At 34.5% G+C, this 288,358-nt stretch overlaps 19 protein-coding genes and 1 long non-coding RNA gene across 46 annotated transcripts in view; 15 read left to right on the top strand and 5 right to left on the bottom strand.

The window, feature by feature from the left end:
* LOC108991480 (mitochondrial aspartate-glutamate transporter AGC1) overlaps positions 1-13,711 on the top strand; it is a 14,012-nt gene extending 301 nt beyond the window's left edge. Inside the window, exons 2-8 of the mRNA XM_018965736.2 lie at positions 1-189; positions 5,444-5,723; positions 5,857-5,932; positions 6,468-6,563; positions 10,659-11,175; positions 12,182-12,317; positions 13,318-13,711. The exon at positions 1-189 is cut by the window's left edge and continues 13 nt beyond it. Of these exons, the coding sequence (XP_018821281.2) occupies positions 5,607-5,723; positions 5,857-5,932; positions 6,468-6,563; positions 10,659-11,175; positions 12,182-12,317; positions 13,318-13,506 (1,131 nt within the window). The 5' untranslated portion in view covers positions 1-189; positions 5,444-5,606 and the 3' untranslated portion in view covers positions 13,507-13,711. The remainder of the gene's footprint in view (positions 190-5,443; positions 5,724-5,856; positions 5,933-6,467; positions 6,564-10,658; positions 11,176-12,181; positions 12,318-13,317) is intronic.
* An 8,768-nt stretch (positions 13,712-22,479) lies between these two features.
* Positions 22,480-25,049, top strand: LOC108991486 (50S ribosomal protein L7/L12). The gene is made up of 2 exons (XM_018965746.2): positions 22,480-22,686; positions 24,145-25,049. Exon 2 carries the CDS (start codon positions 24,238-24,240, stop codon positions 24,817-24,819), a length of 582 nt encoding a protein of 193 aa, XP_018821291.1. The 5' UTR covers positions 22,480-22,686; positions 24,145-24,237; the 3' UTR covers positions 24,820-25,049.
* Positions 25,050-48,017: 22,968 nt separating this feature from the next.
* On the top strand, positions 48,018-54,249 carry LOC108991474 (probable boron transporter 2). The gene is made up of 12 exons (XM_018965726.2): positions 48,018-49,321; positions 49,512-49,594; positions 49,706-49,898; positions 49,982-50,120; positions 50,431-50,596; positions 50,884-51,050; positions 51,177-51,350; positions 51,483-51,578; positions 52,054-52,191; positions 52,273-52,592; positions 53,041-53,311; positions 53,484-54,249. Exons 1-12 carry the CDS (start codon positions 49,218-49,220, stop codon positions 53,781-53,783), a joined length of 2,151 nt encoding a protein of 716 aa, XP_018821271.1. The 5' UTR covers positions 48,018-49,217; the 3' UTR covers positions 53,784-54,249.
* A 3,752-nt stretch (positions 54,250-58,001) lies between these two features.
* Positions 58,002-69,277, top strand: LOC108991482 (GDSL esterase/lipase At5g62930). 2 transcript variants are annotated; one of them, XM_018965739.2, is made up of 6 exons: positions 58,002-58,173; positions 58,305-58,382; positions 65,179-65,319; positions 67,087-67,163; positions 67,744-67,908; positions 68,827-69,277. In XM_018965739.2, the coding sequence occupies exons 1-6, from the start codon at positions 58,075-58,077 to the stop codon at positions 68,993-68,995; spliced, it is 729 nt and encodes a 242-aa protein (XP_018821284.1). In that variant the 5' UTR covers positions 58,002-58,074; the 3' UTR covers positions 68,996-69,277. The 2 variants fall into 2 exon arrangements, with proteins under 2 accessions (XP_018821284.1, XP_018821283.1); XM_018965738.2 differs by having other exon boundaries at positions 65,167-65,319; positions 68,827-69,059.
* Positions 69,278-71,181: 1,904 nt separating this feature from the next.
* Positions 71,182-73,644, top strand: LOC108991460 (transcription factor MYB98-like). Its single transcript, XM_018965705.2, has 4 exons — positions 71,182-71,771; positions 71,885-72,011; positions 72,465-73,040; positions 73,558-73,644. Exons 1-4 carry the CDS (start codon positions 71,182-71,184, stop codon positions 73,642-73,644), a joined length of 1,380 nt encoding a protein of 459 aa, XP_018821250.2.
* On the bottom strand, positions 73,558-75,073 carry LOC108991488 (probable disease resistance protein At5g45490). Its single transcript, XM_018965748.2, has 2 exons — positions 73,947-75,073; positions 73,558-73,883 (listed from the first exon to the last, which is right to left on the bottom strand). The coding sequence occupies exons 1-2, from the start codon at positions 75,009-75,011 to the stop codon at positions 73,860-73,862; spliced, it is 1,089 nt and encodes a 362-aa protein (XP_018821293.1). The 5' UTR covers positions 75,012-75,073; the 3' UTR covers positions 73,558-73,859.
* A 5,690-nt stretch (positions 75,074-80,763) lies between these two features.
* Positions 80,764-84,987, bottom strand: LOC108991483 (triose phosphate/phosphate translocator, non-green plastid, chloroplastic-like). The gene is made up of 9 exons (XM_018965740.2): positions 84,394-84,987; positions 83,573-83,695; positions 83,332-83,484; positions 82,694-82,779; positions 82,511-82,595; positions 82,221-82,340; positions 82,008-82,076; positions 81,168-81,297; positions 80,764-80,986 (listed from the first exon to the last, which is right to left on the bottom strand). Exons 1-9 carry the CDS (start codon positions 84,790-84,792, stop codon positions 80,916-80,918), a joined length of 1,236 nt encoding a protein of 411 aa, XP_018821285.1. The 5' UTR covers positions 84,793-84,987; the 3' UTR covers positions 80,764-80,915.
* A 5,090-nt stretch (positions 84,988-90,077) lies between these two features.
* LOC118344552 lies at positions 90,078-90,862 on the top strand. Its single transcript, XR_004798366.1, has 3 exons — positions 90,078-90,316; positions 90,406-90,469; positions 90,588-90,862. It is a non-coding gene; the product is annotated as an uncharacterized LOC118344552 (long non-coding RNA).
* Positions 90,863-110,495: 19,633 nt separating this feature from the next.
* LOC108991452 lies at positions 110,496-121,675 on the top strand. Of its 3 annotated transcripts, none has more exons than XM_018965694.2 (9): positions 110,496-110,627; positions 117,634-117,979; positions 118,390-118,423; positions 118,566-118,793; positions 119,589-119,678; positions 120,175-120,240; positions 120,331-120,422; positions 120,513-120,560; positions 121,288-121,675. In XM_018965694.2, exons 1-9 carry the CDS (start codon positions 110,621-110,623, stop codon positions 121,403-121,405), a joined length of 1,029 nt encoding a protein of 342 aa, XP_018821239.1. In that variant the 5' UTR covers positions 110,496-110,620; the 3' UTR covers positions 121,406-121,675. The 3 variants fall into 3 exon arrangements, with proteins under 3 accessions (XP_018821239.1, XP_018821241.1, XP_018821240.1); XM_018965696.2 differs by lacking the exon at positions 110,496-110,627 and adding an exon at positions 116,805-116,943; XM_018965695.2 differs by lacking the exon at positions 110,496-110,627 and adding an exon at positions 116,996-117,100.
* A 557-nt stretch (positions 121,676-122,232) lies between these two features.
* Positions 122,233-134,038, bottom strand: LOC108991471. The gene is made up of 5 exons (XM_018965724.2): positions 131,954-134,038; positions 129,996-130,991; positions 128,951-129,176; positions 123,130-123,272; positions 122,233-122,845 (listed from the first exon to the last, which is right to left on the bottom strand). The coding sequence occupies exons 1-5, from the start codon at positions 133,736-133,738 to the stop codon at positions 122,555-122,557; spliced, it is 3,441 nt and encodes a 1,146-aa protein (XP_018821269.1). The 5' UTR covers positions 133,739-134,038; the 3' UTR covers positions 122,233-122,554.
* Positions 134,039-138,371: 4,333 nt separating this feature from the next.
* Positions 138,372-142,417, top strand: LOC108991481 (U3 small nucleolar ribonucleoprotein protein MPP10). Its single transcript, XM_018965737.2, has 13 exons — positions 138,372-139,083; positions 139,225-139,274; positions 139,621-139,744; positions 139,880-139,987; positions 140,121-140,258; positions 140,466-140,534; positions 140,644-140,685; positions 140,844-140,912; positions 141,135-141,206; positions 141,305-141,358; positions 141,451-141,592; positions 141,807-141,869; positions 141,963-142,417. The coding sequence occupies exons 1-13, from the start codon at positions 138,418-138,420 to the stop codon at positions 141,974-141,976; spliced, it is 1,611 nt and encodes a 536-aa protein (XP_018821282.1). The 5' UTR covers positions 138,372-138,417; the 3' UTR covers positions 141,977-142,417.
* Positions 142,418-142,676: 259 nt separating this feature from the next.
* LOC108991489 lies at positions 142,677-146,226 on the bottom strand. Its single transcript, XM_018965749.2, has 5 exons — positions 145,895-146,226; positions 145,136-145,240; positions 143,831-144,086; positions 143,591-143,668; positions 142,677-143,303 (listed from the first exon to the last, which is right to left on the bottom strand). The coding sequence occupies exons 1-5, from the start codon at positions 145,931-145,933 to the stop codon at positions 143,167-143,169; spliced, it is 615 nt and encodes a 204-aa protein (XP_018821294.1). The 5' UTR covers positions 145,934-146,226; the 3' UTR covers positions 142,677-143,166.
* Positions 146,227-150,230: 4,004 nt separating this feature from the next.
* LOC108991454 lies at positions 150,231-153,558 on the top strand. The gene is made up of 3 exons (XM_018965697.2): positions 150,231-151,509; positions 151,611-151,661; positions 152,899-153,558. The coding sequence occupies exons 1-3, from the start codon at positions 150,687-150,689 to the stop codon at positions 152,943-152,945; spliced, it is 921 nt and encodes a 306-aa protein (XP_018821242.2). The 5' UTR covers positions 150,231-150,686; the 3' UTR covers positions 152,946-153,558.
* An 18,256-nt stretch (positions 153,559-171,814) lies between these two features.
* LOC109003875 (anthranilate phosphoribosyltransferase, chloroplastic-like) lies at positions 171,815-178,981 on the top strand. The gene is made up of 10 exons (XM_035687890.1): positions 171,815-172,318; positions 172,409-172,552; positions 173,035-173,196; positions 173,312-173,395; positions 176,812-177,000; positions 177,950-178,040; positions 178,190-178,249; positions 178,357-178,475; positions 178,576-178,710; positions 178,797-178,981. The coding sequence occupies exons 1-10, from the start codon at positions 172,118-172,120 to the stop codon at positions 178,830-178,832; spliced, it is 1,221 nt and encodes a 406-aa protein (XP_035543783.1). The 5' UTR covers positions 171,815-172,117; the 3' UTR covers positions 178,833-178,981.
* A 1,777-nt stretch (positions 178,982-180,758) lies between these two features.
* Positions 180,759-183,821, top strand: LOC108991462 (glutaredoxin-like). The gene is made up of 4 exons (XM_018965707.2): positions 180,759-181,049; positions 182,416-182,504; positions 183,277-183,375; positions 183,517-183,821. Exons 1-4 carry the CDS (start codon positions 180,946-180,948, stop codon positions 183,600-183,602), a joined length of 378 nt encoding a protein of 125 aa, XP_018821252.1. The 5' UTR covers positions 180,759-180,945; the 3' UTR covers positions 183,603-183,821.
* A 1,673-nt stretch (positions 183,822-185,494) lies between these two features.
* On the top strand, positions 185,495-195,919 carry LOC109003874. Of its 5 annotated transcripts, none has more exons than XM_018982208.2 (13): positions 185,495-185,958; positions 186,599-186,734; positions 187,249-187,392; positions 188,058-188,259; positions 189,174-189,412; positions 190,115-190,226; positions 190,417-190,561; positions 190,834-190,976; positions 192,258-192,424; positions 192,700-193,008; positions 193,101-193,156; positions 193,603-193,817; positions 194,434-195,918. In XM_018982208.2, exons 4-13 carry the CDS (start codon positions 188,181-188,183, stop codon positions 195,534-195,536), a joined length of 2,568 nt encoding a protein of 855 aa, XP_018837753.2. In that variant the 5' UTR covers positions 185,495-185,958; positions 186,599-186,734; positions 187,249-187,392; positions 188,058-188,180; the 3' UTR covers positions 195,537-195,918. The 5 variants fall into 5 exon arrangements, with proteins under 5 accessions (XP_018837753.2, XP_018837751.2, XP_018837750.2 ...); XM_018982206.2 differs by having other exon boundaries at positions 185,554-185,958; positions 187,249-187,388; positions 192,721-193,008; positions 194,434-195,919; XM_018982205.2 differs by having other exon boundaries at positions 185,554-185,958; positions 187,249-187,388; positions 194,434-195,919.
* A 385-nt stretch (positions 195,920-196,304) lies between these two features.
* On the bottom strand, positions 196,305-198,670 carry LOC109003873 (diphthine methyltransferase homolog). 6 transcript variants are annotated; one of them, XM_018982204.2, is made up of 3 exons: positions 198,483-198,536; positions 197,724-198,393; positions 196,305-197,173 (listed from the first exon to the last, which is right to left on the bottom strand). In XM_018982204.2, the coding sequence occupies exons 2-3, from the start codon at positions 198,043-198,045 to the stop codon at positions 196,458-196,460; spliced, it is 1,038 nt and encodes a 345-aa protein (XP_018837749.2). In that variant the 5' UTR covers positions 198,046-198,393; positions 198,483-198,536; the 3' UTR covers positions 196,305-196,457. The 6 variants fall into 6 exon arrangements, with proteins under 6 accessions (XP_018837749.2, XP_035541292.1, XP_035541279.1 ...); XM_035685399.1 differs by having other exon boundaries at positions 196,308-197,173; positions 197,724-198,047; positions 198,466-198,537; XM_035685386.1 differs by having other exon boundaries at positions 196,316-197,173; positions 197,724-198,047; positions 198,242-198,670.
* An 18,888-nt stretch (positions 198,671-217,558) lies between these two features.
* On the top strand, positions 217,559-226,220 carry LOC109003871 (homeobox protein knotted-1-like 6). Its single transcript, XM_018982202.2, has 5 exons — positions 217,559-218,010; positions 218,766-218,888; positions 219,082-219,217; positions 225,493-225,731; positions 225,876-226,220. Exons 1-5 carry the CDS (start codon positions 217,699-217,701, stop codon positions 226,032-226,034), a joined length of 969 nt encoding a protein of 322 aa, XP_018837747.1. The 5' UTR covers positions 217,559-217,698; the 3' UTR covers positions 226,035-226,220.
* Positions 226,221-228,849: 2,629 nt separating this feature from the next.
* LOC109003870 (serine/threonine protein phosphatase 2A 55 kDa regulatory subunit B beta isoform-like) lies at positions 228,850-241,752 on the top strand. Of its 4 annotated transcripts, none has more exons than XR_001998191.2 (14): positions 228,850-229,125; positions 229,590-229,693; positions 229,884-229,991; positions 230,120-230,239; positions 232,305-232,496; positions 232,596-232,687; positions 232,916-233,034; positions 233,678-233,801; positions 233,936-234,059; positions 235,165-235,233; positions 235,700-235,791; positions 235,960-235,996; positions 241,338-241,414; positions 241,536-241,569. XR_001998191.2 is itself a non-coding variant. In XM_018982199.2 (14 exons), exons 1-14 carry the CDS (start codon positions 229,035-229,037, stop codon positions 241,670-241,672), a joined length of 1,527 nt encoding a protein of 508 aa, XP_018837744.1. In that variant the 5' UTR covers positions 228,852-229,034; the 3' UTR covers positions 241,673-241,752. The 4 variants fall into 4 exon arrangements, 3 of the variants coding, with proteins under 3 accessions (XP_018837746.1, XP_018837745.1, XP_018837744.1); XM_018982199.2 differs by having other exon boundaries at positions 228,852-229,125; positions 235,919-235,996; positions 241,536-241,752; XM_018982201.2 differs by lacking the exon at positions 241,338-241,414 and having other exon boundaries at positions 241,536-241,645.
* A 13,369-nt stretch (positions 241,753-255,121) lies between these two features.
* LOC109003869 (protein MICRORCHIDIA 6) lies at positions 255,122-285,944 on the top strand. Of its 12 annotated transcripts, XR_004800903.1 has the most exons (23): positions 255,122-255,482; positions 265,350-265,409; positions 266,154-266,212; positions 274,021-274,386; positions 275,523-275,597; positions 275,693-275,727; positions 276,616-276,694; positions 276,811-276,900; positions 276,981-277,056; positions 277,793-277,871; positions 279,880-280,008; positions 280,441-280,539; positions 280,617-280,718; positions 280,802-280,948; positions 282,043-282,135; positions 282,483-282,534; positions 282,660-282,771; positions 283,607-283,815; positions 283,897-284,009; positions 284,539-284,618; positions 284,954-284,996; positions 285,119-285,446; positions 285,591-285,944. XR_004800903.1 is itself a non-coding variant. In XM_035687937.1 (22 exons), exons 4-22 carry the CDS (start codon positions 274,029-274,031, stop codon positions 285,221-285,223), a joined length of 2,076 nt encoding a protein of 691 aa, XP_035543830.1. In that variant the 5' UTR covers positions 255,122-255,475; positions 265,350-265,409; positions 266,154-266,212; positions 274,021-274,028; the 3' UTR covers positions 285,224-285,529. The 12 variants fall into 12 exon arrangements, 11 of the variants coding, with proteins under 11 accessions (XP_035543830.1, XP_035543838.1, XP_018837742.1 ...); XM_035687937.1 differs by lacking the exon at positions 285,591-285,944 and having other exon boundaries at positions 255,122-255,475; positions 285,119-285,529; XM_035687945.1 differs by lacking the exon at positions 285,591-285,944 and having other exon boundaries at positions 283,939-284,009; positions 285,119-285,529.
* Positions 285,945-288,358: the final 2,414 nt, after the last annotated feature.

Below are 288,358 nucleotides of genomic sequence, written 5' to 3'. Positions count from 1 at the left end.
GACGCTTCCTGCCGCCGCAGTCCCCTACCGTCTCCTGTTGCAGCTTGGTCACGCCGGCCTCCCTCTCCCACGCCGTTCGTCCAGCCTTCTGCCTCATTCGCCGCATACTTCCACCCACAATGTTTCCAGCTCTATGCTAGACTTTGCCAAAAACTACTGTGAGGCAATTCAGTGTTGTTAAAAAGTCAGGTATGAGCCAGTCCTATGCTAGACTTTGCCAAAAACTAACTTTTTCTTTGATAAGTAATAAGGTATTTTATTTATCAAAGAGTAGGCATATCCCGGTACACTGGAGGTATACATGTGAATACACCTAATTAGGTATACATGCTAATCTTTTTATGTGGGCCATTGCTTTAGATTTGCATGGTCTCAGCTTCCAAAAACTAACTAAGGTTGATTGTGTGAAAAACTTGCATATTTTGTTACTAGAACAATCTCGATCATTTTCTACACTCTTCTTTGTATCTTAACAAAACAGTGAAATATTTTTGTCAGTTTAGACATTAGCATTTTTTACTCTATTCTCAATTGCATAAAAAAAAAGAGCGATTATGAATCCTGAAATTTTTATATGATTATATGATATTCCATTTGAAAATCGGCAGACGTTCTGTTTCTACTTTTGTTCTGGTCTACCATGAGTGTAAAACGGTGTCCTCTGTTATTATGTGGGTACTAATATTTCTATTTTCGAGTGCACTCATTTTGGTGACAAAGTGGCTTTCTATGTTGTCTTTTCTGCGTGTACACTCGGCATGCCGAGTTTAAAAGGGAAAGATTTCACTTTTGTTTCTACTTGGTTTGGTTGGCTGCTGGGGTTTGCGCAACCCTACCATACGGGTTAAAAATGGTTTATGTTATGTTTTGATGTTATTTCAGTTATGCTTATGTCGAAGGTCCTTTGTCTATATTATTATTGTATGGATCATGCTAGTCGGCTGCCCAGCTCTTACAGTTGGGCGTGACTGCTAGTTTATTCTTTTTTTAAAAAAATATTTTTAAGCATCTTTAAACATTTAAAAACAAAACTCACAAATTCACTAGTAGTAACTTGTAACGCTCTAATAGAAAGCCCAAACCACATGATCTATACTCTAAAAGGACTAATCAATGATATAATTGGAGTCACATTGAAACTTTATAGAGAGCAAGAACTTCTCATTCCCAAGCAATGTGAGATCTCATTCACTATCTATCTTTATCCTTATCGTATGAGGTATCATATAACCTTTTTAAACATTTTTTAAAAAATAAGTTACACTAACTAATAATTTTTTACTCATCAAAAAACTAATATGAGTTTAGAGGGTTAGGATTTAGTACCCTAAAATTCAAGTCAAATTGAAATTAGATTAGACCATAAAAAAAATGGATCAAGTTTACGAGGTGAAACCGCTCCACATGTGAACTTGAATTTGCCACACTAGACTGTTCAGCAAGTCGGACTCAAGCATTTTCAGTTACATTCCGGGGGTTTAATCAGATTACGAATGTGGGAGGCAGGTCTGGCTCTTCCATTAGGTAAATTAGGCAGTCGCCTAAGGCCTTTAGTGGAAGGAGGCCCACCAAAAAATCCTATGTAGAATCTTTCAAACGAAAAAAAAGCCTTAATTAGAGAAAATTGATTGACTGAATGAAAGTGTAATGCCCCTTTTTTCCAGGGTTATGAGTAAATTATTTTTAGAAATCTTGAAGAACCGGTGTGCTACTAACCTTGACTTCAAATTTTTTCTTCTTAACAAACCAACAAATATAAAAGATTTCATACATAAATAAAGTCAATCTTTGTTAAAGTACTTAAATTCTAAAAGTGTATGTGAAAGTAGTTATTAAAATCAATCAAGTTTCATGTGTTTATCAGATATAACTTATTAAATTGAAATCATGAAACTGAGTGTTGGAATTCTGTCTTCTCTGCCTTATACCAGAACAGAATTGCTTTGTCCAAGTTTTGCCAAGATTTCCGCAAAAATTCTACAAGTAAACAATTTAATACAGAAAATAGAATGTACAAGAATACAAGAACACAAGGGAATTACTTGGTTCGTTTCTAGTGATCTACATCCACGGCAGCAACAATCAAGAGACTTTCTCCTTTTATTTATGATCAAAATACAGTGATGAGTTTACAAGAACAATCTCTCTTGAACACACCTCTCAATTCTTGGAGCTTTCTTACTCAAGAATTATTCTTTCTACACTCTTCTGTATTTTCTCTAGTATCATTCATTAACTCAAATTACAAATAAAGGCGCCTCTATTTATAGATTACAAAGTATGACTTAACAGAAGTTATACTTACACCTTAGTAGTCTAATACCCGAGTCCTTCCCTTTCCACATGAGCTGTCATGTGCTTTTATTCAAAAATGGTTGACACTCTTCTAACACTGAGTATGTCATAAACCATCTGGGTCTCTGACTCTCTGCCTCGTCTCCCTGTCCAAATCTCATCTTGCAGTTTCTCCTACATAAAGATCATCACTTGGGGTGGTTAAAACATAAAAAAAAACAAAAATAAGTTGAAAACTCAGTAATAGCACATCATACTGTAAACATAATTTAACTTAACCTTGAAAATTTTCATGCATAATCATACACATATATAGTATATGAATTGATGCTAGCTGTAACTTAGTAGATTTTAGGAAATAATCATGAAAATACTTATAACAGGGATGAATGAATGATTGACTCCATACATCTCATCTGAATTCATGCATGACTTGTTCATATTGTCTTTGACTTGCATAGTGACCATCATAACATATGTGCATCGGTCCAATTGTTGTTGACTAGATAGATGACATATGGTGAACTACGCTTAGGTCTGTGATATTGTATAAATCATAGCATAACATACAGTGGATCACTCTTAGGTCCGTGTCACCGCATACATCATAGCATAACATATGGTAGAGCACGCTTAGGTCCATGTCACCGCATACATCATAGCATAACATATGGTGGATCACACTTAGGTCCGTGGCTTGCACATCCACCCATAACATAAGGCCAAGCATTAAAGCTTACATATTGTTTACATGACTTCTTTCTTATCTTATCTTAAAATGGGCTAACACTGAATTGGTTGTACATAGCATAGGTAAAACACACATTTTCATGCGAAATTGAATAGTTACAGCACACATAAAAGTTATAATCATGCTACTTACCTTGTAGCGGTAATCCAATATTTTCGAAGTGAAGCTGATTACCTATAAAAATATGCACGTAACTTACATCAATTTCTAGTCAAATACATACCTCGTAATTAAAAACTAAAATACTAAAATAACCTATATTTTCTCAAACCTAAAATCTTCATAACCCTACATATCATCACTCTCAAAATAATTGATTCCCACGCAATTTCTCCGAACAACTACACGATTAAACCCTAAAATATTCTAACATTTCATGGGCCCAAATTCTCATAAACTCATATATAAGCCATACTAGCAAGTTTTACATTCAATCATGTGACACCTTGGAGAAATTGAGAAAGAGTGAGGGCCATATCCCGGGGCAACCGAGAGGGGCTGGCTACCATGGTGGTTGGCCTCTATGTGCGGCGGCTTCTATGTGAAACCTCGTGGTTGGGCTGCATCCGTGTGGAATTGAGGGTGGAACAACTCGTACGTATTGTAATGTAAATGTCTTCCTTTGACATGGGAGGTGTTGGACTCATGGGAGACGCAACATGCGACGGTTTCTGTTGTGGCGCCCGGTTGTGTAAGGCAGTGCAAGGCGAAGGAGCAAGAAAAAGTTGCTCCATTTTGCTTCCTATAAACAGGGGTCGTTGTGGCTTTCGGTGGTGGTTACAGGGGAGGTCCTGGGCAGTGAAAAGGGCTTAACAAATGGACTTAACAAATGGGTTGGGCCACTTTGAGTGATTCAAATAATCTCTTGGGCCTGCCCATATTTTTATATGCCAAGTGTTCAATAAATTCTAACAAGCCTGATCTTGAGTCCAAAATATGCTCAACTTGCCCAATAAACATTTTTGGGCATTTAAAATAATTATTGGGCCTATCACCAATTAAATATGGCCTACTTGATCCATAAATATTAATTGGGCTTTAACCCAAGTATTGAGCCTCATAAAAAAATCTCATAATTCACCATAATAATTTATGGGTATGTGGCCAATTCAAAATTATCCGATAAACTTCAATTGAGCTTCTATAAATATTGTCTCATTAATACCCTCCAAAATCATCCATTAAACCTTAAAGTGCCTGAAACAAAATTGTTGGGCTTATGGTCTAATTAAAACTCTTAGCCAAGCTCAACAAAATTATAGCTCGTGAGCTTACCCAAAATAACTCATTTAACTTAATTTAGGCCCAATAAAAGTATCCTTATAAATATTGGACCGAGTTGTTATAGAAAGAACTTCAAAAATATCAAATAGATCTTATGTAATTGGTTTTCTCTAATTGATTTATCATTTTTATCTCTTATTCTCAAAATTCAATTTTTATTGAACTTTTCTTGTATTATAGATTTTTTGATTTGGAATATTTTAGCTCAAGATCAAGCCCTTTATTTAAATATTAAGTCACTGCTTTATAAAAAAAGGGTTAGTAATGTTCCCTAATTACTAAAAACGTACTCATTAGCATGATTTTTATTTTTCCACGAGTATCATTTATAATTATGTTTCTAAACCTATACGTTGATTTGGAATTTCTTTTTTCTTATTCTATTATGTTTGAGTTCATTTGATATATGGTCACGAAACTTTTTCTCTTGTTCGTCCTCATTTTCATTTATGGTGTTTGTATTGAGACATGAAGTGATCCAAATTCTCATCGCATCTCCAAAGAATAATTATTTTACATTCTCCCATTCTGAGGGTACACTTGTTTTTTTTCACTATAAGTTTAATATACAATATAAAAAGAAAAATTCTATACACCATATTACCATTTCACTTTCATCCCATTAAATATGGTATGATACATTTATCACCATTAAATAATAATTTATTGTATGCTTCTTTATCATCTAATTGTGATAAATATGCCACATACCACTTAATATGATCAAAATAGAATAAAAATATAATATATAACATTACTTATATAAAAATTATAAATAGCACAATCTATTACTTTTCGAGCTTTCATAAAAGGGTTTTGTATAAACCTTTAAAGAGGCAGGAGCTCATTTTTTTTCCTAAATGCATGGGTAGTTTCTATTTTGATAAGTAAATGCATGTATTGTTTATAATACTTTATTGATAATAATGGTTATAACTTATAATTGCGTTTAAGAATCAAAGGGACAATTTGTACAATTAGTTAATTCGATAAAATCTTCTTTAAACTATAGGAATAATTTTTAAATAAAAATGTAATATAAAAATTAAAATTAAAATATAGAATTTTATTTTCTAAACATAAAAAATGCCTCACTGAACATTCTCGCCTTAGGCCCTACAACCTATTGAGCCAGTCCCGGCGGGAGGGAACTCAGGGAAGCTCTCTGATACTGAAAGCCTCCATCTCCATCTTCCTCAGCTGCCATCCTTTATCTGCAGAGCCTCTTAGCGACGCCGTCACAAGAGCACCATCTCCTGTACTAATACTTCTTCAGATGGATGACTTGTGGAAGAACCGATTGTTTGCATCCCAAGCGATTGCTGCCACAGGGTCCGTGACATTGGGCATAGCTGTCACTTACCCTCTTGATACTATCAAAACCCTTGTCCAGGTTCCCTGTATTTTTGTCCATTCTGCATTTAAGATAATTTTCATAATCCTTTCTTTGGTTCTTCCCAGACTGCTTTCTACCTAAATCCTTAATTTTTTCCTCCTTTCATGATTATGTGTGCGGCGATGAACAGGTTGGTTCAGGTTCCGGTAATCAGTTGACTACTGCAAAGGTTTTAGACAGAGTTCGATCATTATCTGGAATTTCAGGTGACTTCTAATTTTTTAAAAACTCTGCTGATTTTCTAAGATTTGAATTATATTTTTAAACATTTGACTAGCTTGCAAAACTTTTGTACAGTGGGGCATGATGTTCTACCTCTCACTCCCAGGCTGCTTTCCTTGAACTGTTTGAAAATTTAGGTTTTATTGTTATTTTTGGGTTTCTAATATGACTTCTGGTTTAGTAATTTAATTTTTTGTATTTTTTATCGACTATGAATTACAAATTTCTAAATTGGTGTCTTTTTTTTTGGATCGTAAAATGAAAGTGGGTTATCAAAACTCTGATTATTATCTTTTTGATGCTTTCGTTGTTGTGTGAGAACAGAGATACAATGCGTTTTGATCTTCTGTTTGGTGTTTTTAAGTCCTATTTAATTTCTCATTGCTGATTGGTACTTCCTTTGATGCTTATGGGAAATCTCTTTTCTTATACATTTGCGGAATTACTTTCATATTTTCCCTCTTCTTTCTTCATAACCCTTATCTAGTACTGAAGTTTTGCTTGTCTTGAATATTATAGGTTTATATAGTGGCTTTGGGTGGTTGGCTTTGGGGAGAATTTTAGGTGTTGGATCACGCTTTGGAATCTATGAAATTTTGACAGCTTTTTATAAAGGTGCTTCAGTTTTCCTTTATTTATTTCTGTAATTAACTGTCATATATTTATTTTAGTTGGTGAACTAGTGTCACCTAGTGTCATCATATGCATATGCAAAGTCTACCCTCATTTCATAAATTAAAATAAAAGCATGAAATGAATGTGAATTGCAACATGCTATTTGTTGAAGTTGCTATTTTGTATTAAATGTATAAAAAGTTTATACAAAATACATTTTGGCCTCTTTGAGTTTTAGTCTGCAGTCAATTTGGTCCTTGAAGTTTAAATCTGATCAATCTAATTCCTGAAAATCTTGGGTTGTAAGGCTTCTTCTTTGCCTATGAAGTATCTTGGTCTTCCATTGGGGCCCCTTCATAAATCCAAGGTAATATGGGATGGTGTTATTGAGAAAATTGAGAATAGATTGGCTGGTTGGAAAATGATGTATCTATCTAAAGGGGATAGAATAACTCTTATTAAGAGTATGTTATCTTACCTCCCTATGTATTATTCCTGATTCCAGCTGGTGTGGCTAATAGGATGTAAAAAATCTTTTGTGCTTTCTTGTGGGGTGGATTGGGGGACGAGAAAAAGTTCCGTTTGATTAAATGGGACAATATTTGTACCCCCATCTTGTAGAGGTTTGAGGATTAGAAAGTTGAGCATTTTCAATAAGGCCTTACTCGGAAGGGGTGGCCATGCTTTGCAAATCAAATCTGTTTTGTAATTGGTGAGGGCAATCGAATAAGTTTTTGGCGGGACATGTGGTGTGGAGATCAAACTTTGGAAAGGGCTTTTCCGGCACTATATCGTATTGCAGTTAATAAGGAGGCGTCAGTAGCGGAAGTGCAACTATTTTCTCATGGTTCGTATCAGTGGAACATTCTTTTTAGTAGAGACCTACATGACTGTGAATTATCTATTGTTGCAGATTTTTTCAGATTACTATATTCTACACGGATCCCTATAGCACAACATGATCGTTTGAAATGGAGATCTAACAATCATAAATTATGCACAGTGAAGGCGTATTATAACATCTTGACATCTCAAGATAATACTCCGTTTCCCTGGAAGAATATATGGAGGTCTCGTGTGCCTTCTAGAGTAGCCTTTTTTGTTTGGAGTGCCGCCCTTGAGAAGATATTGACCACGGATAACTTGAGAAAGAAAGGATGTGTAGTCATGGAGTGGTGCTACATGTGTAGAAAGAATGGTGAATCGGTGAACCATCTCTTACTACATTGTGAGGTAGCAAGGGCATTGTGGGCTGAGATTTTTCAAAGGGTTGATTTAGCTTGGGTTATGCCTATGAGAGTGGTGGACCTGTTGGGTTGTTGGAGGAAGATGCAAGGTTGTCATCAAGTGGCAATGGTATGGAAGATGATTCCGTCGTGCATCATGTGGTGTATTTGGACGGAAAGGAATGCGCGCTGCTTTGAAGATAAGGAACGCACACTGGCCGAGTTGAAGAAATATTTGTTCCACACATTATTGTCTTGGCTTTCCGCCATTGTATTACAGGGGGGCAATGTTCATGATTTTTTGTCTTTAATCTATCGCACGTAGAATGTAATTAGGTGTTCTATTGTATACTTCCTGTGTACATGGGCTATACTTATTTCACTCATATATATAATATTGATCTTTTACTTATTAAAAAATAAGGCCTTACTCGGGAAATGGTTGTTGCATTACCATCAAGAAAGTGATGCTTTATGGAGGACCGTGGTTGACGCTAAATTTGGAAGCATTTGGGGAGGTTGGATTTGTAACGAAAGGTGTGGATCATATGGTGTAGGAGTTTGGAAATTTATTCGGAAGGGCTGGGAGGATTTCATTCATAATTTCAGATTTGTGGTGGGGCATGGAACAAAGATCAGATTTTGGGTCGATGTTTGGTGTGGTGATGCAGCTCTCAAGGATGTTTTTCCTTCTCTTTTCAGAATTGCATTGCATAAGGAAGCCTTTGTTGCTGATTATATGGACTCTTTGAATGGCCTGTTGCAGTGGAATGTATCATTTATCAGAGCAGTACTTATCAAAAAAAAAAAAATCATTTATCAGAGCAGTTCAAGTTCAAGATTGGAAAGTGGGAGATATTTCTGATTTCTACAGCACCTTGTATGTATTGAATTTGGAGTGTGGTGTGGAGGAAAAACTGCTGTGGATACACCCCAGGAACAAGAATTTCTCGGTTAGATCTTTATACAATGCTTTGTCTACCCATCCTTCTTCTGTTTTCCCTTGGAAGCGCATTTGGAAGTGCAAAGTGCCCCTAAAAGTTGCTTTCTTTGGTTGGCTGGCCTCTCATGGGAAATTTCTGACCATAAACAACCTGAGGAAGCGTGACTTCTTCATAATGGATTGGTGCTTCATGTGCAAAAGGAAAGGCAAACAACAGACCATCTACTTCTCCACTATGATGTGGCGAAGGCTCTATGGGATGAAATCTTTGTAAGGCTGGACATTGCTTGGGTGATGCCAAAGAGAGAGAGCTGGACAAATTTGAGAGGCATTCAACAAATCAAAGCAATGTGGTGTATTATGTATTATGTGGTGTCTATGGCAGGAGCGCAATGAACGGATGTTCAAAGACAAGGAGCACACAATAGAGGAATTAAGAGCTTTGTTTACTAGAACTCTATGTACATGGGCCATAGCTCTACACTTTAATGGCCTTGACTTTCATGACTTTCTTGTCTCTATTGCTTCAACATAGATAGGACATACCTTTGTATATCATCTTGTGTACTCAGGCTATGCTTATCATTATCCAATAAAATTACCTATCAAAAAAAATATTTAATCATATTTCATTTCTCATGGAATTGATGTGTATTTGCATGATATCTAATGAGAGCAACATTATGTGGACAATGTGTCCATCTGTTGGACTCTAGGCCTTTTTGTCTCTATATAGAGAGAGGTAGAATAGAATTGAAAACCTTAAAGACAAAAGAGTTGCGAGTCTTTGGAAATGAATATACGATAAACAGAATTCAGAGCCTTTAAGATTGCATAAAAATCGCGCTTGAAACCAAATCAAGTTTCAAGAAAAGTAGGGAGTTACAGCCTCTTCACTAGGCAATCAACTACGACGCTAAGGGTGTCAGCTCTACTAGAGGGAAGTCCAAAGGGAGGGCATTGTGAAGTTTTAGTTCTAAAGGAGGAAATAAGGGGTTGGGGTTGGGTTTTCGGATAGCGTTTTAGTTCTACGGGAAACAAGGGGTTAGGGTCCGGCTTTGGTGTATTTTGGGTTGTTTTTCTCAGGTTTTTTGGGTCATTGGGGTCAATGGGCAAGGTGTTTTCTTGTATACATCAGTGTACTTGGTTACTCCTTTTTGATATATATAGTATTTTTACTTATAAAAAAAAAAAAAGATTGCATAAAAATAACTTAGTTGAAGATTTTATTGGATTCAATATGCTAAGAGGAAGTAGATCTTGTAACGATAGGATTCTTGATGAATTGGTTTTACTTAACGCATAGCTTGGAAAGGTCTGACCTTTTGACTAGCTTTGTGATCTGGCTTAATTGAATCCTCTTTACCCCTTAAGAAAGGAGAGGGTAATTTAGTGGGGAACACCGAGCAAGCGTACAACTTCTTTTAAAGAAAAAAGTACAAAATAAGCATTTTTCTTGGGACCAATAATTTATATGTTGTAATGATTACCTTTTTGTTCTATTCACTGAATATTTGTAAGCATATGTAGCAACATCACGCCTTTTCACATTATTACCACAAGACAGCTCAATGTGTTAAAGTTTCCATTGACCACTTATAGTTTGACCATCTGATTATGGATGGCTTGTGCTGGAAATTTTCAATTTTAATCTTCTGCCATAAAGTTCTCCATATCTCTCTTAAAAATATTGGACAACTAATATGGTGTTTTCTTACACCCCTTTGGAAAAGAATTCAGCAATATGTGTAGCATCTGAAGTCACAGGATGAGGGAGCATCAGATGTCTCCATTTATTTATGGTTGACTTACTTTGAAGCGTCCATGTGGATGGTGTGGTGTATAAATACTATATTCTTAGAATTTATTTTTACAAACATTAAGTGTATGGCTTCTGACAAATAGGAGAAAAATGCTTTCTGGCAGATGGACGGGAAGACAATTTTGTCTCTGTCTCTGAGGCCCTATTGGCAGGAATTGCAGCTGGTGCAGTAGAATCACTCATAAGCTGTCCCTTTGAACTTTTTAAACTTCGTGAGCAGGTCAAATCTGCTTCTCCCCTTCAAAGCTCTACCTCTGTCACTGGAAAGGCAACTGTTGCACCTGTGATTGCAAAATTACTACGAGGATACTCCCCAGACAACAAGGCATTTAATCATTCTGTTGGCCTTTTGTCCACACTAGCAACCAAACATCCCAATATGATGGGTGCATTACAAGAGTACCCATGGATGATTACTGGGTCTGGGAGGCCACCATCTGTCTACGATGTTAGGAGGCCATCAGATGTCATCTCTTTGGAAGGATGGGGTGCATTATGGAGAGGTAGCCGGTCAGGAGTTGTTCGAGATTCTGTCTTCAGTGGCATTTTCTTCTCTAGCTGGCAATTTCTTCACCGAGCAATGCTTGACTGGAAAGCAGTTGGGATGCATCCTTCACCCAGGTTTAGATTCATCCCTCAGTGAGCCATGTTATGAGATTTTTTTTTTTTATCAGTAAATAAGAATTTTATTAAAATAGGCATAGCCAAGTACACGGGACATATACAAGAGTAACGCCTATGTATGAGGGTCTAAAGATAGAGATTTGAATTGCTGGATACTCCCTTTTGTGCATTAACTCTGGTTTTTGTTAAGAAAGTTGCTCAGATCTAGTATCTCCTCACCATTTTGAATGTTTAATTGATGAACTAAAGTCTGATTTGATGAAAGCAAATGATATATATATATATATATATATTTAGATATTTTTGTGGCCCGCTTAACAAAGCGTTGCTGAATCTTTTGTATGGGGTAGATACTGAGTTTCTTTTGTATGTGGTTCTTGTCTGGATTATCTTTAAATGGATATTAAACTGTAAGAAAATGATTAAATTCATGCTTTCCCGTAATTTAAACTTTTGGGGCAATTACTGATTTGATAAGTATCATAGTGTGGAGTCCCCCTTACTGAGAGGGAATTTTATCCTACTAGAAGAGTATTAGAATATCCATTAATGATTACATTCATAATTTTTCATCAGTTAAAGCTTTTAAGACAATTGATGATTTGACAATGATTTCTTTTATTGTTAGATTGGAGTCTTTGTGGGGACTTGATATATGGGTTTGAATTGGTGGGGCCTTCTCTTTCTATGTCTCTCTCTTGCATTCGCGACTACCGGGTGGTAGTCTCTAGCTTTCCCAAATTGACCTGATTTGATCACTTGGGTGATCCATTTGTATTTGCTCATAATGCTTCTGGTTGAGTTGGCGCTGTGATCCTGTTGTTGGGTTATTGTACCATTGGATTAAAGTAACATTTTCATTTTCTACACTTGTCTTATTTAAGGTCTTATCTGATTATTTAGGCTAGATGTTAGATATCTGATCCTCATTTAGTAGCACCTATATTTAAAATTTTACATCTGTTTATGTCTCCTTTTTCTTGAAGTAATTGCTCTCACTTAGGTCAGATGAAGAAATCGGGCCTCTGTCTCCTTTAGGTGTTAGTCTTGCCGCTGGGTTTTCTGGTTCTGTAGCTGCTGCAGCTTCTCATTGTTTTGACACTGCAAAAAGTCGATCGCAATGTGTTGTGCTGCCCAAGGTATGTCACCTGTTATTGACTTGGTTAGTGTACTTCCTTGATTATAGTATAAACTTCCTGATTTTATTTTCAAACCACTTGACACTGAAAAAATGGTTTCTGTTTCATTTGCCACAATTTGCCAATTGATTTTATTTTATTTTTCTGTAACTTCTTTTTCTTTTCTTTTTTTGATAAGTTCCGTAACTTCTTTTGTTTTACCTTCTACCATGCGCTACCGATGAGTGCTTTTGGTCTGGGCAAATGGATGAAGTGGAAATGCATTGATCCCTTTCCTCGTATGTGTGTGTGAATGATTGCATCTGATCACTATGGTTCCATGTGTTACTGTTTTGCACTCCTGTATTATGGTTCGCTCTTCTTTCTGAATTTAATTTATATGCCTTAGGGAGTCGGAGGGACTACCATCTAACACCATGTTTTTTTGGAGAAGTTGGAGGAGGAAACGATAGGAGGGAAAGGATTCACAAAATCTCTTTTTTGGTTAGGAGGGAGAAAGGGAGGGAGAGGAAGGAAAGACGGCCTCTTAAGACAAATGCATGATGTTTTAATTTCATCATGCAAAACTATTTAATTTGGGGCATAGCTGTGAAAGTAAATTTGTACTTTCCGAGTCTCTCTCTTTTCTTTACTTCCTATCAAACAACACAAGGGACAATAGGATGCACCTCACTTCCCATCATTCCTTTCTCTCCTCAGTCCTCACCTTCCATCTCTTCTCTTCAAAACTCTATCAAACAGTGCGAACAATTTCATGTCCATAAACCATAACAGAAATTGTTGTGACTCAACCGATGTCACCATCCTTTTTTTGGGCTGTAGGCTGTAGGCTTTGACCAGACTCTGCTTTCTTACCCATACTTTGAAGTTGCTTTTTCGTTCTTTATGATGTGTGTTTCCAGTTTTGTCATCTATGCAAATAAATTGAAGGAATGCATATAAATGAATGTAAAAATGATGCGGAATGCTATGATTATGATCAAGAGTTTTCTGGTTTCAGTATGTCGCAATGGAGAGGCAGCATCTTAAATGGAGCCGGCCGGGGAATCGGTTTGAGAGAATTACGGGGATTCATCCTGCAGATAGGAATCTCCTGTTCCGTGGAATTTGGTTGAGGATGGTTCGCAGTGGTTTTGCATCATTCATGATTGTGGGCAGTTATTTCTTATCAGTTGATTATCTTGTTTGAATGGAGAACAAAATGGCATAGAACTGGCTATCATCTTTTTTTCACAGGCAATTGATTTGGCAAATAATGCTTTCTCAAGAGAGAAGGATAAGGAAAATAGAGGAAGATTTTTATTTGGGCAACTATAAATTCAGCAGTGTTGTGCATTACCTTCATGAAACAACTTATCAAAATCATATAGACATTTTATTTATTCGATCACCCATTGTGGCTTATTTTTAAACTCGAGTCAATTACCCCATCCTCTCATTTGCTAGATCTGGAAAAAGAAATTGATACATAGCATTCTACAGGCGAATCGATCTTGCATTCAAGTTCTTGTTATTCGGGTTATGCTACTCATTATTCCACCCCGTACATTATACATATTTTAAAATTTTTTAATTTTTTAATAATCAAACTCTAGTCGAATAAGAAGAATTCTATGCATTAGTTACTATTCACTTTCACATTTCACATCTATAATTTTTTTTATAAAATGTGAGTGTTTTTCATAGGGCGTGGAGTGTAGAGTAGTGAATAATGATGGATGAGAATATATTTTCTCTAAATATATGGTCAATTGGGCTGAACTTTGGTTGTTTTGTTATGGACCTGAAGTGAAGTGATGTAGTCGAGGAGAAAGAAATAAACATAGCGTTTTGGGTCATTAGTTAAGCCATGTGTTTTGTTTAAATTGTTCGTTTTGGGGGACTTTTGCCTGACATTTAGGTACTGTTATTTTTACAGTCATTTTATCAATTCTTATTTCTGTTATGGGTTATGATGTACGAGCTGGTGGGGGTATATAGGAAAGCAGAGGGGAAAGTAGAGGGGATCAGAAATCTGGAAAATTGTTAAGGCTACTCTCTTGTATAGAGGTTTGGAATCCCTCGAAGTATTCCATTATCAATGCAATTGTGGCTCTTTGAAGCCTTTTATCAAACACCTTCTCTATTTGCTCTATTTCCATTTTGAAGCATTTTATTACATCTAGTTGGGTTCCTAAATACATTACGGCAACTCATTCGCATTACAACAGATTCACCAGAAGGTTCATTACAATTGGTATCTAGAGCCAACGATCTTGCCATGGAGTTGAGTAACGAAGAACTTTATGAATGTTTTTTGAATTATCACCGTGCCCTCTATGATGAATTCTATAGAGATCCTGGCCAAATAGTGCTTACAATGAAATCTTCCAAAAGTAAAAACTTAAAAATTTTAGTCGATTCTTTCTTCATTATTTACTATGTGAAGCTTAATATTGAATATGCTTATGGGAGACACATCTATCCGATGGAGCAACAAGAAATGCAACACAGAGGAATTGTTTTAGAAGATGAGATTATGTTGTTAGGAACGACGATATTCGAGGATGGATATATTGTTCTTGATATGAATAGTGAAGAAGTCGGCTTAAAAAAATTAGAAGAAGGGGAAGCAACTACTGATCCAACAAAAGAAATACAAAAATCGGTAGTGAACGAAGAGAATCAAAATGGTGTAAATCTGGTCGTAACTGCGGGTGGTGCTAGTTTTGAAATTGATGAATCGGATCGTCACGATTTTGCAGAACACGTTGCTATGCAACATACCAATTTGATCAGTGAGGTGATTGGCACCGAAGTGGATGATTTGAAGGAGGTTGCAATCAGTACAGAAAGTCAAAGGTCAGAATCTGAAGGAGTAGAAGAAGAGATTTGGGATGCATGTCGCTGTAAGAGGGTGAGAGCTATAAGGGGTCATCGATTACGTGTTGGGCCCTTAGCCCGAAGTTCAATTTTTTTGTCTTCTGGTAGCCGAGACAGGACTATTTTTCAACGAGATATACGCGCCCAAGAATATTTTGTCAGTAAACTCCCTGGACACAAATCAGAGGTTTGTGAACTAAACTCGTCGTATGATGATCGTGAATTAGCATCTGGCGGCAATGATAACAGACTTTTTGTTGGGAATCAAAATTCAACTCAACCTGTACTGAAATACGGTGAGCACTCAATAGCTGTCAAAGCTATTGCATGGTGCCCCCACGTAGTCATCTATATTGCCTTTAGTTTTTCGTTGTTAATAGTAGGTGTTTTGGGCAGTGGTTCTTTTCTCCTTCAGTGGTTCCCCTGGTGTAGAAGAGTAGCTAGTTGTGTAGTTGATGCGAGAAAGTTGTATAAAAAAATACTTCAGAGAGGTGTGGGGTCTTGGAAGCTATAGTTTTAATGTACATACAAGGAAGGGCACCTAAACTGTTTGCTAATAGGCCACTTAAGGGTGTTTTTGCGCCTTTTGATAGAGGACGAAAAAGAATTCTTGTGGATTGTAGTCTTGGTGTGCTTTTCTTTGAAGAATCTGTGTTGCTTTACCTCTGGGCCCCGACTGCTCAAGCCGTATGCACTTGCATTTATAAGGTTGTGACCAAGTTCACTAGTGGGTACATGACATCACTTTCGGCAATGACCCGACTTGAACTGTTCTATATTAGCTTTCAAATACTTCTTGCTTGTGAAATTTCACAAATGAGTGCAAACCTTTCTTCAAACTTGGAGTTGTTGGTTGAGAGTGTTGAGAATTGTAAGGGAAAAGTTTTTCATGATGAAATTGGAACTCCCTATTACGTTGCACTTGAGAATTTGAAGTCACTTGAAGGACGTGATATTTCCTACGACATTATTTCCAATTTTTCAGAGATAGATTTCCTTGTGTGCCTTCCATTTCTACGAAGCTTATGGTTGGAAGGAAATTCATTATGTCGTGCCTGATGTTATAGAGCGCAAGTATTCAACTATTTTATTCATCAAGATAAAGTGAAGTTAGATGACAAGCACATCAGCAACAAAGAGTACTGGAAATGGCAAATTATTATTGCCAGTAGGCAGAAACGACCTGCCACCTTTGGCTTTTATTCTCTTACAAAAGATGTAGCTAAAGAAGAGGGGGGGAACATTAAGCCTAGAGGTGAAAGTGTCAAACTCAAGAAGGAAGACTCTCTTTCCAGCATGGAATCTGACTCAAGAAGCTCCAATTTTGTCTTCATGCAAGGTGTTTTTAATGCAACTAGTTATGCAAAGCAAATGGGAAGGTCAATGGTTTATCAGCAATATTTCACATTTGTTCCTCCTGAGGGTGTGTTTTTTATTGGCGAGCTTATGAAGCAATCAGAATGTTACATTAATGAAGAGAATTCTTTGTTTTTAGTGGCATGTATATCTTTGGATGAAAATAAAATCTTTATTTTTGACCCCGGTGGATGAACATTTGATAACATTTGGGTTGCAGAACTAGGGACTACATCAGATCGAATAAGAAAAAGCATGGCAAATTTATTGAGTTTGCTGCTGTCATGGAAAATTCAGTGGAACTAATATGGAAGCTGCTCAACAATTGCACCCTTACTCTAAACCTTGAGGACAAGGTTTTTTTAAAAGGAGGAGATTGTTATGGACCTGAAGTGAAGCGATGCAGTCGAGGAGAAAGAAATAAACATAGTGTTTTGGGTCATTAGTTAAGCCATGCATTTTGTTTAAACTGTTCGTTTTTGGGGACTTTTGCCTGTCATTTAGGTACTGTTATTTTTACAGTCATTTTATCAATTCTTATTTCTGTTATGGGTTATGATGTACGAGCTGGTGGGGGTATATAGGAGAGCAGAGGGGAAAGTAGAGGGGATCGGAAATCTGGAAAATTGTTAAGGCTACTCTCTTGTATGGAGGTTTGGAATCCCTCGAAGTATTCCATTATCAATGCAATTGTGGCTCTTTGAAGCCTTTTATCAAACACCTTTTCTATTTGCTCTATTTCCATTTTGAAGCATTTTATTACATCTAGTTGGGTTCCTAAATACATTACGGCAACTCATTCGCATTACAACAGATTCACCAGAAGGTTCATTACATGTTTGTAGCTGCTCTATCCATGAATTCCACAACTGAGACCCTAATTCAACCGGACAACAAGCGATTCCTTTTGCATCAAATACGAAACAGGTTAGGTGCCTCTCGTTCACGTACTTGGAAGCCACATTTTGTTAGATTCCGAGATTTAATTGGTATGGACGCAAAACATTATCTTAGCCTTTTTCCCTCTTTGTTTTCTTGTTGGAATGGTTGGTTTTTCTGATCCAAATAAATAATTCTTTTAGCCTAAATATGAGTTTTAGGCCTCGTTTTTAGAAAAGATATGAGATGAGACGTGATAAGTTGAGATTGAAGTTAAAAAATTAAATAAAAACTTATTAAAATATATTTTTTAATATTATTTTTATTTTGATATCTGAAAAAGTTGAATTGTTTACTTTATTTTATTTTATGTACTTATCGAAATATATATATATATACATATTATACTTATACCATATTATATATGTAAGTAAATAACTTAATATGTAAGGATAAATAATAACATGTAAGTAACTTACTATTAATATTCATGTTTAATAATAAGTTTATATCAATGAAGCATAAATAATAAGATTAAACTTCCATGTTATATTAATTTTAGAATATTTATAATATATGTAGCATATAATATAACAATTAATATATCTGTTCGGTTTGGTCCAATTAGGTTTTTAATCATGAAAATTGGGATTGAACTGGTTTTTAATTAATTTCAATTTTTGAGCACTGAAATCCACTGAATCAGTATTGAACCGGGTTGAACCAATTTGGTCTGGTTTGGTCAGTTTTTTCTTTTAGCCCTACTTGCATTGCCAAATTTTCATATGAAAATGGAAAACTTTGAGTTGCTTAGGATGCTAAAACATCTTAGTTAAAGCATACTTGTCATTATAGAGGTGTAATTTTAAACCAAAAAATCGGACTGGACCGGATCGGACCGGTTGACCCTGTATTATGCAAACTGGCCGGAATCGGGAACTGGCTCTGGTTCTACGATTTTCCGGACTGGACTAGATGGGAAAAAATATATATATAAATTAATATTTTATATATATTATACAAAATTAATATTACACAAAATATTATATATAATATATAATTATATGTGAAATTTATATATATATAATATATATATAATATATATAATTATATATCATATATGAGATAATCTCAGATTATAATTTATAAAATAAAATTTTAATCTTAAAGATGGAAATTTAATTGATCATATGCTTTAATTTTTAAACATAAAAAATATATATTAAATTATATTATATATAGTTTAATATATTATATAGCTATCCTAATATATAAGTTTATAACTAATACTAATATATAACTATACTAATAGTATAATATTAATACTATTATATAGTCTAATATATTATATAGCTATACTAATATATAACTAATACTAATAGTCTAATATAGACTATAGTTATACTTATACTAATATAGTTATATTAAATCATTATAACTAATACTAATATCATTATAATATATTAGAGTTATAGCATAATATATGTATAATAGACTAATAATATTAAGTTCACTATAAGTCTATAACTATATATAATATGGATATCACTATTAATATTGGTATAGTATATAGTTATTTAGTACAAAGCAATTACAAATAATAATGTAATTAACTAAATGTAATCATATACAAAATGTGAAAACTAAAAAGTTTAATATATTGACAATTAACATAGATTCATAATATTAATACATTGAGCATACTCTAACTCTAAGTTAGTAACAAATTAGCAATTGACATCATAAATAAAATTATAATTAATTACTTTTTTAATCACTTAATTAAATAATCCACATTGAATATTTTACTTAATTTTAATTTTAGTAATTTGAATAATTTTTTTTAATTAAATTATGTGCCAAAAAGATAAAAGAATAACACTATATCTCATCTGTCAAACACAAAATGGCGCCGTTTAAGTTTGGGGGGAGAATTTTGAACTGAGTTGCGTGACAGTTTTTTTATTTTTTATTTTTATATAAACCGTCTGTTGAAACGGCGCTGTTTAGATCCAATTTCAATCCAAACAGCGCTGTTTCAACATTGTTTTCACCCCCCCCCCCCCCAAAAAAAAAAATCCCTCGGCAGTTTCACTTTTCTCTCTCCCACAGCACCATAGCCCTCCCTCCGTCACATCCCCTAACGCCTCCCTGACTCCATCAAAGTTCTCTTAATCCCCTTTGTCGTGTCTTTTCGCTGTTTTCTGATTGGTACTGTCTCTTTCTCTCTCTTTGGTTTTTAGTCTTTTGATGGTGTTGATTTTGGTTTTGAATTGCTGTTGTTTGTTGGTCATTTTGTGGTTTCTGATGTGTTTTGGAATTGGGATGTGGTTATGCTTTTGCCTCCTGTAGATTTAATTGATTTTCTTGATTTTATTGATCAGAAATTTTGTGTGTATCCCGCACAACATATGTACAATAATTGATTTTTTTGATCTGTAATGCTCCCTCAAATGAATGTGTGTATTGTTATCTTTTGTTGATCTCATAAGGAACCTGTCATGTGTCCAAATTCATCACCAGGCAGCACAAAGTATTGGGTAAAATACCCATATAAATCTATCGGCACATGGTACAATTATAAAATTGCATAAAGGGGAAATGAATAACCTCACAAGTGAAGAGTAATAGGAAGTTAGACAAACCCAAATGTATTTTTCACTACAACCAAACAAAAGTATTCCATGTCTTGCATGCATGGTGTCACTTGAAAACATCTTAGACGATTGTGGAACAAAAAATTCATATGAGACCTAATTTATCATATGTTAGACTGTTATTGTGAAGCTCTTACTCTTTAATATATATAATCTCTGTTATTGCAAAACTGTTAGATTTTTAAGACATATAAGAAGATCAATAGTCTATTGTAGACTTTGGGCATTATTTTCCACTTATAGAATTTGTTGGTTCTCTAAGTCATTATATGACATTTTACTTGACTTATAGAATCTGTTAGGGCATGCACTGACATCTTCCATTTTGTTCCATTTTTTATAAAGCAAATTTTTTATAGTTATTTTTTTTTATTTATAGATTTTTGTAAATACTAACATATTTCTAATAAAACAGTAAATCAATTTTTTTTTTCCTTAATTTTTATAAAATTTTTTTTTTATGATAAGTTTACATTTTATTAAAATCGAAAAACTGGACTGAACCAGATCAAAAATTGGTAAAATTGGTTTAGGAGGGTAACCGGTACGTAATCGATTTTGAAAAATACAAAACCGGTGCATACCGATTTGGTTCTAAATTTTATCCAAAACTGAACGGGACCGGTTACACTCCTACTTGTCATGACCCAGCCAAGCCCATTAAATATGTTGGATTATGCTCTTTAATAGGGGTGGCAATTCATGTTCGTGGGTTGTGTCTATGTCGTGTCGAATTATGAATATTCAACTAAATGGATCAATCCAAACGCAACCCATTAAGCTAAAATGGTCAAATATTCAAATCCTGACATGATCCATTTAAATACCGGGTCGTGTCGTATTACTTATTTTTATCCGTTTAATAATTAATTTGAAATCCGTTAATACGACACAACTCATTTTAGTCCATTTCATGTAAATGAGTTAAACTAACCCACATAATCAACTTGACAAGATTAACATAATTTTAAATAAAAATTAAAATCTATATTTATTAGTAGTCACAATATCTCAAAGAAAAATAATAAGATTACCTACTAACAAAAAAATCAATATTTTTCAAACTTTAACCTATAATAAAAACAATAAGGTTGGTTTTTGCTTAGTTGTATTAACCTAAATATTTTTGGAAATGAGAGGTTTTGGTTCGTACAATGGTTAGTACATTACCATTGGGTTGAGTGAAGATACTTGGAAGAAATAGAATTGTATGGATGGTTTTTGCTAAATTCAGGTCATAGGTGAATTGGCCTTCAAGTTCATTTTAATGTATCCAGGATCATTTAGAATTTGATGGGAGTTTAGGTATGATAGGTTAACTCAAGTTCATGGTAATTATGTTTAGATGATGACCGATATTTGCTTGGTACTATTATTAAAAAATTTTGAGTTGTTAAAAAGTTCAAGTAAGCGGTGTTCTTATGTCAGATTTTGCCAAAGTCTCTATTTCTGAATATTGAAACATAATATTTTATCATGACTGGTATAGACATGAGCAGTTTTCTCCTTTGTTTCTCTATTGCATAAAATGGGAACATGAAGTCTGAAATATTTTATCCGATTATATGATATTATCCAATCATTATACTATTATGTTATTGCATTGGATTTGAAAACTTTGAGTTAGAAGATTCTAATATGCTTTGGTTATGGGCTCTACCACGGGTTATAATAGTGGTATATGATTTTTAATCTTACTATGAGTGTAAAATTATGGCCTCTAATTCCTGACCTTGTCACGAGTGTAAAATTGTGGCTTATGATATTTCTGACCTTTCTGCAGGTGTAAAATTGTGGCCTCTTATTTCTGACATTGCCACCGGTGTAAAATGGTTGTCTCTGTTTTGAGTGTAATTACTTTGATAACAAGGTGATATATATTCTGCTTGGCTATCTGCAGAACGCACAACCTTGCTACGAGAGTAAATATGACCTTTGTCTTGAGTACACTCACTTTGTCACCAAAATGATTGATGTTCTGCTGTGCTATCTGCATATATGCATAATCTTGCCACGGGGATAAACATGATCTTTGTTTCTGTTTCTATTTTTGTTGTTGTTTCATACGCTTGTACCTAATGTCTTTTGTATATATTATTATTGGAAAAGAAATGTGACTTATCAAAAAAATTATTGAAAAATAAATGTTTATTTAAATATCACTACTATTTTTTATAGCTGTTTGTTTCAAGGTTTTGAAATCCATTCGGCTATAATTTTTCGTACCGGAACAGTAACAGTAACAGGGCAGATCATTGTTCCCTATCGGCTCAAATTCCGGTCCATTCCGGTATTCCAGTCGGAATGTGGATTTCGGTCCGAAAGTAAGGTGAATGTCCTGAATGGTCTTTTTGTAAATTACTTGAAAAATGAGGGACAAATTCACAAAATGGTATTTTGATTCTTGAATCCCCAGTCGACTACCCCCATTTTCTCCCCCCCTTCCCTTGTGAAATCAGATTCTCAAATTAGTCAAATCTCAAATCCCTAGCCAGCCACACTCTGCCGACCGGCGCCCACCTCAATCAACATTATCGCAGCTCAAACCTCCTGACGCCATCGCAGACTCCGTCTCCATCGCAAACTCCGTTGAATTTCCCGTGTGTTGTCTAGAGGTTAGTTTGAACTTTCAGTTTAAACTTTAGTCTGTAGATTTCCTTTCATGAAACCCTCTTAGATTTCCCGTGTGTTTCTAGTATTCTACTTTCTTAGATCTTCTAGCATTGTTTCCTTTATATGGTTTGGTAGATTCATTTCTTGCTTTCAGAAATATCTTTCCATTTTTACCTAACAACGAGGGTTTCAGTTTCAAAAGAAAATCTAGTGCTCTAGGATACATAAAAGAACCTGAACCAGGATTCTGCAGTTATAGCCTTCCAACAACATCCAAGTACCTAGCATGTTTCTCAAACTACTAATAGATCATATATGGGATTAACATCTATTTCAAGTTGTCATTGGAATGCATGTATTTCAAAGTGGCTTAGGATAAAAAAAATTAACAGGGGACTTTTTTAATGTATATCAGTGAAGAATTTGCATATCAGTGAAGAAATGGGACTTTTTTTAATCTATTTCAAGGATGTAGATTGTATATCAGCGAAGAAAGGGGACTTTTTTAATGTATTTCAGTGAAGAATTTGCATTTGGATGAAAATTTTATATCAAGATATTACAAACTTTGAATGTAGAAATGTTTTATTGTTTCCCAGAAGAGGGGATTTTTTCAATGTATATCAGTGAAGAAGCAACAACTAATTTTTTCTGTTGTGTGCATATTTTTTTTTTGTGCAAATTGTTTCCTACTTATGTTTATGTTGTTTATAACATTTGGCTGTGTTTCCCATTGCTGTTATGTTTATCACTTACAAAAAAATGGTGTTTCTTGTGTAGAAACTAGAAAGCCTTGTTTCCATTGCTGCGTGTTTGTCTGGGTTTCCCATTGTTGATTAACGTTTCAAATGTTGATCCTTATTGTCTTGTTGATGAATATGAGTGATTATATGTTAACAGTTGGATCGAGAACTTAGAAGTATTATAGAGTTTTACAAATGTGTGTTTTTAAGACTTATATTAAGAAGTATTATTGAGTTTCTCAGGTGTGTATGTTTTTAATACTTATATTGATGTTATTTTGAAATATAGTTTCTTGATATATATAATTTATTCATATAACGTTTATCCCGAAACGGTACACCAAACGATCGGTACCAAAATATTCCATTCTAGTACCTCAACCGGAATGGATTTCAAAACTTTGGTTTGTTTCTGCATTCTGTAAGTAGCTCATGTTTACACACTGGTATAAGTTTATTGCTTGCTAAGTCGGTAGACTCACCCGTTTATTCACCATTTTTTTTAATACTTGATAGTTGTGACAGTTGGAATAGATGGCATGTGACAGATTTTATAAGAGAAATGTGAGATAAGTGCCTGTGGTATAGGTGGATTAGTGGATTAGTCTGAGTTAAGAGAAATTTTGTCAGTGTTTAGTTAATCTGTTTGGAAGAATTTTTGAGACATTTGATTTGGGAGGATTATTGTTTCTAAGTTTAATATTTTGTGGATTTCAGGTTAAAGGGTTCACCCCCGGGTACGACGTGTGAAAGTACTCGTTTTAACGATCTCTAGTCCATGAGTTATTGGCTTCATTGATCTACATAACCATGAAGCTTATCGCGCTTGCGAGATCCATTCGTGCTCATCGCATACTGCCTGAAGGAACTGGGCCTTTGCAGTTTCGTTACTTCCAATCAGATTTTGTTCCCAGAGATCCCAAGGCCAAGCCGAAAAGGTTCAAATATCCACCATTCTATGACCCCTATGGCCCTAGACCCCCACCCTCCGAGAAAATTATTAATCTTGCTGAACGGATTGTGGCACTATCCCCTGAAGACCGCAGACAAATTGGTCCTACTCTCGGTGACAAGCTAAGGCATCCAAAGCTGCAGCCAGTTTCAGTAGAAGGTATTGACTTGGGCACACAGGGAGGAGCTGCTGGATCTGCAAAGGCTGAGGAGAAGAAGGCCGAGAAAACCGCATTTGATGTGAAGTTGGAGAAATTTGATGCAGCTGGGAAAATCAAGGTAATCAAAGAAGTCAGGGCTTTTACTAGTCTGGGATTGAAAGAGGCGAAAGACCTGGTTGAGAAGGCTCCCGTTTTGCTTAAGCAAGGGGTCACCAAGGAGGAGGCAAATGACATAATAGAGAAATTAAAGGCTGTCGGAGGAGTTGCGAGTATGGAATAGAATTCCGGGGTGTTTGATTGCTTTCTGGGATTTTGGAAAGTTTCGGATATTTAAAAATATCAATTTTGTAATGTGGATGGATAGCCATCACAAGAGCTTTTTGGAGAATAATTTATAGTTGAACTTATTAAGTTGTGCTTGATTTGAATAGGGTTGAGCATTTTTGGTTTGGACGTTGAGATAAGTTTAATTGAGCTGTGAATAATAATATTTTATAGGGTTTATTGAGATGTATGTAAATATAAATAGGTTGAGATATGTGTTTAAATATATATGAAGTAAGTTCAGATGAGCTTATATTTTTTATGGAAAGTTAAAAAAATAGTCGATTTAATGTTAATTTGAGATGAGTTGAATTGAGTTAGGTTTAACAATTAAACAAACCTTCACGCAAGTATTGTGGCCTGCAAACTATCATGGGCAAGACATTGTCAACTTCTTTTAGAGTAGTGCTTAATGTTGATTGTCAGTGCTCAGTGCGCAGAGAATTAAGCTGTGGATATGGGATTGGATGGACTGTTCAAAAATAAAAAGAACAAACCTTTCTGCACTTCCTTCAAGGGTCTCCTTTTGCGGCAAAACATGATCGGGAGACTTCAATATATGGATCGAAATAAAAGGACCATACGAATATGTTTAACAGAAGTGCTATTCATCGTAATATCTTATTTAACAACCATCTTAGGCTACATCTAATTACGTAATATCTTAGGCTACAACGCTTCTGACGGTTAATATCTACAACGCTTCCGTAATGTCTTTAACGAATTCATTGTAATATCTTATTTAATAGTTTATAATTAATTACTAATTGAGAGATTTTAATACTATTTGCTTTTGAATATAAAGAGTATCACAACTTCGTAATGACTTACTTTTCTTGATTAATCCTTTTGTTAGTAAGTCATTAATTTCTTTTTTACAATATTCTAAAAGTTCATTATTCATTTGAATTGATATAGTTTTTGTTGAAATATTTTTCTTTGAAATTACATAAATACTTAAGTCAGACTATCAAATATTTTTCATCAAATTACATAACATCAAGCTTCAGCGGCCTTCTCTGCCGTTGCACTGCCATCTGATTTGGCACGTTTTAGCTTCATAATATTTAACGGCAGCCTTGATTGCATCTTCAGCAAGCATGCTGCAGTGCAACTTTACGGGTGGGAGAGAGAGATATTTTGCGATTTCCCTAAGGAGATTAGATAAAATAATGCCAAAATTTTATTGAAAAGTAATGCTATATATAGTTGTAGAATACTCAAACGTCGTGCAGTTATTTTGAAAAAGAGTAGAGTTCACTATTAAAAAATTAATTTTCTTTTTATGTAGATCTCGTATTTATTTATTTTTTTAAAAATAATTATGCGGCGCTTGTATATTCACGACTGCAACTATCATTTTTTCTCTCAAAATAATACCATATGTGGGACTTGGTTTGACGAAGTAGGCACTCAAACGATATTTCTCACATAAGAAACATATATTTCTTTCCTGTTGAGTAAAACAGGAATTAGGCTCATACTGCATGTCACTCAATTGAGCTCAAACAGGAAAAATTAATGAATATGTACAAACACCATTCCTTCCTTTCACAATATAGTAAGGAAAAAAAATAACTCGAAATAGATTAAGAGACAAAGGCTAGAACTCACGTGTTTTTTATAGTCACAACTAAGGGTGTAAACCGGTCGGTTCGGACCGGAGAAACCGACCGGACCGGAACGACCAAATGCATGGTTGGTTTCGGTCCAATAAATAAGAAAGTTTCGTTCTTTGGTCCGGTCCCGGGATGGAGATTTCTCAGACTGGATCGACCAAATAAAAAAAAAATATATATATATTATTTATATAATAATTATACAATTAACAATATAAAATTTTAAATATGTTATTAATACTTGTTAATATTCTATAAATTAACAATATTTTATATACATCTTAATCTAACCTATCACTATTAACAATATAAAATTTTAAATATGTTATTAACACTTGTTAATATTCTATGAATTAACTAATATATAATATTAATTAGTTAATTATATAGTAATTATATAAATTAATAATGTAATTTTCATTTAATTTATTATCATTGACCATATAAAATATTTTTTTATTGAGTTTGTTACCTAATCCATATTAATAAGTCACTTAATTTAATTTAGCATTTTAAATAATTTTTTTTATTAATTGATTTAAAAAAATATATATATATATGCTGGACCGACCGGACCGATAACTACCGGTCCGGTTCGGTCCCTATGGGGTGTTCGGTCCGGTCTGATCTGGTCCGGTCCGGACCGACCAGTTTACACTCCTAGTCACAACTTCCTCCAATTGCTTTCCCTTCACCCATTCAGTAGCTGGTAAATGAGAGAGAGCAAAGCAATTAGAACAATCCTTTGAGTAAAGAACAATAAGTTGAAGCAGAGAACAAATAACAACTTAATAAATAAGATAAAGTAACACATAATTCATGGTAATTTCTAACTCAAGGGCACAGATCTGGATTCTCTATATCACCGCTATATCCTAAAACTTTTTATAAGGAGCCAGACAAGTAACCACACAGAATAATCTAAAGGGGTAGTGATCTCATTACTTGCGCTCATATGAGATACAGGATGGCGAAGCTTCGGCATCCTATTCGCCATTGATGACTTAGGAGGGTGTTGAAAGGATGAAATAGGAGGTTAACTGTAGTAACAATGAAACATCTCTTTCTTGCTCTCTCTCATGACTTTTTATCTTCTATTCCCGGCGCTTCTCACCGGGAATAATTCCTAATTCTGGATTCCTTTTAGTGTTCTGTCTTGGTTTCTTGTCTTGGATTCCTTTCTTCTTTTCTTTTTCCTTTTTCCTTCTTCTAGCTTTCTCGGTGATAGGTGGTGATGGAGTGTAGTTTTTGGATTGAAGCTAAGCAGTTCGTGTTCAGAAGAAAAGGGGGGAACCTTTTTTGTATTGTAGAGAAGTGTAGAAAATTTACGAATGCCCTATACCTCAACGGAGATGTACTGGTTTGGATGGCTAAGGTGGTTGAGGAATGCTCAAAGTTCTTTGGTAACAGGACATACCTTATTAGACTCGAAGGGAGGGAAATAGAGTTTTCCTGGTCCAAGTTTGTCAAAATTCGTATGGTTGGTTTGTGAAATTGGTTGAGTTAGGCACGGGTAAGGGAAAGGGAATCACTGCAATTCCTGAAGGAATGAATGGAAGTGGATGAGATGGTTTTGTGAGGAAGACGAGAGAGATGGTCGGTTCAAGTCCCTATGTTTTTGTTTCTAAAAACAGAGATGTCTTTAACAAAGGTGCTGCTAATAAGGTATCTAAAGGAAAATAGGTGAGTTTGGTCACTTCTTACATAGGGTTGTCCTCTTCCCATGAAACCCTTACTTGTCAGCTTTGATGGAACCAATAAAAAATAATCATAGCCCCAGCAATTTAAATGGAAGAGTTAACTTTAGGAAGGATGTGGCAGTGTTGACTATAAGGAACATGAAGGGCGAATCGAAGGCAGTGTTCCGGCATAATTTTCTTGATGATGGGGTTAACGGTTGGCATCCCGAGATGTTGCAGAAACTCGGAGAACTCGAAGGGTAATTTTGGCATGTTCAGGAAGAGCTTCTTGGATGGAAGGACATGTTGGATTCTATGTTGAAGATAATAGATGATGGATTGAGTCTAATTATGGGCTTGGGTCACGTCCCAAAAGGTAATAAAGAGGCTGTAGAGGAGGAGGAGGAGGAGGAGGAGGTGGAGGGGGGGGGGGGTTGAATGGGCCTAAAGCTTCTAAAGTTATTAAGGGTGCTAGGTTGGATAGAAGCCCACTCAAAAGGCCTGTTTTATGAAAACCTCAACCTAGTGGTGGACTGAGGCCCACTTAGGGATTAATGAGCCTAAGAAGTGAGTTGCCTCCGCCCAAGTCAATGGCTGCTCCGAGTGTTGGTCCGTCTTCACAGAGTGGGTCGTTGGCGGTGGGCGAGTTTTCTAAGGGTATACCAGCGACAAGATCCGCTACAGTGAATATGGCAAATGGGTTACCTAATCTAGTGAGGGATCAACCCAATCATGTGGTGGATCCGATTCAGCTTCTATCTTCACAGAAGAGGTCAATGGTAGAAGGAGACCCTACCGGCAATAACTTGACTAGGGGTGTAAATTTAAACCGGAAAATCGGAAAACCGGACCGAACCGGACCGGTTTTATCGGTTTTGAATCGGTCCGGTCCAGAACCGGTTTTTAAAACGTAAAAACCGGCCGGTTCCGGTCCGGTTCTGGTTCTGGGATTTTTTGGACCGGACCGAACCGGACCGGACCGGTTGATTAAAAAAAATAAAAAATAATATTTTTTTATATAAGTTTTATACAAAATATTTTATATATATTAAATATTAATATATATAAGTTTTATATATAATGTATAATTATAAATTTTTATGTGAAATTTTATATATAACATATATATTCATATATGAAATAATTTCTTATTATAATTTATAAATTATTACATAAAATGTTAATACTAAATCATTAAAAGTTTATAACTAATACTAATATATAACTTATAACTATACCAATAGTCTAATATTAATACTATTATATAGTCTAATATATTAATAAAAGTATAAAACATTTTTTTTAAATCAAAATTTTTTTTTTTATAAACAAATTTTTAATGACAAATTGTGAAATTTACATTTTAAAAAAATCAGAAAACCGGACCGGACCGGACCAGAAACCGGTAAAACCGGAAGTACCGGTTTAGGAGGGTAACCGGTGCGTAATCGGTTTTGAAAAATACAAAACCGGTACATACCGGTTCGGTCCTAGATTTTATCCAAAACCGGACCGGACTGGACCGGTTACACCCCTAAACTTGACTGTGTGCGTGCCTTAGTCGACTCTCCAAATAGAATCTTGTTCTCCAAAGAGACATATTTGCAACGTTGTATTGTTCAAGCATTCGATGGCTCTGTTGGATGAGTCTGTATCACAGAAGGGTGCGATGGAGGTTGGAGGCTCTTCTAGTGGTGTGATGGAGGTTGGGAATGAGGTGTCTTCAATAGGTTCGTGTTAGGGGTTGTAGAAGAGGAAGAAGATGATTGCTGTGAGGGGTTTAAGGGGGTTAATAAGTCTGTCTCTGAGGTTCCATGTACTCAGTTTGATCTAACTAATCTGCAAATGGTGATATGTGGTGGTGAAGGTTTTGAATCTGGTGAATGAGATTCAAATGTATTGTTCAGCATGGTGTCTAAAAGATCTAGGCCAACATCTTCGTATAGAAGAAGAAATCAAGCTTAGAGGGTAAGGAAGATCATGACTCTTTGACCTTTAATATGCACATGGTAGATGAAGATAAGATCTACAAACTCAGACAATCCAATCAATCTGGATGTGAAAATCGAAAGAGAAATAATAACTTTGGAAGATAACAAAGTCATTTCTAAGGCAAGAATCAGAAGAAACTAAAGGTAAGTTGCTTCCATTGTGGAAAGCCGAGCCATTACAAAAGAGACTATCATTTCTTAAAATGAAACAACAAAACTCTGACTCTAAAGAGAATTTTATGGCCATGATTTCTGAGGTCAATATTATCGAATGAGATAAGTTTCGGCGGATTGACTCAAGAGCAACAAATCATATTTTGCAAAGACAAGAGTTTGTTCAAAAAGTACGAGTCAGTGGAATATGGACGTGTTATCTACATGAAAAATTAATCCACTAATACAGTTAGAAGCAGAGGCACAATAGATTTGGAGTTCATCTCTGGAAAAATGCTTGCTCTTAAAGATGTGTATCATGTACCAAAGTTATGAAAAATCTTGTATCCGGTAGTTTTCTTATGAGTTTAAATTAGTCTTTGAGTTAAATAAGTTTGTGCTGATTGAAAGGGGAATTTTTTGGCTAGGGAAGCGATATTTGAGTGAAGGCATGTTCAAACTCGATATTAATAATTAGGGACGTGCTACGTCCATCGCTCCCAGCTCTCGCTGGGAGCTACCGTTAGGCAAATTTTTTTTTTTTTTTGCTTTTTTTACATGTATTTTTTAATACTTTTAAATATTTTTTAAAAAATTAAAAAAATCACAATATTATTAAAAAAATACTTCCTTAATCACTAAGTAAAAAAAATTAAAAAAAAAAATCACAGTGGTAGAATAGAGCGGTAAGAGTAACATTTTCCTAATAATTAACATAATGTTTTTGCTTTCATGCTTAATTTATATTATTTATGGCATTGTTGTTTAGAACATATTAATGCTAGAATACTAAATGGCATGGCTAGTTTAAATTTATTTTTTTATATATAAAATTTATGATAGATAAATGTAAAATATGCATGCAAAAAATAAAAAAATGTGATGTATATACGAGTTATCTATATATTGTTGTGTTTATACGATGCAATTAAAGGACCAAGTTAATTGAATAGTTATACAAAAAATTTTAATGTATTGGAGAATACCATGAATTATGGTATTGAGTACAACGAGTTTTCTTCGATGTAGAAGGTTGTTTCTTTTTGTTCTAAAAGGATATACTAATGCCAGTAGGAACTGTGGATGATCATCATCAATTTACCCTTGATGGAAGAGAAATCTCCTCAAGATCTAAGAAGTAAATAATTGACTCAACTAAGGCAGTTGAGTTTATAGCATTGATTTCTTGTAGCAAAGAGGCTGAGTGACTAAGAAATTTATTGATAGAGATATCGATTTAGCCAAAACCAATGCCACTAATATCTTTACATTATGACAGTCAGGTTACACTGTATATATATATATATATATATATAATGACAAGTTTAGGCATTTTAGATTAAAACATAGCTATGTAAAGCAATTACTCATGGATGGAGTAATTACAATTGATTTTATGATATATTGTCGGAGATAACATATTCATTCACTAAAGAACTTGCAAGAGAATTAATGCGGAATACATAAAAGGGGATGGACTTAAAGTCTATACAATAAAATTTCCAATAATGAAAACTCGACTCAACTCTTGAACATATCAAGACTTGAATTCAATGAGCAAAGTACATTATATAATTGTGGTATGCAAACAATATGATATTAAAATTAGTTTTCAAACTAATTTACTATCCCAAGGTTTGAAATGCTTAGCGCTATAAAGAAAATGAGAAGCTGAGCAATAAGCTCTTAATAAACTCATAACAGAGTTTCGTTAAAGTGTTTAGTTACAAGAAATTTTCGATAAGTTTACCTATATGGGTGTCGAGGGTTGTGTCATCTCCTATGTAAATTAGGCTTGTCCTTAGAGCGCTCATAAAACTAGGCTATAGACACAATGTCAATCCGCATGTCAGCTTTTTTGAACTACTCAAAGAAAAGAAAATTTATATGTGAGATATATTCAGCTAATCACATATAACCGCTAGTTTAAAGCATGTCTATTATGCCATCCAGATTAGCTTTGATGTGTTTACACTATGTAAATGTTAAAGTCCAAAAAATACATTCATTTATATATAAGTTTTCCTATTCTAACTAAGACGTATTTCAAAAATGGTGTGAGATTGTTGCCTATTAGAAATATTTTCAAAGTAATTATATATTCTATTATTACTAATATTATCTTTGGGATTTATTTTAGAAGTTATGAATTATTTTGAAAAGATAGAAATTATAAAGAAATGGGTCTAACCTAGTGGCACTGTTGCTCTTGTTTGACCCACATGGAAAAGGTTCAAAATCTCATGGACAAAGAGAGTATTCTTATGCTCTACATGGGTGGACCGTGCATGGAGCCATCCCACATGGGCCTGGGCGTGCGGCCCAGTAGCCTAAGGGCTCACAGAAACTTTAATGTAATAAGAATAAATACCAGAGGCCAATGCCTGGTGGGATTCGAACCTGGGTCATTTGGTAGTAGGTGCAATACATATACTTAGACAAAATCGATTTTATTTAAACGAGAAGTTTGCATCATTTGGTCATCTATAAATAAATCATTTGGCTTGCAAATTAATAAATCTTAGAATCCAATTTCGAAATTCTCTTTCTCTATAGATATTTTTTTCTTTAAAAACTTTCCATTAGGATCTGTTTATATATTTGCATAAACAGGTTTCTAATCTCTTGATAGAATATCAAAATCTGAAGGCATTTGGGTCTAGTATTACTTGTGCATAACACAGTTAGAGACAAACGAACTTGTTTTGAGTTTCATTGTATTTTTTACGCAAATTCGTTAGTAATTTTTGTACATACTGTTATTAATAGAGAAGAATATTGTATTAAAAAAAGTAATATTGTAACGCGTCATGAAGTAAATTTTTTTTATCACTATTTTCTTCTTTTAATTTGCAACCCCCTTTGCACCAACAAACCCTACATTAATAATTAATATTTTAATTCATAGTCGATTGATCTTGTCCTATATATATATTGGATTCCATGTGGAAGGTCTACTGCCCTTTCACTTCAAATTAATGAGCATTTATATATATATATATATATATATATATGTGTATGACAATTAATGCTCATGTCAACTTATAATTTACGACGTCATACAGCTCTTTCAACTATCATATCTCTTTGGTACGTGACTGCTGGCGGAATGCAATTTTTTTCCACCTTACGATCGATTTGTTTGGACTCGTAGTAGGTTTTAGAAGACTATATTACATGGATGCATATATGCTACTACTATATTCATCTAGCTAGCACTACTACAACTTCATAAATATTTTTCTCTACAAGAGAAATGCAGCTAGCTATCTAGCTGTACGTGGATGCATGATATATATGCTTCTGCATTAATATTGCATCCAACTCTCTCTCTCTCTCTCTCTATATATATATAGTGTCGTCCCTTCATCCCCAAAGGTGCATGTTGAACTTCAAATAGTTATATCATTGACCCTAGCTAGCTAGCTAGCCTTGCAACAAACTCTACAGAATTATACAAAGAAAAAACAAGAACAACCATATATGGTACGTATATCATGATCAGCAAAGAAACAATAACGATGAGACTTGCATGCAATTTACTTTTTGAATATTATGACTGTCGTTGTATAAGTACATGCAAGCATGTATGCTCACACACACACACACACACTATATTCGTTAATCTTTTATTCTGAAATGCATTTTCCATGTAATTAATTAATTAAACTCTAACTAGTTGACACTCGAAAAGCTTAAATTAAGAAAATTCTAATATAAAAGGAAAACCGTACGCGGCATACATGGCGCGCCTTAAATTTAAGAAAACCAGTTAAATAAATAACAATATCATCATAATGTAATTAAATGTCCTTTTCTTTTCGGATAAACGTCGATTTGTGTCCTCCCCTGCTAGCTAGCTGCATGCAGGGCAAGCCATGATCTAGTCCTCCTTGGTATTGATCATGATGTCCATGCATCATCATCATCGTCGTGATGGATAGAAGTGATCCGATGGTACGTAATTCATCACTAGATATTCTCTTTTCTAATTACTTTGATCATAACTCCAATATTGTACTTAAATAAACTCCAAAAATAAAAATCTGAGGCAATTCCGAACACTTGCTGAAGTTCCATACATAGAGATATATAAAATTGTCTTTTTACCTCCATAAGGGCGGGGTACGGCCTATTTTTAATATGCTTTCATGGATGCTGGCATTATTGTTATTTAAAGTACTACGTACTAAGATCAAGCTTTATATATAATTAAGATAATATGTAATAGGTGATCACAGTAATCATGCATATCAATCTCCCTTGATTTCAATCGAGCGAAATTCATGGAGTTAATTTTGTTTACTTCCTCAATTCAAGCTCTTGTAATATTCTGTATAGCAAGCTGCATCTTAATTGCTCATTCCTTTTACGTAGGACTGTTCATTCAGGTTTCGACCGGAGAATTTGGATATATCTAGACTGAAATCCGGGTTAGCCCGGGTCAGACTTGAGCTGGAGCCTGGATGAATCTGGATTTTAAATCCGAAATCCGAATTTACAACCTGGTACAAGCAGCCAATGCATCAATTGATGAACTAATAAGATTGCAATGAAGACGCTTATTTCTCCTACTGGAACTGGTCCCAGGCAGTGAGAAACTGCAATGGAGTGGAGATTCCACGAGAATCTAGTGGATGAGCAAATGGATTTAAGGCATTGAATTGCATGCCATGGGTATATACGCCTCATATCTCAGCTCCAAGATTGTTTTGCCATCGAAAGAGTCGCGTGTTGTTCCGGAAAAGGTCGTTATGGCACCAGCTTGTGGGGCACTTACATGGTTTATGTTTTTGGCAAGGTCAATTGGATTATGCTCTTCCAAGATTTCAACCAGAGTCTTCTCCTCACAGGCGGCCATCGTTTTGGCTACTGTTGTACTAGTTATCTTGAGCTCCGAACAATTATGTAAATTGGCTGCTAGCTGTTGGATTGACAGCTAGCACTTCAAACAAAAAATTTCAAACAAAGCATTCATACTTTTAAAAAAAAAGAAAATCCAATATCCAGTAGGTTTTGCAACCCAACTTCCGACTCGGATTTGTTCTTGGCTGGAGCCCAAAACAGAAATCCAGTTTTCAAGATTTCGGACCGGGCCGTGAAAAAATCCAGCCCGGATGAACATTCCTACTTTTATCTAAACAATTAGCTGTGTATATATAGGCGCGCATCTCTCTTGTGATACAATTGATAAGTTTCAAATACAACACCAACGTGTTCAATACTCTTATAATATGCGCACAGTACTCACAAATATTAATCTCTGGTGAACTCGTTTCTAGATCTTATATATCTGTATATATTGTCGTAGCTAGCTAGGTCCTGAAATATTAGTAAGGCTAAAACGTGTTGCATGCCCATAAATCAGTCAATTATAAATGCAAAAGAAGAAATATATCGATCAGCTGCTAGTACTAGTATACGTAGTACTTTTGTTTACCTTTTAGATATTGAAATATATATTTATATATATATATATATATAATTATTTGCATGCATGGTATTCATATCAGGCAGTAGTAAATTATCCTTGATGATCTGTCCTTCCCTAGCTAGCTAGATATATCGTCCTAATTAACAAGATTCAATCATTCTATATATAAACGAGAATGATATATGTAAACCTTTAATTTCTTTAATTATATATATATATATATATCGAGTGGCCGTGGTTGTTATAAGGAGTACTCTGTTTATTTATATATATTATCCGTCATGTGCATGCATGGGAGGATGCATGGATGTAGCTAGCTAGCTGCTTTCCAACATAGCAGATGGCCCGGCTCCAAAATTTTTAGAAATTAAGTACTTATAATGATTGACCTAACTTCCGGTCTGCACAATAGCTGCTTTTCTTGCCTCTATTTCCGGCCAATTCTAGCTTGTTGCCTTGTTTGTTTTCGTGTACTTGTTTTTCAACTAATTATTCTGATCACAATGAGATCAGGGCCCTTTCCCCACTAATATATAAATATATATATATATATATATATTTATATAAAAGCTGGAAGCTGCCACCAAACACATGCATGATTCATATATATAGATACAAAGGAATATATAACAACCCCAATAATTCTCATTACGATCATGATGTATATATATTTTACGCATGCATGCAGGAATATATGCACAACTAGCTATAGTTGGCTAGCTAGCTAACCATGATCGATCATGCGTTGTTCATGGATGTTATATAGTAATCATGCTTACATTAATTAATAAGACTGATCTTTTGATCTTTTCGACGTTAATCATCTTATATTTTTGACTTTGATATTGAATACATTAAAGGATCTCAAAATTTTATTCCTGATTTTCTTACCCGTGAATTTTTGTAGAAATCTCCACGATGAGCAAGAAAAAAAGAAAAGAAAAACAAACTATCTATATATATATATATATGCACAAGCTAGGCCGCCTGGATAAATTAGTATTTATTTAATTTAAATATTCGTTCTTCTATTTTTGTATTAATTATTCTCTAGCTCGCGTAAGCGGTATGCAGTTCCCACTGATCAATATGATCTTCTTATATATAATAAATTATTATAACTAGAAACGTAATTAATTAGGCAAATTAATTTATAATGTGTGGCCAACGTCTGGCCAAGGCCGGCGGCAACATACGTACGGTTAATAATTCCTCGCTTCTCATGTCTAGATCTGAACCCGACAGTGGATTGTTCATTGATCAAATTATCAAAGTCAAACAACTTGAATCAAGAAGAAGAAAATAAGGTACCTATATATATAGCATGCATGCATGCATGCATGCATATGCACGTCAATTGTCACCGTTAAATTAAGAAGATATGATTAAAAACAAGGCCATAGATATGCATCATCCTCGACCAATTGAAAATGATATTTGAGGTTTGCTGCCTGGCCTAGTACGTAGGCGTCTCATGTAAAGACGAAAATGCTAGACAACTAGCTAGCTCCATTATTTTTTTCACGTACCAATATATATATATATATATATATATATATATCACTTGAGTCACGTATCAAATCATGTTTATTATAGTACTACTCCTGACTTAGTTTGGGGACCATTAATTAATTTTCGGTCGGATACAACCTAATTATTTTTCGAGACCCAAATGTCTTAATCACTCGCGGGATCATCATGACGAAAATATTAGAGCATCGTATATATATATATATATATATATATATATATATATATATATATATATATATATATATATATGTGCCGTACAATCGTTTTGAAAAAAAATATGATCTATTATTAAAATATTATTATTTTTTTATATGAGTCTTATATTTATTCACTTTTTTTTAAATGGTTGCACGGCGCTTACGCATTCATGATTGTAACTATAATTTATATATATATATAATGGGTGCGGCTACTATGCCGCCCCATTTTGATCGCTGGGCTTACCGCCCAGCGTAAATTCTTTTTTTTTTTTTTTTTTCACATTTTTTTACATATTTAAATATATTTAAAAAATAAAAAAATACACCAATACATTTAAAAACACTTCCTTAATCACTAAGTATAAAAAAAAAAAAAAAAAAAAATTTTTTGACAAGCGGTCAAATTGAGTGGGCAAAATGGAGAGGCAAAGTAGCCTTTTTCATATATAATATATATATAGTAATGGTCATTTATGTCTTATAATTAACTAATATTGCTGGCCTCTTTTTGCCGTAGTACTATACGTGACCAAGAACCTAATTTTTCGAGACCGGCCCAAATCATGTACCTTAATCACTCGATCGTGGGATCATGGTCATGAAATTGGACCATTATAGTCCATATATAGTAATATTCATTTGCCTAATTAAACAATGCTGACCTTTTTTCCGTACATCATAAGGAAGCTAGCTAGTTAGCTAGTGTGAGATCGATGATCAAGAGAATCGATCTTCTTTTTTTCAATATTATAAATTAGCTGGTTTTTTTTATCTACCTTTTGATGCGGCCACTAAAGATTAATTATTAATTATAAATTTATACACTTAATATAAACAGCTAGCTGCTTTTATATATATATATATATGCATGTGTGTGTGTGCGCGCTTGCTTAATTATATAAAGTGGCAAACAAGCTAAGGAAAAAAGGGAGAGATGTTTGCACTTTAAAAATATGAGCAAGAGATCAGTACGTAATTAATTAAGTTTGCAATTACTAACTTGTACGGAAGGTTATATATATGACTTGGCTTTATATAGTTAAAATCATGCATGTATATATATATATATATATATATATATCAATATGTATGCATTTTTTTTTTTTGCGTGGTACACTTCAATATATGGTTGCAGAAAACAGTACTAGATATTATATATATATATATGTATGTATGTATATTATCCTAGCATGCAAATAGAAAAGATCTTGGCAATTAATAGTACTATTTTCACAAAAGGGATCATTAATTGGCCGTTTCATTTCCCCCTTTTTTTTCCTTGGGAAACAAACAAACAAACTTATAACATTGTATACTTTGATCAGTTTATTATATCATATTAACTTCCACTCGATCGATGCAATATCAATAATATTGATATATAGAATCATGAGCAGATCACCTAATTTACATATGACACTTAACGCATGCATTCATGATTTGTATTTTTCTCCTCTAATCTAACTATGAATATTAATATATATTATTTTATATTTTCTTAATTAATTAGTCAGAGTATTAATATAAGTTTCTGATAAAGTAGATTAATATTAAAAAATTCGTGACGAAACGTACGTACGTGTGCATGCATGCATGTTTGATGGTACTCCAGCTTGTTGGTGATATAGAAATAAAAATTCATTGAGGCGAGAAACTTTGACATTACCACGTCATGATATAAAGGTTGGGGATCACAATATTCCTTTGAAAGAAAATAAGTCTCACTTCGGTTAGGGGAAAAACAGTACATATAAAAGTGTTGCCAGCTTTTCAAGATCTTAAAAAAACCAGAGGATAATTAAAGTGTTTTAGGGATATTCTTAGCCCGTGTATTTTCTTTTTACCTCTAGACCTAAAAAATCTTGAAAATAACCCTAAATTCTACCTGCACTAGCTGAGGCAGCTCCTGGAAACCCATGACAGATTAAATTATTGAAAGTTCTGGGTATTTTTCGTACAATATATACATGCATATATATATATATATATATATATATATATATGTGTGTGTGTGTGTACGTACCTGATCTATCTTGAGCATGATCTCCTTCAAGACTCGAGAATATATATATATATATATATGTGTGTGTGTGTGTATTATAACCATGCACGTTAAAACCCAGATTTTTGTGACATGTTATGCAAAATACACACATCAACGATGGTAAATAAAGTAAAAGCAATACAATCAGGAACACAACACACAATATACGTAGTTCGACAAATTGCCTACTTCCACAGAACTGCAGAAATCTTATTAACCAGAGGAGATTACAATCACTCAATCTCAACTCACACTCTCTAGGCCTTTTTGCTCTCTCACACAATATGCACTCACTAGGTAATTTTTCTCTCTCAAAATATGTTTTAGACCATCCAACACAAGTCTAATATAATATATTTATAGTGAGTGGTGCTAGAAACTTAATCTGAAAAAAACTGCGTACTTCGCTCGAGTGGAGTGTCGAGCGCGCCTCGAGGGAACATTTAAATGAACATTGGCTCGAGCAGAATGTCGAACGAATACTAGAGTTTCTGTCTCGCTCGAGCGAAGTGTCAAGCGGGACTCTAGCGAACTCTTGGACATGAGCTTCGCTCGAGCGATATGTCGAGCGACGTCGAGTGAACTTTGGCTCGAACCAACTGTCGAGCCAACTTCGGCAAATACTTTTTCAGTTCTAAAATCAGTCTCCACATATACCCCAACACAGACTGCAGATAAGAGCTACGCACGTGTATATCTACAGTCTGGATCAACAGTGTAAATGCTTAATTGAGAATGGAACTAGTTAATTATAAAGATGTAAAGATAAGGATCATCATCAGTGTTGCGTTGGAAGCAAGTTAACAGGAAAAGAAGGAATTCCAGTTTTATTGATTTTTTGGCGTAGCCAACCCTAAGATGATACAGTGATGATCTGTAAGTCGATCATGATTAGATGATACAGAATATATATGGTGGTGGCGATGATGTCAATAAGATTATGCATGCAGTCATATGCATGTACTAGATCATGATAAGATTATGATAAAGATAGTGATAAATTAGAATACAGTACTTCAAAGAGTTAGGTAAGTGACGGGTTATTAATTATATTATATAATTTATGATAATGGTGCTGGCTAGCTGCATGCATGCATGCATGCATGGATATATATATATATATATATATAGTACCAAGGAATTATATAATGCATGCATACATGTACAAGCCACTTTTGGAGAGGATGTTCTTGAACCTCCTTAATTTTTCAAATACTATTCTAAAAAAGGTTGTATTAATAGCTTTTGATGAACTGTTAAGATATCAAAAGCTTGATCATGATCATCTTGCTCTTTAAATGTTGTTAACGTGAAAAGAAAGGCTATTGACCCAAATTTAGAATATTGCATTTCACCTTTTACTGAATAAAGAAAAAGAGAAAAAGGAAACAAATAAAAGAAAAAGAATCTAATTAAAAAATTGGCCCTGTACTAACATATATGCAACGTACAAGTTTGGTGTTTACAATATAATATGGTTCAATACATTTTTTTATAATAATTTAATAAAAAAATTCTTAAAATTCTATTACTTCCAATTAGTTTTTTCATCGTAGCATACAATTGATCCTGAGATGAGTTGGATTAAAGAACAAAAAATTAAGAATCCATTAATAAAACTTTTGAAATGCGAAATCTTGTAATCAGAAATGATATTCATAACATATTTGTGAAAGTAGGCGCGCGCACATATTTGAAAAGTTGTTTGGATAAAGTACTTCTTGTTAGGTATATTTTTTCTTCTGTGAAATTTGTTTTGGTTATTGTTTTTTTTATGGATAAATAAGGATCAAAATATTGTGAGAACTCCCGTTAGGGTATCGGTCTCACGAGTGGGTGAAAACAGAGGAATCAAAGGGTTTAACAATTACACAAAGGACTTTCTATTTATAGACTTATTGGCAACAATTAGCAAGAATCACAATTGTTGGATATAACATTTGTGTTTCTTCACACACCTCCAAACATCACCACCATGGACCCTGTCACAATGGGGAGGATGAATGTGCGATGGGGTGCATATTGTTATTGTGTGGTTACCCCATGTCTCTACACTTCCCACTTGAACACACAAGAACAATGACTAATGTAGCTGAGCATATTTGTCTTGGTACCAATATTAAATTTGCCACAAGTCAACTCTCATCCATAACACCTGCAGATCAGCGTCAAATTATGACTAGGCCTTATGTTCACACGCTTTTGTCATTACGTTATCTGATCGCATCATTTACCATATACTCTCTCACTGATTACATATTAAGAGTGATTTCATTTTATTATAGTTTAGTAAATGACATCAATTATCTGTGATTGAATAAATGTCCGTGCCACAATTGATGACTTTGGTCAAATACATGAAACATGTACCAACCTGCATTGAACTTTTATCAAGTACTTCCTCCAAGGTCATTTCTCAAGGTTTTCCTTAACTACCTCATCAATGACTTTACAAATGACCAATTATTTTCTTTGGTAATATCACATAATCATATTCATCTAGGTGTCCATTAAACATGTGATCAGTTATCTCTGTTAATCATGTGGCTACTCTATCTAGGTGTTTTTCAACCCCATACCAACCAATTGCTCTCTAGATATTCTCAGAAACAATCCATTGTTCATGGCATCGACTACCATCTTAGTCGAGGAAATAAAGTTGACCTTAACCTATCATCTTTCTATTATATCTAAAATACAATGATAATGCACATCAATGTGTTTTTCTTTGAAACTCTTTGCTCAATTTTTTATTAATGAGATAGCAGACTTATTATCACAAAACACATTGGCTAGTGTAGTGGATATATTCAAATTTAAGCTTTCAATAAAGCGTTTCTTCTAGATCACATTACTAACTGTAGTGTTACATGCAATATATACAGGTTCCATTGTGAATTTTGTAACACAATCTTGTTTCTTACTAAATCAAGAAAATGTTGTACCACTGAATATAAATATGTATCCACTTGTAGAATTTCTAATCTATATTATTTCCAAAATCAACATCCCTATAGTCAATTAATTTTAGATCAGTGATTCCAAAAGCATAATTTCATATCTTTAGTACCTTGTAAATACTTTAATATTTTTTTTTTATTGCTTTCCAATGTTCATTGCTTGGATTAGATTGATATTTATTTACCAATTCTACTGCGTGACAAATATAAGGTTTTATACTTGTCATTGCATACATGAGGCTCCCCACAACTTGAGTATAGAGAATTTTATGCATTTAACTTGTTTTCTCCTTATCTTTCATCCACATACTTTTACTCATAGTATTTCTTTTATAAATAGGTGTACTTAAGGATTTACAATTTTTTTTAAGTACCATGTCTAGGTATTTTCCTTGATCTAAATATAGAATTTTTGAATTCCTATTTCTTAAAATTCTTATGCCAAGATCATAGGTTGCTTCGCCAATGTTCTTCATTTCAAATTTAGATCTAAAAAATCCTTTTATTTTATTCATCATATTTTGACAATTACTTGCCAACAATATGTCATGAACGTACAATTATAATATTCTTAATTTATTGTCACATTTCCATGTGTATATACAATCATGATCAAGTGGATTTATTTGATATTCGATTTTTAATACTGTATGGTGAAATTTCAAGTATCATTGTCTTGAAAATTGTTTAAGTCCATACAATGAACTTTTCAATTTATAGACTTTGTTTTCATGTTCTTTAATTTGGAATGTTTCAGGTTGAATCATAAATATATATTCTTTCAATTCATCGTTAAGAAAATCTGTTTTAACATCTAATTGATGTCATTCCAAATTCATTTTTGGAATGATAGACACGATTATCCTTACAGATGTGAATTTCGATACATGTGAATATGCGTTTACAAAGTCTACACCTGGTTGTTAAGTGAACCCTTTGGCCACTAACCTTACTTTATATCTTTCCAAACTTTTATCAGCATTAAATTTTTGTCTAAGTACTCACTTGCAACCAATAACTTTTTTTTTATCATTTCGAAGTTCTTTTAACTCTCAAACTTCATTTTTATTAATATATTCTATTTCATCTTTCATGCCTTGAAGCCATTTGTTTGAATCAATATTATTGAATGCGTCATAAAATCTTTCTAGATTTTCAATACTGGTATCAAAAGCTTAATGATCTTAAAATAATGATGGTCGTCTAATTCCTTTACTCTCATTATCTCCAATATTAATACTTGAAGATTGATTTTTTATTAGATTTCCTTTGACTTCCATTACTATGTACTTGAGTAATGGCAGTATCTAAATCATTAGAAACTATAGAAACTTGTTGATTTTCTAAATCATTCAACAAACCGAGCTGATCGATTGGAGTAATAGGTCCATGTTCTTGAGGAAAAAAAAAATCCGTACTTTCTATCAATCTTATTTCAAAGTGATAAAATCGATAATCGCTTCCGTTTTTTACATACCCTATAAACCTACACTCCCAAGTTTTACTTTTTAACTTGTTCCTTAGTGGCCTTGGGATAAGTGCTTGTGCCTTGCTGCCCCACATTTTGAGTTTGTTTAAGTTTGGTTTATGACCCGTTTATATCTCGTAAGTGTAAGGGTTTTAGTTTGGTTTTAACTCTATTTAATATGTACTCTATTGTTGACAATGCTTCACCTATAAATATGTTGGTAGATAAACATATGCTATCATAGATTTTGTCATATCTAATAGAGTCTTATTTTGTTTATTTGCAATGTCATTTTGTTAAGAGTTATATGATATAGTATAAATATGTCTTATACTATTTGATTTGCAGAAATCATCCAAATCTTTATGTTCACCTCCCCATCAACATTAAGACTTTTAATGGGTTTACCTAATTTGATTTTTACTTCTACTTTATATTCTTTGAAATTTTCTAGTGTCTCAAATTTATGTCCGAGTAAGTAAATGTACACATATATTGAATAGTCATAAATGAAAGTAATAAAACACTCTACCCTTCTATGTGTCTTTGTTTTAAATGGTCTATAAATATCAGAATGAGTTACTTCAAGTAAATTTGTTGACTTCCAATCTTTAGAAAATGATTTACTACCTCGTTTGGTTATACAGATGAGATGAGATGTGATGAGATAAAATAAGAAGAAAGTTGAATAAAATATTGTTATAATATTATTTTTTTAATATTATTTTTGTTTTGAGATTTAAATAAGTTGAATTGATTATTATATTTTGTGTGAGAGTTTGAAAAATTTGTAATAATTAGATGAGATAAGATAAGATGAGATGAAATGAAATCAGATATTTTGTGTAACCAAATGAGACCTTAAGTTTACTTTTGATACTTGGTTCACACATATCAAAATCATTTAAATTTACTTGTGGTATTAATCCACTTTTGTACATTTTGATCATTTTATTTTTATTTATATGATCAAGTCTTAAATGTCATAAATATATATAATTAGTAGACATGTCCAAATAATCAGAAATAGGTACTTCATTATTAAGATCAATATTTAGTAAGTACATATTGTGACTTTTCACATCTTCAACTGTGTAGCCCTTTTGATCTATTACAGACATAGATATTAAGTTTCTACGAATATTAGGCACATACAATACATCACTTAGTAAAATAGTAGACCCATTTACAGAAAATTTTCAAGTACCTAACTCCAAGACATCACAATATGTGCTGTTGCCCATAAATACTCTATGCTCGCTTGCTTATTTCTTTTCGAGTTTGACAAAAAATTCTTTATTTTTAGAGATATGTCTTGTTGTTGGAAAGTCAATCCACCAAGAATTCGACATAGGTTCCACAAACATTACTTCTAAAATTGTTATCACAATTTCTTTGTTCTCTTTACATTTTCCTTTATTAAAACATTTTGATATGTAATGCTCATTCTTTTCATACTTGTAATAGTTTTCAAATGACTTATTTCCCATTTTCTTCAATCATTTCATTTTCTTAAATTGCTTTGGCTATGTTTTGCGGTGAGTAAGCCGCATGTCTTGAGTCATCAAAAGATTAGATAATTTATTTTCTTTCTTTCTTATTTTCATCATTTCTTCCTTAAGTACCAATGATACTAGAAGAGAAGTCATGGTTATTTCATTTATGCTATGTGTGTTAAAGAAGCAACAATATACTCCTAAGATAAAGAAATGCTATTAAGTATAGTTGTAACTTGAATTGGTAACGGTTTTCGAATGAACAAAATTTGGTTTGAAAAGACAAAACGATAAAAAAAAAAATAAAATAAAATAAAAAAACTCAAATACATTAAATTGGGTCAGAAAACGGGTCGAGCGATTCAAATTCGGGTTAGGCGCAACAGATTCGATCTTGACTTGTAGATAAGCTTGGTGGGCAGCTTGGCTATTTGGGTCAGCGATGAGTCAAATAATGGTCAGTGGGTCTCTAATTAGGTCAATTCCTTTTTGGACTTGGATCAATTCTTATATCAGTCTACAAGCTAATTTATTGAAATGGGTCGGAGGTAAGATATATTTGTGGGCCGTTTTGTGAAATTTCAGTCTAGTATGAACATTGTAGTTTGAGACTGAATGTTTTTTATCCAAAACGTTGACATTCGTTCTCTTGCGTGCAACTTTTTGGGTTCTTGGAATGGTGGTCTCTGTCCTTGCAGAAAAAAAAAAAAGGCCGTCGTCTGCAATCAAAATAGGAGTTATTGATACAGGTAAAACAACGTTATTGTTTTTGTCAAAATTTTGAATATCAAGCTGAACAACAATGTCATTTGGGAAAAAAATTTTGAATCTTTGTAACTGTTGGTTGAAACGACACATTTTTTACCAACAGTGCTGTCTTCAACCTCTAGACTCTATGAACTCGAGTCTGAAATCTTGAATTTTCTCCCTCTTCCAATGTCTTGAGTGACAATGATGCAGTGGGTGATGAGTTTCCGATGTCCTCAAGCCTCGACGGAGGTGAAACACTTTGGTGACTAGTCGTAAAATTTTATGCAACGTTTTGATTAACCTCTATTTTGGAGATGACTTGTTTCCCACTTTGAAGGAAAATACTCCAATAATTCTTTTTGAAATAGTATTGGGTAATAATATTTTGCATGACCAGACTATTGTTTGTCATGCAAAATTTTTGTGGGGCCCGAAACTCTCTTCAAATAGTTATAATATGCAAATATGATTGTCAAACCAAACACTTATCTATTAATTATTTTCTCTATTATATGTGAAAACAATCCCTCTTGTGACATAGCCAAGCTCTTGATATCACTAATGACAAAATAAAGATCAAAATATGGCGAGAACTCCTATTAAGATATCGGTCTCACGCGCTGGTGAAAAACATTGGGATCAAAGTGGTTTAACGATTACACAAAGGGCCTCTATTTATATACCTATGGGCAACGATTAGTGAGAGGCACAACTATTTGATATAACAGAGCAATTATGTCTCTTCATATACCTCCAAACATCACCCCATTGAAATCCGTCACCATAGAAAAGATGTACATGCAACGGGGTGCACTTATTATTTTGTGGTCACCCCATGCATCTCAATATTTTCACATAAATATACACATGCTAAAATGAAAAGTTAAAAAAAAAAAAAGAAAAAAAAAAGAGGTTTTATGGGGATTTAAAATATTCTTAAAAAATTATGACACCGAATATAAACAAAAATCGAAAGTTGGAAGATGGTTGTGTTTGAATGTTGAAATGAGTTGAGTTGAGTTGAGTTGAGATGATAAAATATTATTAGAATATTATTTTTTAATATTATTATTATTTTGGGATTTGAAAAAGTTGAAAAGTTGAATTGTTTATTATATTTTATATTGAGATTTAAAAAAGTTGTAATGATGAGTTGAGATGAGTAGAGATGAATTTGGTAACCAAACTCACTTGGATTAAATTATTTTTATTTGGTTATTTTCAACAAAAATATAAAGTTCAAAGTATACATTGCCAAGAGCTACCTAATGTTGTGGTTTCCTGAAGACTGAGCCCTAGTATGGACATTTCAACTGGCGAAACTTTGTTTCATGATCTGGGTCTTTTCAGCCGCTTTTACAGTTAGAGATAGAGAGTCGAAAGCCGCTTTCTTCCTCTCATCTTTCAATCAACATCTCGGAACTCAAACTTTTCCTTCCAGTCTTCAACGCTTCTCTTGAGTGAGTAGTAAGAAACTATATAATGACTCAGAATTTTTTTTTTTGAAGATAACTCAGAATTAAGATTAGGCAAAGGCTATAATAACTGGTATTGGAAGGTGGTTTTGAGGAAGAAGATACATGAAATAATTTATCAATAGTTTATAATTCAGTAATACCCAACAATCTTTTTTTTTTTTTTTTTTTGAATTGACCAAACAATCTTTTAACTTTTACCAAATTCAAGCAATTCATGTTACTGCATTTTTGGGCAAGTATGTGATGTTAAAAAGAAAAATGTTCTGCTTTTAATTCTTATTTTCTCAGCGAACAAACGGTTGGTTTGGTTTTTCATTCTTTTATTTCCCCACTGCTTTCTTTCTGTCTCACATCATACTGTTTGTTTTATTCCATTGCTGAGAGAGTTATTTATGTCTAGTCATTACACACTTTCTCATTCACGCGGAAATCCCTCGCATTTGCGGAGTGAGTTAGCTAAAAAGTCTTTCAGATTCTCTTCCTTTGCTCGTTTACTACCTGAGTTGTCAGAAGTTGTTTTGAGCTACATCTGAATCATCCCTGCCTTCCCTGTCTTCTTTTATATTTCTGTGCTTTCAGTCTCTGTTTATGTAACCGCAAGCCTCTTTTCTCTCTGTGAGTCCTCGTTTATGTTGTTTCTCAGAAGAGTCTTCTTTGAATAATGTAACTTTGATTGAACTTTTTCCAGTTTGGTTGATGCCCATTTGCTCAAAAGTGTTCTGAATCAATCCTTTCTGTGGTTTTTTAATCATGGGCTCTCGTTAGTCTCGCATGATAGATATCTATGTTCATCTGTCTATTAATACCCAATTGGTTTAAATTGTTCTGAACCATCCCAAATGCAGTTTTTGATTATGGGTTCTCGTTAATTCGGTGGTTCTTGTTCTCTTAACCTCTCAACTCTAGAGCTTGACTTCGATTTCCACCAAATTTAGCGTGAACTATTGGTGGGAACTAGTTGATTAATAGGAGGCCTCTTTGATAATTAAGAGAAAAGGGAAGGTGATGGATCTAAGCTTTTTCAGAGTCAACTGCCAGTTCTGATCAGAGCATATGCAGCGTGGCTGGCAATTTCGTTAAAGTTTAGAACTTCCTAATTCACTATGAGTTCTATCCGCTAGTATTCTTATTTTTTTTTTACCAAGGATGGAATCCAAATAGGACATTCATTGGCCACTACTTTTTTTGTTCTTCCTCGTAGCAATATACTCAAATCGTTCTTTCTTTATAACTCAATCGAGATGTAAATTCTTCCATTGTATTCATTCGTTTATGGATTTCATAAAGGTCGAATCAACATTCTTATTTCTAGCGTTTCTTTCAACCTCCAATGATGAAGAAGAAATCTTTACCTATCTGCCCATAAATTTGCATATACATTCCTAAATATATATTCGCTTATGCATATTTAGTTAACTTGTTGGCCTCTCGAGTCCCTTAATTTTTGAAGCTGAATTAAGCATCTTCCGTTCCACATATCTTCTGGGTTGCTTGTTGCTCACACAAAAAACAAAGTTCTAATCCTTCACGTTCACAAAATATTTGGCTCATGGAAGAAACATTTGTGCCCTTCCGCGGAATAAAAAAAGACCTCAAAGGAAGACTTCTATGTTACAAACAAGACTGGACTGGTGGTATCCAAGCGGGTATCAGGTTTGTGACTCTTGTAATGCTTTTCCACATATCACAAATAGAATAATTTGTTGTTACTAAATCTATCGATTTCACCTCTGTAATTTGAGTAGCCATCACAGCTTCTTGACCGTAGACCATTCAATTCTGCAGATATTTCTATTTTTATTTTTGTGACATGTTGAATCTATAATCATTATTTCTATCATAGGATTCTGGCTCCAACAACATACATATTTTTTGCTTCAGCAATTCCAGTTATATCTTTTGGGGAGCAGCTGGAGAGAAGTACAGGTGAGAAGGATTTTCCTATTTTGGGCTGCCAACATCCTATTATTGTTATTATTCGCCCATCTGCTTGGTAATGGCTTTCTTAGACATGCTTTGTTTGATTATATCTTACAGAAGGAAGTTTGACTGCTGTCCAAACTCTTGCATCAACAGCACTCTGTGGTGTTATCCACTCAGTTGTTGGTGGACAGCCCCTACTCATCCTAGGAGTGGCTGAGCCAACAGTGTTGATGTATACATTCATGTTCAACTTTGCCAAGGACCGAAAGGATTTGGGGCAGAAACTCTTCTTAGGATGGACTGGATGGTATCTCGTGAACATTCTGGGTACTTAATAATGCAAAGGGATTGATCTTTGGTATTTGAAACTATACATAATTGGATTTTCAGGGTATGTGTGTGGACGGCCCTTTTGCTCTTCTTGCTGGCCATTCTGGGTGCATGCTCTATTATCAATAGGTTTACGCGCCTAGCTGGTGAATTGTTTGGTCTGTTAATTGCAATGCTATTTATGCAGCAAGCCATACGGGTGAACATCCTTTATGACTTTAATTTGTTACACTACAGCAGTATAGCTTCATCTTGGTTAATTAGGACTGAAAGGTTCTCGAAATAATGGTATATCTGAAAGTTAGCTTGAAAAACTCATGGTACTGAGTAATTTTCATGGTAGTGATAAGTTCTCAAATACTACCAGTAAAGGTTACTGAAGCCAAACATTGATTTGAACCCTCTAATAACAAAAATCTTTCGCCTTTTCCCCAAATCTCTCAACAAACTAATTTGCTCTGCAAACATTCTTTTCATCGTACCTTCAATTTATGGAATTCGTACTACAGGGAGTTGTGGAAGAGTTTGGCATACCCCAGAGAGAAAATCCAAATCAGACTGCACTCCAATTATCATGGCGATTTGGCAATGGAATGTTTGCATTGGTTCTGTCCTTTGGCCTTCTTCTTACTGCACTCAGAAGTCGCAAAGCTAGATCCTGGCGCTATGGGACAGGTATGAGGAGTTTGCTTTGGAAGTCTCAAGTATAGGGTTAAAAGATCAATTGCATTTGTTGCATGTTATTAGTCAGTGACAGGCCTACAGTTGGGTTGGCTAATGTCTCTCTTGTTTTCTCCCATTAGTAATTTGATACAATCTTTTCATTTTTCCCTTTTGATGGTTTTCTTCTTTTGAAATTTTGTAGTTTGTTGCTGTCAAGAGAAAAGAAATATTTGGATGTCTATGCTGTTCGTCATAGATCTTATTAGTTTTTTAATGATATATGTGATTCAAATTTATAGGTTGGGTGCGGGGATTTATCACAGATTATGGAGTTCCACTAATGGTGCTTTTATGGACTGGTGTGTCTTACATACCTGTAAATGAAGTCCCAAGAGGGATCCCAAGGCGTCTTTTCAGTCCGAATCCATGGTCTCCTGGGGCATACTCAAATTGGACAGTTATCAAGGTGAATCTTATGGTTTGCCAAATACCTGCCAAGACACTTCTCTAGCATCTGCTTTCAGAGAGAGCCTCAATTTTGTTTCCTTGTGTCGGAATCTTGGCTACAAACTCATGTTGTTAAGTTGTGCAGGACATGTTGAATGTTCCTCCACTATATATTGTTGGAGCATTTATACCAGCAACTATGATTGCTGTGCTTTACTACTTTGATCACAGTGTTGCGTCTCAACTTTCTCAACAGAAGGAGTTCAATCTGAAGAAACCAGCTTCATATCATTATGACCTTCTTCTTCTGGGTTTCTTGGTGAGCTGTTTCATTGCATATCAATTTTTAACTTGTAATTATGTCAAAAGGCTCCATCTATAAGAGCATTTCTTTTTAAGTTATACCTAAGGAAGCTTTTCATTTTAGTTCTTGAATTATTTTCCTTGCCAGGTCATATTATGCGGGCTTATCGGCATTCCTCCTTCCAATGGTGTAATTCCCCAGTCTCCAATGCATACAAAAAGCTTAGCTACCCTAAAGCATCAGGTAAACTACCCTATCTTGTTCTTGAAGTTAATGGATCTTTTAACAGTTATATAATCCCCCTGGTTTTGTTTTCTAGTTTATAAGGGTATAGAATTTAGATTGTAAGAATAGAATCTTATACCCTCTGCAATCTTGGCATGCAAGCAGGACTAAAATCCTGCGATTCTATGAATTCATTCCAATAATAACCCGAGTGCTCACTTGATTGTTACTAATTTGACAGTTAAGAATATCTGTCTGTGACAATTATGTTGAGCAACTCTAACATAAATCCCTGTCCTGTCTTGAATTTTGTTTCATTCCACAATGAGAATACATCTCCCTGCCTGTTTTTATTTCTTGGGTTTCGTCTTGATTGATCCTCTTTTGTTAGTTGCTTCTTAATTCATTATATAGCCAAATATTTTGGCAGAATTTTTCTTTCCCTGTTGTGGTATCTTTTTTAAATACGTTGGGATTTCTCTCCATGGAACAGCTTTTGCGGAATAAGCTTGTATCAACAGTTCGACAAAGTATGCGGAAGAATGCAAATTTGGGTCAATTATACCGGAACATGCAAGAAGCATATAATGAAATGCAGACTCCACTAACCTGCCAAATTCCATCTTCTCTGGTAAACTTTTTCATTTAAGATTTCTTATTGATACAAATCTGTTGTTTATGCATTTCCCTATCTTAAATCTGTGCTTCACAGGGACTGAGAGAGCTGAAAGAGTCCACAATTCAATTGGCCTCTAGTACTGGCTATATGGGTGCCCCTGTCGATGAGACAGTTTTTGACGTGGATAAGGATATTGATGATCTTTTGCCTGTCGAAGTCAAAGAACAACGGGTCAGTAATCTGCTTCAGGCGTTGATGGTTGGCGGTTGTGTTGCTGCTATGCCTCTATTAAAGAAGATCCCAACTTCAGTTCTTTGGGGCTACTTTGCTTTCATGGCAATTGAAAGCTTGCCTGGAAATCAATTCTGGGAGAGGATATTGTTGCTTTTCACTGCGTCAAGTCGAAGATACAAGTAAGTTTCTGCTCTAGGAATTTGAGTTACTTCTGTACTTCAAAACTTATACCTTCGAAGACATTTTCCTCTCTTGGTATGCTCTAATATTAATCTCCTTTTTTTTCAACAAAATGGCTTTATCATGCTGAAAATCATATGTAGAATAATCTCTCTCTCTCTCTCTCTCTCTCTCACACACAAAAACACTCGCACATACGTGTTTATATACATGCATATATATATTATCGAATTATATGTAATAAGAGTATTTTGTGTAAAATGAGATTATACTATTTGCAATTCAATTACAGTTTTTGCTTTCAGTTTCATTTCTTACATGTCCATGGATAGTTTTCAGTTTTTCAGTCTAATATAGAAAACATACCTTTCTCAGACTTATCATGCACATAATTAGCATCATTGTTAATTTTTTTAAGAGTAAACAGATGATCATTACATTTGTTAGGGTGCTGGAGGAGTATCATGCAACCTTTGTTGAGACTGTGCCCTTCAAAACAATTGCCACCTTCACCTTGTTCCAGACAGCTTACTTGCTTGTATGTTTCGGCATAACATGGATACCATTAGCTGGGGTCCTTTTCCCACTCTTGATCATGCTTCTAGTACCAGTACGGCAATATTTTCTCCCTAAGTTTTTTAAAGGAGCCCATCTTCAAGACTTGGATGCTGCAGGGTATGAGGAAGTCCAGGCGATTGCTTTTAACATGTCATTCCAAGTAAATGTCTTAACCATTCTACTCGTGTTACTTGAAACACCATATTTGGATTGACTATCCTTGCATTCTGTTTCATGATAACAATGATTCAAGTTACCTGTTCCAAAACGGGCCTTTATTAGCTAATATCTTGATGCTTCTCTACACGTCTTGATGTTTTATGCATTTTCAGGACCAAGATCCTCAGGCGAGAATTAACAATATTGATGGTGGGGAAATTCTTGATGAAATCATCACAAGAAGCCGTGGTGAGATCCGTCTCACTCAAAGTCCTAAAGTAACAAGTTTGAGCCATACTTCAGTAGAGGATATCAGGCCTGCTTATAGCCCGTGGGTGTCTCAGAGGGTAAACAGCAACGATGTAAATGAACTGAGAGGGGAGCAGAGTCCCAGGTTGAAGGGAAAAGAACTCGAAGCGATAAAAACCCACAGTCCCGGGCCATCTATTATTGGACAAAGCCCCTGTGGTTAATTTTGAAGCTAAAACGCTAAGTTTGTGAGTATACTAAGTTTGTGATTATGGTGAGGTTAGTTGTCAATGGTGCTCGAGAGGTCCCGTTCTAAAATCATGTAACCAAGTATTATCTTGTAGGTGTGCGTTTCTTTTCTTTCTTCCAACCTTTTAAAATGGTGTAGGTTGATAGTCAGTGCTACTCTCTTCTATCTTCCATTCCACATAGGCTGGGCAGAAAAACATGAGACTTATAATGGATAAAGTCTATTTATTTTCACTGCTTCTGTTTGCTGGCCATCTCTGTCTGCCTTCTGCAAGTGGTAACAGGATCAAGAAGTCAAGGAATGGATGAAAGATCAGTTTGACCCTTTTTCTACCATTACTTGATATACTCATCTCACTAAAAATTTGGTGAAAAGAGTAAACGATGGTTATAAACGTAGTGCCACCTCCTTCCCCTGTGTGGGAATGATTTATTACTGAATCTATATATTGAGCACTCATCTGATTTTCACGGCAAGTACTCTAACAACTACAGCTCCACTTGATCCAAAAATCAAATTATGGTACTAACAAACAATTACTATGTGCTAAATCTATGGTAGACAAATCCAGTCTACAGACGTGTGTATTCGTCTAGTTCGACACGATGTATAGCATCGATACGAGACTTGAGTTAAAATTATTTACTAAAAAGAAGTACTTGAACTTTGGATTCATCATTAAATAGCATGCGTAATCACTGAAGTATTTGTATAATATGAGAAAATAAATGGGTGGGATATGGAAAACTCTTCCACTTCATTATCTTCTAGTCAGTACCCATGAGTTATCTTAGTTCAGATGTCTCTATTAAAGCATGTTGCATGTGAGATATTTGTGTTATGTTATAGCTGTGTAAAAGAGACACTGATTTTAACATGTGACAGCGAAACCATAAGGATTGGCCTCCAATGAGGCGATTTTGACCCTAATTTTAACATGTTGTAGCCACCAGGCGGTCACCAAGGACACTGAATTCATGAGACTCGATAGCTGGGGCCCTGTGTGTGTGTCTTCTTCCAGAAAGGAACTGGACAAGAGGAGTGTACAATCTGTCAAGGTGTCTTTCTCAAAGTTCTCTTTGGTCATTTGAGGCTTTACCTTTTGCACTACAACATTCATATCATGCTTCCCACAAATGACTTCAAGATTGATGAGGAAGAATCTTTTCTGATATGGGAGAGATAGCACCACACTTTACTCTTTAGCTTTATATGCCCTTGCTTAAATAATTAGTAATGGAGTGAGTAGGCATACATCTTTCTAGGTGGTTGCTGCTTTTCTAATACTTCTGTCTTGCAACCTTTTTTTCTAATCCTGGTTTCAATCATTCTGAACATCTCAAGTCTAATGCAGCTTCCACTCCCTCTTTATTCTTTCTATCTCATTGCTGGATGAATTTTTTAACTCTTTCTTCAGGTAATATGACTTGACGATTCGTCGAATAAGATGATAATTATGCCATTGGAACTATTGGCCAGTTGAGAAAGCATGACTACTCTTAGAATAAAAATTAAATAATTAAATTTATCTCTTCCCGTTAATTTAATCGCTCAAAAGAAGTTTTAATTTAACAATTACAAGCCACTTGAGATAAACTCGGCCTTAAACCTCCTGCCCCCACTTTTTCTAGACCTTTGAACTATGTTCAGTGAGCAAAAATGCAGCATATAATCAACCTCTCTCTTTTTCTAGGTTAGGGGGATTCCAGGGGATATTATCCAAAATCTTTATGGATGCTAGATCTGAATGCCACTGTAAAAAGCTCAGTCACCTGGATATGAAGATTTAGTTAGTGCAGATTTGGTGAGTGGGTAGATAGGGGGATCCAGGGCACACAGGCTAGTGGAATGCATACAATTCTTTCCATTATCTCTTGCTGCTCTTTCTACTACTGGATCCTGGCGTCACTCGAATATTAGCCAACCTTTCCAATCAAATTTATAGGTACTGACAGAAATTGATGACAGAAATGAAGTACCACTCAATCATCCTATACCACTAAAATCATAAGGTGAAAGCAAGTACATGTTCATGCAAAGGCCTTTAACATCCATGTACATATAAAAGTGTTAAAAAGTAATCACAGTTTTCTTCTGTCATAAGTGATAGTTATTAATAAAATTGGGTATCGTCTTCATTTAAAAAAAAAAAAAATTATTAAAAAATCATTAAATTGTAATAATTAAACTCAGCACTTGTCATTAATTTAAAATTCAAAGAAATTATTGATTTAATAAGAAATAATAAATATTGGATGCTTTTAATGGATGATAGTTCTACATGAAAAAAAAATGATAATTTTTCTTAGAAGCAAACATTCGAACACCGAACCGACTTATTTTGAATGCCGACCAGACTAGCACCATCGATCACGATCTCCCTTGGTTGCCGTAAGTGTAGTTTGATCCGTTTTGAGAGGGAAAACGTGTCAAATAACGGTGGATCTGTTTATCGATTTTGAGGGTTCAAAATGGACATTGGCTCAACATTACAAATGATTAAAAGAAAGGCCCAGCACCGAAAGCAAAAGAAAATGAGCCCAACACTAATAGCAATGACAGAAAAGAGTAACAGTTATCATGGATTGATAAGTGAATAAAAAACTTTTATTTATTATCTCCAAACATCACATATTATATATATATATTTTTTTTCTCTTACTAAATTAATAATATAATATATGAATGATGAGTAGAAGAATTCAATAAATTAAAAAAAAAATAAAACAAAAAAATAAAAAAAATGTGATAAATGATAGGGCTGTACACAAATCGGTCGGACCGACCGTCGCCGACTCAGACCGATCGCCGAATTCAGGAACCGGCAGAGAACCGATCGGCCGGCGATAGGAAATTAAGGAAATCGTTGTCGGTCTGTTTGGTCTGCGGTTCAATCTCGATTTAAACCGACGAACTGGCCGACGTCTTATATATATATTTTTTAAAATATATTTCTTATATAAAACGACGCCGTTTCACTTAAATAAGTGAAACGGCATCGTTTTTTCCTTGGAATTTAAAAAAAAAAAACATATGGAACGGCGCCGTTTGGCTTAAAAGCCAAACGGCGTCATTTCAAAATGGATTTAATTGCCCCTCACCCCTCTTCTTCTTCTTCCCTGCGTCTTCTTCATTCCTTCATTTCACTTGCAACTCTCTTCTACTCTCTCATGGTAAATAGCGGCACATCCCTCCTCCGTGACAGAGACGTCGACGGCAGATCGAGGAACCGAACCACTCCGCGCCGAGACCGATAATATCAATTTTCTCTCCCCCAATTGATCGGTTTCGGCCGGTTTTTTCATTTTATGGCAGACATCGGTTCGGCGTCGGTTTGGCACCGAAAGTACACCGAACCCATCGGTTTTCAATCCTAATAAATGATATGTGAAAACGACAACTAGCAAAACTCAAAAAGAAAAGCAAAACAATTCAAGTAGTAGAATCTTGATTGGTCCAATTTAATGGCTCACTCCCACGGTCGACCGATTTTGTTTTCCATCGCCCAAATCAACTTGAAAGTAACAAGCAAACGTTATTTAAAAAAATAAAAATAAAAATAAAAATAAGAGCATTATTATTGAATTAATTAAAAGTTAAATTCAATGAGTATTTAGTTATTAAAAAATAAAATATACTCACATTAGTTTAGTCAAATTCTAAATATTTAGAATTTGATTATAGTGACTTTTAAAAATTTTTTCAAATTTAAAGGTTACTGTACATACATCAAATACATATTTTATTAATTATTTCTCTTTTCCTTTATTTCTATTACATATTTTATCACAATTAATATATTAATTTGACTTAGTGATATATTAATTTAATAAAGACATGATTATTAATTAACATATACTAAGTAGAATAGTAAAATATGATAAAATTAAATAAGTTAATAATTAAAAAAATTAAATATTTTGAAAATTATTAGTTATTCATTACTATATAATGAATAAATGTATAATTTAATGTAAATATTAAATGTGAATAACTAAAATAAAATTTATCTTATATTATTTTATTATTATATAATGAAAAAATAACTATTTCAATGTAGAGATTTATATGAATAGAATAATTAAAAGTTAAATTTTTTTTACATTTCTCAAAATTGTTATTTATCTTTGACTAATTCAAAGAGAGTGATCTAACAAGCAAACGGCCGATACTTATAACAGGCAAAACGGCGCGTTTGGTTTTCACCAATCGTCTGCGCTCTCTCTCTCTCTCCACTGTCCAGTCTCTCCGGCTGTCTTGAGAGAATGAGGCCCCAGATCGTGCTGTTTGGAGATTCGATAACGCAACAGTCGTTTAGATCAGGTGGATGGGGAGCTGCTCTTGCTGACACTTACTCTCGCAAGGTTCCACTTTTACTCGTTCTTTTTTTTTTTCTTTTTTTTTTTTCCTTCTTATTTTTTCTCTCCTGGGAAAGATTGGTTGGAATTGTAGTTAAACTGTAACTTTTTTCGACTTTTTTTTCTAATATGTTCAGGCTGATATAATAAATCGTGGGTATGGTGGATACAATACCAGATGGGCTTTGTTCTTGCTGCATCATCTTTTCCCTTTGGTAAGCTTTCCTTCTTTTCGAGGTTTTTGATTGTGTAGCTTCGAAATGATTCTTTTTTGCGTTATAGAGACTTGACAGTTGGTTTTGAAAATGTATTTTCCTCTGTATATTTCCGAGAGGAAATCCATGTATTTATAGCCTTGTATTGTATACAATCTGTTACAACAACTTTATCAGGATTACAATGCATTAGTTTGAATTTCAACCTTTCTATCTTGTTTTGGTTTTGCTCTATCTTCGGGATCCTTCTTCTTATCTTTATATTGAAGGTGTTTGACTTGGTGTTGATCTTTATCTTGAGGTGGATCTGATTCTGATCCGTTACACCCCTCAATTGCAACGGCAATTCTTGGATGTTGAGAGTTTCTCGGATTGTACAGAACCTGATGCTGGGTAGAGCCTTGTTGAATGTGTCAGCAAGTTGGTCTTTGCTGGAGACGAATTTGACAGTTCGTCGTCAGTGTGCAACCTGTTCCCGAACAAATTGTAGATCAAGTTCAATGTGCTCTGTCCGTGCATGATAGATTGGATTGGCATTGAGGTAGGTTTTACACTGATGTTGTCGCACCATAGTATGGGGATGCTGAGTTCTTAAAGTAATGACTTGAGCCATATGAGCTTTACTGTTGCGTTTGCAATTGCTCAGTATTTGGCCTCTGTGCTAGATTGGACAACTTTAGGTTGTTTTCTGGACCTATACGATACTAGGTTTGATCCAAGGAACACATGGTAGCCACTATTGTTCGGTGATCATTGGTGTAGCCGGCCCAGTCAGCATTTGAGAAAGCACTGAGGTTGGTGGAGTTGTAGCGAAGGAGAAGACCATGATGCATTGTCTGCCGAAGATAGCAAAGGATCTACTTCACTACACTCTAGTGTTCTTGCATGTATTGGCATACCTTGCCAACAACGAAGGATACGTTGGGCCGAGGAAAAGATAGGTACTGGAGGGAGCCTACCACGCTTCTGTAAAGAGTTGGGCCACTAAAAGGATCACCCTTGAATTGCGATAGGTTGGCCGTGGTTGACATGGGGAAAGAGACTGGTTTTGATCGATCCATTTTCATCTTTGCTGAGCTAAGAATAATCCTTTTGTTTCATATTGGGCTTCAACGCCCAAAAAATAATGTATGGGCCCTAGGTCTTTTAAGGTGAACTCGGACTGAAGTGTAATAATAATATTTTGGAGAGATGTGGATTTGGGCCCAGTAATTAAGATATCATCAACATAAATTAAGAGAAAAATAATATCACATCCAAATCTGAAAATTAATGAGGTGTCGGCTTTTGAACTAGGGAAACCCATTTTTGCAATAATTTGTTGTTGAAATGAGAGAACTAGGCCCGTGGGGCTTGCTTAAGCCTGTATAGAGATTTACGGAGATGGCAAATATAATTTGGGCAAGATGGTTGGGAATACCCAGGAGGTTGAGTCATGTAGACATCTTCATGGAGGTGGCCATGTAAAAAGCCATTTTTTACGTCAAGTTGAAGAATAGGTTAGTTGGATGAAATTGCAAGAGATAACACAGTCCGGATGGTAGTGGGCTTGATAGCTGGGCTTAATGTGTCATCATTGTCAAGTCTGGGTATTTGACAGAACCCTTTGGCAACAAGTTGGGCCTTGTAACGTTCAATGGACCAATTGGCCCATTTCTTGATCCGGAAGATCCACTTGCATCCAACTAAAGGGCTCATGTTCCATTGTTGAGAAGGGCCTGAAACTCCTCATTCATTGCTTTTCTCCAGAGGGGATTTTTTACTACAGTAGAGAAGCATGTGGTCTCAACCTGCGAATCATCAACCAATGTTAGTAGAGCCTTGTTTGGGGCCAGTGGACCATGTCATTGGGAAGGCTTTTGGGCCGGCAAACATTATTCTTAGCCCATGTTTGCATTGGGTGCTGGTTTGCAAAAGGTAACATTGGGTTGTGATTCGTATTAGAGGGAGCAGTGGGTGAGGGAGAAGGAAACACTATGGGAGCCGAGAAATTGCGTAATGTTGAAGATGATTCTGGTAGTCAAATGGATGGGGGTAAGGGAGTTATGGATACGTGAGGATCTGAGGAAGAGACAAATGATGATGTGAAAGGGAATATGTCTACATTTCGGGAGAAGTAGACATGCCTAGTGGATGGGTTTAAGCATCGATAGCTTTTTGTGTGAGGTGCTTTAACCCAAAAAAACGTAGAGATGAGAACGATAGTCCAGCTTGTGGAAGTTATAAGGGTGAAGACACAACCAACATACACACCCGAAGGTTTTGAGAAAGTTATAGTTAGGCAACTGTTTGTATAAAAGCTCAAGAGGTGATTATTTTGAGAGACAGGGGAAGGGAGTCTATTTATAAGGTAGACAGAAAGGCTTCACCCCAATATTGTTGTGGGACAGATGCAGAGGAAAGAAGGGTGAGTCCGGTTTCCACGATGTGATAGTGACAACACTCAATCGAATCATTATGTTCATGGGTGTGGGGCAAGAAAGGCAATGATGGATGCTAGTGGTGGTGAAGTGGGTGTGTAGATGCCGGAATTTGCTACCCCAGTCTAATTGAATAAACTTGATTTTGCAGCTAAAAAATCGTTCCACGTGTTTGAAATGTAAGAAAGGTACGAGCAACATCTGATTTTGAATTAAGTGGAAAAAACCATAGAACTTTTGAGAAATTATCCACTATGCTTAAATAGGAGGTGTGGATTTGGGGAGAGATGGTGCATGTAAATCAGATGGTGTATTTCAACTGTGAAGTTTTTAGTCTTAGTGAATGGCAGTCCAAATGGTTTCTTTAACAGCTCTCGAATTCCAAGACAAGGAGACTCTTTGTCTCCACTCCTATTTGTCATCGTTATGGAGGTGCTTAGCATAATGATTTTAGCCTTGGTGAACAGTGGCTTCATTGATGGATTCTCGATTGGTAATCCTACAAGGGGCTCTCTTAACATTTCTCACTTGTTGTTTACAGATGATACACTGATTCTTTGTGAGGTAGAACAAAACTAAATTCAAGCATTGAGGGCATTATTACTTTGTTTTGAAGTGGCATCAGGTTGAAAGTGAATTTTGATAAATCAGAATTGGTGCAAGTGGGTAATGTTCATAACATCCGGCAATTGGCTAATACCCTTGGATATAAGGTTTCCTCTCTTCCCATGAATTACCTTGGTCTTCCCTTGGGGGCAACCTCAAGGGCTATATCGATTTGGGATACGGTGATTGAGAAGATTGGATGCAGATTGGCAGGTTGGAAGAGATTATATCTGTTGAAAGATGGTAGGATCACTTTAATCAAAAGTACTCTTTCTAATTTACCAACGTATTTTTTTTTTTATCTATATATCCAATTCCAGCAAGTGTGGCACACTGCATCAAGAAACTTTATTGTGATTTCCTTTGGAGTGGCTTAGGAGATGAATTTAAGTTTCATCTAGTCAAGTGGGATAAGGTATGCTCCCCACTCTCTTCTGGTGGGTTGGGTATTAGAAATCTGTGGTGTGGAGATAGCGCCCTAAATGACTCATTTCCTTTAGTTTTTAGGATTGCATATGAGAAAGATGCATCGGTGACTAGATGTATGGAGTTCTCTGGGGACCTAGTCCAATGGAACGTGAATTTCACTAGGGCGGCCCAAAATTGGGAAGTTGGCAGTATTGAGGAGTTCTTTGGTCTTCTATACTCCATGATACTGAGAACACAAGGAGTTGACATGATGTGGTGGATACCCACTGACAAAGGTACATTCTCGGTCCGTTCTTTCTATAAGTCTCTCACACAACCACAAAATAATCAATTTCCATGGAGAAAGATTTGGCGAAATAAGGTGCCTCCCAAAGTGCCCTTTTTTGTCTAGGCAACAACATTGGGTAAGATTTTGACGATGGATAACATACGAAACGCATGGTGATCATAGTAGATTGGTGTTGTATGTGTAGGAAAAGTGATGAAACTGTGGATCATCTGTTGTTGCACTGTGAGGTTGCTAGAAAGTTATGGAATGAAGTGTTCAGCAAGTTAGAGCTAGCTTGGGTTATGCCTGCCACAGTGATTGAGCTTTTGGCCAGTTGGACAAGTTTACGAGGTCTTCCACAAATCTCAACCATGTGGAAAATGGTTCCGATTTGTATCTTGTGGTGCCTAATGAAGAAGAGAAATGACCGGACGTTTGAAGACAATGAGCGTTCATTAGAAGATTTTTCCTTGATTTTCATGAATTTCTTGTTTCCATTTTTTCTTCCTAAATAGGTGTTACCTTTTGTATACCATCTTGTGTACTTGGACAATGCCTATTCATATCAATATAATCGTTTACTTATATAAAAAAAATTATTTCCATTCGTAGATTCATGGCAACTCTAAGGGACTTGAAGCTTAAGTCCCGTTTGGATGTTGAGCTGAATTGAGATAAGTTGAATTATTTATAAATAGTAGTTAGTTGAGATGGTAGAGTGAGTTTTGTGGGACCCGCCTAAAATGAATTTAAATGTGTTTGGATGTTAAGATGAGTTTAGATATATTTATAGGAAGTTGAAAAAGGTTGTGGGTCCCGCTTGTAAAGAGGTGTTGAGTTAAAAAAGGTTGTGGGTCCCACGTGTAAAGAAGTTTTGAGTTGAGATGAATTTACTAATTTGAGAGTTGGGTATTTGGATATTAGACTCAGCTTAAAATTAGATTGAACTGAGTTGATCTCAACTCATTCCAAGTTCCAAACGGAGCCTTAGACATGGACAAAGGAAAAGGAAGTTTGCGGCTTTTGCCAAGTTGGCATGCATGACAGATAGAAAAATGCTTATTTTTTATGACTGGTAAATTGTTTTTTAGAGATGAAAGCTTGAACCACACGGAGAGCAGGGTGTCTTAGCTAGCATGCCATTATGCAACCGAATTTCTTTCACCCAAATAGGAAGTGGGAGATGAAGACACAGAGGACCAGAGCATGCAAAGGATAAAGATCGTTTTTACTCTTTTCGCGGAGGAGTGTAGCACCCGGGGATGGATCCTTGGCACAGAAAAAGAGGGGTGACTCTCAAAATAAACATTGTTATCTTTTGTAAACTGATTTACTGATTAGAGATTCTTTTTTATTTCAGGATCATGAAGGATATTATTGAGAAAGAAGGATTTAGATGGAGAGTATAAGTGGGAGGAACCGGTGTGGTGAATGGTCAAACCTTGCCCATTGCCTACTCGAAGTTGATCAGGACCAGTGTATTCTTCAGCATCGATGTTTAGATTGTCAATCTCAGAGGTGATATAAGTTGTTGCACCAGTGTCAGGGTACCAATTTGGATTAGGAGATGCTTAGGGTGTAGCAACATAGGCCTGAGGTGGAGTGATTCTTTGAAAAGTTTGATTAAACCTGTGCCAACAAGCAGCAGCGACATGGCCAATTTTTGCACATAATTGACATTGAGGGCGAGGAATGGAACCATTAGAGGCTTGCCGAGTGTGTTGGAAGTCATTTCGACTACGCCCTTTCCCTTTGAAATGATTGCCAAAGGTATGAGTACAACGACCAAAGTTGGAGGACTGATGATGATTGGATGGAGTGGTATGGTTGGAGGAAGAAGAATTTGTAGCTAGGTTGCAGAGTGGATTTCACTTTGTTGTTCAAGACGAAGTTCATGTGTAAGAAGGTGGCCATAGAGGACTTCAAGGGACATAGGATCAACCCTTGTGGCAATAGAGGTAACAAGGGAATCATAGGCAGATGGCAAGCCAGCTAGAAGGTAGGATGACTAATGGCACAGAGGATATTGGCCAACTGTTTTACTTAGGTAAAATAGTCAGCAATAGAAAGAGGTCCTTTCTTTAAGGTGGAGAGTTGGAATCGGGTGCTCATAATGCAAGCATAGGAGGTTGATGAAAAGAGTTTTTCCAGATTTTGCCTTACTTCTCACTAGGTTGTGAGACCAACCACTTGAGTGAGAACGTCTTTAAAGAGGGAGGAGGGGATAGTGCTAAGAATAAGCTGGTCTTGCTGAGTCCAATGGGCATGAGCAGAATTAGGGACACGAATTGTGGAAAGGAGGAAGAGGGAGGACCAGGAGTTGAGCCATCAAGGTAACCAAATAGGTTTTGACCCCGTAGATAGGGAACAAGCTGTGCATGCCAGAGAAGGTAATTGTCAGTGGTTAATTTCACGGTGAGAAGGTGCGGAAGAGGTGAGTGGTGAGGTCCATGGGACAGAGTCAGGGGAATCAACAGAAGAGGAATTTGTGGTGGCCATGGAAAAGGAGACATTAATGGTCTGTGTTGGCTCTTGATACCATATAGAGACTTAACAAATGGTTTTGAAAATGTATTTTCCTCTGTATATTTCCGAGAGGAAGTCCATGTATTTATAGCCTTGTATTGTATACAATCTGTTACAACAACTTTATCAGGACTACAATGCATTAGTTTGAATTTTAAACTTTCTATCTTGTTTTGGTTTTGCTCCATCTTCGGGTTACTTATCTTTATCTTGAATGTATTTGACTTGGTGTTGATCTTTATCTTGAGGTAGATCTGATTCTGATCTGTTATGTGTTATAATTATAATCACTGCTTTGGAAATTTAAATAGGTTTGATTGAATATCGGCATATACTAATTCTTCCATCCATTTGGGATGATTCTGGATATGGGTGTTTGTTTGTTCTGAGATTGCAGCTGATTAGGAGATCTTCACCATCAATAACTTGCTTAGAGAAAATTATTCCTAGTGAACTGGTGTATCATATGAAAAGTTCATTAAAAAAATTGTATGTTGTCATTATACTGTTAATTCCATGCTGTTTGTTCATATAGCTTCCTCTGCAGGTCTCTACAAAACCTCCTGTTGCCGCAACAGTTTTCTTTGGGGCTAATGATGCAGCTCTTTTGGGGAGATCGAGCGAACGACAACGTGTTCCCATTGAAGAGTACAAGGAGAATCTCAGAAAAATTGTTCGTCATTTGAAGGTTCACATATGATTCCTCTAATACTTTAAGAACCCATTTAGTATCTTGATTCCACTTTGTAAACTTAATTGTCTACTAGATGTTAAGTTTGTGGTTCAACTTCTGATCTGTAATTAATGTGGTCTTATCTGCCCGTTTATTGTACCAGATCACCCAATGATAAGATTTACTCAAGCATTAAAGAAAATTAACTAGCAAAACTGGTTACAAGTGTATAAATTGACCTAAAGGAAGAAACAGAAACAGAATTTCTCCCTTTTTTTATAAGTAATAAATTCATTAAAAATCATTTAAAGATGTATTTTTACCTTGCAAAAACTATATTGATAAATATTCAGTTGGGCGTAAGCTAGTTATATTTATTGTATCGTGTAACACCTTGTGGTTCAACTCAAGGATGTATGAGTTGTTCCTGCACGTGCTCTTTTAGGAACGCATTGGAGGATTTCTGCTTATACAGTACCCCTTTAACCCTTGCTTATAGTGGAGTCTTTAGCAGCTCCTGGAGGCATAATGACAGATGGCGAGGTGTCTGGATTTTCCTTCTCCATAAATCAATGCTAATCTATAATGCTTATGATTATTTATAGCAATGGCATAGAACAACAGGATGTCTCTAGGGTTAATTGGTTGCAAACTTTAGGGCAACAATTGTGGTTTAATGTTGGTAGTGATTATTCAAGGGTTTAACGATAGCTAAGGTTGGGGGTCTAAGGCCGGCCAGAACATGTTGGAGAATATGTTGGTTTGAAGATTGCTTACAGTGTTCAAAGAGCTATTGTTAGAGAGTTGAACTAAGTGAGAAAGAGACAAAATTCAGGGGCTGTTTTGGGTGCAGCGGGAAAAACCAGAGAAAAATGCTTTGTTTCTTGAGCAGTTTGTGAGCTTTTCATTTGAATAACAATTTAGGGCTTTTGTAATATGGATTTGGAAGGAGGATGAGATCTGCATTTTGGCTGGCGTTGGATTGGAAGTGCTAAACGTGAGCCCTAAACCTAGAAATATTTTGCTGCTCGTGTCGTCTATCGTTTTAGCTTCTGAGCTCTTTGTCCCATATGCGAGACTTTAGGAAGTGCACGTCTTCTGTATCCACCTAATTTTGTTTCACATGGTTCCATAAATGTAGCAACTAGTGTTTAAACATGGCCCCGTTTCTTGGACTTAATTGAGATCAACTTAGTTCAGTCTAATTTTAAACTAAGTCTAACATCCAAACACTCAACTCTCAAATCACTAAACTCATCTCAACTTAAAAGCTCTTTACACGTGGGACCCACAACCTTTTTTAACTCAACACCTCTTTACACACGGGACCCACAACCTTTTTCAACTTTCCATAAATACATCTGAACTCATCTTAACATCCAAACACATCTAAACTCATCTTAGGTCGGCCCCACAAAACTCATTCCACCATCTCAACTCACTACTATTCATAAAGAACTCAACTCAGCTCAACATCCAAACATGGCCTAAATCCATTCAAAGGCTTGAATTGTAAGAACTTTTGTTTTTCATTTTCTAGTGGATTTTCGTGACAGTTCTGTTTCTGAATAATGACCTTATCTTAAAGGATAGATTCGCAACTAGAAATGCCGTGCCAAACAATCAAAAGCGCCAGTACATTGCATATTGTTTGCTTTTTGCTTCACCTTAATGTTGATTATTGCTGCTCACCCACCATACTTTTCCTGGTACGAGGCTAGTCTGGTAGATGTGGTCAATTATTAAATCTTCTCCTCATTGTCTTTAGGGATTTGGTTACAGGAATGCTCCCCCACTGTGCTAATTGTGCTGATCACTCCACCACCAGTTGATGAGGCTGGGCGTAAAGAATATGCTCAGTATGTAACCTTTTCAAATGAAGTTCAATACGCTTTTTTTCTTGTTTTATTGAATTGGACCTATGGGTTACACAAGGAATAGGGAGTTGATTCCTAGAGAAGGTGGGGGAATTGATCCTAGATCCCTGATAGAACTGTTTGGGACGTTATATTTCTAATTTTCAGGACTTTATAGCTCTTTTCCCCTTTGTTGGCCGAGTGACAGGAAGCATACATGAACTGGCATATACCATGTTGAGCTTTTGCTACCTTACTACCTAGTTCTTGCCATTGCTATCTCTAGCAATGCCAGTATGATTGCTCCATCAATCTCTGCTAGCTCCACTATTGTTATGTTACGTGCACTGCAATTACTGATACCATCGGATCTTCCATAACGACCCCACCGCCGATATTGCCACCACTGTTTTCATTTCTCCCAAATCAATTCTATTCAAAATCATAGAATATAAATCAATGCTGTTGTCACCACTAGCTGACTAGGAGAATTTTAGAATACATAGATGATCGAATTTTTATTGATAAAAATATTGGCTGGTTGATAGTTTATGTGGGGTAAGCTTGTAAATGGATTCAGCAGATCTGTATATGGAGAGAAAGCTGATGAACTGCCTGAAAGGACAAACGAAGTGACAAGGCTATATGCCGAGCAGTGCATTGAGCTGGCAAAGGAAATGGGTCTCTGCTCTGTTGATCTATGGTCAAAAATGCAGGAAATAGAGGGTTGGCAGAAGAAATTCCTAAGGTTTGTTTTAAATTGGAGCCTTCAAGAAACTTATCTGTTTGGCAGAAGAAATTCATTTAATTTTATACTAGAATTTCACAACTAAGGTACTTGTAAAAAAAAAAAAAATTTCACAACTAAGGTGAGAAGTTCCTTATTGATTTATGGCTATTTTAGACTGGCATGATAATATGATTGAGGGTTCAGACTTTCTGCCATGATTTTATACTACCAAAAACAGTTCGGAAATGGGAGGCCTAAATCACATTTGGGGCATACTTCAAAATAACTAGTCAATGGTAAACTGGAGCTTCTTGAAATAATATAAAGAGCAATGACTTCTCCATCCCAAGTAACATGAGATCCCATTCAGTACCTATACTTTCTCATATGGGGTATCGCAAGGGAGGTGTAAACTCTAGTTAATGTTATCTTTTCTGTGGATGTGTCATATTTGAGCCGTTTAGGGATATCCTGATTTTGGATACTGTAATTTTGGGTAATGAAAAGAGATGATAATTCTGTGAATAGTAGTGAATGATTTGAGTTAAGATGTTTTATTGGATTTTGGGAAAAGAGAGAAAAAGTTGAATAAAAATATTATAAAGTTAAAAAATTGCTTCAATATAATTTTTTAATATTCGTTTTGTTTTGAAATTTAAAAATTTTGTATTGTTTATTGTGTTTTGATTGGAAGTTTTGGAAAGTTGTAATGATTAGATGAAAAAGTTGAAGATTTGAAATTGAAACGTGTTTTGTGTTTTGAGTGATGTTTGGAAAGTGAGAAGTTTTGAGATGAGATGAGATGTTCTCAAACTCATCTCAATCCCCAAACATGACCTAATCATAGAAGCCCTTTTGAAAACCCTGTTGAAGAGTTCATCACATTCAAAGTTACAATAAAGATTTGTTCTTAACTTCGCTTTTTAAACTTCACAGTGATGGGTTGCATCTGACACCAGAAGGCAATGCAGTAGTACACCAAGAGGTTGTGAGAGTTTTCAATGAAGCATGGCTTTCTGCTGCAGAAATGCCATATGACTTTCCTCACCACTCGGAAATCGATGGAAAGAATCCTGAGAAAGCGTTCCAGCAACAATGCTTATGATCTTGTTGCCTCCGACACCTATATTTGTTTTTGTTATACTCCGTTCAAAGTTGGATTCTTCCTCCCCCCAAATCCAAAAAACAGGTACGGGGTTTCACTCCTTTTGGTGATTGATTCATGGAGAATTATTTGTTATTTTTGCAATTGGTCATCGTGAATGAGCGGCCGTACCGTGACTATTAATGTATACATGTTCATATGGCTTGATGCGTTCTAGTTTCTATGGAAATTAAAACTAGAATGTAAATTTAGCTGAACATTTCTTTCTTTTGAAGCTTTTTTATGATAGAATTTGGCCGTTGACCACTGGCAACTTGATACCCCAAATACCGTTTTGAGAAATTTGGTGTGTGTTAGTTCACTCGTGCCTGCAAGACACACAAATCACTTTCTTTTTATATCTTACTTCAAGTTCAAGGTGAGACAATTGAGAGTTTTTCTCATTGCAATTAAGGGCAGTTGCTGCACATTTAAGGGCGACTAAATGCATAGCGTTATCATAACCTCTTTTTAAATGGTGGTGGTAAATTATGTAATCGGACATGCTTCTGTTGGGATCAGTTTTGTTTCATTTTCCACCACCAAAACCGCCATTACTTGTTATCTTAATGACAAGTTAAATTTAACCCACACAAACACAGAGATTGTTTAAGTTTGAGTTATAATTTAGTTTCAGTTACTCGGGGCAAATTCTTGCTTTTTAAGTGTGTAAATATTTTTACATATTTTCATATTTAAGTTGGATACTTGTGCCTATCTCTCTCCTAATCTAGATTCTAAAGTTTGATCAAGGATTTTAGAGAATTGTCAAGAGACCAGATGGCATAAGGTCTGGTCTCCAAATGAGAGAACTAGGTTGGAATCCCCCACCCCTATATATATATATATATATATATATATATATATATATGAGAAATGATACTTGCAGTTGTGAGTGTGCAAGTGTCGTGCAGTCGTTTTGAAAAAAATAAATAAATATGGGATCTACAAATGAAAAGAAATTAATTTTTTAATAGTGGATCCTACTCTTTTTCAAAACAACTGCACGATTTTTACACATTTCATGACTGTATGTAGCATTACTCTATATATATATATATAAAACAAAAAACTCTAGAAGATCCAAATCCTATAACATTGCATATGGGGTTTGTATGTGAATGTGTATGCATGTGGTTGAATGGTTGAAGGCTTCAAGTACCAAAAGCCTGCATATAAATGGCTATAGACTGTTTTCTATTTTTCAGCAACATATTGGTTATAAGAACAATATTGAGTAATGTTAGATACGTAAAAGTCTTGAGTAATTTTTTTGAAAAATAGTGAGATTTATTATTAAAAAAATATATTTTATTTCATGTATGTCTTAAATTTTTTCACTTTTCTTTAAAGGACTGCGTAATTTGCATGTTTCAAAACTGTACAAATAATTTCCTCCCCTGTTTTTTTTCTCTCTCCTCCAAATACCCAAACAAAATTATCTACATGGATTCCATCGGCTCAATTTTTTAAAAAAGAGAAGAAGACGGTACATTGTGGAATCTATTGGGAGCCTCGCAAGGAATGTTAAGATGAAAAAAGCATCTTACCTTGGAATTAAAAATAAACTCTATATCTAAATCCCAAATCAAGGTATTTGGGGAAGCCCTGTTCATTTCATCGACCATATTTCTCAAACAAGTTAAACTGCATCTGGGTTCCAAATCCTCAGTAAATTGCAAATTAATGTCTCATTTATATTAAATAAAAACAAGGTCAAAATAATCATAAATATTTTCAACAATTTTAACACATCTTGCAAGGGGAGTTTCCTCGAGTCCCATAATCTTGCTCTACTTGATTCTGTTCTCAGATGTCTGACCAGACAACACAAATTACATAACGGCTCAGTCATATCTAATACTTCATTTATGTTGCATTCTTCATTACAGTTGCCAAAGTGCCAATCGAAAGCTAAGACATGGAAAAATAACTCCTGTCAAAGCAAAGGTATGGTTGCAAAGTGTCGAGCAATGCTAAGCAGCCAAGACCATTGGAGGACTTAAATGAGAATAAATGGTCGTTTTCAACCTTGACAATTAATGTCTAGCTTCTCATGTTCATCTATTAAGGGAACATGTACAAAGGTGAGAGCTCCAAATTAAACACCAAGCCATTTCCTTCAGTTTCTGCTCTGCTCTGATCTCATGGAGCTTGAAACTAAACTGAGGGAAAATCTTGCTTCACAAGCACTGCTTTTGTCTGATAATCACTTGAAGCCATACATGAAAGATGAATTTTCCTTTGGAACTCCATCAAAAGGTTTCCTGCAAGATTTTCAGTCTCTCAATCGGTTTCATACAAAAGGGTCTTCATCAAATCCCAGTTTTGGGGTCCAAACTGAGTGTTACGGTTCATTAATTAACAATTTCACTTATGGGTGCTCAACAGATTTCGATGATATTCATAATTACTGTAAGCCATTCGCAGACAGTGGTGGGAATGGTCATGTTATGGACAATTTCCATAGTGGAGGATACTTGAATATCCCTCAGAGAAATCCCCCTTATGATACTATGGGAACAGATCAAGGTTACATGATCTTCACTACTTGGCAAGACATAAAACCTATCAATTTTGTGGTACCAGATGAAGTCTCATGCATAACAGCAGAAAATGGGTACAACAAAAAAGTTGGCATGAATAAGAATATTGCATTGCCAGAAACTATGAGGGCATACAGAGGTCCTAGAAAGTGTAATGTTGCAAAGGGGCAATGGACTACTGAAGAAGACAGGTAGAGAAGGTTTAGTTCCTCAATCGGTATATACATTTCTGGATGGTTTTAAGGTTAGTTGTCTATTAATACTTTAGTTTTAATAATTCCTCATGTTTGTTTTATTCTAGCAGGCTCTTGATTGAACTGGTTCAGCAGTATGGGGTGAGAAAATGGTCGCATATTGCTCAAATGTTGCCTGGGAAGATAGGAAAGCAGTGTAGAGAGAGATGGCACAACCATCTTAGGCCTGATATCAAGGTTTATATTTATTAATACACATTCCATATGGCCCGATCTTTTTCCCCTATCTTTGTTTTATAGATATCATTTTTTAGCACTCATACAAATATAGATAGCCATAGACATATGCATAACCGATACCTAGTATATGAAAATGTCAAAATCTTGGTTTCAGAGAAAGAATACCATGTATGGTGCCCAACTGTATTGACATTGACATGATAGTAGTCATTTTGTGACTCGAACCTGTGACTTGGTTTCTGCTCTAACACCAATTGTTAAAAGCTTAACTATTGATTCAAAAGTCCTAGAACTATGAGTGATAGGCTCAAATTTTATAAAGCTTTTAACCCTTACAATCATAACATACACAAACATCGTGTGGGGCTTGTGTACATATATAATGCATATACTTTACATCTACTAACACTAGTCATTCCTTTTTCTTGTCTTTTTTTTTTTGCTATGCAGAAGGATGCGTGGAGTGAAGAGGAGGACAAGGTACTCATTCACGCCCATGCAGAGATAGGAAACAGATGGGCTGAAATTGCAAAGAGGTTGCCTGGAAGAACAGAAAACTCCATCAAGAACCATTGGAATGCAACCAAAAGAAGGCAATACTCGAAACGAAAATGTCGTTCAAAATACCCCAGAGCGTCCCTTCTACAAGAATACATCAAGAGCTTGAACTTGGACTCAAACACTGCAAAAAATTGGAGAAAACCTTCGGCTAGTAATGCTACAACAACCAATGATACCACCCTCAAAGCACCAGTTCTTCAGCCGGAGCTCAGCTCCGACAATTTGGACTATGATTTTTGTTTTGATGAAAACATGTGTCAAGAGGGCTGTAGCATTGATTCACTTCTCGATGCAAACACGCCCTGTGCTCCTGTTGTTGATGTGAAAGATTTTGATGGGAAAATGCCTTGTGCTCCAGTCTTCGATGATAATGACTTTGATATGGACATTCCAGCACTGGATATGAGTCCAGTAATAGAATGTGAATCGAAGAAGGGGCTGGATTTGGTGGAGACGATCTCTCAAGTCAATGAAGTCAAAAGAAGTTACTTCATGAAGAAACCTTATGGAGGGAGAGAGAGAGATGGGATTTGGCTTTGGATTTCCTTCCATTGGCTGAAGTTTTTAATTTCTTGGTTGCTCCATATGTGTCACATATTTTACATACTCTGTGTCTCTCTTTTCTTGTACAAACAAAACACGTATCTTAAAGCAAATATCTATCTTTCATATAGAGAAAATATTTATATGTTTAACCGGGTTGGGAGGGGTCATGGCTGATAACAGATAACCCCCTAGTTTAAGACAACGCCAGAGGCAGAGGTATTAGGCAATGTGGTATTGTTACCTCTGGCATTGTCGGCTTGGGGAGACTCCTCATTCACACGATCCTTTACAGTCTGTTGTTTGTAATTAGGAAAAACCAAAACAAACTTGTCCTATCTTGTGGAACTCTAGCTCACCAACATAACTGTCAAGCTCCAAAGTTTTTAAAATATGCATGCTTTCCACCCTTAGAAATTATACTTGGTCTTCAACACAGATCACAAAACTAGCAATTGAACATTGGAGAAAAGTCCTCCTGGTGAACGTGAAAGTACAAGTACAAGCAGATCAAAAGATAATTTAAGACATATACCTTTGGATAAAGAAGACTGTCGTGGACATACATGAAAACCGATCATATATATGAATCGATAAGAAGGAATTGACGAAATAACTTTAATGCTAAAACAAAGACAAAAGCGTTGGATAAATGCAGCAAGTACTTCGTAAATTACGGTTCTTCGTCGATCCCGCTTCCTGTGGCAGCATCTTGGCGTTTAATTTCCCGACGCTTAAACTTTAGTGGGTCTTGCTTCTTTGGAGATCACCAACAGGACCTGTGCCTTCTCCGGACGCTTTGTCGTCTTGGGTCTCGCTTCTTTGGAGATCACCAACAGGACCTGTGCCTTCTCCGGACGCTTTGTCGTCTTGGGTCTCGCTTCTTTCGGGATCACCAACATGACCTGTGCCTTCTCCGGACGCTTGGTCGTCGTGGGTCTCGCTTCTTTCGGCAACAGGAACTTGGGGGGGTTTTTCTTTCAGCTTTTCCGCCATAGTTTTCCCCAACATCTTTGCTGCGAGTGGAAGGCCACCACACTTTTCGAAAAGATCCTTCTTTGCTAAATCTTCTTGACCCTTTAAGTTCAACACCTGTTTCTTTCTCTCGACCGTGTCTGTGAATATTGACCAGCAGCTCTCTTGGTTCCAAAGTGGCAGAAGGTTATGTATGTTTTCTTCCTTCCCAACCATCATCTTCGCTACCTCCTTAATCCTGCTCGTGACAATCACCGTTCCCCCGTTTCCTTTTGGCAATCCATATGCAAGACGTTTATTCCAATCATAGCTACGATTTATTGCGGCACTCAAATCTCCGTACCATTCATCATTTTTCCAAACATCATCAAGTACGATGAGATACTTCTTACCATTCAGTTGGAGATGCAGAGCATAGAGTAAAGCATTGAGGCGTTCCTTATCATCGAGGGTGCTTCCATTATCCACGCTGATGCTCTTAATGATCTCCTCGTCAACTCCAAGACACTTCAACATTCTTTTAACGACTGCTTCCTCTGAGTTCTCTGCTTCACTTTTCTTGGGCATGCGTACCCAAATCCTGGGAAGGAAGCTGGTTTTGACCTCATTCTTGTTGAGAAGCGCTCGGCAAAGAGTTGATTTTCCGACACCTAGCTCACCGACGATCCCAATTGCCTTGAACTCATCCTCACTTTGTCGCCGTTTAAGCATTTTTTCCAGAGAAATCATTTCATTTTCGAACCCATGAACCTTTAGACCGGACGAGGTTGAGATTTCTTTCTCGCCGTCATCCTGCGAATGATCAGAAGCCACTTGATCTGGAGGACCCTTCGTCTTCTCTGAGGACTCCTTCGTCTTCTCTGAGGACTCCTTCGTATTGCTCACTTCAGGGGTCTCCTGATTCTTCTCCGCACCCATGGGGACCTTTTCGATCAGCAAATACACACAGAGTTCGACAAGGCCTCCAAGAAGCTGTCTTTCATATATAATACATGAGAAATGATGCTTGGAGTAACAAGTAGGGAAGCGTCGTATAATTATTTTTAAAAAAATAATAAATATAAAATTTACGTATTAAAAAATTAATTTTTTAATAATAAATTGTATTTTTTTATAAAACGATTACATAATATTTATATATTCTATAATTAGATGTAATATTATTCAAAATACACTAACCGTCTCGATCCTATAATTGTATATGAACTTTTCATTTTCGAAAAAGGAAAAGGGGGAGCAGATTCGTGCATTGTAGACATGGAGGGTCCAGTCCACTATATATTATTGATCATAAAGATATTTCAGCGGCGACTGCAAGTCTGAGTATTTTGGTCGTTGGCCAGTAATAAGTCTATAAACGTGGGGTGCGAAAGTAATTAATAATTTGAATTTCTCATAATTTCGTATACATGATACCCTTATCAATTTTTGTTTTTAAAAAAATTATATATAAAAAAAAATTCTAAATATAAGTTCTATATTCTAAATATAAAAATAAAAAAAAATAAAATCACGTATTTTTAAATGATATATAAAATATAAAATTTTTGTGTAGCACACTCTATTTTAAAAAATGAAGATAATGAAAGTTGAAACGACAGTTATAGTCGAATTACCCTTTAATCTCAGTTTTGGCCTTTACAAGGGGGCTTGTCGTATACATTTGGCAGCCTGTGAAAGTTCTACACCAGATGGCCTGATTCACATGGAGCAACTTGTCCTAATTAATAACGAGTGAAAACAAAACAAGGATTAATAAATCATTGGACCTTTTCGTGAAGAAAAATCTTATTTATAAATAAATTGGTGGAAATACATTTAGTATATTATAATTTAATTTAGAACAAAAATTAAAATTGAATTTTAGAAATTAAATATATATCGAATATAATAATAATTTAGGTACACAGATTGTCATAATCTCTGTATTTTGCATCCACACTATGTATGCAGAACACGTGCTGTCATAATCTCTATATTTTGTAATCTTAAAGTCATTTTAAACCAAGCTAATTAAAGAAGGAAAAGAAACCATTGGGAGAAATGGTCAAAGCAGGTTCAAGACAAAAGGAAAATATGGAATATGAGGGTTTTCCTTCTCTTAAGCCTCTAATTTCAAATCATCCTCCACTTTATTTTTAAGCTAGTGTGTAGAGTATATCATCTACGTTACTTAAATAATAAAATTTAATTTGTAAGATTTAGATTTTAAAATTTATCTTCATAATTAAATTATGATATTAAACATTTTACTAAGACCTCGTTTGGATAGAAAAACGGTTTTATCTCATCTCATCATTACAGTTTTATTAAATTTTCACACAAAATATAATTAATAATTTAACTTTTTCATATCTCAAAATAATAATAAGATTAAAAAATAATATTTTATTCTACTTTTAACTCTCATCTAAAACTATCTCATATCATCTCACTAATCAAACAAGACTTAAATATATTCTACACACCGCTTGAGGATAGAACTTGTCGTTTTAACCTTAGGTGTTATCTTTAAAAAAGATGTTCATGGAAAAATACAACAAAATGGTGTCGATGCATTTTAATTCAATAAAAAAAATAGTTGAATTTTCTATCATAATGCCATTGAGAGGGTTTAAAGATGTTGAGAATATAATAAGTATTGGAGTTTCAGTTTAATTAGTACCATTAATTCTTGAATTAGTGGAGAGCTTGTACTTTGATTTATTTTAGAGAAGGTTCTATTTTCATCATCTATTTTTTATTTTTTATGTGGTATTAAATTATTAAAAAACTATTTATCATTTTTTATGTCATATTAGATAATAAAAAAAGTGACGATTAAAAAGATGATAAATAATATTATTATTTTTTATTCAAACAAACTTTTTGGCAGCAACGTGCATATGATCAATTGCATAAGCGATTTTTAGGATTCAAGTGATTCAATTGATCTGTATCCACCTAGCTAGTGATCAACAGACACTTCGAGCCTACAAAGTCCAATTTTCAGGAAAGAAATGATTGCTAATTGAAAATTATATATATATATATATATATATTTTTTTTTTCTAGGCAAATTTAGCATTCTATAAATAAACTAAAGGATTACTGGATACAAATTTTAATGGAGTGGAAGTCCCCTATAATTATCTCAAAACCAATAGATACAACACATAAAAAAGAAGAAAGAGGGGATCTAGAGCCAAATAATTGGCTCCCATCCATGGCCCACTAGGAAACGCCGTCTGTTAAAATAAAAAGAGAGGTATGCTACATCTTGTTGGCTTGGACTGGCTAGAAGAGATTGCCACGTCCACTTTCACTTAATTCTTAGCTCAGGAAAGTGGAAACATAGGATAGCAGCCCGACACAAAGTCAAGTCGCCGGCGAAAGACCAACACAGACTATGACAGCGTGTGTTGGTCACACGCAGCCATAGGAGTGGAATGGAGGGTCAGATCCGGAGGATCCAAAGCCTCTTATGCCGGGGGCTGCACGTGTCATCAAAAGCAGCTCCAGGACGCAATGGCACGTGCGATGAACACGTTGGGCAAATGAGCGGAATCCTTCTGCGAACTTGAAGATCAATGACTGGAGATGCAAAAAAGGCAGCATGTGTTGGTCAGAGAATGCCAAAAAGCAAGAGATCGGCTTGTTGCGAAGCTGTAGAGAAAAACCTAATACTAAAAACATAAAAAGTTGACAAAACAGGAAAGGAAAGTAAATTACTACGGCTGGCTAGTGTAGGAGATGGGTGGAGCTGAACTCTTATCCCCCGTCCTCCAAGTGGACGAGCTAGAATCGCAGAGATCGGTAGAGAGGTTTTTTCGCCTCTGGTAGAGAGGGGAGTGCAATCAATTATTGACGAGTTATGTACAAAAATTTTTATATTTATTTATAGATTATGAAATTAACGTGTGAGTTTATTGAATGTGATTTACTCAAGTTATTATTTATTTTCGTGGAATCATTACCACAAGGGGAAGGGTTTGAGACTCTATAACTATACTTTGATTATTTAATTTTAACAGCCCATGTGATGGGATGAATTGCTAATAGCCTTGCAACAAACTCATTGAGTGAGAACAATTATCACCTTAAAATATAATATTCTATACATTTTAAAATTGTATTTATTTTTTAATCATTGTATCCGCTCAATCTTCTTTAAAAAGTGGCAAGAATAATAATTATTCCAACCGTAAGAATAAAATAAAGTAAAAAGGAAAAAGAAAAAGCAGTAAGAATGCTAGAATCAAGATAATTAGCTTTGGGTGTTCCCTTTAAAATTATTGAGGTGAATTGGCAAGTTTTTTGAAGTTTCCGATTATTGGAAAAGGAGATTGGGAGTAGATTGTTGGAATCCCTTTGGCTTTATCTATGGAACTACGGAGATATGAGAAAAGGAAAATGATAGGGACCGATCCCACTCCAAGGTCCCGCTCCAATATTTTATTTTTATTTTTAGTTCCTTTTTTAGTTAGTGATTAAGAAAATATTATTTAATAGTATTTTTAAATTTTTTTTTAAATATTTAAAAATATTAAAAAAAAAAAGCGAGATCCTTAATATTACTACCAATGAGAAAATCATTGAGGTGATGTTTCTCTTATGGTGTCAGAAAATATTATAATGATGTAGTCATCTTTTGTTTTAGCTCATTTTGGCTCCTTTTATGGAGGAAAGTCACGAGTATCTAATAGCCTTGCCAACTTGGGTAACAAAAGAATTGCATTTTTTAGAAGGAAAATGATGGAGTGACCAATAAAATCTCTCGTGGATTTCTACCGATTTATTTATTTTTATTTACTTAATGTAAGTATTTTTTAATAATTTTATGATTTTATTTTTTTAAATGTTTGAAGGTCTAAAACAATATTTGAAAATAAAAATAAAAATAAAAATAAAAAATTTGCTTTCTCAGTAAGTATCATTAGTAAGGATGTCGGTTGTTGTAGTATTGTCCTTTTTAATAAAGGAGAAGAGTGAAATATGTATTCTTTGGGCTCTAAGGAATCCTTAGTAATATAAGTTCAGGCTGGTGGTGATAATGGGTGGTTCTTACCAACCCAAGGCATTTAAGATTTTTTTTTTTTTTTTTAACATAAAAGTTTTGAAAAATAAGAAAATTCTTAAAAATTTTGAGGGAAAAATGTTAGCAACCTAAGGAAAAAGCTTTTCAAAGGTACCGAAAAAGAAAATGCTACCAAGTGGGAAGATAATCAAATAAGTCACATAGAGAGTATGAGTATGATTTTGCCAAAAATGTATCTTATTTTTGCTTTGTCTTGTCTTGTTTGATAGACAATATGCGGAGATTCTATTAATAATGTAACCTTACATGTGATCCATCTCTTGTCAGCTTGCCTCGACTTTAGCTCTTAATCCCATGCCTTTCATTAAATTAAATAAAAATCAATGTTATACATCACACTATCATCTTACTTTTATTTTATTATATAAGATATGATACATTTATTATCATTAGATGATAAAAAATTATCTAATGGTAATAAATGTATAATATCTTATATAATATAATAAAAATAAAATAATAGTATGGTTTATAGAATTTTTTTTAAAATATATATGCACACAAACTCAGGGTCATAAGCACAAAGTCTTTCTGTTTACCATTTATTTCAGGAGACCCTAAGTAAACAGTGAAACTATTGTGCATTAAGGAAATGAGTCCTCAAATCCGCAGCCCATTATGTTATACTGAATAATGTTATCCATCATTTATTTTATGAAAAATAATTTATACATAATATTTTTTATAATATTTTACACAATTATATTTTAAATGAAAGGTATTTTTATAAAATACCTTATAAAAATAACATCATTTTATAAAAATACTCTTATTTTATAATATTGTTATGTAATGTATTGTACAATATATTGTATATATATCATTACTCTTATTTTATTATCATCTTTCTCTCCATTCTTTATGTAATATTAAAGGATTTGATATTAGTATAATGCTGACTTGTGAACTAATCAATCATTTGATGTCAAGATATTAAGAGAATGATTGTTTCTTTTTATTTATTGATTTAATGAATGCTTGAAATGAGAATTGCTTTAATTATAAAATAATTTTATAAAAATAAATTCACAAATTAACATAATTTAATATAATATATCAAAATATAAAATTATTTTTATTGTAACGTAAATTTAACATATCACATAAAAATATATTATTTTATAAATTTTTATAAATCTCTTTGGGCTGTGTTTATCAACTGGAAATATCTTCAAACTAGCAAGGCTTTTGAGTGCTTGGTCTCAAGTTAGTAATGTTAAGAGAATGGCTGTGAATCTGTTCACCTTGATGAGTGATAGAGCTTGCGAATACTATTGCATCTACAAAAGAATTACACAAAAATAATTTCATAAATTAATATAATTTAATATGATTTGTCAGATTATAAAGTTATTTTTATTGACAAACCACATCGGCTTCAGTCAATTTGTAGAATTACTTTTATATAACCTCTTTGTAGCTAGATTTCTCAACACCCAGTTATCATGCCACCTACAAACATATAATATATATATATATATATATATATATATATATATATATATCTATCCACTCTCTGTAAATGCATCACATCGCTGACTGGATCAGCGTTAATTGGGAGAAGAATCGGTTGCTCGTGGTCGACAAAAAGAATAAATGTTCTGCCAAAATTAGCTACTTACCATAAAAGAACCGACTTACAACCTCTCAGTTCCAGGCCCGACCTAAAAACAAATTCTTGAATGCAATGACTTATCATCTAACAACACAATTTATCAGCAAAAAGTTGTCCAGACACAAAGCACTCAAGCTTTCTTTGGCTTAATGCGCTTCACGCGGGAATACAAGAAGACTCCAGCAAGAGCAATTCCAGTGCCTGCGTCAAATCCAAGGCAAAATCTCTATGACTGGATAGTACGGTTAGCAGTATAATGGAGCTAACTTCAAATAATTTTGATACTATTTTCCCAAGTTTCAACTATGTCTATCTACCACACTTGTAACTTACCAAGAGTACTTATAAAAATAAATAAATAAATAAATAAAAAGGAACTTACCAAGAGTGTTGATAGGAGAGACGGCCGTTTTGAAAACGAGGACAGAGCTGACTATAACCACCACTCGCTTCACACAATTTCCGACAGAGTGGGTAACAGGCGATACCCTCTGCAATATCATGTAGGAAACCTGCACAGTTCAACTCATTAAGTCAGCACTGTTTCTAGTATGGATCAAAGTAGATAGCAAAACGATGACAATGAAGAAGCGAAGGCCCATTTGAAGTCTCGATGCTTTAGAAGGGTATTGACTTGCATTGAGTATTTTCACCCTTTCTTCTCTCTTTCTATTAAAAAACTACTCAAATATTGCTAAAATTTGTCTTTTTGCATAGGAAATGCTATGTTGACTAAATATCTTTGACTTGTATCAACCCCCCCCCCTCTCTCTCTCTCTCTCTCTCTCTCTCTCTCTCTCTCTTATGCGCTATAGGATTTATCTCGGTAAGACACTCCAGCATTGAATTTCTAACAACTCATACATCATGGTAGTGGTACAAGGGGATTAGTGACTCGGTAAGATGCTCTAGCATTGAGTTTCTAAGAACTGAGGCATCATAGTTTGGGTGAAATAATAATATGCACATAGTTTTAGAGAATAGCAGCAATACTGATTTTAACTTAAAAATGAATTTAAACATTCCCAAAACAAGAGATGACACTGTCCAGTAATTGATACCAATATTTATTTTTGCACTTATTTCAATATTTAAAAAGAACAATGATGGAAACTTTAAATATAAGAAGCACAGAATTCTATAAAGGCCATAATTCACAAATATAATACAAAATAATTTGGAAAAGGAAACAAGAAAAGCCAGAGTATGGAAAAGGCCTCACCTGCTGATAGGCATGGAAGCAGAGTGCAGCCAAAAGAGACCTGGTGTATACTTGTTTAATATTTAATCCCTGGCAAGGAATATGATATATTCAAATTAATCGGTAGCACATCCATTAAAGATCGCTTTGTTGAGTAAACTCAGGATTAAACAATTTGTAGCAGCTTTTAGCACTTAAAAAATTACTCACAGATGCCTATACAAGAACACTCACAGCTGATTGAAGGTATGCAGGAGTAAACTTGACACCGTCCATGAAGATAGCCACAGGAGATAACAAGAAAAAGGACATTACAGTTATTACTGAGAAGAGAGTAATGTTGTCCAAAGATTCCTGCAAATGGATAAGGAAATGGTGATGCACAAATTCAAAAAAGAAACAAAAAATCAACAGCAGAATGCAGTACAACAGACCAACTGCATGCAACTGTTGTATGGTTTTTAACAATCAAGACATAAAATCAACACAATTAAGAAGATATGAATCTGGAGAATGTAGACTACCTCTTTATTAACCATGACTTTTTTGCTAAGGACATTACGAGATTGGTTTGACAAATTGGAAGCCATTGCACTCCAGAATCCAGCCCTTCTCAAAAATATATGGTAAAATCATATATAATGTATAAGGATAACAACTTGAGTAATATTGAAATCTGAACAAGATTTTAGGTAGAGATATCATACCAGTTAAAAGAGGCCTCCGTGACTGATGCCAGTGCCACTCCACCAACAATTGGCATAAGGGAAGCAACCACCCATGCAGTGGGCATCTGTATAAGTATGAAGAAAATATCTAGAGTTGGAACTGATTGATGAGTGATACTGATGTAATTATCATCAACAATTCTTGCAAGTTATGAATTCAACTAAAACCAGAAATCATTTTCACAATTATTTATTTTATAAGTAGAAATCATCTTCACAATTTACAAACAAAAAGGAAATGTTTTTTTTTATTGGCACCAGGTGTCCGGGAACAGCGTCCTAACTAATCCCGGGGGTGCACAGGCCCTTGGCAAGGATTTTCCTGCAAGTAGTAATTCAAGCGAAAAATCCCCCAATCCAATGGCCACTAGAGATTTTTTGCACCCAGTGGAATTCGAAACTTAGACCTGAAGGAGCATACCTCCAAGACCAAGGCATTTACCACTTGAGCCAACCCCTAGGGGTTAGAACAAAAAGGAAATGTTAATGGGCACTGTAGATGTCAATGTTATCATTTGTAGAACTATATAGTCAATAAGCTTAATTTCTATTTCTAACAGGGCATCCTGGAGATCCAAATAAATATATGGGAACAAAAAAGGAAAGGAAATCCGCACCTCCCCAAGAAACATAGCAGAGAGGACAACTGAGAAGAAGGGCTCCATAGCTTTGATCGTGTGAGTGAATGACACTGCAACTTTTCCAAGACTCATATTTGTGAAAAGGTTCCCTAACGTGTGCACCACTGCCAGTGGCAGTATAGCAGCAAGCTGGCAAGAAGTGGCATAAAAATAAGAATCACTACATGAAATCAATTCCCATATATTAGATCCTAAAACCTCCACATGATCTGAATACCTGTGAACCACTAATTTTGGGCCTTTTATAGAGATTAAGACCCCACATGAGCGAAACAAGTACAGTACCGACGGCTAACTGAACCACAGTGACAGTTACAGGGTATGGGTACACCTTCAAAACCTGTGAACAAAAAAATAACAAAAATTGATCCACACTCTCACAAAAATCAAGTGCAATAATCTATAGTCCAGTGGATAATTGAACTGAAATATTTCAATATGAACAAAGGCTGAAGTGGCAAGGTTAATCTTAATTTCGATTCTCTGAGAAAGTTAAACTTCTTACGGTCTTGCCATTAAGCAATATCAACTACAAACCGAGCTCAGAGTCTCAGATAAAATTAATTAACCTTTATTATTTTTTTCCTCTCAACCGATTAAAAAATAAATTACTTCGGGCTCTCAAAGAGGTCTTTCTCAGAACACTTTCTATCAAGAGAGAGTACTAAGAAAAAAAAAGTTTCATTAATTTACACGCCCCAATAATTTTTTTCCCAAAAAGGCAAAATATTCATCACGTTGTTTGGCTTCATTGGCTGAGTTATCTAACAGTACACCTGTTCAAAAATTAACATTTCCACATATTTTTACATTCAAAGCTAACAGTGTAATAGAAACTCATCCTCCCAAAACTAATAAAGAAATCACACTCAAACCCAACAAAATACATAACCACCACCGGCAACTTCGGAGACCATCGCCAACAGAGCTATGACAACACATTCACTCGATTGTCAAAACTATATCAGCTTCATAATAAAATCAACCAATCCAAAAAAAAAACCCAAATTCCGGAAAACAAAAGACCGGAGCCCGAACCTGCTTGTTGTAGATATTGAAGTAGATGTTGAAGAGGTACCAGAGGCCAAACAACGCTCCGAGCTCCAACGTCTTCCATGTGCTGCTGGACTCGGCGCTCTCGGGCACCGAGGCAGCCCTAACCTCGAAACTACTCGTTCTTGGATTGGAATCAGGCGCTGGGGCGGAGGTCCAAGGCCTGAGCTTGAACGGGGACGACGAGGACAGAGACCAGGATCGGCGAGGCATGTGAGGAGAGGAGAAGGAAACATTGGGGGAGAGGGAGAGATCGCGGGGATCCGAAGAGGAAGAGGCGCGCACGGGGTCGAATGACCTAGGGTAGAAGGTCGGGTTCGAAGGCCTGCGAGTCTTCGTGGGGAGAGGGAGTGAGGGCGAGAGAGTGAACGCCGTGCTCTGCATTTTTCGAGGCCAAAGGTTGGGATCTCAGAATGCGAGCGAGCGAGGGAGAGAAAGAGAGAGAGAGGGGGTTGGGGGGCGGCTTTGGAAAGTCCGCCTAGGCAACTGAGGTTGGTGGAACAGTCAACAGTGCGAGTGCCTGGGTGGGGGAAGAGGACGTGAATAGAAAAAGTAAACGGAAAATCAAAATTCTCGCATATTCTTTCTGCCCGATTCTACTTTTATAATTATAGAGTTGAGATTATCTTATCATTATTTATAAATTTTATTATTATTTATAAATCATATCAATTCAATTCTAAATTTAAAAGGGATAAAAGCTGTTTATATTCCAATTTAAGAGATTGATGGATGAAATATGATTATCGATTGAATTAAATTGAGAATTGCTACGTATATCAAGATATTTTTTGCCCTTAAGAAGAAAATAGGATTTTTTGAAATAATTAATTAAACTTGGTATTTATAATTTTTAGTTTTTTGTTGTGTTGTTAATGCTCGCCATGTTGTATTGGCACACGTGGCTGCCACTAGCGTGGGAGTGGGACTGTCGTTCAACCGGGCCACCGCCAATTAATCAGCATCATCTTACTTAGCGCATTTCTCTTAAAAATAAAAAATAAAATAAAATATTTGTGGTGCACGCTGCATTTTTTTTAAAAAAAAATTAAATAAATATGAAATTTATATTAAAAAAATTAATTATTTAATAATAAATCTTACTCAATCCATAACTAAAATCACTTGGCTCGGACTTGCAAATGGACATGCGGGCGTCAAAAAAATTAAAATTTCTTTACAAACATTAATCTAATGCTGTGGGAGTGAACCATATGGATTAAAGCAAAAAGACCTCAACCAAAAATACCTCTTTTTCGATTTCTTTCCCACGCTAAGTACTTTGCGGTATTAAATAAACAAAATAGTAGTGTTAGACTGTCGCTTATTAATGATTGTTTGACGTGCCACTTAGTGAAAATTTATCTTTTTTTTTTTTTCCTTTTTTTTATATTTTTAATATTTTTAAAAAATAAAAAAAAATATATCAATACACTAAATATATATATATATATATATATATATATAGAGAGAGAGAGAGAGAATAAACTCAGGCGGCTGAACAAAAGGAAAGTCAATTGAGACTTGTGTGTGTCTGTCTTCGTCGCTGTCATTTTGGCTGTACAGGATGATAGGGCCCAGAATTTAGTGGGAAGTTTGAAGCTGATGGGTCAATTTCTTGGTTTGTAGATATTTATGTGTGCAAACTATGAAGGCATTGTGACTAAACCAATTTTGGGATCCGAATCTGATAAGATTCCGATATAAAGGCATGGTTCATTCATTGCATGAATGCCAATATCAATATCAAAGTTACAGTAAGATCTCTGATATCAGCATGCTTTTCTCTTCTTTTCCCTTTGCTTTTTTGATCCGTTGGAATAGGATCTATCACAGTAACAGAACATACCCATTTTAGAAGGAATGAGAAACAAATGAGCTTTATTTAAGAAAAATAAAATAAAATGCATCTTGGTTAATGGAAACTCTGGAATTTCAGCAGCTCCATTCCACAACCCATAAATCCTGTGAACATGGAAACGTTATTAAATGAAATTGATTGCAATCTGGTGTAATGACAAATACAAGTGTGGATGTATGCATGCCTTGATATTATTACACTTCTTAAGGTATGCATTCTTTGAGCACTAGCATGGAAGACACAGATGCCTACAAGATAACAAGAAGACACAGACTTCCTTAACTTTACAAGCCCTAAAAGTCATCTGTTTCTTCATGAAACTGAATTTCCAGAACCATTTTTTAATAAAAAAAGAGTTGCAACCTGCTTTATTCTCTCCATTGGTTGCTTGTTCTTGTGGTGCATATTCTCTTTTTCAAGCTTCTTCACACCTAACTTCCTATCAATTCCTATGGCACCCAGAAAAGAAACCTTCTGTCTTTGCTTAAGGTCCCTCGCATCCTTGAGGAAGTTTTCTTACTATTTCAAATACAACAATGAAGAATTGGTTGTAAAGCTCTAGTTTAAAGAGAAGCCTCAAGTCTATCACCAACTGATTTCCAGAAGTCAGCTTCAAAGTGATGATTCCACCCATAACAGAGGATAGAACATTACTTCTGACTCTTTCACTTTGAAGAAAAATGCAGATATTGTTAAGACTGGGTATGTTTATGACATCATAAGTTGATTCCTGGATTAGGCTATTACCGAAAGTTTAATATACCGAGCAAAGTCTTCTTTCTGCCGATCAATCTCATTTTTCAGATTTTACCATACTTGTGATACATATATATGATAATATGACTTATTCTCTATCATATTTAGTTTATTTTGTAAATCAATTAGTATTATGATTTATTATTTTTTCCTTGTTTCTCTGACCTTATTCATCTATAAATAGGAACATATGTTATGTATTCAATGACAATTAAGAATAAGTAAACAGTTTCTCTTTGGAACAGCCCATCTACACTTATGAGTTTAACTGTCCCCCAATCAGAATTAGACACGTAGGAAATTTCATAGACATAAACTACAGAAGGCCTCACCAGATTAAACCTATCTGAGATTAAAAAAAAACTCTTTATTCGTCCATGCCAAAGCAGATTTGTCGTCGCCCACCAAGCCATCGCCCACCACAGTATGTCTCTCCGTCTTTTCTAGGCACTCGGCGTCGCCCACCACAGTAGCCATCGCCCACCAAGCTTTTGCAAGGAAATGTTCTCCACCAAGCCGTCGCCCACCACAATAGCCATCACACACTTAATGGTTTGATTTTTGCACTTTGTAATTGTTATAGTACTGCTTGTAATATGGGTAATATGTCGGTATATTAAACTCATCTTGGAAGTATTGATAACGTATTATAGGTATTGGGCAACAAGTGTTTGTAAAAAAAAACTCAAAGAAATCTAGCTTAGGTGTGTCGATCATCACATCCACTGAAGCACATGCACTAAGTGGATCTTGAACTTTGTTATAACCATGTAATTTTTTAATGTGAATTACAGTTTTTTTTTTTAAAATAAGAATTTGCTTGTTAGAATGGGAAATAAGTGACTACATGTATTTCATATTGTGCCTAGCTTTATATTTTTTTTTTCCCTGTGTTTACCCTTATTTTGTGCTTCTTATTTTGTAACAAATGACCAAATTTGGAGTTCCAGTAGCGATGAAGTTAAGAACATGATGAGTCACACATGTGTAGAAAGTGAAGATGTAGGTTGTGAACGTAGAAGATGTTGTGAATGTGTAAGATAGATTTCGTGTGGATGATGATGCGAATGTGGAAGATGGAATTTGTGTGGATGATGGAGTGAATTTGGAAGATGGAGTCAGTGTGGATGATGAAGTGAATTTGATTTCTTTTTTGAGTAGTAGTCCTTTGGAGCTATTTATCGGTATGGTATTTGCTAACGTAGAAGATGCTGAAGCATTTTACAAGGCATATGCAAGAAGAAAAGATTTTATTATTTTATTATTTGGACCAATCATACGCGATTGTTAAAAGAGGAGAAAGAACTTATTGAAGTAAACTATGTTTGCTCAAGGGAAGGATTTCAAAGAGAAATGAGCAAACGAAAAGAACAAACAATTCTGAAATCTACTGAGACAAAGATGGATGTAAAGCAATAATGAGGATTAAAGAAAATGGTGAAAAGTGGATAGTATGTAAGTTTGTAATTGAAGATAACCACATGCTACTTACACCGAGAAGTACTACTTTGCTTCGTGGGCATAAGGGTGTCACACGTGTAAAAAAAAAAAAAAATTATTATGATTTTGAATGAGTCTGGTATAGCGACAAGGAAGATAATGTCAGTGTTGAGTAAAGAAGTAGAGGGTGACTTTACCGTTAGTTGTATTGGCAAGAATGTGAAAAATTACTTGATGAACAAAATGAGAATTATTTGAAGAGGGAAATGCACAAATGTTATATGCCTATTTTCTTGATCGACAATGCAAGGAGCTGTACTCCATGCAAGTTGATAAGAATGGGATTATAGGAAGTTGTTTTTGGGCAAACGTAAGATCAAGGGCGTCATACCAAAATTTTGGGGATGTTTTCATATTTGATGCCATATATCTAACGCCACATATCTGACAAATATTTATAATATGCCTTTTGTGCCATTTTCTGGAGTTAATCATCATCACTAAACTATAATATTTGGTTGTGCCTTGTTAGTTAATGAAACAATCGAATCATAAATATGGTTATTGAGAGCATGACAAGAGGCAATACATGCACGTGTCCCTTCAACAATAATTACCAATGATGACAAGGTTATGGCGAAAGCCATCGTAAAGGTACTCCCAAATACAACTCAGAGATTGTGCTTGTGGCACATTTTACAATAACATTTCGAACATATGGCTTATGTATATAATAGATTTCCAAACTTTCAAAAAGAGTTTCGTCATTTTATTCATGAGACAATTACAACTGATGAGTTTGAGCAAGAAGAAAGTTTTGTATTAGTGAAATATGAGCTATGAGATAATAATTGGCTGCAAAATCTTTATAACCGATGAGAGAAGTGGGTTTTGACTTACTTGCATTCAACATTTTGTGCCGGTATGTCAACAACTCAAAAAAGTGAAAGTATGAATAAGTTTTTCAAGGATTATATTCGTTCTAGCACTATGCTTAGTGACTTTGTGTATCAATATAAGAAAGCATTAGATGCACATTATTTTAAAGAGAAAGAAAAGGACGTGCGAACAAAATCTACACAGACCATATTGAAAACATGTCACAAAATTGAAGAAGATGTTGTCAGTCTTTCATGATCTTCTAAGATGAGCTTTTCAGTAGTCAACACTATAAATCAACCAAAATTTCCAAACAGGACCAAAGCAAAACTTATAGAGTGGCACCTCATGGTAAAGAAACTCCTCTCTATCATGTAACCTTGGAGAGTGGAGAAGATAAGCAACATGTCCATGCCATATGTTTGAGCTTATGGGAATTCTCTGTAGGTATATTTTATATGTACTTGGCAAGAAATGAAAATTAGTTAGTTTTTCGTAAAATTATAGTCTAGAAAGATGGACTATCAATCCTAAGAGTCAACCTATTATTGACATACCCATTCCCGAAGGGCATGTAATGCCATAGGATGATCTAGCAATGAGAAAAAATCAAATTGGTGATGCAATTTTACATCATTGCAGAACTTGGGACCAAGTCAACAGAAAAACTCAACCGCCTCTTTCTTGCCTTAGATAAGGTACATAAAGAGCTATTTTTTATGAAAATCACGGTAATATTCAATATACAAATTGCCCAAGTGGAGGGGAGTCAACCAATGATTCCCATAACAAAAGAAGTTAGATTGTCTCAAATTTTTCACAAATAGTATAGGATCCTCCACAGGTCCCAATGAAAGGGTGCCCAAAATCTTTGAAAGCAAAGAATCCAAAAGAGATGCAACCAACAAAGAAAAGGCGTTGTAGCATTTGTAAAAATGAGGGACATGCTAGAAACAACTATCCTTCAATGAGGTATTGTAACTTTTGAATATTCATGATTTATTGGTTTTTAATCAAAGATCTAAACTTTTTATTTTTGGTATTTGTTGTTGTTTATGTAGGGATATTGGATATACAGCTGAAGTCGATAACACTAACTTAGATTCTTAATCGAAATTTGCTTATGTATGTGATTAAGACTTTTGTTTTTAGTAATATTATGGATATAAGTCCTTAAATGTAATGTGATTCTTTTTTAAATTCAAGTTGTATATGATTATTGATTTTCTTATTAATGTGACAGGAGGTTTATGAAGTTTTTGAAGCTTGTGAAGCATTTGTGTTTTGAAGTTCATGAGCTTTTGTGGATTGAAGTTTGTGAAGCGTTTGTGGAGTGGATTGACACTTGTGAAGCTTTCTTTTTTAAGTTTATGTATTCGGCATCAAGTGTTTTGAACTTATGTAATTATAAATATTTAATGGAAGATTGCACTTATGTAATTCTGAACATGAGTTCGATTGCACTTATGTAATTCTGAACATGAGTTTTGAAATTCAACTATTAGTTTTGAATTATGGGCATCTTATAGTTTGGTTTTAGCTTTATGTAGTTATTGCAAAACCTGTCCATAATATTTTAAAACATTGACCAAAACTCGTTCATAACAATTGAAAACATGATCTTCCAAGACATGTCCATAACATTCCAAAACATTGACTAAAACCAACTCATTACATTACATGTTTATTAAATTCACTAAACACGACTAATTACATCACACGTTTATTAAAATCAGTTTTCCAAAACTAAAACAACTTATATGAGTCGAAGCACTACTCGACATACACTAATGTTTTTGAGATATATAAAAATTACAGTCGAAATCACAATAAAAAATTATCACAATGTCAACAACACTTTCAAGGTTCCCTTATACTTCTTCTCCATTGCTTTATATTTGGCTTGTTCGATTGTTACATGTTCATTAAATAATCTCTCATTCCTTCACTGAGCTAACTCAAACGTCATCTTGCAACATGGGTTTTGTTCACTTTCAAGATCAATCCATTCAAAAATTCACATTGTTTATTGATCTTATAATTTGCGCAGTTGTAAAATCTTCTACCAAAACTATTACTCTTTTCAAAGATTCGGAGTTTTGATGGAATGCCACAATAGCAAATGGTGTGTCCAAACTTGCTTTGTATTTCCCTCTTGAAGTCCATGTACTTGAACCGAGAATGGTACTTGAACTTGACATTTGCTGGAAAATAGATAAACATTGTTGTTGGTAAATAGATAAACATAGTTCACAATAAAGAAAACAAAGACATGGAACCCTTTTTTTATTTTTATTATTATTTCTATTCCCTACACAATCATGGAAGACAATAATCTTTTTAAAGTTGTTCAAATTGTAATATTCTTCCAAAATCTAGTTATGTATATCTAGATATAAGTTAAAAATTGTTTCAGTTCCTCATTTGGGTATCGAAAAAATATTTATCTTAAATAGAATAGAATCACTGAACTTTTTATACAAGCTCTATTTTTCTTATCCAAAAATAGATGCCAAAGCCATATATGCATGCACTTAGACTTTTTGATATTGCAAAGATTACATAATGATCTCGATTTTGCCTTGTTTTGCTCAGTAATGTTAAAGGAAACTTTTAGCCGATGGACAATCTCATGAAAAAGCTTCTTTTTTTTTTTCACTAAACCTTATCTCTTGGAGTTTCTTTGATTAATTTACGTAGTATGATTAACTAGTTTCACAAATTTTAATAATCATGTCGATATTGACAATATTTCCTTGTAAAAGTTCTCCAGAACTCCTAATATACAGAAGCCCAATTTTAGCCTAAAAACACATACCCTATTCCAAGTTACAACCTAATTTCTCAAGCCTACCTTTAAGCATTGTATCTCACCCATGGACTCAAATAGTAAATCTTTCTTCTCCACTAAAATAAACTTACTACATTGATGAAAGAAGCCAAGTGCATTTTAGATTTTTTGAGGTAACCCTTTCGTCAAACAGCTAAAGGGCTCTTAAACAAGTTTCACAAAAAAAAAAAAAAAAAACACTAGCCAAAGCATCAAGATCAATAACGTAGTAGATGGTTATTATAGGATCATAGATTCATGAGAAACAATGTATAATATTATCTATATTTATACACGCACTTATCAATGTAGGTTTGGAAGTTAACAAACCATAAATATTGGAAGCTAAATTCATGAGAAACAATCTATACAGAGCAAAGAAAAAATGCAGAGCAAGATTCATGAGAAATCAAAGTTATGGATACAGGAACATAGATTCATGATAAACAATCTATACAGAGCAAAGAAAGACATGTCCATAAAAAAAAAAAAAAAAGTTTTGTATAGATATCAGAAATCGAAAGCAAATGTTGAGGCAAAGAAAGAAAAGAAATAAGCCAAGAAACAGAGGTCCTTTGCACCATGATGAAGAAACACTCTCGAGGTCGATCTCCTTTGCACAGTGAGAAACGTTCGAGCTCCGTCACGACTCAAGGTCGAGCTACTTTGCACCATGAGAAACGAGGTCCATCGTGGCTTTGGTGGAAGAAATCATCACTGGTTTGGGTTGATTCTGGTTTGGGATGGAGGCTTTGGTGGAAGAGGGAGAGGGCAAAGGGATGACCATGGGTGTGAAGATAAATTTTTTCTCCACTATAGTCAGGCGCATAAGAGGTAAAATGGAGGAGCTACATGGCAATAGTTTATTGGAGGGCTATTTTTTGGGTATTACTTTGGTGGAAGAGGGAGAGGGCAAAGGGATGACCATGGGTGTGAAGATAAATTTTTTCTCCACTATAGTCAGGCGCATAAGAGGTAAAATGGAGGAGCTACATGGCAATAGTTTATTGGAGGGCTATTTTTTGGGTATTAACAAATTGACTGGTGAGAAGGTTTTCTCGTAAGTAAAAAGTAGACATCAAAGTGTTTAGCCTCTCTCTTCTCTTCTCCATCTCATTTTCTATTATATTTTATTTTCTAACAGAATTGCCATTAAGTGAAAAGATAAGAGGGAGCACAACCATCATACTTTCACTTGCATAAATAACAGAAGGTTATGTTCATCCTCTTCGTACAAAAGTTTCAGCCCAATTGATTCAGGGCAAGGATCTAGAATGCTTCCTGAGTTTTGCTTTTCATTTTTCTTCACTTTTGTTTTTCTTTTTAGGCAGAATACTTCTTGATTAACCAGCTTTATCCTGAGTGAAGATACTATTTAGAGATATAGAACAATTTTTCTGTCTACAAACATATTTTGCTTCCCTAGCTCTCTTAATCAACTGCTTCATTTCAAATGTATGGCCATTTCCCACATTGTTATATCTCATATGATGTGTAAGGGTAAGTGGTGTATGAGATCCTACATTGCTTGGGAAGGATAATTTATTGCTCTTTATTATGTTCCAATGAGTCTCAAATTGTATCATTAATTAATATTTTTGGAGTATAGGGTATATGGTTTGAGCCTTCCATTAGGGTGTTATAAATGTTATTAGAGCTTATCTCAATTAGAAATATGGGACTTAAGTCGAGTCAGCTACGATAGACTAGCTCGACAAGGACGTCGAGAGTTTAAGGAAGGAGTTTGTGATACCTCATATGATGTGTAAGGGTAGGTGGTATATGGGATATCACATTGTTTGGAAAAGAGAAGTTCTTATTTTTTATAATGTTTCAATGGGTCTTCAATTGTATCATTAACTAGTTTTTTTTTAGTATAGACAATACGGTTTAGGTCTTCCATTGGGACGTTACACACCGTTTAAAGGACCAACATTACAAGTAACTTGGACTCTAACAAATTGCAATTCACTATGAGATTAACCCAAAGACACTGAAGATATTTATTAACAAAATAGGAAGTTAATTATGACAAAATATGATTAACGTAAACAAGGAGAGCAACAACAATAACAAAAATTGATTTTTTCCGATGACGTGGAACCTCACCAAAGTAAGGGCCCTTTGAATTTTGGGAGGTAAGCCCCGAGTACACAATCCCATCCTCTAAGACTATGTATAAGGTAATCCATCGAAACTCCTAATTGGTGATCAATCTCAAGATGTTTGAGTCTATAGCTAGTCTAAAGCTCACCCTTTAACCACGAGGTTATACTATAATGAGAGACACATGGAGAATATGATATGTTTTCATCTATCCAAGACAATTTCAAAATTATATCCCTGATTGTATATATTTGGTTATTGAACCAAACTCAACTCATCTTAGGTCCCTATTTTTTTTTAATTTTCATAAAAAAAGTTAGACTCATCTCAACCTACTAAATACATTTCAACCTAAAAAGTTAAACTCATCTCAACATAAAAAAGTTAAACCTATCTCAAGGGAACCTACAAAATACTATTATTCACAACTTAACTCAACATCCAAAAGTAGTTTGTTCAGGAGGTTTATCATATATTGTCACGAAATCTGGAAACTTCTCATTTTAATTTTCCTTTTCAGTCATTGATAAAAACTAAACACAACAAGTCTAATTCAAATTAGTCATCTTGACTGGCCACACTAGAATGAACAGTGCAGTAGCTAGGGGTATAATCAGTCCGATCCTATCTGGGGGGTCCCGGACCAAAAACTTTGGTCCACCCTTTTTCCAAACTAGATCGTTAGCTAATGATCTAGTCGGTCCAATCGGTTTGATTTGGTCCGTATGAGTTAGGAACCATATTTTTTTTTTCTTTTTTTTTTTCTTGTTTTGGCAGGTAAATTAATAAAAAATAATGATTAAATTAGTAAAATTAAAATTAAGTGAGCTCTTTAATGTGAATAATATTACTAACTCTAAAACTATTCATTCGAGCAGGGTTTTTTCCTGGCCTAGTCCGGAATCTGAAAAATTACGTTCCTGTCCGGATCAAATCAAATCCAAGACGGAACCCGGGTTGAAAAACCAGGACCTACCCAGTCCGGGTAGGGTTTTGAAACCCGGTACCCAGGTCTTTTTAGAAAAAAAAACATGTATGATACCGGTTAAAAACTCTCCCATGAGTCTCTCTCTCTCTCTCTTTCTATACACTGTGGCTAAAAAAACCCTAAGCCCCTACCTCCATCATCGTGACCCCATGAGTCGTGACCCCATCGTCGTTGTCGTCAAACTTTCCCTCTAGGGCGTTGTTTACTTGTTCGGGCACTCTCTCTCTCTCTCTCTCTCTCTCTCTCTCTCTCCCTGTAACTATGATTCTGTACGTTAGGAATGGATGAAGTAATCAATTGATTGATAATGATTTGGGTTGTTTATGGATTTTGTACCGATTGATAATAGGAGTTAATGGGTGTTGGTTTCCGTGACTTGTGGGCTCTAAGCCTCTGCTTTTTCTTTTGGATTTGTGTTGCTGAGAAGAGTACTAGACCTCTATTGGGTTTCTAGGTTTAGCTTTGCTTGTTTGGTTTGGTGATTTGACAGCATGTTGGGATAAAATGAGTATGCATGTTTGAACAAGCATATCTTTCATGAGTATGTAAGGGTCTTTCCCTATGAGAATAGAAAGAGCTCGACAAACTCCTCCCATGTTTCTCCACCCATATTTATTTAGCATTTAGTAGTCTCATTTCAATGAGGTTTTTTTTTTTTTTAATTTTTATTTACCAAAACTTATTACGAAATTACAAAATAGTTATATATTGATGTATCCAAAAATGAAATATAGATATCTTATGAAAATAAGGTTTCAGATAATATATCTTTATAAATAAACATAAGACTAGCATATCCTAAAGTTTTTCTAAAACTCCATATATGGGAAGTAGTTTATCAAATCTTTATTCTGGTCTTAGAATCAATCATCATAAACTTTTAGATACTAAGTGGGTCATGCAAATCTTGTATATACCTCTTGAGGAGTAAATGTCGTTATCCTTCATAAAGTGGTTGCCTTACATATAGTATGAAACTAATATATTATTCTTTAACCATGCATAATTGTTAAATATAATAGGTATTCTCTTGGATTTAATGGTTTCATTATGAATTTCTGCTTGCATTACACAGCTTGTTGGAAGTCAGCAATCATAACATTTTGGATGTTGTTATAGGAATTTCTTTAAGAACTATTTCTTTTTAAAGAAAAGGAATTTCTAGAAGAACTAATTATCATACTTAGTTCTATTCTTTTAGCTCTATTGAGACTAGAGTTCATTATGTTGAGTGTTAATCGTTAGAATCCAGATTTCTGTTCAGTGTCGTGCACTCTATGTTTGATAGATGGAGTAGATATGCTTTGGAGGTGTCTATGAATTCTGTTATTGCATTAACAAAGAATTATTTATTATTTTCATATTTTCCTTGTGTTTCTCTCTTCAAATGCATTTCACTGTATAATTTTCATGGTTTATTTTTCACTTTCTCTTCCCCATTTTGTGTTGTTGAACTATTTGAAAATGGGCTTAATTTCATATTATATGGGCAATTATTAGTGTTTGATTATTTATTATATTGTGTTTCATGGTTTTTATTGCTTAATAACAGATAGAAGAAAATTATGTGAGTTGTAATGTCAGTACAACCCAGGGGGTTGGTGGTGACTCCTCGTCTATTCCAGTGGATGTGGAGAAGTATGGGAATCTTCCAACCCCTTCATCTACATATACACAACAGCCTACCCGTTTCATCTCACTTTTACCCAAGAAATAAAATATATATATATATATATATATCTAGTAACCAATCGGTGATTTGTGAACATTTTACTAAAGTATAACCTATTGACCACGATAACCCAAAAGTTGAGTGCAATCATTGTGCTAAGCTATATAGTTGTCACTAGAAGAATCATACTTCATCTATGATACACCACCTCTAGAATGCATGTGAAACTTCCCCTCTTAGACTTAAAGGAATTGAAAAAAGTCAATCATCTAGTGTTAAAATGGATGCAGAGGGAAGAGTGTGTAGCCTACAAAGTTTAGTGAAATATGATGCAGAAAAACTGAGAGTGTCAATTACTAAATTTTTTATTAGGTATGAATTGTCTTTTAGGCTAGTGGAGCATGAGGAGTTTGTTGAGTTCATGGCTTATTTAGAGTTTAGATTTACTTTGTCATCCCGAATCACTTTAAAAAATGATTATATTAAACTGTATAACAAAGAGAATATATATCTAAAGAAATTGTTGGATGGTCAAAGAACCCATCTAACCATCAATACCTGGACGTCGGTGCAAAATATGAACAACATGTGCATTACTGCACATTTTATTGAATGCAACTGGAGATTGCATAAAAATAATAATAAAATTTTTCCAAATTCCCAACCAAAAAGGAGAAACGATTGGGAGGGTATTAGACTTGGGGTTGCATGATTGAGAGATTAATAAGATTTTGACTATCACAGTTGATAACGTCTCCTCTTATGATGTTGTTGTTGATTACATGAGGAGGAGGATAAAGGATGGTGATTGTACCATATTGGGTGGTGAGTTTCTTCACATACGGTGTACTGTCCATATATATTGAATTTGGTTGTTATGGACGGTTTGAGAGATATTTATGACTTTGTAACAAGGATTAGATATGTCATCAGATATGTGAAGACTTCACGTCAAGGTTTGCCATGTTCAAGGTTTGTGCGGTAAAGGAAAATATTAGTGGGAGGATGATTTGTTTGGATGTTCCTACTAGATGGAACTCCACATATTTGAAGTTGAGTATCGTTGAAAAACACAAACAAGCATTTGGACATTATTATATGTATGTGGATAATGAATTCGTGAACTCCACTAGTAATGATTGGAAAAAAGCATAAATTTTTTAAGAGTTGCTGAAAATATTTTATAATGTTACATTGAACATTTGTGGTTCTTAGTATGTGACGGCTAATGTATATTTCCATGAACCGTGCATAATTGAAAATATATTAAATGATATGTGCACGAGTCATGATATTATCACTACGACCACAGGCATAAAGATGAAAAATAAGTATGAAAAGTATTGGGGTAGTATAGATAGGTTCAACTTGATGATATATATTGCTTTTGTGCTTGATCCACAATACAAAATAGTGTCAATGAGGTTTTGGTTGAAATAGTGCAAATGGGATGAGTTGGCAGATAGGATAGAGGCCAAAGTTAAAATCTTGTTAAGCCGCTTGATTGAGCAGTATAACAATTTTCGCGTGGCTAGTGAGGGGAGTTCTAATGTGACTCAAGGGAGACCAAGCACTGCTTCTACTTCTACTACTACCTCAGTTAAATTTGATATCAAGTTAGAGAAATACCTTCAGGAATAAAGATCTATGAAATTTAGATCAGACCTAGATAGGTATTTGTCAAAGGGGTGTGCACAAAAATCACCCAATTTTGATATTTTGGATTGGTGGAGAGTTAGTGCCACCAATTATCATGTCCGTGCTGAGGTAGCACATGATGTGTTAGCCACATCCATTTCTACTATTGCCTCGAAGTCCGCATGTAGTATTGGAGGACACATATTGGATCCTTTTAGGAGTTCTTTATCTCTAGAGACTGTTGAAACCCTCATTTGCACTCAAAATTGGTCAATGACCAAACTTGTTAACATCCGAGAGTTGGAAGAATACGTACAATTGATAGACCTTGAAGGTAAGTTTGAAACTTGAAATGTTTTCTTAATATCTATCTAACTTAATTTATTATCTATCTAACTCAATTTTTAATATTTTTTGAGATGATATTCTAGCTTTATCTTCAACAGAGGCTGCTATGAGTCTCTCTTCCCATTCATACTAAAAAAAATCTAGAGTAAGGGCTTTCTTCTTGCATAATCAGCCAGCTGTTTTATTTGTATGATAAACATATTTGTGTGCGCATTAAAAGATAGAGCTTTGCTATACAACCTCCACCACACTCCACACTCCACACTTTTTTAAATTTTTTAAATTTTTAATATTTTTTTAATATTTTTTTTTGAGTTTATTCTTTTTAAATTATTTCAAATTTTTTATTCATTATTCATATAATAAATATTTAATAAAAGAAAAAAATAATAAAAATAAAAAATAATATGGAGTGTGGAGGTTGTGTGAATAGTAGGAGGTTGAGTAGATTTTTTGTAAAAGATATATGTGGGTTGTTGTCTATTTTAAAGTTTATTTCTTTGTTCAGGTCATACAAATCTTGTATATACCTTGCTCATCATTGTTTAAGTAGCCATGCACAATATGAAAAATTTAGAAGGTAAGAGATTTGTGCATTCTTTCTTATTTAAAAGTTGCATCTAGTAGAAGGAAATGAACCTACAGATCCCTATATGTGTAGTTGTGTACTAATTCTTACTTCTTTCTTTATTACTCTATTTCTTTTGTGTTGAGCCCACTTTTTATTTTAGAATAAGAAATGTTTGTACCAATTATTTATATTGTCCAGAATCAAGCACGAGATTTTCTTTTTCTACATATCAGGCTATCAACATCAGTGCTACTTTTGAAATTTATTATTTGATGCTGGAATGCTTTGAGCATACTTTCTACTATTGTCTTTGTTTGTAGTGTCAATGTGTCATCCTGTTGACCATCCTTTAATATGATTCTTTATAGGTTATAGGAGAAACAAACTGTTTGTTCCTCCTGAAGTCTGATTTCATTATGTTTGTGTAATGCAGTATATATAAGTGCATTAGGTTGACTGAATATATTAGCAAATTTTATGGCCTGCACTTACAGCCTTTCTCCTTATTCTGATTTCATTATGTTTGTAATTAGGTAACATTTAAGGATCCCAATTAAGTCAAGAGAGCTTGTCAAAACTATTATCCTGTGATTGTTGGCAAAGGATCTAATTGATGGAAAATTTTCTGATTTTTTGCAGACAATTTGTTGTGTATTAGAGTTTGATTAAAGAAATGTATATGTTTTGTTATATTCTTAGCAAATTAGTTCAAACAATGTAATATGTAGTGGATTACATCGTATATGTCACATGCATTTTACATGATGAATATTGATTTTTTTTTTACATGCATTTAGTTAAAAAATTAATTGTTTATAGGCTTATGTTGTATTAAGAAGTAAGAATAAAAGAGATGTATATTGTTTTTTATTGAAAATATGATTTGAAATTTCAAATGGAGACAAAATCTTTGAAGTCCAATTAATAATAAATCAGCTTTTGTTAATAAAAGAAAATGGGTTCCTACCTGGGTCTAACCCGAGTTAACCCGGACCGAGTATACTCAGGTTCCCGAGCCGAAACCTGGATGAACAGTCTTAACTAACTCATTAAAAAATAAATAATTATAATTATATTTATGATGTTAATAATTACTAACTTAGTACTTTAGTATTCATAATGGCCTACATTAAAATTCTAACATTTTATATATAGTTAATGAATATTAAATAATTTAATTGTCTATAAATTATTCATACTTACTTGCAACTCAGGTATCTTAAAAGAAAATTACTTAATTAGTTGAATTAGGTATAAATAGTAGAGTATGTATTTAGATATAATAACATATATTATCATATGATATATTAGTTAATCGATAGCATATATTATTTTATATTTTATATGGTCCATGGTAATATATTATTTAAAAATTACCTAATTAACTTATACAACTAATTTATAAAATAATATATTATACATATAAAAATTATTTTAAAAGATTATATGTAAGTGATTCGGTCAATTTCAATGCAGTCCGGTTTAATAAAACCACACCTCGTGACCGGACTGATTACCGATTTTTGCGAGGGTATGGACCAAAACCAATCAAACCCCTTGTTGGTCCGATTCAGTCCGGACAAAACCATTCAATCCAGTTAGTTTTCTGGTCCAAACCGAATCACTTACACCCTTAGCAGTAGCAAAACTTTCATAATCTCATCATTTTATCTATTATTAAGTTTGAAGAATGTCACAGAACTTTGAGTGCTAAAATTCCCTTTGCGCTGCATCCCTTCATCTCCTAAATGAGGCTAACCTGTTGAACACTCTAAAAATATAAGTTTTAACTGTGTTAATAAAGGTATGGAAACAATGACATAATCTTTAATTTGGGCAACAAGTTAGCCTCAGTTGCATAAACAGGATAAGAAAACCTATTCCATTTTACCTTTAAAATAACTATAGGAATAAGAAATATTTAGGACACAAAAGCAATAGTAATACAAATCTAAATAGGTTATTAGAGGGTGAAAAGAGATTATAACTAAGTAAATAAGTTTTAGTAAAAACTCACAATTCCCAAATAATTGTAGTTATCCATCGGTGGATTGTTATTCCTACCTCCAAACATATTCCTAATTAAGACAGGCAATGATCATTCCATAAAATGGTCAAGAATCTAAGCTCTAGAAATCCAATATAAAAAGCTTTAAAAAATTTTATAAAAATTTTATAATATGAGAGGTACCAAATGACCTAGCAAATAAAGCATACCTAAAATTATATAATAAAAAAATGACCTAACGAAATTGATCAGTTTGGTCCAGTGTAATATCAATTCGGTCGGTTTCAAATCCAGTGAACCGAAATTGACTAAAAATCAATTTGATCCCCATTTTCATTATTTGAAAACAAAAGTGGATTGTGGAACAATATATATATATTTTTTATTTTTTATATTATGTAGATTATGTGTTATATATATTGTACATATTATAAAATTAATATAATATGAAGTTTTAATAATATTATTTATGTTTTCTTGATATAAACTTTCTCTTAAACAAGAATATTTATATTAAGTTATTAATATGTTATTATTTATTCTTACATATTAAGTTACATGCTTACTTATATGATATGGTATAAGTATAACATATATATATATATATATATTATTTTGTAAGTACATTTTTACATATTTTGAAGTGACTTACACTTTTACACTTTACTGGTTGCATTTGCAGTTGTTGTAGTGTATTTTTTTAGATTTTATGTTGGCTACTTTTTTTTATATACACGTTTCAGGCTTTTAGTTTTAGTCATTGGCAATGTTGTTATGTGCAATTTGTAATAGGTGTTTTTAGGCATTATTAAATACATTTTTAAAAAAATTAACCAGCGTATTTGGCTAATTTTTTTTAGTTTTTATTTGGTTAATTGGTTATATGAAAGTTATTTTGGGCATTAAAACTTATATTTGGGCTAAAAACTTACTCATCGGGAAAAAAAAAAAAAAAAAGCAACAGCTCAACAAAAATTCTCAAAACCGAATCGCACTTAAACCGAACAAACCGAAATCGAAAGTTTCAGTTTCCTAGATGAATTGCTCGATTTCGATTCTTAGAATTCTAAAACCTACTTAGACCTGTTCGGTTCAAAAATATTCTCAAAATGTTGGGCTTAATTAATTCTTGAAACTTCAGTGCCATCATCTTTTCAGTTGAGATTAAATGTGGAGCGAACCTTCCTAGCTCCATGAACCTCGCTGCATACTGCTATATTGTCATCCCTCTTTGCACAAAAATGGCAAAATCTTGTGCCTTCTGTTGTTTCCCCGATTCAGGGAAGATTCGACAGTCAAATGATTGTTGAAATATTTTCCATGTTAAGGTTTCCAAATTGTCCTCCTCCATCACCAATAGTTGTCTTTTGGTATCCCACTAGATACCGACTTTTCGTTGTAATAGATACCTCGTGTACTGCACTTTCTGATCCTTAACCAACAATATCAAAAGTTCTCTCTAAATCCAACACCCATTTATTTGCTCTCATGGGCCCTTCGGTCCCTATGAAATCTACGCACCGATAAACCAGAAATTTCTTGTAAGTGCAATCTTATGGTTCTACCCTTTGTTGATGTTGTTATTGCTCCTACTGCACTTGTTGTAGGTGTAACTATCGCTGAAATAACTCATGCTGAAGTCTCATTTCCATCATCCTGTTAATGGCCTCTACCATCAAATGATTTTCATCCCTTGGTGGATCATCCTTCCCACCTTCCTTCTTCATGTTGCTGATCTCCGGTTTCTCTATTTCGTGCCATAGTCTCTACCGAAGATACATATCTAATCGTATTACTCAATAGTTCCAACACTATTCTATACGGTTTAAACCTAAATATGCTAAAATTCCGAACCTAATATCTGGTACAATCCCTAGGTAATTTGTGGTAAGTTTTCCACAGTCGTAATGCTCTGATACCACCTTGTGATGCCCTTATGCTCCCTCTTGGAAATTTACAGAAGTTGAGGCGACGGGATATATAATAATGGTTTCACACCTCTTATGTTCATTACAATTAGTATGCATGATCCTAGTATGTTATTAGCAATATGAAATAATTGCAACGAAAAGGTAATATAAAACTTGTACCATGCAAGTAGATTACATCGCAATATAAACATTCATCATCACTACAAAATATCCATATTACAAACTATACATTATAATTAAAAACTTGTCAACCATTTACAATATGTACATAAGCTAGTCTTCAAAATGTACCATTATTACAAGATCAGATTCCATAACTTCTTAGTCAATATACTTTGTAAAGTTTGTCTGCTCTTCTTCCTGGTCCTGCTCTACTTTCCCTACAAAAAGATCTACTATTATGAGGAGTGGGAGTGTAATGGGCCTACCATCGTGAGATTATAAAATTTCATTAAGGTATCCATAGAACTAATGCTCATGATAAACATACAATGACAAATACTTACTAAAATGCATGGATGCATATGACACTTTAAGACTTTATCACTGTACTTTTCTTTAAAAACTTTGTAAACTTAAAACTATACTTTTTCTTTGTTAACTGTACACTCTAGTCTCCATCATGAACCTAAGTGTACAACTGACTACCTTCATCACCATCACACTATGGGTAACGATTTGAAAGTGTGATTTTGCATCAAGAACTTTATACGCTTAAGGTTTCGCAAAACATCCTTCACTTTTAGGCTTTCTCTAGCCTACGCCATTTAGAGAGGCACACAAATGTCTCGAGGCCGTTACCACGTGGTACATTGATTGTTCGTCATCAACCCAAGAATCTCTACTCCATTCTTAATTACTCCAAAGTAAATAGGAGAGTTCCACAAGGAAAAATCATCATTCTAGCTTGGGGTCGTAGCAATTTATCAATGTACATTAGCAACTTATAATTTAAATCAATGTAAATACATTTACAGCCGAACTAAATCATGCTAGCTTTAATGGGTAAATAACAATCATACACATAATATCTTGGTCATAGTTTGAATGTAACTTATAGTTTCTCTTTACCACAAGCTCGTTTTGGTGAGTGTGGTCTAATTGAAGTTGTTGGACGTAGGAACGTCTTCTCCAAAATGCTTGTAGGTTTCTTTCTCTCAGTTTCCTTCTCGATTTCTCTCTTTATGAGTCACTCGGGTTCACTTGCAGATATGAGGAAAAAGAATAAAGGTGTTGTGTTAGAGTGTTCAGGTGAGACAGTCAACCAAGTGAAAATAATTAAGTGAGGTCCATCTATCTATATATAGTCTTCCTCAACAATGATGGGTGTCCTATGCATTGTCAATAAAGTTGTGCGACGTCAAAAGGCTCAGTGTGAGGTGTCGTGTGTTGTGTCATGCAATGTGTAAGCACATGCAACATTCGAATTACTATGAAGCTTCACTAAGCAATCTATCCTAAAGATTTGTTCGAAGCATCTAAGTCCTAAGTTACCACACCTTACTCGTCTAATGTTTTGCTCGCCCCACAACTCTATCCATTTATCTTTCTTTCATTGTGTCTCTTGCCTCTATTGCTTGCTATCATTCTTTATCATCCAAAATCAAAATATGGCCTACTTCCTATCTTTGCCCACCATGTGCATTGCTCGCCTAACTCTTGTCCAAGGTTTGTTTGTGTTTTACTAGCCCATCTTGTCCATCCAACGGTAGTTCGTGTGGTATTTGCCCATTCAATGGTAGCTCGTATCATGCTTTGCTCACCAAGGAATCGCTTATGCATGTTTTATAAGCTCGCTCACCCATATCTCTACCTGCCTTACTCGCCTAAAACTTTAAATCCAATCTTCCTCTTAATTAAATACAGACAGTACTCTATAAATATAAGTTTTAACTATCTTAGCTTGGACACAAATAGATTAGTCACAAACCAAAAAGTATTCCTTGATCTTCATTGAGAAGTACATAATAATGATAAGAACAACTTGAACTAGTTATCATTGACATATCACTAATCCAATTACATCTTGCAAAATCAACACTATATTGAGCATTATATTTGATATTTACGTTAACTTTTAAAGGCTTATGAGCTAAAATGCTCACATGATGTGTTGCAAGTATGGCATGGCAATATCTTGTTAAAGAAAGAGTATGTCATGGAAACAAAGGCATAATCCTTGATTTGGGCAAGAAGTTTGACTTAATTGCACAAACAAAATGACAAAGCCTATTCCATTTGAATAACCAACATTTTAGGACACTAAAACAATAGTAATACAAATCTAAATATGTTATTAGAAGAACATTGATCATAACTAAGTAAAGAAGTTTAAGGAAAAACTAACAATTCCCAAATAATTGTAGTTATGGATTGTTACTCCTACCTCCAAACATATTCCTAACCAAGATAGGCCACCATCATCCTATAAAATGTTTAAGAATCTAAGCTCGTTAAGAAAACATATGCACAATGAGGCACCTCAAGATAAGATTGTTACGAGGGGCACTAGATGACTGAGCAAATAAAGCATACATGAAATTATATAGAAACAAAACAAAACAAAAAAAAACCTTTATAAACCCCATATCTCAAAAATTTATTGATGACAAACCAATCAAATTCCTATCTTTCATGTCATGTTTTGTTTTTCATTGCCTGCATTTTCTCTACCAAAGAGAGCAAAATTGGAGACAGATAAAATGAGAGTCGGTACCTCAAATCGTGGTTGGAGTCTTGGCAAAGTTTGATATAGATACTGAAAATGCAAGGGGGAGAGAGAGGAACAAAGAGATTAGTGACAACAATGGGAGAGAAAGCTGAGGAAGGGAAGCATAAAAATGAGTGTAGTTGGGAGGGACCAAGGTGCGAGTGGACGAGGGTAAGAAAGCTGACGATTCCATCTGTACGCCTCAGACAAAAGTTGGCGTTGGTGTGGCAATTCCTCACAACTAGCTTAATGTAAAATTCTCATGGTTGAAGAAAGAGTTGTAAAAAATTTTTAAAAAATGGTTTTTTTTTTTTTTATCATCTTGCCATATATCTCAAGAAAAATGTTATTTTGCCCAATCAACTTGCCCCCTCATTTTGACTCCTCGTGTATTTTAATATTTTTTAATTTTTTTTCTTTATTTAATAGTTAAAGAAGTGACTATTAGTAGATTGATATTTTTTTTATATTTTTTAAAAATGTTTTAAAATAAAAAAAAAAAATTTAAAAAATAAAAATGTCAATTTGACCTAGTGGTCACTTGGAGCGGCACTAGAGTAGCACCGCTCATATCTCAAATACTTACAAGACAAATGAGTAAAAGGAAGGAAGGCTCCCATCTAACGTCTCAAGATCACAAATCAGTACCAAGTGGTATAGACATGATGGAGGTCAATAATGCTCGTTTGCAATTCTGTTGGCATGTAAACCAAAATGGGAGGGGTGAGTTAATTGTGGCCTTGTTTGGTTATACAGATGAAATAATTTGAGATGAAAAATTTATAAATAATATTGAGATAATTTATAAATAGTAGTGAAATTGTTTGAATTAAGATTTTTATGGAGTCAAGTTGAGGGTTAGAATATAATTTCTTAATATTATTTTTGTATTATAATTTGAAAAAGTTGAATTGTTTTTTATATTTTATTTAAAAATTTGAAAAATTAGTAATGATTATGTAATGACTAGATGAAAAAATTAAAAAAAAAATTGTGTTTGAATGATATTTAGATAATGAGATAGTAGTTTGGAAGATTTACGAAACCAAACTAGGCTTATATCTTAGTGATCTTAGCCGCTGAATCCTATGGTGCCATATATGCGGTGATGCATGAAGTTCAAGTGTTGCCTAATCCGCATAAGAGTTTCATGTGCTGGATAAGCCACGCATGAGCTTTACATGCCGATTATTGAGCAATACTTTTTGTATGACATAAAGGATGAACCATCATGAAGATGATTGGTGGTTATGAAAACTCATCTCCATGCCCCATAAGCACTTCCAATGACCGTGGGAAAGATAAATGATCAGATAGTTTTGTTTCATTAATGGATCTTCCACGGAAAGTTATGAAGTTAGACTAATTAATTGGTATTGTCTCAGTTTAAAAAAAAAATGAAATATCCAGTACGTTTTCTAATGATGCATGATATAAGAACTTTGTGTATAAAGCTGCATGCACTATAACATGTGCTAGGACTTCCGGAAATGAGCTATTAAAAGCTTTCATCTTCATGTATTCACACGTAATTACCAACATATTATATGCATGCTACAAGAAAAACAGGCATTTGTGACGGATTATTTGCGACGAGAATGACTATTTACGATGAAAACAGACTTATTTTAGTAGGAAATAATCATTTTTACAGGAAATAACTAGTTACAAATAAGCAGTTTTCTTGTAGTGAGCGCGCATGTGTATTGCCATCAAAACCAAATGCATGTGTCCTGCTGATCTACAAGGACACCCGATTGATGCTGTTGGGGCATGAGGTTTCTCAAGGCAGCTTTCCTTTTTCCCCCTCATATAGCAAGCATTTCTGTGTTTGTTACGTAGATCTGGTGCATAAATGCTGCATGCAACTTCATAGCTAGAGAGACGTATGTGTTTTAGCTAATTAAGTTTCTAATTAATTTGGCTGTAATTTAATACAGGCCAGGGATTGTGACTTTAGAGAATATTGAAACAGAACGGTAGTGTAGGCTGAAGAGTGTATAATGCATGTCCATGCATGTTTTCTCTCCCAATACTTGAAGATGAAAAATTGAACATACTTTTATGAGAAGGGAACTCATGTGGCTTCACTTTAGAAGATGGGAAAAGCTTCTTTGCCGCCTTAGTTTGACTGCCCTAGTTGGCCGTTGGTCAATTTTTTTTTTTAATAATTAAAGAAGTGATTTTAAGTGTATTGACGTATTTTTTTATTTTTTAAAAATATTTAAATATATTAAAAATATGAAAAAAAGCTTTAAAAAAAAAAAAAGCCTGAGCGGTACCCTTAGAAGATTGGATGGAAGGATTGCATCCATCCAGATTAATAAAGTTATGGCTGGTAGAATTGTACAAGGAAAGTATTAAAACATATTTAATTCCTTCCGGGCCGGGATGTCTTTGTGCAAGCTTTAATTAACATATTTCTCTATATTGATCAAAATGAATTTTGAAGTTAGGTTTGGACGAGTAATATTACGTATAGACTTATAATCGTAGAGTAGGTAAGTATCATGTAATCGTTTTGAATAAAAGTATGATTCATTATTAAAAAATTAATTTTTTTCATGTGAGTCCTTTATTTATTTAATTTTTTCAAAATGATTGTGCAGCATTTGCGTATTCATAACTGTAACTATCATTTCTTTTTTTTATATTATTATTGTTTTGAGATTTGAAAAAATTAAATTATTTATTATATTTTATGTGAAAATTAATAAAAATTATAATAATGAGATGAAATAAAATGAGGTGAGATAGATCAAACTGTGCATGATGTATTTGGCATGATGTATCTATTGGTCTTGGTTACAACTCTTGACACACTTGTTTGGTGGATGCATGGTTTATTGGGTGTGGTGTAATCCACAGGATAGAATAAAACATAATTTGTTTTTTTTTTTTAAACAAACAAAACAAAAACTGAATTTAAAAATGGCTGTTAACATTACTTGGGAGGATTGTCAGGATGGAGAAAAAAAAGAGATTGACTATATATCAGCCTATACTCTCCACACATTTTATGTAATATTATTATTATTATTTTCCTTTTGTTTTTTAATCTACAAGGTTAAGTGTACTGCGGCTGCAGCGTATAGTAGGCTACTGTGAATATTTTTTGAAAAAAAAATTATCAATCTATTCTTTCAAGGATGATGCTACAGTTTTCACTGGGCTCTCGTTGGGTGTTTCCGTTAGAGTTGTAATATGTATTTATATGTATTTTTTTAAAGTTGTTTTTTATATAGATTTTTTTAATATATTAAAAAATAAATTAAATTAAAAATATTATTAAAAATATTTTCTTAATTAAAAAGTAAAAAAAAAAATTATTAAAAAATACTTTCTTAATCACGAAGTAAAATAAAAAATCATAAAAAAATATTTTTTATTTTACTTCATGATTAAGAAAATATTATTTAATAATATTATGAATTTTTTATTTTTTAAAAATATTTAAAATTATTAAAAAAATTTATATAAAAAAATTAAAAAATACACATAATAAAACAAACTAAAGCTCCAGCATTTTCCTTTAATTAATTAATTTACAGCCTTTTGGAGCTGTGAAATTTGCTGTCTTCATGTTGAGACGTTTGGATTCGAAGATGACTTAAGATGATTTGAGATGAGCTGAGATGAGCTGAGATGGATTGTGAATAGTAATGAGATGAGTTGTGAATAGTAGTGAGATTTATGAGTTAAAGTTGCTGAATAGTAGTGAGATGAGCTGAGATGAGTTGAGATGAGCTGAGATCACTTACGAATCCAAACGAGAATCTTTAAAGCTGCTGAGTCAGTTTAGCAGGAATTAATTAACTGGAATGCCCATATACGTCTTGCTTCATATAGTAATAATATTTTAATATCCTTTTTCTTAGCCTACGTTTTTTTTTTTTTTTTTAAATATATTTAGTATTTTTCATATTATATAGATAACTTGATCTTCACCGGCATATATATATATATATATATATATATATATATAAAAGATTAAAGTTATTATTTACTCTCACATTTCATATTTATAATTTTTTTATAAGATATATATAAAAGTATTTTTTATAGAGTATGAGAATATTTTTTTTATAAAATGTGGAATGTGAGATGATAAATAATGATTAATAAAAAAAAATTCATATATATATATATATATATATATTTTACAGTAATTATTCCTGGCTCGATCCCCCCATACATTGTAGATCACATGGATTTGATCTATCTTCTTGCATGCTTTGCGTATTCCGGTAGTACTGCAGCATGCATAAAACCTGAAAACTAATTGGCCAACCCTTTTGTTGTGAACTCTGCTATTTGTATTTGTTATATATGGATGACCTCTCTTTCCTCTCCTGATTAAACCCCCACATAATCACATATACATTCAGTCAGGTACTACTGATCATCTCTTTCTGCTGCTGCAAGTTTCAGCTGCAGCTAATTAATTTTTAAGTTGGGGTTTTCATTCACAAATATGAAAGGTATTATTTCTCTTTTCTACAGTTGCATCATGAAATGTACTGTTTTTTGCTCATACTGATTAATGTTTTCTTCTGCAAATGTGGTTCCATTAGCATATATATATATATATATATATATATAGTTCCATGTACATTATTATATCATGATTAATAAAGAACAAGAAAGCAATAGGATTTTGTAACAAAATAAATGTTCGCTGTGACATTTTCATGATCTTTAATTTGTCTGATTCCATATTTCAATATTCATGCACATGATATGCATGTATATATATATATATATATATGCATATACATATACGTTTGAATATTAAATTGAGTTGAGTTAAGTTGAGTTGAGATGATAAAATATTGTTAAAATATTATTTTTTAATATTATTATTATTTTGAGATTTAAAAAAGTTAAATTGTTTATTATATTTTGTGTTGAGATTTTAAAAAGTTGTAATAATGAATTGAGATAAGTTAAAGAGGTTTAGTAACCAAACGAAGCAATTCCTCCAAATGCTAGGATGCTAACGCTAGCTGGATTCAATTCTTCTCTCTCTCTAAATGAGAGTCTAGCCTATAGCTAAGATAATTAGCTTGGCCAAAGACTGTAATACCTCTTGTGTTTTTACAGATAAAATGAAATAAATTAAAATAAAATTAAAAATTAAAAATTAAATAAAATATTATTAGAATATAAATGAAAGTCTAGCCTATAGTTAAGACAATTAGCTCGGATAGCAAGTGTAATGCCTCTTATGTTTTCGTAGATAAGATAAGATAAATTAAAATAAAAGTTAGAATTTGAATAAAATATTGTTAGAATATATTTTTAATATTATTTTTATTTTATGATTTGAAAAGTTAAATTATTTATTTTATTTTATGTGAGAATTTGATAAAATTGTAATAATTAGATTAAATAAAAATAATTGTAAAAACAAACAAGACCTTAGAAGCATGCAAGAGACAAGATGTTTATCTCATCATCATGATCATTATCTTTTTATTTTATTATTATTATAGGAAAACATTTGCATTCCATATTGAAACCAACAAATAATTACAAATAAAATTTATCTAGCCAAATAGCATGGCTTACATGACACTCTACCACCATACTTCAATATTAGTAATGTTCCAAGCATTTTTTGCAAGTCTGTGGGCTGCCTCATTAACCCATCTGTTCATATGTTATGTTTTGCATTCTTTAAAACATTGCCTCAATATTTTTGTTGAAAAATTCTATATACTATACTACCATCCCACTTTCATCTCATTAAATATGATATAGCACATTTATCACTATTAAATAATCATTTATTACATATTTTTTATCATTTAATGATGATGAATATGTCACATACTACTTAGTATGATCAAAATAGGATTAGAGTGTGGTATATAACAATGTTATAATAACATTACTCATTTTTGTTTCATGCACAAGTGTTCTTTGAGGGATGTAATTAAGAATCACTATCATTCTGAATTTCTTCAACCATCATCAGACAATCACTCTCTAGGATCATATTTTTGATTCTCAATCCTCTTATCATAACCAAGATTTCGATGGATTCTGGTTTTGGGACTTCCTCCTCCACCTTGCTAGCAACCATCACCACATCAAACTTTCATTTGTCTGGTAATTCAAGTAAAAGTTCTAGTTATATAAGGAGTATAGCTAACTTTATTTATTTATTTATTTATTTTAAAAGAAATATTTTTATTTATCAACAAAGACTACAATAATGATGCAATACAAGATGGGATATCCTCAAGATCAACGAGGATATCACCAACATTGAGTGCATCTTTAGCTAGGCAATGAGCCAAATTGTTGCAAATTCTATGAATCAAATTAACAGTGGACGAATCAAATCTCTTCATCACTTGTTGAACATCATGAACAGTAGTTAGCTTGATTATGTATATAGAATCTAATTTTCTATTTTATATTATCTTCTTTGGAATTAAATTATCGGCATTAAACCCTTTTTTAGAGTTTAATTAGGTGGATTAATAAATAAATTGTAATGAATGTACGTATGTACGTACGTACGAAGGAGACATTTTATGTTAGGATTCATGCAAAAGAAGACATTAGACTTGAAAGACCCTATATATCGTACATACTCTGTTGCCTCATGCTTTTTGCACCGCCCATTGCTTGTTTGATCTATATATTATATTATAATGGAGTAGTTGGAAATTATGAATTCTTTTTCTCGCCGATCATTAATTATTATATATAGATCTCACGCTACATGTTTTATATATTTTAATATTATTTTTTATTTTATTTTTATTAAACTAATTGAATTATTCTATTTATTATTTATACACTACATTATAATTTTTTATAGAAAAAATAAAAAATATTAAAATAAATATAGTGTGTGATGTGTGAGGATGATAAATAAAATTATTCTTATTATATATTCATCATCTCATATTTTAAAGTCTTCGTTTGGATTCGAAATTGATTTCAAGTCATCAATCTCATCTAATTATTATAATTATTTTAAATTTTTACATAAAATATAATAAACAATTCAACTTTTTCAAATTTTAAAATAATAATAATATTCTAATATTCTAATAATATTTTATTTAACTTTCATATTTTATCTCAACTCATCTCACTATCCAAATCTCACTTAATTCTTTTTTTTTTTCACCAATATCTCTTATTTCTTCCTTTTTTTAAAAAAAAAACTTGATACATATATATATATATGTATATATATAGAAAAAATCTATTCATCATTTATTTTTTTATCATCCTCTCATCATCTCATAATGTAGTATTAGATAATAAGTTCACAAATGAAATATAATAAATAATCTTTAATCATCTAATGTCACATTTTAAAATAATAAAATAATAATGAGAATTGAGATAATGAATAATATTACTTCTATATATTATATATATCATAAGAAAATAAAACTTGATCGATATTATTGCGTAAGAAATTAATTAAGTTTCAGCAAAATCTCATGCATGATCTGTCTTCTTTCCCAATCTTGAAGCAACTTGTTGCGTTTAGGTAATGTTGTATTTGCTTGGAGGCCACGTTGATCCATTAAATCAAGGTCCAGCTGTTGAGATCGTACGTCAAACATTGGTCCAAACTGTATGATATATATATATATATATATATATATATATGCTGTCACTTCTTTACCTTTTGACTATCCAAGCTGGAGTACTACTCCTTGATATACGTGTCATATTTATATGAATCTAATTTTTTCTGAGCGACCTTTTTCCTTTTTTTTCCTTTTTCTTTTTCAATTTTGTTACTTTTTTTGGGGGGGAGTTTATGCCAATGGAGTAAAACTGAAGTATAAATTAAAAAAGTTGAAAAGCCATGAAAGACGGTGGTCTCTTTTGCTCGACACAAAAGAAACCCTGCAGTTGATTAATTTGATCATCTTTATCATATGGAACATGCATGCACAATGAATGAATGATCTTGTGCTAACTTTATTATTATTTATTTATTTATATATTAATAAAAAAAATGTTTAGAGAAAGAGAAATAATATATATATATATATATATACTTCTTAATCATGATCAATTAATTGACATAAGTTTTCGACCCACCAAGTTTAGAGTCAATCTTTCAAATGGTAGGTAACATATAAATAAATATGCATGATATTTGGTAATTGCAAAAATCTATTTACAAAATTATTTATTCATACATCAAATTAATATAATATTTACTATAAGAAAATTGTTTATTTGTGACCTAGAGCATTCTCATTAGATTGGCCAAATCCATCTTTAAAATTTAGCTAATATCACACTTTTTTACATTTATCTATTCCATTTAAATTCAATCTCCACATTGGATTAGCCATTCACTCTCTATATAATAATAAAATATTATTAAATTAATAATTTTTTTATTTAATTTATTTGTATAACATTTTATAATTCTATTAATTTAATATTAATAATAATTACATTCTAATTAAATTAATATTAAAAAATCATATTTTCAAACGTCATTTAATGCTAATAAAAAAATTGAGATTAGACTTAATTGAAGTGAGAAATTATTATTTTAATATTTGGTGAACCAATTGTGATTCTCTATATTTGGCTAATCACTGTAGTAGAAATTCAAATTATTTTGGAAATGACCAATCCAATATAGAGCCTTTTTAGTACAAATTATCTAAATTTTAGCTAATCTCTTCATTTGGCAAAGTCAATAAAAATGCTCTGAAATGAATTTATTTTCGTCGTAAATAGTTATTATCGTCATAAATAATCCATTATAAATTCTAATTTTTTTTAAATAAGTCACATCAATGAGTTAAAAAATGTTCATATTTTAGTTTTTTTTAATAATTATACAACAAATAATATATTTACTATAAAAAGGAATAGAAGTGTGGATAAATCTTAATCCAATATATCAAATTTACTTTATAATAATAAAATAAATTTTATAATTTAATATACTATATATATATATAGGGTGATGCTACAGCCCCCGCTAGGAGCTCCCGCTGGGGGCTGTAGGATTATTTTATATATTTTTTATTTAAATAATTTTTTATATAGATTTTTTAATATTTTTTAATATTTTAAAAAATAATAAATTTAAAATATTATTAAGAAAATATTTTTTTAATCAGAAAGTAAAAAAATATATATTTTCTTAATTACGAAGTAAAATAAAAAATATTTTTTTATAATTTTTTATTTTACTTCATAATTAAGAAAGTATTTTTGATAATATTATGATTTTTTTAAATATTTAAAATAGACATGCTACAGCTTCGCTGGGTTCTTGTTGGGCTTAATATGTACTCTTTTATGTGTATTTTTTTAATTTATTTTTTATATAAATTTTTTTTACACTTTTAAAAAATAAAATAAATTTAAAATATCATTAAAAAACACTTTCTTAATCAGAAAGTAAAAAAAATTATTAAAAAATACTTCCTTAATCACGAAGTAAAATAAATATTATTTTTTATTCTATTTCTTGATTAAAAAAATATTTTTAATAATATTATAATTTTTATTTTATTTTTTAAAATATTTAAAATTATTAATAATATTTATATTAAAAAAACTAAAATAAATAGATAAAAAAATGTTACATATCCAGCGGGAGCCCCCAGCCGGACATGTAGCATTTTCCATATATATATATATATATATCAAATTATATCAACTTATAATTTTTTTTTCTTTTGTAAAATATCTGGATATAGATCGGATGTCATTGCAAATCTTGCGAGTCAAGTAATTGTGAGCAAAAGTTATTGGTCCAAAGGGCCAAACGATGGGGACATGCATGAAGTGCCTCTCTCTCTCTCTCTATATGGCAGCTCATGCAACTTGCAAGCAAGCAAGCAACTACTTCTTGCTTTAGTTAAAAGCTAAACCGTATCAGTTTATCTTTTGCAATGCTAATAATATATGCCTCCCATCAGCCCCACAAATCTCAAAACTTTGTGGCTCCCACTTCCTTGATTAGCTTGTTTTGATTGGTTAATCAACGGACATCATTGCCCAAATCATTTTTTGGGTCAAACTTGGTTTTTTTTTGGTCAAACTTAGTGTAGGTCCTACTCCCAGTTATTCCTCTCTCTCTACCTGTGTGCTTAATTTCTTTATAGTTTCGTTTTTTTATCGGCAGCAAACGCACAGCACTTGAAAAGCATTAATGTGGTAGTCCCGAAGCATCTTCAGTCCTTATTCCGACATCATATCCAACCATGATAATATATTACTGTTGTTGTGATTGTTTTTTCCATGTCTTTGTAATACCAAAGAGTAATGTATCGTTTAGATTTAGAAATGAGTTAATATGATTTTAGATGATTAAAATAAAATTTTATTAAAATATTATTTATTATTATTATTATTATTATTATTTTAAAATTAAAAAAATTAAATTATTTATTATATTTTATGTAAAAATTTTAAAAAATTATAATAATGTGATAAGTTAAAATACTTTAGATAAGTTTCTAATAAAAACCGGGAGAAAAGGCAGGTACTTACAAGATAACGTGACACAACCATGCAAGTCTTTGAGAAGTTATTTAATATTTGCATGGGAAAAATGGAGATTGAGACCGCCAAGGACTCCGGTCTTGTTTACAAAATCTCGTTAATATTATATGCAAAAAGAAACTTATTCCCAAAGCCCACCACCCTTTCTCTCTCTCTCTCTCTCTCTCTATCTCTCTCCCTCTCTGTACGTCTTTTGTTAGTTTTGTAATCCGAAGGAAAGCAAAGCAAAGCATCTCTGCTGTCGCACACCGCGTTATTCTGTTGCTTTCCCTTGTAAGCATTAGCCTTTCCTTTGCTTGGAATTCAGCTGCTGCTTTTTATCTCATTTAGTTTATTACAACTAAAAATGTCGGTTTTGATCTTTCTGGGCAAAAACCAACCTAAAGTTTGGAATCTCTGCCGAGGCATAGGCATTAACGTGGTCAGATAGGTGATGCATGTTGTTGTTTTCATTTCTGGGTTTTTGTAATTACACCCCGCTTTGCCTTTCTGGAATTGGTTTTCCATGAGCGTGTGAATATCTGGTGGTTTGATGATTGGATTGTTGGTTTTGAGCATTTGAACTTCACTTAACTCGTTCGTTTTTCTATTTACTTTTATGATTGTTTCAGTAAATACTAAACGGTTTCCTGAAGATTTTTCCCGATAAAAACTACTCTTCCTTCTGGTTTCTGGATTTCATTTTCTTCAATTTCGTTTGCCAATCTTGTTGTTTTTAACTTTCTTCATTTCTGTGGTACTCTGAGTTTGACAAGAAACTCTCCCTCTGTTTTTTGTTTTCTCAAAAATTGTTCAAGTTCCAATTTTTTTTACTCCATTCCTGTCGTATACAGTTTCTTTTTCTTCAAACTTCCCTTTCATTTCCTTCCCAGCGCGAGTGTTTGGAAAGAGTGGCCTGTCATTTACAATCAAATTGAGTGAATGATTCGAGGAGGAAAATTAACGCCATGAGTTTTTTAACAGGATCCTCAAAAGATAGTTGGCACCCAGTCATGTCTTCTGATACAACAACGCCAAGTTACTGGCTGAACTGGAGGCTCTTGCTTTGTTCCACATGGCTCCTAGTTTCGACTGTTTTTGCATTCATTCTGATATGGAAAAACGAAGGTTTCCCCAAACGCCCTAGCGGAGAAACCCAGCAAGAAGAAGCAGGAACTTTATATGAGGATGAAACTTGGAGGCCATGTTTGAAAGGGATCCACCCTGCATGGCTGCTGGCATTCAGAGTTGTTGGTTTCTTTGTGCTCTTAGTATTGCTTATTTTCACTGCTTTGGCAGATGGAGGAGGCATATTTTACTTCTATACTCAGTAAGCTGTTCTTTCTTTATGAGATTGTTTCAAACTTTGAAAATAATTGCATAATAATAGGCTTAGGATTTTGAATTTATGTAATTATAAACATTTTTCAGAACTTTCTGTTCATTCTATATTTGTCTTGTGTTATATGAAATGAAAGGAAGAGTCTGTTTGCATTTTCTCGGATCATTTGCATTGAAATTAGTATAATAAGGATTTTTCCAAGTGAAGTATGATATGCAAACAACTGGAAGTGTGTTTCTTTCAATGTGAGTCCGCATATGCCCAAAGTTGGCCAAGAATCAACTTAGATGTTCATTCTGTTCTGAGTCTCTGTGTCATTCCAATTTTAGTTAATCTTGTGACTGTAAAGACCATGTAATTCAATGATGGGTTTTTTTTTTTTTTTTTGTTCTGAACAGGTGGACTTTTACGTTAATCACCATTTACTTTGGGGTATGTGTTGCATCTTCAGAGAGCCTTCTCCCAAATTATTTTTCAGTTATATGATTCACTCTTCTCTCCATTTATATCAATTCCTGAATCGCTTTCTTATTTATGTATGCTACTTGTTTATGATTTCAATTTCCATGAGTAGCTCGGATCATTGCTCTCCATGCATGGTTGTTACCAACACCATAAGAAAGCTAGCGGTGACAGGGTTGATAATGTAGAGGTAGATACAGAGCTAGGTACTTGTGATGCTACTCCGCATGGAGAAAGTTCTAAAATGTCCAACCCATCCAAAAGCTCAGGACATCATGAACAAGGTCATCTACGCAGACCTGCAGGCATCTGGGGTTATGTCTTTCAAATCATTTTCCAGGTAATTTATTCAAAAATCAGTTGCTGAAAATTAAAAATACAGTGCCTTTACATTTCTTGGCTATGCACACTTTTTACATCTTCTCTGTCTCTTATTACCTGCTAGCGCTTCTGACAGCAAATCCAAGCTTTCGCAACTATCTAATTGCAGAATTAGTAATTGGTGGGATGGATATTGAGCTGAATTGAGTTTTTTATAAATAGTAGTGAGTTGAGAAGGGAGAGTGAGTTTTGTGGAGTCCACCTAAGATGAGTTTAAATGTGTTTGAATGTTAAGATGAGTTTAGATTTATTTATGGGAAGTTGAAAAAGGTTGTGGGTCTCACGTATAAAGAAGTGTTGAATTGAAAAAGATTGTAAGTTTCACATGCAAAGAGATTTTGAATTGAGATGAATTTAGTAATTTAAGAGTTGGGTGTTTGGATATTAGACTTGGCTTAAAATTAGACTGAACTGAGTTGAACTCAAATGAGTTTAACATCCAAACGGGGCCGAAAGTTATATAAATAAATGAATGTTTAAGCCATGTCCAATTGAGGCAAGAGGCTCAAAAGCAGGGCTGTTTATTTAAGGAATTCCTTTAACTTGCCAGTTGAAATGGTTCTATGGTCCTTCTTATGTGATATTACAAACGGGAATAGCTTTGGGTTGAACAAGGGAAGCACCACATAGATTGGAGTTGAAGCTTTATAAATATGGAATACTGTGCTTTTTGCCTCTTATATTAAAGAAATGAATGTAATACATTCTTTTTCTTCCATACACTATTTTGACATTTTCTTACTCTTCTCAACAGATGAATGCAGGTGCTGTCATGCTCACAGATAGCGTTTTTTGGTTTATTATTGTTCCATTTCTTTTGATCAGAGATTACGAGCTAAACTTTGTAAGTATAAAGAGCTTCAATATAGTTCTTCATAATAATTAGTTTATGATTGTATCCAAAAAATACTTCTTCTCAAGTAATTTTTAAGGTGGGATGGTCAACTTGAAGCAGGAACTGTGTGGAGTGGTTGTATTTCACTTCACATTAGAAATCATCTTATCCTCCTTTGGATTAAGCCCAGAATCTATTGCAAGGTTAATGTTGTAGGAACCCAAAAGATCAAACAATTAATTAAAACAGAGATTTTTTTTTTTTTTAAGAAGAGGACGGTACCTCAATTTTATTGATAGCCCTCACTTATGGTGGAGAAAAACCGTGGTTACAACTAGAAACCGGACGGAGACCTGATCTGGTGTTCCATAAGCTAAATGGTTTAAAACTCTGGAAGATGATCATTCTTTCATTGTATCTTCCTAACATAGGACTCCTCTCTTCCCCCTTCCATACTGTTGAAACTATTGATCTAACAGCCCTTTTTTTTTTCTTGTTTCTGCAGTTGGTTATAAGTATGCACACAATCAATGCTGTTTTCCTGCTTGGTGATACAGCTCTGAATTGCTTGGTATGTTATTGTAATCATTGAAATCCACTACTCGTTTTCCAATCCTCTTCATGAAAATATATCTCATCATAAATTCTTTTTCCTTTTCAGCGGTTTCCTTGGTTTCGAATGGGATATTTCTGCCTATGGACAGTTGTTTATGTCATTTTCCAGTGGATAGTTCACGCTTGTGTTAAACTTTGGTAAATCCTCATCTGTGATCTTCATTAACCCAAAAACTATTATTTGTTTATCATCTAATATTTAACCTTTTTTTTTCCTTGAAAAAACAGGTGGCCATATCCATTTCTGGACTTGTCATCTCCCTATGCTCCACTGTGGTATGTGGTCTTAATCCCCTTCTGGTGTTCCCACAGAATCTTTTCCCAAAATTTCATTTAACCAGAAAGTTTGTATAAAACAGTCCTTGCATACAAAGTTGAGGCATCTTGAATCCATAACCCATAAATTTTTTGTAATTTCCTTGTATCTCAAGTCATTCTGTCAGAAGTTGGCACCTAATAAAGTAAACAAAAACCACTTTTACGTACTCTTTGCGCGCTCTACTAATGTGATTGGCTGCATCACTTTTTTTTTAATATAAAATAATTATTTTGACCAATCATATCAGTAGAGTGCGCAAGGATAATGCAAAAGTGACTATATATAATAGAACTCTAAAGTAAATGCTATGTTAAACAGACTGGTGGTTCTTCAGCATTATTATCCAAATACTTTTAGTGGGTCCGATTCTTGAGATTAATGCTTTTTACCTCCTTTACATGCGATTATTATCATGTTAATTCACAAGAAAAATCCAAATTTACCAAGGAAAAAATATTTTCTTTTTTCTGTCCCAAGAAACATGTTCTCCTTCCTCATATTTTTTTCCCAATATTTTTTAGTATAGGTAATGTCCCAACTCCCCAAGTAACTACCAAAATCTCGATTATTTTTAGTGCTAGCATGTATCCGGATGATTTTGATTAAGCAGTAAAACCATTAGTTATTTCAGATATATTTGAGCAAATTGGCTAACTCCCTTTTATGCTGTTCTGGAATTTGAAGGTACTTCTCGGTGGCACTAATGCATATCCCATGCTATGGCATCTTTGCTCTGATTATGAAGCTGAAACACTTTGTGCTGTCAACGAAGTTCCCCCAGTCCTATCAGTGCATGAGATGACTTGGAAAAAGAGACTTTATGAAGCAACAACAAGCTCTAAATTCTCTACAAAATCGTAAAATTCCTTCATAGGAGACACAAAAACATATCAGAGACAACATTGATTAATGTCTTAAAACTAATTCTTCATTATAGATAGATACACAAATGGTCAAACAAGGTAGTATTAGTTTGTTCATGTATTCATTCCATGAGGAGTGGCATAGATGTAAGAACAGATAGCTATTGAAAGAAATTCATCGAGGAATACTTTTCTCCTCAAAACTCTCCTTTTACATGCATTCTAGCATTGATTCTTGTGTTAATCATTTTGCAAGTTTTTCTATGTGAGAATGGTTGCCAAATGCCACCCAGCAAGTTCAAACTAAACACAAACTATTTGCAGCTGAAAAGAAAATCCCAGCCAGTGAAGCTCAGAATCATATTGAAAGTAGTGATATTTTTAGTCTAATATCTCTTTTGGGTGTTCAAAAAAATTGAATAAATAACCACTTTAGATCAAAAGTGGCTGAAAGGGATGCTTGTTGTAACATGATCAATATGCCATCTGTAATAATTTATACTTCCCCAACTCCAAAATAGTTTTAAAATAGACCTGCATTTTATTTTCAGATAAAGAAAAATAAATAAATAAAGGAGCGAAGAAAGCAAAGAAAATTAAATAGAAAAAATATGATAAATAACAAAAATGCCATTCAAATTCAAAAGAAGAGAACGAGAAAACAAATTAAAATAACATAAATGCTGTTATAATTTTAAAAAAAAAATACATAAATGCAACCTGGATTCAAAGCTATAAAATGCAGTCTAGAAAAAATCTATCCATATTCAAAAATCACATAAATGCCATATAACACATTGCACAACGGAATACAAAAATGTCTAAAACTGTACGAAACGAGCCAGAATTATGAACAAAGATGTATCGGCCATATAGCGAGGAGAGCTCCCTTTGTCTACAAAACATTGCCTATTACAGATGCAACTAATAGCCAAGTAAGAAAGAGAAAAAATTCTCACCTTAGCTACAACAATACGTGGGCTAAGCCAACACTCAATTATTGAATATATACCCATAGGCACAACAAATGACCTTGTTGTTTTCAGATCAAGTACAATAATGGATGATACAAATGCAATTACAGGTGATCACAGAGAAGTACTTGGCAAGGAACCCATTAATATTACATTATCACCGTCTTTATGCTCCATCTTTTCTGGTTTTGCCTTTGCAAACAGTCCAGAGAACAAGCCTGCAGATAGCCCAGAATTGGATCTCCTCCCCAGCAAGCCCAAAGCTCTACTACCCTCACCACCGGGCCTGTAGTTTACACCCTCTTCCACCCTAATTTGGACCCCACAAGAGCAGTATGTGAGCTTTTCGAAGCAGGGCTTATGGAATAACGATTTGCAAGATGTACACCTTTCAACCTCGGCTTCCTGTTGATTATTTTGCAGGTCAAGCAAAACCACTCTCAAGTTCCATTAAGAGAAAGTCAATTTGGAAAACATATACAGAGAAACAAATAAGCATAAAATAGATGTATAGTTTGACAGTGATGGTGCCCACTGAATCCGCTAACCGATGGGCCATAACCTGAGCATGACTTCGTCTATGGAAGAGTTAACATAAGAAATATCATACAGTACTCATTTTCAAACACAGACGTAAAGACAGTAAAATCATGCAAAATTAATTTGTGGTATATTGTACAGAAGCCCACCTGAAATGGAAAAATGAGAGCAGAAGGATCGTTACAAGCTTGTCGAGCACCACAGGGGACTCCTACATCACAGCAGATGAGGCACTGCTCTGTAATGTGCTCCATGATTTTGTTTGAGACAGTTTCCACCATCACAGGTAACGCTGCCATAAGAATTAATAGATTAGGACTGCATAGAGACATATTTGAAAGGAAAATATACTAAGGGTGTAGAACAAGGCCCCATTTTTTTCTGGTCCGGTCCGAAACCCGGAATCCGGGTGGATCCGGGCAGTTTTCCGCCCGGATTAAACCCAGGCAGGTTAAGAGAGAGAGAGAGAGTACCCGCCCTGTTCCGGTTACGGATCCATATTTTAACCCGGTTTCCATAACCGGCTGCTTTTTTTAAAAAAATACTGGTTTTGATTCAAAACGGCATCGTTTTCCATTAGCAACGGCGTCGTTTTGCTCATGGAAAACAACACCATTTTACACCCATGAGATTTAATCCTCATTCCCTCGACTTTCATTCTTGTTTCAGTCTCTGCGTTTTTGGCAAACGAAGTCGAACTGTCACAGGACCTTTCTGAAACGGTGAAACCCTAGCCCTGCCGTCACCTCTCTGCCTCTCATTTCACTGGTTTTGTTCCGTCCGGTGTTGCCGTTTGCCCCATCTCTCTCTCTCAACTCCGAAACCTACAGTATGTTCATCTATCCACTCGGTTTATATAGATTTGAGGAAGTGGGTTGCTTTGCATGTGAAATGCTCTTCTGAATCTTTGTGTCCTGAGCCTTTAAAATTTTGCTAAGCCAACCCATAATGTGTAGTGGACTAGTGGTCAATGAAATGTAATCTGTAACTCGGTCTCTTCTGGGTAGGACAAAAAGATGGATGGAAGTCACGAAGTTTCAAGAGAGAGACTATTTGGATGGAAAGAGTGGTAGAACGGAAAGCTTAGTATACGGAGTTCTGTGCAATTTAAAAGTCACATGGATTTATTCATATCTGCACAGAAATTGTGTTTGCCACTTTGCATCACAGAGAGACAAATTACGCTACAGTAATGAATCTATTGATAAGAAACCAAAAAAAACCATTCTTCTTGGTCAGTTCAATCTTGTTGTCTACATTAACTAAATGATAGTAGTAAATTCCTAATTTCCTAGCAACCATTACAAGCGAAATATTTTAGAGTTACATATACATACATTTTCCTTCACTTATTTAAAAAAGGGCTTCCTCAGAAGTCTTTCATTAGATGCCATCATGCCACTTGCCTGCTAGCATGCAGGTTGGGTAGCTTTCTGCCTGGTAGTTAGGCATCAAACATTTTGGAGGAGAGTGAGAGTGGGCAGCCACTAACCTGTTTAAGTACATACAGACAAATTGTGGGATGATATCTCTAATATTGAAGTTTATAGCTTGTGGTGATAGTTCAAGGAATAAGACATCTTTTGGACTTGGTGATACATCTGCTGCATGTTTGTTTTTCTAATGTAGGACCTCAATGTTTGCCATGATTATTCTATTTTGATCATTAACACAAATACATTTGAGAAAAAGATGTCAACTGCAATGCGTTTGATTGAACCATGGCCAATAAATGAAAAAGAAAATATGAGTTTTTTTCATAAATATATTATATTACTCATCTGAAAAATTGTTGTTATGAAACTATAATTTTAGGCTCAGATTGTTCTCTGTTTTATCTATCCTGTTTCTTTCACTGTGACTAATGCAAAATATATTTATACATCAGTTTACATTTCACTGTCCTGATATCTTTCCATAACAATGCTGAAGCATATACATTATTTTTTATGTTTAAAACAGATGGAAGGTGATTGGTGATTTTAGTGGTAGTGTTGGTGAACCAACGCCTATTTCATTGGACATGGAGGAAAATACTAGTCCTTTAGTGCCTTCCTCTATGAATACCCCAAACCCCACACCATCTCTCCCCCCAAAGTCAAAAAGAGCCATCTACCAACCAATCTCATGTATAGAATCATTTTACAAGGGCTGAACATGTTGATCCCATTGCATCTAAAGCTCAATGCAATTATTGCTTCAAGATTTATGGATGCCATTATAAAAATGGTACTTCATCAATGTCACACCACCTAAGATATGTTTATCCAAACTCTCCCATTAGAGAGAATAAAAACCTTGGGAAGGATAAATCACCATCACACACTAGAGTTAGGATGAATGGTAAAGGATCTAGCCCTCAAGTGTTTGGACAATATGATCGTGAAAAGTTAAAGGCGATGATTCTAATTTGTTTATCCAGTGTGAGTTGCCATTCAAGGTTATAGAGCATTCGGCATTTGTTAAACTTTTGGGTTATTTAGGGCCTAGACACACCTTGTCATCCATTACCAACTTCCAAAAAGAGTGTATTGGTCTATACAAGGAGGAGAAACAAAGGTTGAAGGCATTGTTGAGCAATTAAAGAGTTTGTTTGACCACCGATATATGGATATCGATGCAAAACAAGAATTATATTAGTGTTACATGTCATTATATTGATTAAAGTTGGGTATTATACAAAAAAATTATAATGTTTTTCAAGATTTTTAATCATAGGGGTGAGACATTTGCTTGGATGTTAGAGTCTTGCTTGGTGGATTGGGAGATTAATCGCCTTTGTACGATCACTGTAGATAATGCCTCCTTTAATGATGTTTTTATTGATCATGTGAGGATGAACATAAGAGATAAGGATTTCACAATTTTGGGAGGCGAGTTCATACATGTGCGATGTGCTGCACATATTTTAAACCTCATTATATGTGATGATTTAAAAATTATTCATGATGTTGCAAATAAGATTAGAGAAGTCTGATTTACTTATAAAAAAAATAAGATTATAGCAGCAATAAGATTTGTGAGGTCCTCACCGATAAGGCTTGATATGTTTAAAACATGTGCAAATGAACTGAATATTGTGTGTGAAAAAATAGTGTGTCTAGATGTTCCTACTAGATGGAACTCAACATACCTAATGCTTAGTATTATTGAAAAATACGAAAGAGCTTTTGTGCTAATAGGAGTGAAGGAGTGTAACGCCCCAATGGAAGATCCAAACCACATGGCCTATACTACAAAATGACTAGTCAATGATACAATTGGAGCCCCATTGGAACCTTAAAAAGAGCAAGAACTTCTCCTTCCCAAGTAATGTGAGATCTCATACACCACCTACCCTTATCCATATCATATGGGGTATCACAATCTACCCTCCTTAAATTCCCAATGTCATCGTCAGGCCTGTCCATTATAGGTGGCACGGCTCAAGTCCCACATTTCTAGTTGGGATATTCTTTGATACCATTTGTAACGCCCCAATGGAAGACCCAAACCACATGGCCTATATTCCAAAATGACTAATCAATGATACAATTGGAGCCCCATTGGAACCTTATAAAGAGCAAGAATTTCTCCTTCCCAAGCAATGTGGGATCTTATACACCACATAACCTTATCCATATCATATGGGGTATCACAATGAGTCACAGCTTTTGGCACCTCCGTTTGAAGATTGGCAAATGGCTCGTATTTTTATTAAGTTTCTAAAAATTTTTTATGATGTCACTTTGAAAATCTCTGGCTCATTGTATGTGATCTCTAATATGTTATTTCAACAAATTTGTACAATTGAGAACACTTTGAACAAAATGGGTCAAAGTGAGGATGATATGTTGATGAGGATGGCTTCTACTATGAAACCTAAGTTTGATAAATATTGAGGGAACACGGATAGAATGAACATGATTGTTTATGTAGATTTTGTCCTTGACCCTCAATATAAGATTACAGCCTTGTCATATTGGTTAAAAATGTGCAAAGGGGATGAATGCAGAGATAGAATTGAGGCCAATGTAAGATTGCTCATGAATCTTTTGATTGAGCAATACCACAAGTTTCATGGGCTAGATAGTGGAAGATCAAATATAGCCCATAGAAGTTTCTCAAGTATTATTGGTGATGACCTAAACTGTGAAGATTTTAATACAGCTCTAGAGCAATATCTTGAGAAGCAAAATAGTTCGGTACTTAGCACGGACATTGATAGGTATTTGTCAGATGTGATTGAACCAAAAGTACCCGAGTTTGATATCTTGGATTGGTGGAAGAAGAACTCATTTAGATATCCCATCCTTGCGAAGATCGCACGTAATGTATTGGTCATCCTTATTTCCATCGTCGCATCCGAGTTCGCATTCAACACCTGTGGACGTGTAATAGACCCATACCGAAGCTCATTAGCGCCGGAGACTGTCCAAGCACTAATCTGCACGCAAAATTGGTTGACTTATGAACCACTTAGTTCTTGGGAGGTGGAGGAGCATGTAGAACGCATTGATATCGAAGGTAAACACTTTTATTTGTTAAGTTTAATTTTTTATTACTAATTTATCCATTTAACTTAACCTCTACATTTTTTTCTACTTAAGGTAACCATCTTCCTTCAACTTCAGCAACTTAAGCAACTTCAACTTCAACTTAACCCTCTTCTTAAGGTTCCCTTTATTTTTGTAATAATTCATTGGAATTGATATTGTGCTTAAGAATTTTCACATATATGAAACTCCTTTGTAAATTTAATATTTGTAGTATGAGCCAGTCATGGAACATGAATCTAAGAGTGCTCCTAGAAGAAAGATGAGACTTTTTCTTGGTGATATAGACCCAAGAACTAAAGTTGTAAGACAATAATTATTGTAGTGTCTTTGTGAGGTTTTGTTTCAAGTTTAATTCTCTTGTTCTTTTTGACTTATTGTTTCTAATCATTATAGTTTTCATTTTTCTGTTGTAATTGATGTTGTTAGTAGCTTATGGAGACTCAGTCCAGTAGAAAATTTCCCAAAATGGCATCACCAGATCAAGGTGAAAGAAATCAATTTTTCCCCCCAATTCCAGATTCAATATGTGAAGACTAATGCATTTTGTTCTTTGTAAATTTATGTTTTGCATTGTGATGTAACCACAATATTATTTATTTTGCATTTTTATTTATTTTTTTGTTTAATTTTTTTTTTATAAAAATCTTTTAATAAGTGCTTAAATTATTTTTAAAAAAAAATCTGGGCAATTTAAGCATATCAGATTTTTTTTAAAAAAATACAAGTGCTATAAAAACATTTTTTTAAGTTTAGTCTTCTTTAAAAAAAAAAAAAAAGTAATAACAACCCGGATTATAGTGCAAAATCCGGGTTTATAGTGAACAATCCGGATTATAGTGAAAAATCTGGATTTATATATTGAATCCGGTTATCCGCCCAGATTTTTTCCGGATTAGTCCGGGCGGATAACCGCCTGGATTTTACCATCTGGATCCCATTATGGCTGGATATCCAGATATCCGGATGCACACCCCTAAAATATACTATTGTCTTTCTGATAAAAGAAAATATACCAGGCCAATATTAAATGTGCTCAGCAGATCATCAGCACATGAAAAACTTCAAGCCTTGAATCCTCTAGTAGGATCTTTTCTTTTTTCTGTGAGGCCAGAGTTATTTCATCCTCAGAAAAGATGCTATGACAACAAATAATTGTCATTTTCCAAACGTGTATCATGCCGCTCTTACCAAAGGCAGCAATTGGTGCTACCATGCCGACCTTTACTAAAAGGTACACCAACTTACTGGAAAATGTAATTAATTACACCTCATCGGTTGCATGGGCACGTATTTCTCAGGCTATGTTTCCATACCACACCAAGATTTAATCCAGAAGCAGTACAAGCAGACACCTTCACACATAAGGACATAAAAATTTTCAAACTTCCAAAGAAAACAAGAGTCAACCCTAAATTGATGATACGAAGCTAACCTGCAAAGGCCCCTCTGGAAAGATCAATGAGGTCTCTAAGTGCAAAAAAGTCATTGCTTTCAAGAAGGTATCTTCGAGACCCAAGTCCTTTGTTGATGGTCCTACGAAATGGACAACGAACATATGGAAGCATGGTTCCTATTTTTTTCCTGACACCCATAACATGAAGCAGGGCTGGGATCTTTGAGAATAGGAGAGGATTAACCGCACTAACACAAAGCATGGGCTGCAAGATAAAACTCATTATGGACATATATCAAGGTCCCCAATAAAGTTAAGTTGAAAATGAAAGATTAACTTGATTATAAAATGTGTGAAGAAAAACAGACTAAAAAAATTTATCATGCATGTCAGTACACTTCCTGTGTACTTCTCACTTTTTCTTAATAAGATTATTGTAACATAATATATTATAATGCGTGTCCCTGACGAAATACACAGCAAGTGCATAACAACATTTAGTCAAGCAACATAGGACTATAACTCGTTATTTATTTACTACCTTTTCCCTATAACATTTTCTCACAGAGCCATTTCAGGAAAGAAGAAAAAAATCCTGGAATGAGATAGATATACAACCTCGTCATGATATTTGAGCCTAACCTGGTCAGGTGTGTGGAAACTCTAAGGAGGGAGGAGAGAGAGAGAGAGAGATGACAAGGGAAAGGCAAGATATTAAGATTAATTGTCAATTCTAATAGATCTTGGAAAATCTAAAAGAAGCCTGCTTTCAATATCAATTATGAACTTGTCTACAGCAATTTTTTTCCCTTTGCCTACAAAAAGAAGGCATTAGAGTTGGAGATAAGGACATCGCACAACTAGGTGCTACATACACGCAGTTATATCTGTGCTCACTGTTAAATATGATAACAGGATTTATATAAAATAGAAGTCTTGCTTTTTGCTAATTTTTTAAAGAGCAAATGAACAAAATACTCTCTAAATGCTTCTTACACATTAGATCTCCACTAATTTACATGCATTAAGAAGCTAAAGGTAACAACGTTCCAAACCATAAAGAATGAGTCAGTCTCCAAATTACCTGATCATGAATAGAATCCAGATACGATTTAGCCAATTGAGAAACTGGATATAGGGTAAAATCCCAATGATGCAAAACTCTGGCTGGTAAGACTGCAGTCTCATTTGTATGGCATGAAGAGCAATATAATTGACCACTGTATTCACAAAGTCGAGGCTTGCCCCAACCAAACGTCTGTACAAAGTCTCTCATCAGAGTCTTCCCATCATCAAAATGTTTGTGGCATCCAGCACATGTATAATGTTGTGCTTCTAGCATCTGTTTCATAGATTTGTAGGGATGAATTTCAACAATAAGTGATATGGTCTCCCCTAATGTGGAAATGGTTTCTGTGTCTTCCCTTCTAGCAAGAGATGTAGACTGGGACACCAGCGTATTTGACAGGGGAGAGCTCGGAAGTGAATCTTGTGAGGACAAAAACAAAGCCAATGCACTTGGGGTACGGGAAAATAACCTGGAATGGAGAACTGAGCGTAAACAATCTTGAATAAGAACACTTCTCTCTGATATAACATTAGGAGATGCATTCCCAAAAATCTTTCTGGATTCCTTTTCTACAGAAGACCAGGGAGAAGGTAGAATCCAGCCTTGATCAGCAAATAATGTTTTCAATTGACGATATAGAGTATAAAAATCACGGTATCGCCGTTCAACCTCCCATTGATCCTTGCCACTCCACACTCTTATTTTATACACGGTGTATTCCTTCACTCCAACCAGTCTTTCACTAAGGGAGATATCTCCCTTCTTCTGTCTTGCACCAACCACTTCAACCCCATCAATTCTCACTGAGTGATGAATGAGTGGGTAAGAATCATCTATACCAGAAGTAGAAGCAGTTGACCCTCCATCTCTTAAAGGTAGAGACAGCTGTGACTGAAACATCGTATTATCATGAGAGAATCTAGCCTCAGGAGTCTTGCCAGAGTCAAGTAAGATTTCTTCCATTTCATGAACAACCTCATCATAGAATTCATTTATATCAAGATTGTCTGCCTGCGGAAATAGAACAAAACATAAGAATAACCAGATTAACCGTTAACTTTGAAGGACCATACACAAAGGATTCCTCGCAGAAAAATTTAAGACTGCCATAGCACATACCCACAGATGGTAGTCAATCAACTATACAAGTGCACAAGCAACATGACGAATCAACTAAGATATATAATCAGTATACATTACAACCTTAGCAAGCCAGAATGTCAACTAGATTCCAGGAACCAAGTTCCGAAACCAGAACAAACAAGTGAAGCAAAGTTTTGGTTCAGTTCTAAATTCCGGGTTCCAGCATCAATTTTGTGCGTTTTATTAAAATATCTCTAAATATTGATGAATTTCCCATTATCACCTAAATGACTATGTGAATGTGATTTTTAAGACTTACCCATCAAAAAAGAAATTAGGGGATGCTTCGGGGATGAAATGAGATGAGAATTTTATGAATAGTAGTGAAATGGTTTGAGTTAAGATGTTTATTGGATTTTGGAAAAGGAGAGAGAAAAAAGTTGAATAAAAAATATTATAAAGTTCAAATATTGTTAGAATATTATTTTTTATTTGAAATTTGAAAAAGTAGTATTATTTTTTGTGTTTTGTTTGGAAGTTTGGGGAATTTGTAATAATTAGGTAATGATTAAATGAAAAAGTTGAAGATTTTGAAATTAAAATGTGTTTGTGTTTGAGTGAGGTTTGTGAAGAAAACTATGAGAAATTTTGAGATGAGATGAGATAGAGGGTTTCCCAAACATGCCCTTAATCTTTAAAACTTAAATCTGTACGCATTTTTTTTTTATATAAGTAAATCTGTATGCATATTGAAGTTTCCAGAACAAAATGACATAAGAACCTAAACGGTTTAGTCTTTCAATCATAAACTAGACAAAGTTATAACACAAATTACCAAATCTAGTTCTTTAGCTGCCAAAAATACAACTGCAGAGCAATTAATCACTGACCTGAAGTGGTGTGGGACGACCATCAGAAAGATCAGCCGAAACAGGAGGATTGGAAACTATCTTCATCTTATTTTCAGACACTGATGAAATTAACATATTCTTGTGATCTTCAAATAATTCGGTGTTTATGTTTTTAGGGGAAACAGTTGAGCAGGAACCACATTGATTAGTTGTAATATCAAAGAGGTCCAAATTTTCTTTTGAATTCCCCAAATCTCGATTTTCTAAAACTTGGCGGTCGTCAATGCCAATAACTTCATCAGTTTTAGTAAAGTGATGCCCCCTTTCCATGCCACTATCCACAATGTTCAAAGCCATCTCCACAGGTACTTCTTCTGCAGGTTGCTTCAGCTCCATTTGTAAGACAGTGCTTGCAAAACATTCAGATTTGTCAGCCGCTCGAACTTGATTGTTGGTAACAGTAGTGTCTCTCAGATCTTGATCTGGTTCATTGAAATTGGAAGAACCAGTAAGAATCACGGAAGTATTTTTTGTATATCCACCCAATCCGTCAACACCTTGAACTTGATAACTGGTTTCAACATGGTCCCTCACATCTTCTATTTGCTCTGCTTCAGCCAAATTTGAAGCATCATTTGGGGTCAGAGAACAGATATCAATATCATTATCCAATGCATAATCACCTTCATCTTGTTTCTTGGCCAAAGGCATGTCTGCCACAACTTGTCCTTGGTCCATTTGATCAGTACTTGGAACCCCGACGAATAATTCATAATTTGAATTCTGAAGGTTTCCCTCGACTTTAGGTATATGTTCTTTCTGGTCCTGGACTGCATCCAGTGTGAAAGAAACCTGTGTACCTCCCTCCATTTCTTGCACGAAATCATCCCAATCTTCCGAACCAAATGCCACAGATGAGTTCATGAGCAATGGATTTTCATTCTCCACTTTTGCTTCCCGAACATGATGCATGTTTCTCTGAACAAATAAATCATCCTTGCACTCATCATCTGTACCATAATTATACATCAAATCTTCACCCTCCGAATGCTCATATCTTGATGATGTTCCCTCTTCTTCCCTCCCTGTAGCCCTTCCCTCAAACTGAAAATCAGGTAGCAAACTCGACCCATCATAGCAACTACCATCCCCTTCACCAACAGACCTAGATGAAGAACCTACTCCAACTCTGTCCCTATACAGGTTCCCTTCAACGCTACCTTGAAATACTCCTAACTTACCATCTTCTCTGGACCCTATAGAATCTTCATCATCGTCTTCACTACGTCCACCTTCAACCGAATCATCATTGAACCCCACAACTGACCCACTTGCAACCCCCAAAGCTATCATTTCGTGTGAAATGTCAAGTTCCCCAGTATCATACAATTCCAACGTCCTACTAGCTCCACTCTTTAACGCCTCTTCATCTACCATATTTACTTCGCAAAATTCAACAGTTCTATCTCCTGAACCTTCATCACCGAGACCAGAAAGTCTTGGGTCCTCTTGATCCCTATCAAACCTCCCTCCCAAACTAAAATTCTCTAAACCACTATCACTCCTCATAGACCCAGACAACTCGGACTCCACGCAGTCATTAAACACGGAGATTGTGCTACACATGCTCGGGGTGCCCATTACCGAGTTGGCGCTACAATAGCGCTCGAAATCCGACTCTCCACATGACGAATACCGCGACGGAGACGGAGATACGGGTGAGGTATCGCCTCCACCGTCCGATTTCGGTTGGGGGAAAGAATCGGACGGGTCAACAGAGGCAGCCTTGGCAGGGGCCCCACGAGTCCCCTCCCCATTGATCATCGGGGAACTCGGTAAATCAGAAATTAATGATTGAAAAGTAATGGAATTGGAGTTGAAAAGTGAGGGAATCAAACCTACATAGGATCGACGGCCCTGACGTGATTTGGTCGAGGATGGATAGCCCCTCCCGCATACAATTGAAATGCAATAACGATCGTTGAAGGAAAATATAGAGGATTTTGGAATCAGCTGGAAGGAATTTGAGAATGAGGGGTATTTGGAATGACTAGAAAAGGAAGGAAGAAGAGTAGGAGGAAAACGAACCTCGATAGTTCGATATATATGTGGAGACCGATCGGGTGCGCTGACCTCTGAGCCCTGGCGCTGTGGACAGAGAAAGTGATACACAAGTCAAATTCTAATTAAAGTGAAACGGTGAGTTTTTGCCACTTTGGGAGTGCGCTGCAGTCCCAACTGTAAGAAGAATTTCTCATTAAAAAATCGTTAATGTTTTTAATTTTAATTCTTTAACTATTTTTAAATAGAAATTAATCCAAAATATGAACAACAAAATTAAATTAATATGAGTTGCGTTATGAGTCTTAAAAAAAATATTTAAATAATATTAAAAGCTATTTAACAAAAAAAAAATTGTTTAGATGTTACATATTAAAATATTTTTTAATCTCAAATAAGTTAAAAATTACGTTTGAAAAAAAAAATTATTTTAATATTTTTCTTTACACGAATTTTTCTAAATAACACAAAATATTGTTTAAATTTTAAAAAAATAGTCAATTGACGAAAATATTCATATAACTTTCAAACTTTTAAGGATGTGATCAAAATTTAAAAAAAAAAAATCAAATGATCGTCATTTCTACTTTAGAAATTACTTTTTTAATTTATTTTCAAACAAATGTAACATGTTGAAAGTGCATATAATTACCAAATAATAAATAATTTTTTAACAATAGAACTTATTACTTAATATCTAAATTATAAGCCCTAAAATTATAAGCTATATTTCTTACCGCAATCACAAATATGCACGTAATATAAGAGTAAAACATATACCATAATTTTTTTTCCCAACAGTTTTTCATTTTTCTTTCTTTTTCTAATCAATAATTTTATTAAAATTAAAAATACAAAAGGAGGGAATGGGAGAACCCAACAGAAATCATATTGCAATAGATATAGTATGAACATAAAAAGCATAAAAAAGGAAATAATATCCAACAAATTGGATTTGAGACTGTATCCCTTGACTAAGGCCCCGTTTGGATGCCCATATGAGATACTACGGCAAGACTCGTCTGCCTATCCAAACAGTAAGTGGGTTATTTTTATTTCATCTCCGTGTTTTGAAATTAATAATTGATATAAACAATAAAAAGTTAACTAAACATTGCAAAACTAACATAAATAGTAAATGAATAGTGCCAAATTGACATAAAAAGTAAATAAACAGTATAAAACTGACATAAATAATAAAAAATTTAGTGAACAGTGCAAAAGTACTATTTTCTTATTCGATCCCGTAGTCCTCTTTTCTTTTTTCCATCTCATTTTGAGACCATTCTTCATCCCTGTTCACGCCTCTTTCGCTCTGCTGAAGTCCACCATTTGAATTTTTGGTAGAAATAGAGTAATTTTGATAATTTCGGCAAATATTAAAAATATATATTTTGAGATATAAACTTATTTACGATATATTTTTTAATTAATTATAATATATATATTTTTAATATATTCATAACTATTACCAATAATTATAAAATGATTTTCAATCATTAGTGGGATCCACTTATTTATCAAATCTCAAATCTCAAAAAGTAAAAACTATCTCATCTCATCTTACTATTTAAACAAATATTTTTTTACAAACTATCTCATCTCATCTTAGATAAAAAATATTACTATTATTCAAAATATCTCATCTCATCTAAACTGAGTAACCAAATGAGGTATAAATGTTAGGGACCCCGGTCTAGTTCCTAAACACTTGCCTTGCTAAGCCAATAGTAACCTTGAGGTGACCGAGTCCAAGTCCTTCTCTTGCTTGGTCCACGTCCAATGTAGGTCAAGATGACCAATGTGTCTATATGGGAATATGTATTTCGGCTAGAAATGATAAATGATATTAGGGTTGGATGATGTAAGTGTAGGGTAGGGTGATGGGTGATGCACGGCTATGAGGTATAGTAGGGTTTCCCGAAATGGCAAGGGATAATGGTGGCTAGGGTTTATCCAAGTGGGTACGGAAGTGTGCGGCTAGGGCTGCCCAAAAGGGTACGGAAATGGGCAGCTAGGTTTGGCCAAATTAGGAAGGTAGTTGGCGGCTAGGGTTAGCTCACTATGGAATGTATGTGTGGCGGCTAGGGTTTGTCTCAAAATGGTAAGTGAGGTGGCGGCTAGGGTTCCCAAGTAGGGTATGGTAGATGGTAGCTAGGGTTGCCGAAATAGGGTAGTATGGGAATTAGGAAAGTTTCCTAATTATGAGGGATGCAAAAGGAATGTTGGGTGGCGGCTAGGCAAGTCCCAATAAGGCAATAGTTGGCCGAATGGGATTTGACCTACCAAGTGATGCTATTCGGCTATGACAACCAAAAAGGTTAGGGCAACTTATGGAAAGTTGACTAACACTTGTTATAGTCGAAATGTGGATTCACACGGATTGAGAGACCAAAAAATAATGAAGAACTTCAAGAACAAATGTGGAACTCCAAGAACAATATATAGAATACTATTGCTCTTATATAACTAAAATAACACAAAGAACAAATGAACAATCAAGCCTTGATTCACGTATTGCACAAGGAATGATTAAACTACATAAAATGATAAATCAATTTGGGATTCACGGATTGCACCCAAATTGCCCAAGTGCTCTTGCACCGAAGATGATCTCTCAAACAATGTTCTCTCTCTAAGAGTTTTGCCAAAAGATGAGAATGTAATGACTAGTGGTCCTATTTATAGGTTACAACTTGGAAACCCTAAAATGGTCCCTTCAAAGTAAATAACAAATAATCAAAGGACTAAATAAGTAAAACAAATAAAAGGGAGCCATGGATTAAACCATGGTGTGACATGCACGGACCCAAGGTGGGTCAAGTGGTTGCATGTTGGTTGGTTGGTCCATGGCTAAGTGTTGGTTCGGCATGGCCCATGTGGTTGGCTTGGGCGTTGGCTGCATGGCACGGGCTGGAGCCGTGCGCTGGATGGCACGCCTGGATGGCATGCCACTGGCCTGCTCCGCATGGCACGGGCTGGAGCCGTGCGCTGGATGGCACGCCATGGGACGTGCCACTAGCCTCGCTGGTGCGCTGCAGGATGGGCGTGGGCGTGCTGGCATGGGCGTGCTGGCGTGCGACAGGAGGAACCAAGGCTATGCGGGTGCGCGGCATGGTCAGCCTGGTCGTGCGCGCGCGAGCGCGGACTGGCTGGTCTGTGTGGCGTATGGGCGCGCGCAGGGCCCTGCGGCCCACTGGTGTGCGCACGGGCCTGCGCACTGCGAAGTGCCTGGGCGTGCGGCCCGCTGGGGCGCCTGGTGCTGCGCACATGTGCGCGCGGGCCTGTGCTGCGCGCCTGTGCGCGCTGGCCTGTGCTGCGTGTCTGCGCGCGCTGACTTGTGCTGCGCGCGCTGCCGTGTGCTTGCTAGCCTCGCTAGCCCGCATGCTGTGAAGGCATGGCTGTGGGCTAGCCAAGGTGCTAGTACCCTCCATGGCTAGGGCTTGTGCTGCCCCCCTTGAGGCAACTCGACGTGGGGGCCTAACAATAAGTCACTATGCGGAGAACGTCATTGCTAAAAAAAGGCAAGTTACAATGTAATTGATAAACCAACTATTTGGATGAGACTTGAAACAAAAGTTGATAAACACGAACATTGCAATCCATCATTCAATGTTGTTAATGAAAACCTTGGTATCATATTTTCCCAAACTCTTAGTTAGGAGAAATACATAGTCAATAATTAAAATTGAACAATCTAAATAGACGACAATACATTAAAGATTTTCATTGAACGCTCACACATGTAAAAGAGGTCGAAACACACACAATCCAATTTCTGAGTGAAGCTCACGCGTCTTTTTTGTTTTATGTCACTTCTTTCTTGATATTGAATATAAGTGGCATAGAGCATGATGATGGGGGGAGAGTGATACTTTGATGACCAAAAAGCGGTCGATCAAAATACCTTGCGACCTAAAATAAAGAGGAAAAAAAAATTATAAGCTAATCCTATGATAATCCCATCTAGGCCATCCAAAAAGAGTGACCCATAAGTAAAGGTGGCCAATCTTAACCACTCAAGATTAGGCCTACAAGGACCATTTAGGGTGGTTCTTTTTTTTAAGAAAAAAATAATTTTTTGTTACTATTTAAAATTGTAAGAAACTCGTATTTATGTTTATAATAAAATTGATTTTCTATATTTAGAATATAAATATTTTATTTTTGTGCAAAACATTGCTACGAAATATTATGTCACATAAACATTTTTTAACAACCAAATTATAAAATCTTTTGAGTTTTAATTGAAGAATCAACCAAATCAATCAGATCACATGATTTTGGAGAGTTAAAAACATAATTTAATTTAATTTAATTTCTAACATTGTTTTCATCCGCCAATACGTATCTGACACGTGCTCACCATTCTTAAACCCTAAGCCCCCAAACCCTTATTCTTCTTCACCAGAGAGAGACAGAGAGGGAGGAGGGCACGGGTAATGGCGACTTTAAGCGAAGAAGCCGGGCTCGAAGCCCTGCGGCTTCTGATGGCGACGGAACCACCGGTTTGGCTGGCTCCGAGCCCCTCCCTTTCCCAAACGACTCGAGCTGCCTCGGAGCACCTTTTCGCCTCGCTCAATCCCTTCGCTCCCAAGTCACCCTTTGACAAGCTCTTGACTGAAGGGTTCGACGCCGAACAGATATGGCAGCAAATCGACCTACAAGCCAACTCTCTCTTGCCTACACTCCGCCGCGAGGTCAAGCGCTTCGAGAAGAGCCCGGAGGTGATCTCGAAACTCAGTAAGGTTTTGGTAGTCGGAAAGAAGGATTCTGAAGGTGGAAGGAATGTTGCAGAAAAGGAAGTTGAAGACTTTGATGACGATTTGGATGATTTTGATGAGCAATTGGATGAAGAGGAGGAAGAGGAAGAGGAAGCGGATGAGGAGAGGGACAGTGAGGGTGAAGAAGAGGCCGGGAAAGGTGGAGGTGGTGGGGTTGAGGATAAGTTCTTGAAGATAAAGGAATTAGAGGAATTTTTGGATGAGGATGAAGCTAGGGAATATGGGTTGAAAAAGAAGGACAAAAAGGGGGAGCAGAAATTTGGTAAAAATGAAGATGAGGATGATGAAGAGGAAGACGAAGACGAAGACGAGGAAGATGACGAGGTGCGGGTTTTTATTAGTTTTATTACCCTGTTTAAGATGCATATGGTTTTGAATTTGGCCTCGGTGGTGCTCTTTTTTGTTTACTAGATTAGATGATATTTTTTGGGGGGTTTCTAACTAATTGGAATTTTTTTCTTTTAGCTCGGACATTTTGGGCTTGGTGATGATGAAGATGCGGACAAGTTGGCAAGGTGCTACTTTGTCGTTTGGTTTTGGCTATGTTGTTCTTGTAATCTTGTTCATTTATCATCATTGGTGATAACAAACGGTTCCAATTCATTTTAGTCATACTTTAGAAAACTTTGCATCTTCGCTGTTAGGAATATAATTGGGAGCGCAAATTCCATTTCCATGACCATGAATGCATGAATATATAGCTCCTGTTGAGGTATATATTTACTATCATTATCGTGCGTGGGAGTGTACTTTGAAAATCCTAGATCATAGATTCTATTTTTTGGACCGTATTAAAAAAATCTAAATTGATCGTCTTAGCATCCCTTTTTCCGGGCTTTCATGTGCATACCTTGTTTTCAGTTATGAAGACTTTTTTGGTGCTAAGAAAGGAAAGGTTCCGAAACAGAAACCAGAATTGAATTCTGAATCAGAAGATTCAGACATGGGTAGTGAACAAGAATATGCCGAGGCAGTTGAAAATCAGGTACTATTTAGTCTACATGCTCTTTAAAGTTCAAACGAAATATATGGACACCTTGTTTAGTTGCTGTAACAACTGATTGCTAGCAGCGCTTTTAGTTATTATGAACTGGATTTAATAGTATTTTATTAATTGAAGCAAGAGACTGTTTCCACCCATGAAAAAGAACTCGAGAAGCTTCGATCCAAAATAAGGCTGATGGAGAAAGCAAACCTGGATCCAAAAGCTTGGACCATGCAGGGAGAGGTAATATTATCATTCTGAGATTTTATTGGCAGATAAAAACTTGCATGGATTGCAATTGAAGTAATTGTAGATACCACTAAACTCCTCACGTCTAAGTATGGATTCCATATTTTCCTGTCACTTATAATAATAGGTAACTGCTGCAAAAAGGCCATTAAACAGCGCGCTAGAAGTTGATCTGGATTTTGAGCACAATGTAAAGCCTGCCCCTGTCATCACAGAGGAGGTTACATTCTCACTTGAAGATATGATAAAGAAAGGGATCCTTGAGGTAGACTCCACTTGTTTAGCAGATATCAGTCAGAGTTCACAAGTATATAAACAATTATTGTTTTATCTTGGCATTAGAGAATGATCAAGGGAAATCAAAAGATATTGCATATTTCTTTCTAATTTTACATTACATGCTGCATTGATCACTGTGGCTTACATCTCTTTGGATTCCTAATTGGCAACAATCTTGCTATGATATTCATAGGGGCGGTTTGATGATGTCCGTAAGGCTTTTACGTTGCCCTCCAAAGCATCTAAAGAAATTAAAGAGTTGGTAAACATTATATACTGAGATTTAGCCAATTTTCAGATTTTAATTCCTATCCAGTTTCTATTATCATGATAGAAAATTATTTAAGCATTTCCCATGTTCATGTATGCAGGATGAGAATAAGAGCAAGAAGGGTCTTGCTGAAATTTATGAGGTTTGTATTTACTGACATCATGCATTATGGGATTTTCAAATGCAGATTGATGTTTTTCTTTGTGACATTTTGTCATGAATTTAATAATGAAGTTTATTCTTCCTACAATTACTTAAAAGTGGCAAGAATTGATGATCTGTTATTTCAATTACTTGCAGGAAGAATATGTTCAGAAGACAGATATGACTTCTGCTCCATTGTCATTCAAGGATGAAAAAAAGAAAGAGGTGCAAGTCTTTCTACATTTCCTTTTTATATTTTTTCATCATTATATCTCGTGTCCGTATGATAATTTTTTACAGATCAAAAAAATATCTTGTGTCCGAATGATGGTTTTTGGAAGACTAGGACTGTGGAACATACGATTTAACTGTCTTTTTTTTTCCTCCTCCCATACTTGACTTGTGAAGGTGTTTTATATGCTCAACCTTGTCATTACCTTTGATCAGGCAAGCGTGTTGTTCAAGAAACTTTGCTTAAAGCTGGACGCTCTTTCTCATTTCCACTTTACACCAAAACCTGTACGCTTCACAATCTCAATCATTATGATGAACATATCATTTTGCATACTGTATCATGAACATTGTCTTTTTTTTTTCCTATGATTATTTTTGGATAGGTTATAGAGGACATGACCATACAAACAAATGTCCCTGCACTAGCAATGGAAGAGGTAAAGAATATGACAATATGTTGCCTCCAGTAGATTTTCTTTCTGTATTTTTTAGAGGATTACTTATTTGAAAAAATGTCTTCCATGTCCAGATTGCACCCGTGGCAGTCTCAGATGCAGCTATGCTGGCCCCTGAGGAAGTGTTCGCCGGCAAAGGTGACATTAAAGAAGAAGTTGAGCTTACGCAGGCAGACAGGAAGAGGAGGAGAGCTAACAAGAAACGGAAGTTCAAAGGTTAGCTTGGATAAGTACATTCATTTATGGCTTTTGGAATGCTAAACTCCAATATTGTCTCCCTTTGTTGGGTCAAATGACTGCTATCTTGGAGTACTCACTGACCTTACACTGCCAATTTAAACTGCTCTGTTTATCGCATTATGTGTTGGCCTTTCTATTTTGTATACCCGTTTCCATGTAAGTTATTTATTTTTGGGAAACATGCTTACAGCTGAGGCAGTTAAACTGACTGCCAAGAAGGCACGAGACAGCACCTCCATAAACCACGATCATGGTAACCTTTATTTTTTTCTCTGATTCGATTACTTATCATCAAGGGAATTAATGAGATACCACCCCTTACCCTCAAACTTTCTTGAACTGGCAGGCAAAGAAGAATAATGAGATCTGTTAAGATGATCAAAATATGCCAGGGGCTCCTCATTGACTTTCCTACTAAGATTGTGGTTGTGACTAAAGGACAGCTAAGAGGAGAGAGAGCCAGGAAAGAGGGAGGGGGATGCCTTCTTTTTATCATCTCCTTTCCTCAGTCCTACCTTCGCCTTCTGGCTTCTGATGGATGTGAAAAGAAACCCGTTTGAAAGAGAATCGAAAAGAATGAAGCATCATATTCTTCAAACGTCGGACTTAGCTTATACATCAATTTTGTCATGTAATTTAATCTCAAAGTCTTTTTTGTTTCTTGGTGCATGCCTATCCTATTGAACAAACATATCGTTTCATGTTCAGTTACATTCTTTTATTCAGCTTATGTGCTATTTCCATGGAAGCAAGTTCATTGTTTATGATGAATTTATAAGCTTTGTGATTGCTTTGGTGCTTTCTAGCCCTTCCAATTGATTACACATTGGTTAAATCCAAGGGAAGTCAGTCGCTGTTTGTAGAGCTTCGTAGTAGTATGCAACTAATTACGGCAGTTTAGGAGCTAGGATTGCAAGTGGAGTTGCCCTTGTTATGTTAGAGATCCTTTGATGTGGTAAATCACTCTAGTTTCATAATTTTGACCAAGTTTAAATCCATAAGAGTTCCCCGTTATATGTCTAAAGCAAAGTTCCAACACCAGAGACATAAAACAGAACAATGATATTTATAGCCTCACCCCTTCCAGCAACATCCTCGAAATCTCCCACAACATGTTTATTCATTTGATGACATAAAGAGCCTGGTTTGCTTCCACTAGTTAGTAACTACTATCAATTGCACCCTTACAATTCAAGGTTACCTATCATCCTATACTTTTTCTAGCCTATGCATATTATTCAAATATGTTCAAAATATTACAATTGCTGGGATCCATCTAGAATTCTGATAATATATAAATGAATAAGATGAGAACAGTGTAACCCACATCTTGAGTTGTGTATCTCTGAGGTAACTGACCTAACATCATCACCAACAAAAGAGGCATAAATAACATCGAAATCAAAACTTATTGATTCTCATTCTCGCTATTTTATAAGGCGAAAGGATTAAAACTGTTTCGAGTGCTGGATGTGTCTTTCTTTCGATCCCTCTACCTTCAACAGAAAATCGAAAACTGGAGAGGTTAGGCCCGTCCAAATTTTGTTGTTCTATTTATTCAAGTTTTCTTCAAGCCTTTCTATTGCTGCACTGACACCACTCTTTGCTTCTCCCCTTTGATCTGAACCAAGATGAGCAGCCTCATTCACCTCATTTGCTTTCTCTATAAGCTTCAGCTGGAGCCAACCTGTCACATAATGCATCTTTTTAAATGAAAGTTCAACACTTCTCAAGGAACTCATGCTGCAATATATTCTCCTAAGCCTGCTCAAGTAACAAGAGGGCTTAAGCCACTGAGATCCATTTAAGAACCACAATTATGATTATCTTGGAAATTATGATAAGATGACTGAGGCAACTCCAGCAGCTTGTGTTAAATTATTGTGTTCCAACAGCAACGGCATTTTCGTTTTGCTGTTATATTGAAAGTGTAATTTGAAGGCTCAATAATAACACAGGCAACGAATCTATTACCAAGAGGGAAACAAATTGCTGCTCCCAGAGCTGAACCTAGAGCAACATTCCTTGCACGCCAAATGAGCGACCCTGGCACTAATATGAAAGAGAAAGAGAAGTTAATTACAGTTGACCTCAAATAAACAAAATAATATATGCTAATAAAGAAAATTATTTTAGGTGCTATAGGTGACTAAATTTTGAAAACTCAATTTCAGCAAGTCAATACATCTGATATATGAGTTTCTGACTTCTTACTAATTAGACCAAATACCGCAGCAGTGGCTGAACCAGCTCCAACAACATTGAAAACGTCATGCACACCTCGTTTCTCTGCAAGCAAATTCTGTAAATTGTAGAATGCAGCAGTGAACATTCCAAGGCGCACTCCACCAACTATTGAGCCACGCGTGACTCGGATAAACCTCTTCTCCATTGCATCTCTCATCAATCGGTACTGCTCACGCTTGTCTGGTGTGCTCCCTAGCTTCAACATCACTTCTGCATCCTTGCTCTGCCAAAACAATGCAATGCCATCATAAAGTTATCATAGTTGATCTCAATATGTTCAAGAAAATGGAAGCTACTAGGATTGAACAGAAAAGTTCATTAGCTGGCAACAGTTAACATCAGAAAATAGTGGAAAATTTACTGAGGAAGATTAAAATGTTAAGCCCAGAACAAGTGCCATTTCCACAGACTTGCGTTTTTTCCACTATTGTTTTTATGTCAAAGAGGGCTGGAGTTAAAGGAAGTAATTCAGAAGTGATCTGCCAGCAACAAAAGATGGTGCAATAACTGAACGAATATGGAGGGCCATCATCTGAAATACATCCATATAAGTAACTTTTAAACCAGTTTGCATAAATTGCCATATCATGTATCAAAGTTGTCGCTGCAAGAGCATCCTTAACACCCATCATTTCTAGGAATACTGCTACAAAGAAAGCACATTTATTCCTTTGGGGTGAAAAGTCAGCGATTTAACCAGTTCCGTATAGGAAAACTTTAGAGGGTGAGGTGCACGGGACCAAGATTTACTCTGCAGGGGTGGGACCGAAGGGCCTTGCCTTGGAAAGGTTCCCCAACATCAAAAAAAGAAAAAAAAGAAAAGAAAAAAGAAAGCACATTTATTCCTTAAGAGAGAAGAAGATCTGGCTAGCTCCTTGCATTGTTAAAGCGTGTACCCAAATGCAAGCCATAACTTTCCAGTGGCCATCCTGCCTATTATTGACACACAAAATACAGCAAACATAACTCATAACACCTCCCAGTATTGGTTGGAGCAAAAGGTAAAATACACCAAACATACCTGTATACTAGTTTATATTTTAAACTCAAAAGGTTAGTATGCAAAATGTTCAACTCATAAACTTCAGCAGGTTAATTAGTTCTCGCAAGATTAGCATGTGAAAGTCTGCTCAACCATTTTATTCCAACTCATCTTCAATCCTCATATCAATCCTCAAAAATTAATTAAAATAGAGTTTAAGATGTGTAAGTTAATCAAACACGCTCACGCAGGAGAAACATCGCAAGCAGGATTTTGAGTACAAAACTTACAACAGAAGCAGCTGCCTCCTTACTACCTCCATATAGCATGCCCGCAAACACTCCAATGACAGTTGCTGTGCCCCAATTGACAGTTCCAGCCATCCTTTGAGTATTCTGATGGAGTAGAAGACGAGATTAGTCTATGGCAATTAGACACAATCATATATTACAATTTACATTCCTTACAGATTTAAAGGCATATATGTAAATATCAAGAACCGAAAAATAGAGAGCCTCTGTATGGTCCCACTCCCCTAGAGATCCCTCGTATATATAAAGACCGAATCCCTAGACCTCCTTAAGCTTTAAGAAAAGAGCAATATCTTAGTTCAAGTGTTATTCAATTTGGTCTTCACAGATAGTTAAATTTCTCGTTCTCCCTACAAATTCGTTAACATTTTTTCAAGGTGTCATTCCCCAGTTCAAATTACTTGTACGCGGAAGCTAAAGAAGGATAAAGATACTAGAAAAGCCCACCAACCTTGATCTACAAATGAATACTAAGAAAACACAACCGGAAATGAGGCAAATTGGCAAGCAAAACAACGGAGCTAAGGTTTCTAGGTTAAATTTTTGAATTTGAAAACACCCTTCGCACAAATAACATTTTTTTGTGCCGTAAGTTCAGCTTCACACGAATATCATATTGGTAAATGGATAAATTCCTAAATTAAAATCAGGGTTTTATTGAGGGTTTAACTCAATCATGACATTTATTACGTTTAGCAGCAAAATGAGACAAATGAAAGTTTTCAAAGAATATCTTACATTTGAGACGGTCTCCTCGGATTTTTCTAGAGTTTCCATGATTGGCGGTTACTACACAAACTCTCAAAAGATGAATTCTCAGTTGAAGTCCTAACGAACTGTTTGGCCACCAAGAATTGAAGTAAAACCCGAACCTCTTTTTTGCAGTCCTGACAATGCAAAACTAAAACGATCAAAGTGTGGAGTTCCCCTCAGTTTCTCGGCAGCCAAACAGACGGCTATTGATACACGATGAGAGTGCTAGATGTCCTTCTCTACTGTTCTGCAATAGCGGTTCCGCCGATGAGGCGGCACAGTAGAGGCAAAATGACTGAGGGAAACTCAACGATTATAGCATTAGATTCACTATTCAATCCTTTAAATTTTAATTAATACGTAACTTTCTCACTTTTAATTAATCATTCAAAATTTAAAATTTATATTAAATTAATCATTACATTCTCTATTATAATAATAAAATATTATTATTTTTTATTATTTATATTTTTTTAATTAATTTATACTTTATTTTCATAAATTTCAATAATTTCTAACAAATCATATTTATTTTTATTTTCACAATTTAACAATCTATAATATAATAATCTCATATGTATATAAATGGTAAAATCTCATATGAATAAAAATCTTATATCTATAATATAATAATTTTAAAAATACTTTTAGACTTATTATAATACTTTTCATATTTAAAAAGAATAATGAATTTACTATAATTTATAGTTTGGATAAAAGTAATTTAGTTAATTCAATGTGGAGCAAATATAGATGATATTTATTAAATTTAAAAATGAAAATACAACTAATCCAATGCCAATACTCTTAAATTTATGATCTTTTATATAAAATAAATGATATTTATAATTTTAAATTCGGTAAATTTTAAGTATTTTCTTTTAAAAAATTAAATAAATAAAAAAACTCACATAAAATTATTTTTTAATAATAATTGTATTTTTTTTTTCAAAATGTATGCAAACTTTTACACTTTTTAACTTTATCTACTACTAAGATTTGGTTTGTTTTCTCATCTATCTCATATAAGTTAATCATTACAATTTTTTTTAAATGTAAAAAAAAAATTCAATCTTTTTAAATTTTAAAATAAAAATAAAATTAAAAAAATTATATTCTAATAATATTTTATTCAACTTTCATCTCATCTCATTTCATCTTTTTTTGTGTAACTAAATGAAATCTAAATTATTTCTTAATATAATAATATATATTTAAAATTAATCATGTAAAATTAAAGCAAAGTAAAGATATTTTTTTTAAAAATTATTAGATTATTTAATAATTGTATATAAATCGTAGATCCAATAATGTATCCCAAATAATATATATAAGTAATATATGATTAATTTATAATATAACCAACATGAAACAATTAATACATGCGGTATAACCGACCATATGCATGAATTATTAATTATATACATAAAAAATTGAAATCATAACTAATAAATTTGACTTTATTAAAAATATAATACTTACAAGTAAATTAATTATCAGACGGATTGCAAGCAAAAGACATGAAGGAAATATTACACAAAGAGAGTATTTTGGAAGTGAGGATTGAGAAAAGGGAAGGTTTCAGATGAGATTTTTTTGAATGTCTTCCTTTATCTACAAACTTCATTTTATTGACACTATAATAGTAACTTTTTACACAGTAATCAATAATGGACGCCGTGAAATTTTGTCTTCACACGTCGATGGATAGTGGAACCAATAATGCTGCTGGATGAGTGGAATTGAACAATTATCTGATAACGTCCAAAGTTGCTTATTTTTATGCGGTGGTGAATCTAAATATAGAGTTCTTATGACAGTAATCAATACTAGTGCTTCTGGTTTTTGTCTTCATGAATCACATGATAATCTGAGTGTAATAATATGTAAGTTCTAGATTAAATGGATCTTGAAAGTCCATTAAATGTGCTAGATGATAAGATGAGTTGTCATGAGAAGGAGAGACTTGTTGAACTTGAGAAGGAGAGGCCTATTGAGCTTAAGAATGAGAGGCCTGTGACGATGTAACTTGTTGTGATTGAGATAATCTAACCTGATGTAGTGGGTCTTCTTCATCATCGCTGTCTGATATTTGTGCATTGTTTTAGCTAATTTATTTAAGTCTTTCTTGCTTGTAATGGATGCTAATCGAGTCTGAAATCTACTTTATTGAGTTCGACCTTAGGAGTTTTGGTAATTTTTGAAAATATTTTTTTGACATTATCATAATTATATTTTTCCCACCACTTGATAAAAAAATTATTATTTTATTCAATAATTGTATATAGATCGTAGATAAGTTAAAATCATAATTTTATAAAAATATTCTTAATTTAGAACATAGTTATATAAAAAACTATATGTGTATTATTATTCTTAATTTTTTTTTTACCACAGTTTATAAAAATCTCGCCAATTTTTGGGTATTTGAATTTTATCAAATTGATCATTATATCAATTTTCTTAAGAATCTAAGAACGTTACGCTGCTCTTAATATAGACAAATTGATTGAAGTATTTCAAGTGATTTTTATTTTAAAAAGAGTATTTAAAATAAACCAAACATCTAACATGATTAAAAACAAGAAAAATTATATTTGTAATCTTAGGGTGTTCAAATCTTTTGCACTCCTTATTAAAAAATTGGATAAATCATTTTTTTAATAGTGAACCTCATTTTTTTCAAATAGACTGTACGAAATTTATACATTTTAAAACTGTATTTAACATTAATGTAAAACTAATGGGTTTAGAGTTGTGCGTTTACATCACACACCACCAACATGGTATAATTTTAGGGATGTAATTGGTTTGGTTTGGTATGAGGTAACGGATCAAAAATTCAATCTATCATTTTTCCCCTAAGGACCGGACCGGACCGTTAGCTATTGGTTTGGTCAGTCCAATTGTTTCAATTCGGTCCATATGAGCTAAGGACATTTAGTAACTAACTTATTAAAAAATAATTAATTATAATTATATTTATGATGTTAATAGCTACTAACTTAGCACTTTAGTAGAATATGTATCTATATATAATAACATATATTATCATATAATTTATTGTATGATATATTAGTTAATTGATAGTATATATTATATTTACATTTTATATGGTCAATGGTGATAGATTAGAGAAATTTGCATAATTAACTTATATAACTACTATATAAACAATATTATATATATATATAATATTTTAAAAATTTATATGTAAGTGATTCGGTCGGTTTCGGTCTGGTCCAATCCAAAAAAACATACTCTAAGACCGAACTGAAAATTGAATTTTGCAAAGGGCCTGTACTGTTTAAGGTTTGCAATGGGACGACTTTGTCGTAAAATCACAATACAGAGGGAGAGAGAGGAGCACGAGAGGGAGTGAGTGAGTGAGAAAGAGAGGAGTACGAAGCCGGAGACCGAAATTGGGAGGAAGTGAGTGACACACGGGAGGAGAAAGGAAGGGAGGAAATTGGATCGAAAGCCCTAGAATCACACAGTGGAAGTGAGAGATGAAAATTCGAATTTAAATGTCTGCAGGTTTGTCATGTTAGGTGTGTGATATTAGAAAAGAAAACTGGCTGCCAAATGGATTTACTCAATTTGATTTGTAAGATTCATGGATCTCTCAAATCAAGCTATGTCACGTGGATAGTGTGTGTGATGTAAAAGTTTTCAAATAGAATTATTCATGAATTGAAGTTATAAAAAAAAAAAATTTACTCTTTAAGATATATATCATCACGTTAATATCTCTTAAAAAATTAAAAAGCAACAAAATTAGTTCTTTAACACAAACTTTTTACTACTTTAGTTACTTTGTCTTGTTGAACCCCACACCCTTTCAAAACTAAGCAGTTGCTCTTATGAAGTGGTGTTAGTAGATAGGCAAATCGAAGGTGTGGCGTAGGCGACGTTCTAGATTCGACATTATACATTTACACTCCTAGAGCATCAAATTACGAGACATTTTCTTTAAATTATCCAATGGGTATTGGTAAAAATCTATTTGTTGAGGGCTCGTGCACGTTTAAGATTAATTAGATTTTTTTTTTTTTTTTTTATGTTGGAGAATCTCTCTAAGGTAGGACCCTTTAGACTCATCACTATAGAGTAAACATCGATCCCGTACAAAGTACATTCGAAAGTTTCCTTATATGAAACTGGATAAATCGCTAACTTTTCATCATGGAGTGTGGCTCCAATTGATTGTTTGCACCCATGAAGTGTTGAACCTTAGACCTTGAAAGGAGTGATATTCCAAGACCAAAGTCTTCACCACTTGGGCCAACTTATTTTAGACACAACAATAAATAAATAAAAAAGTTCATGCCTCTACGTATTTCATTGCCCCCTTCAAGCCCTCAATGGCCAGTGTACCTTCAGTATTCCTCGTATGAAATAGCCTTTTCAATTCAAATATCTGAACTTCTTCCACTGTTAAGGTCATAGAGAAGCATGATGCATACTTGATTATAAAGCAACCCCATCATTCTCGCAATGCCAAAAAGCAAAAAACTAAAGCTAATCAGAACTTCAAGGAGCCATCAGTACATTCCAATGCCCATAGAAAAAAGTGAAGCAAAACCCATAAACAATTCAACCAGATTCCTCCTCAACACTCCATGTGAATAAAGTCCCCTCCCACCCACCAAAATCATGCTCTTCCAATCCACATTTACCCTCAACTCTCCAAGCAAAGAATATATCATCCCACACCCACCAAAAACACTTCATCCATCCTGATCTCCGTACTCTGAAGAAACGCATCAATCCGGCCATGAACATGCACATTTTCAACACCCTCTTCTACCTCTTTGTTAGTGCAGTAGTAGTAGCTTTCTCAAGCCCACTTAACACATGCAGATCCTACTGTGGAAACATAACCATAGATTACCCATTTGCGCTCCAATATGGCTGCGGCCACCCAGGCTTCCGAGACCTCCTATTTTGCATGAACGATGTGCTCATGTTCCACATTAGCTCCGGTTCCTACCGTGTCTTGGAAATAGACTACGCTTATCAAACACTTACCCTGCATGAACCTCACATGTCGACCTGTGACACCATCGTGCTAGGAGGCAAAGGCAACGGCTTCGTCGTTGAGCCGTGGCGGTTCCCGTACATGAACCCGATCGCCGACAATGTGTTCATGCTAATAGGCTGCTCGGCTCGGTCCCCACTCTTCCAAGGTTACCCGGGAAAGCATTTGCCATGCCGGAACGTTTCCGGCATGGGGTGCGAGGAGTACTACGGGTGCCCGGCATGGGATTTGTTGGGTCACAGAACAAAAGTCATCAGCTCGGCGTACGGGTCCAGCCCTCCGGAATGCTGCGCCGTGCCATTTGAGTCGATCAAGGCTATAAATCTCACGAAGCTCGAGTGCGAAGGGTACAGCAGTGCTTATACTCTAGCACCACTGAAATTGGATGGCCCTGGTGCGTGGTCGTATGGAGTTCGTGTGAAGTATTCGGTGGTCGAGGAGAATAATGATTTCTGCAGCGCCTGTGCGGCCACCGGCGGTACTTGCGGGTATGGTACCGACGGGATCAGACAACTGTGCATGTGCGGCAGATTGAATTCAACCTCCAATTGTGACTCAGGTACTTAGACACCAAAATCAGACTTGATTTTCGTTTGGAAAATCTTCATGATCTCACTCTATGGGGCCGTGATATCAATTTTTTTTAATAATCCTGTGCAGTCAACTCATCAAGCAGAAAGAAGAGGTCTGTGATGGACACATTAGTTGCAGGTAGCTTTCTAGACACAAGATTCTAAGGGCTGCTTTGATATAGAATTCATCTCTCTCGTTTTATTTTATTCCTTTTCATGGTTATAATTTTGTTTAAATTTTTTTATAAAATATAATAAAAAATTAAATTTTTTATTATTTTAAAATAATAATAATATTAAAAAATAATATTATAATAATATTTTATTTAACTTATTTAAAATTATTTTATCTCATCTCATCTATTCTTACGAATCCTAAAATTAGAAAAAGAAATTGCTTGTATGCCGAAAATGGGTTTCAAAAGTTTTATTTTTTTATTTAATGATTAAGTAAGTATTTTATAATAATATTATAATTTTTTTAAATATTTAAGAGATTAAAAAATGCATAAAAAATAAATAAAATAAAAAGATTAAATGGCCTTCTCAATAACTTTTCTCGTACTACATTCTAGCATTGCACATTGAGAAATGATATTCGATAAATCACCAATAATTTGTACTTTATTATTTTTTTAATGCTTAATAATTAAAAAAATATTTATTTAATAAATATATGAGTTTAAAACATGTTTGAAAAAAGATATATATTTTTGCGCTGTCACCAGGGATTTCTGTAGTAGGGTCCTTCTAAATTATATTGACACCATTGGAATTTATAATATATAAATATTGCCACATATATATATATAATAATATAGGCGCACAATTTTTTTTACAATCATTTTTATAATTTCTTATATAATTATATTTTAAATCGAGAGTACTTATGTAAAAAGATGTTATTTTTATAAATTATTTTATAAAAATACATCTCATTTAAAACAGTGTTGTGAAAATAGTTATTCTATTCTAAAATCGATGTATAGAGCACAACATTTATATCGCATAAATAGAAATATTTAACTTTTGAAATTCAAGTTTTAAAATTGCTCTTCCAAATCAAATTATGATATATAAGCACTTTATTAGGTATGCTATCTATGCCAGCTTATAAATAGATTTTTCCTTAAATGGTTGTATGTGTATCATTTTTTATATATATAATATTATATATATTGTCATATTATATATATATATATATATACACACACAAATATAAGAATGACATTTCTAATGAAATTTTCACCAGCTTTGTAATGCCCAAATAGAACTGAGAGTTATGTATTTATTTGAAATTTCCCTTTTCTTTAGGACTCTTTGCTGTTGATGAGATATTGTGCATCTGATTTTGAATATATTTCCTTTTTTTGTAGGATCTTTTATGGGTATAATAGCATGGATGACAGCCAGTCAAATATAATGCAGAGAGCCAATTTACTTCATGTATATCTCATTATTCATTCTGTATGAGTGAAATCAGATCACTTGATTATCTCTATTTGGCTCATTTGAAAATGGAGAGTATTTATTAAAGATAAAATACATGGTATTTTGGTCATTCTACTTCGAATAATAACAAGTGAAATGATCAAAATATCTCGAATTTTATACTAAATAAATATTATCCATTTCAATTAAAATGAATTTTCTTATTTTCTTTCGTATGCATGGGCATATAAAAGAGAAAGTGAGCATATTTTTAAATGTTTATGCTTCATTTTTCCTTTCAACATGGTAAAAAAAAAAAAGCCACTTAATTTTTTGAGTTTGAGCTTAGAGGCATGGGCATTATTTTATGTATTTTGGTGCAAGAATGCAATTACATGATCCAAAAAACCTATGAATATTATTTTACCATTGCAGTTTAGATTTTATGCAAAGATGAGATGTATCTATTGTCCTAGGTATTGAATGTTGGATTTCTTTGCTGGATGCTAAAGATGCAAGTGCCGAGGTTGCCATCTTTGTGTCAGATGTGATGTTTATATTCAATGTACATATCTTTATTATCTTTATTCTACTACACTTTTACGACTTTGTAGTATATTTGAAATTTTTACTTTTTATTATTTTATTTTAAGTATTTTTTTAACATGTTTAATCATTAAAAAAAATTAAAAAAATATACAACTTCAGTAATACTCACTTCTTTAACTATTAAATAAAAATAAATAAATAAATAAAAAGAATAATAAATAAATGGTGAAAGTAATAAACTTATCATTATCCATCTTTATTTATTGGTGGAAGAGAAAATTTATGGTTTTCCATAAAGGCATGGAGGTTGAGTGGATAAAAGGATCACTCATAATTAATTAGTGAAGTTTCTGTTGTAAAATTAAAGAAAAGTAAAAAGAGAATTAAAAGACCACAATATCTAGAATTAGTTTTTCAAGAACTAAATATTATTTATCTCAGCTTCCTTGTTGTAAGTTTACTACAAATGCTCCTCAAGACACCATTTTATAAGCATGAAGGATACATGATATCATTTTATAAGCATGAATGATACATGATATTAAATGGGTACATGAATTTAGAGAATGACAATACATGAATCAAAGGGATACATGAACATGATAAATAGGGATACATGAATATGGAAGAATTCTAATGGTCATCCATCAAATACATTTCATGAATTTACAACACTTCTCCTTGGATAACCATACACAAAGAATATGCCTCGTTAAAACATTGCCAAAGAAAACCCAGTGGGAAAAACTTGTGAAGGAAAAAGAGTACAATATTTTAATGTGTCTTTGAATATTTTATGATTGTCTTATTAAAACCTTACAAAGTAAAACCCTAGGGAAAAATCTTTAGCGAATGAAAAAGAGTACAACCCAGATGATAATTGATTTCCTCTTGTAGGTATGCCAATCTTCTTTAGTGAATAAGTCTATCAAATTATCACTTGGCGGTATCTTCTTGATATCAATGTCACCACCTTTTTGAAACTCATGTGTATAAAAGAACTTTGGTGAAATATGCTTGGTCCTATCGTCTTTGATGTAGCCGCTTCTTTTTTGCATAATACATGCCTCATTATCTTTGTATAATATTGTTGGGCCGCCTTTGATTGTGGGTAAACCACACTTTCTTGAATATGTTGAATTAATGATCTTAACCAACTGCATTCACGGCTTGCTTCATGTATTGCAATAATTTCTGAGTGATTAGAAGAAGTAGCTACTATTGTTTGTTTGACAGACTTCCATGAAATAGTTGTACCTCCATATGTAAATAGGTATCATCTTTGAGAACGCCCTTATGCAGATCAGATAAATAACCTGCATCCGCATATCCAATTAATTGTATGCTTGATTCTTTTAGATAAAATAATCTCACGGCAATCATACCATGAAGATAACGTAGGACAAGTTTGATTCCATTTCAATGTTTTCGAGTTGGTCCAGAACTATATCTTGCTAGTAAGTTGATTGAAAATGCAATATCAGGTCTTGTAGAATTTGAAAAATATATTAAAGCACCAATTGCACTAAGAAATGATACTTAAGGATCAAAAATTTCTTCATCTTTCCCTCAAGGACAAAAGGGATCATTCTCAATATCAAGTGATCAATCAACCATTTGAGTGCTTAAAGGGTGAGCTTTATCCATATAAAAGTGCTTTAGGACTTTTTCTGTATATGTAGACTAATGAACTAAAATTATATTTAAAAGATGTTCAATTTGTAAACCAAGATAAAATCTGATTTTTTCAAGATCTTTCATTTCAAATTTATTTTTCAAACAAGTTGTAGTTATCATGAGCTCTTCTGGAGTCCCAACGAGATTTAAATCATCCATATGTATTCCAGACTTTGACTTCTTAATAAAAAAACATGGACAAATTTGATTATTCTCAAATCTTTCTTTCAATAGATATTCGCAAAGACGATTGTACCACATGTGTCCAGATTGCTTCAAACCATATAATGATTTTTGTAACTTGATAGAATAAATACTTCTGGATTTTGAATTATATGTTTCGAGTAGTTTATATCCTTCATGGATTTTCATGTATATATCATTATCTAGTTATCTATATAAATATGCGATAACCACATCCATTAAACGCATATCTAAACTTTCTATTACTACCAAGCAAATAAAAAATCTAAATCTAATTGAATCCATTACAGAGAATATGTTTCTTGAAAATCAATACCAGGTTTCTGCGAGAAATCTTGTGCAACAAGTCATGCTTTATATATCATGATTTCATTTTTCTCATTACGTTCTTGTACAAATACACACTTATATTCAACAGGTGTAACATCTTTAGGTGTTTGGATGACAGGTCTAAATACTTCACGTTTTACAAGTGAATTCAATTATACATTAACTGCATTTTTTCATTTTGGCCAATCCTTTCTACGTCGACATTTTGCAACAGTTTATGGTTCAATTTCATCTTTACTTTTGATAGTATCAATTGTAACTTTAAATGAAAATATATTGTCGACAATAATGTTATTTTTATCTCATAATTCTCTTTTACTTATATAATTTATTAAGATCTCATTATTTTCAAGTACTTGTTCTTCTTCAGGAGATATCTCTTCAAAAGATTCATTTTCAGGGGATTCTTTTTTAGAAGAATTTGGTGTTTAAAGTTTGGATAGATCAATTGATTTTGTTGCTTGTTTTGTGGGTATGCTTTCTTTAAGAATACCAATTTCTGTTGCTTTTCTCTTTCGGAGAATCTTATCCTTTGCACCAATAGGTCTTCCACGCTACAAGCACGTCTTAGATTCATTTGCTGCTTGATTTCTTGATTGTACTATAGGTACTTCAATTCGGGTAGAGATATTAGCAGCTGAAATATGAGATTTTATTATTTTCTTACTATCAGTAAATGCATCCGATAATTGATTTGCAATACTTTGTAAATGAATAATCCTTTGGACTTCCAGTTCATACTGATTTGTATGAGGATCAATATAAGATATCGATGTTTTCCATGTTATTTCTTTTTGTGCTCCAGGCACATTATATTTTCCTAATGGTGGAAAAATTATTTCATCAAAATGACAATATTCGAAATGTGTCTTAAGAATATCACCAGTTAAAGGTTCAAGGTATCTAATAATAGAAGGAGAATCAAAACCACTATAAATACCAAGTCTTCGTTGAGGGCCCATCTTAGTGCGTTTGGGAGGTACAATCAGAACATAGACATCATAACCAAAAATACGAAGATGAAAAATATTTTGTGATTGATCAAAAGCAAGTTGCAATGGAGAGTATTTATTATGGGCAGTTGGTCTAATTCGAACTAATGATGCAGCATGTAAAATTGAATGTCCCCAAGCAAAAACATTTAGTTTTGGAGAAAACATTCCTGTAGGTGTCTCCTATAACCTGCATATATCGGAATCCAATGGCCAGTTGCCACGTATGCGGTACATGAAGAAGCGAAGAGACGCGTCTTACAGGGAATAAACACTCCCTCTCTCTCTCGAACGAAAAAGAAAAAGAAAATGGTCCCTCTCTCTCTACTCTCTCGAATGAAAACACTCCCTCTCTCTCTTCTCTCGCTCTCTCAATCCCGAAAGGCGAAAACCACCATAATCGACGAAAACACTCAATCTCTCTGTGCTCTCTCGCTCGACGGAACCTCACTCTCTCATAATATGTGATTTTGAAGTCTATGCTCTGCTCTTTCTCACTCCATCTCCGTCACTCTCATTCCCTCTCATGCCCGGGAATGACCTCGGAGGTAGTGTTGCCACGAAACCTGCAAGAAAGACGTTGAGGTAGTGCCATTTGGATTTGGATTGAAATTTTTCTTCTCCTCACAGTAGATTAGGGTTTTATTTTTTCGTATCCCTAATTTTCGGTTGATTATTTTTTTAGGTTTGTTTTACAATATATTTCCCACAAAACCCTGACCCTCCTCGACTCCACCGAAGAATGAAGGTAATTTTCTCCACGTTTTGATCTGTAACCCAATTCATAGTGTACTATTTTTTTTTCGAGCAGATTGCCCTTCACAAGCAAATTTGTAGTATTAAAGTGGCCACAATAAAATTGAAAAAACCCTATCTATTGGGAAAAAAGGAAAGATAGAAAAAGAATTAATATATGTGATTATAGATGTAAAACTACATGTTCCACTCTGTTTAGAGGTCGGTCCCATGTCCCTTTTGTTGAATAGGTGTAAAAATATATCAAACGCATTGTAAAACTACATGTTCCACACTTATTAATATATCACACTTTTGTTGGATAGGTGTAAAACATAAGTATTAATATATGTGATTATAGGTGTAAAACTATGTTCCACTCTGTGTAAAACTACAGTATAAATATATGTGATTGTGAGAGTAAAACTACTTGCTGTTTTGTGATTTATTTTAGAAGGTATTGATCCCCTTTCAATCATATCCACCCAGAATTATTATGCTAAATTGCTTGCATGGCAAGGCCAGGGGTCCAACCCCACAATTATTTATCTAAATGTTGCTTTTATTCGGTATTTGCCACCATAACTGATGTGTAAAATGCAATATAACAACGGTGTTAGTTCTAGTTCAAGTTCTTTGAGTTTAAGAGTAAAATATGAAGCTGGGTTGGATATACCATTTTGCCACTGTGGAATTCCATCAAAGCTAAGGATTTCTGCCAAAGATATTAGTTTTGACAGACGGTTTTTTAATTGTCCTAAGTATAAGATGGACAAACAATGCGGATTTTTTCAATTGATTGATTTTGAAATGGAACAAAACATTTGTTGCAAAATTACATTGGAGTTAGCTCAAAGAAGGAACAACAAGATCAATCAAGCACGTGTAATGGCTGAAAAAACAAAATTCAAAACTATGGAAAAGAAGTACAAGGAAACATTACAAGTTCTATTGTTGTCATGGTTTTGTATTGTTTTGCTTTGTGCTGTAATTTTTGTGATGGTTTGAACGATAATCATGTATGTCATGGTTTGAACAATAATCATGTATGTCATGGGTTTGTCTTGTTTTGTATCCATTCTTATCCTACGTGTTCTTGGTACATGAAACAGTCTTTCAGTTCCTATTAAAGCTTTACTTGAATCATACAAACAAGAAACATGTGTTTCCTTTCCTAATGCCATTCATCTAGATTGGTTACCTTATTAGATGAGATATTACTTGGGTACAAAAGAAAATAATAACTTTAAACAGTTAAAGTCTATGCAAGAAATGGAAAATAAATAAATCACTACTCACAAAATACAACTTCCTCAATTTCTTCTTTTCTTTTGATCTTTTTTAACGTGTAAGCTGCAACTGTTATGCAGGAACATACTGATGACTAGGTGACAAAGTTGCATGAAATTGTTTTTAATCTATTCTGGGGATTCTAATAAAATTCAACATGCTGACTTTTAGAACTACTAGCCTTGTTTGAATGTGTAATTTGGGGTCTCAGACTAGCATTAATTGTGTCTCTGATCACAATATCCTCAAAGTCATACTTTTCAATTAATTTCTCAATACTTACAAAACATTATATAAGGAAACATTGCACGCCCAATACAAATAAAAATATTCAAAATAGCCAAAATACAAATACATTAGATGCTCCAATTACATTAAGCCCAGAAATTCAACATCTCTAAATTATGATCACAGACTCCATGGAAACAATGCCTTTATCGGAACCAGCCATTTCCTGTAACATTAAAAAAAAAATTAATTAACTTCCCACAATAAGACTACCATCATGATCCATACACAGAACTGCCAAACAAACAAAAGAACACCAACCTCATGTTTCTTCTTCAAGATTCACCCTTTGTGACATGTTGTCATTTACATTTCCAACATCCCTACATGAAAGACAAAATAAGCATAAAAATGAAGTTATTAGATTAAAATATAAACAAAAATTTGAATATTTGTACAATATCCCAATAAAGGACTGTTGTTCTTGGTATGACCCTCAATCTTACAAATGCTACAGCGTCTTTTCTTCACTGATTGAGTCTCTTTCGGGTTCTTTGCTCTCAAAGATTTTGGTCTTTCTTTCGTTGGCACCCGTTTAGGATCTTGTATAGTTTGCAAGAAATTTGATATTACTTGTGATTTTAACGCAGGGGGATTGTTACGTGACATATCTCCGCCTTCTAAATTTTGTTCTTCAATACTATCTATGAGAAGCAACTTCTTGTGTACCTTGTCCAAGGCAAGAGAAAGGTGGTCCATTTTAAACCTTGATTGTGACCCAGTACTGCAATATCGTAAAACTTCATCATCAAATGACTTTTTCGCATTATCGGATCTTCTTGTGTTGAACATGCCCCTCAGGATTTGGTATTTCACGGATAGCTCGACTCTTAGCATTGATGGTCCATCGCTCTAAAACATACTGATGTGACAAACTATCTAAGTTTGATTTCTTCATGAATACACAGAGAATATGCTTACAAGGAATACCCACAAACTCAAACATATGACATATATATATTGCCTTTGCTTCTTTACAGTCCAAAATCACATAATAGATACGTTTGTCATTGCCCTTAGGTGCCACCTCGTACATTTTACTCTCACTCTCTTGCTGAACCTTTGTTGCTTTATATCGTTGGCAATTGAATAGCTCGTCTTGAAAGATATTGAAGGACTTCCTTGTATACACTTTGACCACCTCTTTTTTAATTTTCCAACATGTTTTCAAAACCGGCATACTAAATTTCGTTCTCACATCCTTCTCTTTTTCTTTAAAATAACGTGCATCTAAGGTTTTTTCGTACTGATGCACAAAGTCACTCACCATCGTGTTTGATCGCACATAATCATTGAAGAATTTATTCATGCTCTCGCTCCTTTGCGTGGTTGACATCCCGGCACAAAATGTCGTTCGTAAGTAAGCAAGGACCCACTTCTCCCTTCGGTTGTAAAGATTTTGGAGCCAATCATTACCTACTAGACTATACTTCACTAGTATTGAAACTCATTCCTCCTCGAACTTATCAGATGTTACATTATCATGGATACAATGATGGAACTCTTTTTGAAAGTCTGGAAACTTGTTATAGACATGTGCCAAATGTTCTAAAAATATTGTTAAAATATGCCACAAGCATAACCGGTGAGTTGTATTTAGGAGTACCTCTACAATGGCTTTGGCCAATACTTTGTCATCATCAGTAATAATGGTTAAAGGGGCACGCCCAAGCATTGCTTCCTGCCATGTTCTCAGTAATCATATATAGGATTCAGTTGTCTCGTTCACTAACAACGCACAACCAAACATTATGGTTTGATGATGATGATTAACTCCTGAGAACGGCACAAATGACATCTTATAAACATTTGTAAGGTACGTCGCATCAAATGTGATAACATCTCTGAAATATTGACATGAAGATCTAGATCTTGCATCTGCTAAAAAACAGCTTCCCATACACCCATTCTCTTCGACTTGCATTGAGTACACAAACCTAAGTTCTTTACACTATTGTTCAAGAAAGTATGCATACAACCTTTGTGCATCTCCCTTTTCAAACAATTTTTTTTCTTTTATTTCTCAAATAATTTTGGACGTCCTTTCCAATACAACCAATATTAAAATCACAACATGTTTCTTTGCTTAACACCGACATTATCTTCCTTGTCGGTACACCACTCATTCAAAGTCTGAATGAGATTTTTTTACACGCGTGTTACTCTTCTATGTCCACGGAGCATACTGGTACTTCTTGGTGTGAGTAGCTTATGATTGTGTTGAGGGTAAAACTTGCATACTATCCACCTTTCACTATCTTTTTTTATACACATGATAGCTTTAAACACAATCTTTGTTTATCTGGTTCGAAAATTTGTCTTTCTTTTTGTTTGAGACATTCACGCCTAAATCTTTTCCTTGTACAAACATAGTGTACTCCAATTAATTTTTTGTCCCCTCTCGATAATTGCGTATGGTTGGTCCTCATTGCAAAACCTTTTGTCTTGCATATGCCTGTAAAATACTTGGGCGTCCTCAACTTCATCAAATTCATTTCTAATAAAAGGTTCAAAAAGTCCACTACTAGAAGTGGAAATGACATTGACTCCATCTCCATCTCCCATATTCACTCCATCTCCGTCACCATCTTCCAAATTCACGCCATCTCCCATATTCAATCCATCTCCCAAATTCACATCATATTAATTATCCACAGTTTCATCTTCAATAGTTTCATTTACAACTTGTGGACAGTTTCTTGTCGTTAGTATCTCAACATCATCACTATCCGAACTCCACCCAAAATCATTCATCCCAACATAAAACAATGTAATCAATATTAAATTAATCCCTAAAAAATTAGAGAGTATAAAACAATGTAATCAATATTAAATCAATCCCTAAAACAATGTAATCAATCAACTTGTGGCCAAGAGTGTTACTGGAATAGTTTTGCATCTTATTTTTTTATAATTAGTGCTCTAACATGGATAAATACTATATACTTGAGGTAGTGTCAGTTCAATCTGATGGTTTCTTGGGATGCATTTTTTGTGTGTGACAAAGTGTATAGAATATATGCAGCCAATGTAAAAAAAAGCAGACCGATAATGCATTTTTTGTGTGTGATAAAGTGTATAGGCATAACACAGATTTTTTATTCTATATTACAATTGGAAACTAGAGAAAACTAGAGAATAACGAAACACAGACCATGATTTTGACTGGTTTGTCGTTGTGCAAATAGTGATAAATCAAAACCAAAAACCCTACAACAAAACACACAAAACACAGACCATTAGAATTAGGGATTACAAAAAATTAGGAATATGAGAAAATCGGAGATTAGAGAAATTGGTACCTGAGGTCCTCCGACGGTGAAGTTGCAATACAAAGTTTCGGAGACTTAATTCCGGGTTGTTGATCGAAGTAGAGAGAGGGAATGAGAGAGAGAGAGAGAGATTCTGAACTTCGTCTTATGGTTTCCGTGAGAGAGAGAGAGAGAGAGAGAGAGAGAGAGAGAGAGAGATTCTGAAGATCGGTTTAGGGTTTTCGTGAGGGAGAAGATAGATCGAAGGAGAGAGAGAGATTCTGGAGATCATTATGGTGTTTGAAGAGGGAAGGAGAGTGACGGAGAGTGAGAGAGGTTCTGTCGATTGAGAGAGCGAGAGAGAACAGAGAGATGGAGTGTTTTCATCGAATGGGAAGGCGAGAGAGCAATGTTCCCCTGCTATGCGTGTCACATGGTTTACTGAGGAACACCTACACAGCAGCTCGTGATTCGTCTCCGATAAATGCCTTTTATAGGTGCCACCTGCCCGAAGAAACTCTGTTAGTTTTGTTCTCATAAGTCAAGGTTTAGTAATTAGTTGAAGTCGTTTAATAAACGATTCGGCTAAACCATTCTGAGTATGTACATGGGCAACTGAATATTCAACATGAATTCCTATTGACATGCAATAATTATCAAAGACTTGAAATGTAAATTCTGATGCATTATCCAATTTGATAGACTTGATTGGATAATCAGGAAATTAATCTCGTAATCTAATAATTTGTGCAAAAAGTCTAGCAAATGCAATATTACGAGTTAATAGTAGACAAACATGTGACCATCTAGTTGATACATATATTAAAACCATAAAATATCTAAATGGTCCACATGGCGGATGTATTGGCCCACATCTGTTCCCATAAATTCTTTCTAAAACTGATGGAGATTTAATTACTACCTTAGAAGGGGATGGTCTAATAATATGTTTTCCTTAAGAACATGATGCACATGGACAATCATTTGGTAAAAGAATATTCAGGTTCTTTAGAGGATGTCCATGTGAGTTCTCCATTATTCATCGTATCATAATTGATCCCGAATGTCCAAGATGATCATGTCAAAGCATAAAAAATTTTGGATTAGGGCACTTCTGGTGCATTACAATATTTGATTCAATTGTACTCATACTTGTATAATATAAGCCCGAAGAGAAAGCTGATAATTTTTCTAATATGAGCTTCTGGATTGAAATCATATAAGTAATGTAAAGATATTCATTACTGCCTTCATTGATGGTTTCAACATGATAACCATTACGACGGATATATTTAAAACTTAGCTAATTTTTTTAGATTTTGAAGAATATAAAGTATCGTCAATACAAAATTGTGTTCCTTCTGGTAACATTATATTTGCTTTTCTGGAGCCTTCAATTAAATTTTAATTTGAAGAATCGGATATGGTATTGACATTAGCTCTATTCAATGTTAAACATTGAAAATATTTCTTATGTTTAAGAATTGTATGTGTGGTATAACTGTCTACGAGACATACATCTCCATCAATTTTCTTCAAATTGATCAATTCATCAATAAAATCTATGCTTCCTTAATAAAAGCATAACACATATAAAACTTTATTAATATAAAGGAAAATTACAATGCATTCGAAGATAATAACTAAAATATAATGTGATTACAAGATAAAAAAAGAAAATTAATTATTGTATCCAAAATCATCGCTAATAAAAAAATATGTATTGTCATTGGAGTTCACAAAGAAATCAGAAAACATCAAGATGGGTGAGATCCATTCCATTTGGGGTATAAGTTAAATCTACTGGATTATTGTGATCAACAAAATTCATTTTAACCTCATTTTCTTTTTTTTAATGGAGGCCTAATATAGGTCTACAAAATATTTTAGTGTACGACATGTACATGACCAATGTCTATTCATATCACATCTAAAACATTTATTCTCATAGTTCTTCGCAGGCTTATTTTATGAGCCTTTATTATCATCATTTGTTGTCTTAATGTTGTTCCACTTCCGATGGTATACTGAGTTTTGAGTTTCTATTTGAGTAATTTTGAGTACAGTCTCCTTGATTTTTATAGTTTTTTTTACCACGACCACATCCACGATTTCTTTTATGATTATGAAATGAAGTTTCATTCGCTTCAAGGAATGAAGTAGAACCAATTGGATGAGATTGATGATTTTTCATTAAAAGCTCATTGTTTTGTTCAGCCACTAATAGACAATATATTAATTCATAATATTTTGTGAACTTTCGTTCTTGATATTGCTACTGCATGAGCATATTTGAAGCATGGAAAGTGGTATATGTTTTTCTAACATATTTTCATCAGTGACTTTCTCACTACATAATTTCAACTGTGAGCTTATTTTGAAAAGTGTAGAATTGTACTCAGACATTGTTTTAAAATCTTGCAATCTCAAGTGCATCCAGTCATAGCGAGCCTTTGAAAGGATAATGATCTTCTGGTACTCGTATCTTTACATTAGACTATTCCATAAAATCAAAGGATAGTTTATAGTGAGGTACTACGTTTTCAATTTTTCATGCAAATGATGACGAAGAAAAATCATTGTTTTAGCATGATCCTGCAGGGAAATTTCATTATTTTCTTAGATAGTATTTCTAAGGTTTATTGCATCAAGATGGATTTCAATATCCAAAATCCAAGATTAATAATTGTTGTAAGAAATGTCGAGAGCAAAAAATTCTAATTTCGTAAGATTTGACATTATCTATAACAAATATTTTAAAAATTGAATTAGTAAATATTATAAGATTTAGAATATGCAAGAATTATAAATTTTATGAAGTCATATGAATTGCATTGACAATATAATATTTTTCTTCAAAGAGTATTGAATAAAATATATGTTATAGCATCATTTGAAAATATGAACATACCATGATGATTATAAAATTATATTATAAAATTGTGGAATGACTTACAGTGATCAGAGCAATCTCATAGATAACTTTCAACGTCAAATAACACGACAATTGACTAGAGTCTCGTACTGATAACGTGTTATAAAACTAAAGAAAAGTAGTAAGAGAATTGAAAGACCACTATATCTAGAATTAGTTCTTTAGGATCTAAATATTATTTCTCTCAGCTTTCTTGTTATAAGTCTACTACAAATGCTCATCAAGACACCATTTTATAGGCATGGAGGATACATGATATTGAATGAGTACATGAACTTAGAGAATGACAATACATGAATCAAAAGATACATGAACATGAGAAATATAGATACATGAATATGGAAGAATTCTAATGATCATCCATCAAATACATTCCATGAATTTACAACAGTTCTTGCATTTTTATTTAATTGAATAATTGATGCGACGCATTTTAAATAATAACGGTGATATATACATAGTAGCAATGCACAAAAAAAAAAAAAAAAAAACAAAACAAAAGAGGTAAAATTGGATGTTATTTACGTGAACTATACATAAACAATAAATATTTTCTTCTTGTTCTCAATTGCTATTGTATCAAACAATTTATTTTAAATAAATTTTTATGTCAATAATTTAAATAAAGAAATATTATATGTACAAAACTAAGTGCAAAATGTTATGTTATAAATAAATATGCAAAGTGTTAACGTCGTATTTCGCATACCCTTGAGCCAAACTCCAACAATTCAGGTATTCGAAAACGTGCCCTGCACAGAAAAGAATATAATGCGACTTTGAGAGGGTGGCTTTGGGGCTGAGGAACCTCCGATGCCAAAGTTAATAAATGTTCTTGGAGTGTAGTAAATAAGTAAGAAAGTTTAGGCATAAAAGAGAAATTCGTCATACCTAAGATCATCTATTTATACTAGAGATATGAAGAGCAGATCATGCTTGTTTTTCTGAAATTCGGATTTTCCCATACTATTCATTTTATTAGAATCTTTAAATGTGGCGTGACTCTATGACGACTTCATAATTGCGAAGTGTGACTTAATTAGCAGTGCCATTAATGTGGGGTGGCTCCCTGAGCCTTAATCCGGATTTATATGAGTCATCAATACTATGATGCAAATGAATTGAGGGTCTTCCGTGTTTCTCACGTATCATGTGCACATTCTATTCTCAAGGTAGGCCGTCGTTATGTTAGGTCGAGCTGTCTTGTCGATTAGACGGTGTCTTTCCTTGGTTGACGGTTCACTCATTTCTTAGATAAAAATCACATTGGGCTAGGCTTCTGGGCTGAAGTCCAGTGGGCCTTTCCTAAGAGGAAAATTCCCCTCACAGTTAGCCCATCAACTCTTTCTAGACAGGTCCGGGGAGAAATTTCTTTTATTTCCTTTGTTCTTAGGCCTGATCACGTTCCTAGCCCGCCTGACCACGTGCTAAGTGATTGTCTATATTCTGTTCACATGGCAGCACAATGTTAGCCACGTTTCCGCATTGAAGGGCACCCCTCCAGCTTCTTGGCCACATCTCTGTATTTTACAGTCATTAATTCGCACGTCATTCCAAGGGATACACTTTACAGCAGTTGCGTTAATCGAGAGATCTTAGTACTTGAGTGGGACACATGTGAGATATGCAGAGTTATGACGCCTTGATAAAGGGATCTTCCCCCCTCTATATATATAAGGACTCTCATCCAGTTGGGTGGCCCATCGTAATCTCTGCTTTTGTTTTGTTATCCTGCAGTTTTATTTTCTTGCATTTCTTTTGAAGTGTCTTCATAAGTCTTTCATTCTCCTTATGGCCTTGAATAAATCTTCGTGCTCCGGTGCTCGCGCGCCGCCCTCTAGTACCGCCCAAGCTGTTGTCGCCTAAGAAGTCTCCCTTACAGATGATTTTGCAGGATGTTTATGGTAGTCGATAGTTACTTCCGAGGAATTGGAGGAACTAAAAGCGACCTACGGGATCCCTCCAAAGCTGGAGCTTGAAGTGCCCTCTCCCACTGGCGGCGCAGTTGATGAGGAAGGCTATGTTACTAGAGTCGCGGCGTATCTTGCAATGTTCTCCTATGGCCTAAGGTTACCAGTTCCCCAGCCAGTACGTGAAGTACTGGCTTTCTTTGAGCTCTCGCTCAGCTACTTCTCATTGCGTGGAGGATCTTGATCTCGTGTTGTGTCATTTGGTGCCGTGTCTTGCAAGAGGTCAGGTCGGACTATCTCGACCTGATCGCCTGTGAATTCTTTATTACCCATATTTTAGTGCAGAAGGGTCGATGTATTTACAACTTTCAGCCCATTCAGGAACTGGCTCGGATAGAGGGGCGACATAAGGTGGTGAAGGGATACAACTGCAAGTTCTTCTTTTTGCCAGTTGACAGTTAGGAATATCCAGTCGGGCAGGCCGTTAGGCGGTTGTTCTTTGTGGGTGCCAACTGGGGCACTGTCTCTGACGCCTCGATCCATCACCCCGAACTAAATCCCCGTGAGAAGGCGAGACTTGGGATTGTCAAGTCCTGGGTGGCGATGCATTCAAACGACGTGTATTCGAAGGCCCTGCTGTCGAATGATAGTCTCCGTCGATACTAGGTTCTCCTCGCCAACAAGTGTTCTAATGCGGGGATTTCCATGAATTGGACTGCCGTGCCTGTTTCCCGATGTCCTGCGAGCCTGCCGGTTGTCCAGGAAGGGAAAAAGACCTCGCAACATCTTTCCCCCTCCCATTGACTCGGATAGGGTTGTCGTTACCACTCCTTTTGGGGGTTGTCAGTGTTGGTGCTTCATCTACCTACACCCCCAAGAGCGTCCGAATAGTCGGCACCGTTGGTCGTTCCGCATTGCGCCACATCACCGACCCAGAGAGTTTTTGCTGACACAACTTTTGTGTTTGAAGCCGCCCTCCCTAGCGGTGCGGAGCAGACGGTGGCAATGTTCCCGATGAGGGAGTCATCGGTGTCAGTGTCGGTGTCCCTAATGATGGTGGGGAAGTCGCTTGGGTGTAGGGGTTGGAGCATCTGACCGCCTTCCTTGTGGATAGCCTAGCAAAGCTAGGGAGAGAGAACTGTGACCTTCACTCTCTAGTCCAAACGACCATAGACAGTGTGGCCTTCGAGCGAGAGTAGAGGGAGGCGGCTGAGGGAGCCCTAGCTGACTTGATCAGGTCCCAAGGGGAGGTCGGTCAACTTTGCATCGAGGCCTTGCTAGCTTGGGAGGCTAGGGACACGCTGCAACAATCTCTAGACTAGTGTCAGTCGGAATTGCAACGGTTGCATGCTGACGCTTTGGAGTTTCATCGGCAACGGGACACAGATGGTCAGTCGATCAAATGGCTTGAGTCTAAGTTCAAAGAGGCTAACAAGTCACTGGCGGCGAAGAGGAAGACCTTGGAGGAGGAGAGGCAACGGAGACTAGATGTGGAGACCGCCCTGACCATGAACCAACTGATGCTCAAGGGTCGGGAAGTAACTGTTCGTGGCTTGCGCAATGAGTTGTCTTACATCCAAGGGGTTTGTGATGACGTGTAGAGGTTCGGTTACGATGAAGGCCTAGAGCAGATGAAGACCTTCCTCCTTCAGAACCCCTAGTATGACCTTTGGGCTATGAGCGTTGGCGATTTTTCTCCACATGAGGTGTCTTTGCAGCGACGCTACTTGCTCGGGGAGGGCCTGATCCCGAGTGGCCTTGGTGGCGATTCTATGGGAAATGAACCCACCTTATGCCGCAAAAATGAACCCACCTTATGAAGGCGGACTCTCTAGGTGGATCTCCTCGCCAATCCCTTGCTATTGGGGTCCTGGACCTCTTGTTCTCTTTTTCGACCTTTTGCTTATTATGCTTCGACCTCGCTGCCATCTTCCATGGTTGGCGGGTCATCTCATAGGCTTGGTGGTAGCTTTGCGGGATCAAGCCTGATTTATGAGGACGGAATGTTTGCGCAGTGTGTCCACCATTACGACGTGTCAATAACGCCAAAGATTCCTTCAAAACGTCAACATGGATGTAATAAGGTGGGGTGGCTCCCTGAGCCTCAATCCGATTTATATGAGTTGTTGATGCTCTGATGTCGATGAATCGAGGGTCTTCTTATTTCTCGCATGTCCTGTGCACATTCTGTTGCTGAGGTAGGCCATCGTTGTGTCAAGTAGAGATGCCTTGTCGATTATAGGTCCACCCTCTCAACTCCCTACAATTGACATCTGTTTAGGCTGAAGTAGTTCTTCTCGTTTTTTGGTTTTTCTTCCCTGATCGGCGTACTGGGTTTGATCTTAAGTGTTGTTTTGTTTCTTGTTTGGTTGTAGTGAAAACTAAGGAAAACAGAACGAAAAGGAGATTTCAGATATTGCTATCACTAATTATTTTTAACTTCTTCTGGGATCCAATAAATCATAAGTTTTTTTTTTTTTTTTTTTTTAACGTTTTCCCTTATTTTCTCAGCAACTAAATGAGACGTTTAGACGTACGTTTTCCTTTATGGTATTAAATTTGTAATATTTGGATGTTGAATACATGAAAATGTTTGCAATTTCCGTAGGAGTTTTTGTAGCTTTACATGTAAACTGCTACTTTGGAGGAATTGACTCAGAATTTTACGATTGGGTTGTTTTTCGTTTCGTTTCCTTAGAGCACTCTCAATAGATTCTTCATCATATCCTTTAAAATATATCACCAAAACTCACTTTTTCTATTTTACATACTGACTTTTACAATATGTCATCCATCAGTTTATCTATTTTTTCTTTATATCATTTAAATATTATACTTTTTAATATTTTTTATTCATTTCAAATATATTCTCTAATTACCAATAATATATTCATATCTTTTAATATTTGCGATACCTTCTCATATACAATGTCATATAATTATATCTTATTTTAAATTAATCTAAATTTATAAACTAAATTAAAATATAAATTAATTTAAAAAATATTATATAATAAAAATATTTTCAAAGTATATACAATGTGATTGTTGCATGTCTACAAAGATATACAAACCGATTCCAGTCGTATGCAGTTTTTTTTTTTTTAATCTAAGCCATGCACTTTTTTTTTTTTTTTATTCATATGCTGCAACTTGCTTTTATATATATAGACCGAATATTGGAGTCACTCCAACCAACACAAAGAAAAGCTTGGGAGAGAGAGAGAGAGGGCCTGAAATGAAAATAGAAAATCTACAAGAAATGAAGAAAATCATTCACTAAAGAGAGAGAAATTAATTTAAAAAGTTTACTACCATAAATAGTGTCATTTACATGTAGAGAAATTATTATAATAAAATCTAAAATAAAATTAATATAAAACATCCATTCCACGTCATTTTTGCACAAATTTTTTTATATTTTAAAGGAAATTGTATTTTACAACATTCAATAGTGCTTTAATATGTGTTTTTCTCTTGAAACATATTCTTTTGCTCACTCCAATAAAGTTATTTAGAATTTTCTATTTTGCGATTAAGACCATGTTTTGGTTTCGCTAATTTTAAATTTCATTTTACTATTTCTTGCTTTTTATTTTCTTCAGTGGATTGCTTCGATTTATACAGTGAAGTACTGTCATCATCATATAGATTTTCTATATCTATGTTCAGCAGAAACTGATCGTTTAGATTTTTATACAATAAGATCAGGATGATATATAATATTTGTTTGTTTTCGCAGATGAGTTGAGTTGATATTAAAGTTAAAAAATTGTTATAATATATTTTTTAATATTATTTTTATTTTAAAATTTGAAAAAATTGAATTGTTTATTTTATTTTGTATTGGAGGTTAAGAAAATTGTAATGATTAGATGAGATGAAATGAAATAAGATGAGATATTTTCTAAAAATAAATTAGACAAAGGCACAAATTTATAATTTTTTTTTTAATTTATCTAAGTGAATAGTAACCTGCACTTATCTATCACATCAACATTCAACAATTATTATTACAAATTGCAAAATCTAAATTGTAAATAGGTTGTTGACAATTTATATTCCCAATATATAATTAGAGTTGGATTTTTATTAATTTTTTAATAGAAATATTTTAATAACAAATAGATTTATACTATATATTAGATTGTAAATTAGTCCGCAACCAATACGGATTGATGAAGACTCGTATTGGTTAATAAAAACATATGTTGGTGCTCCACAGGTGTTTACCAATCAAATCATAGAAAAATTTTATATATCAGTCATTATTTATTTTTTTTATATTTTATATTTTATAAAATATCTTCACATTTTATGAAAAATATTCTTATATCTTATAACAAAATTATAAATATAAAATATAAAAATAAATAGTAACTCATGTATAGTATTTTTCTAAATCCTATTTAAAAAAAAACCAATTAAACTCAATATATTCTAACCAACAACCTCCGCCAATGTTGTGTCTATCAAAAGATATTGCCCCACCGACTACTTTCAAACTGAAATCAATATTTTATAATTTGATATAAAACTCGAATGAGTTTTTTTTTTTTACTTAATAATTAAAAAAATATTTTTAATAATGTTATGAATTTTTTATTTTTTTAAAAAATATTTATAATGATTAAAAAAATATATAAATAAAATAAAATATAAAAAAAATGAAATGCATTCGATCAACTCGGGCCAGTTTTACGGTGGCTGCTCATGTAATAATAATGCTGTACTGACTACTGACTACTGACTACTGAGAAATGCAGACGACGCTGACGACGTTCTCCAGATTTAACATGTGATTTTGAACGACGATTGCATAGCATGCCAAGTCGTAATGGTGTATTGCCTCTAAAATCTTCCCTTGATTGACAACTCCAGCGCTCCTGCAAATCCCTCCTCAACCTCTTCATTGCGTGGCTTTCGCGAGAGCTTGAGAAGAAAACATTGGAGACGAGGTTCAGTTTCGTAGTTTGTTTGCTATCCGGCTCTGTAAACTGTAAATGGCTATCGCCTCGTGCATATCGTTCATCTCTTTCTCTTCTTCGACTTTCCGTCCCAAACTTGATTTTGGAAATTGCTCGATCACGCCCCCAATTCTTAAGGCGAAGTTTCAAAAAAACTTAACTGCAAGCACTCGGGTCAGTGCTCTGTCTCCCGCTGTTTCTGAGAGGTCAACCCCACCAATAACGTCTTTCAATAAGGTATGGATTTGGGGCGGTTTTACTTGTTTGTAAATTTTGTTTTCTGGGTTGTGTTTGTTTGTTGAATTTCTGTTGTTGTTGGTTATGCAGATGATTGAATCCCTGATAGATCGGGTGGACTTATCGGAGTCTGAAGCCGAAGCTTCGCTGGATTTTTTATTGAATGATGCCAATGAGGCATTGATCAGTGCTTTTCTTGTGCTGCTGAGAGCGAAAGGAGAGACATATGAAGAAGTAAAATTTCTATTCTATGGGATTCTCTCTAAGTTTATCGTTATTGGGTTTTTTTTTTTTTAATAATTAAAAATATGGGATTTGAATTTTCGTTATTGGTATTTTGAGAGAATAGCATTCCCCATTTTTCTATAATATATAATAGCAGACATTCTATTGATAATTAATTTCTGAGTGAATCCTAAACAAGACTATGATATGCAAGACATGGATATATCTATTTATTAGAATTGAAAAATTCTTCTGATGTATAATACCTGATACATTTTTCTGATGTACAATACTTGACACATTCTCTGATGTATAATACTTGATATATTCTGACTCCACTCAGGTTTTCTAATGTTGGATCGCCTAAATGCTTTATTAAGAACTTACATCTCTGAAATTTTTCTCTGAAAGTTACAAAGCGTATGCCTGATGTTGAGACTAGTGGAGACTTAGTAAAAGTGAGTAATTCGTGGTTCTTAATGTTTAAACAGGTTGTGGGATTGGCAAGGGCCATGCTCAAGCGTAGTGTGAAGGTAGAAGGGTTGGTTGATGCAGTCGATATTGCTGGAACAGGTGGTGATGGAGCAAATACAGTGAACATTTCCACAGGGGCTTCAATACTTGCTGCAGCTTGTGGTGCAAAAGTTGCAAAGGTTGACATCTGTCTGCTTTTACGTTTTTTACATTTTTGTGATTTTTAATGGAATGGGTCTTCAGTGCATATAAAAATATATGAAATGGTGATTGGTTCAAGCACTGTGTTTTCAGCATGGAAACAGATCAAGTTCGTCTGCGTGTGGAAGTGCTGATGTATTAGAGGCATTGGGAGTGGTTATTGACTTGGGGCCCGAGGTTAGTGCATAGTTAATTTGCTTTTTCAAAGTTCAATTGATAGTTCAATGGTACTCTGGTTAGTCTTGGTGATTCTGTCAGCTTCAGAGCAGGGTGAGAACACTCTGAGTGGATGCACTTGGCTTTATAGACACTTTAAGAGATGAATATTAAGTTATTCATTATCATTAAAATTTTGGAATCTTATGATGTTAGCCTTTTTATAGACACCATTCTAAGCAGGGACGAATCTACAGGGGGCCATGGCCCCGCCGAGATACTGACAAAAATTTCTTTCTATACAAACGATGTGAGAAAAAAGAAAATAAGAGCAATATTGGGTAATTTATATCCCATGAGGTAATGGAAGTTGAAGGTAGAAACATCCTTTGGAATATCAATTTCTTCAGGGCAGCACAGGATTGGGAGATGGGGAGTTTTATAGACTTTTATAGCCTTTTATACTCTTGTCGCCCAAATACCCAGCATACAGATGATTTGTGGTGGTGCCCAACAAGGAAAGGAGTCTTCACTGTTAGCTCCTTTTACAAGGTACTCACACAAGTGCCTGACAGTCAATTTCCTTGGAGAAAGCTCTGGTGCAATAAGGCTCCTCTCAAAGCTTCTTTCTTTGTGTGGACAGCGGCTTTGGGGAAGATTCTTACTACGGATAATCTAAGAAGACGAAACATAATCATAGCAGATTGGTGTTGTATGTGTAAAAGAGGGGGTGAATCGGTGGATCATTTACTTTTACATTGCGAGGTAGCCAGGACTATTTGGGATGCGGTGTTTAACAGAATAGATCTAGCATGGGTGATGCCAGAAACTGTGATGGATGCTTTGGCCTGTTGGACTTCAATTCGAGGAATGAGACAGATTAAAGCGGTTTGGAAGATGATCCCAAACTGTATTTTGTGGTGCTTATGGCAGGAGCGCAATGAGAGGATTTTTGAAGATAAAGAGAGATCAATAGCAGAGCTAAAAATGTTATTTTTTAGGACCCTTTGTACTTGGGCTCATGCTGTGGACTTTAATGGCATGGAGTTTCATGAGTTTCTAGTTTCTAATGTTCCCACCTAGTTAGGATGGGAGCAGCAGAACTTTTCTTTGTAATTGACATTTTTTGGATGAATATATACTTATTTTACTTATCAAAAAAAAAAAATTTATATCCCATGAAATCATATATGCTGCAGGCTGCACATCTCTTAAAGAGAAGGTGCTTCTCCTTGTTTCCATTTGTTAAGAATCTTTTATTGTTTTTTCAAGTAATGAAAACAATGAGTTCATACTTTCAACCAATTTAAAAGGGATCGAGGAGATTTTTGTGGTAAAGAGCACTAGATATGTGAAAATTTTCCAACTTCAAGTATGTTTTATTCTCTACGAATCATGTATAGATTCGTTGATCTATGTAAACTTACAAATTTTCATTTAGCTTATTTAATTGTGCATATAGTTCAAATAGTTTTGCACCCCATCTTTTAAGTTGTTCATGATTCATTTTCTTCATTTTGTTATTCTAAAAACTTAGGTTGAATAATATGGGCAAGTGAAAAACTTTAAATTGTAAGCATTGTTAAGACGACTTTGAAATAAAATAAACTGCGCGAGCTTTTTCATTTATGAAAATTGTCAAGTCAAGGCTTTGAAATAAAACGGATGGTAACTTTTTTACAAATATATTGGTAGTCTACATTGAGAAGAAAATTGCTAGAAGATTTAGAATGGATGTGATAGTTCATGACTTATTTATCGAAACAACGTCGAGTTCAATTACCTTAATTATTTTTATATTTACTTTTAATTGTACATTTAAAACTGCAGTTAACATCATTAATTTATATATCTGGTAGTTTAAAATTCTTGGCTTCGTCCTTGATTCTAAGGCCCCTTTCCTATTATTGCACTAATTCTTCCCCACATCATATTTTCCCTCTGCTCTCTTTACTTATTAAAAATGTATTAGTACGTTGATGATGCAATCTATGTTATTAGTGCATTGATGACACAGTCTATGTAACAACCAAGTGAAACCCCACACCATATAGAGGCTTGTATTCTAAAATGACTAGTTAATGTTGCATTTGGAGCTCCTTGAAATCTTCATTAATCACAAGAATTTTTTTTATAGTTAATAAGAAATTATATTACCATGAATAGGCAAAGTCCAAGTACACAGGACGTATACAAAGGAAATACATACTTCACACTAAAAACGAACCTGAAAATATCAACATTCAATACAAGAGCCTTAGCCCACAAACACAAAGTACTAAAGAAGAAATCCCTAAGTTTTCCCAATGAGAGTTCTTTATCTTCGAAGCATCTCTCATTCATTTCCAACCAAAGACACCCCATCAAAAGGAATAATCTTCCATATGGCAGCAACACGTTTTCTTCCCTCAAAACCATTCCAACATGCAAGAAGATCCACCACTTCCTTAGGCATCACCCAATTAATACCTGTTCGACCAAAAATCTCATTCCACAAAGACTTGGCCACCTCACAATGAAGAAAAAGATGATTTATAGATTCACCATCTTTCTTGCACATGAAGCACCAATCAACTACACACATACCACGCTTTCTTAAATTATCCATGGTCAGAATTTTACCAAGAGATATCAACCAACAGAAATACACCACCTTAGAAGGTACCTTCACTCTCCAGATGCTTTTCCAAGGGTATTCAAAGCCACAATGACAGGTTAACACCTTATAAAATGAACTAACCAAAACCTATTATTTCCTGCATGATCCCACAGCAATCTTTCCTCCCTTCCCTGTACAACCTTCGAATTATAAAGTCTTCCCAAAAAATCAGAAACTACATTCACTTCCCAATCATTTGCATCTCCAACAAAATCTGCATTCCATTGAAAATTATTATTCATACAAGAAAAAGAATCAGCCACAGCAGCATCTTGATCCCTAGCAATCCTATAAAGAGAAGGAAAAGCAATCTTGAGAGCAGAATCCCGACACCAAATATCATGCCAAAAAAGTATCCTCTTCCCATCCCCCACCTTAAATTTAATATGATTAGAAAACTCCCCCCAGCCCTTCCAAATGGTCTTCCACAAACTCACCTCATACGCTCCTCTTACTTCATTAATCACAAGAATTTATTCCTCCAAGGCAATGTGAGATTACATTTTCCACTATCTTATACTAAATTCGAGGCATATAGTAATCTCTAACCCTTAAATAATAACCTGACATCATCATCAGGCCATTCCGTGGTAGTTGGCACTGCTCAAGTGCCACACTTATGGTTGGAATCAAAGGAAAGGTCTAGCCAAATCTGGGATTATACTCCACATGTAATTCACTGTTACAATTGGGGCCCCTTGCCAAATCTGGGATTATACTCTCAACAAATGATTTGTGCCTATACTAATTCAATTTCTTCTTGATATCCTTGACTTAGGGGGTGACAAAATGCGTGAATGAAGGTGGAATTGGATTTATGATGGCTCCAAGATATCACCCAGCTATGAAGATTGTCGGCCCTGTTAGAAAGAAGCTAAAAGTGAGAACTGTGTTCAACATATTGGGTCCAATGTTGAATCCAGCGAGAGCATCTTTTACTGTTTTAGGTGTATACAAGGAAGACTTGGTAAGTACTTCTACTGAGAAGAGTTGGTTACTAGAGTTATCATCTCCTCTCCTAGAATTATATTTCTTGTTCCTTATTTTCATTTATCTCTTCTTTGCTTCTTCAATTTCTGTTAGCAAAAAACTCTTGGTGGCAGCATGGGCATTTCTATACATGATTAATAATTCAAGATTCATGGATTTGACTGTATACTCTTTCCTTTGATTGTTGGTTTTATGAAACAGATTGCATTTGTTGACTAATATGAGTTTCTTTTCTCTCATAGGAATCTCTCTTAACAACACATAGTTAGCAAGATCTGACAGATGGTTGTCTTTTCTTCTTTAGCGTACTCCGAAGGCTAAAAGATTTGAAATTGTTTCCTTTCTTTTTTTTTTTTTGCTAATCAAATATGACATTACAAGATAATTTCTGTGTCACAGATGCATCATGGAGGATCAACCACTTCCTTCCACTTAAGTACATGGTTTGGAAGAAATTGTTTACTTGATAGAACGGATAGCGAACGCAAGAATTGTACCAAGTAGTTACCGTTTTGCCAAGATAGTGTCACTCTATAAGCTTATAACTACATAGATTCTAAATCAATAGAGTAATAGCTATTAGGATTCTAAAAATTTTAGTTTTGATCTGGTCTTGCGTAAATGGTTAATTAACAATTGGCTGGTGTATCCGGAACTGTCCTAAAAAATTCAAAATAAAGTGGTTTACTGTCAAAAGTGCTTAGATGACTTAAAAGTAGTAAAGGATTAGTCAAAAATAGTTTTTGTTTGAGACCATGTCGAATGAAACTAAAACGACTATGCTTCTTTTCTCTCTTGTAGGATGCACAATTATATAATGAGGGCACATGGTTCACTTTCAAATGACTGGTTGCATACATGAATTTCCTCGAATTTTTTCTCGCAAGTGTTTGCCTAAGACAAATATATATCCCATCTGTTGATAGGTACTCAAAATGGCAAAATCATTGCAGCGGTTTGGAATGAAAAGAGCATTAGTTGTTCATTCAGAGGGCTTAGATGAAATGAGCCCCCTTGGTAAGATCCTTTCTTTTGTTTTAAGCTAAAGTATACTTATTGCAATGATATAGACTGACATTTTCAATAATCTTTTCTATATATACATATATATATATATATATCTCTACTTAAACCTCATCTTAGTCAAATATATTATTTGAATACAGGACCTGGGCTCATCCTTGATGTTACTCCAGAAAAGATTGAGAAGTTCTCATTCGATCCATGTGAGAATCTTGTTCAGAATTGTTCATTTTTTTTTAGTTGATACATGTTAATGGCTTTGAGCAGTTTATATGTTTGTACTGATAAAAACAAAATGTTTTCTGGATAGTGGAGTTTGGCATTGCTCGCTGCACTCTTGATAGCTTGCAAGGTGGAGGTCCAGAGTATAACGCGGAGGTACTGAAGCGTGTATTGTCGGGGGAGAAAGGGCCCATTGCTGATGCGCTTGTAAGTACCTTGGCCGTTTAGCTCTCACCAGGACATTAATTTCGTAGGTTATTATTACTTATGATTGAGAAATCTAATTATCGCCCAAAAAATTGATCAGGTACTAAACGCAGCGGCAGCTGTATTGGTTAGTGGCAATGTGCACACCCTGGGTGAAGGAGTAGCTTTGGCTCGTGAAACACAAGAATCTGGAAAAGCTCTTGAGAAGCTTGATCTGTGGATAGATATTTCCAATGTAAGTAAAACTTAACTTCCAAACTTTAAAGCTTCAAGATGCAATTAACCGATAGAAAAATCTCTTACCCTTTAAGTTGATTGCAGAAATCAAAAGAAGATGCAGCCCATAAGGGCTCCTGAGACACTCTAATATAAAATCTTGGTAAATCTATTGGTATGCAGACGTGTCAAAGGATTCAATGCGACGAATATATTTTTCATTTTCATTTTTCTTGTTGAAAAACACTGTTTAAACTTCATTACAGTATGGGCTTACATCTTTCATTCTATTATGGGTCTACTTAATTTCACCCAAACTTAATCCTGATCATGGATAGATCACCTAGGTTTGGGTTCATAAGCAATGAAAATTGCCTTACAAGGCCCGGAAACAAATTCACCGTTGTATGACCGACCGACCGGCAATTACTAGCAATTCTGGCTTTCGTGCACGCGAGTTGCAGCCTACAATACAAACTGAGGACTGGTTTTTGGGATTAGCTCACCCTTGTGAGATTGTGACCCTTTGTCTCGTCCACTGTAGCCCCTGAGTCAAATTACTTATTCCTTGATCTATTACCAAGGATTGGAAAGACGTTTCACAAGAAATATTCTTGTTATTGCTTCGACTCATTTCCAAAAAAACAGATCCTACTCTGATAGTTTCGAATAAGTTAATTACATGCATTAAGATAGAATGCTTCTTATTCCACAACGATGAAAACACTTTTCATTCTCTCATATGCAATGGGATTTCACTTGGAAAATAAAATGTTCCATACTAATGAACTCAAGTCCATAACCATAGTTCCAATGTACGAGATCTTGTAGCATATACCAACGAGCCAATTTCAATTAACTTCGAAGATGAAATTCAAAAGGATCAAATAGGAAATGATACTCTAAATTATAGAACTACAAATAAATATAGGATCAACCAACATTTATCAAATTTGAAAAAAAACCAGAAGAAATGGTTCGATCCTCATATTTTTATTTTTCAAACAGAGATATCTATGAATCAGTATCCAAATGTATATAAATACAAGAATAATTTTATACACCATACTACTATCTCATTAAGTAAGATGTGACATATTTATCACTATTAAATGATCATTTATTGCATTCTTCTTTATCATCACAGTGATGAATGTGCCGCATACTACTTAGCATAATCAAAATATGATGAGAGTGTAGTGTATAACATTACTCTTTTATTTTCAAATAGCTTGTAACCATCTCTTCAAATTGGTGTCAAAATGCATTTGCACGTACGTTGCTCTTCAGAATCTCGTCTCAAGACCCGATGTGACGATTCAGAATCTCGTTTCTACAAACTACTACACATGTTATAGCGGGACAAAACGACAATTAATCTCTCTCTCAGGCACGACCAGCTAGGTTAACTGCATACAATGAAAAAAAAAATAATGCTACACAACCTCAACCTCTACACACTACATTTTTATTTATTTTTAATTTTTTTTAATTTTTTTGAGTTTTTTTTTTTAAACTAATTCAATTCTTCTATCTATTATTCATATATTAAATATTTGATAAAATAACAAAATAACAAAAATTAAAAAAAGTGTGGTGTGTGGAGGTTGTATGAATAGTAAGAGGTTGTGTAGATTTTTTTATGTGAATAATGAATAGAAAAATTAAATTAGTTTTAAAATAATAAATTCAAAAAAAAAAATTTAATTTTAAAAATTTAAAAATTTAAAAAAATGTGATGTGTGGAGGTTGTCTAGCATTGCTCGCATACAATACATTACATGGAATTGAATTAGTTTAAAAATAATAAATTCAAAAAAGAATAAAAATTTAAAAAAATGTGGTGTGTGGAGATTGAGGAGGTTGTGTAGCATTGTTTACGTATAATATATTATATGATTTGAATAGTGAATTGAAATGAGATAAAAGTTAAAAATTGAATAAAATATTATTAAAATATTATTTTAAAATTTGAAAAAAAATTAAATTGTTTATTATATTTTATATAAAAATTTATAAAATTTATAATAATGAGATAAAATAAAATTTGGTAAATTTGGAATCTTTCTCGTTCGGCTAAAGCATCTGCGATTGCCAGCAAGAAGCAGCAAATTCCAACACGTGCGTGCTTACATCACTTTTTGGCCTTGCATCTTCTTCCGTGGCCTAGCCAGCAAAGAACCACTCCAGGGGAGCTTCCAACACCTGGTCTAAGCTAAGCTCTCCTATCACTCTCTCCTATACAAATATCGAAATGGGATCGGTGTTCAGCTCACGCACAAAGAGAAAAGAAGATATAGAAATGGCGTTGACCAAGGTTAAGGAGATTGTATCCTCCACGCCCGTCGTTGTCTTCAGGTTCTTCCTCTTCTTTGTTATATTTCTCTTCCTCAAACCATGCACGCTTCAGTAAAACTGGATATGCTATCCTGCATCATCGAATTGCCAATTTTCGCAAACTAATTGATATGGGTCATTGATATCATGCTTGTGGCCCTGTGGGTCAGCGATTTTGCATGTGTTTTGCCACCTCCCCGGCTGCCTCCATGTATATGCTTTGCAGGGCCGGCTCAATATGTTCCGGCGCTAAGGCTAAAATTTTGAGCTATGTTTTTTTTTAAAGGTAAAATTAAATAAATTTATTTTTATTTTTATATTATATTTTTATTTAAAAATAATTCCTATCATTTTGTAAAGTAAAATTATTGATTAAGATTTTATATCACATTTTCAATTAATACTTGACTTAATCTTTATTAGAAAATTTTTGATTTAGAGAGAATTTTATTAAATCTAGTTTTACAATTACTTTAGACTCTTAGACACAATTATAATCTTTATTGTCAATAAAATTCTATAAACAACTTACACATTTGAAAAAAAGTGAGCCCTTGCCTCTTCAAAGGATTATACCAAAACCTTTTATGAACATTGAAAAATTAAAATTTGTTATTTATAATTTTCACATTAATTATATATTAAACTAATAAGGAAAAAAGATAAGTGTATTCTTAAAAGGAGAATAGGTAAAATAATTATTATATGTGATACTTTTAAAAAATAATAATGATATAATATCTATTTGATCTTATTTATATTCTCTTTCTCATTGAGTTAATTAAAATTTTTTATTAGATATATATATATATAAATTATACTTTATATATTTTTTTAGGGGCCTTCTTTTATTAGGGGCCTTAGACAATTGCTTAAGTGGCCTAATGGAAGAGCCGGCACTAATGCTTTGTTCTGGCTACCTTCAAATTCTCTTTTGTTTCATGAATATCGACCTCTTAAGAATATAATAGAAATAATAAAATTTATATTTTCCCATCAGTTTAAGTTTTTTATAGAAGTTATGATTTTACATGGTATCAGACTAGAAATCTTCGAATCATAACTCTACACTCTATCCATTTAGTTAAATATTCTATGTGTTGGACCTCTTCAATGTTGGACCTCTTCAATAAGAAAGAGAATAGAATAGCTCAAACGCGAGGGATTGTTAAAAATATAATATAAATAATGAAATTTTAAGTTTTTAAAACAAGTGGTGATTTCACACCACCTTTACCAAAATGTCTTTATATATATATATATGGATCATCACCTTCTATCAGCGCACATATTTACATACTGCATATTACCCCCTTGTTCTTATGATTTCTATCTAATTGGATTTAAGTGACAGCTCTAATTCATCTTCATATTTCCAAAATTTCAGTAAAACTTACTGTGGTTATTGCAAGAGAGTGAAACAGCTGCTCACACAGCTAGGAGCAACCTACAAGGTCATTGAATTGGATGAAGAAAGTAAGTGTTATATTACTCTTTTTTAAGTTCTGCAGCTACTGCAACAATGTCTCAGGTTGGTGCTTAGTTCTCATTATTGCCATGTTATAATATGCTCTTTCCATGTGTTTCACTCGAATGCTTTCTGGAAAAAATCGATTAGAGAAGATTCTGAAAACTGCCTCTGTTGCCTTCATTGCTCAAGTTACAAACTTGGTCGTGAGAGAAATGCTAGCTTTTTCAGAAGTCCCGAGTAAAAGGAGAGTCAGTTGAGGGAATTTAAGTCCCTATTGCTGAATAAGTGAATTTCTTACACCCGGAGAGTTGATGAACCGGTTCCTTCAGACCTTTCTGGATGCGGTTAACATAATTCCCATAAACTATCATACTTGTTGAATTACTGAATATACCATAGCAAATGTAGATGATAAAAGAGATTGGTTTGTTATATGGTAGCTGAGAATCTGAGTTCTGTTGTATTGAAGTAATAATTTTGAAAATTTCCTTCCCCAAACATCTTGAATTTTTGCAAGCTTGTTCTCTTTCAGCAAAGTGAGAGTAAAGATTCCAAGTTTGATACTAATCAGAAAATTCAGGAGCTTAATTCATCTCCAATATCTCCTCCCATCCATCTTCCCTGCACGATCAATTCTAACATATCCAAGTTGAGCAGCACTAGTTTTGTTTCAGTTGGATTGACTGCTTTCATTTTTCCGGAAGAGTGAGTTACTCATTAGCTATTCACCATACCTCATTGTTGAGGAATTATGATTTATTTGGCTTCTATATGAAGGGGATGGAGATGACATTCAATCAGCTCTAGCAGAGTGGACTGGGCAAAGGACCGTACCTAATGTGTTCATTGGTGGGAAACACATTGGTGGTTGTGACGGTAAGCCCAGTTGTTTCCTTACTCTTTTTTGGGTTTTCATTTTAGTCAGTACCCAGTTTCTTTCTCATCAAGCCCTATGAAAACAACAAGAGGACTGGTTGAACAATAGCCTTTTCTGTCTCTTGTTTCCTGTTATTGCAGTGGTTATAGAGATGTACCAGGCAGGTCAGCTTCTTCCCCTTCTCACCGAAGCTGGTGCCATTGCTAATAACTCTGCCCAGCTGTGAATAATGTAGAGATCAGTCCTTGCTGTAAACGGTGTGAAGAGAAGAAACACAAGCAATAGCAAAGGTCCTAAGGTCCACTGGTTCAGGCTCATAGACCAGACTATAATGCTGTGTAATAACAATAAAGCCTTGATGCTTAAATGTTTTCTGATAATTGAATGAACTGTTATCTTAGAGTTTGAACAACTTCTTTAAAAGAATAAACTAGTCTAGAATCTAGATACTCGAAGAATTTGTTATAATCATTAATTTAGAAACTCATAATAGACACTCATAGTAGACACTCATAGTCATTTACTTTCACAATTCTTCACAACTCATCTCATCTTAACTAATCATTACAACTTTCTCATATTTTCATACAAAATAAAATAAATAATTCAACTTTTTCAAATTTTAAAACAAAAATAATATTAAAAAAATATATTTTAACAATATTTTAATTTTAATATCGACTCATCTCATCTACGAAAACAAACGAGAAAAATAAACAAGGCCATATGGCTTCTAACTTTATGAGAGAACCCCTTCAATCTCTATACCATGGTAGCTTCGAAGTTCCAACCTCTTTTGGACAAGTAATAGAATATATGACTCTTAAGGAGATAATAACTTTTAACTTAGTTAACTTAGAACTAGACAATTCCACGTAGGATTTTTCCTCTCTAAACACGAATGAAAGATTTTTTAAATAATGTAAGAAGTGGCAAAAATAGTGTATAATAATGTTTATATTAGGTATGATTCAAATCAAACTTAAGACAAGACTAAAATCCTCTAGGAATATGAAATCGTGCACATTGCTTGAGCCAAAGGCCTATTTCAAGCCACACAAACTGTTCTGTAGCAGTTGCTCGAACGTGAATATTGAAGGTGTGCAGCGAGTCCCATATTTCTGTATTTCTTATATAATTTTCAATTAGAGTCTACCCAATTAAACTAATTTTACACTAAATATGACAACAAAATCATTTTATACCTCAATAATATCGGAGACGGAACATGGTTCTGCTATCATTGATGTGTCCATGCACGTGGAAGCCTTTTTTTTTTTTTTTTTAAATACTCTAGCCATAAAATGATTCTACAAAAATAATTTCACAAACTAATATGACTTTATGTGGTTTGTTAGATTGTAAAATTATTTTTATTGTAAAACAGATCAGACGAATTACATGAAACTATGTCAATTTGTGAAATTACTTTTTTCGCTAATAAAAAAAAGAGAATTGGTCAATTACTGAGGTCCAACCTCAGGGCTTTATCATTTATTTTGTGTGGAACAGAAAGTGCAGGGCTTAATTGTTAACCTATTATGACGTGAAAAGGGCGCGGGGGAAAGAAATTCATATCCTGCTGTTTATACTTAAGGTTTTGATTGGGTTGCTTGAGATCATACCTTTTGAAAATTTTCTAATGCAAGTCCTTGAATCTACCTTTTTAAATTACGTATCTCGAAAAAGAATCAGAAAAAACAACTGACCATTTGCATGTTATCGTGAAGTGAACTAAAAAGGTGGCATACTTTTTCTAGAGCACAGAACTTTGGCATAGAGCGTGGAGATAATATAAACTTTTTAAAAAATTTAACATTTTCAAAGAAATTATAGGGCTTAGTAGTTGGTTTTATATTTTATTCGTGGTATGTCTGAGCGTTCATCAGCTAAATGACAGAAAAGAATGTTTTAAAACGGTTAATGGGAGTATTAAACTGGATAATGGATATGGCTTTGAGCCCCTTCCAGTAATTGCTATTGGCCAAAACAGCAATGATGCTTCTTTCTTGTCTTTCTTTTGTCATTCTATAGGACACTGACAAGTGCTAAATGCTAATCCTTGTCCTTACAATCTCTCTCTCTCTCTCTCTCTCTCTCTCTCTCTCTCTCTTATCTAGGCATGACAGCATCTGTCTTGCACTGTAAATCTTATGTGCACTATCCTTAACAGAACGTTCTTCTACCACTAAACAGTCCAAAAGCTCATCTTCTATCACTCTCTTACTTTTATTGTTCCTGGCGCCTTCTATCTCCTTTTCCATACACTGCGCAGTTCTTGCTGTTCGAAACTCTTTACACAAACCCCACAAATGTGCCTCTTTTATTAGTAGACTCTGGCCTGTAGAATGTCTGAGACTTCCATTGGGGTTTACTCTCAAATGGGTTTGCTCAAGCTTTCATGGGTACTTTGTTGGGTTCTTTCTCTTTCGAGTTTCAGAGTCCTCTGTGATAACACAGAAATTACTGTGAAGTTCTTGAAGGCTCCCCATCCATTCTCACATATCAACTCAGCCACGTTTGTCTTTGAAGTTTTCGTGGATGGGAATAGCAGTTGCACATATTGTACCGTCAGTTGTAAGGTATATTGAAGTCCTAGTATTGCTCTCTCTGAGCTACTTCTTTCTGGCTTTCGTGTTTGGGTGCGCTCACATACATGAGTTTGGTTTGGTGATTTATGATTCTTTTCTTTTCCACCGAGTAATATGTTTCGTGGTTTTGAAGTAATGTAAGAAGGCGGTTGATTTTAGACATGTTGTGCTTGTTACCATGAACTTGCTCAGGGACTCTCTTACAACTCTCTCTCCTTCACTAGCTTTAAGTAACTATGACCCTCTTTCACGCTCTTCCAACGTAATGCGGTTGGTTTTTAGATTACCACGGAAGGCTATTTGAATTTGAATTCCATCTTTGTTATTTATTATTATCGTTCTTGTTATTTACTATTATTCAGATTATCCATCTTTCTAATGGACATTTGCTACTCTACTTGCTATTTGGTCATAATATTCTTGTGCCAAGCTAAGTAACTGGAACAAGTTGTTACTTAGTGTGTGCGCACGCTTGCGGAGTGTTTTTCTATTCATCTCAATGGTAAATGGGCAATGGATTATGAAGATGTTTTGTCAGGGTCTCATTTATAGAATTGACTTTGGATTTTCTCTTGATGTCTACTTGCCTTTTTTGTCCAAATATTATAGGTTAATAAACGTTTTGATGCAGCTGGATAATGGCATTGCTTCAGATTGTGGAGCTAGGAGGGTTTCATATGCAGGCTTGCAGGATGGAAATCATACGTTTGAAGCTTGCACCGACGGTTCTCGAGGAGTTGGCTGTGTTAACTATAACTGGACTGTTGGTTAGAACCTTCCCTTCGTCCTTTTTCTAATTGCTTTTACTTTTCTTCAGATTACCTCTCAACTTTAACTAACTGCTTCTTGCGTGAAAGTCCTCAACATCAGCTCAATTATGTCCTTGTGGAAATGTATTACTGTGATATATTTTCCCTCCGTGTGCTGACTGGTTCAACATGACAAATCGACTTCCACAAGTTTTATAAACAAAAGTCAGCTTCTTTTTGTGTTTCCCTTTGCTCTCAATTTTTATGGGAACTTTTTTTTTCCTGAAAATGGGGTCTACAATACTGATGCACTCACTTTTTTATCAAATCAAAATTCCATTTTACAAAGATAATGAACATTGCTATTCTTGGTTCTATGATTCACACAGCCTGTTCTTTTACATATTATGAACCCTGCAGAAATCAAACAGATTCTATTGTTTGAACATACAAATAAACATTTTCTAGCCCTTATGTTGACTTATATCTTCTCTGTCCCTTAGCTGATTTACATTATGCCTCAATTCTGCAGATACAGTCCCACCTACAGCGTATATCGCAGCCTTAAAGCCTTTCACAAATGCTCTCAACGTTTCTGTAAATATAAATTTCAGCGAACCCTGTACTGGTGATGGAGGAGGTTTTAAATGTTCATCCACAAATGCCTGCAACGTGAGTAGGTGGCTAACAGAAGCATGAGAAGTCTTCAAATAAATTTTCTTCTCTTCTGATTTTCATTCGTTATTACAATAATTTAGAATAGTAGTTGTGGTTCACTTCATCTAAACCTTTCTATTATCAAAGTATGCCTTTCATTGATTTAAGTGATAAAATCAAGTTCCCTCTGATTCAATGGAGTCCAAGCGACACAAACATTAATGTTGGGTTACTCTCTCACCAATGATATATCATCACATACTTTTACTGAAAAAACAAATTCCTTCACATAATTTCTTAAAGGAATCCTTTATAATAATATTGCTTAAAATTTGTTGTGAACACCTGTCAATATATGATACATGATTAAGTCATTCTTCTTGTATTTGAAGCCTTTACACCACACACCATCCACATGACATAATTTAATTTGTAAATTTGAATCTTCCAAACCAAATTATGCAATGTGGATGGTGTGTGGTGTAAAGGTCTTCAAATAGAATTATTCTTTTGAATTACTGACAAATATCTTGATTTTTCTCTAATGGATCAGTCCAGTGTTAATTGGAGTACATGGGTAAATTGACATCATAATTTAGGTTTTGTGACGACTAGTAATACTTTTTTCACTGAATGATAAACCAAACTCTAATAGATTTGTCATTCTTGTAAATATCTTTACAGCTTCTGGTTTATGGTGCTGGCCAAGTTATACCGTCCTCGCTCATCATTTTGCAGCCAAACCTCAAATATTCTGTTGTTGTGGGTTTATCATCTGCTATTCAGTATGGGCGAGTGACATTGGTAATGGATAAGAAGTTTTGTACCGACAGTGCTGGGAATAAATTTACAAGAACAGAAAATTCAAGTGTCTATGTGCGTTTTGGTAAGCCTAGTGTTCCTTCCACAGGTTGTTATATGCTATACAGTATGTGTCTCAATTTTCACAATGTAACTAAAGCTTTTTTTTATGTCTATTTAAAGTCATTCCTATTTTGACCTAATCAATAACTCTCTCTTTACTTATTGGCAAATTTTCTCTTGGTAAAATGAAGGGAATATCACACTTTACCCACTAAACTACCACCATACTACCATATTTTCCATTCACCACCCCCCCCACCAAAAAAAAAAACAGAAGTTGCAAGGTATATTGCTTTGAAAATAGGCCTGCAAGGTGTGTCAAATGCCATGAAATATTTGAGTGTCTTCTCTAACACCAATTGGTTTTAGATTGATTTGGTAAGTTACGGTCCAACAAGATGGACAGAAAATAAGGGACATGTAATAATCTCAACGGTTGGCTCTTAAGGGGGAGAAATTACCAATGCAGTAGTAGTTTGGGTAGTAAAGTGACAACTTTGGTAGTTTGGTGTTCATCTTGCATTAGTGGTGAAGTGTAATTTTCAGGGGTGTTCAACTTTGGTAGTTTGGTAGTTTCAGGGGTGAAGTGTAATTTTCCTTCAAATGAGTGGTCTAGACTGCTAACACAAGTAAACAATATATGGCATACACACAAAACATGGCTCTTTTGCATTTCAGAGTCAAATCTCTGCAGATTTTTTATGTTCTTCAAAAAAGTTGGGCTCTTTTATATAGGTTTCTCTCAGTGTTCAACAGAAAATGTATTATTCCAAAACTTGATTCTTTTTCTTTCTTTCTTTTTTTCTGAGGCTGCACTTAGATTTTCCATCTTCATGGATTTTCTCATATATTTTGTAAAGGTAGAATTTTTTATTTTTTTTTCCTTGTTAACATGTTCTTTACTTGCTCTGCTCATTTGGTGATTTGATTCTACAGATAGAAGAAGTGTTTTTCTCAACATGAGGACTCACATTCCAGAAACCCTACTTCAACTTAATGGCAAAACTAGACTGGTGCAGGCAACTAACCAGTCTAATAAACTACGGGTGTATTTGTATTTCTCAGAACCTGTTCTCAACTCATCTGCAGAAATTCTAAATTCTCTCCATACAAGTCAGGGCACGCTTCTTCCTGTTAATGGGAAAAGCCTCGGAAATCGCAGATTTGGCTTTCTGGTCAGCTGGCTCATGCAATCTATTTCTTTTATTTATTGTTTTTTCAGCCATGAAAATAAAAATTGGTTCATACTTTTAGAGCCTGTTCAGGTGTCATATGAATTTGGATAATGAAAGAGACAACTTTTTAAATTTTTTTACAGGTAAAATAAGATTTTATTGATCAAGTAAATAGGCAAACTTTGTTTTAAATTGAGAGCATTTTTGTAAAACAATTATACTCTCATAACTCCATTTTAAGAAAATGCCGTCCAATTAAAATAAGGTTGTAAAACAACAAAAGAGTTGTGGCTTTATCATTTTTCTATGAATTTAGAGGCTTCATTTATATTTGTGCTATATTATTTATTACAAAAATTATAATCTGTGCTATATGTGTGATGCATAACCTCATCATTTTGAGTTCAGGGACATTAGAAAAGGTAGGAGCTATTCATTGGAATAGAGTAGTCAATCATTTCCAAAAGTTCCTAAAATGCTCAGACTTCAGGCTTCTTATTTTGATGGTTTTCATATCTTGAACTTCCCATTCATACTGTTGAGTTTGTTGATTGGAAACAATATGAAATGCAAATGAAGCCCATCAAGTTCCATGCACCAACCAAAAAGGCCCTAATGTTCTTGAATTGCATGTTATATATCTAAGTGCCTATTTTTGTTTCCTACGTTTTCATGGTCATCATTTGCACTCTATCCTTGCAGGTTGCAAATATATCTGGCATTGCTATAGTTACACTAAGCATTGATTCAAACTTGATAGTAAGTAGACAGAAGACTCCAGTCTCTACTATTGCCCCAGTAACTTTCCTGTATGGTATGTTCTACAATAGTTTACAATTCTAAGATAAGATATTTCTCTGTTTATGAAATCAATATAATTATATAAGAACTTTTGAGGGCAAAGTTATTTTGATGATTCTTTGCAATCAATATTGCTTTACTTGTGGATTTCAATGTTTATGAGATTGGATTGTTTCCTCCTGACATATAAATGTAACCTTCAGATTCTCAGAGGCCAGCTGTGAGGTTGAGTACTATATTTCATATGAGGACAAAGGAACACAGCATTCCAATGCTGATAAAGTTTATGAAGCCTGTATTCGGCTTCAACTCTTCTAATATCTTGATAATGGGAGGGCATTTGTGGAGGTAAGTCATTCCTCATTACCTGAGTGTCTTTATCCATGTACATTAACTTATAAATTGGCATATACATATGCATGTAAATATTGTATGCTTGTGCCGTGCAAATGAGAAACCCCATGCTAATGATGAGAATGACCTCTTTGCTCCATTTTCTTTATTGTTGAGAGGAATCAATATTTCAACTAGCAATGCCAATGCATTTGTTCCTAACATTTTTTCATGTTAATCCCTTCCCAATAATAGTTATTCCCATTTTAATTGTTACCAATTTTCAGCTTTCATGAAATAAGTAGAGCCATATATGCAGTAGAGATACGAGCAGACCATGATATTGTTTCTGTTAATGTTCCCGAGAACGTAACTGGGGATGTTGCTGGAAACAGGAATATAGCTTCCAACATTCTACAAGTAAGGCACTGTAAGGATTCTTACTCTTTTCTCTTTGTATCAGTTTAATTGTTTTATATTCCACAAATTATAGCTATGTGGAAGATGATTCCTATTTGTATTTTATGGTGCATATTGAAGGAACGAAATGGTAGGAATTTTGAAGATAGGCAGTGCTCATTAGAGGAGATTAGATTGTTCTTTGTTAATACCTTATTCCTATGGGCTAAAGCCGTTGATTTCAATAGCCTAGATTTGCTATTGCTATAAGGGCTGCTCGCCTTTGCTTGGCTTCGCTATTGCTGAAAAAGTCTTTCTCTTCCCGTCCGGATCATATTCCAGTGCATCCACAGAAAAGGAAATCACAATGCATCTTGCTCAGCAGGTTGGAGTGGGAGTGTAGCGTTGTAAAGAAAGTGGCCGCCAAAGAGGAAGTGAAACTGGCCTATTAAGCTCAGCTAAGCTAATATCCACTGGAGAAAGCTGCCAGAGGTTGTTCTTGTGCAATGACTATACCTCTTTCACCATGCCCTCCATCTATCTACTCCTCCCAGGACTATTAATTGCCTCCTGAAACCAAGCAATTGCCCTAGATCGATCAATGCAACAGCAATTGCCCTTATTCCGAAAAAGGAATCTCCAACCACCTTTTTTCAGATTTCAGGCCAATCAGTCTTTGTAACTTTAGTTACAAGGTGATCACGAAGCCCGATCCGATGTTAAGTGTGGCCGATAGGTCCCCTTCCTTGTTTAGTCGGGATCAAAGAATACCTAGGGAATAAAGTAAATCAATCTCTTTATGTATCCCCCCGGGATTTAGACACAAACGACATTACCTATGAGTTTGAACTTCGCACCCTTAACTTCAATCCGCTTAGATCTTGGGCAAGCCCTAACAGAGAGGCTTTCTCATTCAGCTACCTTAGCCAGAAAGTAGAGTTGGCAGAGTATATTCTGCGCCAGGGATTTTTGCTTGTGGACTGGGATGAATATTGCAGACCAGCGGATCTGGTGGTTGACAATCCTTTGGACGAGGTAAAGGTTGTCATGGCACCTGTAGTAAGACAAAGGACTTATCATGACGCCCATGGACCAATTTACGATTTAAAAAAAAAAAAATCTGTGCTATGACATACAAGTTCTAGAGGACACTTACTTTTTTTGCTAAGCAGTAATAATTTCATTAGAAAATGCAAAGGCGCAGTCCAAGTAACATGAGATGTGTATAAGAAAGTCATCTAGCTAGAAATATTCCTTTTCCTTTGATTTTTTGGGGCTATTTACTGACGTAAGGTACTGTATATGTACGCAGATTCTGTACCTAAAATATCTTCCGTGATTTCTGAGCTTGCAACTGCTTCATTTTTGGTGACAACTTTTGCTGCTGGGATGCAAACAGTTTCAATTGCAAGTCTGCACTCCATTGGGGCACTTTCAAGACCATCATCATCTTTTTCTGATCCCACGAGGAATCTTTTTGTATGATACCTAAATTTTTTTTACTTATTCTTAATAGGATTTGTCAACGAGGGGTTTATTCTATGTTGGTATAGAAAGGAGAAGAAAGAATAGAAATGAGAGAAATACAAAACAAACAAAAAAATACCTGGAAAAAATTCCTCTGATGATTATGCGGGTAGATTGGTGTTAATCTACTATCATTCTATATTATCTGATAGTAACTTACCAAAATTTATGGAATATGCCATATCATTGTATAACTAATTAGCATTTTCCTTTTCTCTTTCATTCAGAGAATTGTTTGCCATATTCAGGTGTTTGCCTTGTCTAGATGGTTGGCAGTGAAATTGCCAATTGAATATTACGAATTTGCAATGGGTTTACAATGGAGCATTCCCTACTTCAGTCTTCCTTGGGAAACAGGGCACACTCAACCGGTCATAGTGGGTGCACATCCCCCTGCCAACTCAAGTTCCTACAAGACTGAGTTTTATGATTCAAAAACTTTGCAGAATGTGCAACTAAAAGAAGAGAATTTGAGTAGGGTTACTTCAGTATACGGCTTGCCTCTAACTCCCATGGAATACCAATCATATTTTGAGGTCTTAACCTGTACTTTTTTCATGACTTGCTTTTGACTCCTATAATTTGATGATGATTAAGTTTTGTGATAGAATGCATTGTATACCTGCAGAGCCAAAATTCTGAACCTGAAGCTGAATATATTTTGGATTCACATATTTTAAATGGGTAAGTTATGAGAACCCTTGTTTTCTATCTATTTTATGAACTTGCATATGGATTTTAGAAGCGTAAAAGAAATGTTGAAAATATTCAGTATAGAGTTGTTAAATAAAGGAGAAAAATCGACAGTGACAAAGGAATTTATCGTCAAAATGGGATTCTATTTCCTTCTAAATGTTGAACTGAAAAATTGAAGAATTCTGGGCATGTACCATTTGGAACTCGTGCATTTATTTGTAAAGTTTTCTGTAGGTGCTGTGGAAAATTAAGGCTGTTGATGTTTCCATTATTGCAAATTATTGATCAAAGCAAAAGGAAAAACTTGATACTCAATGCCATACTACTCATTTTGTTTTAATGTATTTATGCAGGTTTGGAATCCTTAAGGTTAAACTCCTGCAGACATTCATACAGTCACTTGTGAATATCTTACTAGATTTTCTCTTTTGTAGGTGGAGGGATTTTAGTAGAAGCATGTTCTGGTTAGCCATAATTGGTGGCAGTTTGATACTGCTGCATGCTTTACTCGTTGTTGTCCTAAAATTCAGGAAAAAAAATCCTGAGAAGCAGAGGAGTTATGGAGCACTCGCACTGCTGCGATTTGAAACATTCCTTATAATTCTTGCACTACCTTGTATTTGCGAGGCCGCTGTTGCTCTAATTAGAGGTAACTTGAATTTTTGTTTTCTTTCCCACATATGAATCCTTATCTATACATTTATCAACCAAAAAGCTGAGCTTCCAAAGATGATTATGCTGCTTGTTCTACAGTGCAAATACCCATATTAGCATCTTTTAGACTCTTTTCATATACTTGAATTCCTTGGTCTGAGAATTGACTATCCTTGTATTATGCAAGAGAACTAGCCAATTTGTTTTTTAGGTCATCTTTTCCACCCTACTTTCCAAGTATGTGATGGAAATTGTGAACTATGTTCCTTTGTTGTACATGCAAGTCTTGTGGACTTAAATCATTAGTATATTGGTTAGCACTAGATATGTTTTACAGTCAAATTTCCTCGCATCTTAAGAATTTCTGTGTGGATGAAATTTCATGCCATTTTGCACAACTTATATCACTTCTCTGTGTATGACTTGTTGCCATCATAGCATGGTTATCTGACTGCTTCATAGCAGAGTAACACTAGTGTGTATCTGAAGCAAGACTAAAATTTGTTGCATGTTACATGCTCTGTTATCAGTGTTTTCGTGCTAGAATATTTAGGGAACTTTAATTACCAATCTAACGTGACTTTTAATCTTGTCCCACTTTGTGGAATTAGGAGGAACAGCATCAGGGATCATAGTTGGCATACTGCTTTTTGGTGCTGTGTCTTCTCTACTGCTGGCCTTGCTTTTATTCCTCTCCATAGGTATCACATTCGGGAAGCTACTTCACTACAAGGAAGTTCATCAAGAAGGCCAGAGATATCATTGGTATCAAGAGATAGTCCGAGTAAGTTTGGGTCCAGGTAAAAGAGGCCAGTGGACATGGAAAAACGAACTTAATTCTGATTACTTGATCAGGTTTGGCCCTCTATTCGAAGATTTAAGAGGTCCCCCAAAATACATGCTCTCGCAGATTTCTGAGGGCAATCCCCATAGGCACGGTGATCGAATCCTTGCCTCTGATGATGAAACTGAAGATGCAGAAGCTCCTTTTATCCAGAAGCTGTTTGGGATTCTGAGAATATACTACACTCTACTTGAGTCCATGAGACGAGTTTCACTAGGGATTATGGCTGGTGCCTATCAGGAGAACTGGTCTTCTAAGACTCCAACAATAACCTTATTGTGCATCACCTCTTTCCAACTCTTCTTCCTTGTTCTCAAGAAGCCATTTATTAAGAAAAAGGTTCAGTTGGTTGAGATCATCTCAGTTTCCAGTGAAGTAGGTTTATTTGCTACTTTTTTGGTTCTTTTGGAGAAGGAATTTTCAGGCATGGATGAAACCTTAGTTGGGGTCTTCATGCTAATACTTTTCCTAGTTGGATATATACCACAAATGATGAACGAATGGTATGCTTTATACAGACAGACAAAGCGGCTCGACACTGCTGGGAACTTCTTCTTAAAGGGTATGAAAATAACCTTGATTGGATTTCTCCTGCTGCTCATTCCACAGAAGTTGATCAAAAAGCTGGAAAGCAGGTTCCCGGTGACTCTCCATCAGGACGGAGAAACTGGGGTCACCGGTTCTTCAGTTGAAAGTTCCAGGAATGCTGGGAGTAGGAGTTCAGGCACAACAGATAAATCATGGTCAAACCAACTAAAAGAACTGGCAAAGGCTAGCTTTAGTAAGGAAGAAAAGGAAGCCCCGATCGATCCTTCAACCAGTCGTACAAGATGGACTGGATTTTGGGGAACTAGAAGTAGTTGGAGCTAATCTATAAACTCATCTGCTGATATCTCTTGTCAAAAGTTCCAAGAGAGCTGTACAAAATATTTTGAAGCCAATTTTGCATCCAAAAGTAAAACTCATTCACAGATAAAAAGTACCGATTGTTTCTTATTTATATTCCCACAGGCTACAGCAGATGTGGAGCTGGCTCTACTGCTATTTTACTGCCTTTTGAACTGGTAATGGAAAATGGGTGCTTGATTGTTTAGAATTGGGGTCATGTGCTTGTAAGCCAATTTGTTTCCTTAATTGGCAAGCTGTACCCCATTTGTTGGGTTCCTAAGCACAAAATTTTGGCTGGCTTTTGAGTAGCCATATATGCTAATTATTTCCTTTTATGCATGAAAGTTTATATTATTGAATTTTAAGTATGCAAAGGGTTAGAAGATATCTTCTTTACATTAGTTCTTTTTTCTTTTTTAAATATTTGATACGGGCTCTCGTTCTGACTATCTATAAAATATGGCTCGGAACCATGCTTAGTTTGACTAAGGCCCGTTTGGATTTAAAGATGAGATGAGATCATTTCAAATTAAAAATTAAAAGTTGAATAAAATATTATTAGAATATTATTTTTTAATATTTTTATCGTTTTAAAATTTAAAAAAGTTAAAATGAAATTTGAAAAAGTTGAATTCTTTATTATATTTTATTTACAAATTTGGTAAAATTATAATGATGAGATGAAATGAAATATTCTCTTAATCCAAACGAGCTGTTAGTAAGTTAGTATAGTGCATTTTCAGTTCTACGTGCTATGTGCAAAGCATTAACTTAGATATAATTTTGGCAGAAGAACTGTTGCTTACAATTCCATCAAGCTATCCTTACGGTGCCTGTTGTTTTTTCACAAGTAGTTCAACATAATTAGAAAAGCAAATAGGGGTCCAACAAGTTCAACATAAATCATGTTGTGAAATCACTTTGTGGCATCCATATCCGAAGAAGCTTGTCATAAAATGAGCAAGTAGCCACCATGGTACTCGTATTTTTGCCATCCTGGAAAGATCCCCTTCTCTGCCAATCTGCTCCGTATGCGAGTGAGCCATGCTTACTATAAGTTTCCATTACTTTAGCTTTATCCCCTCCAATCTTAACAACTGCAAACCCATTGTGCATGCAAGCTGCCAAGACAATTCCCGGTACAATGGGATGAGGCTTGATTTTCCAGACACCTCCCCCTAAACATATTGAAGTTTCATTTACAGGTTTTGAGATTGATCTGACATCCCAAACCCTCAAATACTCATCGTAGCAACCAGTGAATAGGGTATTAGGGTCAGTAGGGCTCTTCACTATGCAACAAACACCCATCTTGTGAACCTTGGTATTCTGAAATGCCAACTTAGGACTATCCCGCAAATCCCAGCAACTGAATTTGCAGTCATCCGAACCAGTGTATACCAGTTGGGGTTGGTGGATATCAAAGGAAGTTGCCCAAAGCTCAAAATCATGTGCCTTCCATTCTTCTCGTATTTCTATTTTGGACTCTGATAAGGAAACTATTGAGACAGACCCATCAGAAAGCCCCACTGAGATTGATGTGGCCGACGGGTTCCAATCAAGGCAAAGGCACATGGAGGAACTGATTTTTTCTCCATTTTTCTCTTTCAAGAAACTCCCTGCATCAACATTTAAAATAAGACTAGGTACAAATGGAAACAAATAGGATAGGTGGAATTTCAGTAAAATTTATACTAATCCACTAGTTTCAATTGAAACAAAAGCTGAAGTGTTTTCATAAACACCACTTTTAAGTTATTATAAAGTACAAAAATTATCGAAAAATAAAAGTATGAGAGAAAGAGAGAGAGACCAACTAGGCTCGGTTTGGATTGAGAGTTAATCTCAACTCATCTCATCTCATCTCATCTCATCATTACGATTTTTACAAATTTTCACATAAAATATAATAAACAATTCAGTCTTTTCAAATTTCAAAACAATAATAATATTAAAAAATAATATTCTAACAATATTTTATTCAATTTTCAACTTTCATCTCAACTCACTATCCAAACCTAACCAATAAAAAATTTTCAACATTTTGAATTTTTTTTTCTGTTCGTTTTCCTTTCCATTTCTTCACGCTTTTACTCACAAGTACTTATTCCTTTCCTCACCGCTTTCTGACAAACAAAGGTATCACTGTTATACAAGTACAAAGCACACCTTTTATTCCATCTGAACGTCTCTCAAGATTGTAAGTTCTCAAACAACCATCAGCATCTGCTTGAGCTAGCATAACACCCACGTTTCCCCCAACGGGGCTCCACTTCATATCAAATATGCCTGCTGTTCCCACGCGATGGAACAAATCAAGGCAACCCATGTTAGCATCTGCATTGAAGAGTGATATGCTCCCGGATCGACTGGGCCGATCACCCTCTTGTAGCGTGTATGTTGAAGCGGCCAGAACATCATGGTAAGCATCGTGCGGACAAAACTCCACACAATCAGCATTTCCATCTAGATAGCAATGTGCCACTTCCATACCTAAATTTAGGACAAAGAGATCCTTAACAATAATATCCCAGAAAAAGTAAAACAAAATTTTTTATATAGATATACACATAGACATTTCATCGAGCAGCTTATGGACCAAATGCACGGAGTCAACAAGTAGATACAATGATGCTTTGGCAGGAAAAACATAAATCTTAAGCAATACGATAAGCATGGATGTTTACAGAGATCTTATGCTAAGAGAGAGATCAAAAGATGGATTTGTGACGGTTATGTTGGTTGGAGATAGGAAGCTATTCCGGACCGGAGTTGAGTTGTGTCAAAGGAACTTCCTGTGTTTCGTATATCAGTTTCTACAGGCATAGCATGCGGAGCCCTGTGCACAACGTTGACGTGGTGTTTATTAAAAAGAAAAAGAAACAAGCTAACGGAGAAGAAACGCAGTGACCTTCGTTCAGCTCTCACCTCTCTTCCTCTCCCTCTCGGACCTATATTTCTTTCCCAAACAGACCTATATTTATAGTCATTTTGGGGGGAAAAAAAAATAAAGAATTATTCTGAGCATCAGCCCGTAGCCGCAGCACACCCGTGCTGTTTTTTTTTTTTTTTTTAACACTCAATTAGTCAAGTGTGTTGCGGCTGCAGCACACAATAGGCTGTAATATATATTTTCTCAAAAATAAAGTACCTTTCTTCCTTTGACGTGCTTGGCATGGTGTCGATTGAGAGCATTTTAAGAGCGGATTAATCAAAATTAAAAGATATTTTTATAAATGTAAAAAAAATTTAACTTTTAGTTATTAAATTTTTATATTGGAATAATATTTTTATATTATATAATAATAAAATCATATAAGATAAATTTAGTTTTGACTATTCACTTCAAATCTTCACATTGAATTATCTATTTATTCATTATATAGTAATGAGTAATTAATAATTTTAAAAATATTTATTTTTTTAATTATTAATTTATTTTATTTTATCATATTTTACTATTCATAATATTATATATTAATTAGTAATCATATTCTAATTAAATTATAGGTTAAAAAAATTATATTTTTTCAATTATCATTTAATGCTATTACCACAAACGTCTAATTAAACTTATCTAAAATTCTATATAAATGTCTTAATTACAAATCAATCCAATATTTCTCATCCAACTATATTTTTTTTACCAAATTTTCTTCTACCATATAGTTTTTTTGCCAAACTTTCTTCTATTTAACAATCATATCTACTAAATTTTTCATCCAACCATCTTCTTTTACCAAACTTTCTTCTAAAAAATAACCATATCTATTCTATTTTCCATTCAACAACATCTACAAAATTAAGCTTTGTATTTCCACAAAATACATTCAGGTCTTACATCCACAAAATACATTGTTAGGACTTTGTATTTTCACAAAATACATCTACGTCTTACATGATACATCCACAAAAGAGAATTATATTTCTACAAAATAGATCCACAAAAGGAAAACAAAAGAGTCATCTACTATGTGGCTGCCCAGTCACATAGTGGCTGCCCAGTCACATATTTTCAGCATATGTGACTCGGCAACCACTAAAATCAGCACAAAAAAATCTACTACATTGTTATGCATTTACACTAAAATCTGCACAAAAGAGAAGAGTCTACTACATGAGTTACTTTCCTCCAAAAGGTGTGGAAGGAGATGTAGATGTGGATGTAGATCTATTCTTCATTTATTCATAAACTTCATTTTGAAGTGTTTGAAAGTAATCATGTTGCATTGCATTCATACCATCTGGCTAGCAAATTACTTACACACTAGCAGCAGAAATTATTCCAGTTTGATAGCAAATGCACGCTGGCTAGCAAATCACTGCCAGTATAAACACTGCCAACTCTGTGTATATAAACACTGCCAGTTAGATAGCAAATTACTTACACACTGGCTAGCAAATTACTTGCACACTGCCAGCTCTGTGTTTGTTTATGAGTTGGTCTAAATCAAATGATTCAACATGTTCTTTTATATTGAAATGGGTTAACTTTTAGTTAGGAATTTCCAATAGTATCTTTGTCAACAAATTAAGTAAAAGATAGATTTAAGGTGTTGATTTGTTATTGCTATAATCCTTGAATCAACTGTTTTTCCACAATAAATGAATAAAACTCAATAAACAATGTCTCATCGGCTTAATGGGGTAAAAATGGAATAAGAATATAGGTATATGACATATAACTCTTCCGAACATAAAATACCTTAAATTTATATGATCTAATATCAACCTCCATAAATATACACACATATACATATACATATGGTATTGTCTAATGCATTTGAATTCTCCCATTCATGTGATCATTTTGTTCCCATTATATATATATATATATATATATATATATATATACACACACACACACACACATACATATACAAGGTGTTTAAATGACATATGGATCATGTTTTGAACAAATCACATCCGACTTTTTTTTCAAGACATTCAAATGAGTAGTGAGGATATTGTGTTTTCCACCCCCGATTGGTTCAGTTGAAAAGGTCATCAGATTCTAATCGAGCTTTGGCACCAACTGCATTCTCAATCATAAACAGAAACAAAAACCCCTCAAACTAATGTTCTACCTTTTGTCTTTTGCTTACATGCAACCCCTCAATCATAAACAGAGACAGAAAATGCAACCCCTCAACAGCTAAACCCATCCACAATCAAGATTAAGGTTTGGAGAAGAGGAATGCAAGGGACAGCAAGGTGCATTAAAAGGTTAGGAATCATCAAGAGAATCGAATCCTATACGAAGATAAAGATTACCTGAGCTTCGAAGAAGCAGATTGGCAAGAGAAAGATGGGTTTTGGTTATTTCAAACGAGAGTAGGAGTGTGGTGGTGCGGTACCGTTGTTGCTGATGAGACGTGAGGTGGTGGTGCGGTGGTGGGTCTCTCTGGTCGAAGAAGAAATACTCGGGTTTTGGTGGGCAGGGCGTCTGGGTTTTTGAGAGGGAATGAAGAAAGACGTTGATAGAAAGAAAGGCGGAGAAAAATAATTGATAAAAAATATGTATGAACTTACTTTCAAATTTGAAAATTATTTTGAAAATGATTGTAGCTAAATTTCAATTATTTGAAACTTAGCTAATTTATTGTAATCATATTTTATGTTTTAATAACTAAATTTTAGCTTTTAGCTAATACATTGAAAATGCTCTAATGGCTTATGTATAATTTTATAACAAATTATTTAAAAAATTACTCATAAAATGAGTTTCATGATTATGTAAAAGAACATGTAAAATATAAATTGCTACAGTAACCCATTATATGTAGTGAATATTGTTCATCATTTAAACAATTTTTTAATTATTTATACTTCATTTATTCCCTCATTTTTTTTTACTTTTACATTTTAATACAAATTCTTTTTATTGTTAATCATTTAAAACACCCTTATTTTATTTCTTTCTAAAAAATATCTTGGAAATATTATTTATCCAATTTTTTTATATTTTTATTTTATTTTTAATTTTTATTTGGCTTATATATTTTTATTTTGTAGGTATAGAACTGGATGATATTACATTGTATATAATAATATATTGCAAATATAAAATATATATATATATATGGGTATTACAAATTTATTAGTAGAAAGGAAATATTTAAAAAGAATAAAAAAAATATTATTTAAATTATATGAAGAAAAAATAGATAAGATGATATATAATATATTGTAAAAATTAGTATATAAAATAGAAAAAGTAAAGTTTAGTGATGTATTTTAAAAGATAAGATAAAAGAATCATTGTGAATGCTCTGAGAATGAAGACGCATAAAAAAATTTCTTACTCTCTTTCTAAGCTGTCTTTGACTTCTGTACCAAAAGTTTACAAATAGGCTTCCGCGCTTTTTTAAGGCTTTTATTTCTATGAAAATAAGAGCTTGAAGCCATAATACATTGCAGGAAAAGAGATGTTGCTCATCATCCCACGCCATACGCTTTATATATTTTAAAATTATTATTTCTTATTTATTATTTTTATTATTTATTATTTTATTTTATTTTATTTTATTATTGTTAAACTAATTAAGTTGTTCTGTTTATCATTCATACACCACATATTTGTTATAAGAAAAATGAAAAAAAATAAAATAAGTTAAATATGTGGTGTGTAGGGATGATAAGTAGAATTATTCTTGCAAGAAATACAAAGCTCCAGTGTCACAGAGCTCTTCAACTCACTTCCGACATGCGCTTATTCTTCTTGGATAATGATAGGCTTCTTTACTTCCTACCATTTATTTACTATTCATTTTTCTTAATTTTTAAATTTTTCTTAATGATTAAATATGTTAAAAAATACTTTAAAATAAAATAATAATAAAAAGAAAAATTCAAATACACTACAAAGTAGTAAAATAGTGGTAAAATGGTAGTAAGCCTATCATTATCATTTCTTCTTATATCAGTGAAAAATTTGCTCCGAACGACGTTTGTGTACACCACCTCAATTATTTCCTTTGTTTTCTCGAAAAATACAGCTGGCGCTTATTCTAGCCAAGAAGTCTTACCGTCGCAGGAGCTTAGGGTTAGGTTTAGGTGTGGTTTGGATAACGAGATGAGTTGAGATGAGAGTTAAAAATTAAATAAAATATTGTTAGAATATTATTTTTTAATATTATTATTGTTTTGAAAATTTAAAAAAATTAAATTATTTATTATATTTTGTGTATGAATTTGAGAATGTTGTAGCGATAAGATTAAATACTTTCTTTTATCTAAGCCGGACCTTAGGTTTATGTAATGCTTTGTGAAATGGACTGGGAATGCTTGTCAAGCAGAGGAGAGGTGAAGGGAGTAAGGAATCGGCTAAATGCACCGTTTCATGGTGCACGATTGTTATTTCTTACCCATCCCAGCGGCTAAATGCCGCTTTTCATTTAAGCCACGTAGGTTGTTGTGTGCACAGCCAGCCCTTTATGATTGAGTTTAGACTTTTTTCTAATAGTATATATTTTGGTCAAATGTCAATATTGCCCCTAACCTATTTTCCCTCCAACGATTATCCCTCCAGTGACAGAACTCTCAGCGATTCATCATCATGGCTAGTCTTCTCTCTCGTTGCAATCGAGTTGTAGAAGCTGTACCAATTAAAGCTTCTTTTTTAAAAAAAAAAATGAAATTGATCTTTGTTGCAAACTGAAGACTTACAACATCTCATTGAAAATAGTGGACTGAATATATTGAGGAAAATCTTCCAAAACATACATGTCTTCATCAAAATTAATAGCATCTCTAGCTAGATAATGAGTAGCCATATTTGCACATCTATTAGTGTGGATCACTGACCAACTAACAAAGGAATTTAGGATTTTTCTTGCATCTTCGATCAATAAGCCCCCTAAGCTCCAGTTTGTACTAGCATTCTTCAGTATATTAACTACCTGCAGCGCATCCCCCTCTAGAATGATCTATTTAAGACCCATTTGTTTATAAAAACAGTTGCTACCAATAGTGCATATGCTTTTGTAGTGAAGGAACTTTCAGTTAGTTTTCTAGGAGCTCTAAGGATGCCAAGAACTGGCCCTTAAAATCTCTAGCAATCACACTAATGCCAATTCTGCCATCTGCATTTTTAGTAGTTGCATCCCAGTTTAGCTTGTAAACTCCCTTTGTTGGTTTCTACCATCGGATTGGTGATTGAACCAAACTGATTGACTCCTTTTAGGGCAGGTTAGTAGAGTTTTTGAACAACAACAGCTCATCTCTTGCATTCCTGAGAAGAAAGGTTGGGTGCTTGAAGCCTTTCCCATTTGTGAATTCATTTCTTCTTGCCCATATTAGCCTAGTGGTCATAACAGCCTCCTCAAGTTCAGCCTGCTCCAAAATTTTAACCATTTGGTCCAAACATAAAAAAAATACTCACTATGGCACACCATCTTTTGAATTTTTCTACAACTTTGGCTCCAAACATCTCTAGCAACTCCACAATCCCATAGAACATGACCCGAATTTTCTGACTCCAATTCACATATAGGACACACACTATCCTCAACCACTCTTCTCTTCACTAGATTAGAAAGAGTGAGAAGTGCTTCACTACAAAAGCACAGCTCCACTCTTCTCATTATTAGTATGGATCCACACAAGTTTGTCTTCCCTGTCCCCAATCGTAATTGGAATGGACTTGATCAAATCCACTTCCTTAGAAGAAAATAAATGTTGTAAAGAGTCTTCTTTCCATGACTTCATCTCAGAGTCTATTAAGTCAACCACCAATTCAAAATTCTCAGGATCCACTCTAAGTGTTACAACGCTATAAGAATGGGATCTTGGAACCTACCTATCTTCCCAAATTTTCACTCTTTGACCATTGCCAATTCTCCAAAACAGACCCTTCTTTTGCAACTTCATGCCAGCAAAGATGTTCCTCCAAGCATAAGAAGGTCCATACCACAATTTAGCTCCCAACATATCCACATTGTTGAAATGTTTTTGCTTGAAGACTTGTGTAAGGAGAGGGGTGGGATTCTGAATCATCCTCCAGCTTTGTTTCGAAAGAATGGCAATATTAAAACTTTTGAAGTCTCTAAAATCCAAACCACATTTATCCTTGGAATGACTTACTTGGTTCCATTTAACTCATTGAATCTTCAAGTGATCTTCATTATAACCCCACCAAAATCTTTTCAGGAGTATATTAAGCCTTTGGGTAATTGAGAGAGGAAGAAGAAATATTACAATAGAGTATGTAGGAATTGTTTGAAGTACAGCCTTCAGAAGCACCTCTTTACCAGCAGTTGAAGGAATTTTGTTTTCCAATTAGAAATCCTAGCCTAGGTTCTGTCAATAAGAGAATGGAAAGCAGCTGAGTTTGATCTTCGCATCACAGCAGGTAGCCCAAGGTACTTCTCAAAAGAGCCAGAATATTTCACCACAGCCATGCTTAGAATAGTCTTTTGAGTAACTTTAGAAGTATTCCTGCTGAAAAAGATTGAGTTCTTCTCTTTGCTTAGTACATGTCCTGAATCATGTTCATAAATCTCTAGGATCTGAGACATTCTGCACCATTCATAAGCATTAGCCTTACAAAAGAGGAGGTTGCCATCTGTAAAAAAACAAGTGATTGATGCTAATAAGGCCCTTTCCAATAGGGACACTAGTAATACTGCCACAAGATTCAACCTTGAATAATAGAGAAGACAAGGCTTCTGGACAAATAATAAATAGGTAGGGAGAGAGTGGATCTCCCTGTTTGAGTCCCCTAGATGTAATGAATGCTTCTTGGGGCTCTCCATTGATCAATATTGAATAAGACACTGATGTGATGCAAGACATTATGAGAGAGACCCATCTTTTATTAAAACCCAATTTGAGCATCACTGCTTCAAGAAAATTCCATTCAACTCGGTCATAAGCTTTACTCATGTCAAGCTTAAGTACCATATAGTCTGTTTTCCCTTTCATCCAAGAGTTCATTGTTTGGAGAGTCTCATAAGCCACTATAATGTTGTCAGCTATAAGCCTTCTTGGAACAAAAGCACTTTGATTTAAGGAAATGATCTCAGATAGAACATATTTAAGCCTATTAGCCAGTGTTTTAGAAACTATTTTATAAATCACATTGTACAAGCTAATGGGCCTATAGTCAGCCAGACTCTTTGGTTCCTTATTTTGGGAATGAGGGTGATAAAGGTATCATTGACACCTTTAAGGGGCCCACCTTGGTTGAGAATATGGAGAGTGAAGTTACAAATATCTTTTCCAACTACATCCTATTGACTTTGGTAGAACTGAGCTGGAAATCCATCAAAACCTGGGGAGCCCAATGGATTCGTTTGAAAAAAAAATCTTCCCTAACTTCCTCTTCAATGAACTGCATCATTAGTCTAAGATTCATATCATTAGTGACCTTGGTGTGCAATCCATGCAGGCATTTTTCAGTTTCAGTAGGATAAGAAGTGGTAAAAAGATTAAAGAAAAAACCTGTGAAGACATTACCAATTTGATCCTACTCAGTTAATAAGACTCCATTTTGATCCATGATGCTTTTGATGGCCTTTTTTTCCTCCTCTGGCTAGCTTGCATATGGAAAAATTTGGTATTTCTGTCACCATGTTGCAGCCAGTGTTGCTTGGCTCGTTGCTTCCATCTTGTTTCCTCTTCAGCTAGTGATTATTCCACCTTTTGTTATAACTTTTGAACTTTCTCAATATGATCTCCATTTCCATGCTCTTGAAATTCTCCAATTTTAGTCAAGCCCCTACTGATTACTCATGAGTCTTGTTTTTTCTTTCCATAATTCCACTTCAGGAGAGCTACCTGCCAGTTTGCTAGTTTGTTTCTTAAAATAGAGGCACCATCATCCCCTACTATCCCTTTGCACCAAGTTGTTTCTATTGTCTTATAGCATTTCTCCCTTAATGACCAAGCTGCTTCATATCTAAAGGTAACATGTATCCTCTTTCTTCTTGTAGAACACCTGAGCATGCTGATTTGGAAAGGAGAATGATAGGACTTGACTGCAGGTAGCTCATTACACATAGCGTCTGAGAACATATCCTGCCATTCTTGGTTTACCATGGCTCTATCAATTCTCTCTTTTGTAAGTTCTCTACCATGTCTATTGATAGACCATGTGAACTTCTGGCATATGGTATATAGATCATTAAGAGAGCAAAATTCAATAGATTGTCTGAAAGATTCCATCTGTTTATAAGGTCTATATGTTGTCCCAAACTTCTCACTCTAGCAAGTTATCTCATTAAAATCTCTTGTGCAGATCCAAGCCATAGATGGTGATGGTCTGAGGTGTTTCAGAAGCTTCTAGTTGTCTTCACTCTTCAAAGTGTTTGGATTACAATATAACCCCATGAACATCCAAATGGGTCCATTCTCAAACTCTTGAACTGTTGCATTGATATGCCATCTAGTATAGTTGCAGATAGTGACAATCCAGTCATATTTCCACATTAGAGCAAGTCCACATCTGCATCTCACACTTTCAACAGTATGACAACTATCAAACTTCAAAATTCTTCTTACTTCTTCCTTATGATTCTTAGAACATTTGATTTCCACTAGAAACACCATGTTAGGGCACTTTATCTTAGTCAAAAGACTAAGTAATCTGACTGTCTGAGGGTTCCCAAGCCCTCGGCAGTTCCAACTTAACAGACTCATTGATGCTGGCAGGGCTGGAAACCAGCCTCTGCAAATATATTAATAACCTGCTCATCCTCATCTAGCAAACATTTACTTTTCTTAGCACCAGAAATATTTTCATTCCCCCCTTCTTCTCGCTCTTTTGCTCCCAAGCTTAGGACTCACCTGATCTTCAAATCCTATGCTCTTAGCTTGTTTGTCATGTGCCCTCCTCTCCCATTTTGTAACCTTATCTGAGCTAGTCACATTCTGGTCATTCTCCTTAATAATGCTCATCTTACTTATGTTTAGTTGAGGAATCTTATCCTGGTTACCTTCTTGACCATTTCCGATATAGGTATCACCAGATTTTGAAATCTCCATGAATAAAAAGTCTTCATCCTCCCGTGTTGGCTTCTCGATTAAAGCTTTACCTTCCTTATGGGATATTTGATCCTTGACTCCTACCAACCCCTCTCTATGGAAAGTTTCCTGATTATCTCCTAACTTCTTGGGATTATCCCCCGATTCTACCACCTCTTGTGCTCTGCCTGCCTCCGTTCCATAATTGGTCTTGGTCTCTGCCACGTCATCATCTTCCCCATGCAAATTTGAGGTTTGAGAGCCTGTCTTCTCCTTGACTCCATAGCCATTATTACTGTTTTTAGGCATTTCTCTTGAGTTTGGGGCTCTGAGCCACACCCCATACCGATACTTAGTGCTCTCATGCATAGATATTGTATCAGAATCCACTAAATAGTCATTCTCCCCATGCTTTATAATGTCACACTTGAATCAGAAAGATGGTAGTCTCTTATAAAGAAAAAAGGTCCAAACTTTTCTCTCATTCATATTTAGAATGATGCCTTTCATAAGAGGTTTGTTGATATTGATAACGACTTTCACCCTTAGATAAGGCCCCCATCCAACACCCTCTTCATCATCATCTAGGGCTGTAAAAATAAACCAGATAATCGGAAAATCGGCCCAGTCCAGTTGGTTCGGTCTGGTTTTGGACCAATTCAGCTCGGGACTAGTTCCTCCATTTTAAAAACCAATCATAACGGGTCCGATCTAGGTTTTATGTTTTCTAGAGCCGGGCTGGACCGATTCACATATTTATATATTTTTAATTAATTCTTATATTATATATTATATTTTTTATATTATATATAATTTTTATAAATTATAATTATATATGAAATAATGTTATATTGTAAGTTATAACATAAAATTTTAATCTAAAACATGAACATTTATTTGATCATATGTTTTAAATATAAAATATATATTAATTACATTTCATGGCTAATAAATTCTCAACATATTCATTTTGATAAATATATTAGTAAGAGAAAATATACTTACAACCGTGAATTGCGTAACCGTCGCGTAATCGTTTTGAAAAAAATGAATAAAACATGGGACCCACATGAAAAAAATTAATTTTTTAATAGTGGACCCCACTCTTTTTCAAAGCGATTACGCTGCGGTTACGCACTTCACGGTTGTATGTAGAATTACTCTATTAGTAATGCTAATATACATTAGTATATTAAGTACTATATTATGACTAACATATAGTTATAGTACTATACCAATAATATTATTATATACAAATAGTATTAGTGTATTATTAATATTTTTATATATTAATATATATATATAAGTATAAGAGATTATAGATTTAATATATATTAAAAACCGGAAAACCGGACCAAATTGGTAAAATCGGAAGTACCTGTTTAGGAGGAGGATAACCAGTGCGGTATCGGTTATTGAAAATGTAAAACCGGTGTATACTAGTTCGGTCCCAAAATTTATCCAAAACCGGACTCCCTATCAACATCAACTTCTACCACCTCGCCAATCATTTTGCCAATCTACATACCTACATCTCTGGTCATGCCCCCAAGCGGTATATTATGGATTTGAATCCACATGAATTCCTTGTTGAACACTATTTCTTTTGGAGCAGAACAACCATCAAAAGTGTTAAGGTATAGCAAGTTTTGATCAAAAGCCCATGGTCTGCCTCTCTGGACTTTCTGCAAATCTTCTTCATTATGAACTCAATCGGGAACATGTTGGCACCAACTTCTTTAAACAGCACTCCTCCCTTCGATTTCTATACCTTTAATATTGTGGCCTTGAAAGCTTCCCTATTAATAAATCTGTCTAAGACAACTAGACCTATCAAACTTTATTTTCCTCGTCTCCTGACAACTAGACCTATCAAACTTTATTTCCCTCGTCTCCTAACCATTGCATCAGCAGTGATGTCAAAAGCTTTTGTTCAGCCTCAATCAATCTAAAACTACCTCACTTATCTAGGGTTTCATCAGTCATGATACTTTTTCCTACTTTTAACAAAAAACCAAAAGCATATACTTCCTCCAAAGTCAAAAGACTAGAAGACAAACCTTGCTTACAGCAAGAGACAAAACTCCTCAATGAGAGCTAAGAGAACTCCGGTTTTTGAATAATTTGCTCCAATTAAAGCTAAGCTCATGTTAACAAATAAATTGGCTGTATATGGGGTGCTACAGACCAAGGAAATGAAAAAAAAAAAAAAGTAAAGATGTAAATTCAATCGATAAGAGTAAAATCCAGAAAGAAAAAATCACCAAAAAACCAACTTATACACGAAATTCCAATTACATGTACAAAATCTAGTAGACAATCACCCAAATAAATTAGTTGTATATGGGGTGGGGTTCTACAAACCAAGGAATTGGAAAAAACAAAAACCAAAGACGCAATTTCAATCGATAAGAGCAAAACCCAGCAAGAAAAAATCACCCAAAAACCAACTTATACACGAAACTCTAATTACATGCACGAAATCCAGTAGAAAATCACTCAAATAAAGTATATGTAGCAAAAAGAAACAAGAGACCCTTGGTATACGGCAGACCCACTTACTGGATGGAAGCAACAAAGCTTGCGGGTTTCGAAGATTGCAAAGGGATTTCAAAGATTACAAGGGGGTTTCTAAACGAAGGGGGAGGGGGAAGGGGGAGTTTAGCGATGAAACGATTCGTTTTATCCTAAATAAAACGATTCGTTTCATTTTTTCGTGCGTGAAAAGTCTATTTTCGGGACTACACCTAGAATTTTTCTTAGGTTATGGGATTTTATTGTTGGACCTATTTATTTTATGGACTATGTTACTGTACAACCTAACACTTACAGTTGGTGTGACTGCTTAGCATTCTGTTTTTTTTAAATATATTTTAAACATTCTTTAATTATTTTAAAAAATACATAAATTCATTATAGTAACTTTTTTAAACATTTTAAAAAAATTATAAATAAATAAATAAAATACACATGCGGTCAAACCTATGGGACAAACCAGCATTTTCCTTATTAATTTCTCAATTGGAATAGGCTACAAATTATAGTTCTCATAGGCAGTAAATGGTGATTTTCATCTTTATTTTTCTCATTCTAAAAAGAATGACAATTCTAAATGGTCTCACTAATATTATACTTTATATTTCTACCTAGCTTTCATCCCACTTTATAAACGTGACATTGCTCATTACTCTTTAATCATCTCTTATTTTTTTTTAAAAAATATTTCTTTAAAAAAAAATAATTTAAAAGTTGATTAGCAATATCATCTCATTATACTTTATAGCGGGATAAAAACGAGATGATAGCGTGACATATAAAATCTTCACTCAAAAAAAAAATGGTAAAGCACAATCTCAATATAGGTCCCAAAACCGATTAAAACAATCCTAAACGGGCCATAGACTCAATAAGGGACAATCACAGCATATGCCTTATAAAATCCGATTGACAGGAGACAATCCCACGATAGGTTCCGAAACTAATTGAAGAAAGGATAAAATCCCAAACGAATCTTGAACACAATTAAGAACAATTTCGATACAGGTCCCTTCAAAACCCTAATTGGCAATGGACAATCCCAAGATGGGCCTCCAAACCTATTGAAGAGAGAAAATCTCAATAATGGGCCCCATACAAAATAAGAGAGAATTCCAATATGGATCATTCTAAACCCTAATGGCTATCATTCTAATGGTTATCATTCTAAGAGGGTTAAAAAACTAGCTAAAGAGGAAAATCTTAAACGACCATAAAATCATCTTCTTGATCGTTAACTAGTGTAACGTCGATCAGATTTAAGTCTTATTTAGATACAGAAATAGTTTTATCTCTTTATATCATTATAATTTTTTTAAATCTTAAAACAATAATAATATTAAAAAATAATATTCTAACAATATTTTATTTAATTTTTAACTTTTATCTAAAAATATTACATATCATCATTCTGTCCAAACAAGTTATTACTAGACAAAATTGCACATACAAGGACAGAATCTAGCAAGAGTAAGGACTGAACCTCATCATATCAAAAGTGAAATCAAATTATCAAAGTATGTCTATGGATACATGACATTTATGGTGATCGTGACTAGAAACTCCATTTGACATGCACAAATATGCTGTTAAAAGATTGTCATTTGCCGGGTCATGTATACCCATGACAACACATGTACCATGAGAAAAGAAAATTATTTCCTCTAAAAAAAAAGAAAAGGAAACAAAACATAAGATAGTGAATCATATTAATATGGAGAAAAGATATTTATAATCATAAATTATGCAATTATTGCATAATCATTTTGAAAAAAGTAAATAAAATATAAGATCTACATAAAAAAATTAATTTTTTAATAATAAACTTCACTCTCTTTTAAAATAATTACGTGATATTTACGCACTTCACAATTTGACCAATTGGGTGCCAATGGCATCAACAGCATAGTCTTGCAAAGCATTAGGGCTTGGTCTTTGCAGACCCACAACAACTGCAATAGGCCCCAAGTCGAGAATGAGACTTTGAACTCTGAATCTATTTTCTACAACAAATCTAAGGTAAAGGAAGATTCACTCGACCTCAGACAAGAACTTATTGAGCAGGAGAAAGAGGACCGAACACAAAGTTTTAAGAAATTTTTTATGCTAAGAACAATATGCACTAAGATCATATTCCAAGTTATAATAACACTTTGTATCTAAGAAAGTTTGATATGTTTGGAGCATAATAGGTATTTGGAGTATTTAATTTAGACTTTAATGAGTTCATGCTGATAGATAAGCATGAAAAATTAAGCAAGTCCCGTTGAATTAGACCTTTGGCAGTGGTTGAAACGACAAATTCGATCTAATGCATTATTCGTTTTATAATTAAACAAGTTCATGGAATTGGCAAAAGTAGAATTATAAAGTTAATGAGAATGAAAGTCAGTGTGCTTTTTCAATTAAGTTGGCCATTGTTGTGTTGTGGGATGAGATGATCAAAGGTTCGAATATGAGACAAAATGTAGTGACGTTCTTTGCAAATACAAATGATACCAATTTCGCATTCAGATTATTATATATCTCTTTTATTTTTATAATATGATTATATTCCGAATTAATTCCTCTCTTAGTCCTTTTGTGATATGGGAATTGCTTATGGGAAAATCTATTTTTAAATTTTTTGGTCTTGTTTGTTTTTACAACCATTTTCATTACATATCATCTGATCATTATAACTTCTTTAAATTCACACATAAAATAAAATAAACAATTTAAAATTTTCAAATCTCAAATAAAAATAATATTCAATTTTAACTTTCATCTTATCTATAAAAACAAACAAGGCCATCTTAGGAAAGAGAGTTTTTTGCTCTCATTCGGCCATCTACTTTGTTGAACCATTTAATTTGCCTGCATTGTTTTAGGGTTGTGATATAATTTTTTTTTTTATTATTATATTTTGATGAAATTCGTCAATAATAATAGTATTTTTTATTTAAATGGTATTGGAAGATTGACTACTTCAGTCCAAAAGTTATGCTTTATTACTTCCTAGTAATAAACAATGTAAGTGGCAGTAGTCATGCACCATCATGCATGGAGGTCCACCAACCATTTATAAGATCATTTTCAATTCAATTCAACTTCATCTTCATCTTCTCGTAAGCCAAAGACATTCTCGATACTTTAAGCAGATATATATATATATATATATATATATATATATATATATATAGTTCCATGATAGAGTTGCAAACATAACATGACTGATATTGCAACTAATTTCTTGTTACTTTTCGAGAATTATACCGTCAACGCGTCTATAATTAATAAGTTTATGCAAGATTTGAGATTCGCAAGAGTCAGAAACAGAATCTATTTTGATTATGTCTAAAATTACAAGATCTTTCGTTTGAACGGCAGACTTTAACTGATTATACAGGAGTAGGAGAAATGCTAGATATAACTTTTAAATAGATAAATTTTGTATAAATTTCTTGTAAAAAATGAATCTCATTAATAAATAAATAGTATTTTTTATATTTTTTTTAAAGTATGGTCTACTTTTTTATAAGAATTTGTATGATATTTATCTATTTAAGATTTGTATAAATCATTTCTCGATTACGTATTCATGATCAGTAAAGTCTAATAATGTGTTTTCATACTCATGGTTACATTTTTTTTTTAGAAAAAGAATTTTGTTACGCATCATTCTTATATATTATATTATACTTTATTATTTTTTTTAATTTTTTTTTCTTGATGTATATGAAGATGATTAATAGAATTTTTGTTCAAAAAGTAAAGGCTAGTTTTGAGGTATTAGTTAGCCATTCATTTGGAAAAAAGAAAATAATGATTAAAGTGGATGTAAAACAAAAAAAACAAAAAAAATAAGAGAGAAATAATCATTGAAGTGTTTTATTTCATGATTTTGAAAATGGTTAGTAACTTTTATGCTCCAATAATGATTAGAATATAATAATATATAAACTGGCAGAGCTTAAAAAAACAAAATAACATAATAAAGAATAGACAACAAGTGCCTTGATATTCTTCTATTTTAGCACATTAAAGGGAAAAGTGTTTGACTTTTATTATGCTGCTAATGATGTAGGTAAAACATGGAATCAGAGCTGGGGTGTAAATAATTGAAAGTAAATGATATTTATAGTTATAGAATGTATTTTTTAAAAAAGTGAATAAATATAATATTTATATAAAAATTATAATTTTTTAATAAAAAATATTATATTTGTTTAAAAAAATGTGTAAATAGGTGTTAAATTGAAAAAAATTATGGGTATTATGTGTAAAGAGGTTTTGAGTTGAGTGATATTTAGTGATTTAAAAATTAGATATTTGAATGTTAGACTCAACTTAAAATTAGACTGAATTGAGTTGATTTCAATACGTTGCAACATCAACTTAAGATGTATATTTTTTTAAAAAGTATTTAAATATAAAATTTATATAAAAAAATATTACAATTTTTAGAAAAAATATTTGGAATTTACACATTCACTCTATTTAATATGAGAAAATATCTTTATAACTATGAATTATGTAATTATTATGTAATCATTTTTTTAAAAGTGAATAAAATAATAAATTTATATAAAAATAATAATTTTTTAATAATAAACTTTATTTTTTAAAAAATAATTATATAAAATTTATAAATTTCATGATTATACATCAAATTACTCGTTTAATATTACCTTTAATAAATTAAGATTGTTGTCTTGGAGAATGAATATTGAAGAACTGCAGAGTACTGCCTACTACTACTACTGCAACTGTACACAAGTGTTTTAGCAGAATCCCAAGAAATTAATTTTCGTCATCCTCAAGGAACGTTACTTTGCTCATTCAATAGTCACGTCTCTCTCTATCTCAAGTCACATAGCGTATGTAGTGGGCGACTTCTGATTTTATTTTTTTGGTTTTTTCGAAGTCTTTTTCGCAGTGGTCTTGAACCAAACAGTCAGACAGGTACTGATTCACCAACACTCTTCCTTGGTGCGAGTGGGGGCTCCTCTTGTGCGTGCATCAACAGCTTCCATCCTGCAAATTTGTGCTCACTCCTTTTAAAAAAAAAAAAAAATAAAACTTATTATTAAAAAATATTTTCTTTTTATATAAATTATATTTATTTTTTTAAAATACAACACTGCAAATATTATTTTTCATATATACTTGAGAGTTTTATTATTTTTAATTATATTATTAAATTCATTATATTAATAAATGTGATTGAGGATAAGATAATATTGATGTTTATCAAGATAGCAATACTATTCTTTTTCTTTGATTTTATTATCTTATGTCACCCGTGTTGATGTAATATAATTTAAATGATTTCATAAATCAAGTATTTATATGGAAAAAACTACTTACAATATGGTATGTAAGGTAATGAAATTAGTGGTTGTTTCGATACAAAAAACATATATCTCAACTCATATCATCTCATCTAATTATTATAATTTTTTTAAACTCTCACACAAAATACAATAAACAATCAAACTTTTTCATATCTCAAAACAAAAATAATATTAAAATATAATATTTTAATAATATTTTATTCAACTTTCATTTCATCTTAACTCACTATCCAAACCTCCCCGAATAATAACCTTTATCGTATTCACATACTTTCACATTGTGTTATTAATCACAATTGGTAACATAAAAAATAGATGGTGTGATGCATAATCTTAAGTTCTATTTAGATGTTAAGAGTATATCAGATTATCTATAAGTAATAGTGAAATAGTTTATGAATATTTAATGAATAGTAGTAAACTGTTTGTAATTACTGATGAAGTATTTAGGAACAATAGTAAAATAGTCTGATAATAGTTTAGTTTCCAAACACACTTAATGATCGTGTTTGCCTTGTTTGTATTTGTAACACATCTCAACTTATCTCATCTCATATTACAAATTTCTCAAATTTTCACACAAAATATAATAAATAATTTAACTTATATTCTACTATTCACAAACCATCTCGACTCATCTCTGAATCCAAACCACTCATAATTTTTTGATAATTTAGGAATATAATATCTTGATATGAATCCTTTAAATATCATGTTATAAATTGGATATTAGTTTGTGAATGCAATTTTCCCCCCTTTCATATATATATAAATTCCTTTGGAAACAGTCAATTATAATACTACCCCTAGATGGCGTTTGACTAATGATGCAATCCATAATTTGCAAGATTTGCATGGAATCTAGAGGATCTGATAATTTAGTGGGATTCTTTTTCTGATTGTATTTCACAAATTATTGGATCTGATTCTATGATGTAATTGCTTTGATGATGAATAAAACAGTTTCCTTGTATATACACACATATATACACACACACATATATATATATATATATATATATATATAAACCCTACCAGCAAGCCATACATAAAAGTTAGTTAGGTAAAATGCATTACCTATATAAAAGAGGACTAATCTAGCTAGTCTTACTTGGCCTTGTATAAATAAAAAGGTCTCGGTTGGTGAGTCCATGCTAATGTTTTTGATCATTTTTTTTATTTTTTGTGAAATTCAATAATAGGAAAATAAGAACTCAAACCCACAAACAACAAGATGCCTTATGAGAACATTCAAATAAAAAAGTATAAAGTCTCTATAAGTGTAGATAAATACAATTATTCATCATAAATTTTGTCATATTCGATTATTTACATTTGAAATCACTTGAAATATATTCATATAGTAATATTATTCTAAAAAGTTATAATAAATGATTGTATTAATTTAATAATAACTTTTTGAAAGACAATAATAGAAAGTGCACGAGAAGTAATTTGAGTTTGTAAATTATATGATATTTCAAAGATAATGATAGAATCAATATAGTTCATAAAAATGTGAGTCTTTTTTAATGTCCAAAGACAAGGATGTATCCACAAAAGTTACTAAGAAATAATGAAAAATATTTTAGTTACAAATGAATTATATAAAAATAATCTTATAAATTGATGTGTTTTGATGTAGTTCGTCAGATTATAAAATTAATTTTATTATAAAATAAATCTAATAAATCAAATAAAATTACGTCAATTTATAAGATCATTTTATATAATTATTTTATAAATATATATTAAAACATACTTTAGTTTGGAAAGAGTCCTGATATCGATAAGTACATTTTTTTTTTAATTTTTTTAATTTTTAAATATTTTAAATATATATATATATATAAATAATGACTTTCTTACTCATTAAATTTTTTTATTTGTTTAAATCACAATCACAATTAAATTGTCGGTCCACTTAGCATTTTTCTAGTTGGAAATAAATAAAAAGCCAACCTACGTCAAATTTTGAGTGGAACAAAGGTATCTGCGTCCACTTTGACTCTAGTACATACATGGAAATGGGAGTGGAACACCACGCTCCGCACAAAGAGCGTGGTCCCAGTCGTCTACATGGACTGAACACTGAAAAGAGACACTGAGGCTGCTCTTCTTCTTGTTTGTAATTGTACGCTAAAAATTTACGCTTCCCAAAGAGAAGAGACCACTCACTAACTCTCACACACCTCCTCCTCCCTTCCCTTCCCTCTCTGCTCTCTGCGCTACTATTTTATTCAACTCTCTCTCTCCCACTTTCACAAAACACAATTACACCCAGTTTTATACCTCAATTCTCTCTCGTTATGGATGAACTGTACGGACTCCATTCGACCACTACCGACTACTCTGTGCAGCCTTTAATGGATAGCTATTTCCTGACCAATTACCAGTCCTTCCCGTCTCCGGTTGCCGGTTTCGGAGACCGGATGCCAGTCTTTGGGCCAGACCGGTTGTTATCAGGTTCAGCATCTTCGGCGGTGTCTGATGCTGCTTCCATGGTGGCCGAAATTCAAAGAGGAGTTTCAGACGAGGAAGTTTCCGGTGCAACAAGAGCGAAAATTGTCTCCCATCCTCTATATCCTAAACTTGTCCAAGCTTACATCGATTGTCAAAAGGTGAAAGGGCCTTTTCTTTTTAAGAGAAACGTTGTGTTAAGGACTCTCCGTTTGGTTCCTGGGAAAACGTACGAAAAGTATTTTTAATGAAAAAGAAAGAACCTCGTGATATATCATGAAAACGAGTTTTCTCTTAACTAATCATTTTCTTGACGTTCGGTTTTTCTCAACCAAACGGAACGTAAAGTACTTAAAAAGAAAGTTGAAGTCGGACTCTTAGGATGACCGTCGTTTTGACTATCAAGTTGTCGTATTCAGGAACACCTCTGGTTGCGTCCTAATTTCAGTGTTAAATTGTTCGTTCCTACTACGGATCCGCAAAAAGTGTGTATACAGTATACGCATATACATATCGTCCTTTCCAGTTATATATGGGCTTCAGCTTCTCCTTTCTTTCTGCCATGGCGGTATTAATTTCCCGTCGTGAATGGGATCAGCAGAGACTGTATTCTTTACCTCGCCGCCTGAACATACTTCCCATTTTGGTTTGCCAAAATACCCCAAAATCACGTATTTTTCCATGGCTTTTTATTTTTATTTTCTTTCATATCTTCTAAAGGAAAAAGGAAAGAAGATTTTTAAAAGAAAAAAAAAACAAAGTAGAAGAAGCTTCAGTGGCTTTGCCAAACTTTATTTCTGTGATGAAAACCGAAAAGAAATGCATTCATATGATCCTACTAGTAACCGAAATTTGGAGATTTTGTGGTATAAAAATGTAATAGGGTTTTCTTATACTTTGTGTTTTTTTTTTTCAGGTCGGAGCACCACCGGAGATAGCGGACGTGTTCGACGAAATTCGAAAAGAAAGCGACCTATGTTATAGGGCACCCGTTGCTTCAACTCGCTTGGGTGCCGATCCAGAGCTCGACCAGTTCATGGTCTCTCTCTCTCTTTCTCAGGCAGACACGTACAATTTTCCTTTGCATTGGACCCTAACCCTAACAAAACCTTTTCCATTTTAGCTTGCTGTCTATCTATCTCTCGTTCTCTTTCTCTCTCTCTGAAAATGCCTTATTCTGAATTTCTTTCTTTTATCTTTGTTCTTAAATGTTGTTCTCTTTCTCTTTAAAGGAAACTTACTGCGATGTATTGGCCAAGTATAAATCGGATCTCGAGAGGCCTTTCGACGAAGCTACTTCTTTCTTGAACGATATTGAAACGCAACTCAACACTCTCTGCAACGGCGCTTCCAGAAGCTGCGTTTATGGTCTCTCTCTCTCTTTGCCTTCTTTATATATGAAATATGAAAAAATATATATATTTGTTGCTTTGTCGAAATTTGTGCTGTGTTAATTTTTATATTTTCTACGTTGCTGCATCCATATTGTTGTTCTGGTAGGTTTTCACCTTTTTCTTTGCCATTCCAGTGGATTCACATGGCAACATTAGGTCTTTAGATCGGAAAGAAGAAGATAGGCGCACGTTAGCCAGATATCTTGTGCACGGTAGCACAGGCTCACGTGAAGAACAGTAAAATATACTATCTTTCATAGGTCAAATTCCCTAATTGGCACTGAATATATTACCTGCTGACCAAAACCCTAGAAATGGATGAGACTCTTTTTCTCGAAAAGGTGCCCCTATTCATTTCTGAACAGATGAAGAAGTTATATTTATTAATGGGTAGATGATAGAAAGCCTTTTCATTTATTTCTCCTTTTGGTTGTTTCAATTTCTAATATCTAATAATTATCTTGAAGACGACGACAACAACAACAACATTGCAATCGAGGGTCTCGTAGAAGTAATTGAGTTTCTGGGTTTTGTGTCTCAAGCTTTTTTTCTTTTAATTTCTTCTTTTGGTTCTTTTTTTGGAACCCAAAAATTACTATAGTTATTTTTAGTAATTTTATGTCACTGTGGATAACTTTGTTTGAGTGGCAGGTTATGGATACCATAAGCCTGTGTAGAACTTATGCATCTTTTATGCTGATTTAGTAATTTACAACTTCATATCAGCATATATAAAACTGTCAGATCATGCTTGGACGTGCTGTTATCCTTCCTGTTGTTGTAGATATTTATTGACTTGTGTTAATGGAAATTGGTTGGTTAGCTACATCTAGTCTCTCTTTCCATCTTTAGGCTGCTACCAAGCTTGGAAATGGAATTTACCTAGGTGGGTGTCAGTTTTCTTACTTATTTAGAATAGTAATTTCTTACTTTTGTTTTAAACCCAGTTTTTGAAGTGGTTCTTGTGAATGTTTCCTTCCCTTCTTATAGTAGTTTAAGGGCAAGGTTGATTTGGTATTTCTTACTTATTCTAATTCAATGGCACGTGCTTCTTTGTGATTTGAAATGATCGTGGTCTTTTGAAATGTAGGTTCAGATCATGAGTTAGTTCATTTCTATAACCGTATCTTATAGATAAAAGGTAATGGTCTTGGTGATGTCTGCTTTCAATAACTAGAGAGTTTAATCCAAGGGCAATGATAAAAATGAAACATGGGGAGAGAGCTGAGGACTGGATTAATTCTTCCATTCAAAATGTGGATATCGAGATCGAATGGTTTCTATGACGGAAAAAGAACTCCTGGGGATTTTTTGCTGGTAGCTAGTTTGAAGGTATGAAAAAAAATCATGCACATCATTAACATATAGATTCCTAAGAGAATCTTGCATTGAAAACAATTTATCATGGCAGGGTGAAGTACAGTGAGTGGGGTTTCTAAAATATTACATTTGCTCGTGTTTCATTATGGATCTCAGCTTTCTTTTGAGACATATCTCTTTTTTTAAGGGACTTGATCACTGTTGATGTCCTACTTTCAAGGCTAGGTAGATGTTAGTATAATTGTAGAATCCATGGGCTTTTGTACTTGGTACAGATGGAATTTGCCACCACAATGTTTACTTTAGTAACCACTTTTATTTTGTCAAGCCTATGAGATTGCACATATAGTACGGTCCCAAGCTATTTTTAGCATCACCATGAGAGAAAGCTGCTAATTGATGCAATATTTAATACTAGGGTGGCATGGAGTTTGTGGATTTTGTTTGGAAATAAGAGCCATTGATGTGGAAAGTTGCTAATTAGTAAAAGTGGTTCAGACGTGTGAAAACTTTGTGAAGTTTAAATTTCAAAGGAATATATTGCAGACAAGGGTAGCATGGTTGGCTTTATATTGAGTTTTATAATGGTTTGATATGATTTTTGGTGTGCTTGAGCAGGTTCATTGAATTTTTTAGGAGACAAGTATATCTTAGACATTATCCCAATGTGAACTTTTACACAAATGGGATTGATATACGTTACATTAATTGCATGCTGTTGGCTGTTTAGGAAGTGCATTCTATTTTGAAGGTTTAAACTATGATCTTCTGGTTGATGATCTGCCACATTGATGCCCTCATTATTCCCGTTACACTCCATGTCACAATTAACATTATGCCGGTTTTCATATCATCTAAGTTATATAGGGGGGACTCTTTCAGTGTTTCATTTCGTGCCCCAAAAGTGTCCTAGATTGGAGAGACTTGCCTGTTTGCACCCATCTGCAAATGATTAACGTTTTTTTCCCTTTCTCTGGGACATATGCAACTTAATAATTCAATCTCCCACTAATAATAATTTTATTAATAGATTAATTTCTCACATATATTGGAAAGCTGTGCATCCTGTATTATTAGTAACCGGTCTTTTTCAAGGAACTAATATCTTTGTTTATGAACTTGTACGTTACGTATCACTATATACAATGTAGATTGTCTCATGTATTTATCTTCTCTTATGGTTTGGGAACTTTAGTAATTGAAATTGATGATCTGCCATTATTCTTCAATAACTAAACTCTCCATCCCTTTGTACTGATCTTCCCTTAGCTACCTCATTTATTTTTCTTCCATCTCCAAATTGTTTATGAAAAAAAAAATCATTTTGTGATGGCGGAAGCATCATTATCGCTACTAAAATGATTTAGTAAGGCATTAAACTAAATTTACAAGTATTTTTACCTTTTTTCGTAGAATTTTAATTTATAGGTTTATACATGGTCATGAACTTCCATGTGGCAGAAATTTTGTTTATTCTTGCTATATGCATATATATATGTATATGTATATGTTTATTTATATATATATATTAAATGTATAGTTAGGGTTAAGGAAGTTCAGATGATAGATCTGATCTAGAGGATTATGTGACAAATAAGAGAGAGAGAGAGAGAGAGAGAGCAGGTTTCATATGCATATTATTCATGTGTATTAATTATATTTGTGAGAATTAATTACGTTGAAAGGACTGATTTTCTTTATTTATTAATAGTGAAAATAAGGGAGGTTCTTTTTGCATCAACGATCGAGATTTGTTGTTTTCAAAATAAAGTTTCCAATATCAAGTTGTTTAATGTGAATACAAGCATTAGAATATTGATATAAATACAATTATTTTACAATCAGCTAATGTGACATTTTCTTCATCAAAATTGCTATTTGGCTGTGTTTGGTGCAGAAATGAAACCCTAGCTAGCAGGGTTCATCTCCTGGGAGTTATATGAATTATAAATGGGTTGCAATTTGTTGACATGCATGCATGATTGAAGTACTAGACAGACAAAGCAGCTTATAAACTTCAAATGATTGAAATTTTGAGCCATGATTTAGGATAAATTTAAAAAAAAAAAAAGAAGGGGGACTAAAGCTTGTGAATATTATATCCTTCGGATGCACGAGACCGAAATGCTAGATCAGAAACTGTTTTGTACGTTTGACACTGTCTCTGCACTAGTACCCAGTTAGTGGAGGTATTTATTTTTCCATTCCTGTCGAATGAACCCAATTTAATTATGGTATGTGTTGAGATGCCTGAAACCAGAAATTTAGATGCAAGAGGAACTTGAAATTAGAACCATTGTTTCTTTCATTCGTCTTGCATGCCCCCTTCCAGATATCTTTTCGTGCCTGCTGCGCGCTTCAAGTCCCAGTGTGCCGGCCTTTTAATTTGTATATAATTTATATATATATATTTGTATATGAGCATTTTTTAAATGATTTACGCTATCTTTTACCAACAATGTTTTAAATAAAAGATATTTTTATAAAATACTTTAAAAATACATGCGTCTTACACGAGGTGTGTAGTGAAAATGTGTTTGCTTGTGTATCCTTATAAATTCTGGGGTTACGATTTTCTTCTACGTGTTGTGGAGAAGTTGTCCGAGGCCTCGAATTGACTCCCGCTGCTGTCAACTTTACCTGCAGTTGCGAATCTCAACTCTCGCCATCGATCGACCGCTACTACTCCTCCGCCCAGGAATGTTTACTCCACTGGGCAGTGACCGGTCGTCCTCAGCCCGTAGTTTCTGTGTCACGTAGCCGCCGCGATAGTTTCTGTCACAAGGTCCAATGCACTTGTGGTCAAATATCTGGTTCTTGATTTTGGTTTAACTTTGGAATAAAAAATGGTTGGTAGGGAGGGAATTAAATACCCTGCATAAACAAAAGAATGGAGGACTGTGTCTTCGGTACAGCAGGGATTTAGGGTTTTCTCTCTCTTCTTTGTACGTACGGGTGGTTGGTTTAGATAGAAAAAGAAGACTTGAATCCATTTGACTATTTGCTGAATGGACCAAAAATCTTGTTTATATGTACCCTTTATCCCCAGATTTAAGGTAGGAAAGCAACGTATGTATCCAGGCCAACGTGAGAAAGCTCTAGGCTTTGTCATCTGAAAGTTGAAAAGAAAGCATGGGCCTGCGGAGATTACCTATATCTTTCACTCGTGCTGTGCTTTTTGTTTCCTTTTTCTCTTTCTCGTTCTTGATGGCTGTACCTTTCAAAGACGCCATTTCCCATTTCCCACTGACTGCGATAGGACACAACGAACTTCCGAATCTTTCTTTGTTCAGTCTTCCATCCCCCTCCTCTCTCTCTCTCTCTCTCTCTCTGCACTTTCTTATTTCTACGTACAAAAATGTTGGTGTTGATGGGTCCCGCCTCCCTCTTTTTAGCATTGGCTATATTGTTATATCACATCCAAGAAAACATGGAATCCTGCTTCATGAGATAGGTGAGTTTGGTAGACTCTATTATGAGTTTAGCTTACTATGTTGTGGGTCAGTGGGCCACTCTCTTCTTTTCTTTTTTATTTTATGTTTTTATTTTTATTTTATTTTTCATATTTGTACTTATTTTTAAATTTTTTTTTCCGGGGACAATCATGGTGCTCCCGCCTCTGTCGGCCTAGGTTTTTTATTTTCACTATTGTGGGGTTAAGTTGCATGGTGTTTTGTTCCTGTTGGCTACTCTTTATGGTTTGCTGTTTTTAGTTAAAAGTAATACATGCACTTCTGAATTGATACATTAGTATACATACATATATATATATATATATTGCCAATTTATATTTTTTTCTTTGACAAGTCAAAGTTCTTTTGTCAAGAACTATATGAAAAAATTGGTGTTCTCTATTAGGTAATTTATGTTATTATTTTTCAAATTAACAGATTATTATTGTTCGATGTCTTAAAATTTTTTGTCAGGAGTGATCCTTACTGCCAATGAGAAGTCTATTGTTTTGTAATATTCATCAAGTTGTTTGTGAATCATGTTCTTGTTTGTCGAATCAATTAAGCTGTTTTTGGTAATGTGTGTGAGCCTTTTTGCATTCACAAAGTTGTCACGCCTTACCGAAAACAGATGCATTGATTTGAAAAATATGAGCATTTGCAAACAACTTGATTAATGGGTGACAACTTTGTGACTACAAAAGGCTCACACACATAAACACATGCATATATAGTTTTGTTATTTCTTTAAGATAATGACTGCCACTCTGCCAGTCTCTATGTCTTGTACCATCCATGCTTGATCAAGTAAAGCAATCACATGCCATAACATAACATCAATTATCTTGTCTGTACAACCATGCATTCTTTGGTTTGCTAAACCACTTTGCATGTCGTGTGCTGGTTGTTACCTTACATTTGAAACCAACTTTTGTGAGTTTTAATTCCTTTGTCATAGAGTGCTTATGCAATGCGAATAATAGGGTTACGAGATTTTGTAAAATTCCTGCATTTATTATGGTTTGGAAAATTAGAAGATTCAGTGTTTTTTTTTTTTTTTTTTTGGACTTTGATAAAGGTCCGTGTTTTCATTTGACAAAAGAGCAATTTCTCTTCATAACAATGGTGTCTATGATGGTAGGAAAACGGTATTCCTTCCTCAAAAGTGAGGAATATTAACAAAAAAGGTTATGGTGGAAAATAAGTATGTCGAGTAAATGTGGTGACACTATATTTTGATACATGTTCACCTGAAATTTACCTGTATTTTTTGTACCTGTGACATTCTTCGAATGAACTTCTCTTGCTTAGATACCACTAAATGCCTCATCATAGGATGTTCTTAGCATGTGATCCCCTTGGTGACTTCATTTTTCATGAACCCTCCATGATCTTGTTTTGATTTTGACCACATTTCTCTGGAGCATGTTCAAGTTAGGATTTTGGTATCCTCTTATATTTTTTTCTCTCTTACCAGAGGAAGTAGGCGGGTCATTGGATGAAGATGTCAGTGGAGGAAGAGGAGTGGTGGAAGAGTGCCAGCCTACACACAATGATCATGAGCTGAAGGACAAGCTCCTGCGACAATATAGTGGTTATATTAGTAGCTTGAAGCATGAATTCTCAAAAAAGAAGAAGAAGGGAAAGCTACCAAAAGAAGCAAGGCAAATCTTGCTGGACTGGTGGAATATTCACTACAAATGGCCATACCCAACTGTAAGCATCCCTTTTATAGTTGCAAAACTACCTTCTTTCTGCCGTAAGTTTAGAATTCAAATGTACTGGTGCTAGGGTTTAGGGTTTTACAGCAGGAATGATTTCAAACATCCTTGACAATTCTTATATGCTTTAATTATTCAGGAAGTCGACAAAGTTGCACTGGCTGAATTAACAGGCCTAGATCAGAAGCAAATCAATAACTGGTTCATAAATCAAAGGAAGCGGCACTGGAAACCTTCAGAGAACATGCAGTTTGCTGTCATGGACAGTCTCTATGGACCAATATTCATGAATGACTGAGATGGGATCCTTATCATTTTGTTGCTATATATATATATATATATATGAGATTTTGAATGTAACGATCCGCTGATGTCGGAATTTTGGAATTGCATTTCCCATTTGCAAGTATGTATCTAAGATGCTCATCAAGGTAGTAGTGACTCGTGTTGTATTCCACATTGATTTTTGAATTTTACGTCACCATCATAATTGTAGTTATATATATATATATATATATATATATATATATATATCATCCCTTCTTGGTGAAATCATAATCATCAATTACATTGTTGCATGCCACATGATCAGTTATGTTTTAAATAAAACTAAAGGAATCATTTTTCTTAGACAGGAAATTTGAGGGCCAGTTTTTTCTTAAACCTTGTTATATATTTTTAGTGGGTGCAAGCTCAAGGACTAATATATAAAAAAGGAGAATGTAGAAGACAATATAGAATTATTCCTGGGTTGGGTACTTGACTTGGGTGTTTACTGTTTCCTAGGGTTTATGGTTTTAGGTAAAAATATATGTACCGAGAGACTTTCCAATGTTATATTTATGAACTTATGGAACCGAATGGATGGGATGAGACATTGGAACCTGAGAGAAGACAATGGGTTGAGGTCCATGGGACAAGATTATAAGTTACATTATTAGTAATTAGGTTTAATTTTGAAGCAAGAGTGTTGCTAGGGCTAACATGAAAGTCTCGTTTGAATAGTGAGATGAGGTAAGATGATTTTAAATTAAAGTTAAATAAAATATTGTTAAAATATTATTTTTTAATATTATTATTGTTTTGAGATTTGAAAAAATTGAATTGTTTATTATATTTTGTATAGAAATTTGAAATAATTGTAATAATAAGATGAGATGAAATCGTTTCTATATCTAAATGGAACCGGATACCAATTCAATTAAAAGAAAATAAATAAATACAAATCTAATTAATCGACATTGGATAGAACGTTACTCATAAATTTATATTTTCAAAATTTAAAGCTGGAATATCCAATAGTGATAAACGTGATATATTTTACATATTGAGATAAAAATAAGATAAGAGTATGGTTTGCAGCATTGTTAAAAAAAATTATGTAAAATGCAATGTTCGTAACTTGTTGATTTAACAATCAGTACGTCATTTTATATAGAAATTTGCATGAAAAAACTATAGCAGTTATCGTTTGTTTTCGGAGATGAGATGAGATGAGATTAAAGTTAAAAAGTTGAATAAAATATTGTTAGAGTATATTTTTTAATATTATTTTTATTTTAGAATTTGAAAATTTTGAATTGTTTATTTTATTTTGTATTAGAAGTTGAGAAAGTTGTAATGATTAGATGAGATGAGATGTTTTTCCAAAACAAACTAGGCTAGTTTTGCTTAGTATCAATATAATAGAGACACGATACTTACTTGCTACAGCAATTACTAAGTCGGATTATCTACTCCATTTAAGGTCGGAGCATCAAAATCTATGATGAATTCACTGTCAACAAGACATAATTAATGCAGTGAATTGGTTTGCCTTTTATTACATGCGAAATGGTTGTTTTGTTTCTCATATCATGGGCAGCTCCAAACAGTTGGCCACAAACTCTCTTTGAAAAGGGTGTTTTGTTAAGAACAAGGCTGACACTCGTGGTCTTAACAACCGAAAGGCAAAAACATTCTCACTCTCAAAGGATATGCCTTTTGGCATTGGATTCATAAAATTTTGCTTGGTGCTCTCAGTTGTATATCCTTCGGGACACCCCGTCTTGTCTGCATTCATTCACTTTTTTTTTTTAAGCAAAACACCAGTACTTTCATGCATCTTTTTCCTTAATTTTCACCTCTTTTAAAAGATGATAAATATAGGTAACTTTTCATAATATTTTATATAATAATATTTTAAAAAAAAAGAGAAGATATTTTTATAAACTACTTTATAAAGTAACATCTATAATTTTCAAACATATTTTTTGAAATGTATTGTGTAGATATCATTATTCTTTATTTTTCACTAAGATAACATAAAATACTTAGAAAGCTGGTTTGTGTAAGACTGAATTTTGTGATCGATTAGTAGTCTTTTTTTTATACAAATGTTACTTGGATGTTGTTTTTTTTTTTTTTATCTTGAATATTATCTCGTCTTCGATTGCATCGATCTTAGTTTGGGTATTGAGAATATTTTGAAAATATCTCACTATTATTTATTATTTTATTATTATTTTTTACTATTATTTATTACTATTCAACATTCTATCATTACTTTTTCATTACTATTTATAGAATACATGAGAATATTTCAACTAATTGACAGTTGAGTTTCTTAAAAAGTTTTTGTAGACATTTTCTATTAATAAACATTTCTAAAAATGAGAAATTAAGGGTGCGTTTGGAACTTTAACTCATCTCAACTCATCATTACAACTTTTTCAAATCCCAACATAAAATATAATAAATAATTCAACTTTTTCAAATTTCAAAATAATAATAATATTAAAAAATAATATTCTAACAATATTTTATCATCTCAACTCAACTCAACTCAACTCACTTCAACATCCAAACACAACCTAAGAGTGAAGACTGAAGACTGAAGAGTAGCATCAGCATCGCTCAAATATAGTATGTTTTCTAATAAAAAAAAAATCTTGAAAATTTCATATTATATTTTATAATATCGAATAAAATCAAGTGACATAAAATTCATGGTATCAATGCGTGATTAAAAAGAAGAACATTTTATATATTGAATTGCCAAAGAAAGCAAAAGCATATTAATAGTTGTGAGCTGAAGATTTATTTAAGCCCATCTGAGAACCCGAAGAAAGATGGCGGAGCCCAGAACGGCATATTTTGTCGCATGATCTATAAAACAATTTAATCGAGTGGAGAGAATCAAAGCTCAGGGAATCAGAATCTCACTCCAACCCACTTGTAGAATCATCGTCGTCTTTCTTTGCGCTTCCAATGCCGGGCTCCTGAGACCCATCAAAACGGCCTCGCTTCGACGGCATCCATGACTTTGAGCCCCGACTCCCGCACTCCTCTGGAGTGGAAGTTCTCTCAGGTCTTCGGCGAACGACCTCACGGAGAGGACGTCCAAGACGGTTAGGACCTCTCTGTTTGTGCGTGTTTGGTTACTGAGAATGAACTGTAGCAAACGAAATTAAATTTGACCTTGAGCTTTCTTTGCTGTGGTTTCGGACCTGGGGGAAGTTAAATTCTTACTCAGCCGGGGAAAGTTGTCTTATAGCACAACGTTTCGGTTCAGGCAGATTATGCTATTTACTCAATCGTCGAAGGAACAAAAAACTCAAGAATATCATCTTGAAGATGGTTTTTGAAATTAGTCTGATACATGGTTTAGTATAGTTGAGCTTCAAAACCAATTGATGACACGAGAACAATTTTTTGTTTTTGTATTTCTTCCATTTTCTCAGCAACCAACCAAACCTTAATTTTAACTAATTTCTGGATTTTAATGGTAAGCTAGAACTTTGTTTTGTTTTGATATAATGTTTCATATAATTTGTTCACTTGTTGACACAAGAAGCATTGGACTTTCTTTTAGTCGATGTCATATCCACGATAGCTTTCCAGAAGAGTGGTGATTACCTCGCTGTTGGAGATCGGGGTGGTCGTGTTGTAATTTTCGAAAGGAAGGATGAGAAAGATGTAAGAACCAACCATTCCTTTTGGGAGGGTTTTCTCCATTTGTTTAAAATTGAAATTAGGAAGACTTTTCTGAATTCGTAATATTGGGCTGTCTTCTTGTTTAACCTGGCAGTTGTATTGGTTGTTTAGCATCTAATGTTGGATAAAATTGGGTTTGTGATATATTTTTCATTAATCATTGGTTTATTAGACCTCAAACCAGCACCTTTCTAGAGATGAGTTGGAGCAGTTGGATTTTAGTTTCACGAGCCATCCTCAATTCCAATATAAGACTGAGTTCCAGAGTCATGAGCCTGAGGTATGATTTGTACTCAATGTTTCATAATCTGGGATCTATGGTGCATTTATTTCTGTTTTCAGTACTGGTGCATTTGGGTTGTCTGTCTGTGTGCGGTGCAGATCCTGATGGTATTATCTTTTATCTAGTTTGATTACTTGAAGAGTTTGGAAATTGAAGAGAAAATCAACAATGTGAGATGGTGTGCAACTCAGAATGGATCACTATTCATCCTTTCAACAAATGATAAGACGATTAAACTGTGGAAGGTATGAGTTTTCCACAATAAGTAAATCTCTCTCTCTTAAGCTTTAGCTATTTCCCAATAGATATTTTCAACATATAATTAACCGGATTTTGTATTACCACCGAGGGTGTTGGCTTGGTGTAAGAGGATTTATCTTGTGTGATCTGGTAGATGAGAGCTCATGTTTTGAGTCTCCATTGGCATGATGTTAAGGAGATGAGAATCATGCGTATTATACTCATTCACTGGCATGGTATCCCTATGCCCTTGGTGAGACTAGGGTCAGACAATGCCTCAAGTTCGTCTTGAGGAAGTGCTTACAGCTCCTTTCCATTGACCCCACTTTGCAGGTTCTCTGCAAGCCCACCTACTCCCCTCCCAAAGGACAACCCAGCTGGTTAGTGTGCTACTATAGTCAGGCTCGTGCACTCTCCCCCCTTTTGCCCGTTTGCTCAAAAAAAGAAAAATGATCAAGCCTTACCCTGAAAAATTTAGAGATCCAAACGATTTTGTACATTGTGGGAAGAAGTTGAACATTTGGTAGTTTTGTCTACCTTTTCACCTGATTGGTTATGTTGAAATGAAGATGTACCTTTGGTTGAATTGCTTGCTGTACTCTATTAAGCTAGTCCTTTTTCTAATACTCCGATTTCGATTATGCTCTTTAGAGTGAATAATTTGGAGAGTTAAGAGTAGGTGGACTAGATATTCAAATATTGATGAGAGTAAGGGGAAAATAGAACAAGTGAGAGACTTATTTGGTGACTTTAACATAGGGTGTGGCCTTTTGTCAAGCTTCAACGTGACTTCCTTTAGCATGGACAAGATGAAGAGTTCAAATTTCCCCTAGTCAATTGAGGGAAAATATCCTCTCCAATCTTAGGTGGTAAGTTGGGGATTCAACATATGAGGGTGTTTAATCGAGCCTATCTCGGGAAATGGCTTTAATCAGCATGAGAGGGAGACTTCGTGGAAGGTGATGATTAATTCCAAATATGGTGGTTTATGGAGGTGCAAGGTGCTTATGGAGTTGAGCTATGGAAAAATATTAGAAGGGGATGAGGTGTATTTTCTCGACAAACAAAAGATTTGTGGTGGGGGATGGTTTCAGGATTTGATTTTGTCATGACATTTCATGTGGAGATAAAGCCCTCAAGGACACCTTTCCTAATTTTATAGAATTTTGGGTGGTTCTCTTCAGTGGAATGTTAACTTTATTGGTTTTTCCCATGATTGGGAAGTCGGTATCTTCTCAAGATTCTTCAGCCTATTGTACTCCACGAGAATAAGAAATCAAGAGGTTGACAATATGCTGTGGACTCCCGCCAAAAAAGGGAAATTCTCTGTTTGCTCCTTCTATAGGGCCATTGCCAATCAAGAGAACAACTTTTTCCCTTGAAAGAACATTTGGAAGAGAAAGACCCCTTTAAAATCTGCTTTATTTGTATGGATTGCCTCATTTGGGAAGATCCTGGCCATGGACAACCTATGGAAAAGGTAGACTTTTATAATCGAGTGGTGTTGTATGTGCAAGAAAAGTGGTAAAATGGTGGATCACTTGCTTCTTCATTGTGAGGTTGCTAAGGCTTTGTGGGATGATTTTTGCAACAGGGTGGGGCTAGCATGGGTTATGATTGCGTGGGTGGTCAATCTTTTTGCCACCTAAAGAAGTCATTATGGTGTGCAGTAAATTGCAATAGTTTGGAAGGTGTTTCCCACATGCCATCTGTGGTGTATTTGGAGGGAGCCAAAATTGAAGTTTTGGAGATAACAAATGTTTGGTGGAGGAGCTTAAAAGCCTTTTTCCATCACGTTATTTATTTGGATGATGGCTATAGATTTCAATGGGCTTAATGTTCATGAGTTCTTGTATCTATTTCTTCCTCTTTTTCCTAAGTTGGTGTCTTCTCTTGTATATGTCCTGTGTAATTGGGCTTCTTAGATTTCTATTAATAAAAAATTTACTTTAAAAAAAAATACTGAAGATTTAGGTTTGTGTGTGTGGGAGGGGAATGGACCATGCTATGCAAAAAGGATAAAATGATGTCGGTGATGCTAACATGTTCTTTCTGTGGTTTTGAGGCCAGGTCAAGGAACATAGAGTGAAGAAAGTAAAAGAAATGGACCCTAATCCACTTCTGTGTTCAGAGAATGCACTTTTGGCTGAAAGGAGTTTCATGAGTGAACAAGACAAACCATCTTTTGATAATGGGCATAATGTGGAATGGACTGAAAAGATGGCGACAAACATGTTGCCATCTCAAGGAGTGTATTCCAAGGTATTAATCTTTAGATTATGATATATCTATTTTAGTAGTTGATTGCATTGGTTTTCTTTAGTATATATGCTTAATTATAGTAGTCTGTTATGTAACCAGATTGCTAATATTGAAGACACTACTCGTACAAGATGTCGAAAGGTGTATGCCCATGCTCATGATTTTAACATCAACTCCATCTCCAATAATAGGTAAGTTTTTTCCTGCCGTCTTCATACCATGCCCTTGCCAAATTTCTGGCACGGAGATTGCCTTGCTGCCTATGAGTAGGATATAAGAGAAGGCTTTATAATTTTAGTTTGACACATAAGCCAGTTATTGCTTTTTCATGATCTAGTCGCCCTTACCTTTCTCCAGATTTTAAAACATAGATGTTATAATGTGACTAAATGTAATTTGGTTTCATATTTTCTGTACAGTGACGGCGAGACATTTATTTCTGCAGACGACCTTAGAATAAACTTGTGGAACCTTGAGATTAGTAATCAGTGTTTCAATATCATTGACATGAAGCCCTCAAACATGGAGGATCTTACTGGTAATTCTGTTCATCTTTTAGATAGTATATCATATAATTTTTGCCACCTTTATATTTGTAAATACTCTATTGTGGTAGCATATATATATATATATATATATATGTATATGTCTCCTTCTCTCCTTATTTTGTATCATAAGTTTTTTCTTATAACAGAAATAATATCATTAACAGAATAACAGAAATAACGTCATTACATATGAACTTTGTCAAGCCATATAGCCTGAGCAACACACATTGGGACAACTTCCCACCACATCTGAATATCTTCAACCTTCCAAGCATAGCGTGCTAGTTGATGCGCAGGCTCATTTCCCATCCTTGGTACATGTTGAATCCCATACTCAGCAAAAAGATGTAACATACCTTTCACCTCTGTCACCAGATTTCGTGGTGATTGCATAAACAAAGTCCTTCTTGTATTAATATATCCAAGTCCTTATAGATAATTCATCTACATTAGTTATGTTGTTTCATGCTTATCAAAGAAAATAATTATGTCATTTCATAATCTGTAAATCACTGACAACAACCCCAATGTGCTCATATATCATTTATCTATGCAAAAAGGGGCAAATAAAGGCCACAGGGCATAGATTAATCCTTTACCTTTGACTAATTAATCTGTCACATGTTTATTCAGAGGTCATAACATCAGCTGAATTCCATCCAATTCACTGCAATCTGCTTGCATACAGTAGCTCTAGAGGTTTTATACGCCTGGTTGACATGCGGTGTTCAGCCTTATGTGACCAGAGTGCAAGAATGTGAGTTTATGTTTGTATATGTTTCGTTCCCATGGTTTATTTATCATGAGCTCAAATTTATTTTCATCTATATTTTTTACTAGGAATGCATGGGAAAATGATCTGATACTTTGATATGGAGTTTGAATTTGCAGATTACAAGATGGAGGGTCCCATGGGTTTAAATCATTTTTTACCGAGATCATTGCGTCCATCTCTGATATAAAGTTTTCAAATGATGGGCGACACATCTTAAGTCGTGATTACATGAATCTAAAGGTCTCATTACTGAATTGAAAATGTTCTTTTCAATTAAAAACCTCCTTCATATAAGAATGATTCTTTTCATGGATATAGGCAATTATATATAAGAAAATGTCTCTTTTGAATCTAGTTATTAGACTTAAATATTATTATGTTTAGGTATTATGCGACAAAACTATAGCCCAAAGCCTCTGTAGTTTGGGACAAAACCTTTTCTTTGAAGAAGGCAAGTTCTTTTTCTGGTATCTATCATAATTTTGACAAGTTATTTTAACACAAGAATAAGCTCATAATAGATTTTGTAACCGAGAAAGAACACTAAGGCCCCGTTTGGATTGCAAGATGCTCGCATCTCATCTCATCTTAACATTCAAACACCACAAACACAAATACTTTACAATTTCAAAATTTTAAATTTTTATCTAATCATTACCTAATCATTACAACTTTCTTAAACTTCCAAACAAAACACAAAAAATAATTCAACTTTTTCAATTCCAAAACAAAAATTATATTCTAACAAATTTTAACTTTATAATATTTTTATTCAACTTTTTCTCTCATTTCTCAAAACCCCATAAAATATCGTAACTCAAACTATTTCACTACTGTTTATAAACCATTTCATTACTATTCACAGATCATCTCATTCGTCTATCTAAACGAGGCCTGATTCTCACAATTGTATTCTTGTTCCTTGTGCCTTTACACCTGTTCTTTTCACACCTAGTTTCTAATTTCTTTCGTGAACCATCTTTTTTATTTTATGTTGATGTTAATATTGTAACCCTGAGGGGTAGCTTAGCTGGTCCGGCCTTGGGTTTGCTCTCCAATGGTCACTAGTTCGAGTTCCCTTAGGGCCATTGGAGGTTTAGCTGGTCGTTAACTTCAGGGCCCCGCGGGATTAGTTGAGGTGCGCGCAAGCTAGCCCGGACACCCTCGGTTATAAATATATATATATATATATATATATTGTGATTAAAAGACAACATCAGATGCTTCTCTTGTAATTGGTTTTCAAATGATAATTTTGATGGCAAATGTGTCTTCTGGTTTCTGATATCTGATTGCCCTCAATGTAATCAACTTGTACTAATTAAAGCTTTATTTCTTGTCGCAGCTGTGGGACGTGCGAATGGATTCATCACCAGTTGCAACATTCAAGGTTCATGATCACTTGCATCCCAAGGTAAGTGAGCAAACAGAATCCTTTATGACCATCTAGAAAAGATACTTCTCATGAATGTTAGAATGTCTATGTTGAAAAGAGTATTGTGAATTGGAACTGTCATTTCTAAGTATGGATCTCCAATTGTTGTTGAATTTAATTAACTGCTCTTGCACATTTCATTTTCACATTCAATAAGCAAATTCAAACGGAATGAGTACAAATTACACAAAATCATGAGCTTAGCTCCAAAGGAATGATTAGTGGTCTCGTGTTTCCTCTTCTAGAACCAAAAGGGATGTATCCTCCAACTATGTTCTTAACTTAATTTTTTTTTCTTGGCAATGTTAATTTTTTCTTGGCAATGTTGTTAACGTACGTTGTGATTTAGGTGTATTCTGTGTAGGCTTCTTTAACGTTGAATTTGCGTAGTGCAATATGCATTTACATGTATCCCTGTATCTGACGGTAACCATATATTGCGCAGTTAGGCGAGTTGTATAATACCGACTCCATATTTGATAAATTTGACTGTTGTATCAGTGGAGATGGAATTCATTTTGCAACTGGATCTTATAGGTTTGTCTTTTCTACCCAAACTGCACTTGCAAATTATGTCAAGGGAAGCGCCATCATAAATCAGTTTTTGTGTGTTTTTCCAAAATAAAGCAGCCTAAGTGACCATACTTCTGTAAATTTGATTTAGCAATCTTTTACGTATTTTCTCCCATGGTGTTGGAGGTGCAGAAGGGATCACTATAGAAGCTAGCAAAAGCCCCAACAGGTTAGCTCTTATCTATATATCATGTTCTCTGTTTCCCAGTTTATAAGCAATTTGAAGTAATATAATGTATTTTCAAACCCATAGGGATATAATTTTAATCTGATAGTCAATAGACGATGTGTGTATATATATCTAAATATGTTCGATGCTCTTGAACTCTAACTTCATTTGACAGTCTTATTGGAAACTACAAGGATAAGAAAAGAAAATACTTCAAAATGGTTTTATTTCTTGAGAAAATTGTTTTTTTCTTTCCTTTGCATCGTACTTTACATACCTTGCATACTGAACTCTTTTGCCCTTTTCTGTGTATCAGTTTTTACTGCAATTCTTAGTTTATGCCCTGCATGTGTGCCTATCATAAGCTGCTTATTTTAGAATGTAGGATCATGTCTGTAGACAATTATGGAGGAAAAATACTTCACATTACCTATTCATTGATGTACAACAGCATATATATATTACATACAATTGACGATTATTCCTTCACAAGTTACACTTATTACAACCATGTCTTCTAACACTTCCCCCCAAGCTGGGGCATATATATCATATAAACCAGCTTTAACCGAATCCAACACAAGGACTTGGTAAACATATTTGCGAGTTGATCGGCAAACTTTACAAAAGGTGTAGAAATGTCACCACTTAGTATCTTATCTCAAATGAAGTGACAATCAATCTCTATATGTTTATTCCTCTCATGGAACACGGAATTAGAGGTAATATGCACTGCGGCTTGATTATCACAAAATAATTGAAGAGGGACGAATTGTAAACTCAATTTCTTGAAAGAAGTGTTGCAACCATGTCAGCTCATTAGTAGTGTGAGTCATTGCCCTGTATTCTACTTTTGCACTAGACCAAGGTACTACTGCTTGTTTCTTACTCTTCCATGTAACCAAGTTACCTCCCACAAAGGTACAATATCTAGTAGTAGATCTTATATCTAAAGGGGATTCTGCCCAATGTGAGACCCTAAGCATTTATAAAAATTGACTCAATACACTCACTGCATAAGAGATGTCCGGTCTAGTGATAGTGAGATAATTCAATTTTCCAACAAGTCTTTGATACCTACTTGGATCTCTAAACAACTTCATTTCCCCTTTTAAGAATTTACGATTTGGGTCCTAGGGGTGTCAATAGGTCGTGCACCCAACATGTCGGTTTCTTCCAAAGGTCAAGTACATATTTCCTCTAAGATAAGTTGATACCCTTTTTAGATCTATTGGCTTCAATTCCAAGGAAATATCTAAGTTTGCCCAAGTCTTTTGTCTGAAATTGATAATGTAAAAACTGTTTCAGCCTAGCAATTCCAGTAGTCACTCCCAGTAATTACAATGTCTTCCACATATACAACCAACAAAATGTGATCTGCATCACTATGTAGGTGAAATACCGAATTGTCTGTTTGGCATCTATGAAAACCAAATGCCAATACAGCATTAGAAAACTTCTCAAACCATGCTCGAGAAGATTGTTTCAAACCATATAATGCCTTTTTTAACTTGTATACAGTACCTCGATACTTCCCCTAAACAACAAACCCAGGCGGTTGCTCCATATAAACTTCTTCATGCAAGTCGCCGTGCAAAAATGCATTCTTAACATTCATCTAAAATAAAGGCCAATCTAAATTAGTAGCAGGAGAGATCAACACTCGAACAGAGGAGATTTTGGCAACTGGGGAGAAAGTCTCCTCGTAATCCATGCCATATGTTTGAGTGTAACCCTTAGCAACCAAGCGACTTTTCAGACTTTCCACTAAACCATCAGAATGAAATTTGATTTTATATACCCATTTACCTCCAGCAGGTTGTTTACCAGGTGGTAGTGGAACAAGATCTCATGTCCCATTATAGTGATGGGCATCCATTTCATTTTTCATAGCTGTCCTCCATCCCGGATCAGATAAAACATCATGAACTGTCTTAGGAACATAAAGTTTTGAAAGTTGAGAAGTAAAACATGAGAATGAAAGAGATAAGGCATGATATGAGACAAATTAACTAATCAGATGTTTGAGTAACACAAGATCGAGTACCTTTGCAGAGAGCAATAGGTAGAGAGTCTGAAATACTAGGTAACTCAGGATTTGAAGATGGAGACACAGTTGGTGGAGGCATGAGAGTCAGCGACCGCAAGCGACGCGAGTAAACCTGTAAAGGAACTGGGGGAGGCATTGAGGAGGGTTGGGTAAGGTTGGGTGAGGGTGAAGGAGAAAGTGTAAGAGTAGGTAATAGTATAGGGTCACACTCAACACTCGAAGGTGTGTCCGAGAAATAGGGTATAGACTCAAAAAAGGTAACATCAACACTCGTGAAGTCACGTCTAAGAACATGACTATAACAACGATATCATTTTTTAGTCCGAGAATAACTAACAAAAAAACACTTGGTAGAACGTGGATCAAGCTTATCAAAACCTAGGCCAAGGTTATGAATATAGCAAACACACCCAAAGATATTTGGAGGAAGGGAAGATGGTGGAGATGAAGGAAACAAGATGGAGAAGAGAGAGGAACCATCGAGAACTGATGAAGGCATACGACTAATAAGGTGACAAGCAGTAAGAACACCATCACTCCAAAATCATTTAGGAACATACATGTGTAGTAAAAGTGCTTGGGTTACATCTAGCAAATGATGATTTTTGCATTCAGCCACCCCATTCTGTTGGGGTGTATAAGAACGTGAAGTTTGATGAACAATTCCTTTATTACTTAAGTAAGTAGCAAAGACATTAGATTGATATTCTCTAGCATTATCAAAATACAAAACTTGAACCTTTTTATTAAATTGAGTTTTAATTTCTTTCCAAAACACTTTGAATATAGAAATAAGTTCAGATCTTGCCTTCATCAGAAATACCCATGTCACACGAGAGTAGTCATCAATAAATGTGACAAAATACGGAAACTTGTTTGATTTAATGTTGATTGGTCTAATCCCCATATATCAGAGTGAACCAATTCAAAAGGACCCGATGCTCGTTTATCAACTCGAGGTACAAAAGACTAAGTTGACATGCTTCACAAGAAAAGGGAGACACATTTCCTAGATTCCTAACATGATGCTTCAAAAAGGAAATAGAGGGGTGACCAAGGCGACAGTGCCATTCATAAGCAGATGATGAGAAGGATGTAAGGGCTCAAGTGGGTGACTGTTTAACATCAAGATAATATAGACCACCAGCTTCATTTCCCGTACCAATCTTGTTTCCCGTCTTGGGATCCTGAAAGACACATGAAGAGAGGTAAAATGTCACTGAACATTGAAGACTTTGAGTAATCTTACTAATGGACATCAAACTAAAGGGAAAACTAGGAGCATATAGAACAGATGACAAGGATATAGAGTTAGTGAGCTTAGTGGATCCAATGCCTATAACTTTAGCAAGAGAATCATTAGTGAGAGTAACACTTTTTGGAGATGTCATAGTATCAAACTTAGATAATACAGAGGACAAACCAGTTAGATGTTCATTAGCTCCTGAATCAATGATCCATGGATCTTGAGTGGATAAGACAAGACATGTGGATGCTGTACTTAAGTGGGCAAGAGTAGTTGTGAAAGATGAAGTCCGTGTGCGACCCAAAAGCTTATCATACTCATCTTTTGATATACTAATCATATCTTGGCAAATGACTTGATTAACGGATCTTTTTTTTTAAGTACTTGATTAGCGGATCTAGATAGTCTACCATGTAGATCCCAACAATAGTCCACCGAGTAGTTAGTGCAACCACAATGGGTGCACTTACGAGATTCTTGACCTCGAGTGCGATTACCTTTGGCATCTCTACTACCCTGGCCTCCACGCCTACCATGAGCAACATAGGAGGCAACCCCATCATGTAACTGTGACTCAAATTTAGTTGTCATGGATGCAGAAAAAATATCATAATTGAACTTGGAGACAGAAACTCCACACAAGATATGAGAAAAACCACAATTCAACTTAAAAATCTGAGAAACACAATCTGGAAATGTAGAAACTCAGTCAAGTATCCGAAAACAACTCAAATAACAAAATTTCAGCCTTGTATTGGTCAGAATTACACTATATCAACATGTATTGGCTCTAAATTGCATTGTTTCGACCTTTATCGGCTCTGAACCGGCTAGTATCGCCTCGGAACCGGCTTGTATTGGCTCGGAACCAGCCGATATCAGTCTATATCGGGTATTGGCTGAAACCGACTTCAACCTAAACTTAAAACTGGATTAGGTTATCTTAAACGAGAATAAGTGGTCTAGGAATTAGCTTATCCTCGTTACCAAACAGGCATTAATTAGGGACAAGCTCTTGCTCTAGGTTGGGGTTATCCGCACTTGAGGATGTGATTGCTTATCCCTACAACCAAACACTCTATCCCTTCAACGTTGCTGGTGACAGGCAGCAGTTCTAGCAGCCGCTGATGACGGGGAACATGCCGGGATGCACAAACAACGACGACGAACTCACCCCTGGTGTCCAATTCCAGAGAGATGACGTCAGAAAATCGACAAAAACACCTTGAACCTCCTACTGGCCGCTGACGACGAAAGGAGAAGCCGCCAGGATGCTCAGAAAACGACGATGACCTCGGATCCAGCAGCATGAGCCACTGTTGAGCTTAGATCCGACAACAAAATTGAGATCAAACACCAAAATTACTCCAATCGAACACCACAAACTACTCCGGTGAGCTCAAACGACGGTGTCTCTGATACCATGTAGACACTTATGGAGGGAAAATACTTCACGTTACTTATTCATTGATGTACAACATTATATATATACTAACAATTGACAATTATACCCTCACAAGCTACACTTATTAAAACCATGTCCTCTAACAATGTCTATAAAAATGGCAAATGAATAATCCATTGGATAGCAGATACCATTAATGTTTAAATGCTGCTCAGGCATTTGGGATACTTTGACTTGGTTTATATTGAACTTTGTTGGAGATATAGCTCGTGTTAATTTTTTACCTATAAAAAAATTAAGAAGCTGGGATTGAGGCCAGATGGGTGGAGCAAAGCCGAACAGAGCCCATCTGACCTATTAGCATGAAATTAAAGTTATGTCAGGAGAGTTGACAAATAGGTTGGAGAAGAAGGGGGGTTATTTGGAAATTTTACCATACCAGTTAGGTTTAGTACAAATACATGTCATAACCCTATTTCTCTCTTGACACGGTAAAATATTTGTTGCTGTATGTTGTGTATATAGGCACACCGTCAAACCACATCAAATCTGTGTTTTCTCTTTCGTTTTACCAAAAGTTGCATAGCATCGACAATCACAACAAGCTAAATAAAATAAAATAAAAATTACTTGAAATCAGGAAGCCACTTCGTGGTGCTGCTCCAAGGGCTAGAAGGTCATCTTTAAGCAACCTGACACGTGGATTTTATCGCCTTGGTTTGTATTCGCACTAGTTTATCTTTTCTTTTCTATTTTCTTGAAAAAAAAAAAAAAATGTGCTTTTAACCTGCTTCCGGTTGGAGTTCAAACCTATCTTCTCTTTTCTCTGATTTCGCAGGGCATGAAAACTCAAGCTCGGGTGCTAATGAATTTTCTTCTAACATAAGCTCCAAGCTGCTACATTTGGCATGGCATCCAACGACAAACTTAATAGCTTGTGCCGCTGGCAATAGCTTGTTCATGTACCATGCATAGTTTTGTGTACAGTTGTGCTCCTAGCATTGAAAGACGGCCTTGAATCAAATAATACCGAAGAGTTGTGTGCTTATTACTTATCTTTCTGGCCCAACAAATTTTACTTTCATGTATATTAATTGAACGGAAAAGAAGAAAAAGATGCAGAATGTAAAACAGCTCTCTTTCTTTAGCGAAAAGTAGGCCAACATTATTACGATAAGGTTGAGTTGAGGCATATCTTTGGAATAATTTCTATGTAGTTCCAGAGTATGGACATGGTACTCTCACCTTAAAACAGAATGTCATATTATAAGAAATTGATAGTTAAATAAATGTTTTTAATAATATAATATTCTTGAAAAAATCTATTCATTATCCTCTCACTATTCCAGGATGTGGTATTAGATGATAGGTTCACAAGTAAAAGAAATATAAATAAATAGTCTCTAATCATATAATGTCATATCATATGATAATGAGATGATGATGAGAATTGGAATGATGAGTAGCATTATTCAATATTCTTTGGCAAGATGAGAGTATTACCCTATTTGAATTTTGGGGCTTAATAGTTAGTCTTATTTTTAAGTACCTATAATTTGCTAGTTTTGTAGAAATTATGCCAAATTTGAAACCATATATTAATATATATTGTTGTTCCAAAATATATGATCAACTGGTACAAAACTTTAGAATGCGGTCTGTCAGAGTCTTTTGATTTGAAACTTTAGAGTTCTTAACTGAATTCTAGAGCTTATGGTGGAAGAGAGAAATACGTGAATTGGACTTCGTAACATCTATTAAGCATTCAATGATATTTGAAAAAATTACTTGGGTATTTATAAATGTAGGATTCACTTAATATATTTCTCTCTTAAGTCTAGGTCTTAGAGTTCGGTCGCTAGGGGATCTAAATCCATAGTATTTTAATTTTTTTTTTCTTCTATGAATGATGATTATTACTATAATAATTGTTGGAACAATTTATAGTGACCCTAATAGCGTTCCCAAACACTTGAATCATATTCTGGTCATACCTTTTAAGGATAAGGAGTAAGGCCCAACACACCATTTCTACTAAACCTGGGTTCTGACTCCGACAAAATTGAAAAGCCCAACTTCAAACTCCGACTGACTTTTATTGGAGTCGAAGTTGGGCTCCAACTCCAACTTCGATCAAGAGCGGACTTCGACTTCGATCAAAATTGTCAGAGTCGAAGTGCCTCATAGAGAAAGAGAGAGAGAGAGGGGGCTCCGTTGGCTACTGTCGTCTAACGATGGCATAGTTGACGCTAGGGGTGTAAACTTAAATCGAAAAACCGGAAAACCGGACCGGACCGGACCGAACCAGACCGGTTTTACCGGTTTTGAACCAGTCTGGTCCGAAACCAGCTTTTAAAATATAAAAACCAGTCGGTTTCGGTCCGGTTCCGGTTTCGGGATTTTTTGGACCGGACCGGACCGGTTGATAAAAAAAAATAAAAAATAATATTTTTATATATAAGTTTTATACAAAATATTTTATATATATTAAATATTAATATATATAAGTTTTATATATAATGTATAATTATAAATTTTTATGTGAAATTTTATATATAACATATATATTTATATATGAAATAATTTATTATTATAATTTATAAATTATTACATAAAATATTAACACTAAATCACTAAAAGTTTATAACTAATACTAATATATAACTTATAACTATACCAATAGTCTAATATTAATACTATTATATAGTCTAATATATTAATAAAAGTATAAAACAGTTTTTTTTAAATCAATTTTTTTTTTTATAAACAAATTTTTAATGACAAATTGTAAAATTTACATTTAAAAAAAATCGAAAAACCGGACCGGACCGGACCAGAAATCGGTAAAACCGGAAGTACCGGTTTAGGAGGGTAACCGGTGCGTAATCGATTTTGAAAAATACAAAACCGGTACATACCGGTTCGATCCTAGATTTTATCCAAAACCGGACCGAACCGGACCAGTTACACCCCTAGTTGACGCTACTAAAACCACCGTTATGATATGGAGTTTGTATATTCCAATGAATTGTATACATGTACAGAAACATGTAAAAGGAAATGAGACTGGGAAGAGAATAGAGGCTCGGTGGTGAAGAATCAAAATGAATAGGAGGTCGGATACAAAAATATTAAAAACTAATTATGTGAGTGTGTATATATATATATATATGCATTGTTACTGCTATATTCAAATTAGCCGTCGATGTAAAGGAACAATGATCAAGATTGGATCTAGAAACTAAAAGTAATTAAAAAAAATGAAAAAAAAAAAGTTGAAAATGATTTGAAAAGCGAAAAGTTGAAAACTCAAAAAAGACTAACATCAGTTCATCAATCCCCACAAGGTCGTTCATCACTCCTCAGGAGGCCCTAGAACAACTTTTTTTTTTTTTAAACCAAAAAACTCAAAAAAGTAAAAAATTGACACTGATTTGAAAACTAAAAGTTCTACAAGTCTATCTCCACCGTCTACGACTCTCTCTAGTCTCTACACCATTCATAAAAGAAAAATAGAAAAAACTAAAAAATAAAAAATAAAGGATGGTGAATTGAAAATTGAATCGAAACATAAACATAAAAAAGCAAAATAGAGACAAAAGATAAGGGGATTGACATTAACAGGGATAGATGTACTGAGACAGACACAAAAAATACACTAAAAATAATATAGACTTCTCTTTCTTTGTTCAGAGAATCAATAAAAATGGCAGCAGAACTTTTGTTTTTTATTTTTTAAGTCAGAGTTCGAAGTTGGGGTTTAGAGCCTAGATGAGCTTCGAACCCCTACTCCAACATGAAATTTTGGAGGTACTTTGATTTCGACTACTTTAATTTCGTTGGAGTCGGAGTCGGATTCGGAGAAGATGTCAGCCAAAGTCGAGGCCGACAAAGGATTTGCACGTCCCTAATCACTCCTGGGAACCTATGTAGTGTCATGTGAGTTTTGAAGTTCTCCAAATGCTCAATCGCCTTTGGACCCATTGTAGAGACCCATTTGAGAGACCTTCAATTTTGGAAAAAAGGGAACATCATTATTTTCCTTGTTGTATGGAAGATCTGTATTGTTAAGCAGGTTGTACACGATTGATAGCATCCTTACCGGCTTCGCCCTTTTCTCAATTAAGTTCTTCAAGCTATATGGTCTGGTGCAGTTTCCATTCGCTCTGGGACACTTCGTCTGATTGATGGTCATAACCTTGGTCCTCACTCCCCTCCAATCCAACAGTGTTTTTCTCTAGGCCTTGCTTCAACTCCTCGTTTTCCTTCTGAAGAGTCTCCATAGCCACCTCTACAGCTTCTCCTCTAGCTTTGAGACCTACCACTCCACTCTATTGGTCGTCTATTTATCGTGTTTGCTTCCGCCCAAAGTGTACATGAACGTGTGGTTGTCGGCATATGGATCTTGCCTCAACAATAAATTTCTTTTTGTAAGAGAAACTTCGTTTCCATAAACGACACCAACTATTTGAACAATTTCTAACAACCTCAGCAGCATTCCCAAACTCCAATAAAGGTTATTTGCAAAATATAGTAAGGTCTCACTTGATTCCAGTGGGATATAGCTTTGATGCTTAACTTGAAGAATTAACTAAGGATTCTTTATGGAATAGTAGTTAGATCATACTTTGTAACACGTACCTCACTAAATTTTTATAGATTTTAAAGTGCACTCCAAAGAGGAGGGCTCTCGTCGGATCTTTATGAACGACTATTTTTCTTCCTCACCATTATTTCAGTAGACGAGATGATGAGCAATAATTTTTATCCCACTTTTTATAGATAAATGACTCGTTTGGAAATGAGCAGCACAAAGGCTATTCCAAGTGCAGGAGAGTGTTGCGTAATAATTAAGAATAAATTCCTAAATCGTCTCATCAGAAAAAATGCTTAAAAATTAAACCCATGAAAAATGGTGAAAAATATTTACAATGAGAAAATAAAAATTAAAGTGATGATATGTACAATGAATGAAGAAATACAATTAAAAAGAAAATTTACTTGTCGTGAACCAGATTCATGTTTGTTGGATTTTTTCATGCAGCGATGTAAAGTAAGAAATTAAAGTGCAAGACAGTAAATTAAAATTGCTGGAAATTAAATTGCAGAAATTTAAAGGTGCAGGAAAATTAAATGACATTAATTTAAATTGCAGGAATTAAAAGTGCAGAAAATTAAATGACATTAATTTAAATTGCGGGAATTTACAAAGAAGAAAATTAAATGACATAAATTCAAATAGTAGGAATTTTAAGATGCAAGGAATTCAAATGACAATAATTTAAACGAACAGTGATTTAAAGTGCATGAAATTAAATGATGTTAATTTAAATGACAGAAATTGAAATGAACATTCCAATAATTTATCATAAACTTCGAACTAAAATAAAACTGAAAATGGACGCTACAAGTGAAGGAGGAACGCCCGGTAACAATAGTTGGTCCATTAGGCCCTCAATTGTGTTACTGTACTCCCTCACTTCACCTGAGCTTCGTGTGGATGCAGGTGCACGGTTGTACATGGGTGGTGCGTGCGGAGTTGGTCGTGCGATGGAGGTGATGCTTCGAGGCCAATTGAACGTTGCGTGAGGTTGAAGATGATGAAAAATACATGTCGTTTTTGTATATGGACAAAACGACATGTCGTTTAGATGGAGGAAGTTTTCATTTGCAATGAAAAAACGACATGACGTTTAGCAGACGACAGTTTTATTCCTAGAGACAAACGACAGGTCGTTTTTTCGTTTTGGAAAAATGACATGTCGTTTAGAACCTGTAAAATAAAAAAATAAAAGTAAATGAAAAAATAAAAGTAAAATTAGACAAACAAAACAAATAAATAATTAAAGAAGCAAAAATAAAACTAGACAAAGAAAAGAAAATAAATAATTAATTAAAAACGAAAATAAAATTGGACAAAAGATGAAGAATAAAATATTAGAAGCGTGTTGTGCAAGTGGATAAATATTGTCCAATTAAATCACAAGTTATAAAAGTAAGCATAAACTATGCTATTAATCAATTTAAATCACAACTTGGATTTATGCCTCTTAACCATTTTTTCCATCTAAACCAATAATAAAATAATAAATCAATTAAAAATATATTAGTTTTTAATGTATAAAATATGCAATAATACAGCTCAATCATAGCTCCAACTAGCATTTTGCTAGTCTCTAACCAAAATAGTGAAAATTAATTGAGATGAATATTGCATAAAGTGCATAAAGTTTGAAATCCAAACAAAAACAATCAAACATAATAATGAATTCTCACAAAATGCGACACATGACTACTCAACCTCCCGGAGCTATATTCACCAAGACTGTCTCAATCTTTCACAAAGAATTTGGAGAAAATATCTCAGATATATGTGTGTAGCTAAATGACTGTGTGTTCTTCATTACTAATCAGGATTTGTCATAGGATTTTTCAACTTTAAGATTAATTATTTCTGAATCTAACTATCTCAAAGCGTAAGGACTAACAGTTTTCACATCAACTTTGTTTAAATGATGAACATTCAATCCTCAGAGTTTGGGTAACTGTTTCTAGCCCTTTATTTAGGAAAACTTCATACGCTTCATCCTTTTATTATTATTATTATTATTATTATTATTATTATTATTATTATTTTTAGAAGGATTCGAACAGTGGGGAATTGATCTCAGGATTGTGCGCCTAACCCACACATTCCTAAGTTTGCCCTTACCACTGAGGCATGTCATTTTTTTTTTATTTATTGCAAAAGGCTCAATAGTCCTGCAGTTTACTTCTCTTGTGTTAAATTAATGAACAATAATGAAGAACACTACAAGTCTAAGCATGTGTAGAATGTCCTTCAAGATTTTCCCTTCATTATATATAAATCATGTCAAGTCTATCTCAATAAAATATAGCATCCCCTTATTTCAAGTCACACATAAAATAAAATATGATGCATAAGAGATTATGCTCTATGCTCAAGTTTGAAAATAAATCTTCATAAGAATAATTCCGCTCAACTACTCCACCAAGATGCTTAAATTTTATAAAATGATAGAATGTGTGTCAATCATATGTATAACAGTGCATATCGCATTTAAATAAAAAATTATGTTATTCCAGTGCACATATACTAATAAAGAAAAGATAAGCAATAAAAGAAACATCAACACAGAAAATAAAGAAAGAGAAGCAATCAACAGAACATTAAAAAAGAATAAACACACTATTTTTTCTTTTTTTTTAGAATCGCACATCAGAATGCAATTCCCTCCCCCCAACTGAACAAAGCAGTGTCCTCAATGCTGATAGAGAAGAAAAGAAATGTATAGAGAAACAATCAACGCAAAAAATAAAATAAAATAGTAATAAACAAAAACAAAAAATAAACAAACAACACAAGAAATAATCAAATAAAATAATACAAAAACAACACTTAAATAAACAACGAGATGCAATAATAGAATCAAGATTCAAATATGTACATGGGAGTTGTGAAGAAAAACTTCCTGGCTAAGTATGAAATGCTTGGGGGGAAAATTTTAATCATGCAAAATCATCCAATTGCCGTAAAACCTGGAACCAGACAAGTGTCTTGAATTCCGGAGTTCGACAAGTGCCGTAAATCATGAAGTCTCGAGTCCTGATTCGTGCTGTGAAGTGCGAGCCGACATGCTTTAGAGCCTTGAGCTCTGCCCTGGGTCTCGCCTGGATCAGTTTTCGCTGAGCCTTAAGTGCTCTGGGTCTCTATAAAAGACCATTTTCACCCTTTGAAATACACAACAATTTCTTTGCATCTCTCACATTTTTCACAATTTCTCAAATGGTTGAGCAAAATTCTTTGAGTAATGTTCCTGATTTAAATCAGGAACCATTTATACATCAACCTCTCATCTTTAATGTTGAGGCCGTCAACGCTATGATAGGGGTAGAGGTGCATTTTTCCAACATGAGTGATGCTGAGGTTGTTGCAACATTGTGAATGCTTAGCGCTCAATATGCTGTCGCTATTACCACCACGTCCCGTAGGTTACTGTTAAGGGTTAGTGAGGTTGATCAGCTAAAGAATCAAATAATAGAGTTGCAACAAAAACTTGCAAACAAAAGGAGAAAGAATAAAATATTAAAACATGAAAACAGGGAGTTGAGGAAGTATATGGACCGGTATGCTCAAGACATACAACCACACATAGAGGAGTTGGAACGAGAGGGGGTAGAATTACAAAGTGAAGAGCAGCAATTAGTAGCAGAGGTCCATCGTTCACAAGAAACATAAGGACAGTCTGCAGTTAATCTCGTTGTTGTAGCTAAATAAAATATGTATCCAGTTTGTCTTGTTCTCATTTCCATTCCTATAAATACAGTCTTGAGTTTCATTTCATTTTTATCAACTCACTTTTATTCTCTGAAGTTCATTTGCATTCTCGTTTTCTAAGCTTTTTTTTTATAATGGCTCAGCATTCTTCCAACAACCCCATTTTTCACCAAATGGGGCATTCTGCATCCCGGCTTCCAATTATGTCTACGTCCACGATAGGTGCCATGATGCAGCAGGAAAATAATCTGACTAACAAGTCAGATGATGATACTATTTATGAACTGCTGAGTCTCGATACTTGATACTCATCAGGCATTTGTGCATTTTTCTGGCGATTGCAGTTTAGAGCTCGTGAAGTTGAAGAGGTTAACGAACAGATTTATGAATTTCAACGACTTGTTCATGAATCTAACAAAACAATTGGAGACTTGAAGCAGGAGAATAAGGATTTAAAATCCTTACTTGCCTCTTCATTTCAGCTGCCTACTCCTTTAGATAAGGATAACATGTCTATTTATGAAGACCAAGAGCGCCTGAAATGTGAGGCTAAAAGTCTCAAGTTTTTGTAAGTCGTTTTTGAGATTATGAAATAAAATATTTTCATACATGCTTTATTCATGTTTATTGTTTGATGTAACTCTACGCAATTTATCTCTCACCCAATACATAAAAAAAATTCAGTTCAAACAACATAAATAAAATTCAAACGTTTTTTTATTTTATTTTTATGAACATGCATTGATGTAAGGGAGGAGGCTCACACACGTTGGAAGGCAAAAAATCAATCCACACAACAAAAGAAACAAAAATAAATATGTCAAGCTGGATACGCACTAAAAAATATACACGCTAAAAAAAATGAATAGTTAATAAAAGTGAATATAAATAAATACACGCTAAAAAAATGATTTTTTTAATTTTTATTTTTGCAATAAATTTAATGAAACAACAATATAATACTCATTCAAAAGTGGGTTTTCTTAGACTCAATATCCCTAAAGAAATAACACCAAACAAATGGGATAACAGGCAATATAACTACTCTGCCAAAGCGGATAGTTGCAATCATTGTGCTATCGTGTGTCGGTATCACTTCATCATGCCAGGAAATCCTGGACGTTGACATGGCTTTTTTTTAAATAAAAACAACGAATAAAAAAATGAAAATAAAGATGAAAACTATGAGTTTAAATTTATGTAGCTATCCCCGACAACGGTGCCAAAAACTTGACTCGCTCGGAAATTAGCAGCACAAAGGCTATTCCAAGTGCATGAGAGTGTCGCGTAATAATTATGAATAAATTTTTAAATCGTCTTCTCAGGACAAATGCTTAAAAATTAAACCCGTGTAAAATGATGAAAAATATTTACAATGAGAAAATAAAACTAAAAGTGATTATATGTATAATAAACGAAGGAGTGCAACGAAAAAGAAAATTTATTGGCCGTGAACTAGATTCATGTTTGTTAAATTTTTTAATGTAGCATTGTAAAGTAAGAAATTAAAGTGCAAGATAGTAAATTAAAATTGCTGGAAATTAAATTGCAGAAATTTAAAGGTGCAGAAAATTAAATGACATTAATTTAAATTAAAAAATGTTTTTTGAATGTTTTTTCTATGAACAAAACGACACTTCGTTTAGCAGACGATGGTTTTTTTTCCTAGTTTTTCTGTTTTGGAAAAATGACATATCGTTTAGGAGAAGCTGTAAAACAGAAAAAAATAAATTAAATAAATAAAAAATAAAAATAAAACTAGACAACAAAATAAATAAATAATTAAAGAAAATAAAATAAAACTAGACAAAGAAAATAAGATAATTAATTAATTAATTAAAAATAAAAATAAAATTGGACAAAAGATGAAGAATAAAATATTAAAAGTGTGTTGTGCAAGTGGATAAATATTGCCCAATTAAATCACAAGTTATAAAATTTAGCATAAATTTTGCTATTAATCAATTTAAATCATAATTTTGATTTATGTCTCTTAACCATTTTTTCCAACTAAAACCAATAATAAAATAATAAATCAATTAAAAATATATTGGTTTTAAATATATAAAATATGTAATAATGCAGCTCAATCAATAAAGATAGCCTTTTCAAGCTATTAGAGATTTGGCTTTAGATTTTTTTATGAGTAATGTTAGTTACAGTTTTAAAATATACAAGTTCCATAAACTCCATTTGCAAAAATGAAAAATAAGTTTTTTTTTTTGTGAATTGTAGACTTACTTACTTTTTAAAAAGAATATGCAAGATTTGCACATCCTAAAATTTCAAATATCATTTATCTTCTCTTATATATCAATGGTGCATTTATTCAATAATATAATTTATGAGATGCCTTATGATTTGGTGACCTAAATACAAATATATTGTATTGATTTAACAATTTGGTTATATAAAAAATTTTGAATTCCCAATTTTGCTAATGCTTCTTGATTCACAAGTAAATTATACAAATCACAGCATCTCTCATCAAAACATAACAAAATGATTAAAACCTAGAAAAAAAATCGCATATGTTGTATTGGGTTGTTAATTTGGCAATTGAGGAAACAGATAAAAACACTAAAAACTCTGTTTAACTAAGTCGACTTTAAGACATAATGCAAAAAACCCAGACAATCAATTTGTTTTCTTTCCTCAGTTTTCTCAACAACCAAGCTGAAAAGAAACACATTCCCAATAAAAAGAGAAATTGCATGAGAGAGAGAGAGAGAGAGAGAGAGAGGAGGAAAAAACAAATAGAGATAAGCTTACATCCATTGCCCTGCCCACAGAGCTTGGAATGGAAAAATAAGATCTTTCAAGCAATTCTGCTATAGGTAGCTGCCGTTGGGTACCTTTTGCGGAATCGACTTAAGTGGTTAATGCCATGTTAGCTTATATTATTTTAAAAAAAAAATCAATTTCAGACAGAAATCAAACCCATCTCAGCTAGCACCAAACTCATTCCGTAGCAGAATTGTTTGCATCTCAGCTAACCCATTTGCGCCAGAAGAAACTGCGAGAACTTGTCATCTTTGTGCCATCGACTGAGCATTGGCCATCAACTTCATCATCTTCTTGCCGTCGAACCCATCTGAGCATTGACCATTAACTTTTCGTCTTCATGTTGTCGAAACTGTGCCAGAAGAAATTGCGAGAATTTGTCGATTGAGGAATCTGGGTTCGAAAGCTGATGGTTTAGTCACGTTCTCAGGGGATAAATTGCTCATTGAGGAATCTGGATTTTCAGAAGGTGTATCATCAACTCCCCCATCATGAGGTTTTCTGCGATGTGTGATCGTAGTTTTTCTTCCAGGAGAAATTCAAGTATGATCATAGCCTTCCTCAAGATTCATTAAGGAATTAGGTTTCCTAACCCTTTTCATTGGAACAGAGACTCGCTCAATTTCTAACTTGGCTGCCTTTGTAGAGCCTGAGCTGCCAGGCTAGTCATTGCTTCTTGCACCAATGCTTTAGGAATGTTTAGCAAGAACACGACTCTGTAATGATTTTGAAATTTTTTTGCTTTTTAAAGTTTCATCATTCCTAGTGCCATTACTCATTGCTGATTTCAAAGTACCATCCACAGGTTGGCCAACTTTAGTGCCACAAACAATATCTGGAGTAAGACCCTCCGTCACCTGATTGATAAAAATTAAAATTTTGTAAAGCTTCCATAATAAAAATAAATAGTAGTAAATACAAACAAAATTCAATGGATAAATGACTTGGAGATGGTAGGGGTAATGAGATACATGGGGCTACTCATTTGGATCTGTCTTTGGTGGCAAATCGGAATTTTTGTGCTTTCTTCTAACTTATTACAAATAAAAAGGATATTTCAATGTCTTTTATATAATTTTATTTAATGGCTGACTCAGAAAATTTCAGTCTAGCCTGGTTCTCTATACACTTTAATCCTAACTTCCTCCCTATAATCGCTGTCCCTCCTTTGAAAATCAAATGGTAGATAGGAGAGCACAAGGAGGTTCTAATTTACCTTGAGAAACATTATGAGGAAAATGAATTACCCAACCTAGTTTTAGAGAAAAGAAAAAAAAGGACTACTTGGGAAAGAGGCATGAAAAAGTATGATATCATCAACTAGTATACTGGCTAACTTGAGATCATTCCATAAATGAGAATTTGATACGCACCAAATGCTCCCCATAGCCATTGACATGTTCATGTTCAAGGGGAACATAACCACTTTGGCATATAGAAGCAACTATTTGAGAATATTCATCCAAAGCAATGCCCATAGATTGAATTGCTTCCTTGAGACAATGTTTAAGCTTAACAACACAATTAATAATAATTCTCTCCCCCAGTTCCCCCTCAATAGGCGAAGCAGTCTGAAACAGTGAGTAAAGATAGATAAGATTCCAATTTCATAAAGAAATTGAGATGCAACATATGTAAAGTCAATAAAATTACCTCATTTTCCTTTTTTACACTATCTAGAAAAGGAGCGAGAAGATATGAGGGAATTTCTTCACTTTCATCTATAACCAAGGTTATAATTGTTTCCATGGCTGAAAATATAGTGTGGTTGGTTAGACCTTGAGTTGACCAAGAGCAAATACACAAATTAGACATAGAAACTACGCAGGAGGGTTAGACATTAAAAATACACAGCAAGTTGTGATTTCCATTGCGATGGCTTGCGGCGGCCTTGTGTATGAGAGGAAAGGGGTGACGGAGATGTGGGGAGGCGCACAATAGAGGGAAGAGTGATATTGCTGTGTCTGTGACGAAGGGAAGGGAGGGAGAAAGCAAAGTCTGATATGGTGTATATGAAACGCAGCGTTTCATTTGTACATGTGGAGGGATGGGTAAGCGGGGGTTTCCCCTGCCGGGTGCAAATAAACATTTTCTTTTTCAAGAGATTCAACTGTTAAGATCAAACCCACCATTAGTTAGATGTAGAATAAAACATTTTAAACTAATTTAAAGGAAACATAAAAAATAATTAATACGATATTTAATTTAAGGCTTGAAAGAATGATTCAATTCAGTCGATTCAATTGACTCGGTAAGAAATCCAACCAATTTTAGTGAACATTTTGAATTGTTCATTGAACACTTTTAATTGACCGATTCATACAGATTCAAGCCGATTTAAGACCCATTTGACCCGATTTCAATCGATTCAAAACTATATTTATTTTTAAGTTGTTTAACAACTAAGTTTTTCTTTTAATTTCTTATATAAAAATATGATAGAACTAAACATATATTAACTTCTTCATTGTTGTATTCAATAAGAATCGTAGAGAAAATAAAAGATAAAACATGTAGTTTTTTTTATTTTTTTTAGTTGAACAAAAAATTAAAGAGATGAATAAGTATTTTATATTAAATTTTTGGTTGTGCATAAAATACTACATTTGGCATGTATTTATAACTTAATGGTCTTTATCCTTTTAGTATTTAAGACAAAAAATGACGACAATGGAAGTTAAATACATAAATTACATATTTATAGAAATTATTTAGATTCATATCGTATTTATATTGAAACAAGTCAATAAATTTATATTTTATACTATTTTATACATGATATAACATGTTTGAATTGTAGCAAATATGGTTTTTAATGCTTTTTATTAATATTAAAATATCCGATTCAAAATTATCAGTAATTTGTTGAATCATCCGATTCATTGAATTGATTTTTATCCAATTCCGAACCCGATTTCAATTTTTTGAGCCTTGATATTTATTTTGTTCTATATAATTATTTACTTATTACGAAATATTTTAAGGTGAGGTCTGGATAGTGAGTTGATAAAAAATGAGATAAAGTTAAATAAAATATTATAAAAATATTATTTTTACTTTTAATTTTTTAAAAAATAAAATTATTTATTATATTTTATATAAAAATTTAAAAATATTATAATAATAAAATAAAATAAAATAAAATAAGATGTCTCAATTCAAACAAACTTAAATTATTTATTTTTTTAAAATAACTAACATACAAAACAATATCCCAAGGAAACACAACGAACTAATAGGAGTTAGGTTCGGAATTTTAAAAAAATCAATATATAGCTGTCATGGAACTGTCGTTTTCCTTAAAAGCTCTCCCTCCCTTGTACTCCAAGCCACACCCTTTCCTATACTTTTTAACAATTTTTGGTTTTTGAAAACACTTGTTCTAGGGTTTGGTAAAATTTCATTCTCATATCTGCAAGCCACAATAACAGTGAAAGTTGAAGGAAGATTTAAAAATTTTCTCACTCTATGTTCAAATGTGAGGAGATTTTGGATAAATATCTTTGATGTCTACAACTCATGACAGGGAGTGAAAGTTGAAAAAGATTTAGAAATTTTTCTCTCCATGTGCAAGTTTTAGAAGATCTCATATCTTTTTGAAGACATTTATGTGGGTTTTAGAGATCTTTGGTCAATTTTGGTTGGTTGGAGAATATTTTGTTCAGGGAGATATTCTTGGGATCTAGTTTGAGAAGGTAAAAGGTGAACTTTCTTGTTCTACTGTCTTCAATCTTCTTCTCTGGTAGTTCTGTTATCTGCTTCTTTAGTATGTTCTCTCTTTATCCAGTTCACTTGCTTTTAAGCGTAGTCTTTCGAGTTTTCTTTAATTAAAAATTGAAAATGCTACGTTAATTGTTTGTTGGTAGGGATGTTAGCATAATTTTTTGTTTGGGGTTGGGTTTAAGTCTCCCCTTTCGTCTCTCTGTCTTTTGTTTTCACGCAAACAAAAACCACGTCGCATCCTTCTCCGTCCCTCACATCCGTCGCTTACGCACTCCACCTGCTCGCATTATTTCCTTTCCTTTCTCGTAGGTTCAACTTGTCTGGTTCTTCTTTCTGAATATCTGCAATCTGTTCCACCTGCCTCTCCCTTTTTGTTCACTCAATATACATACGTAAGCTTTTGCAGAGCAACTGCTTACGATAGCAACAAAGCTCCATGTCCGTTGAATGCAAATGCAGGTTTGGATGTTGTAGTAATTTTGCACCCTTAAGTATACCCGTGTTTTGTCGTATTCTCTCAATGCTTTGATTGGGCTCCATTGTGTTGTGTGCAATTTTTGTTGTTCCATTTTGCCCTGTTCACCGATATCTTATTGTTGTTATTGAGATTTTGTTATTTTGTTATTTGGTTCATTTGTTCTTTCCTCCCTTCATTTTTTTTATTAGTAAAACTTTATTGATAGTAAAAGTATAGTCCAACTACATCGGAAGTATATACTGAATACACCTAATAACCACAAAGCACTAGTGATGTATATAAGCAAACTATGAAAGCTATCCTCATTACAAACAATGACCGAAGCCCAGGAAAATAGTGTTAAAAAAGAATCTCTTCAGCTTGTCTAAGGAACGCTCTTGGTCTTCAAAGCATCTATAATTTCTCTTTATTCACAAATATCACATAATATGAGTAATCTAGAAATACAGTCATGTATTGTGCAAGCGTCGCGTACTTCTTTTGAAAAAGAGTGGGGTCCACTATTAAAAAATTAGTTTTTTTTTTTCATCATGTTGGTCCTATATTTACTCACTTTTTTTAAAAGGAGTGCGCGACACTTGTGTATTTTATGATTGCAAATATTATTTCTCCATAATATAGTGAGGGATCAATTTCCACATATCGGAGATGTAAACATTACCCCTAAGAATTGTCCAACACTTGAAAATATCAACTACTTTTCCCTCCCTTTAGTCACTGAAAAAATGTGGGTTTCATGGGCCATGAAATACTTTCTCATCTTTTACTTATAAGAAAAGGACATACTTTCCTATCCTACTTTTTTCTTCCATGGCGAATCGAACAAAAAATTGAAATGGGTGGCTTTATGGGCAAATTCTAAGGAGATGAATTTAAGAAAGCGTGTATGCTGAAAGAGACGACTGGCCTCTGACCTCCTTGGATGGATGGATGGTTATTGGAACAAGCAAATATGATTTTTTACTTGACCCCTTATCGCATGCTATAATTTTGTCTTGTAACTACCCTTTGTTATGTATCTGATTGATGCTAACTTCGTCCTCTTTTGTCGTCTTTCTCTCCCACTCTAACCTCAAGCATTCCTTAGAGTATCACCTTGTCCACTTTGTGGCGTGACTTAACTTAGATCCTCCCTTGACGACATCTCAAATTTTGTTTAGTTTGGGGTTTAAGACTAGGGTGGTATTTGACGATGTTGTGATGATTGTAGAACTAGAAAGTAGTGACATAATTGTTTAGGGGTGATGGCTGACAAATAATTTGTATGCATATGCATGAACGTTTTTCTTTTGTTTTTTGCTCTCCACCAAACAATACTTCCTTTTGTTTTCCTCATCTTATGTTGAAACGGATGCAACCTAAATTAACTTGAGACAGAGATAATATAATGCTTATCCTATTATCTTAAAAAAATGCAATCTTTTTGATAATGAGAAATTCCGAGACCTTGCAAATGCAACATGTCATTAATTTGTTTAAACCTTGGAGTCATGTAATGCGTTCCATTACACGAATCATGTAAATTATTGGCTTTTTACCCATGAGATGTGGCCTATAGAAATTGTTAGTATCAAAGGGTTTGAATTTTAGACCTGAAGGGAGCATAACACCAAGATCAAAACCCTTACCGCTTGCAAATAGTCGATGCTTGATCTCTCTTCTTTTGGGTATATTTTTCTTTTGAAATAACCACATCATACTTAGATATATGGAACATGGTTTGCTAACTACACTGCAAAGTGAGTTGAAGTTTATAAAACCAAAGCTGATGAGACGCATTGAGAAACATATCTAAAAAAGAATTAATACATTAAGGGCTCGTTTGGACATTTGGAGTATTTTAGAATTCTGTAAATCATAGTGAAATGTTCAGTGAATGGTAGTGGAATTGTTTGGGTTAAGATATTTTATTGAGTTTTGAGAAATGAAAGAAAAAAGTTGAAAAATATTATAAAATTAACAAATTGTTTGAATGTAATTTTTTAATATTACTTTTGCTTTAAAGTTTGAAAAGTTGTATTGGTTTTTTTGTTTTGTTTTGAAATTTGTAAAAGTTTTTTTTTTTTTTGATAAGTATGAAATTTGTAAAAGTTATAATGATTAAGTAATGATTATATGAAAAATTTGAAAAATTGAAATTGAAAAGTATTTTGTGTTTGAGTGATGTTTGAAAGGGAAATTGTGAGAAGTTTTGAGATAATCTCTTCTCATTTCATTACCCAAACTTGCACAAACCCTTATGTAATGACCTGGCCCAAGATCCATTTCTTTAGCCAGCCTAGCCCGTGGAAAAGAAATGAAACGAATCGGGTGATGTTTTGGTAAGTTTCCCTAAACCCTATTTTTTCTCCCCCAACCCCGACGTTTCTCTTTGTTCTCTCCTCTTGCGCATGGACACTACCTAGGGACTCTCTCTCTCTCTCTCTCTCTCTCTCTCTCTCTCTCTTTGTGTTTGCACTCTCCCTTTCCCCGTTGTGCCACAACCGTCTTGGCATTGTTGTTGCCAAAGCCTTGCTCCATAGTTCGTGCTGCTATAATCTTTACTGGTGTTGATTGTCGCTCGTCACGTCGATATGCTTCTCCGACCAGCTCTTTCTCTCTCTCTACAGTGAGTTTTCCTTTGACGTTCCTTGTCGTCTTTGGTTGCAGCTTTGTCACGTAGGCCATCCTATCCTATGCCGTTTGTCCAACCCCCTGCCTCGTTTGTTGCACACCGTTGCCCACGCCATTTCTAGCTTTCGGTCTTTGTCCTTTGCCCTCACCTTTGTCCTTGCTGTCGCTAACAACGTCCCCCATGCCCCAACACCACTGCCATCCTCCACTCAACGATCACTGTCTCTCAACCTCGGGATCCTAAATAATGGAGGGTTGATTGGAGTATGTATGCAGTTTGTCAGAATGTTCAGAATTGGAGTATGTGAAAATATTTTTATTTTCGTTACGTTTCGGCAGGAACAATTGAAATTTGCCGTGTCAAAATAGTAACTAGCACATATTAGGGGTGGTATCCCGGATTAAATTTCGGCCTTTCTAGCTTGTTCTGGTCCATTCCGGCCAGATCCTGGTATTCTTGCTGGAATGGGGACTTTCGGTCCAAAATTTACCTTCATTGCATTTTGGTAAATATTTTGGTACTAAATGAATCCGGATTCTGAATGTCTAAAAGTAAAGGGGCATTTTTGTAATTTATGAGCTAGAGCCTATGGTAGTTTTGTAATTTAAAGTAAAGGTAAGGGGCATTTATGGATTTTAACTTTAAGCCTTTAGGTTACTTTTTACTTTTTGTTTCCTTTCTTCTTCTTTAGTCTTCTGTAGTTCTGTGATTCTATCTCGCACGCCAACTTCAGTTCAGACTTCATTAGTTCATCTTCAAGTTCTTGCTTCAAGAATCAAATATCAAACTTCATCTTTTTTTTTTTCATTTAATTTTTTCTTCTTTTCTTGGTTTGCCGCGACGCCAATTTTATTTTAATAGTTGGATTGACGGTGATGATGATGGTGATGGTGACGTTGATGAAAATATTATGAATAACATTTCGAATGTTGATCCTTATTGTCTTTTTTATGAAGATGAGTGATTTTATTTTAGTAGTTGGATTGAAAACTTATTTAGTTTTACAAGTATGTGTGTTGTTAAAATTCAAGACTTGTATTGAGAAGTATTACTTGTTTTATGACTTATTTTATTGTTATTTTAGAAAATAATTTGTGTGTATATATATATATAATTTATCCATATATATACTATTCCGAAACGGTACACGAAACGGTACCGGTACCGAAATATCTCATTCCAGTGCCTTGACCGAAACGGCCACCGAAACGGTATTCAAAACTTTGATCCACACTCCGACAACCGGCACCACCTACACAACCCATGCCATTGCAGCTCCTATTGCTCCGCTGAAGCTTGGACCACTCGCTCGTGTTGCTTGATTCACTCCGTTGCAACTTGTGTTCCTCCGGTGGTTTGAGATTGTTCCTTAGCTTGGTAATTCAACTGTTTCGGCTTTTCTTTTGTTGGTTTTCATTTAGTATCAGGGTTTTGGTTGTTGAAATGGGGAGTGTCTTGAACAATAGGGACACAAAACCCATGTCTGAAGAGTATCCACATTTTCCTCCCCATCTTTCCATCGTCTTGTACATATCCAGAACCAGAACTATAAAACCATAACATGAATGGCCAAATTTGTAACGCCCCAATAGAAGTCCTAAATCACATGGCTTATGTTCCAAAATAACTAATCAATGATACAATTGGAGTTCCCTTAGAACATTGTAAAGAGCAAGAACCTCTCATTGCCAAGCAAAGTGAGATCCTATATACTACCTACCCTTATCCTCATATGCGATATCACAATCTCCCCCCATTAAATTCACGACGTTCTCGTTGGGCCAGTCTATTGTAGGTGACATGGCTCAAGTCCTACATTTCTGTTTGGGATAGGTTCTGATACCATTTGTAACGCCCTAATGGAAGACCCAAATCACATAACTTATTATCTAAAAGGACTAATCAATAATACAATTGGAGCCCATTTAGGGGTATAACCGGTCCGATTTGGTCCGGTTTTGGACAAAATTTGGAACTGAACCGATATGCACCGGTTTTACATTTTCAAGAACCAATTTTGCACTGGTTATCCCCCTAAACCAGTATTTTCGGTTTTATCAGTTTCGGTCCGGTTCGGTCTGATTTTTCGATTTTAATATGCTATATTATATATTATATAATATATAATATTATATTATAGTATATTATAGTATTATATACTATAATAATAATATATTGTAGTATATTATTATTGTATTATAGATTATAGTGATATATTATAATATATAATATAGTGATATATTATAGTATATTATAATATATAATGATATAGTATTAGTATAACTATTAAGACAATAGACTATAGTGATATAAGATTTTAAAATTTAATATTATATTAATTAGTAATTTATCATATAATACAAAACTATTTTATATATAATTATATATTATATATAAGAATTATATATAGTCTAAAAAATTATAATATATATATGAACCGGTCTGGTCCGGTTTTAGAAAAAGAAAAACAAGAGCTGGACCGATTTTGACGGTTTTAAGAAAAATAAAACGGGTACTGGACCGTACCAGATTTGATACCGAACCAAACCCACCGGTTCGGTCCAGTTTATCGGTTTTTTTTTACACCCCTAGCCCAATTGGAACCTTATAAAGAGCAAGAACTTTTTATTCTCAAGTAATGTGAGATCTCATATACCACCTACCCTTATTTTTATCATATGGGGCATCGCAAAATCATTACTTGGTTTTTTAATTGATCAAGAACTCAGATAGAGCCCCTTGAGAATTTTGGAGATTGCTTCTCTAATGTATCTCTAAGAACATGGAGCTGCTATTATGGGTTTTTTGGGGAGGGAGGGTTTCCTCTATTTGTATTGCAGGAAAAATTCATCTTGGCTTAATTAAAGCTACTATCTTGTTTGGAAAGACTTGAGTCTTGTTTATGGCTATGTTGTAGACAATGTGTTGGAGTCTTTTTGTCTTTACTGATATGTTGTCCTCCCCTTCCCCCAAGTAGAATATGGAATTTGTGAGAATGTGAGCCTTTTGACGAGCCCTGGTGACTTCGCCAAGGGCCGTCCGGCATAGACTGTCTTGTCGGAGACCTGATTTCATTCACTCCCATGAATCTTTGGATTTTTTTGAGGATCTTGCCTACGACATCATTCTGTCGTCGGATTCGCACCTCCACCGACACAGAAAAATCTGGCAAATCCTGTTTGGGCTTCCCATTGTCGTTTCATCTCCGGCGACCCTTTTCCTCTTAGCTTTTCTCAAAGTTTTCTCGTTGGATCCGTGCTCCTTAGTTGTCCTGTGCGCTTTCTAGTGTCGGATCCATATCTCCACCATCTCAGACAAGACCGATGACTTTAATTTGGCCCCCCCCGAAGTTGGTTCTTCTCCAGTGACCTATGATCTGCAATCTGAGCCACTGCCACAGATCTGGTTTATTTTGGGGTCTCATTCCAACGATTGGTAGTTTGTTTCGGTGACCTTTCACCGGAAGCATCGAGCCTTCTTGATTGTTTCTACTGCTTTGGGATAATCATGGGCATTCTTAAACACCTTTTAATAGAATCAAAGGTATTTATAATGTCCATGGAGGGTGGATATTTTTGTCGCATTACAAAAAGGGGCAAGAAGGTAACCAAGGAGATGGTGCTCAGTAATGCCACTGCTTGTTGGCTGGCTAGTACAGTGGAAGAATGTGTTCTATTGGAGGGATGGAAGCAAAGCTCTGTTTGCTCATAGGAGGTCGAACGCTCATGGACATTTTTTGGAAGTAATTGACTATGGTGGTGGTAGGGGGGGTCGTGGTCTCTTAGCGATCCTAGAAGGAGTGGAAGGAAAGGGATGGAAGAGCTTTTCTATGGAGTTGAAACAGAGTTTGGCTAAGAAAGATCTAGTCCTTGCACCACAAATGGACAGAGAGGTAGAGAAGGGGAAGGAGATTGTGAGGCCGTCCAAGTTGTATGTAGAGGTGGCGGTGGGTGGTGTAGGGAAGACGGCCGTAGTGCATGGAGTTCCGAGTTATCCTTTTGCGGTTGAACAAAAACATAAAAAGGGAGTCATGGCAGGGGAACTTTCGGTGGGACATGGTCTGAAGAGGGAAAAGGAAAGACGCCAATCACCTGAAATGGATAGCTGTCCAGGAGAAAACGAGTTGCAGAGGTATATGCATAGTCTGGAAAAGGAGGGAATGGGCGTGAAGGAGGATTTTAAATTGTTTAGAAAGGAGATAAAGTCTTGGATTTTTAAGATGATCAAAGGTTTGGGCCTGGGCTTGGGCCAACGTATGCGGCCCCTAAAAATAGGAAAAAGTAAGTCCACTGGGTGTAATAGTTTGAAGCTAGATAAAGGGAAGGACTTGGGCTGGCCCGCATAAGCCCATTTCGCCTCCCAAACCCGAAATAGGCCGAAGATCCATGGGCCTGTGTTTGAGAAGGGCTCCACTTTTTTAATCTCCGTTGTCGCTCTCGACATTTCTTCATTGGTGACTTCAGCTCTTGCGCTGGAATGCACGCAAGCTTCCACGGAACATTTGGGGGAGGGTTCTGATGTGTCCCCAGTCTTAATGGCGAAGAAGGCGACATGTTTGGTATTTGAGAAATCCAAAGGGTTAGACGAAGTTGCACATACAAGGTCGCCAGAGGTGAATGGACTGGCTGCCAACCCAGAATCTCCAATGGAGAGTACCAACGGAGTTGTTGAGGAGGCACATGATTTGAAGGGTTTATCGTTGGTGCCATTTGGAACTACGTCAGGCGCTACGTCTGGGGAAGACGTTGTCCCCTTGGTATCTCTTCTTTCCTTAAACAATATAGATGGATCTTCTCCGGATTGGGTTTTGCAAAAGGTTAATGAGATTCAACATATTGTGGGAATCACACATGGAGGTTGTGAAGACCAGTTTAAAGCTCTACTCTCTGAGATTGAAGAGAGCCACTCGCGTGATACCAAATCAAGCTTTAAGAAAAGTAGGAAGTTGAATCTTTTTTGTGCAATCAACTATGATGTTAAGGGCGGTAGCTCAAGTCGAAGGTTGTAGTCTTTCGCATAGAGGGTATTCGGGTGGAGGTTAGGCTATGGGAAACATTGGGTTGGGGTTGGGGATGTGTGTTTTTTTTCTAACTCTGGCTTGATGTATTTTGGGTAGTTTTTCGCGGGCTTTTTGGGGTAGTAGGAGCTCCCTAGTATGGGTTAGGGATTTTCTTGTATACATCCAGTGTACTTGGTTACTCTTTATTGATTTATATATAATACTTATAAAAAATAAAGAAAGCTCCCAACATATAGGCTACTGGCAAGACACAATGGTATTGTTCAATTTGGAAGAAATATTATTTTATTTAAGGTTGGCTCAAGTGGTAAAAGCCTTGGTCTTGGTGGTATGCTCCCTTTAGGTCTAAGGTTCAAATCCTCTTGGGTGCAAACGGTTTCTAGAGACATTGGACTGAGAGAACTTCCCCTTGAATTACCCAAGGTGCACTTGCGGGAAACTCCTTATCGAGGGTCTGTACACCCCCGGAATTAGTTGGGACTTTGTTCTCGGACACTCGGTACCAATAAAAAAAAGTTTCTCCCAGCCTTTTTGTCTTGTAAAAAGTTCTTGTAAGCACATGTACCTTACCTGGTGTTCCATTGTTTTATTTAGGCTTGGCTTCTTCATATTAGGAGATGCAATCAATCAATTTTGTGGATGTACAATGTTGTTTTGACTTTTATGTGATCCACTTGTTAGAATTCTGCTTTGTTTATGCTGCTTCTATTAAGGACTTGCATTACAAAATATGAAAAATTGACAGAAGCAATAATTGCCTGAATTTTTATCTCACAAATTTTCAAGCGATTATTCTTTCTTTATTCAGGTCCTATTTCAAGCTATTAAAAACTAGTTGGTATTAATTTATATTTTCTCCATGGTAAATTGTTGAAAAAAAGAGGCTCAAAAGTGAGTAGGTAGATACTCCTCAAAGTACTCCTCCATGGATTCACGTGGCCACCAGCAAGTTCCATTATGTTTTTTCACCCCAAAATTCCTAGGCTACATTTGGATGTTGAGATGAGTTGAGTTGTGAATAGTAGTATTTTGTAGGTCCCATTGAGATGAGTTTAACTTTTTTAGGTTGAGATGGATATAACTTTTTCGGTTAATCTATGAAGTAGGTTGAGATGCGTTTAATTTTTTAATGGGAGGTTGAAAAAGTAATGGATCCCATCAATGATTGGTTTGAGATAAGTTGAGATGAGTTAAGTTTGGTTCAACAACCAAACACAACCTTAGTCTCACACTTTAACTAGTTAAGTTGGCAGTAAATTCTGAGTCTCACACATAAAATAAATTCTTATATTTTCTTTTTTATTGGATGCATGTGTGGAGTTTGCGATCACATATAATTGTTTATACATATATATGTAACTTATTTATATAATGATTATCTCGAACGGTACACCGAAACGTACTGCACTGAAATATTATGTTCCAGTACCTCAACCGGAATGAAATTCAAGACTTGGCCTATGGTATAAACATATTTGATGAGATGCTGTTAGATTTGATTAAATGGGTCAGCTTGTTACGTAGTGAGTGCTTATGAAATATTTGAATGGACATATTTATAATTGGAGTAGTTTGGAAAGTTATTTTGGTTGGCTTGGTGTCGAGTGAGTAGTAACCGGGTTAGAAGAATTGGAACCATGGGGTTATCGTTGTGGAGTCATTTAGTTTTGTCGACTTATTTTATATGTGTTAGTTTAATTATATTAATTTATAGTTTGTATTAATTATGTTTAGGTGTCGATTGGTTTTCGCTGGGCACCATATGAGGCAACTTAGAGATGTTAAACGGTTTAGGTAAGCGGTGCTCCTATGTTAGACTTTGTCTAAAAACTGACTAGCATTGATTTTATGAAAAAATTGCATATTTTATTATGAAAACAACCTTGGTCATTTTCTGCACTATTCTTTGTATCTGAACAAGAAAATGAAATAGTTTTTAGTCATTACTGGCGCAGACATTAGTAATTTTGGTACCTTGTTCTCAACTACATAAAAAAAGGAGCGATCATGAATTCTTAAAATTTTATATGATTAGATGATATTTATCTACTTAGTACTCTGTTCTGATATGATATTGCATCTGAAAATCCTCTGGCATAACATTTTGTTTTTGCTTTTTTTCTGACCTTACTGCAAGTGTAAAATTGTGGCCTCTATTATTATGTTAGTACCAACACATCCGTTTCTGATTGTATGGAGACAAAGTGGTTTTCTTCATGGTATTTCTTATGTATACACCCGGGGTGCCAAGTTTAAAAGGGAGAGATTTCACTTCTATTTTTGCCCATACTGGCTGCCGGGGTAACACAACCCTGCCATAGGGTTTAAACATGGTCTCTGTTATGTTATGATATTGTTTCAGTTATGCTTTTGCCAAAAGTCTTTTGTTTATATTATTAGTGTAAATAAATGTTTTTGAAATATCGCTTTGTTATCTTGAGATTTTGTTTTGTTTTGCATTTTGTAATTGACTCATGTTTACACGTTAGTATGAGTTCCGGTGGACTCACCTGTTTATCTTCACCATTTGTTTTTCAGATGACTATGTTGGTTGTGACAGTTGGAATAGATTGCACGTGAAGGATTATAAGAGGAAGGTAAGATAAGTGCCGGGTGTCATAAGTGCATGTTTAATTTCTTTAGTAGTGTTTAGGGTATGGGGCGTGACACGATAAAGACACTTATTGATAGTGGCAGGTATTGAAAAATAACAGTAAAATGTTTGTTTTTTGACAAGTGAAAAAGTAACTGTAAAAAATTAAAAATAAAACAACAATCTTGTTTGAATTGTATTTTGAGAGGATATTTGTTGAAACAGTTCTTGAGTGGACTTGAATTTTTTATAAGGGCTTTTGTAAATGCTTGATCATTCTTAATGACTATTTCAGGAATATTTCTATGTTTTGTTTCTATTCATTTTGTCTCCTCTATTTCGATTTTCGACACTTGTGGAAAATCTCTCTTTATCGCCCACTCTTCTCCTGTATTTTGTCAGAAGTACCTCTTTCATCTTTTTAGTTCTCTCTTGGGCTATTAGCCTATTTGGATGGGTGTGATGTACTCCTGGAGTTTTTTGGTTGATTCAAAGGTGTTAGTTCTCTAGGGAGGGTGGGTCGTCTCTTCGGGTCACTGAAAGAAGTTTGAGGTGCTCAAATTCATTTCCATTGGTAAAATGATGTTGGGTTGGTCGGCAAACATGGTGGGAGTGTGTGTTGTGTCTGCTGGTAGTATTGAATTCTATAAAAGCCTAATGTGAAGGTAGTTGGGCTTTCTTGGCTTAGCATCTTTCAAATTCCTTTGGACACTCCTTGGTATTAGCGGAATATGGAGATGGTGCTAGACAAGGGTTTACTTCATTCTTGAGGGTGTTAAAGGGATGGGTCGGAGAAGTCTTGTTGAAATATTTTGGAATGTGGCCCTCTCAAAGACATGTTTTTGGTGTGCAAACAAAGTGTGGGAGTTTCAGGTGGCAAGCTTTGGTTGAGTGGTGGTCAGATACAATTCTACCATCTTCTAGCGGGATCATTGTGGGTCTAAAGGTGTTGTATAAGATGATGGAGAAGCCAACTTCTTTCTAGGCTTCTAAAATTCTAGGGATGATGGTGGCTTTCGTGCGAGAGTTATAGTGGTTGGTGGAGGCTTTAGTCTGATTGCCTCAAATGATGCAAAAAGCCACATTGCTCATACAAAGGGGCGACGTTTGCTGTGTCCAGTGAGACATACATAGAAGAGCGACACCTAAGTATGAGTGCCCAGTGATATAAGAAAATCATGGCTATTTAAGCCGTTGAAATCTATTACAATCAACCGATGGAATAAAATATTAAAAAAAGTTCTATCATCGTCCATTGACTGTTCACAATAAGTTTCTTTCATTCCTCTCCCTTCAAAGACGTTCCATGGGCAAGTTGGGACCATCTTCCATATTGCCGTGATTTGAGCATTGCCGCATAGGCCATTCCAACTTGCTAGGAAGTCAACCACCCTTCTTATAAAAAAAAGGAAGTCAACCACCCTTTTTGGCATTATCCAAGCAAATTCCACTAGCAAAGAATTCATTTTAGAGTGTCATGACCACCTCACAATGAAGTAGTATACCATCAACATTCTCTTTTTTTTTTTTACACATGCAACACTAATCCATAATAATCATAATAATGAACTTGCATTTTCTTAGATTATCTAGAGTGATGATTTTTCCCAATGAGGTCATCCATACGCAGAAAGCTGCTTTTAGGGGTGCCTTAGTTTTCCAAATGTGTTTGCATGGGAATGGGCACGTTGTACATTATGAGGGACGTGTAGAATGAATGTATGGTAAATTTCTCTTTGAAGGCAGCCGGTTTATTTTGTCAGCCTCTCCCACCCTCAATCTAGTAAAGTAGACAAGATTGTAAAACTCGGTGAATGCATTGACTTCCCCATCTTGTGCAGTTCTAAAGAAAGTGACATTCCATTGTGGAATACCACTAGATGAAGAAGATTTGCAATTGAAGCTTCTTGCAAGCTCACAATTCCATATATCTGGATAGGTTTCCTTGAGGGCCTTGTTGCCACACTAAAGATCATGCCGGAATCTAATTTTGGATCCATCACCCACCTTGAAGCAAGTGTACCAAGAGAAAGTATCCCATCCTCTTATATGCTTCTAAACCTCCATTCCATGTGGTTCCATATTGTTCGGATACCATCTACCCCAAGCCCCCCCAAACTTTGAATCAATTACGACTCTCTATAAAACCCCCCTTTCTAATTGGTATCTCCAGAACCACTTCCAATAGAGCCCTATTGAAAACTGGCAACTTTCGAACTCCCAACCTGCTACCCAAGGTCGGGGTGCCTATTTTGGGCCCATTCACAAGGTGGAATTTAAACTCATTGTCCACACCTTCCTATAGAAAATCCAGCTATAACTTCTCGAAGCAATGGACCACAAGAGGAGGCGGCCAAGATATTTCATTGGCAAAAAAGATACTTTGCATCCCAAGGGGTTGGCCAAAGTCTCCACATTAGGAACGTTTCCCGCTAGGACCATTTATGACTTAGCTAGGTTCACTCTCAATCTAGAAGCAACGTTGAATTAAAGAAGAGCTCTCGATTCTCGATTGTGATCTTGGTTGGCCTTGCAAAATATAAGTGTCATATGCAAATAAGAGGTGAGAAATATCTTTTTTTTTTATTTTATTTTATTTTATTTTTATAAGTAAGAATATTATATATATCAAAAGGAGTACACTGAATGTATACAAAAGAACACATTGCCCATAATAAAAAACCCCTAATAACCCAAAAAGCCTGTGAAAACCAACCAAAGATACACCAAGCCCAAGCCCAAGCCCAAGCCCAAGCCCAAGCCCAACCCCTTGTTTCCCGTAAAACGAAAACTCTACCCAAAAACCCCATGCCAACCCCTAGATTCCCGTCTTCACAATGCCCTCCCTCTAGTTGAACTACCACCCTTAGCGTTGTAGTGGATTGCCCAAGAAAGATGTTGTAGCTCCCTGCTTTTTTTGAAGCTTGATTTGGTTTCAAGCGCATGGCTTGACTCAATTGCAGCGATTAGTTCTTTAAATTGGTCTTCACATCCTCCATGTGAAATTCCCACGAACTATTGAATCTCATTAACTTTAGGCAGAATCCAATCCGCTATTGGAGGAAGAGAGACCATGGGAGCAACATTATCCCCAGACCATGAGAAATATCTAATGTACCAATGTTGCTGCACCCTCTGAAAATGCGGAGATGAATCTTTCGTCCATGGTACTTGAGATCATTTTGCTTAAAGTTTCCATTACAAAACAAAGAGTAATGGTGATAATGGATAATGGAGATCATTTGCAATGATTTTGTACATCCCACTCACCAAGCTGGCGGGGTAGTAATTTTTTACCTATATCACCCATTTTTTTTGGAACAAGAGCAATGACAATTGCATTGAGACTTTTTATAATATGTTAGCTAAGTACTCAAGTGATTAAATTATAGTAGCTATTTTATGATATAAATATAGTAGTCAGTAGATAGGAATTAGTGGTTTCATAGTATGTAGGAACTATATTATAAATGCTGATATATGCTGGTGTATAATGCGTATACTACCATATAGATACCATGTCTTCATTGCAAAATTAATATATATTTTTATATTTATAGATAAGTAACTTATTTAGACTTATAACATATCGTTATTAGGGATAAATATTGACTGGGTTACATATGTAACATATAGATTATATAGAGTTGTAAAAATCTTGAAAGTTACATAATATTAATTTTCATTTTTATTAGTTTTTATTATTTTATCCCATTTGTAATTATGAGGTAGAAATTTATGAAGGTTTAAGGCAATTATTTAATTTCCAAATATTTAGTCATTTGTAAAGTTTTTATAATTCTATAGTTCAATATAGGATTTATTTATTAGTTGTTAAAATCTAATATTTTTTTTGTAATTTTAATTATTCAATTTCATTCAAAAATAAAAAAAATATTTTTTAAAAAAGCACCCGGGATGCTCAAGAAATAACTCCATTGACTCGAGCTTGTGTTTTGACCCGCTAGAGTTTGGCTTGGCTCAGCTCGGCTCGGTCCCTGCTCGAGTAATTTGAATCAAGTCGAGTCTGGCCCAAAATATTGGCTCAATTACAACCCCAGATAAGGTTGTTTCTTGCCTAGTGGCTACTGGTGAGTCACTAATGGCTTTTTCTCCTACTCAGGTGCCCTATATTAGTGGGTATGGGGTATGAGGTGTCCTTGGTACTCTCGTTTGAGCTGTCAAATGACATTGCTGTTTGAGCTGTCAAATGACATTGCTGTGCAACTGAATTTTGAAGGTAACACAAAATCGAGACTTTTGGTAGGGGCTGATTAGTTGCAAAAGGATGGCGGTTTAGACGCAGCAATGGACATGTAGTTGGTTCCTATGAATGGGGACAATGTAGGTTTTTCAAAATGCAAGAGAGAAAAAGAGGTTGGGGATGAACATGTTCCTTTATTTTCTCTTCCACCAAGTTGGAGTAAGCCTGGTTCATCTTCCGAGTTGGTGCTACAAAAGGTGAAAGAGATCCATGATTGTGTTTGGATTTCATGTGAGAGTTTTGAAGATCAATTTAGGGCCTTACTCATTGCCATCGAGGAGGACCATTCTCATCTTTCAAGATCAGCCTCTAAAAGAAATTGGGAATTAAAGAGACTCACATGTTTGATAAATTACAATGCAAAAGGAAGGGAGCTTAAGTTATGGTAGGACTAAGGAGAGGGCAACAACTTTATGAAGCTTAAGATTCTTTTTTGGAATGTTTGGGGGTTGAACAACATTAAGGCCTTGTTTGATTTTAGAACTCAACTCATCTCAATTCATCTAATCATTACAATTTTTCAAAATTTCTAAACAAAATACAATAAACAATTCAACTTTTTTAAATTCCAAAACAAAAATAATATTCTAACAATATTTTATTCAATTTTCAACTTTCATCTCATCTATTACGCTATTGGAAGGTTGACATGGTGTGTTTGCAAGAAAAAAAGTTAAGTTCATCAAGACCCACCCGTGGGTAGCCCAAGTGGTAAGGGTGAATTTGTGTGTCACGGGTTCGATTCCCCCTAGGATCTAACTGTGATTTAAGTGGAAGGCCATGGCGGTGGGTTGTTGTGCTAGTCTCCCCAGGGGTTTCGGTTCCATGGGTGAGTCCTAAGGGCTCCGTTGTGGGGTGGTTCTCCCGTCATAAAAAAAAGTATCATTAGAAGTTGTTGAGATGTTTCCTATGTGGGATGGACCTACCTTTCCTCTAAGGGGCTTTGGGTGGGGTACTTGTAATGTGAGATAAGAGGGTCTTGAAGTTTTTGAAGGAGTATTGGGGATTTCTCGGTAGCGTGCTCTTTTAAGAGTGTTGAATATGGTTTCGTGTGGGCTTTTGCACGTATATGGGCTAAATCTGGATGGCTAAAGGTGTCTTTTGTGGGATGAGATTGTTGGCTTGTACTATTTGTGGGACTTGCCTTGGTGTATTGGTGGGGATTTTAATGGCACTTGTTTTTCGAGTGAAAGATTGGGAGAGTCTCACTGCTGTTATGTTATGGAGGAGTTTTCCGAGCTTGTATTTGATTTGGATATTTTGGATTTACCTCTTGTTGGGGGCACTTTCAAGTGGTCTAACAATCATGTTTGGTCTTTAGATTGGATTGAGTTTTGGTTCCTTCTTCTTGGGAGGCACATTTTCCTAAGTTGTGCCATAAGTGACTTACTTGGGTATGTTCGGACCATTTTGCTATCATGTTGGAATGTGCAAGCTTTTGGGAGAGTTGATAGCCAAAAGGAGTCTCTATTTGTAGAGTTTTGGATTTGGAGGGTAAGAAGGAGATTGATGCTCTTTCGACTGCGGAGGTACTAAGGAAAGGCCAAATTACTTTGGAGCTTGAAAATGTGACTTTAATAGAAGAGAAATCACGGAGACAAAGGTTGTCAAGTCATCAAAATGCTTTTGACAAGGGGAGACAAATATTGGATTCGATGCTCATTGCCATTGAGTTTCTGAAGATTAGAATCAGATCTAGAGTGTGGGGTATTTTATGAAAGTTGGATATGGAGAAAAGCTTATGGCCGCATAAACTGGGAATTTCTGTATTATTTGGTTGGAAGGTGCGGCTTTAAGGATAGATGGTGAACATGGAGACAAAGGTTGTCAAGTTGGAAAATGATATATTTATCAAGAGGAGGCAGAATCGCTTTGATAAAAAGTACTCATTCTAACTTCCCTACATATTTCCTATCATTGTTTTCTTTACCAGTGGATGTGGCGAATCAGATTGAGAAGGATATTTCCGGATTTCTTGTCGGGAGGAATTGGGGAGGTGGTTAAGTTCCATTTGGTTAGCTGGGATAAGGTTTGCTACTTAATTTCTAGTTGTGGTTTTGGGAATTATAAACTTGAGGGATTTCAACAAGGCTTTTCTTGGCAAGTTGCTTAGATGGTACCATAAAGAAGGGGGGGACATTGTGGAGGGCTATTATTGATTCCAAGTATGGGTGTGAGTGGGGGGTTGGTTCTCCAAAGATTCTAGGATGCACATGGTGTGGCCTTGTAGTTGGGGTATCTTTCTTAGTCATCCCAAATTTGTGGTTGGTGATGGCTCCAAGATTAGACTTGGTGTGGAGAAAGAGCTCTCAAGGTTGCATTCCTGACTCTTTTTCTGATTGTGTGTGATTGGGATGCTTTGGGGGCGAAGCATTTATTACTTTATTGTGAGGTGGAAGGGCCATCTAGGTTGATATTTTTAGCAGGATTAGTTTGCCTGTTGGAGAGGTCTTTCTGGTATTCCCCAAATTGCAAAAGTTGCATGTAAATTTAAGGTTTCATTGCCTTGATTAAAATTTATGTTGGCTTCATACCATTAATTAAACTCTTTTGTACAAAAAATAATTAAACTAGGCAAATCTCTTTAATTGAAGTGTATTTACACTCAGGAAGTGGGTGTTAAAGGTGTCATATGTAGGTAAAGGCATTTCTAGGGTGGAGTTGATTTCATTGTTGGATTCATTCTTATCATGAATTCTCTTTTGGTAGAAATGTATAAATATGTTTAATTATATATATACATGGTGGCAGCTGATTGTAGACAGCATGTTATTCGGTAAAAATCTCATAGCACTAGAAAATAGGGTCTGAATCTCCTATCAATTATGGTATCTAATTGTGGAAGCAATAGTGTTGAATGAGTTTTGCTTCTGTTATCGTTGTCAGCCAGCTGTTTCTTTCCTTTCTTCTCCCCCACTGCTTATGAAAGGGGCAATGTTCACTAGCTTCGTCTTCCATTTGATTCTTGCATTGATTACTCATGATAAAGTCTAAATAACTTAAATTGGCCACATAATAAGAGTCTTTTAGTTCTAGCTTATATTATTTGGTTCTCTTAAGTTATTTAGTACTTGTATATTAATTATTTTGGGATCTAATTTGTTTTTTAGTTTTATTTTTTTTGATAAGTTTGTTTTTTAGTACTATAACCAGTGGATTTATAAAGATTATTGAATTTTAGAGGAAGTTGAAGAGTCACTAAGTTATTATTGTTGATTGTAGATTTATTTTGATCACTATACAAAGGTCTTTGGTGCCTCTTCCGATTAAGCAAAATTTGTAAGGTGTATCATCACTAATATTAGAGCATAGAGAGATTAAGGGGGTGATAATTTTGTATTATTTTCATTTAATAACTTCAAATATTCTCTCACATCATGTGTCTACTACTTGTTATGATAAGAAAGATTTATTGGTGTATAAAACTATGATTTAGTCTATACTGACCCATTAATTCCTTGGCAGAGTATTTGTATGTTGCTTGCTCGTTGAAGCTCTGTTTTCTTTAATTAGTGTAACCGGTTATGTGCATCTGGTTTCTTTTACAGTGTTCAAGATGACCTCTATAGACATTGTGGACTTATCTAGCGATGATGAATGTGTAGAGCCGCATTTGAAATCTGTTAAGTCTGAGCCTGTTGTTGTTGGGAATAGAATACAACGAGAAGAAAGTAAGTTTCAACAGAAGCTCCAGTCGGAAACGCAATTTAAAAGGCAAGAATCCGAAGAAAATAGAAGCTCAAATATTTTGAGTGCTGGCCAAAGTTGCTCTAGTATACTGGATCAAGGGCAGTCTCCGGTAGATGATTCAAGTCTTTCTTCCACATCACCTACATGTCCTGCACCGCTTTGTCGGCAGTTCTGGAAAGCTGGGAACTACAATGATGGGCTTGGTTCTAAAGTCTCACTTCAAAGTATGTTGTTGTCACATATAACTTATTAATGTCTGTTACACGGGTTTAGGGTTTAACCAGGTAGAAGATGTGCATTTGCAAGGTCTCAGGGTTCTTCATCATAAAAAAAAAATTATTAAATTTTGTTTGACATGCATGTGGTGCTTTATTGAATTTTTGGTCTTTGACATGTTGGCCATTGTGTGGGCATCTCATAGTGTCCTAATTTCCTTACGTAGGGGGTTCTCTTGTATAATTTATGTGTTATAACCCTCTACGCATGTCTAATGAGACTTAGGAGAGGTTTGGATTCAAAATTCACCTTAACTCATCTCAACTCATTTCATCTCATCATTACAACTTTCTCAAATTTCTACACAAAATATAATAAACAATTCAACTTTTTCAAATCCCAAAACAACTTTTCCAAATTTTCACACCAAATATAATAAATAATTCAACTTTTATTCTACTATTTACAAACCATCTCAACCCATCTCAACTCATCTCTGAAACCAAACCTCTCCTTAAACTACTTACAAAAGAAAAATTGGTGCTTCCTAATACACCATCTAGGGGAGCACTGAGAAGCTCAAGTTTTTATGAATAGTAGCAACAACTTATGAATAATTGCAAGAGCTTTCTGAATAAAGTTTTATTAGAGTTTCGTTAAGTGGTGGGACCCATTGCGAGTATGTTTAGATGTAAAAAGTTTTTAAGATAAGTTTTCATAGAGGGTATAATAAATAATTTTACTTTTTGAAAAAAAAAACATGACTGACCCCATCAGGCTGCCCTTGGTGGCCAAAAATTCTGGCCACTGCGTGGTAGCAAGAACACAGCCACCCTCTAGGCTCTGGTGGCCAGGCTGGCTGGCTACGTTTTCTTTTTTAATTTACATTTTGTCTTTTAGTTTTTGGATGTTTTTGAAAATCCTAGAGAGTTTCTACTGTGTAATTTTTATTTTTATTTTGAAGAAAACAAGAAGATGTCAAAAACCCCTTGGTTGCCAAACATGGCCCTGTTTTAGATATTTCCTTTGGCTGTTCAGTTGGATGATAGTGATAAACCCTATGTGATGTGCATGCAAATATCTGCATCTGTGGTCATTGAAGCCTGATCTTTTGTTCTCTAACATTCTATATTTATTGTAATAGATGGCAAAAACTATCTACTTGTTCACCCAATGTTCCTTCATTCAAATGCAACTTCACATAAGTGGGCCTTTGGTGGTATGCGCTTGTTTCACTAATTGCAATTACATATATTATTGGTGAAGCTATGGCAATTTTCATTACTACCCTTTTTGGTTGCTTCCTGTTTGCAGCTGTAGCAGAACTGCTTGACAATGCAGTTGATGAGGTGAACTTCTTATTTTGATCTTACTTTGATATTGTTGTTTTTTTGACCTTGTGGTACTGGGGTTGTGTGCTCACGTTGCAAATTGTTTGAAAGATAATTTTGGAATGGAATTACACCATAATTGTTTTGGGTGGACTTTATCTATTTTGGTAGGATAGCTCAAATATTCAATTTTTTTAGATCAAATAATTACTTTTTTCAGTCTTAAGATTTTGCTCCTTTTTGTTTCCTCAAGTTAAGGATTTTTACTTTTGTAACCAATGGATAAATAAATGTTATTGAATTTCAGAAGTTAAAAGAGACTCTTGAGGACCATGGCTATTTTGATACACTATATAAGTAGCTTTGGTCCATTTCCGTCAGCAAAGTTTGTGAGGTTGCTTATCACAAACATTGAAATAAACGAGACAAAGGGGTTTGAAAATCAAGCTGTTCAACCATAATATTGGAGATCAAAATGCTAATATTGGCATTCCTTTAAGGGTTCTATTTATTGTATGACGCCTCAAGGTAGCAAACTTAGTTACATAGAATATGTTCTTATTCATTTGTATAACATGTTTATGTAAAATTAGAAACTACTACGTTGAAAGACTAGTTTATTCAGTCAGGTTCATTTTTATCACATAGAATGATCTTGGTTATGGCTACTGCATGGATTGTATATACTCCAGGTGTTCATTGCCTATTGTGTGATTAGTTTATTCAGTCAGGTTCATTTTTATCACATAGAATGATCTTGGTTATGGCTACTGCATGGATTGTATATACTCCAGGTGTTCATTGCCTATTGTGTGATTATGTTTTTGATGTTTGGCTCTAACAATCACATCCTATTCTGCATATCACGAGTTCTCCTTTTTCTTTTTTCCCTCTTTGATTGGATAGATCCGAAATGGGGCCACTTTTGTCGTTGTAGACAAAACCACAAATCCAAGGGATGGAAGTCCAGCATTGTTAATTCAAGGTAGTGTGTAATTGGAATTTTATCTAGCATATTCTGGGAGTCTGCATCAGTACATTTTATTCCATAATACATTTTGCTGACTCATTTGTATAAAAAAACCTCATGACTTGCCACAGATGATGGTGGTGGAATGGATCCTGAAGCAATGAGGCAGTGCATGAGTTTTGGGTTCTCGGATCGGAAATCTAAATCAGCCATTGGACAATGTATGGATAGTCGTTTTTCACTCTACAATTTGTTCTTATTATTTTCTTTTGTATTTATTGGTTTACTTGTAGCCTTCCAGATGGAAATGGTTTCAAGACTAGTACAATGAGACTTGGTGCAGATGTTATTGTCTTCAGCTGCCACACGAGTAACAGGTTTGAATTCAAAAGGGACTGATCTTTTGTTATTAGTTATATATTCAATAACCCATTTATAAGCCATACTAGCTTGCTTGTACACACGCACATGCATACACACGTGTATACTTTGAATAATATGTATCAGTTTTCTTTTCTTTTTTTATAATAAAGAAAGTAGTACTTTATGTCGTACAAGTTCCATGTATTCAACAAATTTTCAAAAATCCCGGCCAGTAACTTTTGGGAGTGAGCAACTACCAACGTAATGCAAGGAAAAAGAAATGAAAGTCATCTCCACACTATACAGAGCAAAATCATTTTTACTGCAAATAGGGAAACCCGCTCTAGAAAGGACCAAAACACCTCACTTCTCTCAATACATCAAGCCACTTGAAACACTCCCATGTAACACATTTTGCCCCTAGTTTGGCCCAACAATCAGCCACTCTAGTTACTTCCCTAAAGACATGTTCCATGTAAAGAGAAAGTGGCTCGTAAGCTACCTAAATCTGGTCCAGTTTTTGTCTTGTTTAGGGACTTCTTACCTCTTACGGCATGTGAAGTCCTCTGATTTTTTATTTTTTATTTTTTTACTTATTGAAAGGACATCCTTATTTTTTAACCATGTAGTTATTGATGCACACATAATATGTGAAAAGGTAAAACAATTTTCGTTCTCTCTCTCTCTCTTAATGATGTTGCCTATATGAACCTCTTGTTTGTCTACTCATATACTATGTTACATAATCAGGATATTGACACAAAGCATCGGTCTCCTCTCTTATACATTTTTGACACGAACAGGCCATGACAGAATAGTAGTGCCCATGGTGAGTTTCATTGCTTTAAGTCAAGGTTTTAGTTGGGTCATTTTGTTGTAACCAAACATTGTTAATCTATTTTTATTAATTTGTAAAAGGTAGTCAAGAATTGTGAACTTGTAGATGTTAGCTGGTTATTTTATGAGCAATAAATGTGTTAATATTATGTATGTTCATGGAATGTGCCTTGAGCATGCAAAATTTGTTTATTCAGGTAAGATGATCAATAATATTTATCTCTTACTTATAAAAAAAAAAAATGATTCACGATTTGTAGTACTTTGAGATTTTTCATGAAAGAATTAGGTTATCACTTATCATCCAAAACATATATTTTTGTGTTAAGTAAACATTCAAAACGTATTATTGGCCTGGAATATAATCTTAGATGCTAGTAAATTTAAGGTTTCAAAGTTAACTAGGTTTTGGGGTGTAAGACTTTGAGGAAAAAAAAAGACAGTAGAATTGCTTTGGTGGGGCCACTTTTAATACCAAGGTATTTTGTATGTTGAAAAGATTGAATGACGACTGGTTAGCTGTAAAAAGATGTATATGTCCTAAGCTGGTTGGATTACTTTGATCAAGAGTACTTTCTTGAATCCGCCTATGTATTTCATGTATTTATTTTCACATCCAGCTAGGGTAGTAAGTGCACGGGATTTTTTTTTGGGGTGAGTTAGGAGAAGTGTTCAAATTTCACCTGATAAGCTGGGCGAAAGTATGTTCTTTGATCCCTGATGGTGGGTTAGGAGTTAGGAACTTGATTTTCTTTAATTGTGCACTCTTGTGGAAGTGGCTCTGGCGCAATCAGAATGAGAGAGAGACCTTGCGGAGAATGATGTAGACGCTAAGTAAGGATGTTCGTGGGATGGGTGGTGTTCTATTGAGGTCCAAGGACTATATGGGATGGGATTTTGGAAGAATATAAGAAAAGGGTGGGGGATGCTTTCTAAGCACAATAGATTTGAAGTTGGAGATGGTTATAGGATCAGATTTTAGCATGGAGTGGTGCAGTGATATGGCTCTCAAAGAAGCCTGTCGGTTGTGTAGGGTGGTTCATGTGAAGGATGCCTCAGTGGGAGATCTTTCGGAGTTATCTGGTGAACTCCCTTGATGGAATGTTAACTTCATAAAAACAGAACATGATTGAGAGTTTGAGGCCTTTATTGTATTTTTAATCTGTTGTACACCACTATTTTGAGAATAAGAGGTTAAAATAAGTTGCTTTGGTCCCATCCAAGAAAGAGAGGTTCAATGACCATTCTTTTTATAGTGTCCTTGTCTCTTGCGATGACAACCTTTTGCTTAATAGTAAATATGGAGAATATGGAAGACTAAGATTTCTTTAGGAACTGCATTTTTTGCTTGGTTTGCATCTATCAGTAAGATTCTTCAGATGAAAATCAGAGGAAAAGACGCATTGATGTGATTGAGTGATGCTCTGTGTGCAAGAGGTGTGGGTAGTCTGTGGACCATTTTTTGTTACATTACCAGGTGGCTAGTGTTCTATAGAATGATTTCTCTAGTCGGGTTGGTTTAGTTTGAGTCATGGCCAGAAGCCTTTTAACTCGTGTGGAGGGTCTGGCGGTAGTCCACAAATCTTAGCAGTGTGGAAAATGGTTCCTTAATGTCTCTAGTGGGCTTACTTTCCATTATTATGTTATATCTCTCTATTTTTAGCTAGATGACTTTCTTGTGAACATCTTGTTGTACTTGGAATGCTTCTTTAGGGGAGGTTTGGATGAGATGAGAAAGTTGAATAAAATATTGTCATAATATTATTTTTGTTTTGGGATTTGAAAAAGTTGAATTGTTTATTGTATTTTGTGTGGGAGTTTGGGAAAATTGTAATGATTAGATGAGATGAGATGAAATTAGTGTTTTTTAATGAAATAATTATTACTTATAAAACATTATTTTGTTTTATGATTCCGTGGACTGTTACGGTGCTGCTTGTTCTGTTATCCCCTTTCTGTTGACATTTCTCTTACTCTGGTACCCACCATTGCTATTGCAGGTGGACTACAAGTTTAATACATCAACTGGCACTCTGGAAATACTACGTGCTAAAGAGCATTTTATGTCTAATCTTTCCATTCTGTTGCAGTGGTCTCCATTTTCAACAGAATCAGAGCTTTTGAAGCAAGTAAGATTATTTTGACTTTTTTTTTTTGTCCTTCCATTACATCTTGCTCTTTTCTGCACATATTCATTGTGTTAGTCTTTAAATATTTAAATATATTCATTGGGTTAATTGAAGTGGTTTTACTCTGAGCTATCAAATGAGTTCATAATGGTGAATTGCACTTCTCTTTCTTGATTGATTAATTACCCATGCACCCAGGTCTCGATCCCCTCCACCCCATTCTTATTTCTTATAGGGAATGGCCATTGGTGAGTTTTACCACAATATAATTGATGTTTATGGAGGTGGGCTCATTTTATGAAGTTTGATAACCAAATTTTCGCACTCATCACTGATTGTAGTAGAAAGCAATTGCATAGATTTTTCTTGCAGTTTTTAGCTTTCTGAATTCTTTACAAGCTTCATTTTGTTTGATCTTCAATATGATGGCAGTTTGATGACATTGGGCCTCATGGCACCAAGGTTATTATCTACAATTTGTGGTTCAATGCTGATGGGGATGTGGAACTTGACTTTGAATCAGATCCTCAGGTTAATATTTCAATTATCCTCTATCCTTTTCTTGCCTTTTTAGTATAATTTCCAATGAGGGGACTCGGTGGCTTCAGGATATTCGTATTAGTGGGGAGTCCAAAAGAATTGAGACATTACGTGCTTGGAAGACAACAAATGAGCAGCACATTGCTAATCAATTCCATTATTCTCTCCGTGTAAGCCTGCTATAAGATTATGTACTTCAATCAGAAATCTAGGAAGTCAAATTTGTTTTAGCATGGTTTTTCATTCTTTACAGGTATACTTGTCCATCTTGTACTTGCGAGTACCTCAAACATTCAACATAATGTTGCGTGGACGAGTTGTTGAGCATCATAATATTGCTGATGATCTCAAATTTCCAGAATTCATTTTGTACAGACCTCAATATGGTGGATGTGTTGAGGTTTATTAAATTTTAGCCAACTCCTTTCTTATCTGCTTACTCTCATGGTCTCATTGAAAGTATTGAGTTTTGTGGATTTTATATCTGAAATGTTGTATCTCTTTCCAGTTTCCAGGAAACGTTGATGGTATCCTAATTAACTGCTTTATTAGTTGTCTAACAGAAGTACTCACATAGTTCTTTGGAAATTGATGAAGACACGGACCAATTCACACCGAAGAAAACTGACACATTTACTGTTCATATGAACAGTAAACGATCAGTACCAAAATGTAAGTGTCCATTTTCTTGGGGTTGAATTGGTTCGTGTCAGTTGCAGCACATATACTTCTTTTGATAAGCAAGAAATCTCTATTGAAAAGGGAAAAGACACTACCCAAGTATGCAGGAAGTAGTATACAAGAGAGACACGTAGCCTTCTCTAAGACTAAAAAAGATCCTTCTGAGCATGACCCAAGCCAATCTAATTTAATTGAAGAAACTTTCTGTGAAATTGCAATCTCACGATGAAGTGGAAAATGATCAATGGACTCCACACTCTTACACGTGACAACAATCAATCATGATTATGTCTCTTCCTTAACTTGTCCATGGTGAGAATCTTCCCAAGAGTGATTGTCCAAGCAACAAATGCAGCTCTCAATGGGACCTTTGTCCTCCAAATGATCTTCCAGAAATGAGCCATTTTTTAATTCTCTGGCCTGGCTGTTGGTACGACGGTTTCTTTGTTGTTAAAGCCCATTGCATAAAGGTCTATTTTTTCTCGGAAGGAAATCCTTTTTCATTTAACCCCTGGTTGATGTTTTATATCCTTTCTTCCCAGTTAAAAGCAACTCAAATACCCCTATGGTTGACCTCTCTCTCAATCTTATTTTTTTTTACTTGATGTGGTTTTTAATGAATTGTACATTGGTTGATATTTTACTTATCAAAAAAGAAAAACATTGCTTGCTATTTACTTGTTAAGAAAAAATAATTATTTGGTTGGTCTACATGCTAGTATTTATACACTTTTATATAGGCTCTCAGTTTTTGGTGGCTGATATCGATAGCGGCTATCGAGTACATTATCTTTCTCTTGTTTAACCGTGCAGGGTCAAGTTATAACTACAATTGGATTTCTTAAAGAAGCTCCACAGGTCAGCTTTCACGGTTTCAACGTCTACCATAAGAACCGTCTAATACTGGTAATCATTATTTGCATAAATAAGTTTCTTATGTTGGTTTTGCTCTGTTGCTAAGAAATGGAAATACAACTCAAGCATCCATTCGGGATGGTATCCTTGGCTTCACTTTCTACTCTATAGTGAGAGGCAATTCTATTTGGTGGAAAGCCATTGGCTATTGTTCTTCTTGCTGTTGTAATCACGGCGACATTTTACTGTTTATTGTTGCAATTAGACATTGAGCTACTCTTTCATTTTATTGTAGGAATGTACATTCTGTCAGCTCTTCCCCTTCCCACATGATCCTTTACCACTCCATGTTATTTATGAGTGCACTTAAGTCTTTGCTGTTTAATCTTTCCTTGCAGCCGTTTTGGCAGGTTGTGAGTTATTCTGACAGTCGGGGCCGAGGTGTTGTTGGTAAATGCCTGCTAGATTCCTCTTTGTATCATTACTACTATGATTTTTTGTTGTTTAGAGGTTGATTATTTTGAAATTTCAGTTGCTAGGTGCCTAATGATTAATGATTCATGGTATCATTTTAGGTGTTCTACAAGCTGAGTTCATTGAGCCAACTCACAACAAACAAGATTTTGAGAGAACTTCACTTTTCCAGAAGCTTGAATCTCGGTTGAAGGAAATGACTTTAGAGTACTGGTAAGCTTCTTATAGCATGAAAGAATGTTACCCTCAAAATTGTCCACCTTGAAAAATCAATAAAAATACCTATGAAAGAAAAATAAATAAATGGAGTTTAAATATATTTCTGTGCTTTCGTTTTATTTGAGAAGTCATAATTCTTTTTTAGTATTTAATTTGCTTTATTCGAGATTAAGTTGAGGGTGATTTTGAAAACTTAATATCTTATTTGAAAGACAGTGCTCTAACCGACACCTATAAACTTTTGTGTTCTTTTTGGAACTCCCTAAATGAGTTTTGGTCACCAAATGGAAATTGATTAATAACCTTTTGTTTTCCATGGCTCTTGAATGGAGTCTTTACTGCGTTTTACATAATTTTTTTGTGAAAATTACACTTTGCAGTCTCCATCTGGCATCTAATAGGAGATTTACATTTTGCACACTATACTACATGACTGACTCATTGCACCTTCCAACAATAAAAAAGTTGCAATGTTCACCTCTTGTTAAGATCTTATAGTCAAGATCATGTCATTTCACTTTTTTTTTTGGCTTATTTTTAGCCCTTTACTTCTAGAATTGATCTAGAGTGCTATTTGATAGTCAGCGAGAGTTAAGAGGATGGAAATTGTATTTTCCCTTTTTTTTTTTTTATTCTTTAGATTGATGTATTGGATGCCTTTCATTACTATGAAAATAAGTTTATTTTGTTCAACCTCTTTGTCATCATGTGTTTAAATAGGTCTTTGGTTAAATGCATTGGAAAACTGGAATGAGCTATCATTTCTACGGTGGAGATATTGCTTAGTTTTAGGTAGAGCAGATCTGTAAATGTACGTTACCTTTGGCAGGGATTATCATTGTGGACTCATTGGATATCAGGTCAAAAAAAAGCTCCGTGCACCAGAGTTGCTGCAGATTTCATCTCATAGTATGCCACACAGCAGCAAACAAGAATTTATTACATCTAATAAACATTCCCCCGCTATTGGTAGTGCAAAAGCTGGACTTGTAATTGCAGAACAATTCATTCCCAAGTCTCAATTCAGATCTAAGCATGGTAATTTAAGTTTAAATGAAAACCCATTATTTTTAAACTTAATAAACGTTGCTCAACATATGATTGGTCTTATTGTCATAGGAGTATTAGAGAAGAGAAAGGAACACGTTGATTTAATAGAAGTAGAAAAGGCCAAAAGGAGGGCAGTGGAAGTGGCCAATATAACTGATGCTGGGTACGATCAGGAGATACAGGTCTGCGTGGTTAAATTTTATATTAATTTTCTCTGACCTTCAATCTACATGATTCATTCACTCCAGCTCAAGATTTTAGACTTCTTTCCTATTTGCTTTGATGCAGCTTAATCTAAATATTCATTCATTTGATGTAAAATTTAATGCACTGTATTTTTGGGTTCCATTTTAATTATCCTCAGCGTCAACAAAAACTTGAATACCTTATTTAAATTCTGATATTATGAAAATTCTCCCCCTCCCTCCCTCTTTTCGCATGTAGAATGGAAAACCTTAACCTATATCTTCCTCCATTTTTAATCCTGCCTGTTACTTTCGTTACATTTCCAGCACTGGTTTTGGAACCAAAATGCACGATTTCATTGCTGTATAGAATACTACAGCTTGGATAGTAGACTTGTATATTTTCTTTAACTGCATAATTTGATATCAGCGATGCACTCATGTCATGCACTCTTTTATCGTAGCATGATCTCATACCCCATAAAAAGAGAAAAATGTTGCTGACTTATTTAATATGTATTGGTAGCCACTAGTTACTGCTGGGAACCAACCAAAAGATCAGGAGGCTGTCAACTTGTTGCAAGAAAACAAGAAGCTCCGAGCAAAGTAAGTATGGCAAATTTTTGTCCTCCATGGATATCTCACTTGCACTTAGCCACAGAATAGATGCAAGGGATGATTATTATGATTGCTAATCTCCGTATGTACTCGCTTGGACTTACCCCTTTCACTCTCCTCTTAAAGTATGAGACTCTGCCATTTGATAGAGCTCCTTGACTAGATTAATTCGAGAATTCAGATATCAGGGGTTCACATTTTGGTCATAATTTGGGAGATCTACATATTAGCATCATGTTTCATGTCTTGAAAAAAATCTAACGGTTGCAGTCAACTCATGCTCATAGAAGGCCTTCATTTATGAGTTTGTTTTATGTTTCCAGATGTTTGGAGTATGAGAAGAGGGAAGAAGAACTTAAGTTCAAGGTACTTTGAATGCAAAAAATGTCACTGCCTGTATTCTTGATCTCTATGTGATTTCTGTTCTCGTGTGTTCTAGGAAGAGTTTCCTTTCACCAGTTTATAAGAATCATTCTTTGCATATGTAGGTGACACAGCTCAAAATTGCAATAGAGGAGGTTTGTCGGGAATACAATCGGATGTTGGGCGAATTAGAATCATTGGAGACAATCAAAGAGGAAACCAAAGTATAAATGTAGTTTTTGTTTTTTTTTTCCCCTTTTTCTTCAATTATTTCATATGTACAAGTCTTGTGCTATAGCCCAGTGTAGCCTACAACCGGTTGGGGTGAGAATGATGGGGTCGTTGCAAGTGAAAGCCTGGGTACCAGGGCTTTTTCTTCTTCCCCCGAAGTTTTGTTGTTGTTTCTCTCTTTAGCCCTCCATTTTTCCCAAGTACTGTAAATATAAAGTGAAGGTAAGGTTATATTTCTTTAGCCCTCCTTTGAAGGAGTTGCAAATTTTTCATTCCAGCAGTTGTCGATTGCCAGGTTATGTTTATCACTGTTACACTTGCACTGACTTTTTTTCCAACCATTTTTGAAACCCAACTCACAAACAGCTGGAAGATTGCCTCCACTGGTTGAAGATATCACCAACTACTTGTCTACCTTCAAACAATGGCAAGTACATCGATCACAAAATTGATGCGGGCATATTGCGCGATGGTCGGGCGGCAAAGTGTTGAGTTATATGTTATCAATGCTTCTCAGTTAGATTTGCTAACATGTGAAGGGCATTGATTTTGGTCCCTTTCTAGTAAGCCATTGCTTTTAACTTCAACTTGCAGGGAATCTAAAGGTGCATTGCAGTTTATGCACGAGAATAGAGCTTTTCTAATTCAACTACAGTTTTTTTGCTTGGGAAAGAGAGTTTAATCTGTACTCCGAGGAGACACTTTATAGCATTTGCCGAAGGCACTAGTGGTCCAAAAAAAGTGTATGAGCAATCAAGCACTTGGAAAAGATAGATAATGAACTAAAGGGAAAATAAATTCCTTGAGGATGTACATGAGCAATCAAGTGAAAAAAATAGGCCTAAATATGAATTTTAAAAAGAAGTGAGTAAATATAAGATTTATATAAAAAATAATAATTTTTTTAATAATGTATTCTACTCTTTTTTAAAAGGAATGCACGGTGTTTTTATAATCTATGAATTGTATTTAACATTACTGAGAATTCGTCTAAACTTGTTAACAATACTAAGGGCAGGTTTGGGGCACAAGATAAAATATAAAATTTTCATCTCATCTCATCATTACACATTTTTCAAATCTCCATACAAAATATAATAAACAATTCAACTTTTTTAAATTTTAATACACATTTTTTAAATCTCAAAATAATAATAATATTAAAATATAATATTTTAAACTTCAAAACAAAACATAAAATTCTATCACACCTTCCAAACCTGTCCTAAGAGTTTAGAAACATTATTTTTAGTAGGACCATTATTCAATCAATCTTAAAATCACAAAGGAGAATTAATTTTAACAATATTAATAATGTATGGATTCGAGAATTAATTTTTATATTTGCCCGACTACTTTATTAAGGTTTCCATTTTAAACTTGAAATCTCTTTGCAAACATATAGAAAGACTTCAACCAACTTTTTATTTAGTTAGAAAATTGTTATGGCTAATTTATTTAGAAATTGGTTTAAGAACTCTAATATATACGTTGGTTTAGGAACTATTTAGAAAGGATAATGCTAGTCCTCCTACCGTTGGCATTTTTTTTTTTTTTTCACTTCGTGATTAAGGAAATAGTTTTTTTAAAAATAAAATTAAAAATATAAAAAATACAAGTAGAAAAGACAACAAAAAAAGAAGACGACCAATTATGCCTAACGACGTAGCACCGTCCATTTAGAAATATTTTAATAGCTAGTTAAGTGTTGAGGTTAGGTGTTCATAATAAGAAAGAAATTATTGTGCATAACATATAAAAACAATCTCATAACATATAAAAATATATACGATTGGCGTGGATAAAAATATAACTAATATTTTTGAATTCATGAATGTTGTACATATTATCAAAGAGTGAGAGAAGAATATTATTGCTATCAATAAAAAATAAGATGGTTTGTAATTGATTTCTAAATTAAACTTTATGAACACAACCCCATAAAAATAAGAGTTATGTTATATATTAATTATTTTTGTATATTTTTTGTATACTTTACTGATGTGATTGATTAAAATAATTATTTTATATTAAAAAAATGACATAATTAATCATATTAGTAGAATATATAAATAATATATAAAAATGACTTCAGATAAAGTATTTGTATATATAAATACACACACGCTCTTATCATTAATTTGCTTTTTGGCAGGTGGTAATTATGCGGTGCATGGTGAACACACATCATGTGTAATGCACGTTACAAGCATAGCAGGGAAACTTTGGAATTGCAGATCAAGATAAGCTCAACCTACACGACTGCAACTTGCATGTTTCTTTAATATTCGGGCAGCCCCGACCAACACTGCCCAAACTTCTTTCTTCCAGACTCCACCATGCCTGCCCCGGCCTGCCCGAAACCCTAGCTTGCTAGCACCAAAGTGTTTTCCCTAGAAGAGCTTGGAGGCTGAAGCGGCGAAGTCTCTCTATATATATATATACCCTAGAAGAGCTTGGAGGCTGAAGCCTCTGATCTCCTTTTCCACCTCCATTACTACTACTTCTTCCTCATGATCTTCTCTCTCTCTCTCTCTCTATATATATAAATATATATATTTACGGTATGTTCTAGCTAGCAGCTGATAGCTCTTGATCTTTAGTTAGCATTTCTTCTTCCATCTTTTTTCTCTTCCAAAAACTGTGTTAAGCAGTACTCTGCAGGCATCCAAGGTTTATAGATGTCTGTGTGTGCATTTTGAATGCATGTCGATGATAGTTTCATGTGATCATGAAGAGCATAGCTTTGTTTACAGACTGTAGTATATTATATATAGTGCAAAAAACTTCCATCCGTCTGTGACATATATTCTGAGCAGAGCGGCCATATTTTGCACAGATCGACTGAAAATGAAAGTGCCCATATTAAGATTTTGAGTGCTTTTTGCTGCTTCTATAAGAGGTTCATGTCATCTTTTTGCTACACATGAAAACCTCTGTTAGATTATTTGCCAGCGTACATACATACATACATATATATATATATATACACGATCAAAACCTTTTTAATGCTATATATATACATATATATATGTCACAATATTGATTTTCTTGCAAAGATCGATCGATCTGATCTGGTTGTTGATCAGGTAGTTGTATTGACCAAAAAAAAAAAAAAAAAAGAGGAAGAAAAG

This window comes from Juglans regia, chromosome 2 (assembly GCF_001411555.2).
Source record: "Juglans regia cultivar Chandler chromosome 2, Walnut 2.0, whole genome shotgun sequence".
NCBI lineage: Eukaryota > Viridiplantae > Streptophyta > Magnoliopsida > Fagales > Juglandaceae > Juglans > Juglans regia.
This window is presented reverse-complemented; position numbering and strand designations above follow the sequence as displayed.

Bases quoted from the DNA above. Each gene is read 5' to 3' on its own strand.
- LOC108991486 (XM_018965746.2), top strand. From the start codon at position 24,238: ATGAAGCTTATCGCGCTTGCGAGATCCATTCGTGCTCATCGCATACTG.
- LOC108991474 (XM_018965726.2), top strand. From the start codon at position 49,218: ATGGAAGAAACATTTGTGCCCTTCCGCGGAATAAAAAAAGACCTCAAA. The intron at 49,322-49,511 runs GTTTGTGACTCT...TTTCTATCATAG, and splicing joins GGTATCCAAGCGGGTATCAG to GATTCTGGCTCCAACAACAT. The intron at 53,312-53,483 runs GTAAATGTCTTA...ATGCATTTTCAG, and splicing joins CTTTTAACATGTCATTCCAA to GACCAAGATCCTCAGGCGAG.
- LOC108991482 (XM_018965738.2), top strand. From the start codon at position 58,075: ATGAGGCCCCAGATCGTGCTGTTTGGAGATTCGATAACGCAACAGTCG. The intron at 65,320-67,086 runs GTTCACATATGA...ATTTGGTTACAG, and splicing joins AAATTGTTCGTCATTTGAAG to GAATGCTCCCCCACTGTGCT. The intron at 67,909-68,826 runs GTTTGTTTTAAA...TAAACTTCACAG, and splicing joins TGGCAGAAGAAATTCCTAAG to TGATGGGTTGCATCTGACAC.
- LOC108991460 (XM_018965705.2), top strand. From the start codon at position 71,182: ATGGAGCTTGAAACTAAACTGAGGGAAAATCTTGCTTCACAAGCACTG. The intron at 72,012-72,464 runs GTTTATATTTAT...TTTGCTATGCAG, and splicing joins ATCTTAGGCCTGATATCAAG to AAGGATGCGTGGAGTGAAGA. The intron at 73,041-73,557 runs GTCAATGAAGTC...TCTTCAACACAG, and splicing joins TGGTGGAGACGATCTCTCAA to ATCACAAAACTAGCAATTGA.
- LOC108991488 (XM_018965748.2), bottom strand. From the start codon at position 75,011: ATGGGTGCGGAGAAGAATCAGGAGACCCCTGAAGTGAGCAATACGAAG. The intron at 73,884-73,946 runs CTCCAAAGAAGC...CCTGTTGGTGAT, and splicing joins GCACAGGTCCTGTTGGTGAT to CTCCAAAGAAGCAAGACCCA.
- LOC108991483 (XM_018965740.2), bottom strand. From the start codon at position 84,792: ATGCAGAGCACGGCGTTCACTCTCTCGCCCTCACTCCCTCTCCCCACG. The intron at 82,780-83,331 runs GTGCGGATTTCC...ATACTTATACAG, and splicing joins CTGCTATGTTTCTTGGGGAG to ATGCCCACTGCATGGGTGGT. The intron at 82,077-82,220 runs GTGAGTGTTCTT...ATTCCTTGCCAG, and splicing joins CTGCATACCTTCAATCAGCT to GGATTAAATATTAAACAAGT.
- LOC108991452 (XM_018965694.2), top strand. The intron at 117,980-118,389 runs GTAAGCTGTTCT...TGTTCTGAACAG, and splicing joins ATATTTTACTTCTATACTCA to GTGGACTTTTACGTTAATCA. The intron at 120,561-121,287 runs GTATGTGGTCTT...TGGAATTTGAAG, and splicing joins TCTCCCTATGCTCCACTGTG to GTACTTCTCGGTGGCACTAA.
- LOC108991471 (XM_018965724.2), bottom strand. From the start codon at position 133,738: ATGATCAATGGGGAGGGGACTCGTGGGGCCCCTGCCAAGGCTGCCTCT. The intron at 130,992-131,953 runs GTCAGTGATTAA...CTATTTCCGCAG, and splicing joins GTCGTCCCACACCACTTCAG to GCAGACAATCTTGATATAAA. The intron at 129,177-129,995 runs GTAATTTGGAGA...TTTATCTTGCAG, and splicing joins TGGATTCTATTCATGATCAG to CCCATGCTTTGTGTTAGTGC.
- LOC108991481 (XM_018965737.2), top strand. From the start codon at position 138,418: ATGGCGACTTTAAGCGAAGAAGCCGGGCTCGAAGCCCTGCGGCTTCTG. The intron at 139,084-139,224 runs GTGCGGGTTTTT...TTTTTCTTTTAG, and splicing joins AAGACGAGGAAGATGACGAG to CTCGGACATTTTGGGCTTGG. The intron at 139,988-140,120 runs GTAATATTATCA...TTATAATAATAG, and splicing joins CTTGGACCATGCAGGGAGAG to GTAACTGCTGCAAAAAGGCC.
- LOC108991489 (XM_018965749.2), bottom strand. From the start codon at position 145,933: ATGGAAACTCTAGAAAAATCCGAGGAGACCGTCTCAAAT. The intron at 144,087-145,135 runs GTAAGTTTTGTA...TTGTTTTGGCAG, and splicing joins AGGAGGCAGCTGCTTCTGTT to AGCAAGGATGCAGAAGTGAT. The intron at 143,669-143,830 runs GTAAGAAGTCAG...CTTTCATATTAG, and splicing joins TGCGGTATTTGGTCTAATTA to TGCCAGGGTCGCTCATTTGG.
- LOC108991454 (XM_018965697.2), top strand. From the start codon at position 150,687: ATGAACATGCACATTTTCAACACCCTCTTCTACCTCTTTGTTAGTGCA. The intron at 151,510-151,610 runs GTACTTAGACAC...AATCCTGTGCAG, and splicing joins AACCTCCAATTGTGACTCAG to TCAACTCATCAAGCAGAAAG. The intron at 151,662-152,898 runs GTAGCTTTCTAG...CTTTTTTTGTAG, and splicing joins GATGGACACATTAGTTGCAG to GATCTTTTATGGGTATAATA.
- LOC109003875 (XM_035687890.1), top strand. From the start codon at position 172,118: ATGGCTATCGCCTCGTGCATATCGTTCATCTCTTTCTCTTCTTCGACT. The intron at 173,396-176,811 runs GTTAGTGCATAG...TCCTTGACTTAG, and splicing joins TTATTGACTTGGGGCCCGAG to GGGGTGACAAAATGCGTGAA. The intron at 178,250-178,356 runs GTGAGAATCTTG...TTTTCTGGATAG, and splicing joins GAAGTTCTCATTCGATCCAT to TGGAGTTTGGCATTGCTCGC.
- LOC108991462 (XM_018965707.2), top strand. From the start codon at position 180,946: ATGGGATCGGTGTTCAGCTCACGCACAAAGAGAAAAGAAGATATAGAA. The intron at 181,050-182,415 runs GTTCTTCCTCTT...CCAAAATTTCAG, and splicing joins ACGCCCGTCGTTGTCTTCAG to TAAAACTTACTGTGGTTATT. The intron at 182,505-183,276 runs GTAAGTGTTATA...TTCTATATGAAG, and splicing joins CATTGAATTGGATGAAGAAA to GGGATGGAGATGACATTCAA.
- LOC109003874 (XM_018982205.2), top strand. From the start codon at position 185,725: ATGTCTGAGACTTCCATTGGGGTTTACTCTCAAATGGGTTTGCTCAAG. The intron at 189,413-190,114 runs GTCAGCTGGCTC...CTATCCTTGCAG, and splicing joins ATCGCAGATTTGGCTTTCTG to GTTGCAAATATATCTGGCAT. The intron at 192,425-192,699 runs GTATGATACCTA...TCTTTCATTCAG, and splicing joins ATCCCACGAGGAATCTTTTT to AGAATTGTTTGCCATATTCA.
- LOC109003873 (XM_035685386.1), bottom strand. From the start codon at position 198,045: ATGGAAGTGGCACATTGCTATCTAGATGGAAATGCTGATTGTGTGGAG. The intron at 197,174-197,723 runs GTGTGCTTTGTA...ATGTTGATGCAG, and splicing joins ACGTTCAGATGGAATAAAAG to GGAGTTTCTTGAAAGAGAAA.
- LOC109003871 (XM_018982202.2), top strand. From the start codon at position 217,699: ATGGATGAACTGTACGGACTCCATTCGACCACTACCGACTACTCTGTG. The intron at 218,011-218,765 runs GTGAAAGGGCCT...TTTTTTTTTCAG, and splicing joins CTTACATCGATTGTCAAAAG to GTCGGAGCACCACCGGAGAT. The intron at 218,889-219,081 runs GTCTCTCTCTCT...TTCTCTTTAAAG, and splicing joins CAGAGCTCGACCAGTTCATG to GAAACTTACTGCGATGTATT.
- LOC109003870 (XM_018982199.2), top strand. From the start codon at position 229,035: ATGACTTTGAGCCCCGACTCCCGCACTCCTCTGGAGTGGAAGTTCTCT. The intron at 235,792-235,918 runs GTTTGTCTTTTC...AATTTGATTTAG, and splicing joins TTTGCAACTGGATCTTATAG to CAATCTTTTACGTATTTTCT. The intron at 241,415-241,535 runs GTTTGTATTCGC...CTGATTTCGCAG, and splicing joins ACGTGGATTTTATCGCCTTG to GGCATGAAAACTCAAGCTCG.
- LOC109003869 (XM_035687944.1), top strand. From the start codon at position 274,029: ATGACCTCTATAGACATTGTGGACTTATCTAGCGATGATGAATGTGTA. The intron at 275,728-276,615 runs GTGAACTTCTTA...TTGATTGGATAG, and splicing joins TTGACAATGCAGTTGATGAG to ATCCGAAATGGGGCCACTTT. The intron at 277,872-279,879 runs GTGAGTTTCATT...TTGCTATTGCAG, and splicing joins ACAGAATAGTAGTGCCCATG to GTGGACTACAAGTTTAATAC.